Below are 271,646 nucleotides of genomic sequence, written 5' to 3' on the forward strand. Positions count from 1 at the left end.
ATGATATTTTTTGCCCAAATTTAGATATGGAGAGATTACACTGGATAAAACTCAATATAATTATGTGATAGAGTTAAGATTAAAGAAGATAATACAAATATGCAAACGTTGCATAGCCTTTGTGAAGAAATCCCAATTGAATTGGGAATCTCTTGTGGTCCTTCATGGACGATTAGCATTGCTGTCACTCTCTAGATCCTTCTTTCATTTTGTATAAATTCCTAATGTATTATTGAACAAATGAGCAATGAAATATCTCATTCTGATAATATTTGTCCCTTTCTCTGGTTCCATTTATGGAGTCTATCTCTAAAGCTTTCATTATGTTCATCGGCGGCAATAAAAGTATACTTAACTGACATTTATGAAAACTCATACATGGTTAAAGTTTGTTCAGAAAGAATTCTTAATACTAGTATAAAATATCCATGTATTCAAATCAAACACATATATATGAATATACATAAACTTATTTTTGAACAAATAAGAACAAAACTGATTTTGACTTTAATTTGTAATTTAATATTTATAATTGTGTTGGATGAAAATCAAATATTTATCTTTTAGAGTATCTCATTAAAGGTGATCAAGTTTGGAAGTGGTTTCACTTCCCCTCAAATCCCAAGTGAAAGAGTTACACTCCACCGAGTGAAAATGTGTCGCCATTTTTACATCCACTCGACCAGAGTAGTTAATCAAATACCAACATAATCACATACTGCTGCAACTTCACTTCATCACATCCTTTCTACACTCCAATTCAACATTTTTCTCGTCTCAACATCTTTTTTTTCTCTACTGAGTTTGCCATTCCACAATTCCTCTGCAACTCTATCTCCTCAAGAGACAAATATGGTATCGATTTTTCTCTTAATTCAGTATTGAAGTACAACCTATACAGCCCTGTCAAAAAAGTTAGGGAAGGAAACAACGTTGTAAGGTTTCAAATTTCAGGCACAGACTTTACCATTGTCCACGTAGATTGTATTTAGCCAGAATATTTTAAAATCTGGTTGGGCTGGGAAAAAAACACACGCCCCATCAAAGTTTATGATTTTTCATACCAGTTTTATAGTTTATGGGAAATACTACAGATTTTTTAAAAAACTAATGATTTTATACACCCAAATCTCTTTTATTTATTAATTTCGACTCTATTTCTCCATTCTATATTGAATTTGTTATTATTTGTCTTTCTGATCTCTTTTAAGTTTTTTACAATTATATTCCTAATTCGGCAAGTCGGACTAGGTTTTAGTAAGTATTCCAAATAATAGAACCATCTCAAAGACCTTTTGTCGAATCTTAACTGTGTATCAATAATAAACTAACGCCGAATGAAGAAAAAATATAGTACTACAACTTTAAAATATATAAAAATGGCACGTAATTTTTTTTAGAAAATCCGAAAGCAACAAAATTATAAATATTAGGAGTAAATTATAAATTAAAGTCAAAATTAGTTTTGAACATTTGTTCAAAAATAAGTTTATGTATATCCATATATATGTGTTTGATCACTTGAATAAATGGATATTTTATGCTAGTATTAAGAACTTTCTGAACAAACTTTAACCATGTATGGGTTTTAATTAATGTTATAGATGTCAGTTTAGTATATATGTTGATAAAATTTAAATTCTGCACCCACTTTTAAAATGAATTTGTTAACAACTTTTCCCAGAAATCGCCAGAAATGGATTCAATTCTTGTCGATTATTCATTGTGTTGGACTTATTTCTACAAGACCCTCGATTTTTGTTCAGGCCCGTACTGTTCACACCATAAGTTTTAATAATGTAAGTTTATAACATGTAACGATAAAAACTACTAATATGATCTGTGAGTTGGCCAAGCGGTAGAGAGGTAATGATAAAGGTCTCATATTCAAGTCCTTTATATTCATTTACCCATCCAAAAATAAAAGATAAAAACCAATACCACGTGAAGAACATTTTTACAAGATTATTTTGGAAGCCAGTACCACGTGAGAAGAACATGTTTACGAAATTATTTTGAAAGGATAAATTGTCATAAAAATCATGAATTATGATCAAATTCTTAATTATATTACAACATTAGTAATCGATCCTAAAGACTATAAATTTAAATATTTCTTTAAAATTTACCACGCATCTAAGTTGAGCGAACTGAATCTAAAATAATATAGCAAAATTTAGCATTTTTTTCAACACACTTAGCAAATAACTCAGCAGTATGAAACACGTGGCGCCAAATCAAAAACATATTATAGATATGAAATCTAAATATTTTGTCATGATTTTTTTTTTTCAAGTTTAAATTCTTAATTTTAAAAGTTGTGGGATAAACCATGATTTGGCCAATATTCTTTTTTTGGCAATTTGCCCATTTAAAAATTGCTAGTGAAATTTATTAATCTTCATTTTAAAATGTGTTATTTTTATGGAACATATATAGTATAATTATTAAAGTGGATATTATAATATTTTGGTCATTATTATATGTAGAGATATAAATTTTTCTGCATGTTTTATGTGGCCGTGTTTGATTTGATTTCGTATAGATAAGGTCGGCCTTCTCACAAGGCCACATCCATAGAAGGCCACATCCATACAACTAATACAATGGTCCAGAACTATATTATAATGGCAACTAATACAGTGGTCCAGAACTAATTAAATGATGATTGCTATAGAATGGACATGATATAATTTAATTAAAGTTGATCATTATAATATTTATTTCATAATTATATGTAGATATATAAATTCTTCTGCATGTTTTCTGTGGCTGTGTTTATTTGATTTCATATCGATAAGATTGGCCATCCCACAATCATACACTAGTACAGTGGTCCAGAACTAATGGATCAAGTGACTTATTTAATTTAGAGTTTTTATGTAATTTTCGTTGTATAATATTCCAAAACTTATAATACAACGAAGATTTGGTTCAATTATTTTTTAATGAATTAGGTTTTTTTTTAAAAAAATTGTCCAATTTATTTTATTCTAGTCCAATTAAATTATATCAACAATTGATAAAATAATGTGATTTGTGGTTGTGGCGTGACTAGACAAGTTTTTGTGGCTGAGTCATGGTTGTGATGACTAGGCAGACAAGTTTTTTTTTTGTGGCTGTGGCATGAATAATTGTGCCACTACATGGACACTCTTAGGTTCCATTTAGGTCATGGAATTAGACTTGCGGAATTGGAATTAGAGTCTTCAATTCAATTTCTTAGAATTATAAATTGAATTATAATTCAATTTCTTAGAATTCTAAGATAAAGTGAATAATTGAGCTATTATTTGGATTCCAAGATAAAGTAGCGATCCAAATATTTAATAAACATGTGTTAGCACATTTTAGATGATGGGGCCAGCCGCTATTTGAATAACGAGCTTAACACACTTGATACAATAGTAAGTAGGAGTATAATATAAATCTATAAATAGACTCTTCCAATTTCAAGGAAATCACAACATAACTCAGGTCCAGAACTAGAGAGAAACCTTCTTTTCAAAATTTCGGTAATCATCGATTTAATTTGAGTTATTATGTCATAATTATGTCTTTTTTTTTTGTAGCTAGTACTATTAATTTCTGGAATAAATAGTAGTATTTTGAGTGTATTCCATTGTTTGACTAGTGTTACGTACTACTATACTACTATATAAAAGTGTGCCTAAATATTAATGAGAAATTTGACAGGTTGGAAGTAAGATGGCATCGAGGCTAACAAGGTTCATTGTGATCGAGTCCGTTAGCAACAATGGACATTATGCAGTGCGCGAGACAACGAACCCTAATGCCGTGGTTATGAGAAACGAGAGCGTGTTCAGCACGCTGATCAAGATCGAAGCTGAACGCGCCACCAGCAACAACGCATACATTCACCTGCGCTTCTGCAATACCAATAGATACTGGCAGAGGAATAGTAGCAGCGACGCCATTGTGGCTCAATCCAACAAGCCTAACGAAGACATGTCAGACAGATCATGTACTCTGTTTGAGGCGACCGTGATGGGCCCTGACACTTTCTTCCTCACCCACATTCAGACCGGGTGGCGCGTGGTCATACTATCTAATACTACTGCCTTCCGCTTGTCACCGCCATCCTCAGTCTCAGCCAATGCCGGCCTTCTCAGATTTATGAATTGGGATTCCTTGGTTCATCTGCCTACCCACGTCGCCTTCCAAGGATCCAACGACAGCTTCCTCGCGGGAATCTGGACGCAAAATGCCCAATTCCTGCAATTCGCGTCCAGCGATCCCAACGAATTGATTTCGAATCACCGGGTCCAACTCATGCCCGACGGCCATGTCCGTATACACTCTGATCATTTCACTAGGTAAATTTTCTTTTTTTAAATATAAAATTAAAGTAAAGGCTAAAATTGGTCCTGAAATTCTTGAGGTGGTGGCGGTTCCACAATGATTGGATATGGGCATCAACTATGAACCCATCCATCGACGACAGAAACCTTCTCTTCTGGCCAATAAAACTCGACAACAACACCATCGCCCTGCGCAGCGTGGGCAACAACAGGATCTGCCAACTCCATTCCTGGGGAAACATAAACCGGTGCCTGAACGCAGCGGTTACAACAATCACGAACGAAGCAAGGATCAGGGTGCACGAGCTGGTGCTGAACAGAAGTATCTACAACGTGAGGTATCGGATGGAGGACGCCAGGATATACGGGGAGACGCCATACGTGGCTGGGACCACCACCGCCGCCAACTTCTCAAATCAAAACGCCGAAGTTGCCGTCCAGATCACGTACCAAGACTCCAGCAGTTACACCTTCAGCCGAAGCTTGTCTTTGACGGCGGGGGTGACGACCACCATCTCGGCGGGGGTGCCTTTGATCGCGGGAGCAACCATCGAAATCGGGTATCAGGTGAATACGACGTTCGAGTGGGGAGAGTCTAGGTCTAGGACGACGTCGGTCACGGCTACGGGGACAATCCCTGTGCCGGCCAGGAGCGTGGCGTCGGTTCGATACGTGGCAACCATGGGGACCTGCGATGTGCCCTACTCGTACACGCAGCAGGAGCGGAGCTCCACCACCGGCCAAATCACTGAACTTGATTATGACGATGGTCTTTTCACCGGCGTCAGCTGTTACAACTTCAACTTTGTCGTCGAAAACACTACACCTCTCAATCATCCCTCACTCAATTTCACATTACCAAATTGAGTAGTCACTGCATTTCAATTCGAGGGTTTTTTTTCATCAACTTCTTCCAAGCTGGTTTTTTCCCTCATTATCCATGTGTCAACTTGCTTTTCACCAGAGTTTTTAATTTGGAGTGTATTGTTTCAAATTGATTCAACTCTTCCACTAAAATTACCTCTGCTTGTTAAAACTTAATTATGCGGTGTAACGTCGAATTTTCAAGAAGAAGAAGACATATAAACTAATTCCAGCTGAGGATAAAATCGGAAGGATATATTGTAAACTGATTCTTCAATGAAATCCTACATCAATCTTCTCAAAATTCCAATGTGAATGAAGTGTTGTAGTAACTTGTAACATATCTAAGATCAACTTACTAAAATGAACTTAAAATACTCCTACTAACTAAATGTATAAATCAAAGTCAAATTTACCGGCCGCGGCAGTGGATTTTGAACATTTAAATTATGTTAATGCAGTAATAATAAGATACTACATTACCTCCGTCCCACAATAAGTGTCACATTTTGTCATTTCGGCTCGTTCCACAATAAGAGTCACATTTCAACTTATTGCACTCACATTTTGTTATAAAATAATATATAAGTGAGACACATATTCTACTAACTTATTCAATCCACTTTTCTTTATACGGAGTATTTTCTTAAAACTCGTGCCTACACAAAATGTGACTCCTATTGTGGGACGGAGATATATATAGTAGTAAATTATAATCCATCCATTCCATTAGTGTTGAATTATGGTACTATTTCTTTTTGGTATGTACGGAGTATTTATTATAGTCCGATCATTTCCTTTTTAGCAAAACAAAACACACTAATTTTTATTTATTTTGTTCCGCGTCTTGCTTAATTTGTTTTACTTTATTCTTTGTCCTATTTTTTGTAACATATTAATATTTAGTTTATGCTCTCTCCTACTTTGTTCGTTCTAACTCTGTTTAATTTAAAAATAGTTATTTCTTAATTAACAACTCTGTTTAATTTAAAATAGTTATTTCTTAATTTTGTGTTTTGAAAGAAATGCCAACACTAATGGGCGTATGGAACGGATGCAGTAACATTTACCTCAATTCTCCTTTTAACTATAGTTTTATACTCCACTATAATTGAATCGTATTTTCTTTTGAGTTGTCTCGTGATTGTTGAATTTCTCTTTATCCTCTTTTTATTTTAATTCAATAAATACCATTTTCTCAATCGGTATGTTCAAACGAAACAACTTAACTATAGTGAGATAGAAAGAGTATAACTTAATCGTATGGCTATGATAAATACCACTACCATGTAAAAACAGGGGCGGAACAAATTTACACCAAAAGGGAAAAAATATATATGAGGAAAATATATTTTTTGGAGTATTTAGTTAAATATTAAGTAAAATCTTCTTGTTAGTCCAGAGCCTTTGTCCTAGCGGCGAGTAGCTTAAACATTATTGTATGAGGTGACTTCAGTTGTAATTTCCTCTTTTTTATAAGAGTTTATTTGTAATTTCCTCCTTCATGTAGGAGTTTATTTAAAAATAAAATAAAATAAAATAAAATAAAATAAAATAAAATCTTCTTGTCTTTTAATTCAATCTTGTTGATGTCTAAGGTTGATCACTTGCATGTATGTCAAATGAAAGTATAGACCTCGGCCGGCAATCATTGAGTTTACAATTTTCAACTTGAAAAATTCCACTTGCATTAATTGGGCATGTTTTCCTATTTTGGAAGATATCTAAGGTTGATTACAATTAGTATATCCCTAATTCGGCATGTCGGACTAGGTTTTAGTTACCTAATTATTCCCTGTGCAATAATTGAGTCCTCGTAATATGATTACGACCCAAGGAAAATAATTGAGTCCTCGTACTAATTTCCAATGATTTGCTCCTTTTATTTAATAGTCATTGTTTAAATAACTGTATCTGGTGGGTACATAATTTTTTATTTATTTATCATTTTTAATCCAATTCATTTTATTAACAATCATCTTTATTAGTACTCCAAATAACACCATCTCAAAGACATTTATCGATGATTAATTAACGCACACTACTAAAAATATGGCCATTCACTACATTAAATTAGTGGCACTTTCTTAAAGATGCCAATACAAATCACTTGTCATTACACTAGTATGTTGTTGCACTGCTATCAAATACTAATGCTACGTTTTCAAATAAATGCCATAATAATGTTTGTTTACTTACACTTTCAATTCTTCACTTAACCATTATTTCCAAAATACATATAAACGAATGTTATATATGGCCAAAATTATGTGACTAAATTAATAATTTATTTAATATTTTAAATCGATATTAACAACATTATTTTAATATACATACTACTATATATGATTTTAAATATCTTTAAGATAATAAGATATGCATAAATGAACTATATATGATTTTAAATATCTTTAATACTATATACTAAGTATAATTTTAAATATCTTTAAGATAATAAGATATGTATAAATAAATAATATGAGTGTACATCATAGTAAATGTATATAATGGAAGTATATTTATCCCTAGTCAAACTTGATTAGTGTTTATATAATATTTAAACTACACGTGTGTATTTAATTTTTTAACAAACTAATGAATAAAATAACTAAATACCCTAATATTTCCAGCTACACACAGAAACTAAATTATTCAGGATTTTCAGGTGCAGAAGCGGCGCTAGCTTCTTGTTATCATCAAATAATTTGAAGGTAGTTTATTGTTTTCCTTTCACTTCAATTTTTAATTTGCCTATGATTTACATCAAATCACATGAGTTTCTATGGTGGACGATTGCAGTGGATATTTTGGATTGAACTAGAGAGCATTCATATTACTGTTTTAACAGCAAGTTCGATTTTGGGCTCCCGAATTTCACAGCGATTGGTAATTATTGACTCTGACTTTTGCTTATATGATTTTCTATTTTGCATTGTCAATGCCTATTGTCCTGCTGAAAGAGTTGGAAGGATTTAATAATTCTTGATATGAACAATAAGATTGAGCTCTAAGGTTTTGCTTGCTCTGTTGTTCCAGTTTGTGCTTATTGAGTATGTTTGTGCTCACCATGTTTTTTCAGATTGTAATATCTAAGTTTCATTGTTGGATAAGTGAAAAATGCTCTTTTATTCTATACTTCTGGTTGTACTCAGGATATGAGGATTTAGTTTTGTTAGAGTTGCGTTCAAGAATCGAATGAACAGAAAGAAAATCTGAATCTTATTGATGGTAATCACACGAAGAAGAGTACACAGGCTTCCATTGAGCTAAACTGTATCGAGTGGAGAAGGAGAGAAAAATTAGGGAAAACTGAATTAGATTTAACTAATAAAATCTGTCTTTTAAACAATAGAGGCAAAAGCTATTTTCTCTAATCATCTCAACTAAAACAAATCTAACTGTTCCTGAAGCTCATCAAGCGGATTGTCTTCACTCCACTGATCTGGCTCACTCAAATAATCACACATTTAGCATTCACACCGACAAGTTTTTATATAAAATATCTTAGGATACACTTCAATGATCAATAATATTATGTTGCTCGGTGGGTCTAGATGCAAAATATTTCATACTCTCAATGTTAGCTAGTTAAGTAACCTTTAAGCCAAAACAGAATCAGCTCTCTTCATCACCCCCACCGTTCTCGTCTTTCTCTCCCCTACTGCTTTATCGTTCTCCACACCTGCCAATTCTATTTGATTCGAAAGAATTCAATCTCTCTCTTCTTGTGTGCTCTATCTCGGCCGAAGGGTTATCGTGCCATCACACCACTGTCGTGCTTTGTCTTCTCTCTCAGGTCAACTCATCATCTCTCCTTCTTAATTAATTTTTGGTTTTATAGCTTTCTTTTTGTAAGAATTTCCATAATAATTAATTTTTGTTTCTACCACTTTTTATTGCATAAGAGTTTCTCAGTCACAATTAACTGTTGTATAATCAAAAAAAGATAATGTGGTTAAATTGTTAATCAAGGTACAATAAAGCTTGGTTTTAGTTTGACATTTTTGTTTAGTTTGATATCGATCAGGAAACTCAATACAGATAACTACTAATATTTTTTATTGCATATAACTTGTTTGTGAATTTATCATAATTAATATTACAAAATTAATATGTTTATCTCATGTTGTTTGACATTTTATATGACTATTCATTCTCTTATAGACTAAGTTGTCTATATTAATTTATGATCTATATAGGTTCGGTAGGGATTTATTAATATGGATAAAAGTTGGAAGACAAAGTCAAGAGTAACAGATGAGTACCAAAATGGACTTCAGTACTTTTAAGGTTATGCTTTTCGCAATGCAAGCATAAATGATAAGATATTGTGTCCATGCAAACGCTGCCAAATGACAATATTTGCGAGTAGAGACGAGGCGTATGAACATTTGATAGTCGATGGATTTATTCCTGGATACACAGATTGGATAGCTCATGGAGAACTTCCTAGTATTCTTGCTTCTAGGCGTGAAAACCAACATAATAATGTAGAGGCTTTAGGTGATGATGATATGCAGGGTTTAGTTCATGATGTCTTTGGGGTTCCTAATGAAGATGGATATACGGACGGTACTAATTCCCAAATGGATTCTGAAATTGCTAATGGGCAAGCAAGAGAGTTCTATAGATTGATTGATGATTCAAACCAGCATTTATATGAAGGATATGCTAAATTCTCAAAACTATCATTCATAATCCGTTTGTTGCATTTAAAGTGTCTTGGGAGATTAAATAATAAGGTATTTGATATGCTATTGGACTTACTAAGAGATGCTTTTCCTGATGCCATGGTTGGTCTACCAAAGTCTTATTATGAAGCTGATAATTTGATGAAAAAGCTAGGCCTTGGTTATGAGAAAATTGATGCTTGTCCGAATGATTGCACTCTATATTGGGGGGTGAATGAAAATAAAACTTCATGTGACACATGCAATAAGCCTAGATGGTGTACTACTGATAAAGATCCCACGGGTGAGAAAAGAAAGGTTGCCCAAAAGGTGTGGTATTTTCCACTCAAACGAAGGTTGCAAAGGTTGTTCATGTCTTCAAAAACGGCATCTCATATGAGATGGCATGCTGAAAGTCGTACGAAGGATGGGTATATGAGACATCCCGTCGATTCCCCAGCATGGAGCACATTTGATAGTTTGCATCCTAATTTTCTGAGGAATCTCGTAATGTTCGATTGGGATTAGCGTCATATGGAATTAATCCCTTCAAAAATATGAGTGTATCACACAGCACGTGGCCTGTCATATTGTTTCCATATAACCTTCCTCCATGGATGTGCATGAAAGAGTCTTCTTTTATGTTATCTCTATTGATACCCGGTCCATCAGCTCCTGGACAAAATATTGATATTTATTTGCAACCACTTATTGCTGATCTAAAGGATTTATGGGAAGTAGGAGTTGAAACATATGACGCATCTAAAAAGCAAAATTTTCAGCTACGTGCTTCATTGTTATGGTCAATTAGTGATTTTCCAAGATATGCCTATTTATCCGGGTGGAGTACCCAAGGTGAATATGCATGTCTGGTATGTAACAAAGAAACACATTCTATTAGACTGAAACATGGTGGAAAGTATTGTTACATGGGTCATCGAAGATTCCTACCTAAAGAACACGAGTTTCGAAAGAATAGACGACTCTTCGATGGCACAGTTGAGTACGGAGAAGCACCGCAACAACTATCTGGCGATATGGTGATGGATGACTTGAGAGACTTTACTATGAAATATGGTAAGCTAGTTAAAGATAATACAAAGCTTTTCAGTTGGAAAAAAAGAGTATATTTTTTGAGTTGCCATACTGGAAAGATAATATGGTTCGTCATAATCTTGATGTCATGCATACTGAAAAAAATGTTTGCGAGAGCATCTGTGCCACATTGTTGGATTTGGATGGTAAATCAAAATACAATTATAAATCACGCCAAGACTTGGAACAGATGGGAATAAGACCTGAACTTCATCCAATTACTAAGGAGGGTGGAAAAGTTTATTTACCTGTGGCAGCATTTACAATGAGCAAGAAGGAGAGGACAATATTTTGTCAGGTTTTGAAAAATCTTAAAGTTCCTGATGGTTATGCCTCAAACATCTCAAGGTGTGTTCAGTTAAAACCACCAAAATTGCTAGGCTTGAAAAGTCATGACTATCATATTATGATGCAACAATTATTACCTATAGCATTGCGAAAAACACTCTATAGGACATTACGTTCACCTTTGATTCAGCTTAGTAAGTACTTTCGAGAACTCTGTTCTAATATTATTTGCCTTGCTGATATCTTTCGTTTAGAGAAAGATATTGTTGTGGTACTTTGCCAATTGGAGAAGATATTTCCACCATCATTCTTCGATGTAATGGTGCACTTGATTGTACATTTGGCTACCGAAGTGAAGCTATGTGGGCAGGTTCACTACCGTTGGATGTATCCAATAGAGAGGTAATATATATTTGCAAGTTATATTTATGAAATTTAATAGTGTATACAATGAATGATGTTTTTTCAATGATGAACCAATTAAAATATTTGAAAATCTAATATTTGATTTTTTTTGCAAATAGATATTTGGGCACATTGAAATCATATGTTCGTAATCGAAGTAAACCTGAAGGTTCGATTGCTGAAGGATATCTAGCAGAAGAATGTTTGAGGTTTTGCTCTTTGTATTTAGCTGACTATGTGGAGTCAAAGTTTAATCGAGCATCTAGGAACGAAACTGTTACAAATAATGCAAAAATAGGATTAGATGTATTTACGATTAACGGTCGTTCTCTTGGAAAAGGAACTGCAATGAGATTAGATGGCGTAACATTGACGAAAGCTCATCAATATGTATTGTTCAACTGTGAGGCTGTCAGACCATACATTGAGTAAGTTATTTTGTGAATTCCTATTTATTATAACTTTTGAACTTTTTTTAAGCTATGAATTGTTCTATTTCAGGCAATATTGGGCAGTAGTTGAACAATCTAATCCTCGCGTTGCACGTCATCAGTTGGAACGTATCCACAGTGAAAGGTTTGCTGATTGGTTTGCTCAATATGTAAGTTATATGCTTCACAATGATTGTAATGGTTAATATACAATGTTGTTGCTATATATTATTGTGATTTATTTTCTTTCAATAGGTTGAAGGGTTAATTGTCCATGAGGAAAATCCAATATTAAGAGCTCTGAAGTTACTTGCTCGCGGGCCTAATATAATTGGAGTGAAATATAAAAAGTATATTGTAAATGGTTTTCGGTTCCACACGAAAGATTTGAAGTGTACAAAGAAAACACAAAATAGTGGGGTGCGTGTTAAAGCTACAACGTCAAGTTTTTCAAGTACTAGGGATCAAAATCCAATCTTAAGCGAGTTGGACTATTATGGAATTCTAACCGATGTCGTTGAGCTGGATTACAATTGTGGACATAGAGTTGTGTTATTTGATTGTGAATGGGTGTCAAAAGGAAAACGATTGAAGACAGATGCTAATGGATTTACATTAGCTAATTTTTCAAATGTGATACGCCATAATGAACCATTTATTCTTGCATCTCAAGTTGAGCAAGTCTTCTATGTAGAGGATCCAACTGAATCATAATGGAGCGTAGTTGTCTCTGCTGCAGCACGAGCTCATTATGACATGGAACCTATTATCGATGTGGAGACTTACTTACAAAGTAATATTTGTGTTCCTGCTGATAATATAGGGTTGGATGACTTTGGTTGGGTTCGTGAAGACATCGATGGAATAGAGGTTGACTTAAATGAATGATTTTGATGACTTATATGTTATCAGATGGTGGTTATCGAACAACATTCAGTATGGAAACTACGATGGTGAGTAAAGAAATATCTTCTTACTTTGACAATACGATACATGATTAATTGATATACGTTGTTTTTGTGATTCTTGAATTTCTATACACTGTGTTCATACACATAAACACATTTATTAAAATCGAACTAATTTTCAAGTTTTTATTCTGTTTTGCAGCATCTAAATTTTGGCATCTTAGAAATCAGAGTGAAGAGGTGTAGTGTTGGTTATTGATTAGAGATAGACTGATAGATTGCATCCTATTACTCAGAATTTATCTATCAGGATTTAGGTCCAGGTCCCTCCGTCTGTAGCTATTTTCTATGAATCTTCGTTTGTGTCTGAATTAAGATATTTTGTGATTCTATAGCAAAGTTTGATCCTTTTGGGTATTAGATCACATTCTTAGAATTGTTTATTAATGCAAATTAGTATGATTTTACAGCTAAGCTTGTCCCTGTTGGATGTGGAAATTATGAGGTTGTCAACACCATGACAGCAGCCAAGAAGGGTACAAAGTGAAGTGTGTTCACTCCACATTTCAGCTCTCCCTATATTTCTTACAAGAACTCTTATGTTTTATCGGTCTTGAAACTTTTGGGCTTTCAAACCTGTCTGGTATATGTCGTGCAACTTTGGCTCCCATAATTGGATTCTGGATCGTGGATGGCGTCAGTTACTATGTCTCTGTTGCTATGAATCTTAGTTTGTCTTGATTGAGATAGGTGTGAAAATTTTGTGCAAATGCATTCTCATTTGAGATTTTTATACTATGAATGAGTTTCATTGTTAACTTGAGGTCTTACACGATTCAGTTGAGCTACACTGTCTAGTTAGTTTGATCACAATATGATTCATAAGATTGATTTTCTGATATGGTACATGAAATGGAGCTGGAATGCATGTGTTTAGATTAGCATTTGTATGAGATTCTGATATATAGCTTTGTTGCCACACGAACTGCCCACCCAGAAGGCATGGGTTGTCATCTGCTGCCACCTTCCAGCCTACTGTCGAGAGCTGCTGCTTCGTCGTCTCCGCAGCCGCTGCTGCCCGGTGCGCCAACGAACTCTTTGCCCAGTCTGTCAGGCTGCCTCCTCACACAGTGATAATCTTGTTTTTCATCTCTGTATACCGATTCTAGATTTGCCACTTAATATAATACTCTAGTTAACGTATTACAAAGTTTTACTCGGAGTGTAGTTTCTCATAAATGTCTTAAAACTATTTTTAATTTCTACAAGTGTGGTTTGTGTGTGTGCTTATGTATTTTTTTATAAATATGACTTGTAAGTGCACTACTTTGATGTCCTGAAATTCATAATCTTACACGTCTAGTTATCTTTTTCCTCCATAAGGCTCTTAAAGAGGCACTTGCGCACATCAGAGCGTGCTCCAGATTGGAAGCGCTTCTACTGAAAAAGAAAGCTATTAAATGTGGAGACACAGCTGAAATTCATTCTCTGAAGGTGCTTACATAGTACATGAGCCTTCTGCCTTTTATTGTCATGGTGTTAGTTTTCCATTTAATATCTCATGGTTAAATCGAGCCTCGTTCAAATTTGCAAACATTCTTTTCAGCCCACCATCTTCTCTTTTACTAAATCTTTACTAGTGATCTAATTTCAGGAACAATTCTTTTTTGGGTAATGCATGTTAATGGAATTCCATTTTAATGAAGAAGTTTAGTTGTATTCCGACTCAGGGAGTGACGCACAACAGTTATGCGTCGTTATTAATGAACGACGCACAACCCTTATGCGTCTTTGGTTAATGACGCACAAGGGTTATGCGTCGTTCAAAGACGCATAAGAATTATGCGTCTTACCCTAATGACGCATAATCCTTATGCGTCACACTGGTAAGCATTCCCGCCTGTCACCTGGGTGACCCGGGTTCGATCCCCGGCAACAGCGCATAATTCTTTTATAAGAGTAATATCTATTTGCCAAAAATAAATGTTTAGAATAACTCATTTTTATCAAATACTAATCACTTAAAAAATTGCGCTGTTGCCGGGGATCGAACCCGGGTCACCCAGGTGACAGGCGGAAATGCTTACCAGTGTGACGCATAATGGTTATGCGTCACTAGGGTAAGACGCATAATTCTTATGCGTCTTTGAACGACGTATAACCCTTGTGCGTCATTAACCGCATAAGGGTTGTGCGTCGTTCATTAATAACGACGCATAATTGTTGTGCGTCACTCCCTGAGTCGGAATACATCTAAACCTCTTCATTAAAATGAAATTCCATTACTAGACTAGAACAAAAGTAGAAAGAGCTCTCTAATTTCATCATCAACTTTCAAAACTCGTGTTTGAAATTGACTTGAATTTCATTGGAATTGTTTAAAGTATAAAGTAAATGGTGCCAACTATTAGTTCATACTGTGGTAATCTTGTTTTTCGTCCATGTATATCAATTCTAGATTCGCCACTTAATATAATACATATTAAAGTAAACAATTTTAAAAGTTTTATTCAGAGGTAGATTCTAATAAATGTTCTTAAACTATTTTCAATTTCTATATTTCTAGTGGTCGAATTTAATCGTCAACTTTCAAAACTCGTGTAAATTTTACTGGAGTTGTTTAAAGTATAAAGTAAATGGGTAAGCTATTACTTCGTACAATGATAATCTTGTTTTTCGTCCCGGTATACCAATTCTAGATTCGCCACTTAATATAATATATTAAAGTAAACAATTTTAAAAGTTTTGTTCATAGTGTAGATTCTAATAAATTTTCTTAAACTATTTTTAATTTCTATATTTCTAGTGGTCGAATTTAATCGTCAACTTTCAAAACTCGTGTTTGAAATTGACTTGAATTTCACTAGAGTTGTTTAAAGTATAAAGTATATGGGGTCAGCTATTATTTCGTACAATGATAATCTTGTTTCTAGTCCATGTATTATTTTCGCAACGAGAGTATGGTGCGCAACGCCATCTACCGAGCCAACGATGAAATTGGCAAGTTCAATAGCTATTTCTTCCAGGAAGAGCGGAATGCGGGGAGCGGCCGGAGCGAGGTCGACATCATCACTGCCGCGTTGGGCACCTACCAATCCATGAACTACAAGTCGTTCAAGTACCTCAACGTTTGGCAGGAGACGCGGACGCACCCGAAGTATATGGGAGGCGTAACATTCTCCTCTAGCGGCTCCTCCAAACGGTCAAGGTCGGTATCCCTATCCGACGCCGGCTCCGAAGAAGTGGCTAGCCAACTCGCCGGAGCTAACTTGGGTAGCCCCTACGCCGGCCCGAGCGGTTCCCAACGCCGACCGCAAGGAAGGAAGAAGGCGGCGGCCAACCGCAGTCGAGCCGCGGCTGCAACCGCTGATGCTCCAGTTCCCGCTCCCATTCCCGTTCCATATGCGCCACCTCCACCCCCCACCAACTAGTTGTGGCAGCTTTTGGCCCAACTCAATATGGCCGATAGGTCCACTATGACCCCCTCGCAACTTCGATCGCACGAGGCCATGATATTGGGCCTCCAAAGACAATTGTGGGTAGTGCCGTCGGATGAGTAGTCGTCCACGGGGGTATTTTTAGCTTTTAATTATGTAATTTTTAATTTTTAGGAGTTTAATTATGTAATTTTTTTATTTTTAGTATTTTAATTATGTAATTTTAATTTTTAGGATTTTAATTATGTCTTTTTTATTTTATTTGTAATTTGTAATATTTATTGTGGTTTTTAATGAATTTTAATTTTATGGAAATATTTTTGTTTAATTGAATTTTAAATTGAATTGTGCTCGTCCTTGCGGAAGAGCACAGCTGTGTGTTGGGGTACAAACCCATCCCACATCGGATGAGTATGGGAAGTTGGAAGGTGTATATAATTCCTGTCCAACCCCAATTAGTTTGAGGCTTTTTGGGAGTGACCCAAAAACAAATCCGTGCGGGCTTGACCCAAAGCGGACAATATCAAACTAATGTTGCAGTCGACGATCCTAACAAGTGGTATCAGAGCCCAGGTGGCTATGGGTTGTGCCTGGTTGAGCCCCGGTTAGGGTCTGGCCCTGAAGGACTCAAAGTTAGAGTCGGGCCCAGGATGACCCAGGGGCCAGGGCTGGAACGACTCATGTTCGTGTCGACTGCGTTCCTGATGTGGTCTCGGTTTGAGGGGAGGTTTGTTGGGGTACAAACCCATCCCACATCGGATGAGTATGGGAAGTTGGAAGGTGTATATAATTTCTGTCCAACCCCAATTAGTTTGAGGCCTTTTGGGAGTGACCCAAAAACAAATCCGTGCGGGCTTGACCCAAAGCGGACAATATCAAACTAATGTTGCAGTCGACGATCCTAACACTGTGGGTGTTGTGCTCTTGCCAGAGAGCAGGCAGAAAAAGTGGGGTCGGGCCCACAACCATGCTCGCTGGCAAGAGCACGGTCGTGGGTGCTCTTAGATGAAACCGTCCTTATTCTTTAAGTTTTTCGTATTTAATGATGAATTCAGGTTTGTACCTTCTGCTAATAATATAAATAATTAACCTGAGTTAATTTCACACTAGCTATTATCATGACCTAATCATTTATGAGCTTTAAAAAAAGTAATAATGATCCTTATTTAGCATCATGATTAATAAATAATAGTGAAGTACTCATATTAAGTACTTCACTATTTTATCATCTTTGCCTTACTGTCCTTGACTACATCCCTTCTTCCTCTTTAATCTCATATTCGGTTGGGGTGAGTCTAGGTCTAGGACGACGTCGGTCACGGCTACGGGGATAATCCCTGTGCCGGCCAGGAGCGTGGCGTCGGTTCGATACGTGGCAACCATGGGGACCTGCGATGTGCCCTACTCGTACACGCAGCAGGAGCGGAGCTCCACCACCGGCCAAATCACTGAACTTGATTATGACGATGGTCTTTTCACCGGCGTCAGCTGTTACAACTTCAACTTTGTCGTCGAAAAACTACACCTCTCAATCATCCCTCACTCAATTTCGCATTACCAAATTGAGTTGTCACTGCATTTCAATTCGAGGGTTTTTTTCATCAACTTCTTCCAAGTTGGTTTTTTCCCTCATTATCCATGTATCAACTTGCTTTTAATTTGGAGTGTGTTGTTTTAAATTGATTCAACTCTTCCACTAAAATTACCTCTGCTTGTTAAAGCTTAATTATGCGGTGTAACGTCCAATTTTCAAGAAGAAGAAGAAGACATATAAACTAATTCCAGCTGAGGATAAAATCGGAAGGATATATTGTAAACTGATTCTTCAATGAAATCCTACATCAATCTTCTCAAAATTCCAATGTGAATGAAGTGTTGTAGTAACTTGTAACATATCTAAGATCAACTTACTAAAATGAACTTAAAATACTCCTACTAACAAAATGTATAAATCAAAGTCAAATTTACCGGCCGCGGCCATGGATTTTGAACATTTAAATTATGTTAATGTAGTAATAATAAGATACTACCTTACCTCTGTCTCACAATAAGTGTCACATTTTGTCATTTCGGCTCGTTCCACAATAATAGTCACATTTCACTTTGACCATAAATGGTAAGTAGACCCCACATTCCACCAACCAATTTTACGCATATTTTATTATAAAACTAATATATATAAGTGGAAGGGGAGTGATCAATTGCTAACTCATCATTTAATTGCTAACTATAACTAATTTAAGATCATAGGATTTTAGAAATCTTGTGGTCTACAATTTGCCATGTGTAATTTCTTTTTTTATTTTTTAATATTAAAAAGATAATAGTAACTAGCAAATTTAGGGTTTAGAAACACAATGTCAATACAGTGTATGATATACATCAACACAAAGACATGAAAATGTCAATACAATTTCATATTGACATTGTACAAACATTGTATTGACATATTATGTATCGTGTATTGATATAAAGCTGTTAATGAAATTTATGAAAATTTTCAATTTTTTTTTTTCAAATTTTGACATCGGAACATTTGCAAGTGAGATCTCGTTAGAATCCTTATGAAAGTATCTTTGATTTGATATATGTTGTGAGAAAAATAGTTTAAATCGAGAAAATTATATGTGTTTTAAGTTATGAGATATTTTTCAAAAGTTAGTTACAACTAATTTGTTGTAAATTGACCTTAATACCCTTATTGATGTTTTTTTGTTGATCGTATTGACATTACGGGACTGCTTATATCTAGGCCCTTGATTTGAATATCTAATGACTATTATTTAATTGTATTTAGCAATTAAATATTGAGTTAGCAATATAATACCCCTATAAATGGGATCCATAATCCACTAACTTATTCAACTCACTTTTCTTTATATTTCTTAAATCTCGTGCTCATACTTAATGTGACACTTAATGTGGGACGGATGTAGTAATTGCTAGAGATTATATATGCAATATTGTTGTTGAAATGTGTCAAATAATACATCATTTTAAAGTGAAAAATGTAAGTGACTTCGAGTAAAATAAATCCGAAATATTTGTGTATATGAAGAAAATATTTGAAAAGATTCAAAATGGGGAGATAAAGAAGGTATAAAATGAATTAAATGATCGATCCTCAAAGAATGTACTCGAATCAAATGTAGCAATATGCATATGTTTAATGGAATACATACATGAATTTAAGAATAGTATTTAGGTTCTTAATCTCTCTGCTTATCGTTATAAATTTGTGAATAATAATGAAAACTACAGTTTATAATTGACATCAAATTTTTTTTATATTCATCTCTTTCCCTTTTGCGATCTTGATTTGATGTGTTAGTTGAAAACACCCATAAAAATCTAAGAGCATCCACACCCGTGCTATTTGGCAAGAGCACGGATGTGGGTCCGGATCAACTTTTATTAATTTTTTACTTCCTGCTTTTCTCCAAGAACACAACACCCACATCCATGCTCTTCCGCAAGGATATGCTCAAAGGTCCCACCATTCCATTATTTAATTTAAATACTTTAATTACTAAAAATAATTTCACAATATTAAAATGCATTAAAAATATCCGATATCATTACAAATTACTAAAAATTAAAAATTACATAATTAAAATACTAAAAATTAAAAATTACATAATTAAAATCCTAAAAATTAAAAATTACATAATTAAATTCATAAAATTAAAAAAAAAAACCCACTACACGTGGCCGAATTTCACCCAAATGTGTTTGATTAGGTCTTCTTGTAGCTCAATGTGGGTTATGGTATCACGCATTGTGTGTCTTGTTTCGATCCTCTCGCCCACCGTCGTATGCACACCTCGGCATGGGGGAAACCTCACGGTTGAGCTTCCGGCTTCATCCTCGTCGTAAAAGTTAGCCGCCCTCGGTCCTTCGTCAGCTATAATCATGTTGTGCAAGATAATACACGTGTACATGATGTCAGCGATATTCTTAACGTACCACAGCCGAGACGGGGCCTTCACAATGTTGAATCGGGCTTGAAAGACCCCAAAAGCTCTTTCGACGTCTTTCCGAGCAGACTCTTGACGCTGCGCAAAAAGAACCCGTCTCGGGTCTTGCGGATTGCTGAACTTCTTCACGAAAGTCGACCACCTTGGGTAGATACCATCGGCGAGATAGTAACCCATGTGGTATGCATTTCCGTTGACGGTGAAGTCGATCGTCGGTGCTACACCATTCAAAACATCATTGAAGAGTGGTGAAGAATATAGCACGTTCAAGTCGTTGATGGATCCAGCAACACCGAAATATGCATGCCAAATCCATAGGCGGTAGTCGGCGACCGCTTCAAGGATAAGCGTTGGGCCGCCGCCTTTGTGGCCGCTTAAGTATTGCCCCCTCCAAGCAGTCGAGCAATTCTTCCACTTCCAATGCATGCAGTCAATACTGCCAAGCATACCGGGAAAACCGTGGACTGTTTCGTGAAGATGAAGTAATCGTTGACAATCTTCGGTGGTGGGTGCCCAAAGGAATTCCTCACCGAAAGCAGAACGAATGTGGTCGCAAAAATTTTTGAGGCATAGGATTCCAGTTGACTCACCCACATGCAAATACTCATCGAAGAGGTCAGTCGTTTGCCCAGTAGCAAGTTGTCGGGTGGCACAAGTACACTTCTGCAACGCCGAGAGACTTTGCCGACCGGTTGCGTCTCTATGTGATTGAAAGTATTCAACACGGGCAGACAATGTGTTGACAATGTGCATAAAAAGCAGTTTTGACATGCGAAAACGGCGGCTGGTCGGAAAAATAGTCGGCAACGAGCCTTTCGTTGGCTCCCTCCCGGTCACGAGGTATGTAGCGGAGAATTGATCTAGTTGGTCGAGGAGGAGGGGCGGGGTTGGTGGTGGCGACATAGGCTTCATAGGCGGCACGGGATTGTTCATAGTATTCTTGTTCTTCGCGCTCTGCTTCAGCCATGATATCGGTGAAATCCATTTTTAGAGAGGGTTTGAGTGAGAGAAGAAGATGTAGATGAGTTGTATGAAAAAATACGAATGAGAGATAATTTGATGTGAAAAATGGATGATGAATGTGTGTATTTATAGATGCTTTTGGGATTTTAAAAAATAAAAAAATAAAAAAACGGTAATAAAACGGCTATAGTTTTAGGAATCTGAAAATATTTTTTTATTTTTGGTATTTGAAAGAACAGGTTTTCGTCAGGTGTCGTTAAAGCAAGGATGTATCCTACTGATTAGGATGGAAACCTCAGCTAAGTCTGAACCTGGTATCAATAATTCCTCAACCTACTTCTACTAACTAGTATAGTGGACGTAAGGGTCGAATCCCACAGAGATGAATGCTCTTTGGTAATTGTGGTGATATTCTAGAAGGTTGGTTAGCTACCACGCTTTGGGTTGAGATTCTAACTAGACTGGAAATTAATGTGGTACTCTACTGACTAAGAGGTGTGAGAGATGATTGATAAGCAGCTGTGTACGTGAGAGTAGGGGACATTATGTTTCAGAAATTATGTGGGAGGTACGGGGTTACTATAAAAGGCTAAACGGAATATCAGAGAAAAAAAGAGGTAGTTAGGTGACTAGGCTGACAGTTCAGTAGGGTACCAGCAGAAAAGTAAAGAAAAGTAAAGGACAAAAGCGAAAAGTAACTAAAAAGTAAAAGTGGTCCCAAACATGGATGTGGACATTGTCTTCTCCAACAAGTATGAGCACAAATCAAACAACTCAGATTCCATGAACGAGAAATGCAGATTAATAACTTCCCAAGAACAGATCTACGATTAAAACTCAAAATCTAAAGATTAACTATCGGAACTGAAATTAAGCTTACTAGGTGACATGCAAGGTGGCAGAAATCACGTAAACTAGGCTTTCACACTTAACCATTTCAGATCTAAATTCTAATAGCTAATCTAAACTCATGAACTCAGATCTATCAATTCGGAAATGAAAACATGCTCGCAACACTTGAAAATACCGAAGCAGTTAGATCTAAGCTATCTAGGCAGAAAGAAACAGAATCGAACAGGAATCGATGCACAAAAACGACTTTATATCATAAAAACGTTTGGATCACAACTAAGACATCAAAGTAAGCAAGTATCGAAAATGCAACAGATCCAACGTAAGAAAACAAAGTGCGATTAACTAAGAAAGCAAGTAAAGATTGTTTTGCCACTCAGGGCGATGAAATTGTTAACACTATGAAACATGCTGACTGGAATGAAGGACGGTGGATCTCCGGCAGACTGATGGAACTCAGGTGACCATGGCTGTGGCGAGGAACGAGAATATGAAGGATAATGCTGAAGGATTGTTCTACCGAAGAGAGATTTCTAACTAAGCGTAGGAGTTGATGAACTCGTGATGATCCCGTAAATCTCATTCTCTCTCCACGAGGCTTCCTTTTATAGGGAGGCCTCCCTTGATTTTTAAGGTAGACTCTCTTCATGAAATGACTCTTTTGCCCCTTGCTTGCGGCTGATTTTCCCAGCTATCCTTCTTCTCCATCTTGAGCCTTTTTGGCATGCATCCTGGTCGGTATTGCACCCTACTGACGCCCCTTTCACCTGAATTATCCGAACATTCTCATACTGGCTAGAACACTTTCCCTGCACACTTTAACAACTGTTTTGCAGATATATTCCAATTATGCACATTATACTGACCAGTAACCAAGGCCTAGAATACGACTTATCAGTATTATTTTCGATTAAAAAAAAGAAAATCCAACGGATAATCCGTTGGCGAATAGAAACGCGCACGTCGCCTGCTCAGCGGCACAGACGAGCTCGATGCATCAAGCAGCGCCGTGCCAGCGACGAGAGTGCAGCGGCGGATAGCGCGTTGCCGCGCCAGTGGCACGGACGCCATCCGTCCCAGCGAGCACCGCTATCGTCCGCCACTGTGGCTCGCGGACGACGGACGATGTGTCGTCCCCGTCCTACTCTTAGTCCGTGGACGAAGCGCAGACGATAGGGCATCGTCCGCTCCATCGTTCGCCCACTGTGGGCGCCGCGGACGATGGCTTGGACGATGCAACGCGTTTTTGTTTTTTTAATTTTTAAATTCGAAATTTGTCTATTTAAACCTCGATTGTCATTCTATTTTTCATACGAACATTTCTCGCATCTCTCATTTCTCTCATCGGAGGACGGTAGTCCGACCTTGACTCGAGCCTTAAATGCAGTCGTGCACGATGCAATCGCGGAATGCCTAGCCATAATGCAACGCGAGGAGGCGGATGCGGCAGTAGTGGTGGCAGCGGAGCAGATCCCCAGGCATATTCGACGTCAGACGTTTGTCCGACGCGACCACGCCGCAGCTCACGAACGTCTACGTACAGACTATTTTACCGAGCAACCACGGTGGGGCCCGACTGTTTTTCACCGTCGTTTTAAAATGCCTCGTTACCTTTTTCTCAGCATTGTCCAGACGTTTCAGTCACGTGATGAATACTTTTAGTATCGGGAAGATGGCATAGGCAGACCCGGACTTACGCCGTTGCAAAAGTGCACAGTTGCACTCCGTCAGTTGGCCTACGGCTCCAGCGCTGACATGTTCGACGAGTACCTCCACGTCCGGGATACAACAGGCCGCGAGTGCCAGAAGATATTTTGTAGGGGAGTTGTGGAGGCCTACAACGACACATATTTGCGAAAGCCGACAGCTGTAGATTGCCAGGGCCTAATGAGAATGCACGAGACGCCGCACGACTTTCCTGGGATGCTAGGGAGCATCGACTGTATGCACTGGGCGTGGAAGAATTGTCCGACGGCGTGAAGATGTCAATTCACTAGTAGATACAAGGGCAGCCACCCGACGATGATCCTCGAAGTCGTCGCTGACCATCGGCTCTGGATCTGGCATGCTTACTTCGGTGTAGCCGGGTCGAACAACGACATCAACTTCCTCAACTCATCCACCCTCTTCACCGAGCAATGCAACGGCAACGGCCCGACCATCGAGTTCACCACCAACAGGCGCCAATACCACATGGGGTACTACTTGGCCGATGACATATACCCAAGGTGGTCTATTTTTCTGAAGACGATCAGTTGCCCAATTGGTGAGAAGAGAGTTTTATTTGCGCAAAAGCAGGAGGTGGCGCGGAAGGATGTGGAGCGGGCATTTGGTGTGCTCCAAGCACGGTGGGCAATAGTGAAAGGGTCGGGCCGTCTCTGGTTCAAGGAAGTCCTCACCGATGTCATGTATGCGTGCATAATCTTGCACAACATGATAGTCGAACATGAAGGTGGGAGCATCACCGATTAGACCGATGACGAAAGTGCATCTAGCTCCTCCAGTACGGCGACCGAGCCCCCCGCTCGAGGATTACCGACAGGCTTCAATGAGGTTCTATCTAGACATGCCTCAATGCGCAACCAACACGACCATGCGCAGCTCATGAACGACATGGTTGAAGAAGTGTGGGCCCGTAACCGTCGTCGCTGAGTTTGCGTATTTTTTTAAAATCCGTATTGTAATGTATTAATTTTATAAATGAAATGAAGATTTTTCCCAATTTTTATAGTTATTTAAGTATTCAAATAGAAGAAAATGCTTAGAGCGTCCCACTGCAGGTAGAAAGACGGGAGGATAAAATGCTGACATGGTGGTGCATAGGGCGGGCTTTAGGGCGCCATAGATGGAGCAACAAACAAATCTAGCACTGTAGGTATTTCTTACTACTACTTCTTCTTAAAAAAAAATATAAAAAATATTGTGAATTATGTTTTAGGAAGATAAACAAGGATAAACACAAATAGTATAAAATAAATGAATACATAAATTGTTTACTCAATAGTGATGTAGTAGTATATCTATGTTTGCAACTGATGTTACACCGGAGTCCGGAGATTTCATTATAACTTTTGGACGCAACTTGAAATTTCTCAAACTCATTTTAGATTCTTCCTTTATTCTTGAGAAATGGTAGATTATTTTGTTTGGATGCCAAAGCACTATACTTTTTCGAAGTGTCATGCTTGGCTTCTATTCCAAACAATAATTTTTTTACTTTAATTCTTAATTCCAATTTATCCATTAGTAAAACAGAGTAGTACTTGTTTATTTAGAGAACGTTAATTGGCCAATTTTTTATTATAATTCTTAATTCAAAAAATTTCCTTAATGAAATAATGGCCATTTTGGGTTACAACATTTTGCGACAAACGGGCTACGTTTGTCCCTGCAAATTTCTCAAAATAATATATTTCTGATTCTTCGTTTGTTGTTGAGTAGATTAGTAGGAGTATTTTATTTAGATGCCAAAGCATTGTCATTTTTCAGAGTGCCATGCAAAGCTTCAATTCCTAACAATAGTATTTTTTTACTACAATTCTTAATTCCAAATTTTCCATTAATAAAATAGTGGCCACTTTGATAGTACTATTTGTTTATAAAACAGTGGCCAATTTCCTACTATAGTTCTCTTAAGTCCAAAATTTTCCATTAAAAACAGTGGCCAATTTGATTGTTTTTTGCTTTTACTCTTTAACTAGATAATGCAACCGTTAACCCTATAGAATGCCATTTTATATATTTAGGTTGTGAAGCTAATTATTTTATTCTTTGAGGTATGATCATTCTTTTTACACGTAATCACAATATTTTTAGGTTGTTAAAAGAACTACCTCCGGTCTTCATGAATTTCATTTCGTTAGTTTTGTCTAATCCTACTAATTGTCTAATTTACTTTTGTTATTTTTGGTAACGGATGTCATATTCCACTAATTCATTTAATTTATAATAATACTAATATTTCATTCGCCATCTAAAAATTTAATACATAATTAATAAAGTAAGACAAATAAAAATAAAAATTAATTAAATGTTATTAATAAAGAATATAATAAATGAAAAAAATTTCTTTATTTAAAACTGATCTAATTTTAAAATAAAATACGATCCAAAATAAGGTAAAATTAATCTAAAGGAATGAAATACCATTGAATATTTAAACAAAAAAAAAGAGAAAAAAGAGCATAAATTTATTTTTAAATATAAAAAATGAGAGAAACTAAAAAAAATTGCAGATATCAAAACAACAGAAGCACTAATAACAATTTTTTCAACGCAGCATTATCCGCTAGTTAGAGATATTGGAGTTGTAGACAAGTTTTATCTGAAAGATTTAATGCAGTACAATACTACTTTGTTGTGGGAATTTACTTAGGAGTGAGAGAAGATGGATGATTGATGAGAGAGTAGAATCGATGGAGAGGTGCAGCGGAAACTTGGCAGATGGTTTTTTAACCTTTTCCCTCTTCAAAAATAATTCGCGATTCCACATTCGCATCTACCACTCTCTCTTTCTCTCTCCACATTTACTTACATACAATAGCTGCACTATATCCCTCTCTCTCTCAACACATATCCCTCTCTCTGCAGGGCTGTCTGGCAATACGATGTGATTGAACATGGCTAAAGCCAGAGCCTGCCCTTTCTTTCCATTGCACATTTTTCAACAATCTTTACCGCATTTGTAATTATATTCCTGTTCATCATCTCCCTCCTTTCACTCTCTCCCTTTCACTCATTTCGGTGAATCCAAGACTCCAACCTTTTGCCTAGTGTAGCACTTTCTCTTCTAGCTTGATATCCAACTTCCCCATTTGTCACTTTAGGTGTAAAAATATCTCATCTTGGAGGTCTAGATAGACTGTAATTCTATCTATGAGAAGTGGGCTATGGTTGGTTCTTGCAAAAGATATGTTCTTGGATTTCTGGTGATGCTGCTGACCTTTGCTTCTGTGGAGTGTCATGGTGATGGTGAGTGTTGGTTGGCCTTTTAAAAACTTGGGTCATGTCATCATTCTTGGCTTATTTTAGGGCATGGAATTGGAGTTTAATATTTTAATCATTTTATTACTTAACCTTCAATTGTGTGTGAGTTTTTTAATCTAGTACTACTCCTAGTATTTTATTTGATGGTGAACCAGATGAGACATTCTTTTCCTATTTTGATATTTTTTGGCTTAGTTTTTTCTTGAACTTTGTGGATAAGGTATTGTTTTGCTGTAAGTAAAGAAGTCTTTTAGAGATGTTGATAATGTGTTGTATGACTGGACGGACTGACACTCCATCTTCAGACTATTGTGTTTGGAGAGGAATCGGTTGTGATAATGCCACCTTCAATGTGGTTTCACTGTAAGTTTCTGGAGTATTTTTTTTTCATATTTTAGTTTCAATGTTTGCTAATTCTTTGTTTTATTAATTGTTTTAGATTTCAGTTTATCATTCTTGAAATATGTGTTGCAGAAATCTTTCAGGCTTGAATCTTGATGGGGAAATTTCACATGCTATAGGGCAGCTAAAGAGCCTGGTTTCTATGTAGATTACTAGTACTTTTTTTTTATTTTCCACTTTGCATAAGCTGTTAGCAATCTAATTCCATGTTTTTCAATCTCAAACTAGTGACTTGAGGGCGAATCAACTCTCCGGCCAAATCCCGGATGAGATTGGGGATTGCTCTTCTTTAGAGAGCTTGTAAGTTCATATCTTCATCAATGTAAATTTAGATTAAAAATCTGAGATGCTATGGAATAATCTGAAGGATTGAGCTAAAACCTCTTTGCATTCGAATTTTATGATGATCTCGATTGCATTACTGTCAGGGACCTATCATTCAATAAGCTCTTTGGGGATATCCCCTTCTAAATTTCAAAGCTTAAGCAACTAGAGACTTTGTAAGTCCAATCGAATTGCAATTATTTGATACTCACATTTACTTGCATCAAATTTATTTTCTTACTATTGCGTTCGTCACCTGTAATATATGACAGGGTTCTGAAAAATAATCAGCTAATTGGTCATATCCCTTCAACACTCTCGCAGATTCCTAACTTGAAAATTCTGTGAGTGCCATTAGAATTTGATATCCCACTCTTTTCGACTACGATGGCGATAGATTTGTGATGAACTGTTTCCTTTTCCTGCTCCAGGGATTTGGCTCAGAATAGGTTCAGTGGAGAAATACCAAGATTGTTATACTGGAATGAAGTTCTTCAATACCTGTGAGTTTAATGCTCTTTACTTTGGCTTTTATCGCTCCAACTTAATAAAGAATGGTGGTTTTATTTCCACTTTTTGCTTTTGGTTTAGGGGACTTAGAGGTAACAACCTCCAAGGTTCATTATCTCCAGATATGTGCCAGCTAACCGGACTGTGGTATTTGTAAGTTATCCGTCCTTCCCAAATCACTTAAACCTCCTTCAACACGTTGCATTTTTTACACTTTCTGAGGAGTGTGTGTATCTTTAATGTGCCAGTGATGTTAGAAATAATAGCTTGAGTGGTTCAATTCCTGAAAACATCGGCAACTGCAATTCGTTCTAGGTTTTGTATGTATCTGACTGGCAGTTTATTCCGATTATGAAACATGGTTGATGTAATTAAGTTAAATATTGTGTGTTGATGTTAGGGATTTGTCGTACAACAATTTCACGGGATAAATTCCATTCAATATTGGATTTCTTCAAGTTGCTACCTTGTAAGTTTTTCCCTTTCATTAGGTTTGTGGCGGCTTACTTTATGATGCATTGAAAATATTTGATGCCTAACAAATCCTTATTCTTTTAGGTCCTTGCAGAATAACCATTTCTCTGGGCAGATTCCATCAGTTATTGGCCTAATGCAAGCATTAGCAGTTTTGTAAGCACCTTTCATTCTCGTTTCGGCCACGTTCCTTGTTTTTCTCACGTTTGAATTATAAATTTATACTACATTATTTCAGGGACCTAAGTTTTAATATGTTGAGTGGAACGATCCCGCCAATTCTTGGAAATTTAACTTACACCGAGAAACTGTAAGTAACTGAGTTCTTCTTACCGTGGCGTTCAATCAGATTAGATGACATTATGTAATGTTTTGTGCATTTACTCATCATCTCGAACAGATATCTTCATGCTAACAAGCTCACAGGATCAATTCCCCCAGAGCTTGGAAATATGACAAAACTTCACTATCTGTATGAATCTCAACTTCTAATGATACGGTAAAGCTTTTCTCCAATCACCGGTTCTAATACCTTCTTTCATTTGTTAAGGGAATTGAACGATAATCAACTCACAGGGCGTATTCCCCCAGAACTTGGGAAGCTAACAGATTTATTTGACCTGTAAATTCTTCATTCAAACAGTCATATTAGACTGATCTTTATCGATACGAAGAGTCACGCGTTTTAGCTTGTACTTGCAGAAATGTAGCTAATAATCACTTGGAGGGGCCGAGACCAAATAATCTCAGTTCTTGTACAAACCTTAATAATCTGTGAGTTTCTATCTCATCTTGAACTCTGATATTCTTGCATTAAAAAACATTCCTTACATCGATAGGTCTGAAATTTCTTATTCTGATCTGATAACAGCAACGTGCATGGAAACAAATTGAACGGAACTGTTCCCTTGGCGTTTCAAAGGCTCAAAAGTATGACGTATTTGTGAGTTCCTTCTGCTTACTCCGATTTCATCATCTCTCTATGTTCAGATAAGTTTGATCATTTCATTTTTGTGGTTGCAAATATTTCTAAGTTTCACTATTTACTTTCATTGGATAGGAACCTATCCTCCAACAATCTCAGAGGTCCCATTCCCATCGAGCTGTCTCGTATTGGCAATCTGGACACACTGTAAGTGATACCTTCACGCATTGAACAAATAAGGCCCTCATGTGTATCTCATTTCTTGATTGATTCGGGCAGAGACCTCTCAAATAATAAGATTAGTGGTGACATGCCCTCCTCTCTTGGCGACTTGGAACATCTCTTGAAACTGTGAGTCTTTGGTATTTTGGTTTGAAGTTGCAAGACTCCTTTAAATTTGACATTGTTTGGTTTTTTGCAGTAATTTAAGAAATAATTCTTTGACGGGCTACATACCGGCTGAGTTTGGCAATTTGAGAAGCATTATGGAGGTGTAAGGAATTATATTATATGCTCAAACGTTACAACTAATCATATATTTATCTTTCCTAGTTGCAATACATTAAAAAAATTTCCTTTTTTGTGTAGAGATCTTTCAAACAATCACCTCTCAGGTCAAATTCCGGAAGAGCTTAGCTAGCTTCAAAATCTCTTCATGCTGTAAGAGCAGAGTGTGTGCGTGTGTGTGTTTGCGTGCTATATTTCGTTATTATCATTATTTTCTTAAACAGTCCTTTTATGACTTGTTCGCAGGAAGCTGGAATACAACAATATATCCGGTGATGTAATGTCGCTTGCCAACTGACTCAGTCTTACTGTGTTGTAGGTTTACTGTCAAAACTATGTTTAATTTGTTACACATGCAATGCAGTTTCATGGTCTGACACTCTCTCTGTTGCAGGAACGTGTCATACAACAATCTTGTCGGATTTATTCCCACGGCCAAAAACTTCTCAAGGTTTCCACCCGAGAGGTGGGATATTCCTCTAGTTCCTTAAACCCTAAAACCGGGGCTCTGATTCAGCTATTAATACTCTTTGGCTCTTTCTTGTTTCAGTTTTGTAGGCAATCCGGGACTCTGTGGCTATTGGCTCAGCTCAAACTGTCGTGCGCCTCGTCCCTCTGAGCGAGGTTAGAGCGTGACATCTCAAGAAAATGACTTTCCTAACCTTATGGTGGTATAAGTAATGGACTAATATTAGCACAGCATTTTGCTTTCCAGTCTCGATTTCTAAAGCAGCTATACTCGGAATAGCCCTCGGTGCCATGGTGATTCTTCTCATGATCTTGTTTGCATCTTGTCGTCCCCACCATCCAAAGCCTTTCACAGTCGGGCCTCCTGTTAAACTAGGTTCACCGTCTTATGTTTCCCTATCAGCATAGCATAACTCGAAATATATTCTCATAGATCAATTTGTCTCTTGTACAGTTAACTACTCGTCTCCAAAGCTCGTTATCCTTCACATGAACATGGCTCTTCACGTGTACGAAGATATAATAAGGATGACAGAGAATTTGAGCGAGAAATACGTTATTGGCTATGGAGCGTCGAGCACTGTGTACAAATGTGTCCTCAAGAACTGCCGACCCGTGGCTGTCAAGAAACTCTACTCTCACTATCCACAGTGTCTGAAAGAATTTGAGACGGAGCTGAACACGGTGGGGAGCATCAAGCATCGCAATCTCGTTAGTCTTCAAGGATAATCACTCTCCCCTTCGGGATACCTTCTGTTCTACGACTACATGGAAAACGGAAGCCTCTGGGACGTGCTCCACGGTAAAGCTCTGTTGGATTAGATCATAATCTATACCTATTACCTAGACTCGTCGAATCTTGTCAAAAAAATGCTATCTTGCAGGAACTACAAAGAAGAAGAAACTTGATTGGAACTCTCGTCTCCGCATTGCACTGGGCGCTGCACAGGGCTCGCATATCTTCACCATGATTGTAGCCCTCGGATCATCCACAGGGACGTGAAGTCGTCCAACATTTTACTCGACAAGGACTACGAAGCTCATCTCACAGATTTTGGCATCGCCAAGAGCCTAAGCACATCTAAGACTCACACGTCGACGTTTTTGATGGGGACTATTGGCTACATCGATCCTGAATATGCTCGGACAAACCGTGTAACAGAGAAATCTGATGTCTATAGCTATGGGATTGCGCTTCTCGAGCTGCTTACCGGATGGAAAGCCGTGGACAACGAGTCCAATCTCCATCAACTGGTAAGTTTTTCTACCTTATAATTAGTATTTTGTAACTTGATCAATTTAAGATGGGAATTTGGTAGGAAAAAAGTAGGAATTATTGTAGCAAGGGTGTTTTTGGGATTTAGGTAAGGGACAGACCACTCTCTATCTCTTGATACCTGTGTGTCATGGAGATTTTGGGCTCACACTCTTAGGCAGATGGGTATAAGTGTTCGTACATAATAATAGTTGTTGTGGACCATCTTATCTTGATAGACTTGTGGGGCTATGCCTTCTTTAATTTCTGCTCTCCATTCTTCCATGGAAGCCCTCCATCTATACCTAACATTCGACATGATGACGTCTTCTTGGTTGAGCTATATCGTCACTTGTGCTCGGCAATGCGTTCTTGGTGGAGCTATATTGGTAACACGCTTTCCCTCTACACGTGGGGGATGGGACGCTTGCAATGCGTCATGTCCCCCCTCCCCCCATTGAGCATCCACGTTATATTTTTGCCACAATGCAACTATATTTTGTAATGACTTAAAATGACAATTGCAGTTTCAATAACAATTGGTATTTTTATCTTTTTTTATCGATATATACATAAATTATAATAGTATATTAGCATTGCACACAATAAGTTTAATACTCTATGAATGACTATACAACGTAGTTCTATTTTTTTATTTTACCATTACACATAAACTATATAATGATTATATGTTTAGTTAAAATATTGATTAAGATAGTTAATAATAATAAATGGTCTGATGGATTTTATACTATAGACAATATATGAATAAATTTCAATATGAATTTAAATAAACATCAACTATAAATCTAAGAAGATAAAACTTTACTAGTCATAAATATGTCGTCTTTAATTTATAGTTACTTAACGGTAAAAATAATTATAAAATAATGAAGATAAAAATTATATATATATATAGAAAGATATAATCAATAAATTATAAATATAGTGAAGAATATATTTACTTGAATGGCAGACGACTTTTTTAATAGAAATGGACAATTAGTTAGTAATTTAACGTATTGTGTGTACATATGGTTGTATATATTAAATATGGGAATCATAAAAGTTTCCTTAAAACATCATATTATGCCTTATAATCATTTGGCCATGTATACTACACATTTCCATTTGGCAAGATTTTATTAGTGAGGCATACCAAATAAGATTGCCATATGGTGTACATGCACATGGACTAGGGAATTTTTTCTCCAATGGCCATGATCAATCATAATGCACCTATATTCATTTATAGTGAGAAATTTATGCACTACGTTAATTTAACATTAATTTTTTTTGTATGTTACATTTCCCCCATTTTCTAGTTGTGGGCCAAATCAATTTGTACAAGAAACACTGATTCGACTAATGTGCAACCAAAACAATCTCCTGATTAATATTTTTCACTGCAGCTCAAATAATTTCAAAATTATGATCATCATATACAACACGCAAATTGAATTAAGAATGTAAACCCAATGCGTTGAGTTCACGTTTAATTGTGTTGGAGTATTTTTAACGACTAAAGAGTTAGATCATATCCAATATATAGTACTACTATTAGATATTGTGAAATGAGAAAATCATGAAATGTCACGTAAGAAATTATTGAGAATGTTGTTGAACTGCCCTGAGCTTAGAGATCTTTCAAACAATCACCTCTCAGGTCAAATTCCGGAAGAGCTTAACCAGCTTCAAAATCTCTTCATGCTGTAAGAGCAGAGTGTGTGCGTGTGTGTGTGTTTGCGTGCTATCTTTCGTTATTATCATTATTTTCTTAAACGGTCCTTTTATGACTTGTTCGCAGGAAGCTGGAATACAACAATATATCCGGTGATGTGATGTCGCTTGCCAACTGCCTCAGTCTTACTGTGCTGTAGGTTTACTGTCAAAACTATGTTTAATTTGTTACACATGCAATGCAGTTACATGGTTTGACACTCTCTCTGTTGCAGGAACGTGTCATATAACAATCTTGTCGGATTTATTCCCACGGCCAAAAACTTCTCAAGGTTTCCACCCGAGAGGTCGGATATTCCTCAAGTTTCTTAAACCCTAAAACCGTGACTTTGATTCAGCTATTAATACTCTTTGGCTCTTTCCTGTTTCAGTTTTGTAGGCAATCCGGGACTCTGTGGCTATTGGCTCAGCTCACACTGTCGTGCGCCTCGTCCCTCTGAGCGAGGTTAGAGCGTGACATCTCAAGAAAATGACTTTCCTAACCTTATGGTGGTATAAGTAATGGACTAATATTAGCATAACATTTTGCTTTCCAGTCTCGATTTCTAAAGCAGCTATACTCGGAATAGCCCTCGGTGCCATGGTGATTCTTCTCATGATCTTGTTTGCAGCTTGTCGTCCCCACCATCCAAAGCCTTTCACAGTCGGGCCTCCTGTTAAACTAGGTTCACCGTCTTATGTTTCCCTATCAGCATAGCATAACTCGAAATATATTCTCATAGATCAATTTGTCTCTTGTACAGTTAACTACTCGTCTCCAAAGGTTCACGGTCCTAGGTTCACAGTCTTTAGGATTTACAACCGTTTGTGAAGTGAATTGGCCTGGTTGATGCTGAATACCCATAGCCTGTGAAATCTGGCTCATCTGGTTATCGATGCTCTTCATGTGAATATTCAAGTCATTCACATTAGCTTCAATCTGCACTAGCCTTTTGTTGGAGTATTTCATGCACTCTCCCGTTTGTTTCATAAAAGCCATTAACACATCTTTCAGTTCATCCTTCTTCGTTTCTATGATTTGGCCATCTGATACCTGGAATCCGTGTGGTGGTTGCAAGGCATTATTTGGGTTCCCGTAGGACAAGTTGGGATGCACCTTGTTCCCATAGTGGTTGTAATTGCCTCCTCCTTGATAGGGGCGGTAATTGTTGAAATTTCTGTTATTGCCACCTTGGTGAACGTAGTTTACATCTTCGACTCCTTGTTGCATCTCAGTCCCAACCTGCCTTGTTCCCATATACCCAAGCTTGTCAGTTAGGAAGTCCAGCTGCTTGGACATTGTATCCATCCTATCAAAATCGGAGGTGGATGCCACCCTATAGGATTTGCTTCTATCGTTTCTCCATCCCTCATCATTTGAAGCCACTTTCTCAATCACCTCAAGTGCTTCAGCTTCTCCCAACTTCAAGAGAGATCCTCCGGCGTTCATGTTCAATTTGCGCATTGCCTCCAGCGTGCCTCCCCTGTAGAAGGTTAGGATTTGTTGCCCCGGGCTTAACCCGTGGTTGGGGCATCTTCTCATCAACTGCTTGAACCTTTTCCATGCCTCCAGAATGTTCTCTTGAGGTTGCATCTTATATTGAATGACCTCTGCTTGGCGTTTGAGCGTCTCGCTAGGTGGATAGTATTTCTCCAAGAACAGCTCCACCATTGCATCCCATGTGGGCACAGAGTTAAAACACATGCTGTCATACCAGTCCCTCTGCTTGGCGTTTGAGCACCTGTTCCACCAAATGCGTTTGCTTCTGCTCTGTCTATCAACCCCGGTCTCAATTCAAAGCTTTTGGCCGCTATCCCCGCATTGTTAACTGGTGGATTAGTAACTTGTTAACCTGTCTGTAGGCAAACTGATTTTGTACGGGCACTGGCCTCACGTTCTGCTCATCCAATTGCCTCTGCATGTTGGCCAATTGCAGACGGAGTTGACGAATGACAGGATCCTCGTTGTTGTTCTCATGATTATCCTCATTGTTGTTCTCCCCTCCGTTCTCCATTAGAATTGGAGAATGAGGCTCGTACTGTATAGGTGACGGAAGTGGAGATGGACTGGTTGATGGAGATCTCTGGATATGAGAAGGTAGACGCCTATGAGCGGGTGAAGAAACCCGAATCCTTTGGTTTAACCTTCTCTGCGCGTTCCTCCTTCTGTTGGATGCTTCGATGTCGGGATCGATAGGCTCTAAAGGTGGACCTTTAGAACGCGTGTGCATACAACCTTAACAATGGAACACATCTATTAGAGAACTCAAAATAAAAAGTACAAATAAAGCGAGTAAAATCTAGATTAGTATTCTCAATTATTATCACGATATTAAGCTATAATGACACACAATTATCCCCGGCAACGGCGCCAAAAACTTGAATCATCTTATTTTAACACAAGTGATACCCGCAAGTGTACGGGGCTAGTGTAGCAATTAGTAAGCAAGAGTATCGTATCCCACAGAGACAATTTTGTATCAACTTAACTACCACGAACAAAAATTAACTACTATCTAGACAATCAAGAAAAGTTTGGTTTGTTCTAACAACTAATAAAAGCATATAGTAAGCAAGTAAAGGAAACACGGTATGAAAAGGATGTGGAAAGATAATATGGAGAAAATTGCAGAACTCAAGGACCCGATGCACAATTCCAAGCTCTTATCCAATCGATTTGCCTTACCTTTTGGTGTCTCTAGAGTTACTAAGCCGACCACAATTATAGATTAAACCCCCTCCCGAGGTGAGAAACCTGTAGATTATGGGCTAGGATCGAAGTCCCCTTCTAATCCTAAACTCCTAACTCCCAAAAGCTCGATTAGGTCAATGACCACACTCATAACCTCAACTCTCCCGAGTTCTATTGTATTAAGGTGTGCATTATTCTTATTTCCAGATTAATTATTTCATCTCCCGATTAATCTAATTAGTCCTACACAAGTAATTGGTGATCAAGCAATTGAAAGGAATAAACCCAAGAATAATCAAATAACTACAAGAGCAAGGCAAGAACAAAATCAAACGGATAAAAACTATGAAATCAGTGCATCATCACCAAGAATTCTACAAGAGATGTTTAGCTACTCATGTTCATAGAGAAAACCATGTTCAAAACAAAAGAATTCAACAAATACATGAAGTAAAGATACTAAGACTCTTGTGAGATCGATCTATGGAGTGAAGCTTCAATCTCTAAATTGGAAGTCTTCAATCTTCAATTCTCTCTCTCAAAGGTATGCTTGGGGGTGTGTGTGAGTGCTGGAGGTGGTAGGTGTAGAATGAATCGCGTAAACTGCAACCCTAGCCCTTTTCTCTGATGTTTTTCGTCAAAAATATTGATTTATGCTAAAAAGGCGCGTCAAATCAAAGTACCCGTCCGGGTGGAATATTTGATATGGAAATTCACCCGGCCGGGTGTCATAATTTGGCCTCTCACTGACTCTTTCACGCTGCCAAGACTGTACCCGGCCGGGTGGAATTATTGTGAGTAAAATTCACCATGCCGGGTGGTATGCTCTTCTGCTTCGCTGCCTTCTATACACAACGGCCGGATTTTTCCTCCTTTTCCATCTCTTTTCAGCTGTTTTTCCTAGAACACTCAACAAACACATAAAACTCCGAAAGGTAAAATAATTGGCTGGATAAAGACGATTTCGAGTGATAAAGTCGGCATTTAGCACTTAAACATACCAATTACACCTATGAAAATATGAGTTTGTCAAAATCAAAAACATATTATAGATATGAAATCTAAATATTTTGTCATGAAATTATTTTTTAAGTTTAAATTCTTAATTTTAAAAGTTGTCGGATAAACCATGATTTGGCTAATATTCTTTTTTCGGCAATTTGCCCATTTAAAAATTGCTAGTGAAATTTATTAATCTTCATTTTAAAATGTGTTATTTTTATGGAACATATATAGTATAATTATTAAATTGGATATTATAATATTTTTCTCATTATTATATGTAGAGATAATAAAATTTTCTGCATGTTTTATGTGTGGCCGTGTTTGATTTGATTTCATATAGATAAGGTCGGCCTTCTCACAAGGCCACATCCATCCAACTAATACAATGGATGTGGAGTAATAATTATGAGCTTTTGAAAAGAAGTGGAGTAATAATTATCATCGTGACAACCAAATTTTTAATTAAAGAAAAAACATCTTACTCAACACTCACTAAATTACTCTACTCCAATTCATTATCTTTAGTATTTTATGAGCTTGAATGTGTTTGGTGCTCAAAATTAAAAATGTTCTAAAGCTGCTTATGATTGAATTGGCCCGAGATTACATACATGCACGATGAAACTTTTGTCACAAAGAAAAAGCCAACACACATAAGCTTAACGTTAATAATCCTATGTGAATTATCTCATGATTCAATGTTTAACAAACATGTGTTCAAATATCTTTACCTTGTGGGGCCATCCCCGCAGGGGCGTAGCGCAGTTGGCAACAGAGGGGCAGATCTTGCTGCAATAAAGAGCTTCAGAAACAATATTAGAGTGTCCATAATAGGGGCGCAACGATGCCCTTTTGTAAGCCGAGGCAGCGCCAGGTACCCGGCGGAGGCGTATGGCGCACGACAGTCTTCGCAGTGGTGAGTTTCCGGATTTTTTTTTCTTAATTTATTTCTACAAATACAACTGCTTTCTCATTTTTTACTTCACACATTCACACTACATTTCCACGACCATATTTTCATCTCTCTAGAATTATTATTTAATTTAGGGTTTTTATGTAATTTTCGTTTTATAATATTCCAAAACTTATAATACAATGAAGATTTGGTTCAATTTTTTTTAATGAATTATGTTTTTTTTTTATTTTTTTCAATTTATTTTATTCTAGTCCAATTAAAATATACCAACAATTGATAAAATAATGTGATTTGTGGTTGTAGTGTGGCTGGACAAGTTTTTCTGGCTGAGTCATGGTTGTGATGACTAGGCAGACAAGTTTTTTTTTTTGTGACAGTGGCGTGACTTTGCCACTACATAGACACTCTTAGGTTCCATTTAGGTCATGGAATTGGACTTGCAGAATTGGGATTAGAGTCTTCAATTCAATTTCTTAGAATTATAAATTGAATTATAATTCTATTTCTTAGAATTCTAAGATAAAGTGAATAATTGAGCTATTATTTGGATTCCAAGATAAAGTAGCGAGCCAAATATTTAATAAACACGTGTTAGCACAGCCGCTAATTGAATAACGAGCTTAAAACACATGGTACAATAGTAAGTAGGAGTATAATATTGATCTATAAATAGACTCTTCCAATTTCAAGGAAATCACAACATAACTCGGGTCCAGAACTAGAGAGAAACCTTCTTTTCAAAATTTCGGTAATCATCGATTTAATTTGAGTTATTATGTCATAATTTTGTCTTTTCTTTTGTAGCTAGTACTATTAATTTCTGGAATAAATAGTAGTATTTTGAGTGTATTCCATTGTTTGACTAGCGTTACGTACTACTACTATATAAAAGTGTGCCTAAATATTAATTCGCAATTTGACAGGTTGGAGTAAGATGGCATCGAGGCTAACAAGGTTCATCGTGATCGAGTCCGTTAGCAACAATGGACATCATGCAGTGCGCGAGACAACGAACCCTAATGCCGTGATTATGAGAAACGAGAGCGTGTTCAGCACGCTGATCAAGATCGAAGCTGAACGCGCCACCAGCAACAACGCATACATTCACCTGCGCTTCTGCAATACCAATAGATACTGGCAGAGGAATAGTAGCAGCGACGCCATTGTGGCTCAATCCAACAAGCCTAGCGAAGACATGTCAGACAGATCATGTACTCTGTTTGAGGCGACCGTGACGGGCCCTGACACTTTCTTCCTCACCCACATTCAGACCGGGTGGCGCGTGGTCATACTATCTAATACTACTGCCTTCCACTTGTCACCGCCATCCTCAGTCTCAGCCAATGACGGCCTTCTCAGATTTGTGAATTGGGACTCCTTGGTTCATCTGCCTACCCACGTCGCCTTCCAAGGATCCAACGACGACTTCCTCAAGGGAATCTGGGCGGAAAATGCCCAATTCCTGCAATTCGCGTCCAGCGATCCCAACGAATTGATTTCGAATCACCGGGTCCAACTCATGCCCGACGGCCATGTCCGTATATACTCTGATTATTTCACTAGGTAAATTTTCTTTTTTTTTTAATATAAAAAAATATTAATATTAAAGTAAAGGCTAAAATTGGTCGTGAAATTCTTGAGGTGGTGGCGGTTCCACAATGATTGGATATGGGCATCAACTATGGACCCGTCCATCGACGACAGAAACCTTCTCTTCTGGCCAATAAAAGTCGACAACAACACCATCGCCCTGCGCAGCGTGGGCAACAACAGGATCTGCCAACTCCATTCCTGGGGAAACATAAACCGGTGCCTGAACGCAGCGGTTACAACAATCACGAACGAAGCAAGGATCAGGGTGCACGAGCTGGTGCTGAACAGAAGTATCTACAACGTGAGGTATCGGATGGAGGACGCCAGGATATACGGGGAGACGCCATACGTGGCTGGGACCACCACCGCCGCCAACTTCTCAAACGAACAAGGCGAAGTTGCCGTCCAGATCACGTACCAAGACTCCAGCAGTTACACCTTCAGCCGAAGCTTGTCTTTGACGGCGGGGGTGACGACCACCATCTCGGCGGGGGTGCCTTTGATCGCGGGAGCAACCATCGAAATCGGGTATCAGGTGAATACGACGTTCGAGTGGGGAGAGTCTAGGTCTAGGACGACGTCGGTCACGGCTACGGGGACAATCCCTGTGCCGGCCAGGAGCGTGGCGTCGGTTCGATACGTGGCAACCATGGGGACCTGCGATGTGCCCTACTCGTACACGCAGCAGGAGCGGAGCTCCACCACCGGCCAAATCACTGAACTTGATTATGACGATGGTCTTTTCACCGGCGTCAGCTGTTACAACTTCAACTTTGTCGTCGAAAAAACTACACCTCTCAATCATCCCTCACTCAATTTCGCATTACCAAATTGAGTTGTCACTGCATTTCAATTCGAGGGTTTTTTTCATCAACTTCTTCCAAGTTGGTTTTTTCCCTCATTATCCATGTATCAACTTGCTTTTAATTTGGAGTGTGTTGTTTTAAATTGATTCAACTCTTCCACTAAAATTACCTCTGCTTCTTAAAGCTTAATTATGCGGTGTAACGTCCAATTTTCAAGAAGAAGAATAAGAAGACATATAAACTAATTCCAGCTGAGGATAAAATCGCAAGAATTTATTGTAAATTGATTCTTCAATGAAATCCTACATCAATCTTCTCAGAATTCCTTTTTCGATGCCACCAAAATCGAATTCTATCTTTAGCCTAGCTAATTCATATACAATTATCTTATCCGTAATCAATGTTCTCGATTCGTATTGTGTAATTGTGGAAATAAGTTTGAAGTTTTTAATGATAAGCAACTTCTTGTGAGTAATTTACTGACTACTATAATGATAAGCAACTTTAGTCGTTAAATGTCATATATTGCCATTTTATATTACATATCATACTTTATTTTTACTATATTTGGTAAAAAGATCTCAACTTTCACTAACTCATTTTGCTCATAATATTATTATAAAACTAATACTACTAATATATAAACCCGATAATCATATTCTCCTAACTTTTTTCACACATTTAATCACATATCATAAATCGGTGTGTATTTCAAATGAGGCAACTAATGACTAGCGGAATGATTATATTACTACTATATGACACCTATCATTCATATCAATAAAAACTTGAAGTTATTTATGTCTAAATAGTGAAAAGGGTCATTGTTGGCGTTGGATTCTAGAGGCAGTGCGATAACTATTGTCAACAATAGAAGACATCCTAACAAAAAGAAACCCCATCTCTGAAAAGGATTGACGGCAGATTTCAAATACTATCAAATTTAATGAATTGATGGCTACATTTCACTTTGACCATAAATGGTAAGTAGACCTCACATTCCATCAATCAATTTTACGCACATTTTATTATAAAATTAATATATATAAGTGGGAGGGGAGTGATCAATTGCTAACTCATCATTTAATTGCTAACTACAGCTAATTTAAGACCATAGTATTTTAGAAATCTTGTGGTCTATAATTTGCCATGTGTAATTTCGTTTTTCATTTTTTAATATTAAAAAAATAATAGCAACTAGCAAATTTAGGGTTTAGAAACACAATGTCAATACGGTGTATGAAATACATCAACACAAAGACATGAAAATGTCAATACAATTTCATATTGACATTGTACAAACATTGTATTGACATATTATGTGTCCTGCATTGATATAAAACTGTTAATGAAATTTATGAAAAATTTTGAATTTTTTTTTCAAATTTTGACATCGGAACGTATGCAAGTGAGATCTCGTTGAAATCCTTATGAAATTATCTTTGATTTGATATATGTTGTGCGAAAAAATAATTTAAATCGAGAAAATTATATGCGTTTTAAAGTTATGGGATATTTTTCAAAAGTTAGTTACAACTAATTTGTTGTAAATTGACCTACGTTTTTTTGTTGATCGTATTGACATTACAGGGCTGCTGATGATCTAGGCCCTTGATTTGAATATCTAATGACTATTATTTAATTGTAGTTAGCAATTAAATATTGAGTTAGCAATATAACACTCCCCTATAAGTGAGATCCATAATTCACTAACCTATTCAACTCACTTTTCTTTACATTTCTTAAAACTCGTGCACACACTAAATGTGACACTTAATGTAGACGAAGGTAGTAATGGTTAGAGATTATATATGCAATATTGTTGTTGAAATGTGTCAAATAATACATCATTTTAAAGTGAAAAATGTAAGTGACTTCGAGTAAAATAAATCCGAAATATTTGTGTATATGAAGAAAATATTTGAAAAGATTCAAAATGGGGAGATAAAGAAGGTATAAAATGAATTAAATGATCGATCCTCAAAGAATGTACTCAAATGTAGCAATATGCATATGTTTAATGGAATACATACCTGAATTAAGAATAGTATTTAGGTTCTTAATCTCTCGCTTATCGTTATAAACTTGTGAATAATAATGAAAACTTCCGTTTATAATTGACATCAAATTTTTTTTATATTCATTTCTTTCCCTTTTTCGATCTTGATTTGATGTGTTAGTTGAAAACAACCATGCAAATCTAAGAGCATCCAAGTCCGTGATATTTGGCAAGAGCACGGATGTGGGCCCGGACCCAATTTATTAATTTTTTACTCTCTGCTCTTCCTCAATAGCACAATACCCACACTCATGCTCTTCCGCAAGGACATGCTCAAGGGTCCCACCATTCCATTATTTAATTTAAATACTTTAATTACTAAAAATAATTTCACAATATTAAAATGCATTAAAAATATACGATACCATTACAAATTACTAAAAATTTAAAAATTACATAATTAAAATCTTAAAAATTAAAAATTACATAATTAAAATTCTAAAAATTAAAAATTGCATAATTAAATTCATAAAATTAAAAAAATCTACTACTTGTGGCCGAATTTCACCCAAATGTGTTTGATTAGGTCTTCTTGTAGCTGAATGTGGGTTCTGGTATCGCGCATTGTGTGTCTTATTTCGATCCTCTCGCCCACCGTCGTATGCACACCTCGGCGTGGGGGAAACCTCGTCGTTGAGCTTCCGGCTTCATCCTCGTGGTAAAAGTTAGCCGCCCTCGATCCTTCGTCAGCTATAATCATGTTGTGCAAGATAATACACGTGTCCATGATGTCGGCGCTATTCTTAACGTAGCACAACCGAGACGGGGCCTTTACAATGTTGAATCGGGCTTGAAGGACCCCAAAAGCTCTATGTCTTTCCGAGCAGACACTTGACGCTGCGCAAAAAGAACCCGTCTCTGGTCTTGCGGTTTGCTGAACGTCTTCACGAAAGTCGAACACCTGGGTAGATACCATCGGCGAGTTAGTAACCCATGCGGTATGCATTTCCGTTGACGGTGAAGTCGATCGCCGGTGCTAAACCATTCAAAACATCATTGAAGAGTGGTGAAGAATAGAGCACGTTCAAGTCGTTGTTGGATCCGGCAACACCGAAATATGCATGCCAAATCAGTAGGCGGTAGTCGGCGACCGCTTCAAGGATAAGTGTTAGGCAGCCGCCTTTGTGGCCGCTTAAGTATTGCCCCCTCCAAGCAGTCGGGCAATTCTTCCACTTCCAATGCATGCAGTCAATGCTGTCAAGCATACCGGGATAACCGTGGACTGTTTCGTAAAGATGAAGCAACCGTTGACAATCTTCAGTGGTGGGTGCCCGAAGGAATTCCTCACCGAAAGCAGAACGAATGCCGTCGCATAAAATTTTGAGGCATAGGATTCCGGTTGACTCACCCACATGCAAATACTCATCGAAGAGGTCAGCCGTTTGCTCAGTAGCAAGTTGTCGGATGACACAAGTACACTTTTGCAACGCCGAGAGACTTTGCCGACCGATTGCGTCTCTACGTGATTGAAAGTATTCAACACGGGCAGATAATGTATTGACAATACCCATAAACACAAATAGTATAAAATAAATGAATACATAAATTGTTTACTCAATAGTGATGTAGTAGTATATCTATGTTTGCAACTGATGTTACACCGGAGTCCGGAGATTTCATTATAACTTTTGGACGCAACTTGAAATTTCTCAAACTCATTTTAGATTCTTCCTTTATTCTTGAGAAATGGTAGATTATTTTGTTTGGATGCCAAAGCACTATACTTTTTCGAAGTGTCATGCTTGGCTTCTATTCCAAACAATAATTTTTTTACTTTAATTCTTAATTCCAATTTATCCATTAGTAAAACAGAGTAGTATTTGTTTATTTAGAGAACGTTAATTGCCCAATTTTTTATTATAATTCTAATTCAAAAATTTTCCTTAATGAAATAATGGCCATTTTGGGTTACAACATTTTGCGACAAACGGGCTACGTTTGTCCCTGCAAATTTCTCAAAATAATATATTTCTGATTCTTCGTTTGTTGTTGAGTAGATTAGTAGGAGTATTTTATTTAGATGCCAAAGCATTGTCATTTTTCAGAGTGCCATGCAAAGCTTCAATTCCTAACAATAGTATTTTTTTACTATAATTCTTAATTCCAAATTTTCCATTAATAAAATAGTGGCCACTTTGATAGTACTATTTGTTTATAAAACAGTGGCCAATTTCCTACTATAGTTCTCTTAAGTCCAAAATTTTCCATTAAAAACAGTGGCCAATTTCCTACTATAGTTCTCTTAAGTCCAAAATTTTCCATTAAAAACAGTGGCCAATTTGATTGTTTTTTGCTTTTACTCTTTAACTAGATAATGCAACCGTTAACCCTATAGAATGTCATTTTATATATTTAGGTTGTGAAGCTAATTATTTTATTCTTTGAGGTATGATCATTCTTTTTACACGTAATCACAATATTTTTAGGTTGTTAAAAGAACTACCTCCGGTCTTCATGAATCTCATTTCGTTAGTTTTGTCTAATCCTACTAATTGTCTAATTTACTTTTGTTATTTTTGGTAACGGATGTCATATTCCACTAATTCATTTAATTTATAATAATACTAATATTTCATTCGCCATCTAAAAATTTAATACATAATTAATAAAGTAAGACAAATAAAAATAAAAATTAATTAAATGTTATTAATAAAGAATATAATAAATGAACAAAATTTCTTTATTTAAAACTGATCTAATTTTAAAATAAAATACGATCCAAAATAAGGTAAAATTAATCTAAAGGAATGAAATACCATTGAATATTTAAACAAAAAAAAAGAGAAAAAAGAGCATAAATTTATTTTTAAATATAAAAAATGAGAGAAACTAAAAAAAATTGCGGATATCAAAACAACAGAAGCACTAATAACAATTTTTTCAACGCAGCATTATCCGCTTAGGGACAAATATTGGAGTTGTAGACAAGTTTTATCTGAAAGATTTAATGCAGTACAATACTACTTTGTTGTGGGAATTTACTTAGGAGTGAGAGAAGATGGATGATTGATGAGAGAGTAGAATCGATGGAGAGGTGCAGCGGAAACTTGGCAGATGGTTTTTTAACCTTTTCCCTCTTCAAAAATAATTCGCGATTCCACATTCGCATCTACCACTCTCTCTTTCTCTCTCCACATTTACTTACATACAATAGCTGCACTATATCCCTCTCTCTCTCTCAACACATATCCCTCTCTCTGCAGGGCGGTCTGGCAATACGATGTGATTGAACATGGCTAAAGCCAGAGCCTGCCCTTTCTTTCCATTGCACATTTTTCAACAATCTTTACCGCATTTGTAATTATATTCCTGTTCATCATCTCCCTCCTTTCACTCTCTCCCTTTCACTCATTTAGGTGAATCCAAGACTCCAACCTTTTGCCTAGTGTAGCACTTTCTCTTCTAGCTTGATATCCAACTTCCCCATTTGTCACTTTAGGTGTAAAAATATCTCATCTTGGAGGTCTAGATAGACTGTAATTCTATCTATGAGAAGTGGGCTATGGCTGGTTCTTGCAAAAGATATGTTCTTGGATTTCTGGTGATGCTGCTGACCTTTGCTTCTGTGGAGTGTCATGGTGATGGTGAGTGTTGGTTGGCCTTTTAAAAACTTGGGTCATGTCATCATTCTTGGCTTATTTTAGGGCATGGAATTGGAGTTTAATATTTTAATCATTTTATTACTTAACCTTCAAATGTGTGTGAGTTTTTTAATCTAGTACTACTCCTAGTATTTTATTTGATGGTGAACCAGATGAGACATTCTTTTCCTATTTTGATATTTTTTGGCTTAATTTTTTCTTGAACTTTGTGGATAAGGTATTGTTTTGCTGTAAGTAAAGAAGTCTTTTAGAGATGTTGATAATGTGTTGTATGACTGGATGGACTGACACTCCATCTTCAGACTATTGTGTTTGGAGAGGAATCGGTTGTGATAATGCCACCTTCAATGTGGTTTCACTGTAAGTTTCTGGAGTATTTTTTTTTCATATTTTAGTTTCAATGTTTGCTAATTCTTTGTTTTATTAATTGTTTTGGATTTCAGTTTATCATTCTTGAAATATGTGTTGCAGAAATCTTTCAGGCTTGAATCTTGATGGGGAAATTTCACATGCTATAGGGCAGCTAAAGAGCCTGGTTTCTATGTAGATTACTAGTACTTTTTTTTTATTTTCCACTTTGCATAAGTTTTTAGCTATCTAATTCCATGTTTTTCCATCTCAAACTAGTGACTTGAGGGCGAATCAACTCTCCGGCCAAATCCCGGATGAGATTGGGGATTGCTCTTCTTTAGAGAGCTTGTAAGTTCATATCTTCATCAATGTAAATTTAGATTAAAAATCTGAGATGCTATGGAATAATCTGAAGGATTGAGCTAAAACCTCTTTGCATTCGAATTTTATGATGATCTCGATTGCATTACTGTCAGGGACCTATCATTCAATAAGCTCTTTGGGGATATCCCCTTCTCAATTTCAAAGCTTAAGCAACTAGAGACTTTGTAAGTCCAGTCGAATTGCAATTATTTGATACTCACATTTACTTGCATCAAATTTATTTTCTTACTATTGCGTTCGTCACCTGTAATATATGACAGGGTTCTGAAAAATAATCAGCTAATTGGTCATATCCCTTCAACACTCTCGCAGATTCCTAACTTGAAAATTCTGTGAGTGCCATTAGAATTTGATATCCCACTCTTTTCGACTACGATGGCGATAGATTTGTGATGAACTGTTTCCTTTTCCTGCTCCAGGGATTTGGCTCAGAATAGGTTCAGTGGAGAAATACCAAGATTGTTATACTGGAATGAAGTTCTTCAATACCTGTGAGTTTAATGCTCTTTACTTTGGCTTTTATCGCTCCAACTTAATAAAGAATGGTGGTTTTATTTCCAGTTTTTGCTTTTGGTTTAGGGGACTTAGAGGTAACAACCTCCAAGGTTCATTATCTTCGGATATGTCCCAGCTAACCGGACTGTGGTATTTGTAAGTTATCCGTCCTTCCCAAATCACTTAAACCTCCTTCAACACGTTGCATTTTTTACACTTTCTGAGGAGTGTGTGTATCTTTAATGTGCCAGTGATGTTAGAAATAATAGCTTGAGTGGTTCGATTCCTGAAAACATCGGCAACTGCACTTCGTTCCAGGTTTTGTATGTATCTGACTGGCAGTTTATTCTGATTATGAAACATGGTTGATGTAATTAAGTTAAATATTGTGTGTTGATGTTAGGGATTTGTCGTACAACAATTTCACGGGAGACGTTCCATTCAATATAGGATTTCTTCAAGTTGCTACCTTGTAAGTTTTTCCTTTCATTAGGTTTGTGGCGGCTTACTTTATGATGCATAGAAAATATTTGATGCCTAACAAATCCTTATTCTTTTAGGTCCTTGCAGAATAACCATTTCTCTGGGCAGATTCCATCAGTTATTGGCCTAATGCAAGCATTAGCAGTTTTGTAAGCACCTTTCATTCTCGTTTCCATCACGTTCCTTGTTTTTCTCACGTTTGAATTATAAATTTATACTACATTATTTCAGGGACCTAAGTTTTAATATGTTGAGTGGAACGATCCCGCCAATTCTTGGAAATTTAACTTACACCGAGAAACTGTAAGTAACTGAGTTCTTCTTACCGTGGCGTTCAATCAGATTAGATGACATTATGTAATGTTTTGTGCATTTACTAAACTTCACTGAATCAATTCCCCCAGAGCTTGGAAATATGACTAAACTTCACTATCCGTATGAATCTCAACTTCTAATGATACGATAAAGCTTTTCTCCGATCATCGGTTCTAATACCTTCTTTCATTTGTTAAGGGAATTGAACGATAATCAGCTCACAGGGCGTATTCCCCCAGAACTTGGGAAGCTAACAGATTTATTTGACCTGTAAATTCTTCATTCAAACAGTCATATTAGACTGATCTTTTATCGATACAAATAGTCACACATTTTAGCTTGTACTTGTAGAAATGTAGCTAATACAAAGAAGAAGAAACTTGATTGGAACTCTCGTCTCCGCATTGCACAGGGGCTCGCATATCTTCACCATGATTGTAGCCCTCGGATCATCCACAGGGACGTGAAGTCGTCCAACATTTTACTCGACAAGGACTACGAAGCTCATCTCACAGATTTTGGCATCGCCAAGAGCCTAAGCACATCCAAGACTCACACGTCGACGTTTTTGATGGGGACTATTGGCTACATCTATCCTGAATATGCTCGGACAAACCGTCTAACAGAGAAATCTGATGTCTATAGCTATGGGATTGTGCTTCTCGAGCTGCTTACCGGATGGAAAGTCGTGGACAACGAGTCCAATCTCCATCAACTGGTAAGTTTTTCTGTTGAAAGATATGAGTATTATTCATTCAACTTGTTCAGAGAATTACAATAGGTACGCCTCCTTTAAATAGGCCAAGGGTTACATAAAATTGGCAAGATTTGCCATAATACCCATTCCCTAATTAATTTTTTTTTCCTTGCTTACCTATTTTCCTTACTTACATATTTTCCTTTCTAACACTCCCCTCAAGTTAAGTAATGGGATTACCGATACTTAACTTGCCCAATACCTCATGGAAGCTTCTTGCATCGACAGCTTTCGTGAGTATATCCGCCAACTGATCTTCAGATCTCACAAAAGGAAGTTCTACCGTCTTGGCCTCTATATTGTCCTTGATGAAATGTCGATCCACCTCGACATGTTTTGTCCGATCATGCTGAACTGGATTTTCAGATATACTGATTGCCGCCTTATTATCACAGAACAACTTACATGACTTCTGTGAGTTTAAGTTCAACTCAGTCATCAATTTCCTCGGCCACAGAATCTCAGTCAACCCACTCTTAATCCCTCGAAATTCAGCTTCTGCACTTGACAAGGCTACCACTTTCTATTTTTTGCTTCTTCACGTGACAAGATTTCCTCCCACAAAGGTAAAATATCCAGCAGTTGATTTTCTGTCATTTGGGTTCCCTGCCCAATCAGCATCCTTGAATCCATGATTCTCGAATAGAATCCCATGGTTGGCTGTCCCTTTCAGATATCGAACAATCCTCAGTGTTGCTTCCCAGTGAGCTACTTGAGGTGCATGCATAAACTGACTAACTACTCCAACTGCATAAGCTATGTCGGGTCTAGTGTGGGATAGGTATATCAATTTCCCAACTAAACGTTGATATCTCGTGCGGTGAGTGGCTTCAGCTCCTTCAACTATCCGCAGACCATGATTCTGAACCATAGGAGTATCTGCTGGCTTACAGTCCAGTAGTCATGTCTCGGTTAACAAGTCAAGTACATATTTTCTCTGACTGATGAAGATCCCCTTCTTTGACCTTAGCACTTCTATACCCAGAAAGTACTTTAGTAATCCCAAGTCCTTCATTTCAAACTCTGCAAACAAATTCTTCCTTAGCTTGCTTATTTCCTCTTCATCATCTCCCGTGAGAATCATGTCATCTACATAGATGATGAGGCATGTAATCTTTCCTTCTCTTTTCTTCAAGAATAATGTATGATCAGAGTTGCTTTGTTCATACCCATACTTCTTCATTGCCTCAGAGAATCTCCCAAACCAAGCTCTAGGTGACTGTTTTAGCCCATATAGTGTTCGTTTTAGTTTGCAAATCTTTCCTCCTTCGAAATCTCCAACAAATCCAGGTGGTGGCTCCATGTAAATGGGCTTCTTCAGTTCCCCATGTAAGAATGCGTAGGCGGTTGAGGAGGCTCTGAGCAAGTTTCAGGAATTACCTCGGATATCACTGGAGGAGGACTCGATTCAGGCGTAGGAGGTTGAGGAGGCTCTACAGCAGATGTGACTGACTCGGCAGTGACACTAGCTTGTTCTGTTGGTTCCACGTTCGAGATACTTGGATGTGGCATCGGAAAACTGAGGGGTCCAATTTTATCACACTCTCCCTGAACAGCACTCCCCCACGACCCCGAGGTTGGGTGTGATAGAAGTATTCACTTTCTAGAAAATTACAATTCATGGTTGTTATAACCTTCCTAGACCCCGGGTGATAGCATCGATAGCCCTTCTGATTTACCCCGTACCCCAAAAAAACACATTTTATTGCACATGCAGAAAATTTTCTTCTTTCGTGTTTCGGTACATGCACATAAACGGAACAACCAAAGATTTTGAGCGGAAGTATGAGAGGTGGGGGAATATCAGTAAGGGATGCGAGAGTCTGCAAAGGAGTTTTCATAGCCAAAATTTTTGTAGGCAAACGATTAATCAGGTAGATAGCAGTGGCAACAGCTTCGGGCCATAAAAATTTAGGAACATTTGAGTCAAAAAACAGGGCTCTCGTGACCTCTAGGATTATCCTATTCTTTCGTTCAGCTACACCATTTTGTTCAGGAGTGTAAGGACAAGTAGTTTGATGAACTAACCCCTTTTCTTTAAAAAAATCAGTCATGTCTTTGTTAACAAATTCCCTACCATTATCGGATCTAAGAATTTTGATCGTGGTTTGGAATTGTGTCTGGATCATTGTAAAGAAACGGGTAAATTTTTCAAAAACGTCAGATTTATGCTTCAAAAAATATACTCAAGTCAATCTAGTGCAGTCATCCATAAAAATGAGAAAATATTTAAAACCATGATCACCAACAATAGGAGCTGGACCCCAAACATCGGCATGCACTAGAGAAAAAATAGTCTTAACACGAGTATCACTTGATCTAAAGGATTGTCTGTGGTTTTTTGCCAAAACACAAGATTCGCAAGTAATATCCTTAAAATGGGTAAACTTTGGAAAAAGCAATTTTAAATACCCCGAGGATGGATGCCCCAATCTACGGTGCCACAACCAAGCTTCCCGATTTGCAGATCCGTGAGCAAGCATCGCGGTGCCACCTTATTGAGTAATCTCATCCACATAATAAAGACCTTGACGCTCAGTGCCACGCCCAATTATCCTCCTCGTCCTGATATCCTGTAATACACAGAAATTTGGATGCATTAGTAACGTACAGTTTAATTCTTTCGTCACGTGGCTGATAGACATAAGTTTATGAGATAATTTGGGCACATAGAAGCAATTTGTAAGCTTCAGGGTTGGGGATATTTCAATGGTTCCACTCCCACCCACAGCGGTCAACTCTCCATCGGCAGTTTGAATTTGGCTTTTAGTTGCCCCATTAAATTCACAAAAATCTTTCAGATCGTAGGTCATAGTATCAGTTGCCCCACAATCAAAAATCCACTCACTCTCCTTAAGGTCAATTTTACTTTGGGCAATGCATGCAATAGGTATATTTTCCAAGGGTGCAAAACGATTTGGGCTTAAGACGGAACTTTCAGACAGTTTTGGGGTCAAACGTAGAATATAGTTTTTCTGGGGTCCTAACTGTAATTTTCCCGGGTCATATTGCATATATTCTGAACTATAAGGACCAGAAATTAAATTACTCATGCTTTGGGGTTTATTCTGAAAATCAAATTGGGGATCGGGGTTTCTCAACCCCAGTCCGTTACCTCCATATGACCCGCCTCCTTTCTTCTCCGTGAAGGCTGCCTCGCCGGGCCTGCCGCCTTTACCCGGTTGAGGACCGGTATCTCCTGCTCTCCCACGGGTGTTAGTCATCTCCCTATTCCCTGCTCATTGCAGAAATAATCTGTCTCCATCTTCGACTCTGATGGCTAATCGAGCTTTAGCCTTTTGAATTTCATCCCACCATTCCGGAAATCCAACGATGAGGAAACATGTATCTCGAGTATGTCTTTGTTTTCCGCAATGAGAGCACCAAAATTTTGATTTGTCAGGTTTGAAACCGCCTTGGCGATTGGGCTGTTGCGCGGCGGTTCGTGGTGGTGGCTGTTTTGGTCGCGGTGGTGGCTGGTTTCTGACGGCGAACCCGTGTCCGACTTGGCCCGATGATGATCCATCGTTGATTGCGCCGGTCTGGAGATCGATGTCTGCCGCCAGCATGATTTTCAACCGCGTAGCTTCTCGTTTTACCAGACCGTATGCGGTCTCGGCTGAGGGCAACGGGGTTTCCTTGAGAATATCCCTTCGGATCCCGTCATATCTTGCATTCAAGCCTGTTAGGAATTTGAACAGCCGTCGTGTTGCTATATACGTTCGAAGTTGGCTAATCCCCTTGTCGCAGCAATCCACAGGTTGATGTTGGCATCGGTCAATTTCGACCCAGATTCCATGGAGATGTCGCCAATATGTTTCTAGCCCATGTTCCCCTTGCACGATTCTGCCTGCCTTTTCCTCTAGATCGTACAACAGATATGGATCTGCAGTACTTTCGAATGTAGTTTGTAGGCTCTCCCACAGAGCTTGCGCGGTTTGGTGATGTACAAAGTCGACAACAATTTCTGTTTCGACGTTGTCAATTATCCATGAGAACACTGTCATATCGGCTTCCTCTCATTCTGTGTACCCCTTCATTCCAGGTTCCGGTGGCTGCGGTGTACCGGTGATATACCTGTTTGCTCGTCTTCCCACGATGGCTACTCTCATCAGCCGTTTCCATAGGGGATAATTCATCCCGTTGAGTTTAACGGCTAGAGTAACATTCTTACTCATCTTTAATCGTGTCTCCTCCATATTTGGTTTCTCTTCATCGTCTGACATGTTGCAGGTTGAAAATAACCGCCTTCTTGGTCGGGAAAGGTATTAGGCTATGATGATTTTGTTATGAGCCTTTGCTCTGGTACCATGTTGAAAGATATGAGTATTATTCATTCAACTTGTTCAGAGAATTACAATAGGTACGCCTCCTTTAAATAGGCCAAGGGTTACATAAAATTGGCAAGATTTGTCATAATACTCATTCCCTAATTAATTTTTTTCATTGCTTACCTATTTTCCTTACTTACATATTTTCCTTTCTAACATTTCTACCTTATAATAAAAATAGGAAATTAAGGACTTCATTTCTTGAAGGACTATGATTTGGTGATCAGATTCTGGAAAAGGCAGCAAACAGCTCAGTGATGAAACTGTGGACCCCGAGATCACGGAGACGTGCTCGGATCTCGGAGATATAAAGAAGGTGTTTCAACTTGCCCTGTTGTGCACAAAGCGACAGCCATCGGATAGGCCAACGATGCATGAGGTGGTTCGTGTGCTCGGGAGCCTAGTGCCCCCTCCGGATGCTAAACTGACGCCTCCGGTGTCTCTCCCGTCCAGCAAGGGTGATTGCTATGCAAATCTCAAGACTCCTCACTTGATCAACTGCCCTTCCATTAGCACATCAGATGCCCAACTCTTCCTAGAATTTGGTCAAGTGATTTCTCAGAATAATGTCTGAACTATGATGATAGGAAAATAGATAAGAATCCAAGAATATGTTGTAGAAAAACTAAATGGCAGCAGCCGCAGTTGTAATTAGAAGCTGTCTAGTTAATTAGTATTTTGTAACTTGATCAATTTAAGATGGGAATTTGGTATGAAAAAAGTAGGAATTATTGGGATTTAGGTAAGGGACAGACCACTCTCTATCTCTTGATACCTGTGTGTGTCTCTCTGTCATGGAGATTTTGGGCTCACACTCTTAGGCAGATGGGTATAAGTGTTCGTACATAATAATAGTTGTTGTGGACCATCTTATCTTGATAGACTTGTGGGGCTATGCCTTCTTTAATTTCTGCTCTCCATTCTTCCATGGAAGCCCTCCATCTATACCTAACATTCGACATGATGACGTCTTCTTGGTTGAGCTATATCGTCACTTGTGCTCGACAATGCGTTCTTGGTGGAGCTATATTGGTAACACGCTTTCCCTCTACACGTGGGGGATGGGACGCTTGCAATGCGTCATGTCCCCCCTCCCCCCATTGAGCATCCACGTTATATTTTTGCCACAATGCAACTATATTTTGTAATGACTTAAAATGACAATTGCAGTTTCAATAACAATTGGTATTTTTATCTTTTTTTTATCGATATATACATAAATTATAATAGTATATTAGCATCGCACACAATAAGTTTAATACTCTATGAATGACTATACAACGTAGTTCTATTTTTTTATTTTACCATTACACATAAACTATATAATGATTATATGTTTAGTTAAAATATTGATTAAGATAGTTAATAATAATAAATGGTCTGATGGATTTTATACAATAGACAATATATGAATAAATTTCAATATGAATTTAAATAAACATCAACTATAAATCTAAGAGGATAAAACTTTACTAGTCATAAATATGTTGTCTTTAATTTATAGTTACTTAACGGTAAAAATAATTATAAAATAATGAAGATAAAAATTATAGAAAGATATAATCAATAAATTATAAATATAGTGAAGAATATATTTACTTGAATGGCAGACGACTTTTTTAATAGAAATGAACAATTAATTAATAATTTAACGTATTGTGTGTACATATGGTTGTAGGTTAGCGAAGATATAACTAATCTTAAGTGTATAACTAGAGAACAAATCTCAGCCACCCATCTTAATGGAATAAATATTATTTATTTTAATAATATAAAATAGGCCAAGGGTAATTTTGGAAATTACAATATGATAAGTAGGGAGGAGGGCGCGATCTGAAATGGGCGGATTCGAAATCGCTGGGATTCTGTCGCCGAGCCTCCTGTATTTTCCGGCGCTGATGCTGAGCCCGGTGACGCCGGCCATCAACGAGGAGGATGGGGCGATCGCGGACAAGAAATTCTACTTCCATCCGTCGCCGCGGACCGCGCCGGAGCCGTCGCAGCTGCTGCTGCTGATGATGATGATGATGATTGGTTCCTTGATTATTCCTTGATGATGATGATTGGTTCCTTTTCTCGCATTGACACCAATCGCAAATCTCAATTGGCTCCGCATATTCGCTGTAGTAATTACTGCAGTAGCTGTGGATTCCATTTCTTCTCCGATTATTATTAATAAATTAATTATATATACATGTAAATAAGGAAGAAATCTCCAATCAAAAGGTAGTAAATTAATGCATAAGATGAAGAGAGAGAGAAACATACGAGTGCTGGAAGCGGTTGCGGCACTTTGAGCAGTGGAAGAGCTTGTCTGGGAACCCCATATCGCCACACATACTACACACATCTACCATTTTTATTGGGTTTTACCAAAATCAGATGAAAATTAAAGATGTCTAAAGAGAAAAAAAAAGATGTAGAGAGAAGAAAACACATCACTCTTATTCTAATTTTACTTCACTCTTGTTTACAAAACACATCACTCTTATTCTGATTTTACTTCACTCTTGTTTACAAAACACATCACTCTTATTGTGATTTTACTTCACTCTTGTTTACAAAGCACATCACTTTTATTCTAATTTTACTTCACTCTTATTTACAAAACACATCACTCTTATTCTGATTTTACTTCACTCTTGTTTACAAAACACATCACTCTTATTCTGATTTTATTTCACTCTTGTTTACAAAACACATCACTCTTATTCTGATTTTACTTCACTCTTGTTTACAAAACACATCACTCTTATTCTGATTTTACTTCACTCTTGTTTACAAAATACATCACTCTTATTCTGATTTTACTTCACTTTTGTTTACAAAACACATCACTCTTATTGTGATTTTACTTCACTCTTGTTTACAAAACACATCACTCTTATTGTGATTTTACTTCACTCTTGTTTACAAAGCACATCACTTTTATTCTAATTTTACTTCACTCTTGTTTACAAAACACATCACTCTTATTCTGATTTTACTTCACTCTTGTTTACAAAACACATCACTCTTAGCATGATCTTATTTCACTGTTGTTTACAAAACACATCACTCTTAGCATGATTTTACTTCACTGTTGTTTACAAAACACTTCACTCTTAGCATGATTTTTACTTCACTGTTGTTTACAAACACATCACTCTTACCATTATTTTACTTCAATTTTGTTTACAAAACATATCACTCTTAGCATTATTTTACTTCACTGTTGTTTACAAAACACATCACTCTTACCATTATTTTACTTCACTGTTGTTTACAAAACACATCACTATTAGCATTATTTTACTTCACTGTTGTTTACAAAACACATAACTTTTAGCATTATTTGTACAAGTCTTTTGATTCATTTGACTGAATTGCAATCTCATAAATCCTAAAGTAGCTACTGGAAGTATGGTATCGATGGTGATTTTGGTAATCAGGTGCTCCTTGCAACAAACATTTGTTACTTAATCCATGATTATAGAGATCAAATAAGAAAGAAACACATCATGGCACGCATACTCGACCTGCTCCCACGTGAGATCCTCATCCTCCCAGTCGCTCCTTCCCACAGCATTATCCTTCCCCATCCCGTAAATCCCCAAAACCTCATCCGCCAGCTCCCCCATCGACGCCCCCAGCCGGCACCCCCTCAGCTCGTGCGCCGGCTCCCGCACATCCACAAGCTCCCCCACCTCGAGCGCATCAGCATCGCCGCGTCGCTGTGGTTCCACAGCCCCACCAGGATCACGTCGGGGTCGACGAGGAAGCGGCAGAGCACGGCGGGGGGCGTGGTACAGCTGGAAGATGAGGCAGTTGGGCAGCACGCAGAGCTAGAGCGTGGCGGCGCGGGCGGGGACCCACCACAGGACGCCTAGCCCCACCACGAGAGAGGAGTTGCGGCGGTGGGAGCGGTAGCGGTGACAGTGGTGCAGACGTGGTGAGAGTCGCAAGGGACGGTGTAGATCTCCGTCATAGTGTGTTACTGCTACTGCTATCCATTTTTTTGACAGTGGTGGTAATCTAATTTTTTCTGTGCAATGACCATTATACCCCGCCTTGTTATTGTGAAGTAAATTTGTGATAGATGGAACTAATTTTTCCTTTAAATTCAAAAATCACATGTATTAATATTAGCCCTTGATTTTCTTGATCTTGTGGCTGTGATTTGTTCTCTAGTTATGTGCTTAATGAGCACTTGCCCTAGATCACTACTCTATGGTTGTATATATTAAATATGGGAATTATAAAAGTTTCCTTAAAACATCATATTATGCCTTATAATCACTTGGCCATGTATACTACACATTTCCATTTGGCAAGATTTTATTAGTGAGGCGTACCAAATAAGATTGCCATGTGGTGTACATGGACTAGGGAATTTTTTCTCTAATGACCATGATCAATCACAATGCACCTATATTAATTTATAATGAGAAATTTATGCACTACGTTAATTTAACATTCATTTTTTGGTATGTTACATTTCCCCCATTTTCTAGTTGTGGGCCAAATCAATTTGTACAAGAAACACTGATTCGACTAATGTGCTAACCAAAACAATCTCCTGATTAATATTTTTCACTGCAGCTCAAATAATTTCAAGATTATGATCATCATATACAACACGCAAATTGAATTAAAAATGTAAACCCAATGCGTTGAGTTCACGTTTATTTTTAACGACTAAAGAGTTAGGTCATATCCAATATATAGTACTACTATTAGATATTGTGAAATGAGAAAATCATGAAATGTCACGTAAGAAATTATTGACAATGTTGTTGAACTGCCCCGAGTCTTCAAGTTGGGGAACGTGCGATGTGTTGTGTATAACTTCTAATCTCGCATTTTCACCTACCAATCTGCATTTACGTAAGAACCAATATATGTTATAATTATATACTCCATCTTGCAACATAAATTTGAGTAAATTATATACTAATTCGCAAATATTATTACGTGACGTACTTCTCGAGCTCAACCGCTTTCTCAAGTAAAAATATCTTGTCATGCTCTCCCCACACAATCAAAACTTTCTGCGCATTTCATCAAACAAGTATAATTACCATCATGGAATCATATCAAAAATAAAAAATGTTACGCTACATACTTTACTTTACGTGATACCTATCCATACTGATACTAATACCAAATCATTAATTTTTTCAAAAGCATGAAAACAAAATCACGATTTGTTCTTTATTCATTTTTTTAAGTTATAAAGAAACTGGATAAATAATACATCTTTTATTTTTATTTAATTTGGAAAATTAATGATGATTTTAATGTATGCCAATGTAGAATAAATGAGAACAACATGCATACAAATGATACTCACTAATTAGGAAATATAACATGACATTTTGCTCGATATATACTACTCCATATTATAATTACGTGTACCTGAGAGAGGGGGCAAATTGTTCCAGTATCATCCTGTCCAAGAGTTAATCCTTTCAAGAGTTCCAGCTTCTCCTCCCTATTTTCGCTATACAATTTCTGGAGCCATTTCCAAACGTTTTATTATTTTTACAATCATTCGTCCCGTAAAAGAAGGAAATTAATATATTAAGAAAAATATTATTGATAGTAAATAATAATGATATACTTACTAGATATTTATATTAATATCATGAGTACTCATAGTTTTTGTAAGGACTAGTGGTTGGTTCTTTCTGGAACGAAGTCAAATTAGATCACCTAATAATTTGACTATTTAAGAGAAAAGTAGTTGAATAAAAAATTTATTCATGTATCATTAATTTGAGCAGGTAGTAATTTCCAACTACAATCTAGCTACTCACTTTTTTTTTCAGTTTTATTCCAATAACAAACAGTTTAATGGAAATGAAATCTATCTAAAAATATGATATAGTTGATCATCCGCTAGTTATAAATTTCAGATAACATTGAATTTCACGACATATCATATCTTCTTATAATTAATTGTGAAATTATGAAATTTTCTAACTCACGCAGTCACATATAGGGTAATTGAATATTAGCAACTGACTTGAACCAAACATGCATAATGTGACGAAGAATAATTTATGAAGAACTAAGAATATTTGATGAAGTGTTGAGATATCATCTTAATGATAGATTTTGTTAGCAAATTCAAATGAATAAATCAGATTTTACTCACGTCGATGAAATCGTTGAGGATGAAATCCGGCATAAACAGTCGCCGGAAAACGGACAAACCAAGTAACTTCCGCAGCTGTGAGGCGGAGCTAGGCAGCAACAAATCGTCAACCTTCTCCACTTTCGCTCTCTTCATCAGCTCCACATGATCCCTCCGCCGCATATTCGCCGCGGAGCTCGCGATCACCACCTTCTCCACCCTCTCCGGCCACATCGACGCCATGCGGTACGCAACCAGTCCACCGTAGCTCGTGCCGACTACGGAATACCTTCGTGAATTCACATCTCAAAATTCATGAATAATCCAATTGCATATCAAATTAATTAACCTAATTAGTGTAATTTGACACGATGAAATTCGGAGAATTGGGGATTTAGCTATCACCTGCTAATCCCTAGCTTCTCCATGAGTTTAGCAATGGAAGTCGCCTGAAAAATCTCGGACCTGTCGGCGGATTCGGTGGTGGAGCCGCCGAAGAAGAGTAAATCGGGAACGTAGACGCTGAATTGGCGGGAAAAGAAACAGATCTGCGGCCGCCATTGCCAGATGCCGTGAGGGCCGAAGCCGTGGAGGAGGATGAGCGGAGGTTTGGTGGAGGCGGAGGGTCCCCAAAAGGTGATGGTGGTGGCGGTGTCTATGTCTATGTCTATGCTTTGAGAAGAGAGACCGGCGGAGGCGAGGCAGCGGCGGAGGAAGCTGCCGTAGACTGAGACGAAGCTGAGACAGAAGGGAACCATGCTGTGTTAGTGTTAATGCGTATGCGGGTAATGGTTTTAGTTAGGTGAATGAAATAAACTACTACGGGGTGTTCGGTTTGCTAGATTGTATCCGGATTAAATTTGTAGTGTGTTTGGTTCAAAAGATTCAATCTCACGACTCAATCCTAGATGGATAATCATGGGATAATTAGTCATAGCTAACCCCCTATGACTAAAATAATCTCACAACTCAATCTTAGATTATATTTTGGTACTATTTTATCTTGGAAACCGAACACCACCTACTAGTATTTATATTTTGTATTGTTGTATATTGGCGGTTGATATTTCCAGACCAAAATTCGTAATTCCAACCCTTTTACTCTCTTTTCCCTTTACAAGTTATTCTTCGGAGTATTTTTTTCGAAGAGGACAAATAGAGATTAAAACTATGGAGTACTAAAGTTTAGGAAAACTCTCATTCCGAAAGATATATTCTACATCCGCTAGCAGTGGCGGATCTAGTTAAGAACAAGGGGTACGAGTGTACCCCCAAAATAGCTAATAGCCCAGTGGTATAATGCTGATATGTTATAGCCTAGACCTAGGTTTCGAGTCCCCCCAAGTCCATTTTTCTGCTATTTTGCTTTTGATATCTATATTTCTGTTTTAATTTGTTATCAATTTACAGCTGTTACGTATGGATATGATTGAATATAATACTCCAAATAATTTGTTCTCTCATTTGTTTCATACCCAATAACTAAAGTATATATAATTGGATATAATTTTTATAATTTATGACTTTTAATTATGCTCATATTTGGGGATTATACATAAAATATTATGTATTTTGTTTTGGTTAAAATATTAAAAAAAAATTAAACCAAAATAACGTTTGTGTTAAATAAATATATAAGAACCTGCATTTTAAATAGTAGTAATATTTTTCAAGTAATAAGAATAAAAAATAATTTTATTTTTATATATAATGAAGTGATTCATTGAAAAAAAATGATTGGGATAATAGAATAAAAAAAATTGATTAGTTGTTAAATCTTTCGTGTAACTATTTATCGTACCTCCAATATAATATTTCTGGATCCGCTACTGTCCGCTAGTGTTCTCAGATTTCCATATATCGTGTAGAAATACTTAAAGCCTGCTAAATACTGACGAACTTGATTAACATTGTCATGGGAATTGAACAAAGAATACTCATAAAGATGCTAAATGATGATGCATGACAGACGAAATGTGAACTTTGATAAAAATAAAGAAGATGCTTAGAATAATAAAATGCCAAAGGACTCGACAGCAAACATGTCAAATATTCATGATGTTAATTTTTTAATAATAATAGTATATATATACTTGTTAAATAGGTAAAATAATGTACTAATTGGTAAGAAAAAAATATTAGTTAAATAAACTGGTCATTATTTTAAATCTCTATCAAAAGAAAAAATAAATAAAAATTATTATTAGTAACATATACTATACACACACTCAATGCAATATGCCATTGTTTGATTTAATATAATCGAGTCTCGGAGCTCCATCATTGTCCTTATCGATAGGGTATTATTTCAAGTAGGAGTATTGGGGAGTATTTTTTAGTTCCAAAAAATGTTTGGTAGTACAAATTACATTGTACTAATATAGAGACAAAAATTGAACAAGGTTGGAAATAAATACCAATATCCTGGATTGATAAAGAAATTGGTACTATTACTTAAAAAAAATTAATACAGTATCAAACAAATAAATCAAAATCAAATGACCTTCACATATTTTTTCAAATGAGATATTAAAAAAATTACGACGCCTGAGAGATTCGAACTCTCGCGGGGAAACCCCATGTACTTAGCAGGCACACGCCTTAACCACTCGGCCAAAGCGTCTTGGTGATTAGGCAATCAGTATTATTAAATTTATCTATATTTCTTTTGAAATCGATTTCCCCTTTACTCTTGGCTTACTGAAGAAGATGTTATGAAAATTGAAACTGACGAGAAAGCAGATTGTGGAATGCTGGAGGTTTTCCGATTTAGTTCTTAGATTTTTATCTGAGATCGAGTGACTGATGCAATGGCGTCGGCGCAGGCTGTTACTGGTAACTTGACGGCCGCGGAGCGCGGTATATTGACCGCAATCAACAGCGGCGCCTCTAGCCTCTCGCTCGTCGGTTCCGGCTTCATAGTCCTGTGCTATTTACTCTTCAAGGAGCTCCGCAAGTTTTCCTTCAAGCTCGTGTTCTTCCTCGCTCTCTCCGTAAGTGTTCCTGCTCATTTTGTTATTTGTGATCTACTATTTACTATTCTTCCCTTAAAATTAGGTTGCGTTACTCTTTCGCTAGTTTCGGTTATAGTAATTGCTTTTAGTAGTACGAACAGCATCAATTTAGCTTATTACTAGTATTAATTTTAGCTCGATGCAAGGTTTTATGTTTTTGTGGTCTCGAGGTGTTGTGTTTTCGGTTGAATATGATATGTTCTGCACATTGTTAATGAAATTGAAATTGAACTATTTAAGGTATTTGCTTGAAATTTCAGCCCAATTAAGGTTACACTAGTGTTTTTGCTGCAAAACTGAATGGAAATTTGTTCACTGATATTGCTAGGGATTCATGTGTATCTATTATTCTTAATGTTCCTCTTTGTGTAATGTCACAGCTCTGTTTATAACTAACATTACAATAGTGTTCAGTTGATGTTTGATCAATAAATATATGATGTTTTCAGTACGAGATCCATTTTGTTCTATTTGGTGCTTTTCCTAAAAATTCCACATTACAGTGCAATTGGTGGGCATTATTTGTGAATTTTCAGCTTTCTTGATTCTTCATCTTAATCTTCTTGTGTATACGAAATAAAATGCCAAGTTAATTATTAATTTCTGGTGCAGGACATGTTCTGCAGTTTCTTCAGCATCATTGGGTAATGACTTCTCTTATTTTCTTCTGGCAGTCAATTTTTTCCATCCTCCATAAAACGGATGAAGATTGTCCCATTTTAGTTGTTAAAATGAATGTGTTATATGCAGGGATCCTTCAAAAGGATACTTTTGTTATGCTCAAGGCTACGCGACACATTTTTTCTGTGTTGCTTCTTTCCTGTGGACCACTACAATTGCTTTCACTCTGCACCGAACAGTTGTTAGACATAAAACTGATGTGGAGGATTTAGAGCCGATGTTTCATTTGTATGTTTGGGGTATGCTTTATATGTAACAGCATTTCCTAGTCTATTTCTTATATAGTGGAGTACTAGTACTACTAGGATTCTGTGCTTTTGTATCTTTTGTCTCGGGCTAATTGGAGTGAATGAATGTTCCAGGAACTTCTGTTGTTATGACAGTAATTCGTTCTATTGGCAATCACCATCATGGTCATATAAGCCATGTTGGTGCTTGGTGTTGGGCACAAAGAGGGCTCACAGGACAGGCAAGTATATAAGGCTTTATCCATGATACCATTTTTACTTTGATTTCTTCTCGTTAGTATGCTGCATTACCATTAGTTTATGGATTTGTTTTCATATTTTGTTTGTTTTATGATACATCTGGAATATGCTTAAAACAATAATAGAAAACATGATATTGAAATAAGTATTTTTCCTTTTTTTATTTGTGAAATCTGAATAATATTTTTATTATAAATAGGAGTGAATTAACATTAGTATGCTCTAATCTCAATCTGACCCCTATTCATTTTGCACGTTTACCATGCAATGCAAGATTTTGTTTGGGTTTACAGGAACTTGGCATGTTTTCCAGTTGCACTGAATAAACTGGGTTAAGGGTTTCTTGCTGGAATTGGAGTGAACTTGGCATGTTTTCCAGTTGCAACTGATTATGACTTCAAATTGTTAATATTGATGCATGCTAGCATTTGTGTTTTCTTTCATAAATCATGATTCATATGTAATCTTTGTTCTGGATAATGAAACCCAAATATGGTGCTGGTGTGTGTCTGTGTGATAACATTATGTGAATCATTATGAAATCTGTCAATAAAGAATCTGTTTTATGATCTCACAGTCAACTATGTTTATAAGAATTGTTACTTTGTTATAAAATGAATCTGGTATTTAGATGACACTTTTTTATTCTTTTAGCCCACATAGTCATCTCTAACTCTTATTTTGCACCTGCAGGTGGTCCAATTTATAACATTTTATGCACCGCTGTGGGGTGCAATTCTTTTCAATGGCTTCACCTATTTTCAAGTGATACGCATGTTAAAAAATGCCACTCGTGTATGTAGTAACCTGTATTCTTCTTTTCTCATGCGTTATCTTTATGCTTGTGGGATTGACTGAGGCATACATGTTCCCTGTTTGGATGAATGAACCCATGTTGATGCTATGACTTGTTTTTACAGATGGCAGTGGGAATGTCAGAGCGTGGTTATCAATCAGATGCACGACCAGATATGAAGGTAAAATATCTTCCGTTAGCTTATTGGTGGAAGAAAAACTGGGAACAAGCTAGATAAAATACATGCCCATTGCCTAGTTATCAAGTATATTATTCACATGGATGTATACCAGATCTCAGTACCGTACCTTGTATACCATATATAGAATAAATAATATTGTTAATGTCCCATACTTTGAGCACCTTGGATCTTAGACATGTTTTTATGTCTGTTTACTTTTTCATGGAAAAATGTCCAAATACGTACCCACTCCAAGTGAATTCGTTATTCTGTCATACTTATTATAATACAGTCACTACTTCTGATTATTAAAAGCAGATGTATACTGTATGGCTGAATGTGCATTTAAAGAAGAAAATACTTCTGGGTGCACAGTGTTCTCATTTTTCCCTTGCATTCCTTGACAGGCACTGAATCGATGGGGCTACTATCCACTTATTCTAATTGGATCATGGTTCTTCGGCACGATTAACCGTATGCACGACTTTATCGAACCAGGTCATAAGATCTTTTGGCTTTCTGTTCTTGATGTTGGCATGGCTGCACTTATGGTAAATCTCCGACACTCATAAAAACACTCATAAAACTTCTCATGAGAGTCTACTCTCTCCGTCCTCTATTAAACTCTCTCTTCCTGATACTTGTATAAGGGCCTTTTCAACTCGATAGCCTATGGTCTCAACTCTTCAGTGCGGAGGGCCATTTATGAAAGATTTGATCTGTAAGTCATAACTGTCAAAATCTTTCAATTGATCACCCGCACTGCATCTTGTTCTGTTTATAGTCTCCCAAACATAGCATCCTTTTGACATAGTGACTGCCGGAAAGACATGAAAGTAAAAATGGAAAAACCCCCTTCCCCAAAATTAAATCCTTAACTATCCTGGATAATTATAACTCATTAGATAATCAATTCAGTTGATCTTTTGTCTTCCCTACAAATGTGTTGTTTCGTACTGTATTTTCATATGTTTTGGCCATGCTTCTGTGCCTTACCACTGTAAACTCATACAATTTCTGTTGTTCATGCAATTTTACAGGTTTCCTGACAGGTTTAGAAGATTGCTTCCTAGGAATTTGAGGCCGAGAGGCCAGCAACAGGATAGTGAATTAGTTTCACTGAAAACTGAGGGCTAGCAATAGCAGTTCAGTTCTTGGCCACTGCTATGTGCACATATTTGAATTAGAGATTCTATTCTTTTGCAGAAGATAATTGACCAGGAGCAACGGAGGTACTGTGTCTGCCTTCCATGTGAAGGGGATTCTGCACGATTGTTCTCTCTCAGGTGAACTAATTTGACACACTAAACAAGTTTCGTTTATGATCGTCTCTGCAGCCGCTTTCTAACTGCATGTATAACTAGTGGCAACTGTACCAGCCATATTTCTGGAAGCATTGCTGTGCTACCCATTTTCTTATGTTGTCAAGAACTTAGTTTGCTTGAATCGTTGGTTTTATCTTCTTTAGTAGACATTGAGATGTCTAAAAATTGTCAGTTGATACATCTGTTTGATATCGTGTTTCAGTCTCATATTGTAGATACATTTGTTCGATATTGTGTTTCAATCTCGCATTCTATTGCAGTAACGATGTCCACATGAAAATATAAATTTGAGTTGGAAAATTGGAGGCATTAGAATTTTTGCTTACCACATCCCTTTTCGATATCCGTTTTCATTATTAGCGCAAGTAACCGACTCCCACAGTATATACTTTAAATTATGCCAAAAATATTGTGGACAGTTTTTTTTTTTTGTATATTTCTGATAATTTTCCCCAGCCATGAAAATCAGAAATGGACAGAAAGTAGTAGTAACAGATTTATCTGGTATCAATATACTGTTGGGTTCACTATTCGATATTTCCACTGTGGTTGCTAAAAACTACTCCCAGCATCAATCCTGACATTATAATTTTTTTTTAATATATCATAAAACTTTTTAAATATATCATAAAACTTAATAGAACAGAACAAAGCAAAAACATAAGGTATCATTCATGGCTCTAAATCTCCAGCTCAACCCCACCAAACATGAAACTAGATATTTACACAACCATCTTTTTCCAGTTTTTGTATCGATCCAACGCAGGAAAGAATTCAATTAGGAGTATTACTACAAGCTTAACTCATTTAAATCTATGTCAGCTAAAGGGCTTTCAGAAATATTGAGAACAAACCAGAAAACCAGTATCAGATTAAGAGCATTCATTTTCTTGCTTCTGTTAGTAAGAGATCAAATCAATCTGGAGCACAAAACAGATTTGCAAATGAATCAGTCAGTTCAATTAACTTGAAACAAATGGAATGAAAACATTCTTCAACCAACTACAAACAACTAAATCCTAACATATCTCAAACATTTTGCAATAGCAGCCAGTCTCCAAATTCAAGAACAAATAAAGCAACCAATTTCTACCTTCAAAGCTGTCTCTCAAGAATCAAGAGCAGATAAACAGCTCTCCAACCGGATCATACCCCGGCTCTTGACCGGACTGGATCGGGGCGAATCCAAGCTCTTGAACAGCAGGTGCTTGACAGCGGAGATGAGCTCATCATCACTTGGACTCTTTGGAGGGCTCAGATTCTTGAATTTCCTGCAGAAACTCATGTGCTGATTCAGAGCTTCTTCATTCCCAATCCCTTTCCCTGATCTCATCACCTCATCCTTCACTGCTTCAGAGCAGAGCCCGCAAATCCAACGCCCCGAAAATCGCTCACAAACGCGCTTTATGTATTCCTCCGTGCATTCCTCTGTGAGGCCACAACACTCGCATTTTGCAAATGCGAGCTCAGTTGCTTTCAACACAGTTGTTGCTATTGCTTGTTTTGGCTTTGAACAGTTCTCCATTGAAGATTTCTGTTGGTAGAGAAGAGAAAACTAACGGCTAAAACAGATATTTGTATATATACACGCCGGAATTAATGCTCAACGGAAACTGGGAATTAAAAAAAACAATCTTTTCTACTTATTTTTTTTCAATTCAAATGGAAAACAATAAATGGAGGGATTTATGGATCTTTACCTGCATGAATTTATGGTGGCTGGTTGAATCTTGAATGATTCTTGATCTTTATTTATCTCTCCTTTTCCCACTCACTCTCTTCTACAACAATCTCTCCGCCAATGATCAGACGCTTCAATCTCACATACATTTCAGGGAGCCCTTTTTGGCTCTCTGAGTAGAAATTAGAGGAAAATAAAAATAGGGTTTTTATGGATTTCCCTTCACCATTGCTGCCATGAGGTGTGTGTGAAGGAAAAGGAAATGTGATTTGTGTTTAATATAATCGGACAGAAGCTGCCAATGCCATTATCAATGATTGGATAAAGCAACGGTGAAAATCTGCTTTTTTGCCCCAGTGTTTTCACTGCTGTCCTAAACGAGCCTGGATCTGCTACAGCGCCATCCCCTGCTCCCTATCTGTGGGCTGGTTATTCATTTGGTATCAAATGATTCAAATTTGACCTCTTGTGTAAACAAATGTAGCATTAATTGTAGTAAAAAAAAATTGCAAATTGAGTCAATGGCGGATCCAATAAACAAAATTTGTGTAGTCGGATGCCGTAAAAAAGATTGTCGCTGACTTAGGAAGGCAGAGGCGATTCGGCGATCAATGATAAAAACGAATTTAATAGAGTTTTTCGACTCTCATGAATCGACAGTGAAATTGATTGATTTTTTTACTCCACTTAGCTCCACCGTTGTGTAAAGTTGAGTATTGATGAAATCTTGATCGATATATAGTTTGTGATGTTATTATGAACATGATTACGTGAGAATTGAATGAGTAAATTAATAAAACATTAGGTGATATAAAAAGTATATCATTGTTGAATATTAAGTCTTTGTTAGGTCGAGAAATAAATGAATCAAATGATTAGTACTACTATTTGTTTACCTATTGCTTTGACTTTTTTATTCATGGTAACGTTTAAAAAAGAATTTTAACTTTTTAGTTTTATTTTTGTCCTTGTATATAAGAGTTAATTATTAAGAAATTCACAAATTTTGATTTTATATAAGGGTTAATTACTACTCCGATCCTACTATATATATTAGTTTTATTTTTAATCAGTAGCAGGTCATTATTAATTTATGAGTATAAAAAACTTATTATAGACTCAGAATAATAACACATTGATTGGGGACATGACATCAAAGTAATCATTCATGCAATAACATGCGTATCAAATAGCTTGATGCACCATTGAAATAAATTCATATTTTAATAATTCAAATTATAACACTAAACATACTTAATCTTTTTTATAATAAATTAATTTCAATAAATCTTTAAATTTTCAAATATGTCTAATTGTCTAAGAATATTCTAATATTGACTATTCCCGGGTTGACATTAGCGAGGTCACCACCTAATAAATTCAAAATATGTTCAGTAAAAGCATACTACTACGAAAAACATTGTTAATTTTATACTGTGATTTCTCCAATCCAATCCACGTCAAAATTATTTTAAAAAGAGACTAAAATGTGTTTTGTAGTCCACTAAATTCGAATGGCTATAATTTATAGTAGTAGTTTTAGTAGTAAAAGTACCCACTCAATACATTTTTAGTTGAGCACTTAACAAAAAAGTCGAAAATGGATGTTCTCATTATGCAATTCAAATGTAGTCCAATTTTTTTAGCTTTTTTTTTTGGCCCTAGCCTACTATTTATTTAATACTCCCTCCGTTCCAATAAATATGAAATATTTGATTTTCGGCACGAGTTTTTATGCAGTATTGTTTTGTGAGTTAATGTAAAAAGAGTAAAGTAATAGAGAAACAAAAATAAAGATAATATTGTTTCCACTTTAGTAACCGTTTCATTATTAATGGGATAACTTTTTATTTTTAGTGGGACAGTAGTGCAAGTCCGGACTATGAGTCAGCGATTCTGTAGCGGTCTGGATCAGACGTTGTGTTGCAGGGTGCTGGGCTGAACCACAACTCAATATCTATAAAATTCTGAAATTAGTATAGTATTTATTAGTACTATTTTTTATTTCAATCATTGTTTGTCGATTAATTCAACATCAAACAATCACAATTCATATATACTATTTCTAAACTAACGTATTGAACTTTATTTTATCTCTAGTAATGATGTTTTCAAAAAATTAAACTATGTAGTAATTTTAATTTAATTAATACTTTTGAATTGTTTATTTTAATTATATACATAAAGTAGTAAGAAATATGTGAAATTGAACAATAATTACAAAATAAAATAAAATAATTAAATTCTACTCTCTTTGTCCCGTCATAATCGAATCACTTCTTTTGACACAAGATTTAAGGAATTACTTTAAAGAGTTAAAGTGCAAAGGGGAAAGTTTGAGAGAGTGAAAATAGAGGAGTGAAACGAAAAAAAATAGGTGAGAAAATAAAGTAAGAGAGATAATTTTTTGCTTAAAATGAAAATGACTCATTTATGATGGAACATTCTAAAAAGTAAAGTGAGTCGCTTATGATGGGATGGAAGAAAAGTGTGATTTATGACATGAGAATCATGACATTGTTTGAATTGTGACATGGCACATAATATAAGCGGAATAGTGATGTGACATAGTTATGGCTTGACTTATGACTTATGTGTGTTAATGGCCTAACAGTTGACAAAGTAAATTTCGACTGTCTGAGCTAATTAGATTAAACAATTATGATGGGCCCACGGGCCAAACCCGAAAAACCAAAGCTATGAAGCCCACATGCTTTGAACGTGTGGTGCCACCACCATTATTCTGATGAGTCTACTACAACCAATAAGTTTAGAATAATGAAATATATTGAGATATCAGATATGGTAGTCTAAGTGCAAAATTCGATTCACAAAATATTTCTATTGCAAGAAGCTTTTGGTTAAAATTCGATAAACGTGAGGATTGTATTTTCGTTCATTTGGATATATGGTCTACTTGATGCCAATTTTCGTTATTGGTAATGAAAAATAAAAGAATATGAGTTTCTTTCTTTTATTGTTAAGGAGCCATGTGAATGAAAGTCTCATGCATGATTTTGAATGTGAGAAAAAAAGTGAAGAATCAACTTTTCAATTATGACTCTCACATTCTAGTCGTTGTTTTTCTTTATGTTCTTTTAAAAATAGTTGTTTCATTGATAGGTTGTGTCGTGATCGCTCAAACAGTAACGTGACTAATTTGCAATTTCCGACGAAAGAATCAAGATAGATAGCAAGGGTTTTGAGAGAAACCAATAGCGTGAAAACGAGAAGGAGAAAAATAATATGATTATTAGATTTTTTGTAGACTGTTCAAGCAAAAGCGATATTTAGATCTAACCCATGCGGTTTGACCTCCTAATCAATTCGAGAAACAATTGCAAAGAAAACCTGAATTGGGCTTAAGGCCCGACTCAATTTTAAAAGAAAATAGCATTAACAATTAAATAAAACAAATAGCAAAAATATATAAGGGCGTGCCTTGCATGGTCTAGGAGTAATCCTGAAGATATTTGGGTCGGTGCGCGCGACGTTGGATCCGCAACGCCATAGGCTCCTCGTGCGCTGGCGATGGTGGTTGCGCATCGACAGTCTCGGCCTCTGGCCGGCTGTCGTTCTCAACTCCAGAGGCCGAGACTGTCGTCCTCGACTCCCTGCTCACTCTTTTGCCACTATGCTCGTATCATTCAACTTCTAGGTACACCTAAGCTAAAATATGCTATCGGCGATATTGATAGCGAGTTTGTAACCGTAATAAGGAGCCAAAGAGATCTACACTCCCTCCATCCCATAAAAATATGTGCACTTTACATGTTGGTCCGTTTCCCACAAAAATATGTGCATTCCATTTTTGAAAAGTTATATCAATTTAATAATATAAGTCTCATTATCCACTAACACTACTTTAACTATAATTATTCTCTCATCTCTTACTTTACCATACTATCATTCACCTCATTTCTCTTACTTTACCAATTTTGTCTTAATTCCCGTGACATTCCCATTACCCATATTTTTATGGGACGGATGGAGTATTTGATGTTTTAATTTAAATCTTTCACATAGTGGCGTCTATAAGAATTGGGTGGGATATTTATGCCTCAAACAAGTATATAAACTATTTTTAAACTTCGGAGTGAATGCCTGCACTTATGACCCACACAAGATTTATTTGTTGAAATTAAAGCCACTTCACATATAAAGTCGCATGTCGTTTTCTCACTCTTAAAATTGGTCCACGAATTGAATTTGTTGTCTAATGGTAGTACATAAATAATTGACAAAATTCTCATTTAAATATAATTTTAGTTAATTTTTATTAATTTCATAATTTTTAAATTTGTGAATTAAACCATAGCTTTGCATAACTGCAATTATACAATAAAAATAATTTTCTGACTATTATCTCATTCAATGAAATGATACTGATGTGACAATGATATGGATTAAAACAAAGTATAAATCTCACTTCCACGACATGCTGAATTGTCAACCGGTATTATAAATTTAAAAATACTAACTTCCATGTATCTGTCTCGTGAAACAATGGCAAATTTAAGTAGAAATTACGGTTTAATTGAATAGCTGATAGATATTTATATGAAAATGAATGATTAAAAGGCAACATAATAAAATTACTCTAAAATGATAATTTCTTTAATAAAATACGCAAAGGGACCTTATCACGTGCAATATGTACTCATGTAGTCTCATACTACTAAAATCTAAATCATGTATTATGTCATGATAGTGTTCTAAATTATTCGAGTTAAAAACATGTTTCTTGTATCAATAAATTTATCAGCTTTCAATAATAACTTCTATTTTTAAGTGTTAATTCATTTTTAAAAAACAAATGATAATTAACTTTTATAGATGATCTAAAAATTTATAAAATGACTACTGCTTTTTGGATTTAAGAATTACTCCATTATTTTGAAGGAAAATAATTGTTTTATATTGAGAGTGTAGTTATTTTATAGAGAAGAGAAAACGACGAAACCTAATAAAGTTGCGCTTAAATTTAGTTGAAGCAAAACTGAAAATGAAAAAGAAAATGAAAAGGCAAAGGGCAAAAAAGGAATAATATTGAAGGAAGATGGTAAGAAGAGAGAGAATGAAAAGCCTGAATTGGAGATAGAAAGATAGAGAGAGAGACACCCTCTTCTCCCTTGGCTCAGTTCACAGCCTCAGCCCTCAACAATCTGCAAAAATAATTGCAAAAAAAGGGTATCGACTACTGTTTTCCGATCAATACTGATATTTTAGGCCTAACTGCTTTCTAAATTTCAGTCTTTTAAAGCTCGGAATCTCTACGAATCTCATCCTTTTACTCTCGTGTGGTTATGGATGCATTCGACATGGTTTCCTTTACCACAGGCCTGCGCAAAGGTATATTCAGATACAAACCTAGATCTTGTTTGATGCGTTGATTCTGTTTGGATAGTGTATTTTGTCATCTCCTTCGTTGTAGGGCTCGGATTCTGAGAGATCTATGGTGATAAGTTTTCTGATTGAAGTTCAAAGCCGTTGTTTCCGATTATTTGCGCTTGATCTTGTTTTATTTGCTGTTTTTTTTGGAATTTTAGCGAAATTTAAGGTTAGTATTGTTTGTTGTGGGTGTGAGTGTGCGTATGGACGATTATGAGTTATGACTGATGATGAATGTGTTTGCTTTTTGTAGATGAAAAGGAAATCAATTTTGTGCAGTTGATAGTGTCATTATTGTCTTTTTTTTTTCTGTAAGAATGTTTAACCGTGTTTGGTTACTATTTTTGTGTGTGATTTTTTATGTGTAGTCATCTGTGTATGTTTGTGTTTATTCTTGCCTCTCGAAAAAGGGAACATAACTGATCTTCATTGGATGCTTGTGCGGTTGTTACGGTTCATTGTATTAAAATTATTTTTTCTTTGACTTTCATTTCAAAATTCTGTAAATTTTTTACAGTAAATCTTGGTTTGTGCTAATTAATTAAAAACTGTGTCGCAACATGGATCCTTGTTATTCACATGTCGTTGAACGTATTATAGAATCATTGTTTGTTTGTTTTTTTTTCTGCTTTGGTGGTTCCCAAAAGACGGGAAAGTGTGAATCTTGTAAGTCATAATTCATAAAACTTGCTAATTTGGATGGCTGAATTCATATGCAGGATTTGGGTGATCCACATTCAGTACTGCGGCTTTGGTTGTTCCATCAAGACATTTCGTTTCTTATCTCTTTTAAGTGTATAACCTTTTTCTGCCTATCTGAAACACTAGTGTGGTACTAATACGATGTACTTGTCGGGAAAGGGAGCTTCTTCTGGTGACAAAAACCTTGGTGCTTCAAAATTAACTTTGAACCCCAACGCCACAGAATTTGTTCCTTTTGCTCTGAGATCACCTGTAGCTGGCTCTAACAATGCAGAGGGATCCTCAAAATTTGTTACGTCCGCAGCTTCTGGCCCAGGGAAAGGAATATTAGACAGAACAGAGTCATCAGTCTCGAACAATTCCGATGACGAAGCCCAGCAATACTGGCGCAATCAGCTCCCAGATGATATTACTCCCGACTTTAAGGTCATGGGTATTGATGATAATCAAGGGATCAATAACCTATCATTTTCAGGCCTATCTTTGACTGATGCTAACGAAGGTCCAAGATATTCTTCTTCAATATGTAGTGGTTTTATGTTGAAGGAACAACAAGGATTATCTCCTCGCCCTGTTAATGGAAACAGTCATGCCGAACAGCTGAGATATCCAGTTTCATCTTATGGAGAATACCTGTCACCAACAAGTTATCATTCATCTCTCTCTAAGCCTTGGGACCAACAGATTGTCAGCAACGATCAGCTTCTTGCAAGAGAAGGGACTGATGGGAATCCAAGACATGGTCTTCTAGCTGATATGTCAAGTGAGCAATTAATGCTAGATAATTCAGATGTGGGCCCTCTAGAGTTCCTGGCTTCACAATTCCCTGGTTTCGCAGCTGAAAGTCTTGCAGAGGTTTATTTTGCAAACGGAGGCGATTTAAACCTAACAATTGAGATGCTTACTCAGCTAGAGGTATGATACTTTTGTTGGCATTGGTTTCAAACAACTTTTGATTTGCCATGGATGTTTTGTTTGGCATTCTTAGCCTACCAATTTTTGTTTAAAACATTTATAAGTTTATTCTCATCATTTCCAACATAATGTGTTGGATATAAGTGTCAAATGGTAATTTAGTACTTGAAAATATTTGTGATATCTATAATTGATGCATTAAACTCTTTAGAATTAAGTGTATATTACCTTGTTTTTTACAGCTTCAGGTTGATGGTGGCTTAAATCAGACTCTTACTTCAAAAACTGTATCTGCTCCAAATCTTAATTCAATGGATTTTCCTGCGCTCTCTGTGAGAGATTGTCAAAACGATTTAGGTATTCCCCAAAATGGCAGCCCCTATCGCTCTCCAGAAAAGCAAGGCTCATTGCTGTTCAGATCCAATTCCTTTGTTCCATCAAGAGGCGCTACGGATTTTGCTTCGGCTGTCAGGAAAATGGCTCCTCAAGATTCTAGCATGTGGAAATACGAGAGAAATGGGTCTTCAGATGCAAGCATTGGATCGAGTCGAAGCTCTCACGTACTGGCAAATTCATACAACAGTGGCCAGGGGAGGGGCATTTATGGTGATAGGTTACAAAGCCGGGGATCAGCTCGCTCATCTCCTGTCTGGCTTGAAACTGGAGATGCAGTCGGTAATGTTCATAGGAAATGTTGCTTTTACTTGCTTTTTAATATTTTTAATTCTAGGAGCATGCATTCAGCATTCTACAAGTATACTATATGCTTTAACGTTATTGACGTGGCAGCAAACATGTACTCTGAAATGCGGGAGGAAGCTCGTGATCATGCACGTGTGCCCAATGTATACTTTGAGCAGGTATGTCTTGTCTGCAGTCTAAAGGCTGGAAGTCAAATAAAGAAAAAAAATTGGAAAAACAAAGTTATACCCTTTTGTTACGTGTCTTGATGAATATAAATAAATATGCTAAGTACTTACTATTCCTTGAGTATTTATGTGTGAACTAGGGGTGCAAGAGGCATTTGTTTTGTATGGCTGTATACTTCCATAGACGGGAGCTCGAGTTGTGGAAACTTGTGCAGTCGACTACATTTTCAATTGTGCTCTTCTTCCCAAGGTTCATCTTTTCTGTTTGGGGAGGGGGGGTGCATTAGATCTATCTATTTATACTCTTAGTTGTACTTGTATCTGTTGTGGAACCGAATGTTGTCAGTTCTTATGAACCCATCACAACTCAGCTTCTTTCACTTTCTCCCACACAGTAGGAACTTTCTGAAAATGCTAATTAACTAAGGAGTTTATATTTCATTTTTGAAGCTTTTATATAAATCATGATCACATTTTACTTCCGTTGTTGATCTCATCTGACATATTTAATGTGAGATTAGGCACGACAAGCGTACCTCGTTGGTAACAAGGCCTTGGCCAAGGAATTGAGCATTAAGGGACAGCTGCACAATATGCAGATGAAAGCATCTCATGGGAAAGCACAAGAATCTATTTTTCGCCAGAGGTTTGCGTTCTTCGACCATATGAGAGCTACCCATTGCTACAAAACCCGAATATTATCTTGTTCTCTGTTGATCCTTGCTTGTATTATCCATCCTTCATCTTTTATTTTTGCAGGAATTCGGACATTCCGACGAACGGGAGGGAACAGATGATCGATCTGCACGGTCTACATGTGAGTGAAGCTATTCATGTCCTCAAGCGTGAGCTGGCAGTGATGAGGAACGCAGCTAGGTCGATGGATCAAAGATTGCTGGTCTACATATGCGTAGGAACTGGTCACCACACTAGGGGAACGCGCACGCCTGCTAGACTCCCGACTGCTGTTCAGCGCTACTTGCTGGAGGAGGAGGGTCTCGACTTTTCAGAGCCGCAACCTGGGCTCCTCCGAGTTGTTATATACTGAACCAGGAAGGTATAGGATATTTTTCACACTGCATTACTCAGAAAATCAAAATCAATCAACCCATCTGGGGAGAAAGGTTTCAAAAAGGAAAAAAAGAAAAAGAAGAAATGGAAATCTGTGTATCTGTAAATGGGGAAAAGGTGGTAGGATAGTTCCGCAGAAGGTAAAAAAAGAACAAAAATAAAAAGAGATCGATGAAGAAAGCAGATGTCTGTATGATTACTGTGTAGTTGGCTGAACCGTAGAAGATGTTTTTGTAGTTTTCAGTTGTTTTGCATCGTCCTCTTTTTGTTGTTTGTGTTACAATTTTTTGGGGTTTAAATATGAGATGTAACTGATAGAATTCTTTCTCAAATTTCTCCAGCCATTTGGAGCTCCTTTTCACAAATCTCTCATCTTTGCCCTTCTGCTTGAATGGTTTTTGTTTTTCTTACTATTTATGAATATGTGCAAATTGTAGGTAATGGAGTTATTTAGGCCTCTTTCTTTTTTGGATCATCATTTTACACTATTCCCTCTTATCTCATAAAAATAGATCCATAAAAATATCTCATTTACATTTATGACAAGTTTTTTAAAGATCATTAATTTATTTACAACTTATATCACTAGAGAGCTCACCATTAAACAATAATAATAACCAGTAATGTAGTTATCTAGGCCTATTTGAACCACACTTTTAAATTGAAAGGGCTTTGGAAATTAAATGAGGCAAGAAAATGGTCATATACAACAAAACTGAGTTCATTGATGCACCATACATGAGAAATAAGAAAGTGTGAGACAACATCCAATATAGGGGCCAGATCATTTTAGCTTGGCTTTCGAATAGCTCTTTAGAGGCTTCGCTGCTGGTTGAGTCGTGGTGATTCGGGCTGCTGCTTTCTTTATGGCCAGATCATTTTAGCTTGGCTTTCGAGGAGCTTTTCAGAGGCTTCGCTGCTGGTTGAGTCGCGGTGGTTCGGGCTGCGGCTTTCTTTAGGTTGTACTTCACCGATAAGAAAGCGCAAAGCAAAGCTATCATCATTGTCGGGTACACGAATACTGCCTTTTTTGGATCTGTGTTTGGTGGCTTTCCAAGAATGCCTTCCTTGAGAAGACCCCAGATGACTAAAAGAGTCCCAAACATGTTCATCCTTCCCTGTTTTAGGAGACCAACGAGAGAACCAGCGACACAAAAGTAACTTCCGGCAAGAACCTAAGGAGAGCAAAAAACTCTTAAAAGAGTGTAGCATGTAGTAAAACAAACGACTGTAAGCTTGATTATTAAGTGTGGAAGAAACAAGGTGAGGGAAAAGAGCGGCAACACATACCTCTAATCGTTGTAGGTCGACTTCAGCAGAAGCTTCCTTAATGTCGGTCAAGTTATAGATGCTTAACAGATTATTCCAACTTGGGAAAGTCATGTCAGTCGTGAGGCTGTTCACAATAGCTCCAGGGTAGAGAAGAGCCTTTACCACTGGAAGAGGAAAGATTTCGCTAGAAATCAGCTGTGAGGCTGTCACGTGAATAGGTGTCGTGCACATGCCAGATCGACATTGGACCCTGAGAAATAATATAAACATGCAACAAAAAGCAAGATAAATAAGATGGTTAGGAGTATTATGACTTGATGGTATTTATAGTTTTTCTTATTCTATAAATTTATCAAAACCAAGCAGAAACAATCACGTTTAGAACTTATATGCTCACATTTATCAAATAGCAGCACAAGGTTCAACTTCTTTCTTCAAAATGTGGATTAAGAATGGGCAAATTTATAGAAAGAAGCTACCGTTCCCAATTAGAAGTAGAACACATTCATTCACTAAATGTCTACAACTTTATCAAATAAGTAATCTAATCGAACAAGTTGAACACTTGCAAAAGAACTGTCGAAACCTAGCTTCTACCAGCTCCTTCTTCAGCTTATATGATCTCCTAATCAAGCAATACTAAGTCAAATCTTAGTTATCCAGCACAAACAAGTAAGAAAATTATTAGGATTGCCAAATGAAAATATGAAATATCAAACACATTTCCTAGTTAGGATGATGCAATTCCAACTCCAAAGCACAAATTTCAACACAAAAAGAGGTTGGCCCGAATGCTTAAAAATGTCAAACATTAGTTCATGTTAGTTTTTCAGTATTACCACAAGCACACACAGTGAGGTTCCAAGTGCTGTGCAAGGATAATACATTAGCTTTATGCAGCTAATGGTGAACAAAATTGAGCCAGCAACAACTTAAAACGTCAACTCCGTACGTAAAGTTTTACGGAGTTGAAAGTCCAAATCAGAAGTAGAGTACATTCACCAGTTACAACTAATTCCAGCCATAACTACATTTACCACAAATTACTTCATTTATCATATTAGCACACTAGAAATCATACATAAAAAGCAATTTCATGATAACCGTCTTGATGGATGTACATCTTGATTAACAAACTGTGCAATCAGCACAACATAATCAAAATCTAACATATAGTACTAAACAAGCAACAAGGTTAGACCTTCGTTATACAACAAATAAAGCAGAAAGACACAGAAATATGATTTCCACAAAATTCTACGATCACACAGTGCGAAGTGATAACTGCCCAGATCTCAAAACAAAACTAAAAAACTTCAAAATACTACTCCGCAAGTTCAAGCTACAAATTGAGCTAATTTCTGATGCTCAAAAGATAAGTCGACTTGAATCTAAAAATCCAATCTTCGCAAGCAACAATCGAAAACAAAACTGAAATTGGAAAAATGCAATTTTTGGTGCAGAAAAGGTACCTGAAAAGGGGAACCTGAAAAATGATAAGGACGAAGTATAAGAGAGAAGCGTATTTGGGCAGGTTGTTCCACTTCCCCTTCGCCGCAGGTGGGTTCGCCATAGCAGATCTCGATCCCCAAAATTACAATGTCAAAATCTATGTTTTGATACAGAAAAAAAAAGAATGTTTTCACTTCTTTATTACTCACATTTATTAGTATTATTAAATTAATGTAAATAGAGCAGCCCAATAAGATGAATAGAGAAGACCCACTATATTAAAATCAATAGCCCCAGTTTAATTTTTATGCTTCATCCCTTCATCTCTCTCTCTCTCTCTCTCTCATCTTCTCCCCATCTCTCTCTCATCTCACTTCTCCGGTGGGAAGTGAGATGGCGTCAAGTTCAAATGCTCTTCGCATATCCATTACGCTTCAGAGCACCAGAAAAACCCTCTTTCCCTCAGTCCTCGCCAATTCTTTACGGCCAAGTCAGCTTCCCTCGCGCTTCGCCGCTCTCACCTGCTCCAGCCGCCGTCGAGACGGCGGAAATCCGCCCCTAATTCCCAAGAAAAAAAACAAGGTATACCCTCCTCATATATATTTTTCACTTTGTTTATCCTGATTTTGAAGATACAAATGTATATTAGGTATTGGAAGGGTAAATGGGCTATTTCATTGGTTCGTCATTGTTAGTTTGAGCTGGACTTGTGTATAAAAGATGCGTGTTTGCTCATTTTTTTGTGATGTTCTGTTCTGTTATTGGAGTGACTGTGATGGTTTAGGTTGATTTCTGCATGTGTGTGTGTGTGGTGGCAAAAAAAAGAAGAAAAAGCAAGGAAAGGTTTTGTGCTTTGAGTGACTCACTTCTGATGTTGTATGTGTTACTATGATTTTTTCAATTGTCATCGTTGGGGATTGAACAGGGTTTTGGTATTGACTCAAAGATTTGTGCTTTGTATCCTTGTTTAGAAAAAGATTGCCAAGAAAGAAGTTGGAGAGGATGATGATTTAGATGAAGATGCTTTTGAGGCGCTCTTTCGTCAACTTGAAGAGGATCTGAAAAATGATGGTTTAGATGGTGAAGAAGATGATGAGGATGTGAGTGAGGAAGATCTTGCAAAACTCGAGAAAGAACTAGCTGAGGCTTTGGAGGATGATGACTTATTAGTGGCATTAGGCTCTGCTGCACTTGGGGGTGTTGTGAACGAAGATGATGAAGAAGAAGGAGAAGGAGAAGAAGACGATGATATTGATGTTGCTAGTGATGAGGATGCAGATGAAGACGATGATGAAGAAGAGGAACTGCCTGTGAAGCTTAGGAATTGGCAACGCAGGAGGCTAGCGTATGCATTAAAGGATGGTCGCCGCAAGACTAGTGTGAGTCTTACTCTTGTTAGTTCTGTGTGAATGCCTCGTGATTTGGCCTTTTATATAGTAGTATTAATTATTCACCGGATTTCTGATTTTGACTTTGTATGAAAAGGAAACATCTCGTGAAATATGATGCTCATGATTCTTGAAATTAACTTCTGCTTTTGTTGTGATCATGCTCTTGATTCTTGAAAATTGTCTTTTCCTGTTTCATGACTTACCTCTCTTCTTTCTTGCAGATAAAAAATCTTGCTACTGACCTTTGTATGGATAGAGCAGTTGTTCTCAAACTACTTCGTGATCCTCCTCCTGATCTTGTCATTTTGAGTGCTACTTTGCCGGATAAACCAACAAAAAGAACTAAAGATCCTGTGGAGAAACAAGAGGAACCTGTTGCTTTGGAGACAACAGCGAAAACAATCAAAGATCCTGTTGAGATGACTATGGATGCTGAAAAGCCTAAAGTTGAGGCCAAAACACCAGTTCATGTGATGCAAAGCAACTGGACTGCTCGAAAAAGGCTGAAGAAAGTACATATTGAAACCCTCGAAGAAGTTTACAGACGATCAAAGCGCCCAACTGTGAGTAACTCCCACTAGCACATGATAGTATTTGCAATTGTTTTTCAAAATATGTAGCCAAAAACTGATAAGCCATGCATGATAAAGTTCAAGAAGAATTCATGAAGGCTGCCACAGGATTTCCCAGACTATTTTAGTTAGCAAGAGAAAGATATACAATGCGTTTGGCTTTACGATTTCTGAAACTCAGTACTAATCACAATCAAGCTAGTGAAGAAGTATAGAATTGGGTATTGGACCGTTGGTGAAGGCTGAACAAAAGGGAAATTAGGATCTTTTCGATTGAATTTTCATGAAATTTTGTTCGTGTCAAAATGCCTGTTTAAACTTTTATAATCCATGCTAGATCAGAAGAAGACGTCTCGTTTAAGTGCAATGGAGACGAGTGTTGCACTTGATAGGATCGAACATTTCAACATTAGCTGAACTGTGATCTTGCAAGTTATATCATTGAATCTTGAAAATGTCAAAGCTAGTTTTTTTTTGGATTATTGCTACTTGACAGAAACTAGTTAGATCCAATGTTTCCAATACCAATTTTCTTGATTCAGATTTTGTAATTTTGGTTTCACCAATTCTCTTCTCGTCATCCTTGAAATGGTTGCAGAATGCGATGATCAGCAGCATTGTGCATGTGACAAACCTGCCCCGGAAACGAATTGTGAAATGGTTCGAGGATAAACGAGAAGAGGATGGAGTACCTGAACAGCGCGTCCCCTATGAACCACGTGCTTCTGAATCCACCATTACGACCAACTAGAAGTCTAGAACCATCTTCAGATGCAGTGAATAGAAATTTTATTACATGTTGCAGCAGCAGCTTGTTAGTTTGTAGTAGATGATAAAGATTGTTTCTTGTGTCTGAAAAGCTGAGTGATTTTGCATGGTTTTGTAGAAATCGTTGCTCCACATGTTTCCCTTCATCACTACAAATCACAGATGAATCAAAATCATCTGTATTTGAACTCCATTATCTAAACTCTTTTCTTACTTTTTATTTCATTGCATTTATATCTATAAACTGTAATTTTGTCTAATTTTTAAATAAAGAAACTAGAAATTGATTTCTTGACGTGACTCCTAAAATATCTAATTTTTTATATATTCCTTTCGTGTACAATAATTCTCTTTTCATGTCTCCATTTTATGAATTCGTTGTAATATGAGTTTATATATTCACTCACGATGTTCTTAGTTCCTTAAAATATGTTGGCCTGTATTTCTTAAATTTGTGACATTTAGGAGTTGTTCGGTTTATACTCATAATTGAATATGCATTATGATTATTTAATAAAATTGAATCTCACAAACCTAGATGGATAATTGATCTTATAAAAATTACTACCACTTAATTAGTCATAACTTTTAATTAAAATAATCGCACAATTTAATTCTGTATGGATAATAATATGATATGGAGTAAAATGCATCAGTCCAAAAACTGTAAAGGTCCAAAGTCATGTCTAAGTCAGGGTTCTGTTATGCACACTTATATTTTGCTGAAATCATTAACACTACAAATTATGGCACGAGTTGCACCTAAAAGAGTGACATAATTTATTTTTGTTTGGGAAATAGGGGCATTATTCTTGGTGGTCAATTATTCAATTTTGGTAGATGTTCGAATTTAATTTTAACTTAAGTGTCTATTCTCGAATTCTAGTTCTTCAACTTGTCTTAAAATATCTAAGAATATCGAGTTTATTTAGAAATTAAAAAATAATATAATAAGTATGAAAATATATATAATGTTCATGCAAATAAAAATAGTTGGATGACCAAATCGAAAATAGACCGAAATCGATGTGCAAATCAAAATGAGTGAGTTAAGACTATTGTTATCCCTAATTGTGGATTTATTAAAATGAATTTTTGTTTTCTCTTTCGGCCATCCACAACACTGTCACTAAATCATCCCTTAACCGTCCCTTAAATTACTATTCACGGGCCCCACTGTACTTTTTTACTCCATCCCTTAACTAAGGGACAGAACCTGCAACCCTCCATCTCTTAATCGTCCCTTAAATTACTATTCATTCAATTTTATTTTTTATTTTTATTTCCAACCAAATTCAATTAATAAAAAACACACTTCATTAAAAATAAAATAACATTACAACATAAAATTTGAAAAAAATTAAAAAAAAACATAATTAAAAATCCTAAAAAAATTAAAAATACATAATTTAATTTCCTCCGCCAAAGTTTGCCCAAATGTGCTCCATTAGATCATCTTGGAGTTGGGCGTGGGCGGTAGAGTCACGTGTCCTTGCCCGAATAGACAACCGTTCTTGTATAGACGGGTGCACTCCACTTAGAGGCGGACTACTTGCGGTTGAGCTTCCGGGGGCTTCAGGGTCGAACCAATTTCCCGCCTCGGGTCCTTCGTCTTGGACAATCATGTTGTGCAAGATTATGCACGTATACATGATGTCGACCATGCTCTCCATGAACCACGGACGAGACGGGGCTTTGATAATGTTGAAGCGCGCTTGGAGAACCCCGAACGCCCGCGCCACATCCTTTCGAGCAGCCTCCTGCTTCTGCGCAAAAAGCGTCTACTTTGCGTTCATCGCCTAGTGCACGTCTTCACGAAGGTTGGCCACTTCGGGTAGATGTCGTCGGCAAGATAGTATCCCATTTTATAGCGCCGGTTGTTAGCGGTGAAGTTGATGGCCGACGCTTTACCATCCAAAACTTCGGCGAAGAGGTCGGATTGGTGGAGCACGTTTATGTCGTTGTTCGAGCCGGGGACCCCGAAGTACGCATGCCAGATCCATAGCCGGTAGTCGGCGGCGGCCTCGTGTATAACGGTGGGGTGGGTGCCTTTGTGGCCGCTCGTGTACGACGCCCTCCACGCCACCGGGCAATTCTTCCATTGCCAGTGCATGCAATCGACGCTGCCAAGCATTCCGGGGAATCCGTGCACTTATTCGTGAAGGCGGAGCAGAAACTGGCAATCTGTCGTGCTTGGCTTCCGGAGAAATTCGTCTGTGAAGGCTGCCCGGACGCCTTTGCAGAATTGGAGCAAGCACATTCTCCCAGTGCTGTCTCCAATGTGGAGGTACTCGTCGAACACATCCGTCGTTTGTCCAGTCGCAAGCTGACGGATTGATGCAGTACATTTCTGCAGCGTCGTGTGGCTGGGACAGCCGACGGCGTCGAACCTTTCTTGGAAGAAATCTTCCCGGGCTGCCAATGTATTTGCGATGTCAACTTCGGAAATGGTCCCTGAACTATGCATTTTGCACGCAAATGGTACATAAACTTTAAAAATACTATGATAGTCCCTGAACTAAGGTGTAATCACATTTTTTTACTACTTTTTCACTATTCATCACAATTTTGCACAAAAAATGCCCCCAATGCATGAAGTGTATTTTTAGACTTTCATATCTAGGTATTGGATTTGATATTTTCTTTATATTTCTCTCTAGTACTAAATATGACATCTTCTTATAATTTGAGTACCTAAGATAATATTATTCACTTCACTTTTTCAATCACTTTAGGCCATTAGCAATGGGGCACCCTAAGGCGCGCCCTATGACACGCCACGTCATCAGTTTTATCCTCCTACCCCCCACCTGCAATGTGGCGCCCTATGGCACGCCCTATATGTTATACTATTGTTTTGTTAATTAATTTAAATGTTTTCAAATATGTAATGCATACTAAATTAAAAAACACAATGATTAACTAAAAACCGGCGAAGATTGCATTCATTAAACAAAAGTTACACGATTCGAGTTGGCTAATCTACGCAATTCCCATTCCGGCGCAACTCATCGATCAACCCCCGGAGATATTCGGCTTCGACGGAGTCCGTGCACTTCTTGAGCATTTTGTGCGTCTGCAACAACGTCTTCGCCATCGAGGTTGTTGCCAACTGCTCGAACGCGGCGGCTGTCGGGTTCGGGGAATGGAGCGGGACTGGGATCGGCAATGGGACGGCGGCGGTCGAGGATGATGTCGCCGCCGCCTTCCCCTTGGCCTTCGTAGCCTTGAAGCCTATGGGACGCAGGGAGGACATCGGTGTGCCGGAACTCTCAATGTCCTCGTACGTCCAGTTGAGGTCCACCGGACGAGTTCCGCTTTCGCTGCTCGTGTAACCACCAGCTTCGGTGGTCTTCGTCCTCTTTGTCGCCCCGGTGTGCAGAATCCCGCCTTGGAACTTCTGCTTGTCCCTCAAGAGCGCCCAGATGGCCTCGTGCTTGAACTCGCCGTACAGGGACTGGAACGACATCAGCGCTTTGGAGCGCACGTCGCTCAAGCTCTCGCCGCTCCCCTGCGCCCTCGCGCACTTCTCGTACTCCGACGAGAACAGGTTGATTTGCTTCTTCACCTGGTCCCAGTGCTTGCGGAGCTGCTCCCGTTGGCGCTTGTACGCGCTCGGTGGCTTCGCCGCATTGTAGCGCTCGTCGATGCGCTCCCAGTACGCCACATGCTTCTGGTTGTTCGCGAATATCGAGTCCTCCGATATATCCACCCAACACCTCGCCAAAACGAGGGTTTCATCCGGCTGGTAGTTCGTACGGTCGGGGGCGTACTCTTCACAAGTTCCCGGAGGTGACAACTTGTAAGCGCGTTGCCGGTTCCGCTTCTTTTTGGCGGGGGCGGAAGCGGCGGCGGCGCGACGGGAGGGCTCGACGGGTCGGTTTGGAGACGGCTCCATGTCATCCAAACCGTACGATTCCGTGTTGAATTCGGGATCGTACTACGTGTTGGCGTTGAACGGTCGATAATCGTCGGGTTCTGTACCCGGCCAACGCGCCTCCCCAAACATCGGACTCTTGGGACTTGAATCCATTTCGTAGTAATAATAAAAATGTGAGTTTCGAGAGTGAAATCGTGAAATGAAACATTACAAATGAAGGTGGGGTAGGGTTATTTATACAAAAAATCGAACACGCGTGCCATCGTCTGTCGATCCCGCAATGGGGCGCCCGATGGCGCGGACGATGGCCTATCGCCCGCGCCATCTTCCGCCGAGCCCACAATGGCGCGGACGATGGTGCGGACGATAGGCCATCGTCCACGACGTAGGGCACGCCCTATGCATCGGTCGCAGACGTAGAGCACGGACGATGGCGGCCACCCACAATGTGGCATCGTCCGCGCCCGAGGACGATGGACGCCATCGGGCGCCCCATTGCGGGTGACCTTATGTCATATCTTCCTTCTATCTTTCTCTAAAATTTTTATTAAGTAAAAAATAAAAATAAAAAATAGTACTATTAAATTCTTAAATATATTAATTATAAAAATCAAAATTATAAATTTAATTATAAAAATAATTTGTCGCAAAATTTAATTTTGATTGTGATTTGATTATTTTTTAATATTAAAAATTAATTTTTTTAATTAAAACTAAATTCTTAACTTTTAATTAATTATAATATTTAATATTAAAAAAAAGTAATCATAATCAAATTAAATTTAGCTACAATTTATTTTGATAATTAAATTTATAATTTAAATTTTATTCCATACATTTAAGAACTTCATAGTGTATTTTTTATTATAATTTCTTACTTCCTAAAATTTAGAGAAAGAGAAAGAAGATATGACATTAGGTGATTGAAAAAGTGAAATGAATAATATCATTTTAGGTACTCAAACTAGAAGAAAATATCATATTTAGTACTAGAGATTGATAAACAAAATATCAAATCCAATACCTAGATATGAAAGTTCAGAAATTCCCTTTATGCCTTAATTCAGGGACTACTCATAATATTTTTAAAGTTTAAATACCATTTGCTTGTAAAATGCATAGTTCAGGGATCATTTGCGTAGTTCATTCTAAAAGAAAACAAACACCACTGTATGCTTTACCGTTAGAAACTTCAGGGGTGAGAATTAACAATTTTTGAAACTCTAAGGGTCGAAAATAGAAATTGGGTTTCCTCTGCCTAAAAATAGATACCTACTCCTACCAAAATTAACCGTCCGATCAAATAAAAATTTCGAACAGATAAAATCTCTCCACGTTCCCACCTCATCGACCTTTGATTAATCGAGCACGGTGTGGCTCTAAAACAGCCACGTTAACTGATTATCCACCGTCAGATTAACCTAATCTAATGGTTACTGTAAATCCGAGCTTCACTCTTTCCACATTACGTCCCGCTCTTTTTCTTACTAGAAGGCTGAATCATCACTCCTCAACACAATTTTCATTCTCTCCAGTTATTGGCTGTGTTTTTATTAGTTGGAGAAATGCAAGAGCAGGCCACGAGTTCTGTCGCCGCCAGCTCTTTGCCTTCGAGCAGTGAGAGGTCTTCTAGCTCTGCCCTTCACGCCGAAGTTAAAGAAGGTTTTTTTTTCCTTTCTAATCTTTGATTCTTAAACTCATTTTTTTCTGCTGCGAGGATTTTGTTTGCGGCATTGTTCAGTTGGGGTTCACGTGATGCTCTGTTTTGGAATTTATAATCTTCGATTCTTAGCTCATTTTTTCTTAGGTGGGATCTTCTCGAAATTGAATTTTTTTTAGTTAGTGAGTTCTCTCTCCGAATGGTTCTGGTTTTGGTTTTGGTTTTGGTTTTGTTTTAAAAAAAATCGAGTCTTGGCTCTCAAATGATACCACTGTTTTCTCTTTTTTCTTTGTCTGAAGAGTAGTAGAGCTCTTGTTTTCTCTCTAGTAATAGCACTGTTTCTGTTTGCTTGTTGTAAATCGGGATTCTGTTTTTAGGCTTTAGTAAGATCAAAGATCATAGCTTTTAGGTAGAATCAGTCAATTTTTCTTCAGTTTTATCGAGAATGTGAGATTTTTTCTCATTCGGATTGAGGTGCGTTTGTGTGAATTGTAATGGATTGGATCATAGTTATAAACTGCATATTTCTTATTATTTTAAAAATTGAATCTTGGTGAAGGCATGGAGAGTGATGATGAGATCAGAAGAGTGCCGGAGATGGGGGCGGAGGCGGCTGTTACGACAGCCTCGGGCCAGGATGGGGGTTCGACTGTGGGGCCCACTCAACCGTCAGCAGGGGGCTCTAAGAGGAGAGGGAAGAGCCCAGCTGACAAAGAAAACAAGAGGTTAAAAAGGTATGTTGAGAAAGCAAGGGCTATCCTTATCCAATTATATCCAGCCATGTCATCTCTTGTCCGAAGATATTCTTTGGGTCCCCTCAAAATAAGGATGAGCATATTGTGATGTGTGTTGAAACTTGAAAACAGACTATTCATGCATTTAGGCTGTTTAGGAGCTTAATAGGTTTTGTCTTGGTGTTGGTTATTACTGTGTGAAGTGCATTTTGGTAATCATGTTCATTTAATTTTTCTTTTAATTTTTTTTTTTTGGTGTAAGGTTGTTGAGGAATAGAGTCTCAGCCCAGCAAGCGAGGGAGAGAAAGAAGGCATATTTGATCGATTTGGAGGCTCGAGTTAATGAGTTGGAAACTAAGAATGCTGAGCTTGAAGAGAGGCTCTCCACTTTGCAAAATGAGAACCAAATGCTGAGACAGGTACAAGTTTTTCGCAGGTGCTTAATGTTATTATTACCTGTTCACGATACCTTGATTGCAAGAATCCCGTGGTAGACTTTGAGCTCGTGCATGTATTATCATGTCTGAAAACCTAGTGCTAGGTTTCTCATCTTGCTCTTCGTGTTTTTTTCCCAAACTATGATGGTTTGAAATAAGTCATACAGTATGATGGATAAAATATTTGTTACCTTGTGTGATTCTTGTTTTCTGTACAAACGTGATACATCAGTGGTAAGATAGCTTATCGAATGGGAATATGTAGCACAGACGTGCACTGAGCCCGTTTCTCTCTCTGATCCATTTACTTGTTTTCTCTGACTGGATTAGCCACCTATCGTGAACTGGATGGTTTAGTCTTTTGAAGGTGAAAGGAATTAGTTCCTTTACTAGAAAGATCTTCCTGATGAAGTCATTCGTTGTGAAACAACCTCGTTCCTTTATCTAATAGACCATACTTCTCTGTGCTTAACAAAATCATATTGTGAATGTTGTGATTGAGGATTATTTTTCATGTTTATGAACTAGTCACATGTTCTTGCTGCTAAACTGCCTACAAATTGCAGATACTGAAGAACACAACTGCAGGCGCGCAAGAGGGAAGAAAGTAGGTATGCATTGTTCAGATGTTGGGTGTGAATTGAAGAATGAGAGGGCAAAGAGTCCCTCCAAGGCAAGTTGTGTTGGATCTCCACACTCTTGTCAGTTGAGACGGGTTCCGATGTGCTGGCTTCTTCCCCCGGTTAAAGATGGTATGCAGTTGGATTATTATAGGATGCATTAGCTGCTGCTAGAGCTAATGTTGTTGTAAGCATTTAATGGTAGAGAGATGAGGTTGCTATAAATTATGGGATGAAATTGTATGTTCTCTATCTTCTCCCTTACAAATACAAGAAATTGAGGATCTTGTTGTTTGACAAATCGAGTCTGGAAATGGTGAAACAATTTTACATAAATTTACAAGCAATAACAGGAAAACATATTGATTCTCATCTCAAAATCAGTACAAGTTCCGAGCAAAAATTTCTACACTAGAAGAAAAAATTGTAAAGAAACTGTAAAATGTCAATTGACATGTGGTTTAACCACTGTGAAATATATTCTGCAAAACAGATTTCATTTCCTATGCATCCTCTTCTCTCTCTACCAAAATCTTCTTACATGCTTCATAACACATGAAAGATATCCCAGCCGCAGGCACCAGCTTCAGACAGCTTGGCCCAAGCCCTTTGTACAAACCTTGTATCCCATCTCGTTCGAGGATGCAGGCGAGAGCGTGCAGAACGTTGTTGTACACATGCATCCCGCTCACGGCCCCCACTTGCATGTGCTTGCGCGCAACTTCAAGAGGGAATGTGGCTGTGCTAGAAATGGCGCCAGCTGCTGACCCAATCAAGAGTGTTTCTATATTGCCTATCTTTTCTTGTTTGAAGATTTTCCTGTAGGCTTTCCGCAGAGTGTCGTAGGCGCAGTAGTTGGCGGCAGCATAAGGGATTACGCCAATCAGGCTCGGGGCGAGGCCTCTGTAGAGCTCGCCAGGCCCACCCTCTTGCAGTATTTTGACAAATGCATCCAGCAGACCATTGTAGACTCCTCTCTGCGAGCAAAAGGCATGAATGGTGCGGAAATTGATATGAACTCTGTATATGAAGTGGATTAGTTACTTACCTGTATGGTTAGTCGAGTTTTGAGTAGCTCGAGGGGGTAGGTGACCAGGGTTGAGGTGACCCCAGCTGAGGCACCCGCGACTAGAGAAGGAGGAATGGGTAACTTGGGCTGTTCACCAGGTTTGGAAGACAAGTTCTTGTTGACAGTGTCATAAACAAATAACTGCAAGAGAGTAAATATGTTTCAAGATAATGTTTTGAGTACAAAGTACAAACATATTAATTGGTGAATATAAATAAATTAAATTGTACATACTGAGGGAGATGATCACATGTTTTGTCAAAACTAGTTATGAACAAGGAAAGAGGAGCAATTACCAAATCAAAATCAGAGTATACTACTAGAGTTCCATCAAAGTGTTATAGTTGAAGATCATCACCAACTGAGATAAGCAAATAGGCGGCTGGAAATATTACATGTACAAAATATTCAAATATGAAATAATTAGGTTAAATATCAAGGCATTCTTGGTATATATTCCACTTCAGAGAACCACTTTTTATCTCTAGAAAACCACTTTATTGTCGCGTAAAAGAGACTTGCTCTCTAGAAAAACTACTAACCACTCTGAACTTGATCTTGACAGGATAAATGAAGTGTTCCTAGAGAATTACAGGGAACTCTCAAGGAGGAAAAATGAGCATATATATTAAAATCAACGTCATGACAGTAACCGTGGTATACCTTGTCAAGGTGACCCGTGAAACACTTGAAGTCACATAGTAATCAAAGATGTTGAAAGATCAAGAAAAAACACTACGCGTATACATGTACATAACTTCACCCTCTTACACCTTATTTTTTCCTACCATCACAGCATACAAGATTCAAAACATATATCACAGTGACAAGTTACCTACCTAAGCCCAAACTGGTGGCATTAAGTATCTCTATAAGTACTTCATGCTATAAACTAATAGCCATTAAGTGAAGCAATAGGTCTCAAGCTTCTACTTTCCTTAATAGACAGCAGTAGTTACAATTAACACCAGCTAACAATAAACCATGTAAAGCTCAAAAGCACAGAAATATACAACAAAATCTAGCTAAAACAGATGGAACAACACCCTAGAACACTTCTTACCTCTATGGCTTTGCTCGGTGCAACACGAATCACATTCACAAAATTCCCTCTAAACAATCCTTTCCATCCATCTGTTTTCATAATATTGTTGAACACCTCAGTTGTGGAATGCCCACTGCTACCTACCATCAAGTGAGTCCTAATCGTCTCCAAAGGAGCAACAACAGTCCGAGAAACCGCCCCGGCAATCCCACCACTAACTAACCTCCTTAATGAAGGATTAGAGATCTTAATCTTAAGCTGAAGCCCCTTTTTTTTCTTCTTTCCCCCCAAACCCTTCGCCTCACCAAACCCCTCAGGCAGTGAAACATATTTCATTAGCAAATCAGGATAGGGTAATTTCAGACCCTCATCTCCTTCATTTCCCATTTGCACAGAGGCAAACAACCCACCACCTGGATAAAAGTTGCAATCTTGATTGCTCCATTGAAATCCCAAATGAGAATCTGATAAAATCCCACTTTTCTTGAACGATTGAGATTTCATTTCTCCTCTACCGCCCATCATTCAATCTTCGTAAACCCTATAAACAGAAACCAAAAAAAAGAAAAAACTTTATCACAAACAGTCGCCTTGTTTCCCTCCGTGTGTGATAATTTCAACACGAAGCTTAGTTCGAAGATTTCATGTCTCGAGGCGGAATGAAAAAGGTGACGGAGGGAAAGATTCGATTTTGGCCAAATGGGTAGGCAGAAACTCCATTGCTGGCAATTGGGTAGTATATAGCAAAATATTCTAATTCTTGGTCAAAAAAGACAGTAGGCATAGGGAGAATAGTGTAAGATTGTAAAGCAGCAATCATGTAATCATATTATATGGATTTAATTAGATATTGCTATGGTGGAAGAATCTAAGAAACAATGGATGGACGCGGAGGTATCAATGAAGGGCTCTTTTACTTCGAGGAACAGGAATGAAAAAAGGTGAGGTGGGACTCTGTTCTTCCCTCTTCACACGCATAAAACCAGGTGAAATTTTAAACTTAATAGTAATAGGATAACTGAGACTGAAATGCCACATGATTTAGACGTGTCAACATTTCTTGAATATGTTTTAACTTATCTTTTTTAAAATTTTCGTTATTTTGGTCATAAAATATGAATGGTATGAATACTAATGTTGTAGGTGTAATAATATTTGATTATCGTTGATGTGCATGCCATTTGTTGTAATGATAACTGACGTGGCATCCTCTTCAACCACCAAACTGAATTCAAGTTCCATCTCAGTTTTCCCTTGTTTTCAATTTCCAGCAATACTCAGCCAAACACGAGACTTTCAAAAAAAAATTAAATGATTTACTTATTAAAAGATGAAATATATCAACTTGAAGAAGCAGCAACTGCAAGCTTGCATTAAAGATTACCAGAAATCTTTGCAGGAGCAGAATCCATCTTTAAAGTGATGAAACCTGTTCCTATCTCTCACTACTATCTGTCTATTATATATGAGAGATATGAGTTTAGTAGCAGAGTGACAATCCACACAAACCCGCAGATTCTTCACTATCCGAATAGTCGATCTTGGACTAGTTTTAAGCAGCGCAAATGCAATGGCCAGCTTCTCACTATGCTTATTCAAAGCACCCTCTTTATCTTCTTCCTCAATGTCGAGCAACACATTCGTCATTGTAGAAACGTATCCTACAGCTCTCATCTTCCTCTCCATCTCCTCCACCATCTCGTAAATCTGGGAGTGCTCTTTATGAGATTTATCGCCAGCAACAAACTCGTAAATCCCATCACCGAGCTCAATCATGGTGCTTCCTGGGATTTTCTTGATCCCTTTCTTCTTCATTGCTTCCCTAACTCTGGTTTTCCTTTTCCAATCCGAGAGCTTGGCATAGATGGACGCGAGCATCACATAGTTCGCCTCTTGCATAGGCTCGGCCTTGATGAGATCCATGGTGACTCTTTCACCAAGAAGGAGATGAGCTTGAGCATGAGGCGAAGATACCAAAGTTCGCCATATGACTGGATTTGGCGCCATTGGCATTGTGTTTATGAACTCGAGAGCTTGTTCAGTTAATCCGACCCTGCTTAGCAGATCCACCATACATCCGTAGTGCTCTATTTTTGGAGCAATGGCGTAATCTCTCTCCATTGAATTGAAATAATGCTTCCCCTCCTCGACTAAACCAGAGTGGCTGCAAGCAGTGAGCAAGCACAAGAACGCAACGCTGTCAGGGACAACCCCGGCTCGTCTCATTTCCTCAAAGAGGGCAACGGCCTCCAAACCACGCCCGTTCAATGCCATGCCAGAAATCACACAAGTCCAAGAAACAATACTCCTTTTACTTAGAGACATGTTGTTGAACAACCTCAATGCACTATCAACATCACCACATTTAGCAAACATGTCTACCAAGGCATTGCAGAGCTTCTCTCTCATCTCAAGCCTCTCCCTCTCGACGTATAATTCCACCCACCTCCCGAGCTCAAGGGCTCCGAGGTCAGCACAGGCCGATAGCACCATCACCATAGTGATCTCATCCGGCCTCACCCCCGCAGTCTGCATCGCTCTGAACAAGTTGATAGCTTCAGCAGACATTCCCCTCCTCACATACCCGCCCATCATCGTGCTCCAAGGGACTGAATTTCTCTTAGGCATTTCCTCGAACACCTTCTCTGCAAACTGAATCCCATCTTCACAACAGCAATACATGTGAAGCATTGCGTTGACAACATGCGATTCACCGTGAAATCCGAGTTTCAAAACCGACCCCTGGACGGATTTGCCAAGATTGAAGTCGCGAATGCCGGCACAAGCCTTGAAGACGAAAGGGTAGGTGTAGTTATTTGGTTTGAAGCCATGTGTAAGCATTTTGTTGTAGTAAAATATGCTAGTGCGCTTAAATTGAGTGGATTCTGCAAAAGCTTCGATAATGGTGTTGAAAAGAAAGGCGTCATGGTTATACGGGTGTGATTCAGGGGAGAAGATGAGAGAACAGGCATAGTGGATTGCGTTTAGAGCAGAAGAAATGGAGGTGAATTTGGTGAGGACCAAAGGGTTGTTGAGCAAACCGAGCTTGAGAATTCTTGCATGAATTTGAGTGAGTTTTGAGTAAGAATTGCATAGTTGAAGAAGGCTAAGGCAGCTCTGCTCCACCTCTCGTTTATACATCCAAGAAGAAGAAGAAGAAGAAGAAAGCCTTTTTCAAAGAAGGGATTTTTACTAGTAATGTTTTTGGTGAAAGGAAGACTTGATAATGTTGGGAAGTTTTAAAGATGAAAAATATTCCGGAAACTGGTTTGAGATGAAAGGCTATTGCTCAAGGAATAGAATCCGAGAAGGGTTTAAAGCTGCTGCAGATAGTGAAGAACCACAGTTTTCAAGGTTAATGTAGTGTGTGTAAAAACACTTTGATTCATGCTCTTTGCAAAAGTTGGTAGAGCTACTAGGATCTTGATGAATGATCCCCTGCCGTGGCAGAATGCTGGCAAGGGATCCAAGCTCCATGTTATACCTTCAGTGATCTTACTCACACCTACAATGCTCTAATTTTATGTTCTGCGAGTCTAAAGATATGGACTCGCTCTTGATTTGTTTCATGAGATGAAAAGGGCAGGTGTTTCGTTGGGATTTTGTCACACCAACACACTGGTTCTGCTCGATTGGGAAGACTCGCGAGGGACTACAGATTTTCGAGCTTATGCTTGAGGATAGAGGCGGTTGTAGTGGAAGAATTGCCTGAGGATCTAAGAATAACACTCGAGTTTCTCAACTAAACGAAAAACTGGCTTCCTGAAACTCAGATCATACTCTTACGACTCTACACCTACATGTAGAGGGGGGTAATGTAGACAAAGCTAAGCAAGTACTTGATAAGATGAGAGAGAAGGACAAGGTTCCAAGCGATCTAGTTTATGCTAGTTTGATTCAAGAATATTGCAAGAAGGGATGCATGAAGGAAGCTCTGGAGCTCATGAAGGAGATGATAGGGCTCAAGTATATCCCTGTTGTATCAACTTTTAATTCCTAGAGATTGCCTGCTTGACTTAGAGAGCTATGGATTCGTAGCCAAAGCATTGTGGGTTTAAGGAGATTTGCAACAAGCATTTTGTGATGCATATGCAGAAGATAGAAAGAGGCATAGCTCCAAATCATGACAGCACATGGTAACTATGGAAGTCTCAGAATAGATTGCCGGAAAAACTGATAAAGAGCTGATTTTTTGTAAACATAAATAAAGCTACCTCAAATCTGATTAAGCAATCCACAAAAACAGATTGTAACTAAATATGGTCTACAGACGAGATTATGCAACATCGGCATCAGATATTTTTAAAATCCGGGTGATAATATCTCATCTGATGCCAACCGCCCTAAAGTTAATAGAAGGTGCAACAATACAACAATTAGAGCAGCCATTGTCGATTTTCATAGCAAGAGTTTTTCAATAACCAAGAGCAACTCTCCCTCTCCCTCGCCTCACTTAAGCTTTACGATGGCACTGCACAACAACCAATGATAGTGTAAGCTTCAATTAAACAGACCACCACACAACAACCAATTATAGGAAACAAAAGCATTGGTCCCTAGATCAAACATCAAAATACAATGATTGGATGACCTAGTAAAAAGCAGACAGATAAATGCTTACTATATGTGGAAGTATCAATCTGTTCAGGTAGTTCTTTAATATCAACTTCAAACCTCTCCTGTACCTGTAACATAAAGTAGGGGAATGTCACATAAAATGAAAGGATCCAATAAGCAATTTCTACTGAAGGACCCCAAATCCCACTAACAAACCTGATTTAGAACATCTGAATCAGAGGCAGAAGAAACAAACGTGATGGCCAGTCCTTTGGTGCCAAACCTCCCAGCTCTACCCACCTTCAGACATGGGGGATAGGAACAGAAACTTAAGAGTTAGTTTTTTTTTCAGAAACTGACAACTAAAGGAAGATGAAGTAGATCATACCCGGTGAAGATAAGTATCTGCAGAATCTGGCATATCATAGTTGATCACAATATTAACTCGCTCTATATCAATTCCTCTTCCTACCAAATCAGTTGCTACAAGAATCCTCTTATGTCCCTCCTTGAATCCCTTGTAACGGGTCAATCTGCAAATCAAACCCATTCAGCATAAAAAACTGAAAGTACCAACATAGCATTCATTCTATCTCCAACTAATATTAATTAATCTAAATAAAATTGCAATGCACGTCACACCTTTTATCAGAGGACAAAAGACATCAATTTATATGGTTAACAGAAAGTTCAGAGATAAGGGACCTTTCTTCTTGCGACATGCCAGAGTGAATGCAAATCGATGGAAAGTTACACTCCACAAGCAACTTGTTCAGCTCAGCAGCTCTAGTGACACTTTTGACAAAGATAACAACTTGATTGAAGTCCAATGCATCCAGCAGATCATTCAGCTTCCGGTTCTTCTCCAGCTCACTCAGTTTGATGTAGTGCTGTTATTCACAATACCCATAAACGATTTACTGCAACTTCAAAAAATTGATGAGGACTATATTGTGTATGTCCAAACCTGTACAAGACCATGAAGGGTTAACTTCGCCTCATCATCAACGTATATCTCCATAGGCTGAAAGGAAGAAATGTTACAGTAAAGCATATTAGGGGCCCATGAGAAGCTAATGATTATCCAGTATGAAATGAATTGATGACGTGCATGGCCCGAATTGAGGTCCCGGTTCATCTGAATCACTCCTTGCAGAGACTTTACTAGTGCACCACCGCTGCTCAAAGTCATCTACTTCTCCAACTACATAACCAACTCAAGTTTCCAATCCATCCCTCTCCTCTCAATTTCTATAAAAAAGCACAGGAAAAAATACCTAGTTGAAGAAACAAAAAACCCACAAGACTACAAAAAAAACAACTCTGGACCACCTTCTATATAGATGAAAGACTACCAAAAAAAACCCTGCCCACCAAACCATTTGAAATGAACCATCAGATGTCGATTAGATCATAGGCAAGCATGATACAGCAAGCATACAGAGCTTTCACCACTGTATTCTTGGCATACATGTCACTTGCAGAAAGCTGGAATAACTGAAACAGTGTAGACTTCAAAATTCAAGTAGAACTGGCCACAGGACATTACATCTTGCATGAACTTTTTGCAAACAGGTCGAATTTCTTTACTGAGTGTAGCTGAAAACATCATAACTTGCTTGTCATGCGGTGTCATTTTGAAAATCTCCTGCACATCTCTTCTCATATCTGAACAGAGGTAAAATAACTTGATCAAATGATGACATTTTTTTCCAGATGCTTTGGTGAAACATGAATGTTTTCAAGACAGTGATACTATAAGGAAGGCATACCAAGAGACTCGAGCATCTTGTCACATTCATCAAGGATGAAATGCCTCACATTCCTTAGAGAAAGGTCCTTGTCTCTTGCTAGACCAAGTATCCTTCCTGGTGTTCCTACCACAATGTGGGGGCATTCATTCTTCAGAAGATCTTTGTGAATCTTAACATTGACTCCACCATAGAAAACAGCAACTTTAATATCTGGCAAATAGGTGCTGAATCGCTCAAATTCATGACAGATCTGCAAAATTCAGTAAAGAGAATATAGAGTAAGACAAGACAACATCAAAGTAACAAACATATCTAACCAAACATATATGCAGAGTCTCCATATCCAAACTTCCAAACTTGTTCAGATATAGGAAACATGCCTGATAAGCCAGTTCCCTTGTGTGGCATAGCACAAGTGCAGCAACTTGACCTGCAACGGGTTCAATCTGCTGCAATGTCGAAAGAACAAAGACAGCAGTTTTCCCCATACCAGACTTGGCTTGGCAGATGACATCCATTCCCAAAATGGCTTGAGGTATGCACTCGTGTTGAACTGGTGAAGAGCCAAAGAAATTTGATCCAAGGAACGCTCAGTTTCAATTAATAAAGGTTTTACCGTTCAACTTCTCCAAGATAGAGTGATGTTAGTGATTTACCTGAATAATACATAGACTATGAGATACATTATAATCCACAAAAAAAAGTTTGAAGAACGAGAAAAGTAATAGCCTTGAGTACACAACTGAACAGAAGCATCTAAAGAATGTACATGGAGAATTAAGAGAATGCACAAATACTTTTCCACATAACAACAATAGCAACTTAAGCAGCATACAAAAAAACTACCCCTAATTGAGTAATACCCAGAATGAAACAATGTCAAAAGGTAAAAAACTTGCATGAATGAAGAAGACCTATAGAGTAACTAAAACTTAAAATATCATACAAACAAAATTAGGATGGTCCACAATCTTGGGAGCAAGTTTAAAGAAAACAAATCATCCAGAATGGTAAACTTTCATACTTGATGCGTGAAATTCAAATAACATTCACTATCATTGCACATGTGTACCTACAGTCAAATATCTTATAAGTAGTAAAAGGGGAAGGAATTTAATGCTCATAATGAGTTAGAGACTCTTTCAGAAAATGGGCAGTAGCATGATTGTTGAGCAATTCAGGTTAACAATGAAATAGAGTATCTTGCCTTCTGAAGGATGTTCAAATCCTGAATCAACAATAGCTCTCAAGAGCTCTGGCTTCAAGAGGAAGTCTCTAAATCCTGAACTATGGATCCCCACATAGCCTCTGTACATAAAAGACACGATATACATAAACAATTTTAAAAAAAAAAGTGGGCCAAAAAATAATACATCATCCACACCTAGAACAACAAGCCAGCCTCTCTTAAAAGAAATCTCCGAACTCATAGACAATTGGTCCGTAATTTAATACTCCGAAAACCAAAACCAAAATCAAAGACACACAAAGCGACCAACTACACAAATCGTCGAGCTAAAAGTAACAGGTTTCCCATATAGAAACAACAGTAAACTAATAAAGTGAGATAGTACTGTACTATAAAAAAAGAAACCTAGTGGAATGAATTATAAGCATCATCGAAAAAACTTGATCCAACATATAGCAAACATAGAAGCAAATTGGGTAAGAGGCCTTCAAAAATTAAAGATCGAAGAGAAAACTCACTTCTTGCCGGACTCTCCGTTGACTTTTGCGATGACTGAATCGGGGGCTTTCTCTTCTTCTTCCTCGTAGTCGAGGAGTTCCTCTTCGTAAGCTTCGTTGTCTTTGGCGTCTCCCATTTACGTACCTGCTGCACGAAGCAGTAGATCAATAAACAAAATTCGTTCTTCGGTACTCCTAAATCTCAGAAAGAAAGAGATCCCTACTAGGGCAATCATAAATTGAAAAAGAAAATTGACGTATGAGCAAAGCTAGGGTTTCACTTTGACCTTTTGGATCTGATAGAAAGAATAGATAAGTAAGGGAGGTTATAGTTAGGGCTTCGAGGATTTCTGCAGACAAAAACGTTAGGAAAAGAAGGGCAAAAGTTCTCAATCGGCGGAAGAAGAAGAGAGAGAGTGTGTGTTCTGAAATTGATGCCGCGCTTGAAGTTTATCACTTTTTTTGGCCTGTGTGTATACTGACGGTTTTGCCCCTGTATCATGATGAAGCGCTGTATTAACTCCGTCCATATCTCAATACCGTCTCATTCCTTAACTATTTACGTGTCTCACTGCACTTTTTACCTCATCCCTTAAATAAGAGACAACACTCTTCATCTCTTAACCATCTCAACTCTTAACTATTTATTCAATTTCATTTTTTATTTTTATTTCCAACAAATTCAATTAATATTTCATTAAAATATTAAATTAATACTAATAATTCATAAAATCATTAAAAACCATGAAAATTACCACATCTAAAAATACGAAAAATACATAATTGAAATCCTAATATTACAATTTATTGAAATCCATTTGCTCAAATGGATCCATGAATGGATTAAATTTGGAAAAAGAATAATGTTTTGAGATGAAGAATGTAAAGTGTTAGAGGGAGAATAGAGAGCTTTTTTTATGGTAGATAATTTGTGTGAATGATTTGATATTTATAGAAGTGATTGGCGGCTTAAAATAGAAAAAAAAATAAAATATTGGAAAAACAGCAATAGACAGTTAGTATTTCTGGGGAAATTTTTTTTCGATTTTTTCATAATTTTTAAAAAAAGAAATAAAATTTTCAACGGATATAAACGATGTTCACTCGCGGGCCGGCAAGTGGGCGTCACGGCCGCACGGGAACTCGCCACGTGGCCAACGCGCGTGGCGAGCTGGCTCACCAACCTCCTCTCGACACCGGGCTACGCGACGCGACGGATGTTTGCAGCGCTGGCTGGCTCATCTCGGTGAGACGAGATCGAGCTGGCAACGAGCCAGCGCTGCAGATGCTCTAAGTCTTTTTTTTTTTTTTTTTTTTTTTTTTTTTTTTTGCAGATGCTCTAAGTCGCTATAGCAATTTCCTTTTTTCAACAGATACAGATCCCTATACAAATCATAAATATTTTGAATGCGGTGATTCAAATAATAATATCTCAAAAGGCACGGCGATATTTGGTTCGTATTCCATTGATATGATATGATATGATATATTTGTTGATATTTTAATGATTTTTTACATTTTTGTTATTAAAATATATGTAATTAGGATACTATTAGAATATTTGTGTGATTACCTCCAATTTCATATATACGTAGTATTACGAAACAACAATTTAAGTCGAAAGAGTTATGTGGAATTCAAAGTTGTAATCTCAATTTCATTAATTTTATATTGTTCTTGAAATAATTCATGTGAAAAAAATCGTTTTAGACTTCATTAACCTTTTATTGATATTCTATGTTTGCTTCTATTAACATACTCCCACCGTTCCCTCAAAGTTGAAGCGAGCGCAGTTGGCAACGGAGGGGCAGATCTTGCTGCAATGAGCCTGGGTTCGAATCTCACTGCTGTCGTATAGTTGCTTCCATCTCTCAGGCACAAGTGTGAGGCCTTGGGAGATGGGCTTCTGGCAGCCAGTGGGTTATAAGGCCTCCCCCTTAACGGGCTACTGCGTGCCCTGATTGAACCCCCTCACATGATGTCGGGCCGGAGTGTGGGGGCCGCCAAGGCGACGGAATCGCCTTCTGCTGCAATGAAGCGAAACTTTTCGGCACGTGATTTAAGAAATGAAGGTTAGGGTGTTAAATAAATAGATAAAAAAAGTAAAAAGGAGAAAGTAAAAAAGTGAATAAAGTAAGAGAGAGTAAAGTAAGAAATAGAAAAAAAGTTACTATTATATATGGAAACGACTCAACTATGAGGGAACAGTGAGGGTACTGATAGGGACATGATATTCTATTTTATTCTAGAATGGATCTTATATTCTCTCCGTATATTTATTTAGTTTATCTATGCTTTAGTACTATTTAGTTGTTTGATTTTATTTACTTTCCATAGTGGTTAGGATTTTATTTGCTTTCCTAGTTTATAGGAGATCTTTTTGTACGACACATATTATAAATATGTGTGGAGTCTTTTATTATTATTAAGCAGAATGAAGAATTAAATTATTAATCTCATTCTCTCCTTCAGTTCTCCCTCTTGGAGAAACCGTCAATCTACGCTATTTTCCTCCTTTTGTGCTCTCTTTTCATATAATATATTCAATAGGAATTAATCTCATATTAATTCCTATCAAATTGGTGCTTTCATTAGGTTCTCATCCTCCTATTGATTTCTACCACCACGTCCGTCTTGCTGTCAAACTCTCCTCTAGACTCTCCTCCTCGGTTTTCTGGTGTTAACCCCGTGAGGTGGATTTTGGATATTCAGGAATATTTTGACTATCACTTGTTCTCTGATGCTGAGCGTCTATTTTTTGTGAGGTTGTTTTTTTGATCATCCAGCATCGGTATGGCTCCATGAGTATCGATGCTCGGATCCTAATTGCTCATGGCAAGAATTTCTGTATGTTGTTTATCATAACTTTGATGAGAATATCATTTACTTCGCCGAGACGAATAAACTTCTCAATAAAATTATGGAAGCAGTTGCATATTTAGCAAAAAAAAAAAGAGGCCACATCTGATTCCATCATCGAGCCCGTTGCAAAAAATGACGATGAGCCAACAACAAATGTCGAGTCTGATCCCTTCATCGAAGAGACGGTAAAAAATGATAACAAATTGCCACAAGTGTTAGATGAGGCAATGAATTTGGTGAAAACCAAATTTCCTCCAAATGCTCATAGCCCAAAAATTAATGTTGTCGGCATTGGTTAAGTCAATGAATGTAGGAGTTAATTGCTTAGATGCAATGACTTGTACTGAGCTTGAAGTGAAGGAAGGCATGCATCGGCTGTGAAGATTCAGGAGCTGTTGGATGTGGATTAGTGAAGAGATTAAATCCTAGCAGTAGGATTTAATTGTTAGTTAGGTTCGTTTTGAAATAATAAAAGGGGGAAAATGTTAGCTTTTGTTTTTCAATTTTTCCCCAATATTCATTGTGTAAAATTCGTTCCTCATAATTGAATGAAAAGTTTTCTCTCGCAATTCAATCTCACTCTCAACAACATCTTCGATAATATTCAACAAGTGGCGCCGTCTGTGGGAACGGCGGACGTGGCGTTGAGATCTGACATCGATTAAGCTCTGGATCGACGGAAATGGCTTCAAGATTTGAAGCGGAGAAGTTTACTGGAAAGAACGATTTCGGTCTTTGGAGAATGAAGATCCGAGCATTGCTGATACAGCAGGGATTAGCGGATGCGTTAAACAAGGACGATCCAGACGTGGTACTTGACGAGAAGGCTAAGATCAAGCGGGCGGAGGTACTTGCGAAGGAACACAGCGTGGTGATCTTGAGTCTTGGCGACAAGGTTTTGCGAGAGGTGTCGAAAGAAACCACGGCAATGGGGATTCTTGCGAGGTGCGGGGAGCTGTAAATGACGAAATCACTGGCCAATCGGCTCTTTATGAAGCAACGGCTTTATCCGTATCGGTTTGTGGAGGAGAAGGATATCTTGGAGCAGATGGAGGATTTTAATAAGGCGATTGACGACCTCGAAAACATTGATGTGAAGCTCGAGGAAGAATATAAAGCCATCCTTCTGTTGAATGCGCTGCCTAAATCGAACGATCAAGTGAGGGACGCGATCTTGTTTGGAAGGGAAGGGACTGTCACTTTATTGCAAGTGCAATCTGCTATCAGGTCCAAAGAAATTCATAAATGCGGTGAGAAAGTGAGTCAAGCGACCCCAGAAAGCTTGAATATCAGAAAGTTTAAAGGCAAGAAAGTGTTCAAAAAGGAAAAGAAAATCTCCAGAATTGGTGGCTCTGATCAGAGGGAGACGCGATCTTGTCATTGGTGCAAGAAACCAGGTAATCTTAAAAAGAATTGCTTCGCATGGAAAAGGAAGCAAGCGCAAGAAAATGGTCCCCCTAAACCGAGTGCCGATTGTGTACAAGAGCCAGAGACCACTCATGCCCTGAATGTGATGGAGAAAGCATGTAGTGAACCTTGGATTTTGGACTTTGGGTGCAGTCTGCACATGTGTCCAACTCTTGAGTTTTTTGAATAGATTTCTGAGGCTCATGATTCTGTAGTATTAGGGAACAATCAGATATGCTGGATTGAAGGGATTGGCAAGATCTGATTTAGAATGGATGATAATTCCTCAACCATCCTGAGTGATGTTAGATACATACCAGAGGTGAAAAGAAACCTTATATCTCTGGGAATGTTGGAGAGGAAGGGTTGTTCTTTTCAATCATCTGATGGAGTGATGGAGGTGAGAAGAGATAGAGTGGTGGTGATGAAGGGCAGAAGAAATGGAAGCTTGTACTATCTTTGTGGATCAGCCATTGTGATCAATGATCAGGCAAATGTGGTCAAAGGAGAATCGATTGATACTTGGCACAGGAGGTTGGGACATCCGGCCATTGGTAGTGTCAAGGAATTGGTGCACAGGGAGGTTATCTCCAGTACTAATGAGGAGCTTATGCGAGGAGTGTATGCTGGGGAAAGCCAAGAAACTACCATTCCAGGAAGGTAAACACACATCTCAAGCTCCATTAGATTATGTGCATAGTGACCTGTGGGGCCCCTCCCTTGTGTTGTCTATTGGTGGAGGGAAATACTACATGACTGTGATTGATGATTACTCTAGAAAGTTTTGGGTGTATGTACTCAAAGAAAAGTCAGAGGCTCTCTCTAAGTTCAAGGAGTGGTGTTCTGTGGTTGAAAAGGAGAAATGGTGTGTGGTGAAGTGCCTTAGGACTGATAATGGATTGGAGTTTGTGTCTAGAGAGTTTGGAGAATTCTGCCAATCCAAGGGCATTAAAAGGCATCGGACTGTTCCATTGAACCCTCAACGAAATGGTGTTGCGGAGAGGGCCAATAGAACAATCATGGAGATGGTGAGGTGCATGTTGTTGGCTTCTGGTTTGGAGAAGAGGTTTTGGGCAGAGGTTGTGGCTACTGCAGTGAAGTTGATCAACAAATGTCCATCCTCTAGCATAAATCGAGACACCCCAGATCTCAGATGGTATGGCAGCTATGGAGACTACTCTCAACTCAAGCCACTTGGCTGTAAAGCTTTTGCCTATATGAAGCAGACCAAATTGGATGCTAGGGCCCTAAGATGTGTCATGTTGGGGTACCAACAAGGAGTGAAAGGCTATAGACTTTGGTGTATGGAACCTGAAAATCATAAGGTCTTGGTGAGCAGGGATGTAACCTTTGTAGAGACTGAGATGCCTTTCAAAAGTTCAGCTAAGTTGGTAGAAAAAGCTCAGCAAGTAGCTCAGTTTGAGGTGGAGAACCAGGAGCACACTGATAAGGAAGATGATATGCAACAGTATGATCATGGAGAGAATGAAAATGAGAACAACCAACCAGATATTACAAATTATCAGCTGGCTCGGGATAGAGCTAGAAGAAGGAATGTGAAGCCTCCTGCCAGATATGCAGACTCTGATATGTTGTATGTATGGCATAGGAAATTGAGTTCTCTGAACCAAGCACACATAAGGAGGCTATAAATTGCAGAGACATGGATAAATGGCTGAAAGCCATGATAGAGGAAATTGATTCCCTCATCAAAAATGGCACTTGAATCTTGGTTGATAAGGTGGAGGGAAGAAGGCTGGTGACTTGTAAATGGTTGTTTAAAAAGAAAATTGAATCAGCTGATAACCAACAGATCAGGTTCAAGGCTAGGTTGGTAGCTCGTGGGTTCACTCAAGAACAAGGGATTGACTACAACGAGGTGTTCTCACCCGTGGTGAAACACACATCAATAAGGGTGCTGCTGGTTGTGGTAGCAAAACTTGACTGGGAGCTTGGACAATTGGACGTCAAGACAGCTTTTTTGCATGGGGATCTGGAGGAAACGATCTATATGTGTCAGCCAGAAGGTTTTATCAGACATGGAATGGAAAGCAAGGTGTGTCTGCTCAAGAAGAGCATATATGGCTTAAAACAGGCCAGTAGACAGTGGCATAAGAAATTCGATGATTATGTGCTAAGCAATGGATTTGAGAGGTCTAGCTACGATGAATGTATATACATCAAGAAAGAAAAAGGGATTGCAGTGGCTTATTTACTCTTATATGTTGACGACATGCTAGTAGCAGGTGCATCAAGAGTAGAAGTCCAGAAAGTTAAGCATGATCTAAGCTTGGCCTTTGATATGAAGGATCTAGGTGGAGCCAAAAGAATTCTTGGCATGAATATTGTGAGAAACAGAAGCAAAATGGAGATTTGGCTGAATCAAAGTGACTACATATCAAGGGTGTTGAAGAAGTTCATGATGGACAGTTCTAAAGTGACAGCAACCCCACTGGCACAACATTTCAGACTCTCAGTGGAAAAAGCTCCAAAAAGTGAGAAGGAGAAGCTGGAAATACAGAGCATACCATACGCGAATTTGGTAGGAAGTGTGATGTATGCCATGATAGGAACTAGACCGGATGTGGCACAAGCCATCAGCTGCACCAGTAGATACATGAGCAACCATGGAAGAGAACATTGGCAAACCTTAAAGTGGATTCTCAGATATCTAAAGGGAGCAGGAGACCTGGGAATTTTGTTTAAGAGCAGTGACTATGATGAGAAAAATGCTCTGATTGGTTTATGTGATAGTGATTTTGCTGGGAGTGTGGACACAAGAAAGTCCCAATCTGGATATATTTTCACATTATATGGGGCAGCTGTGAGTTGGAAGTCGGGATTGCAAAATGTAGTGGCTCTATCCACGACTGAGGCTGAGTACATCTCATTGACAGCAGCAGTGAAAGAGAGTTCTTGGTTAAGAGGGATAGCTACTGACTTTGGGGTGAAGCAAGAAGCAGTTCCAATCGGCTGTGACAACAATGGTGCTTTGAGCTTAGCAAAACATCAAGTTTTCCATGAACGCAGCAAGCACATTGATGTGCGGTTGCACTTCGTGAGAGAGGAAGTAGAGAATGGAAAAGTGAAGTTGTTCAAGGTTGACACAACAGTAAATCCTGCAGATATGCTGACCAAACCACTGCCAAATGAGAAGTTCGAGTTATGTCTGAGGCTGGTGAGTTTGTGCAGTCTGCAGTGATGTTAGGATATTCATCTAAGCAATGAAGGTGGAGATTTGTAGGAGTTAATTGCTTAGATGCAATGACTTGTACTGAGCTTGAAGTAAAGGAAGGCATGCATCGACTGTGAAGATTCAGGAGCCGTTGGATGTGGATTAGTGAAGAGATTAAATCCTAGCCGTAGGATTTAATTGTTAGTTAGGTTAGTTTTGAAATAATAAAACGGGGGAAATGTTAGCTTTTGTTTTTCAAGTTTTCCCCAATATTCATTATGTAAAATTCGCTCCTCATAATTGAATGAAAAGTTTTCTCTCGCAATTCAATCTCACTCTCAACAACATCTTCGATAATATTCAACAATGAAGTTGCTAAAGAGATCTCATGCCCAAAGATGATTGCTAAAGAGATCTCATGCCCAAAGATGATTTCTCCATCACTCGTTGCGGTCCCAAACGATACAATTTTATTTGCAGACGAAGATCCAAACAAAGACAGCGACAATGAGATGGAAGATTATTTTGCTGACTTCCACCTTGAGGGCAATGTGGTTTTCCACAGTGGGAGAGTTGATAGGGACATGATATTCTATTTTATTCCGGAAGGGAGCTGATATTCTCTTTGTATATTTATTTAGATTATTTATGCTTTAGTATTATTTAGTTGTTATTATTTTATTTACTTTCCATAGTTATTGGGCTTTGATTTACTTTTGATTTGCTTTCCTAGTTTATAGTTGATATTCTATTTGTATATTTATTTAGTTTATTTATGCTTTAGTATTATTTAGTTGTTATTATTTTATTTACTTTCCATAGTGGTTAGGATTTGATTTGCTTTCCTAGTTTATAGGAGATCTTTTTATACGAGACATGTTATAAATATGTGTGGAGTCTTTTATTATTATCAAGCAGAATGAAGAATTAAATTATTAATCTCATTCGGTTTCTCCTCTACGCTACTTTCCACCCTTTATGCTCTCTTTTCATATAATATATTCAATAGGAATTAATCTCATATTAATTCTTATCAGGTACTATAGATGAAATCTTGAACGTTGATTTTTATATCTAAATGGATATCAAGTGGTTTATGTTATGCAGTAAATGATGGTAACGAACCCCCTCTAAACCCCAGTGTGACACAATAAATATATATATATATATATGGGAGCGTTATTCTCCTATTCATCCCTTAGATCATTTATTCTTCTTAATATGAGCCGTTAGATCTCATTCATCAACGGTCCAGATGATCTGCATTATTACACTATAATGGTGCATTATTAGTCGGTGTTCATTATTCAACTGAAAATCTGCATTATTACACTATAATGGTGCATTATTAGTCGGTGTGTATTATTCAATGGAAAATCTGCATTATTAAATGACACGTGGCACTAATCTAACCGTCGGATGACAAAATCGTGGGGCTGAGATCAAGAAGGAAAATGAGAAAATAAGCAAAAAGGAAATGAATACATCTATATATATATATATATATATATATAGGGTTTTGATCTATGCAAAACTAGATTTAAATACAGAAACGCATAACAATATCATAATTAGGTCACTTTTAGGTCATAATTAGGTAATTTTTAGGTCATGCTAACAAAGCATGACCTAAAACGATCTTAGCATGACATTAAACCCAAATATTATAATATGACCTAAAATTGCTTAATTATGACATTCCGTATGTTTGGTTAATTATTGACCATTAGATCATCTAATCCTAGTGCCAAGATTTGGTCTGCATTTCTGGATTTAAACACATACTTATTTTGATCATCTCCCTATATATATATATATATATATATATATATATATATATATAGGGATGGGAAAATGATCAATACAAAACTTGATCTCAATACAAAATCCAGACCAAATCCTGACCATGAGATTTGACAATCCAATGGTCAATAATTAAACAAAAACACGGAGGGTCATTGTAAAGCAGTTTTAGGTCATATTTTAAACTTTGGATTTGAGGTCATGTTAAGACCATTTCATGTCATCCTTACTATAATGATGTAAAAATAAGCTTACAATGACCTAAAAATGACTTTTGTATGCTTGGTTCTGCATTTTTGTATTAAGAATGCTTTTGCATGGATCAAAACCCGGTAGGGATGTATTCATTTCCTTTTCCTATATTTCCTCCTTTTTCCTTCTTAATATCAGCCATTAGATTAGAGAAATGGACGGTCAAGATCAACATTGGGTAATTAATCCCGTGTTGCATTATTTGTCCTATTTTGTGCATTATGAGGGTACAATAGTAATCTAATAATGGCTGGAAACCGCTACGAATAATGCACCACATGGTCACGAGTAATGCATATAATTGCCTATATAATGCACAATATGTGAACTGCAATGCATACGAACAAGATGTGTTGTGTTATGATGTTTGACACGCGTTTCTTGTTTCCCCTAAGGGTTTAATAAGCTTAGGGGCTAGGGTATAGTACGTAGACATGTATGTAATCTTCACATGGTAACGAGTAATGGATATAATTGACTATATAATGCACAATTTGTGAACTGCAATGCATACGAACAAGATGTGCGGTGTTATGATGTTTGACACACGTTTCTTGTTTCCCCTAAGGCTTTAATAAGCTTAGGGGCTAGGGTATAGTACGTACGCATTAATAACAAATTATAAAACGATACGAATAATTCATCAAATTGTCACGAGTAATGGATGTTATTAACTATATAATGCACAATATGTGAACTGCACTGCATACGAATAAGATGTACCATGTTATGATGTTTGACACACGTTTCTTGTTTCCCCTAAGGGTTTAATAAGCTTAGGGGCTAGGGTATAGTACGTAGACATTACTAAATGCACGTATGTAATCTTCAATCCGTTGATTAACCCATATACACAATACCTCTAATAATGCATAATATACTGAGATAATGACAATTAACAGCTACATAATGCACTACCTAAACCAAATAATGCACATACATATATTCCAATAACAACAATTTGTTAGTAATGTCTACGTACTATACCCTAGCCCCTAAGCTTATTAAACCCTTAGGGGAAACAAGAAACGTGTGTCAAACATCATAACATGGTACATCTTATTCGTATGCATTGCAGTTCACATATTGTGCATTATATAGTTAATAACATCCATTACTCGTGACAATTTGGTGAATTATTCGTATCGTTTTATAATTTGTTATTAATGCGTACGTACTATACCCTAGCCCCTAAGCTTATTAAACCCTTAGGGGAAACAAGAAACGTGTGTCAAACATCATAACACAGCACATCTTGTTCGTATGCATTGCAGTTCACAAATTGTGCATTATATAGTCAATTATATCCATTACTCGTTACCATGTGAAGATTACATACGTGTCTACGTACTATACCCTAGCCCCTAAGCTTATTAAACCCTTAGGGGAAACAAGAAACGTGTGTCCAAAAATCATAACATGGTACATCTTATTCGTATGCATTGCAGTTCACATATTGTGCATTATATAGTCAATTATATGCATTACTCGTGACCATGTGGTGCATTATTCGCAGATACTAAAATGTGGCAGTTACTTTTCCATCAAATGTCAATAATAACCCTGTAATGCATACAAACACCATCTATAATGCAACACGGAACCAGTTTTATAGAATCAATCTGATCCGTTGATGCCTTAGATCTAACGCGTAATATTAAGAAGGAAAAATGATCTAAGATGTGAAAAGGAGAATAACGCTCCCATATATATATATATATATATATATATATGCGTCTTTGTGTATACACATGCAAATTTTTGTATCAAATACTAATCTTTAATTAAAATGAGGTAAATTCTTCAACATCCCGTATTATTTATGTATGCAGTGACGAAAGCATGTGGCTTGGCCGGTGCCGGAACCCCCCTTGCCATGGCTGCCCGTCCCCCGCGAGGTCGCGCCGGTCCCTACCCCGAATGGCCCGAACTAATTGTTAAAACTCTTAAATCTTGTCTCACATTGATTTAGTGATGATCGTAGTTCTTCTATATAAGTATGAATAACCCTCCCCTTATAAGATCTTTTAACGGGTGAGTGGTCATTTCTAATGATAATGTGTCTCAAAGAAGACTTATAATTGGGCTTATACATTTTATTGGGTTCATTTAGGCCTTGGACGAGATATATGTTTTAGAGAAGAAAACTTATAATTGGGCTTATACATTTTGTTGAGCTTATTTCGGGTTTGGGCGAGATATGTTTTTGAAGAAGAATGCCATCGCTTCTAGTCGAATCCAGGTAAAAGTTTATAATTACGGAGTATAAAATTAAGCTTTTTACATTTATAAAATGTAACACCCCGTTAAAAAAAAGAAAAAAAATAATAAAATCAAAAATCAATTATTTATTTCAAATTTGTAGTTATCTACTTGGTCAAATATATTTCTCCAAACCCCATCACCAAACGATTTCCCCATATCTCCACTCCTTAAAATCTCTCCAACCACCAAATCCATCAATATCTATCAGTTTTGCCTATATATATCCAATCAATGCCACGATCTTTCTACACATAAATTCAATACCAAGAAAAATCAGGAACTAAAATTTAGAGAAAGAACCATGTTGGAGAAGAGAGTTTTCTGCCACCTAAGAAGGTAATCACCGATCAATTCCCAGCCTTGAATTCCTTGCATTCATTTAGGATAATTCTGAATCATCATGCTCGGTACAAAGTTTCAATCTTTAAGTTTAGCCTTTGTCTTAGGAGAAATAGAATTAGGATGAATTGGGGAAAGGCGGAGGGACTTACTTGCTTGAGAAAAGAGGGCAGCGGCTGCTGGGGCTTCCGCAGCGACGACGGCAGACAGCAGTGGCGGCGACGAAGAAGCGGCCCTGTGACGCGACGGAACTCTAATTTCTTTTTGATGCTTGTTGTGTTTTTGGGAAGGGAAAACGACGGATCTGGAATGGGGGTATTTGTTTCCATGGTTTTAAAAACAATTAATATTAGTTGGGGTCTTTTTTTAGAGATGGAATGTGATATTGTACGTGTATTTTGAAGGGAGTATGTTTGATTAAATATGGAATGGGGAGTATACAGTACATGTATTTTGGAAAATGGAGTACGTAACTTTAATTATTATAATTCTTATGTTCTTTGATGTTTGTTCTAAAATGGAGGGTGTGCTATGCATGTAATTGGAGTGGAGTATTTTGGGTCTGTAATTATGTATTTTGGATTGGGGAGTAATCGTTTCACTTCCTTTCTTTTTGGGGCTGTCGGAATTAATCGGATTAATCAAGTTTCTGATTGGAATAGAAAATGCGATCCTACCCATAAAAATAATCGAAGCCTTAGGATGCATGCATCTTATTTATTTACTTGATTCATTGTGTTGAGCATAAAAGTGAAGAATGTCTATCAAATGTCTAGAATATGTTGTGTCTTCATACATAGCATATTCATTCTTTCAAATGTTTCCGCTAAGTAGTTGACCTTCTTTTGAGTTCTTGTATCGCTGAAATAATATTCATTTTTGAGTTGTTGATTGTTGAGATACTCTGATTTTATTTGAGCTATTCCCAATTGTTTCGAGCTATGGTCGATTTGTGTTGTTTTCCCCTTTCTTCCCCGCTTCTTTATATATATTATTATGAAAATCTTGTTGTATATCAGTAATTTAAAAAAAAGTAAAAAATAATTCAACATCAATTACTTCAAATAATAATGGAGTAATATTTTAATTTCAGCACTGACTTATTTATATGCTTTCTACTCTGTAAATTGTATAACTAGGCAATATGGATATACCCAAAAGTTTTGAGTTAATTTTGAATATCAATAAATTAAAGACAATTAATTATTCCTTAAAAGAAAAATGCAGGAAAAATCATTTACTCGACTTCCAATTCCCAAATCCATTCCAATCTCTTAAATTTGTTGCGTATCATTCAACGTTTGATGATGAATACATAATTGTCGTACAACCAACATCAACCATGTATCTATCGACACTGAGATAGCAAAGTGAGCCTTCTAACCTCATCAATTGCGAGTAGGCCTGTAAATTCGGGTACCCTCGACACTGAGATAGCAAAGTGAGCCTTCTAACCTCATCAATTGCGAGTAGGCCTGTAAATTCGGGTACCTAAACCCGAAAATTCGAGTACCCGAGCCCAAAATCTCAAAAATATTATACCCAATACCCAACCCGTATGTGAATTCGGGTACCCTAATACTCGATGCGGGTACTCGAACCTAACTAATCGGGTACCTTTAAACCCGAAATTAGTATTTCAAATTTATTCTTTTATATAAATTATATTGTGATAAGAATAGAAATTATTAAAAATAACACAATAATACTATTTATTGACTATTATTAAAAGTCTAAACTTCAATTCTAATGATTTAGCTTTCTCTAGATTATGATTCTATGACTATATATATATATATACTCTCTCCGTCCCATAGAAATATGTCATTTGGGATTGACACGAGTTTTAATACATAATTGTTAAAGTAAGAGATAAGGAGAAAAATTAGTTGAAATTATGTAGTAAATGGTGGGACCCATAAAAAGATAAAAGTAAAGAAAAGGATAAAATGTTGTCATAATTGGTTATGGACTATTTCTATAGGACGAAGTGAATATATGATAGACATTAGACATATAGACACTACTTAATTTTAAAATAAGGAAATTTTTAGCATAAATCTACATGTGATTAAATAAATTTACTCTAGATTTACCCTACGAGCCATAGGCCCTATACTAAATAAAAATATTTATCACAAATACATAATTAATCGAGTATTAGTCGGGTACTCTAATACAGATTTCGGGTACCCTAAACCTAAAAAATCCTAACATTAACTACCCAAACCCGTACCCGAACCCATAATTTCGGATTTCGGGTACCCAAAACCCATCGGGTATTGAGTCGGGATCGGGTATACCTGAAACCGGCATACTAAATTTTCAGGCCTAATTGCAAGAGACATTATTAAATATATTTATATAATATTATACTACTACTATATAAATATTTATTTAATCTAAACGCGTCGATGTGATATGTGGACAGGAAAACCACTCCTTTAATCTTTTGGACATCAATTTAATATTGTCGGCCAATTTGACATAGAAAAGGCCACCATTGGTTTCAACTTTCAACCTCGTATGATATGAAATGTAGGTGTTTAAATAGCATGTAAACAGAGTGTGGGACCTCACTTCAATCAACTGCAATTTCTAATATTTCACTATTACTAATGATTATGAATAAGGAAAATATAAATATAAACATAATTATCCTCTTTCACGGTAAAAATGAGTTTTTATTTGAATAACTATATATAAATATAACGATACTGGGTAGTGTTAATCTCCTTTTCCTCTCTTAGATTTAAGTTTCTTCTTAATTGGAACCGTTAGATTTGAGGAATGGACGATCCGGATGAGAAGCTTACTAATGATCCCGTTGTTGCATTATTAAGGCCTTTTTGTGCATTATATGGGTAAATTGGTAAATGCACAGTACCAAAACCGCCCAAAAACGGAATGTGCGAATTATAAGAGGGATTTTGCTATCAGCTTCATCTACTCCCTCAATTCATCACTGCAAATTGTCTCCCCACATTCCCACCACTTTCTAAACCCTAGCCGCCACCTGAAGCAACCGGAAATCTACAGAGAGAGTGCGATTTTTGTACGTTTCGCCGTCCAAACATTATTCCCGTAGTGCGCGACCATCTCTGTTTTCAAACTCAGCTTGGTCTCGATTTGCTGAAATCATAAATTCGTTTTACTTTTTTGTTAGGGTTCTGCCTATTATTGGGTGTGAAATTATTTTCTAGTTTGCCATGCTTTAGTTGCAGATTTTGTCGACGAAATCTTAGCGGTTTTTTATATTTGTTTCGTCTCGCAGATACATTATGATGAAGAGAGGCCGACCTTCAAGATCTCAACCAACGCTGCTGAAGGTGAGGGATCTATTTCATTTGCGTGTAGAATTTCTGGTATTGATGTACATCATTTAGTATTCCATGGTCCATTCGTCGGCGGTTTTTTGGTAAAAGGGTGGTAGGTGAATGTAATTTCTTGTGCATTAATTGATTGATTGAGTACATTATTAGTCACTGTTTACACATTATTCGTCAAGTATTATCCATTATTTGACTGCTTCTGTATACGGGTGATTGGGTGAATGAATATTCCTATGTGCATTATTTGATTGAATCTATACATTATTTAACTATTATTATTCATTATTTATCAATTTATAGGTATTATTTGACTGCTTATGCACATGGGTGAATGCAATATTCCTGTGTGCTTTATTTTATTGAATATGTACATTATTTAGCTAATAGTTTACATTATTTATCAAGTATTGGGTATTACGTGACCGCTTGTTTATATGGGTGAATAGGTGAATGTCATATTCCTTTGTGCATTATTTGATTGCATGTGTACATTATTTATCTATTTTTATATATTATTTATAAAGTATTATGCATTATTTGACTGCTTGTGTATATGAACCTAGTTGATGCAATGTAATATTCTGTTGTGCATTATCTGATTGCTTCTGTACATTATTTAGCAAGTATTATACATTATTTATCAAGTACTATACATTCAATTACTGCTTGTGTACATGAGTGAATGGTGCATTAGCTAATGTAAATGCAATGTTGATAGTTTCCGTTATAATCATGTTCTGATGTTGTATGTTGGATAGCAGTGAAGCAGCTTAGATTGGACATCGACGAAGTGGTCGATGATGTAATTCCAGATGGAATTGTCCAGAAATTATGGAAGAGATTAGCAGAGACCGGGACAAGTACAGCTCAGGAAGAGCCTGAGCATAGGAAACCAGGGTGGTGGAAGGTCGACCATCTATACAGCCTCAGATATGGCCCCTGATAGGGAAGTGCTGAGCAAACTAAAATGTTGTATACAATCATAACAAAAACATATCCGGAAAAATTACATTACAGTACATATATTGTACATCACTGATTGAATAGATTACATTTTACAATATTATTTGTACATTACATTTATCGATTGATACTACCCCCTAGCCGATATGATAAATAAACCCCAGAGTAAGGACTGATACTCGTGGACTTAGTTACGGTTGCGTTGCTTAAACCATACTACACCCTATCCCCAGGGATTGCTAAACCCTTGGGGAATAATTGAAACGTGCCCCAAACAAGCAACCAGTGCCAATCGTAAACTATTCGTAAAATTTTATAACATAAACAAACAAAATGGTTCAGAAAACATATACATTGCAGTTCACAAGTCGTCCATTATATAGTCAATAACATGAATTACCTAGTACAATTTGGTGCATTATGTGTATCGGCTTAAACTACCACCCTAGCGACGTTGATAACTAAACCATAGAAGAATGACTGATACTCGTGGACTGTAGTTACGGTTGCGTTGCTTAAACCATACTACACCCTAGCCCCAAGTTTTGCTAAACCCTTGGGGAATGATTGAAACGTGCACCAAACAAGCAACGAATGCCAGTCTTAAACTATTCATGAAATTTATAACATAAACAAACAAAACGGTTCAGAAAACATATACATTGCAGTTCACAAATCGTCCATTATATAGTCAATAACATGCATTACCTAGTACAATTTGGTGCATTATGTGTTTCGGCTTAAACTACCACCCTAGCGACGCTGATAACTAAACCATACAGGACGGACTGATACTCGTGGACTTTAGTTACGGTTGTGTTGCTTAAACCATACTACACCCTAGCCCCAAGGATTGCTAAACCCTTGGGAATGAGTGAAACGTGCACCAAACAAACAACGAATGCCAATCTTAAACTATTCATGAAATTGTATAACAGAAACAAACAAAACGGATCAGAAAACATATACATTGCAGTTCACAAATCGTCCATTTTGTAGTCAATAACATGCATTACCTAGTACAATTTGATGCATTATGTGTATCGGTTTAAACTACCACCTTAGCGACGCTGATAACTAAACCATAGAGGAAGGGCTAATACTAGTGGACTTTAGTTACGGTTGTGTAGCTTAAACCATACTACACCCTAGCCCCAATAATTGTTAAACCCTTGGGGAATGATTGAAACGTGCCTCAAACAAGCAAACAGTTCCAATCTTAAACTACTCATGAAATTGAATAACATAAACAAACAAAACGGCTCAGAAAACTTATACATTACGGTTCAAATATCGTGCATTATATAGTCAATAACATGCATTATCTAGTACAATTTGGTGCATTATGTGTATCTGCTTACTCTATGGTGCACTAAATAATTTAACTCAACAATATGGTTTCATTGCAACGTGGAATACGGAGAGAGAAAGAGTTCGGCGATGGATTAGGGGAAGAAACACGTTTGGTGGGTGTGATTTTAGAAGATAACCGCCAAGATCTTCAAAGGAGAAAATCATGGAAGTTACCATAACAAACAATTTAGTAATTCCCTCTTTTATCCTTTTCGGTTTTTTATTGTATTTAATTTAATTGTAAAAGCCAATAATTTAGGCCCTAGGATCTTGGAAATAAATGGTGGAGATTAAGAAGGAGATTGGATTAAATAGGTGAAAAGGATTTGAATACAATCCTAACTATACTAATGCTAAAGTTTGGCGAAGGTGATAAACATGTGAGAAATGATATAAAAATTATAGTATACCTAAATTATAAGTCGGAGGTTGCTATAGTATGGTCAACTTGCAGCAAAAAAAACGTGTTAGCAAAACTACTAGGCAAAAAATTGTATCAATTGAAATACTTTTTTATTATTGTAGTATATTCTAACAATTAGATGATCAGACTGTATTTGATTTAAAGTTAACTCTTAATTAAGGTAGCTCTAAACAATAATTACCATCGCAATTTATAAATTGATTTCATGAATATTTATAATTTGATGTATTTATTTTTTTATAAAAATAAAAGACTCAAACAATAAGTGATGAGCACAAAGCCGTAAAACCAAGTACAAAAGTTACCTAAGCTAACAAACTCCCTTATTGTCAACAACAAAAGGCAATCAACGGGCCTAGCATAAGACCATCCACAACCCATACTCAATTTTATTACATCTTCATTCTTTTTCTTTTTAATTTATACAGTATGTCACAACTTTTATAATTTTATCTTAGCATATAGTACTTCTCTACTCATACCATAACTTAATTTTATTTTTTATTTTTTTATTGTTCAATTTATAAATTTAACATAAATAACTATACAAATAACAAAATTACTCCATTAAATTATCTAAAATAAAAAAATTTAAATTCCTAAAAATTAAATCCCAATTACTTCCTCAATATGGGAGTTGAGCAATCAGAGCTTCATGCATTTTTCCAATTCTTCTTGGACATCGACGAATATCAGGTGAGCATTGTGGACAACTCCTTCATCTTGATAGCATGTATGTGAGTGCGCTTATCAACAAATTGGATCCTTCCAATTTGTTTTTCTCTTCATCGCTTTAATTAGTGCTTGGAGACGTGGCAAAGTTGAGATTTTCCTTTATTAGCGTATTCAGATTGATGGACTCATCCCTGGTTGTAGAGTATTGGCCAGGAAGCGGAGACTTTGGCACCACTCGAAATCTTAGATACCTTATATCTCTATCTCCTCAAAGCTTTAGAATTAGAGTAGTTCCAAATAAGCAACCATATCTCCTCGAACTTGAACATCATTTTCTCGTCGTTGAAGAAATTCTCCCTCGCTTTTTGGAGAATGTCGGCAAAACTATGGTGGCTAGGCACATCTTTTGTGTGTTGGTCATGACGTCGGCGAACTTCGCCCAATTTTCTACATCTGGGCCAGTGCTTGGCAGGTGTATATAATCATGTCGGGGTGTATGAGATGACTTGCTCGTTGTTTTTCATGGCAACATTATCTTAAAACATACTCCATTATTGATCTTTTAGTGGTTGATGAGGATTGGATCTTCCGATACGTATCGTCAATATAAATGCGCGCCAACAACTTCATCTCATCCAAGGTGCATGTACAATTCAGGCCCTCTCCAGTAGCCACCTTATTGTCTTTCCTGTGCTGTGATGATGGTTTAATATCGTTGACTTCGTAATTGTCGCTATTCATTCGGACATTTATTAGGTCATCCACTACAATAAAAAAAACTCGCAATTTAGTGACGGAATTTTTCGTCACTAATCAGCGAAATTTAGGCACTTAAGAGATTTAGTGACAGATTAAGTACTGACAGATCTGTCAATAATAAGCTTGTCAGTAAAAAATATTAGTGACGGAAAATTCCGTCACTAAATTTAAAATGACGGAAATCAAAGACGGCCGCCATGGTGAATTCGGATTATTGACGGACTATTCTGTCACGAATTAGTGACTGACATTTTTCAGTTGCTTATTCGTCACTAATCCCTGAAATTTCCGCTGCCGTCATTAATTAGCGTTTTTTTTTTGTAGCGATCGTTTGCAGTTGAAGAAACATATGCATTATGATATATTAGCCACTTGAACTATAAACAATGACTAATCCTTTGTAGTATAATAGAGATTAAATAATTACGCTTGCCCACATGATCCCTTATTTAGGGAATAATTATCATGGCTAAAGTTCTGTAATTCGTTGGCGGATTATAGTTTAATCAAGTTGAGATTTGGTCAATGTTGTTGAGAAAAAGCTCATACCTAAACAATAAGTACCTGAATTATTGCAATATCTAGCATGTACAAATAGTACTAAATTAATTAGGTCCCCTACGTTGCATGGGTTGTCAGATGAGTGGAATGATATTCTCAAGATTATTTTAAATAATAATATAATCATATGTTGAAGAAATTAAATAGTGGAATGTAAATTTTATATTGCTAGTATGTGAATTGTATGTAGATTCTTGTTGTCCGACTTATAATGGAATGAAATAGTATGGAAACATCTATAACTAGAGGGAGTGTATTTATTCATTGAATGTGCATGAACATCGCATGTTCATGGAATAATTAAATAAATGTAAGCTTACAACAAACTTATACTAATATTTTCAAATATTGGTACCTCCACTTGGATTCTCTATAATGTATTCTATCTACCAGTCTCTCTTCCACCAATTTATACACAATTTATTCCTAACCCATGCATCCACTTGCATGAGTCGTGGAGAACTTATCTCTACTTTTTTTATTTATTTTTATTTAGAGTAGAAGTTACTAAATTTTAGGTTATAGTATTATAAATGAGCGTTTTCATCTTCATTTCCAGCATATTCAAAGCAAAAATAATGCAACTGAGAAAAAATTACTATTACCAGAAACAAGTCAACAACTGAAGTACGCAAAGCTAAGTATTTAAACTTCAGCCGTTCATGAAAAATAATTCTATTTATTAAAGACACTTATTTTAATATATACTTGAAGAAATATAAAAGGCAAAAAGAAAATATACATAAAATAAAATAGAGAGAGAAAGAATGGTAAAAATTTTCATTAATAGAAATAAAAGTGCTCACTCCGTCCACTATTTAAAGAGCACTTTTGACTCGGCACGAGTTTTAAGAAATTGTTTGACTTTGTGAAGAAAAGTAAAGGAAGAACGTGAGAGGAATGTGAGACCCATTTAATGTATTAGTTTTATACTCCATCCGTCCCACAAGAATATATACTTTTGGTTGAGCATGTGTTTTAATGCACAATTAGCAAAATAAGAGAAAAGTAGAAAGAAAAAGTACTTACTCCGTCCCACAATAAGTGTCATGTTTTGTCATTTCGATTAATCCCACAATAAGAGTCCTGTTTCACTTTTATCATAGATGGTAAGTAGGCTCATATTCAACCAACTTATTCCACTCTCATTTTGTTATAAAACTAATGTTTCCTCCGTCCCATTAAATATGCAACATTTGCTTTTCGGCACATGATTTTATATAGTGTTGTTTTGTGAGTTAATGAAGAGAGAGTAAATTAAGAGAGAAGAAAAAGTAGAGAGAGTATTGTTTCTATTTTTAGAAACGTTTCATTTTTAATGGGACAAACTAAAAAGGAAAATGTTTCATTTCTAATGGGACAGATGGACTATATACAAGTGTGACACATATTATACTAAGTTATAGTACTCACTTTTCTCTACATTTGTTAAAATTCATGCCATAACTAAATAGGACTCCTATTCCGGGACAGATGAAGTAATTAAAGTATTATTAGTGGAAAATATGTCTCATTAAAAAGAGAAGAATTTTCAAATTTGGAAAGTGCAAGAATATTCTTGTGGACAGGCTAAAAAGGAAATAATGCATATTTTTGTGGGGTGAAGGGAGAATTGGATTGTGAGAGTAAAAAGTTAGTGAAATATGAGATTCGCATACTAATAATATAATATAGTAAATAGTTCTAAAAATTATGAATAACTCAAATGATAAAATGATTATTTAATCCCATTTTTTTCATTTTAGTCCGTCCGCGAATAGGAGTCCTGATAACAGGGTTTCACCTTCCACTAACTCATTCTAATCACATTTCATTTAAAACTAATATGTACAAGTGATGATCTCTATTCTATTAACTTTTTCCACTCACTTTTTCTTAATATTTCTTAAAACTCGTGTTACCCATAAATGAGACTTCTAACGGCGGAAGAAGGGAGTAGTTGACAAAAGGAGTAGTATTTCATTCATCAAATATCACGAGGTTAATGGGAAACTAACTTGTTATTAGGTGAGAATAAAGAAAAGTATATATTCTCGACTTTTTGGTGTATATATATATCGGATATTATTGCACATAAAAACATAAAGTAGAACTAAATACCTAATTACGCCATTTTAACCATGAAATCGTTGCGTGGGATATGGTATTTTCCCAAAAAGTAAGGTTTTGGGCGATAAAACCAAGAAAAACAGAACATAGAAAAAGACTGGTACAATGCATCTGACCCTCTTTCTCTCTCCTTGCCTAGAGAAAAGGAAAGCCCACATTTAATAAAGAAAGATAGAGAGTGAGTGAATAGACCCCACCACCAATTGAAACTGAAGATATGCAAATGAATTGATTCAACACCACCACAACTTTTTCTTATACATCTTCATAAGTAACTTGTACGTTCACATTTTGCTTACCCTTCACAATTTCTCTCTCTTTTCCTCTTTTTGCCCTGTTGCACAGGGTTTCTTCCTTCCATGCTCTCCTTCCTTTGATTTTTTTTGTTCCTCTCATGCATGCAGCTCTTTTCTTGCCCATATTGGTTGTGCTTGATCTGCTCGTTTTTGCTCTCACCAGAGGGTTTTTTGGGCTCACGCTGTCTGGATTTCTGGTTTCCAGTCTTTTCCCATGTCAGAAGTCTTCGATTTCAGTGGTACGATATCCTAATTTATTTAGGTTTTGGGGTAAAGTTGGTTACTTTAGGTCTAATATTCCTTGTTTGCTATCAGATCTTGTGATTTTATGATATTTAATCATACAAAGATGTATCAATTTTAGGATTTTTAAAAGCACATGTATCTTCTATTTTATCTTGTTAATTTCATGCAGTATGATCTTGAACTGCTCTGTTTATTCTTTGATCTTGTGATTCTGTGATAGTTTGTAGTGATCTTTGTTGGATTTTGGGTTAATTTTTTTTACTGTTGTGTAAAAGCTAGACTTGAAGCTTATAGTCCCATCGGCTTTGTGAAATGATGCGTTTAGCTGATATTGGTAAAACACTTTGGATTGATAGTCATAGCTGGGAATTTGTTGATTACATGGTTTTTGTTATGGCTAATCTAGTTCTTGCCATATTTTTAGTTTATGAGCTTGATATTGATTGATAACATATAAACTTGCGAATCATTGATTCTTTTGTTCTAATTATTAAAAAAAACACCAATATCTTATGTGAGTTTCTATGTCTTCCCTAACAGATGTTGGTGCTTTTCGCTCAGGGAGCTTTCTCCCGAACCCGAAGGACTCAAGTCTATTCTTGTCTCCTGCTAACCTTGTGGATCTTTATCTTTTGCCTCACAAAAGATCTAGAGTCTGTGCTCCGTTTGTCGTCTCTGAGGAGGCAAAACAGCAGCCATCGATTGAAGTTCTTCCCGATGAGTGTCTCTTCGAGGTTTTCAGACGTCTTCCTGGAGGCAAAGAGAGGAGTGCTTGTGCCTGTGTGTCGAAGCACTGGCTCATGCTTTTAAGTAGCATTACAAGGGACGAAGTATCTGTTCCACAAGTGAATCAATCAAAATCTCAGGAGGTTGATGAGATTAAGGCTGATGAAGAAGAATCTAACGGGTATCTCTCTAGAAGCTTGGAGGGGAAAAAGGCAACAGATGTGAGACTTGCTGCAATAGCTGTTGGAACTGCGGGCCGTGGAGGTCTGGGTAAGCTTTCCATCCGGGGAAATGCATCTACTCGGGGGCTGACAAATCTTGGCCTCAAGGCCATATCCCGTGGTTCTCCCTCTCTACGAGCCCTTTCTCTTTGGAACCTATCTTCAATTTCTGATGAAGGATTAAGTGACGTAGCAAATGGGTGCCGATCTCTTGAGAAAATTGACCTCTGCAATTGCCCTTCATTGACCGACAAAGGTCTAATTGCGATTGCAATGAACTGCCCCAATCTGATGTCAGTTGCAGTGGAATCATGCTCTAACATTGGTAACGAAACTCTTCAAGCTTTGGGCCGCTTCTGCCCCAAACTCAAGTGCGTGAGTATTAAAAACTGCCCACTTGTTGGTGACCAGGGAATTGCCAGTCTATTTACATCAGCTGGTCACAACCTGACAAAGACAAAACTTGAGTCACTCAACATTACAGATGTATCCCTTGCTGTCATTGGACACTATGGGAGAGAAATGACTGATCTTTCACTCGTTGACCTACAAAATGTGAATGAGAGGGGTTTCTGGGTGATGGGTAAAGGTCAAGGTCTACAAAAGTTGGGATCTTTATCTGTAACTGCTTGCCAGGGAGCTTCTGATTTAGGGCTTGGAGCTGTGGGTGAAGGGTGCCCCAATCTTAAGCTGTTTGCTGTCAGAAAATGTCTGCGCATTTCTGACAATGGGGTCGTATCATTTGCCAAAGTTGCTGGTTCACTTGAAAGCCTTCAAATTGAAGAGTGCCACATGATCACCCAACGTGGCTTTTTTGGCATCCTTGCAAACTGCGGTGAGAAATTGAAGGCTCTTGCACTGGCAAACTGCTTGGGGATTCGCGACATGAACTTTGGATTTCTATTGGCGCCTCACTGTGACTCCCTCAGATCATTGACCATCCGCAACTGTCCTGGCTTTGATGACTCTGGCTTGTGCTTGTTGGCTAAAATCTGCCCCAAATTGACTCACGTTGATCTTAGTGGCCTTGAGAGTATAACGGATGCTGGCATTGTACCCCTTGTTCAGAGCTCAAAGGCTGGTCTAGTGAAGGTCAATCTGAGTAAATGCATCAACCTGTCTGACAATGCTGTCTCGGCCATCTCAAAGCTTCATGGAGAAACTATCGAACTACTAAACCTCGACGGCTGCAGACGTGTCACTGACACAAGCTTGATCGAAATCGCTAGGAATTGCCTGTCGCTCAGCGAATTGGATGTTTCCCAGTCAGGGATAACAGATTACGGAGTTACAGCCTTGGCAGCAGCCAAGCAGATGAATTTGCAGATACTATCTGTTGCAGGATGCTCTTTGATATCCGACAAAAGTGTGCCTTTTCTGATGGCTTTGGGCAAGACTCTGGTGGGGATGAACATCCAGCATTGCCCTGGAATCAGCTTTGGCGCCACCAGCAATCTCCTTGATCAATTGTGGAGGTGCGACATACTTTATTAAGGTGAACCATTGCATGATGGGTGATGATCTCTCTCTTAGTAAAAGCTTTTAAGTAGTAGTGTTACTCGTTTTTGGGTCTATTGGGAGGTGTTGAAGATTCTCCAGTCCACAAGCATCGCCTTTTTTTCCAGCTAATGTAGCCCGGTACTACTTTTTTACCGCTTTCTTGATGCCAAGAAAGCTGTTTGCAGGATGGCTTCTGTCTCTAATGACCATAGCCATCCTTTTTACGTACCTGTATGTTTAGCTGAGAGCTCTGCTGCGAGCAGTGGACTATCGACCTTCTGATCCTTCCAACAGTCGTCTCTTAGTGTTGGTTAATGCATATATGTGTGTGTGGTGTTGGAGCAGGTGTTTTAGGGTTGCTTCTTTTGGCAGTTGGCGTTTCTTGCGTAGCTTCCTGGGGCTTTGGCCGTGGCAGAAAGCCACGACGACCTATTCTGGTTGTTTTTTCGTTTTCCAAGCCCCGGTTTTGCAGGTTTCTCCTCTGGTTCGTCATGCAGCCTTCCTCTTAATATAATGCTCCCTACTCTCTTTTTGTATGTTGATGAATAAAAGCCCTCTGCGGCTGTGTGCTTCGTCTTCTTAGCTTGTGTTGTTTGTATCAGAAACTCTGTTTTGGGTTCTGTTATTAAACTAGTACTATAATACTATATTGTTTGTGTTTGACATTTCTCCACTTGATTATTTGTGTTTACCTAATTTCAAAATATTTTTAGTAGATACTTCTCTGTCCCATTAAAAATACTCCTTTGTCCTATTTTAAGCCGTAACTTAAACTAACATATTAATTAAATGCATTAATTCTAACTTAAATTATAAATAGTATAAGAAGGTTGTGACGAGCCGAAAAGCAACAGTGCAAAGTAACATGAGACGGAGGGAGTAAAACTTTTCTTTTTTGTGTTGTCCAAAACGTTTTTTAAAATAGAAATAATATCATTTATACTTTTTCATCTCTTACTTTATTCTCTCTTCATTAATTTACAAAACACTACATAAAATTCCGTGCCATAGAGTAAGATAATCCATAATAGTGGACTAGTACTTGTCCTAGCCACTGGCTAGCGGATCGGGTGTGGCGCTTGTCCACTATTGTGTTCGGCGAACAGGACGGACGAGAGGTCGGGTGCGGACATCGAGCGTTAGCCGATCACTCGGCATTGATTAATAAATGTTTCATCGAGCGCGGATAATCAATATTTTATTTCTATTGGGATAGAGAGATTACTATTTTGATACCTATGTTGATTGCTCAATGTTGTATGTTACCAGATTACTACGTTATATGATACTCCTCTGTTATTTGTCTGTTAATAGATATGCTTCTTTTCAACACGGAGATTAAGAACACTATGTTAATGGATAGTTAATAAAGTAAGAAAGATAAATGGAGAATAAAATAAGAGAGATTATTTTTGCCAAATATAGAAATGACTTAATTATCTTAAAATTTTTCAAAATAGAAAAATTACTCAATTAACATAAAATGGAGAGAGCCCATAATTTGCAAGAGATATTAAGCTCTACTAATATGTCAAAGTCAAGTGCAACGGAGAGGAAAGAAAACAAGAAAGAAATTAGGATAACTTGTGTTTATATCAACAATGGAAAAGCAAGAGAGAGGCTGTTTTCGAGATGGAATCCATTCCAACACCCCAAAATTTTGACTGACTCGGGTGACAATCATGCCCTAAACCATAAATTAGGATAACAAATTCTCCACACTCAGCAAACACATAACAAAAACATATCAAACAACCAAACTTCGTTGCTGACTAGGGGTAATAAAATGAGACACCGGCACCCCTTACACTCTACTCCCATGCCTTGCTATCATTGTCGTTTTCAGAAAAGATGCATAGCCTGCATTGGAGCTATTCTTTCACCTCATACTGCAATCGGCTCGTGCACCAAACTATCTTGTTCTTGTGATTCCAGAGCAGCTTCGTTGTTCTCCATGCACGCCTCACTCCCATTTGCCACAGCACCAGTCTCGCCCTCCTGTTTCTGTGCTGATGCTGCTTCACTCATATCACGTCTGGATTCTGCTGCTTCTTTGGAAGCCGGGGTCTTGTGAACCATAGGCTTCTTCCTTTCACCGGACAAGGTGGAGGTCTCGGAGGGCAACCTAGGAAGAGATTTTCGTAGTGGCTTCTTGACAAGGGCAATGGGAGGTGGCGTCTTTTCAACATTACCTTTTGAAAATTTCACATCCAAGCTCATCCTACTTGGACGAGCAATGGGGGCATCATTTTCTTCCAATTCGGCTGTAGACGAAGTCTTCTTTCGACCAAGCTTGGGAGATTTGGCTCTTGTAGTAGGTATCTACATAGATTGTTTACAACAAGGCGTTAGTACGAATTATTTTACTAATGGAACCCCCTTGTTTTCATTGTTAATTGTGCACAAGTGTTCATCATTCTCGAATCTTCATAGTAAAGGACATTATTTGGTGATTCAGTACTGAGAAGCGTTACAGCCGCCCCTGCAATTAGAAGTTATTGCGGGGATGAGGGGAAGTGGCTGAGTGGTCAACGACAGACTGTCTAACTGCGGTCATCAGACTAAACCATTTGAGACCTCTGTCAATTTCCATAGCATGTATCAACTAATGAGAGCATGATCTTGTTCAATGTCTAAAGCATTTTCTACACAATCAAGCCAAACATGAATAAGCAACTAGGCCCCAACCACTATATTTATGTGCACATCAAAACAATTAATTCCAAGAGACATTTTTGCAAGAGAGTGAAAATTACTTCCTTAAAATAGTTTGGTCATGATTACCTTAAACAAAACAAAATCAGAAAGTATTTATAAAGATGGGAACGTCAACAATATATGAGAATCAATTAATCAGATTACCTTCTTCAGTTCCAACTTTGGAGGTGCAGGTTCCTGATAGAAGCTTGGCATCGGTGTTGCTTTGAAACCCAATTTCTTTCTCAACATTTTAATCTCGGCTTCCTGAGATTCCTGTTCAAAGAAGGAATGAAGAAGAAAATTCAAACCAACCACCCAAAATGTTAATCTCATATATTCAAACCAAACCTTAGTCTTGGCTTGCAAATTGTTCTTCTCCATTTCCTTTGCATGAATTTTTTCCTCGAGTTTTGTGTAGAACTGCCAAACAAATTACAGTGAAATCTATGAACCCTGACAATGTGAGGAAGACTGGAAAGTCTGTACACTAACTAACCTCTCTTCTTTTCTCAGCCCTCTCATCGCACTTAAAATTGAAATCGTACGCAGGAAGAGTACCCAGTTTGCGGGGCTTGCCATCATCAGAAGGACTACAACATATCAATTAAGGATAAGACATTCACAAGTTGGATATAGTTTTTTAAGAACAAAATGATATACTTGCAACTTCAATATCATAGAATTATTGAGCTATATCAAAGAAAAGGATACAGAGAAGACTCGGAATTTTCTTCAGCTTTATTAGCAGGGCCTTTCTTAACGACCTTAGCCTTTGTCTCCTCCTCCCTGAATTGAGGAAACAGTCCATGTCATTGAAGCGATAAGAAATGTACGACCTTCAAGAATAATACTATATAACTACAAGAAAGGAGCTCAAAGATCTTTATCTAAATATGTGTGCTAGGGGACCTTGCGTTTCCCAACTAGGGGAGTCAAATTCCCAATTTTAAGAGTCATGAAGGAAATATTTAAAAACAACATACGTGGGATCCTCTGGCAGAGTTTCACTAGTGGAAGACGTCATTGCAACAGGATGTCGTTGCTGCTGCAGGAGATTATGAAGTAATTATGTTCTAAAAACTGAATAATCATGAAGGAATGTACATTAATAGGTAATTCATGCAGATGTATACACAACTATACCTTAGAAACAGTTTGAACATTCGTTGCTTTCAAGCTATCAGAAGCTTCCCTCTCATTGAATGATTTAGCTTTTGTTTTAAGAGCAGGAGTCTTTCCACGCACTGATTCAGAAGAAATGGTACCATTTGACGCAACAGAAGATTTAGGCACTTTTTTCCCATCTATGCTCTTACTCAAACCTGCCAACGACACCGGTTTCGGGCTTAAAGATTTACCACTCTTTACCTTCCCTGTGCTCTTTTGCAGTTTCAAATTCTTAGGATCACTAGACCCTTTAACCCCAGGAGCCTACATACATGCAACAAAAAGAAAAGAGAGTCATATTTTGGAGTTCTATGCAGCTGGATAACAACTTCGGAATCTAATACCTCAGATGTGACAGTAGAGTGGCATTCTGGTTGCATAACAGGTTCTTGAATGATTTCTTTGTCAGAGATTGAAAAATGATCTTCCAGCTTCACAGCCTCTTCAAGATTAACACTTATTTCTTCGATCCCCAAGTTCCCATTGGATGTCCCAATTACATTTTCAGAGATTACGAGTGGCTCGTGAAGACCATTCTCCAACTCCACCCCACACACAGGATTAGCTGCCATCATAAGCCTATTTACCTAAAAAAATCATATCACACTCCGTCAAATGAGGCAGCAAGCAGTGCATCAAAACATTAACTTGAAATCGCAACCGCATAGAAATCCTCTACAAATAAGATAGCATTCGTACACACAGATGATGCTAGCAACCAAGTATTCAAATGAGCCCAACACAAGCAACATATAAAGCTAATCTGTAATAAAGTTGAATCTCCACCAAAGATGGTTACATTAAGTCTTAATAGATACTAACAAGTCTTCAGCTCAGCATTCCCATCCCCCATCAATTCTCCGATCACCATTTTCTCTCCTAGCAAAACAAACAAAACTAAATTCGAAAAAAACACATCTTGAACCAAGAAACAACAATAATGCACAAGGAATATCATCATAAAGAATTCAGAAAAACAAACCCAACAAGAATAAGAGTCTTAGCAACAAAACCAGAGGAAAAAGACAAAAACCAGAAGACAAAAGGGACTTTAAAACATAGTCTCACACTAGATCTCCAAAACCCTCCAAAGATCTAACCTTTACAAGTTGCAAGATTCAGATGCAGAACCCATTTTCCAGTTTTCAAGCAAGAGATTACTACTCATCACACATCTAAACATTCTCACATCTCAACACAGAACAATGAGATGCAATGCTTGAAAAAGGCCTTACCTTTTAGAGCATTTGAAGTGAGTGAATCAGTATAATATTGTAAAGATCTGGTGAGATTGTTAAATGGGTCGGGGCTGCTCAGGAATTCCTGTATCAACTTTGAAATGATCTTCAAGTTTTAGTGTGCTCTCTCTTTCACTCTCTCTCTATCTCTTCTCTGTCTTTTTTCTTCCTTTTTTAATTAAATTTTCTCCTCTTTTCATCTATGATGTAAAAAGGGAGAGTATTATTAAAATTTATTTTACTATTTGAAATTGAAAATTTTGAAGGCCTCTCTCTCTCTCTCTCTAAGATATACAGCGGCAAGTTGTGTCTGCTTCTGTAGATTTTGGTATGTGCCAGCTCTGCTTCTCCAGATAAGGAAGTAAGAATATATACGATTAATTAAGTATTGAAATAATATTTGTACAAATTAATAATAATAAAAAGTTACACATTATATAATTTGTTATTATTTCAGTCAGTTTATTTAAAGCTTATACTTCATCGGCATATACTATATAATTCGAATTATATTTTATATACGTTTAAAGTCTATACTTAAAAATGTACGATTAAGGAAAAAAATAATAAGTTGGCATATTATTGTGATATGAAAAATTAGTAGTCAATACTTATTTATGGTACAACCCGTGACACGTTTAAAACATAGCACATAAAAATAAATGCATCAAGGAATATGTGACGATTTTTATTACGGTAACAGGTATTCTAATAACATTGTATACTAGTAGTATATTTTTAGAAATGATCAAATCAACAATTACAAATATTTATCAATGATTTTATATACCGACGTATCTCGTGACATTATCTCTCAGTTCGATTGTCTTGACCTTCCTGGACTACATTCCTTCTTCCAAGTGACGGATCCAGAAACTTCATATTGGGGGTGCGATAAATAACTACACTAGCTTAAAAATTTGAAATTCAATCGATCTTTTACCTTTTGTTATTTCAGTTTTTTTTTTCTATGAGTCACTTTATCGTACATAAAAAAATAGATTATTTTTAGTGTTATTACTTGAAAATTTTTTACTATTTGAAATTGAAGTTCTTAAATATTTGTATAACAAATTTAGAAAATATTTTAAATATTTAAACTAAAATAAAATGCCTACGGTGAAATATCAAATATGAGCATAATTAGAATTAGAAGTCATAATTAATAAAGAGTATATCAAATCATAATGCTTTATTGTGAATAATAAATTTTATATTTAATCAAACATTACTTAGAAACCTAAATTGTACTACTACTAAATGTGAATAATAAATTTTATATTTAATCAAACATTACTTAGAAACCTAAATTGTACTACTACTAAATGATAGAGTAGAAAAAATAGAACATATAAGAGAAAAACAGAAAATGGTCCTGGGGGAGTTCGATCCTGGGTTGAGATGCTATGACAAAGGAGCATTTCACCACTAGGCTATATGTAAACGTCGAAGTGAGCACTGAATATTGTCTATCAATGGAGAGAAAAATGACTATTTAGCTATACATGTATGACAATTATATCCTTGCTATCTGTGCCGTATTTTAAAATAAATTACTACCTCCGTCTCCTAAATATTATCCCACTTTGATTCACCATGGATTTTAAGAAATGTAATGGAAAGTGAGTTGAAAAAGTTAGTGAATTGTGGGTCCTACTTTTATATATTAGTTTTATAATAAAATGTGAGTAGAAATGAGTTAGTGGAATATGATGTCAACTACCAAAAATGATAAAAAAGTGAAATGAGACAAAATTTGAGGGACGGACGAAAATGGAAAAATTGGACAAACTTTCAGGAACGGAGATGTAGTACATAAATGTACGTACATGATTTCCCATATAATGTATAAGATATATTTACATGAGTCGAGTCTATATAAAATTTATTAATACAAATATATCTCTCTCAATCAATAGTTGTTGATGTTTGTTTGAATTTTGATGAATGATGATGGACCAAATGGGCCAATCTTTTATGTGTTTGTTCATGTTTAATAAACTATACATGCCACACTTGAGACGGCTAATATAATAGTACTATACTAAACTATGGAACAATTCTTTTTTGGGTAATGCATGTTAATGGAATTCCATTTTAATGAAGAAGTTTAGTTGTATTCCGACTCAGGGAGTGACGCACAACAGTTATGCGTCGTTATTAATGAACGACGCACAACCCTTATGCGTCTTTGGTTAATGACGCACAAGGGTTATGCGTCGTTTAAAGACGCATAAGAATTATGCGTCTTACCCTAATGACGCATAACCCTTATGCGTCACACTGGTAAGCATTCCCGCCTGTCACCCGGGCGACCCGGGTTCGATCCCCGGCAAAGGCGCATAATTCTTTTTTATAAGAGTAATATCTATTTGCCAAAAATAAATGTTTAGAATAACTCATTTTTATCAAATACTAATCACTTAAAAAATTGCGCCATTGCCGGGGATCGAACCCGGGTCACCCAGGTGACAGGCAGAAATGCTTACCAGTGTGACGCATAAGGGTTATGCGTCACTAGGGTAAGACGCATAATTCTTATGCGTCTTTGAACGACGCATAACCCTTGTGCGTCATTAACCAAAGACGCATAAGGGTTGTGCGTCGTTCATTAATAACGACGCATAATTGTTGTGCGTCACTCCCTGAGTCGGAATATATCTAAACCTCTTCATTAAAATGGAATTCCATTACTAGACTAGAACAAAAGTAGAAAGAGCTCACTAAACTATACATGCCACACTTGAGACGGCTAATATAAGTAGTATGATAATTATATTTTATTTTATTTTAAATAAATGTACATGCTCATTTCGTCCATGAACTAATCATGTAGTTTTATTCTAAATAAATATACATGTTCAATTCATAATTTGAAATCCTTAATTAAAGTAGCCGAATACAATGTAACTATGCATTCAGTTTAATTATAGATAGATGATTCGAATATTTCCTGAATATGACAAGCATATATAGAAGCATAGTTATGGTTGATTTATTCATCTATTGATCGACTCGACTATATTGTTAATTTCAAACATGAAATGTTTTTTTCGTGTTAATTTGAAGATGCTTGGAGCGGTATATGGAGTAATTTAAATGATATTTGCATAGACTTAATTAGTGCTTCCTTCACAATCACAAAAAATAAACAAATCATCAGAAAAAAAAGGTTTCAAGTTGTCTAGAAATATTAATGCTATCAAGAGTGAGGTGTATAGCGTCACAATTTCATTTAATTTCGGATTAGTGTCGTTTTAGTAGTTAAGTGTTTTTAAAAACCAAGTATCGTTTGAAGTTTTATTTGATCAGCTTTATATGTTTGCATACTCTTTTAATTTACTCCATAATTAATTATTGTAAGTATTGGTTCTTTTCCATAAATCAATTTAGATAAACATGGAGTAGTATAAGTAAAAGTGTTAAATCCCATGTTTTCATTAATAAATAAATCAACCTTATAATGGGACACTAGCATTAATTGATTAGATGGTTATAGTCCACCCCATATCAATTGTCGATTGAATAAGTCCTCAAAGTTAAGAGGAAAATTAAATGTCGACATAATTACAAAAACTTCCACAGATGATAGATTTAGTAAATGATTGATAATAATATATAATAATAATAATAATAATAATAATAATAAAATCCAGAATAAAAACATAAAAAGAAGTCATTTCGATTCTTTAAATTCCACAAGGACCACTCTCTGAAATTCCATTACAATTTGTTTTAGTAAATTAAATAGAAAAGAATAGGAAATTAATAAGAATAGATAAGATGTTGGCATTTTAGTTATTGTTTCTTCAATTTTCATAATAGTAAAAATTAATTCTACAGTTTTGCTAGTAGTATTTTGGTAGGGGATAATTGGACTAGAGAAAACAGGACAAGACAAATATTCAAAAGTTGAAATTGTTAAAATTCTCAAAAGATTAAAAAACCTTTTTAATTCGAGAGAGAGACACAACTTGTTTGGCTTTGGGAACCTATTTTTCTCTTTCTTTAAAAGATAGGTGGTAATTGGGATTTTCGCTTTTTGACTACTCCAATAATTATACTTCAACCATTAAACCCTATAACTATTTACAAGATCATTTGATTTTGTGCCGTTTAATTTTTGCATTTTTAATGGGTGTTATACTGTTATAGTCTACAATACGCAATTTATGATATACTACTATACTGATTATGTATCGAGTAATTGCAAAATTAATTATGACATTAATAGGCTATCGAATATTACTATTGATTTATGAATTATTTTAAAAAATGATCATAAACAATTTATATTATAGTGGATCCGTAAATATTCGAACTTTTAATGTATTTTTAGAAATCACCCTTTTTTATAATTCAGATACACAAATTTTATATCTTATTTTTCCATACAAATTTCGGGGGAGAAGTCTATAAAGCTTATATGATAAATTAAATCTAGCATAGGGGTACTAAAATCATCATTTTTTATTTGGATCTTAACTAATTTCAATTTGCCAATTCGATTTCTACACCAACTTTTTATAACAAAAATTAAATAAACATATCTGAATTCAATTTTCAGATAAAATCATAAAAACACTAAAAAATCATGTATTTACATACCTAATAAATTTTAGATAAAACTCAGTAAGCTTATATTCGGGGCCGAGTGGCCCGATTCCGTGAAGCACACTGTGAGCTTTACGGCCCATATTATTTTCAGCATTAGAGAAGAGCTCTGCTTCCGAATTGTTGGTGAAAATCCCACTTTCTTAATCCTCTTTCAAGTACATCATTAGTTGCTAATTGCTTCATTAATAAGGTGAATTAACGTTCAATAGTGAAATTAGGTATGAATAGAGCCATAATGATCATAGTCATGGCGATTTACCAACTAACAAAACCTATAAAAGTACCTTCGTAGATAAATTAAAGTTCAACATGTACTTATTTTTTGCACGATGTTTAAAAAATTGATGCTTTTAGTGTGTTATGTGGATAAGTAATATAGATAAATTAAGGTAAAGAAAAAATAGAGAGAATAAGGGAGGAAAGAAAAATTAAATTAATTATTACTTCATTCGTCACATAATAAGAGTCATAGTATTTGATTTGTGCATGAGTTTTAAGAAATATAAAAAAATGGATCGAATAAGTTAGCGGAAAATGAATTCCATTTATATTATATATTAATTTTATAATAAAAAAATGTCACGCAGTTGAAATGAAAAAAAAAATAGCGAAATAAAAAGGAAAAACGACTTTAGTTGATCTGAACTATATATTTAAAACTAAAGTTAATGTTGATCAAATACAGCGACTACAAAAATGCCACACTGTTGAAATGTCAAATGAAAAAAAAAACAGAGCTTTTCTATAGATCAAATTCACTAAGTTACAAATCAAGAATTCAAAACATGACATATAGTTGAGATTTAAGATATCTTTAGCGTTACAAAACTTGAACTACAATTTACACAACACAAGCTTCAACCCTTATGTCATCTAGGGCCTGAGAGGCGAACCGCGGAGAGATAGGCGTCGCTGTTGCAGTCCGAGGGGCCCGAGGAGGTGCCGCCTTCACTGATGGACTTAAAGAAGCTCGAGTAAAGCCTCGACCCTAGCTGGGAAGCCGTTGGAGGCGGAGGGACCGGGCTCAGCCCTTCGAGCATCTGCACAACTTTAGTCATAGGCGGCCGAAGATGCATATCATCTTGTATGCACCACAAAGCAACTTTGATGGCTATATCAACCCTCTCATCTTCCTCATTGATCTTCAGCTTCTCATCCATGATGTCCTTCAACTTACCTTCCTCCATCATCTTGAACGCGTACGAAGGGAAGTGCGACTTCTCAGAGCTCTGCGAAGGATCATAGTTTTTCCGGCCACCAATGAGCTCGAGCAACACCATGCCATAGCTATACACGTCGCTCTTCTCTGATATAGCATAGCTAGTGATCCACTCTGGTGCAAGATAGCCTCTAGTTCCCCTCATCGTTGTGAACACGTGGCTTTGCTCGCGTGTCATGAGCTTCGCCAGCCCAAAATCGGAGACCTTAGCCATGAAGTGGTCATCGAGAAGCACGTTCTCAGGCTTGATGTCGCAATGTATGATCTTGACATCACAGTCCTCGTGGAGATAAGCGAGGCCTTTGGCTGTTCCGACAGCAATGTTGTATCGCGTGTTCCAATCAAGCAAGAGCTCGCCTTTGTCCTGCTTGAACAGCCATTTGTCTAAGGAGCCATTGGCCATGTACTCGTAGGCTAGGAGGCGGTGGCTCCCATCCGCGCAGAAGCCCCTGAGGCGGACTAGGTGGACGTGGTGGATGCTGCCTATGATGCTCACTTCAGCACGAAACTCCTTCTTGCCTTGGCCAATGCCTTCGAGTTGCTTGACAGCAAGGCGAGTTCCATCAGGGAGATTACCGTCATAGACTGATCCGAACCCTCCTTGTCCGAGCTTGACAGAGAAGTCCCTTGTGGCTGTCTGGAGGTCTTTGTAGCTAAACCGGATTGGCATCCCGGATAGGCCTTCCAAGAAGTTGTCCTCCTCCTCCGAGCTCTCCCTATGCGTGTCAGGTGCTTTCTTGTTTTTCCGGTAGAAATGGAATGCAGCAAAAACCATTGCTAATATCACAACCACAGTCACAATCACAATGACTATCACTATATGGGAAGAAGGCTTACTACTGTCTCCGCCTCCGTCCCTCCTTCCATTGCTCAAGATTTTGAGATACGAAGTGTAGCCACCTCCGTTACTAGATCCTTCCATGCTCCCTATCTCATTAAACTGGAAGCAATTCCCCGAACTATTCTGGAAAAACATAGCACCACACGAGCAATTGCTAAGACACAAAGCTTTGCAGCTTTCTAAGGTGGTTTCCTTACTGAATGGCTGAACAAATGGCAACGCGAAGTAGCTAAGATCATCACCGCCACTAACAAGTTCTACCTGAACATCACAGGGAGGAGAGGCCATAGATTTGCACGACGAGGCAATGGATGAGGGACACTGGCATGAATTACCGGGATAACAGACTGTGTAGGGATCACAGGCTGTAGGCCTACTACATTGATCTTGTGGTATTCTTGTCGAAGATGGATTAGTCGAGCCACCCTGAAGCATGGAGAATGTGATAGAACCATCACTGCCTATCACAGCGATCCACGTTGCATTTGCATTGGTGCTCTCCGAGAAGATGAACTGCCAAAGCAACACCTTACTCGAATCATAAAATTTCCAAGAATTGCCACTTAGAATAGCTGAGGCCACTGCACCGCCCCCTTTATTGATGGTTATCCGGGTATCTCTTCTCATAGTCCAATACAGCTGTGGGGGGTTGAAACCCGCGGAGAGAGACATGTCCCCGGCCTTGATCTCAAGTGAGTAAGTCAAGTTGGCCGTGCCACGGTCGCTAACAAGCCGCATTCCTTGAGAGAATTCTTGATTTGGGAGAAGGGTGTTAGTGGGATGGCCAAAACTCTGCCAAACAAAGCTAGTGTTATCACTCCCAACCAAAACAAGATTCCCATTATCCAACAACTGCAATGAAGAAACTCCTTTGTTTGCAGTATCAGAAGACCAGATTGTGGATCCATCACTCTGCAAGAAGGCATTGCCAGAGACATCGAACTCGAAGCTGTCTGAATTCTTAACCGGGGAATCCCTGTTGGCAGCCCAAACTATAGTTGAGCTTTTGTGCATCACAACAAGAAGAAATAGAGTAACATCAGCAGCAGTGGTGGTTAAACCAAAGGCGAAATTCAAGTTGTTTGATAACATAAACATTCCATCATTGTCTATGTAGTGCATTTGAGCCCCTTTGAATCCTGGATCTATTTTCCCTATACGCTGCACACTCCCACTGCAGAATTCCAGCAGCAACAGTAATACAACAGGGATGCAAGAAAACCCCCAATTTCCCATCACCGCATACAGATTAGATTTGCTTCAGCAACAACCAATATCAAAACTAAACAAAACTATAACTACTCCCTCTAACTCAGCATATCTCAACCAGAACACCCACTATATCAACAGATTTGATGGTCCCCACTTTTTCAAAAAACCCACAATTCTGAAACATCAAACCCCAACCAAGCTATGAACAAGAAAAATTCGATCTTTCAACTGATTTTTGATTCCTTTCCTCCTTTCCTTTCAAGAATTCGAAGGAATACCACAATTTTGATGATGCAAACCCCCAAAACAGACCATAAAATTATCCAATTGAAAAAACTGCCTTTAATCAACTAACCAATGGACTCAAACAGGAAGCTTGACAAATAAATGATCCAATTGAAAAGTAGACAGAGTTTCCAGTCCAGATTCATCAAATGAGACTGCAATTTGCTGCAAAAGCAAGACTTAGAATTTAAGAGGGCAGCAAGGCATTAAATGAAAGTGGGTAATAAGGACAAACATACAGAATTGCAGCCACCAAAAAATGGAGTCTTTTTTGCATAATAAGACTGACTAAGGACTTCAAATAGAAAGAAAATTAAGAAGAAATACAAGTGGGATTTGAAGAGATTTGAATTTTCCTAGAAATGAAGGAAGAAACGAACAAAGAGAATTTAGATGAATGTGTTTGTGGTCATGACAAAGGCTTGGAGAGATCTGAGGTAGGCATTAAGTTTTTATTGTTCAAAAACAAAATACAGGTGGGCTACTAGTATATAAATACTCGGGCGATGACCATTTTTTGATTAAAAAACAAGATAAAAAATTGGAAGTAGGGACCCTAAGTTCATCCATGATTATATGCTTATGTATGTGTTGCATATTGTTTGCGTATGCTTGAGAAATAATACTAAGATTTTGAAGTCAACAAAAGTAAATTGAGCATCAACATCAACATCTACACTACCTAAAAGTTATTTCTGGACTCGTGATTGGTGTGAAGAGTTTCCAATAAATTTGTGTATATTCTATGCTGGATTTTCACACAGCTTTTGCCTTTTTGGTAGGAGAAAGTAATCATCCCTTTTATTACACTGTTACATGGAATTGAAGAAATACATAATTTGTGTATTTTCGAAATACTACTCCACAATTATTAAGCAAGTAAAATTTTCAATGAACAAAATTATGTGTTTTCCCTAAAGAAACAATTACACTTATAAAATAATAACTTGCACTGATAATGTGGGAATAGTCTCCCTTTTGAATATTTTATAAATATTTTACTACTCCTGTTAACGCGAAGGTTGAAAAAAAAACATTGCTTGATGTGAAATACAATTCACGAAGTGATGTTTCAAACATGAATTATAAAAGGACCAACTAATTAGCAGATGCATTCACATGATGATATACTCCAGTTGGAACGTGCATGCATAGTCGATATAGGACTATTTCTGTCGTATGTTTTCTTTTATCAGTGTCCCATTAATGAGATAATTAATTTCGATGAAAGCGGCGACATGGCAAGAAAAACTGAGGAATATTAAACAATAAAAAAATAGAGTAATTAATTAATCAGCACGCTTATATAGCAATTTGTATTCTCGTATATTGGGATTAACGAAGATAACGGCTGCAAAATGACATACGTATTTTATTTTAAATTTATTACTTAATTGTAGTACTAATATTTATACAGCTGGCTATTACAAATTTCGCTGATTTCTAGAACCATTCATGATGCAACAATGTTGACAATGAGATTATGGCTCAAAAGTATACTACGAAAAGATGTAATCAAATTAATTACTGTAATTTGTTACTACTAGTATTTGTTGGTGGGCGTATCTATTTGTCTCTAGAAATAGAAAAGTTCAATGTTAGCAGTTGAAATTGAGTTGATCATGCAAGAAATGCAAATATGTAATCGTATAAATATTATCCAGGTTCAACTTGTCACTTTTTTATGATTAAAATCTAATTGGGGGTATCGAATGAAATAGACCCAAAATAATTATAAACTCACAACTTGAACTTGAGCAATGTGAGAAGAAAAAAGATTTAAGTCAAAAACTTATACCAATGGTCAAGATTTGTTTCAAATATTTTTTACATCTACAATATTCCGTATCTTTTTATGTTGATTTCTATATATTGCGTATATTTTCCTTTAAGAAATATGATAAAAGTTATAGTAGCACTTAATTTACTTGTTACATATATTGATGTGACGAAATATGAAATATAAATCCATTTTCCATTAACTGATTTAACCTATATAATTATCAAGTCATATGGTTTCAATTTTCAAACAAAAGAGTATCGATGGAATCATGGAAATGTCCAAGTTGGTTAGGCATTGAAAACTATAGCAAGGAAAGCACTATACATTTACAATTAAAAGTCCTATCCAATTAAATTATCATTATTAAAAGTGAAAAGCTAACTTTGTTTGAAGAACACTTCTTTTCACTATTAAACAAAGCATTAGGTTAGAAACTTTATTTTAAAAAAACTTCAAACACTAAAAAAAGCTATGAATTAGTATTGGACAAAGAAATGGCTTAGTGGTGTTTTATTTTATTTGTTAATAAATAAACATAAATTTATAAAAATCGTACCAAAGTGAACTTGAACTTGTGATCCAATTAAATGACAATTCAAAAGTTGTTTGTCAAACGTTAGATAAAACATTTGTTGGATCATACTCGAAAACCAAACAAAATTTGTACTCCTACATTAGTGCCAGATAATGTGTTATGTGTGTATGCCATTGTAGGGAAAGTATAAAATCCAAATTGATTCTTTAATTAATTATGTAATGTAGACTGAGAGTGAGAGAATTATTTCCACCCCATAAAAACTTTTGAAGAGCCAGATTTCTCTTTCTGTGGAATATTTTCTCAATTCTTAGTGGACGTAGTTCACACGGCATATTAACGCGAATTTAATGTTAAATTGATTAAAATAAAAGAAAATATAATTAAAATATAAATCCACTTCATTAAAGGAAAAACTTATCAAAAATAATAGAGACTAATTTAGATGGATAACTCAATTTTTCGTGAATAGAGGTAAGAATAACTAATATTTTCATATTTTAATTAGTATAAAATTAAAATTTACTTTTATATTTCAACTCCTCTAAACTTGATTTGTCATTTTAAGTAAACTTCTGATCTAGATAAAATCTTTCGTAATTGAATATCTTTGTGAAAATAAGATTAACTTGATCTTATTGTTTCAAGTACTTCACTTGAACTACTCATTTTCGAATAACTTAGAATCAGAACCCCAATCAAGAAAAAACTAAAAAAAAAACAAAAATATTAATTATGACTTAGGTATTCATATAAAGAAGTCCTGACATGAAATGCTGAAAAAATTTCGAAAAGATTTATTTTGAGAAGAGGTTTTGGATTTGAGTTTTTATCATTTTCACCAAATAACAAAATATAAATTCGAACACATAATCTATATTTATGGAATAAATTTATTTCCTAATCAAAAACCCAGAAATTGAAATAAAAATATTCAACAGAAAGAAAGTATTCCACTCTGTTTTAAGAATCTGTTTCAAACGCAAAGAAAGAGACAAATCGATGGCTAAGAGCATTCCGATTCTACCAATGGCGTCGGCCGATCCTTCGCCGGTAGTGGAGGAGAAGCTCTTCAAAGGATCCGCCATGACTAAACGAGGAGCTTATGCCGCCATCTCTTACATGGCTTGTGCTGGTAATCTTTTAATTCTCTAATCCCAAAATATTTGTTCTGATCTTAGTTAATTCGTTAAGCGTTAAGACCAATAGGCGAAGGATTGGTTGGCGAAGTTCAATATAAAACAAATTAAGTTGATTTACTGTTAAGGGTTTGATTTTCTGTGCAAGTGAAGCTGGAATTATTAGTTCTAATGAGAGGATTGAGTTTTCCTTAGTGTTGAATTTCCGTAGATATTGATATTCATTGAGGTTGAGTTTTCTGAATTGTCAATTTTCAAATCAATGCGGAGTTCAATTGAGTATTGGAACTGTAAAGTATCAACCTTGCTGGGAGATTTTTTGTGCAGGTTTAATTTCCAATTAAAAGGTAAAAATCTTAGTTCTAATAAATATTAAGCTTATCATGTCTTGGAGAATGAGAATTATTAGCTCCCGTATTATAGTCGTATGCAAGAATCATGCCTCACTCAGAGTTTAATGGTGCGAATTTGATTTGTCGTCTTTAAAAAAGTGAGCTAACTGTGATTTTGCAGTGCTCTTGGTGTTATTTAACAAAGCTGCTCTTTCTTCATACAACTTCCCGAGTGCCAACGTCATTACACTTTCTCAGGTATAGTAATATTTTCTGATATCAATGGTGAAGGGGTACCGATGACAAAAGTTTCCATCAATGGTCATTATGGAATTCTGTAGTCATCACTTTAGAAGGAGTGCAGCACTTTGGTGTTCATGTTTTAAGTTGCAGTGGATGACATGGTTCTGATAACTTGATTGATTGTATATGCTGCAGATGATATCTTCATGTTGTTTGCTTTATGTTCTACGACGCTCAAAGCTCATTTCTTTTAATGCTAACGAATCCGTAGCTTCCAGTGACAGTTCCAACATGTTGGTATCAATACAGACGTTGATTCGCACTTCACCTCTCGCTTTAACCTATTTGCTTTACATGGTAACATTTCTCTCCTAATTTATTGAGCTTTGTCCTGTTGCAGATGGTAATCTTTATCCCCATACAAAAGTTTATTCACAAATTCTCTTGGTTGCCTTGAAAGCTAGTTACCATGGAGTCAGTTCGAGGTGTTAATGTTCCAATGTATACAACATTGCGAAGAACTACAGTTGTATTTACAATGATTGTTGAGTACCTCCTTGTGAGGCAGAAGTATACACGTCCCATTCTTGGAAGGTAAGCTCCATCTCACTCTGTCAAAGCTTTTTGATAAGATTATTTTGCTGCCTATCTCACAGAAAGTGGCTTGATAGCATAAAAGGTTCACTATGTTTGAACTATGATAAAAACATACATTATCACCAATCGATTGTCATAGCAAACCAATTAGGAATCATAAGTTTATTTACTTTGGATCGAACTCTTCAAAAAGACTTTAAAGGTAAACTTTCACCCTCCGCGGTCAATGTGTTGGAACATAGATTGCTACAGTCCACAATCTACTTGCATTGAATACACAAATATTGCAAATAGAAGTTTTATCATGACAGCAATCTACTTTTGGACCTACTTCTGAATCTGGACTCTCTATTACCAAAATATTTCTGCTGAGTATGGATACGTTCGAAGTGAGATAATTTCATTTCCTTTTCTACTGTCTTAATAATTATGGTTTTGTTAGTGTGACCTTGATAGTTCTGGGTGCTTTTATTGCTGGATCCCGGGACTTATCGTTCGACTCCTATAGCTACCTTGTCGTTTTTCTGTCCAACTTCACCACTGCCATATATCTAGCAACCATAGCCCGTATTGGTATTACTTCTTTACCCTCAGTTCAAATGTTCGCTTTCTAGCTCCATTCTTTGCTTATCATTCCAATTTTCTCCCCCCAGGAAAATCCAGTGGCCTCAATAGCTTCGGCCTTATGTGGTGCAACGGTATGTACCTATACAATTGTAGCTTTGAAGTCCTGACTCCTAATTATTCAGACACCACACTCTTTGTTTGAGAGTTAGACCTGTTTCTCTGTAGGAATCTTATGTGCTCCTGTTCTACTGCTTTGGACCCTTTTCCGAGGTGACTTGGAGATGACGATTAGTTTTCCATATCTGCTTTCTCCTGGTTTCCTGGTAAAGCATGTCATTGATGCACTTGTTATACGAGTTTTTAGAGTGGTGAATGAATGGATGATCGCTTGCAAATTGATAACATCATGGATGTTTCTGTTACTCGGATTACATCTTAATACATTATAAGTTGTTTCATGCTTATATGGTTTCAGGCAGTGCTGCTTTTTTCGTGCATACTAGCTTTCTTCCTGAACTATAGTATATTCCTCAACACGACTCTGAACTCTGCACTCACACAGACTATCTGTGGTAATTTGAAGGTTTGTCCTATTTTCCTTCTACTTCTTGATATTTCAAAGTTGTGACAATTTGGTGATCTGGAGGTTGTTAGTGTATAAATAAAACAAGTTTTTGGGTTCCCCGTTCATTTTATGATGGTAGAAACTGAAGCAATATTGTCGCTGCCACCCGTTCAAAATCTTGTACACAGTGTTGTCAACTGCCACGAAACTTATACTAACATGCCTGTTGCACGTCTTACTGTTCTTTTTCTCAGGATCTTTTCACGATTACACTAGGCTGGGCAATTTTTGGTGGGCTGCCATTCGATTTGGTAAGTGCAGTACACAATACTTCATTTCTTCTCCTGTGCTTCTGACCCTAATATGAATGTGTGTTTTTGGTCCCAGCTGAATGTGATTGGGCAACTTCTCGGCTTCATTGGCTCAGGCCTGTATGCCTATTATAAGCTTATTGGGAAATAACCGCTTTCAAGTCTCCAATACCCATCATTTTTTATGGATTTTGGTGCATTGTGTCTCTTGATATTTTGATGGTGGTACGAGATTCTAATATCCGACCAGGAGGAAGCACAACTTGCTGCTGTAAAGCACTCTTTCTGGTTATCACAAGTGGAGATTGATGATGCATTTTCTACCTTACAGAGAGACAAATGATTCTTGTTAACAAAACTAGCAGTAATGTGTTTATATGGAGGAGACTGGAAACTCTGTAACCAATTGATATGTGAATTCACTTTGAATTCTTTTTTCTCACGACTTACTAGGTTTTGTATCGATATTTTGTGTGTTTGTAAAGATATGAGTACTATATTAATTACAGTTTAATTTAGACGAAGGATAATATTTTGGATTTTGAAATGGAATAGCCTCCTCTCATCAATTTGTGTGGCAGAGAAAGAGATAGCCTTTTTTTTTGCAAGATTTGGTTACCCTCTCCAACACAAACAATCACTCCACTCAAAAACAAGAAAAAAAAATCAAGAATCTTGCAGAAGCTGAAGCAGAGCATCCATGGCCAACATGATCATGGCCTCTCCAAGAACTCTAATCACCGCCCACAAATCCAAACCCCAAATCCAACCTCAACCCCAAACCCATTTTTCTGTCCCCAAAATCTGTCTCCCCACATCCCTCAAAGTCAATCCCCAGCACCTCCTCGCCGCCGCCACAGCCTTGTCCCTAAGCCACGCGCCGCCGTCGCTGGCGGCAGACATCGAGAAGGCGGCCCTTTTCGACTTCAATCTGACTCTCCCGATCATCGCGGTGGAGTTCCTGTTCCTGATGTTCGCAATGGACAAGCTGTACTACTCCCCGCTGGGGAAATTCATGGACGAGAGAGACGCGGCGATCAGAGAGAAGCTGAACAGCGTGAAGGACACGTCGGCGGAGGTGAAGCAGCTGGAGGAGCAGGGGGCGGCGATGATGAAGGCGGCCAGGGCGGAGATATCGGCGGCGCTGAACAAGATGAAGAAGGAGACGCAGGTGGAGGTGGAGGAGAAGCTGGCTGAAGGCAGGAAGAAGATCGAGGTGGAGCTGCAGGAGGCGCTTGCTAGCCTTGAGAAGCAGAAGGAGGATACCATTGCCGCCCTCGATTCGCAGATCGCCGCCCTCAGTCAAGACATCGTCAACAAAGTGCTCCCTACTTCTTGATTTTCATTCTACTTCCCATGTATTTTTTGTAATTACTGATTTTTATGTTTGGACTCTGTTTTCAACCATCAATTATCTCAGATTGCAACCATAATTTTACTACAGATTTGAGAACACCAAGATTTGATCTTTGAAATCAATTGAAAGATGGCTGTTTCTTGAGGGGAAAAAGAATCAATCTTGATGTCAATTTATCCTCTTTTTTTAGTTCTATATATCTTGGTCTTTTCGTGATAGCACAAAATGTTGGAGGTATTTTTAAGCTGTATGTATCTGAAATTAATAATCTTGATGAAATTACTGATTTTGATGCCTGGACTCTGTTTTCAACAATCAATTATCTCAGAATGCCACCATAATTTCACTACAGATTTAAGAACACCTAGATTTGAACTTTGAAATGGATTCAATCATGATGTGAATCCATCCTCTAGTTTCAGTGTAGGCTGTTTCTTGAGGGGAAAAAGATTCAATCTTGATGTCAATATATCCTCTTTTTTATTCGTGATTGCTCAAGATGTTGGAGTATATCTAAATTAATAAAATGACCGTGATAAACTAAAATTTTATATGAAAAAAGGAAAAAAGAAAAAAAAGTGGTATGGGTTGAATTTGAGCCCCATATGCCAAATCAGCATGGGATTCAGTTGTTTCCACCACATGTATATATCTAGTGCCATATCAGTGTTATCACTTCACATTTGCAGATTATTAGAACATTTTTCATCCTCAAATCAACACATACTTGATGGCTTCATTTCATGCTTCTTCCTTATTCTTTCCCAAAATATAAAGGTTAAATTTTTTTTAGACAGAGAAATGATGGGCTACAGTAGTCTATCTGCGGCTCCCTTGGCTACCTTTCCATGGAGCTGTCTTGCTCATCCCACCTTCAATTTCTTCTTTCCCCCACGGTTTCATTCAAGTAATCAATGCCTTCTCTTAACTTGGAATATTATCATTTTCTTTCTATTTATTTGGAGTTTTTAATGTGATTTCTCTGTAGTTTCTGCAGTGACCGTGATCCAAATTTAATTTTTCTGTTTAGTGAAAGAATTCATCTTTATTTTCTGGGCAGACTAATGATGGTTACTAAAATGTGGAGTAATAGCTTTCTAGATGCTGATGTTAAATTTCAGTTGGTGCATGATATCAAATTGCATTGTGAAATGCTGTATCCAAAACAAGAAGTTAGACCTCAGTTTTGTGAATTCAGAGTTTTTTTTACATATGCACATTGGTTTCTTGATATATAGATGATTGATGTGTCTTGCTTGTAGGGAAGAAAAAGCCGTCTTCGTATGGTTCTCTGGTCTCATCTTTTGCGGTTTCTGCATCGGCTAAGGTTGCTAATGCACATAGTAATACCACATTACACAGCATCAGATTCATGTACCTTGAAACTGTATAGTTTTTCCCCTCAGGAACTCAGGAGAACGAAGGAGAAACGATGCAACTTTACCAGTAAAATTTGCAGCTCTCCTGCAAAATTCACATTTCAGCTTCAACACAAGCCAAGGAAGAAATGTGACTCATTGTTAGACCATGAAGTTGAAGATGCTCCGTCACTTAGTTTCACTAAGATTCTACTGTCTTGTGGATTCTTCACCTTCCTAACCGCTCAACAAGCGCTTGCAGGTCCAGACGTTGCCAGCAGCCTGCAATCGCTTCCATTTTTAGGGGATGCTGGCGATTTAAGCACAGGTTTTGCTTCAGTTAGGAAATTCTCCCTGTTAACTTGTACAATAATCTTCATGTCTCCCTCTATTTGCACCAAAATCTTCATTACTTTAAAATTCACAATCCTTGCTTGCAGGCCTTCTTGCTGATATTTTTTTCAGAACTCGGGGATAAAACCTTCTTTATCGCAGTAAGACACCACTAGTGTGAATGTACATGAATAATCTGTTTGCAATTTCAGTAAGATGAGCATTGTGATGTTGTGAGCAGGCACTTCTAGCAGCTAGAAACTCTGCTGCTGTCACATTCATTGGGACTTTTGGTGCACTCGCGTATGTTCTTACACCTCTCGAGTCTCTATTGTGACACCCACAATCACATAAAGTCCATCAAATATGTTGTTAGCAGTCTTCCTCATTTCTAGATGCTATTTGGACTGGACAGGGTTATGACAGTTATATCGGTTGTTCTTGGACGAACTTTTCATTATGTCGATGACATCCTCCCGTTCAGGTTTCATGTCAAAACTACTACTGATATATAGTTTTTGTTTGAATCTTTTTTTTTGTTGTTGTTAACATAAATCTGGCCTTTTGCAATCAGGCTTGGAAATGCTGATTTGCCTCTTGATGATCTTGCTGCAGTTTGCCTGCTGGTAAGGCTTGCTTTCTCTCTCATCATCACTAGCTACCTCAGCTTGTATACCTAATTAACTAAAACTAAATATATTAGGTATATTTTGGTGTTTCATCCTTGCTTGATGCTGCATCTGGTGATGGCCTCAAAGCAGAAGAAGAACAAAAAGAGGTATCTTTTCTACACACACAATGATTCAAACTTGTTTCCACATTTGAATGATTCATTCAACCTAGCTACAAATGATTGATCCATGCAGGCACAACTGGCTGTTTCCGAAGTCTCAGGGTCGGGCGCAGGCATTCTTTCCGTTGCCAACACGGTCCTGAGCACATTCGTGCTCGTATTTGTAGCTGAATGGGGCGACAAATCTTTTTTCTCCACAATAGGTATATATCGCCTCCGTCAATGCCTTCTAATTCGAGTGTTACTAGACTTGATGATGCGAAACTTGAATTGTTGTAGCGCTTGCTGCGGCTTCGTCGCCCCTAGGAGTCATTGCAGGGGCACTTGCTGGTCACGGAGTGGCAACACTGGTGAGCTTGCAAGGCATCTTTTCATATAAAATCCGAATACTGATTGATTTGAACCTGAGATCTTTGGTTTGATAAATGCAGCTTGCTGTTCTAGGGGGGTCGTTCTTGGGAACGTTCCTCTCCGAGAAGACTATTTCATATATTGGCGGCACTCTCTTCCTCGTCTTCGCAGTAGTGACGTTAGTTGAGATCGTGAGCTAGGATTAGACCGTCGCAGCTTTCTTTCAAAAAAATCTTTAGCAACATTCTAAGCATCTGAGTTGATTTACAAAGCCTTTATTTTGATCTAAAGCAGTACTACAACATAGGGTTCGGTGCCTCAATTGAATAGTAATCGTAGATTTCAAAGTGTGAAATTCAAATGCAATCAAATGACGCAAAGTACAATGGATGTTAGATACTATTCCTATTCAAATCGTATCTAAAGGTCTAATATTTTTTTAATTTTGTATACATGTAATAATACAACAAAATATCACAATAACATAATAAAATCAATGTCACAATATATGTCATTTGAAACAAAATTTATTTTTTAGATTTACAAGTAAAGTAATTAAGTTTAAAATCTAATTAATAATTGAAATTCGAGTTAGTTGGACCAATTCATTCAATTAAGATTATTAAACTACAATTTTGATTAATAAATACTCATTCTGTCCCATCCCATAGTAATTAACTCGTACTATTTTCTTTGGATCGTCCTAAAGTAGTTGAGTCGTACTCTCTCCGTCCCAAAATAGATGACATACTTGGAAAAGGCACAGAATTTTAGGAGATGTTGTTTTTTGTGTTAGGTGTAAAGAGAAAATAATATATTTATATTAATGTGAGAGATAGCTTTTTCCAAAAGAAGTAATATCTTTTGTGTGACAAACTAAAAAGAAAAGTATGACATCTATTATGGGATGTGGGAATTATTTTTGTCAAAAACTTTTGTTATCTAATACTTTACTCTTTTTTTTTCTTTCTTACTTTATTATCTTTCTTACTTTATTCTCTATCAAATTAACATCTAAACACTCGATTCGTAATTTCCGTGACAAAAAGAACGCCACAGCTAATGTAGGAATCATGGGCTTGTGTCGGCCTTGGTCCTGAGTTTACAAAATGACCCAATTGGAGCTCATTTCAACCAATGAGACTAACACAAACCCACTTTGTTTTGCATATGGATTGGGCCAGGCCGAGATGGCTGAATTGACTCAACCCAATTGACAACTCTAAGGGCATTCACAGTGGAGCGGATGATAGGCTGCCCGATGCCTCGGACGATAGGCTGCCCGATGCCTCAGCCACTGTGGGTGCGTGGACGACGGACGATGCGTCGTCCGCCCCCTAAGCTTAGTCCGCGGACAATGTAACACGTTTTTGTGTTTTTTTTTTCGAAATTTATCTATTTAAACCTCGACTGTAGCCGGGTCGAACAACGACATCAACGTCCTCAACTCATCCACCCTCTTCACCGAGCAATGCAATGGCAACGGCCCGACCATCGAGTTCACTGCCAACATGCGCGCCAATACCACATGGGGTACTACTTGGCCGATGGCATATACCCAAGGTGGCCTATTTTTCTGAAGACGATCAGCTGCCCAATTGGTGATAAGAGAGTTTTATTTGCACAAAAGCAGGAGGCGGCGCGGAAGGATGTGGAGCGGGCATTTGGTGTGCTCCAATCACGGTGGGCAATAGTGAAAGGGCCGGGGCGTCTCTGGTTCAAGGAAGTCATCGTCGATGTCATATATGCGTGCATAATCTTGCACAACATGATAGTCGAACATGAAGGTAGGATCATCACCGATTGGACCGATGACGAAGGTGCATCTTACTCCTCCAGCACGGCGACCTCGCCCCCCGCTCAAGGATTACCGACGGGTTTCAATGAGGTTCTATCTAGACAGGCCTCAATGCGCAACCAACACGACCATGCGCAGCTCATGAACGACATGATTGAAGAAGTGTGGGCCCGTAACTGCCGTCGCTGAGTTTGCGTATTTTTTTTAATTTGTATTGTAATGTATTAATTTTATAAATGAAATGAAGTTTTTCCCCAATTTTTGTAGTTATTTAAATATTCAAATAGAAGAAAATGCTTAAGACGTCCTACTACAGGTGGAAGGGTAGGAGGATAAAATTCTGACGTGACAGTGCATATGACGGGCTTTAGGGCGCCACGTGGATGCTCTAAGCAGGATGGAAGTACTATGATTCACACGCATCCCATAGGCAATAGGAGTAAACAAAAATATATATCCCTCCGTCAATAAAAGATTGGACGTCACAATATAAGATACCAACCTCCCACACTTTTCAAACAATCAACAGAATCATCAATTTATTTGGTGGTACTACTGCCAAGTGTTTGTAAAAATCTTGCAAAAGATTCTCAAAGGCTGTGATTTAAGAGAAGAGCAATATTAGCCGTTTGATATAAGGTGATAAAGCCACCCGCAACGCGTCACGCGGGTGGCTCGTAACCCGTCACGCCGGGACGAGACGGCGGCGAGACGCGTTGCAGCGTCCCGTCTCGTCCCCAGCCCGCCGAGTGTCCCGTCCCGCCGAGACGGATGTCGAGCCTTCTCACCACACGCCGGCACAACGTGGCGCGCTCCGGCGCCATGCGTGACGCCCACTCACCGGCCCGTGAGTGGGCATCGTCACGCTGACGTAATAAATCATTTTTTTAAATTCAAATTTTAAAAAAAATAAAAATAAAAAATCGAAAAACGGTAATATTACCGTCACGGAGTAGTTTTTTTTTTCTAAAATTGTATTTTAAATTATGTAATTTTTTTTAGGATTTTAATTATGTGTTTTTTTATTTTTTAAAATTTTAAGTTGTATTTTTATTTTATGTTGTAATTTTATTTTATTTAATGAAGTGTGTTTTTATTAATTGAATTTGTTGGAAATAAAAATAAAAAATGAAATTGAATGAATAGTAATTTAAGAGACGGTTAAGCGACGAATAAAAGATGGAGGGTTGCAGGTTCCGTCCCTTAGCTAAGAGATGGAGTAAAAAAGTACAGTGATCCCAAGAATATTAATTTATGAGATGGTTAAGAAACGTATAAGAGACAACGTTGCAGGCTTCAAGATGGAAGTAGGTATTTTTCTTTTCTAAATGGATAATTTCTAAGAAAATCTTCAAATGATTGTGTTATGATCAATATGTATGACGGTAGGTATTTTTCTTTTCAGTACGGCGGGCGTGCGCATGAACATATCTCCCACGCCAGATTATACCACGTGGGACCTTTCAAGTTCCATCAATTGCCAAATCCCTAGTTTTTTCAATTTACAAATCCTTCGGTTGGATTATTCTAAATACACTAATTATGAAAATAAAATTTATTAGTTTCTTAATTTTATAAATTAATTAGAAAAAATTTCAAGTTTAAATTATTCTAGTACTACTACTGTATTATGAATGGATAATATTGAGTTAACTAATTGTTGGTGATATATATTCGATTTTCCAGTTTCCATATCAAATATAATTATAATAAATGAGTTCGTTGTATTTTAGTTGAGACAAATCAAAATTTCTTATTTTTTTATTGTAAACTTTTAACAGTTGTTGGCCATATCAAAATTTGACCAATTTTTTTAATTTTCCATAAATTTGCCTATCTAAATAATTGTTGCTACGTTTTAGTTTGAGAAATCCATTACTAATATCACGAACTTTTTGTTGAATTTTAAATTTTCACATAAAATTAAAACTTGATTGTAAATGCCTGAACTTTGATATAGTTGCTAATTTTTATAGCTAAACTATTTAGGCGAAAATATCAAGCATGGAAAATCGGCAACCAACAAAGTTCATTAGTTTTATGTTATAGTTTTATGTTCATGAAAAAATCCAAAATTTTTTATAAAGTTCGTGATATTTGCAACCAATTGTCCTTTTTTAAGTAGTTTGGAAGATTTAGTTAGATAATAATATTATGCAAATGCAAATATAATGTAAGTCATCCGTCACTCGTTATGTGTTCCACATGGCACACGTTCCTTATAAAATGTCTCATTTCACTTTTAATATATTTGGCAAATGGACCTTATAGTTCACTAACCTATGTTTTTTTAACATTTTTAGTATAAAAAAATCATTTTGACACATATTTTATTACTAAAACTACTACTGTATAACCAAATTCTAGTAATTTTCTATTTACTTTTTTAAATTTTTTGTGTGATATTTGTTGGTGGATGGATGGAATAATATTACCAGTAGCACTAATTAGAGACGGGAATAATTAGAAAAAAGGGGCTGGACCATCATGATTATATGGAAACTAACCTTTGTCAAGATTTTCATTAGTGAATGCTAAGAAAGCAATCCAAATCAACGTAGACAAACAAATTTTATTATAAATATTTTTTGGATTTTTGAGTATTCTTTTACTTCTATCTTATTCTTGTGATTCCAAAATTATAGTATCATTTGGAATCATAACCTAAATTTGTAAATACTTGAAGGGTCCGATAAATTTAACATTGTCAATCAATTGAAATAAACATTGTTACAAAACAAAAGTTGCAATGAAGGAACGGCGGGGCAATTTTCTAATATTGTTAAACATTAGGTTTGGTTTATAATTTTAAAACGAAGAAGGCGGTGGGTGATTTTGTGATTGTGTAGTAATATTGGGGTGAGAGGGGGGGAAAAGAGAAAAATATGAATAACGAAGTTGGCGTTGGGAGTGGGGACCACAACAAAATCTAAAAAGGCTGAACTTACATGATTCTCTGCATACCTAAAGCCGTCAATTTTCATCAAAAGTACCAAATTATCCTCCTTACCTCGATTCCCACGAAAAGCCACCATATTACATTTGTTTCATTTGTTTTCAATCATTTATTAATCACCAAGATTTATTTTCCCGTTTTATTTAATTTTTTCTTGCATTAATTTGGAACTAAGAAAACCCCTCGTATTATAATACTAGGGGTGTGCATTCAGGTTTCGGTTCGGTTTTTTGCTAAAACCGAACCAAAACTGAAAAACCGAATTTAATTCAAAATCCAAACTGAACCGAAAAAAAATCGAAAAACCTGAAAAAAATAAATATAATATAAATATATATTTGTATATGTGTATTTTATTTTATATATACTAATAGAATATTTATATATAATATAAAATTAATAATACATATAATATATATTATATATAATATAATATATTAAATTAATAGAATATATATAATTCGATTTTTCGGGTTTTTTCTTCGCCCGAACCAAACCGAACCGAAAAACTGAAATTTTTTTATTTTTAAAATCAAACCGAACCGAAAAACCAAAAAAACCGAACCAAATTTCAAAATTTCGGTTTAGTTCGGTTCGAATATTCGGTTTTCGGTTTTTTTGCTCACCCCTGTATAATACTCCTAAGTTTGAAAGAATAGCTGGTGCTTTTTTTCAAATTACGTAAACACACATATTATGAATTTAGACTTTGTACCTTTCAACACTTAAATCTAACAAACAATCTTTAATAGAGCTTGGACTTTATTGATCGATATCCTCAAAAGATTTTAGTAGACTTTTTGCCAAACCATTATGGTTTAATATTTATTACTACCACAATTTCTTTTAACTAACCTCGAGAAAACGTCCAATTAAAAACCCCTACCAATTTGTAATATCAAATCTCCACTTTTAGTCTTTTATGATATGTTCTACATTTCAATTATTTGTTGCCATTTTAGTAGTAGTAGTTATCATTTTTCATTTTTGATGTTGAATGAATATCATTTACATTGCACTTATTTTTTATTTATCGAAAAATATTCAAGTTTGTTCATATAATAAGTTATTGAACTATGTTGATGTAACAAGAAATCTTACATTACTGCAATATTGTAATATTCATAAAATGTAATGTAACTATGTCTGCCTGTAATGTAGTGGAGTAGTATCTGGTTTAATTATACAATTTCAAAATAAAGAAAAATTTGAAACATAGTACTCTCTTCGTCCCAACTAAGTTGAATCGCATTCCTCTTTGAGATGTCTCAACTAAGTTAGTCATTAAAAAAAAATCCAATCACTCTTACTTTATTCCACTATCTACTTTAATCTCTCTTTTTATCTTTCTTATTTTATTTATTTCTCTTACTTTTTAATACAATTTCTTAATTTTTATGGCTAAAAGTTAGTATGTCTCAAACTTAGTTGAGAGGAAGATTGAATAGAATATTTAGAAAATTTTCGTACCAAGATGTGGCTAGAAAGCAAAAGGAATCCCCATAAAAATAAATTTAGCGAGACTTTTGATGAATATAGGGGTATTTTAGTAATCGAAAATACACAAATAATCTAAATAAACTTTGTCATACTATTTGAGATGATTTTGAAAATTTCCCGCATCACTCTTGTTTTATAAAACCACAGCAGCGATTGCACAAGAAGCACAGAGAGATAGAGAATTGGGAGAAGGGAGGAGAGGAAGATGTTTGCAGCAGAGAATGGGTTGAAGGGAGACCCAAGACTTGAGGCGATTTCTGATGCAATTAGAGTGATACCCCATTTCCCAAAACCAGGTCTTGGACCAACCCATCTCCCTCTAAAATGTCTTCTTGCTTTCTTTCTATCAATTTGAATTTTTGTCTGTAGGTATAATGTTCCAAGATATAACCCCTTTGTTTCTCAACCACAAAGTTTTCAAAGACACAGTGGACATTTTTGTCGAGAGATACAGAGACATGGCCATTTCTGTTGTTGCAGGTTACCCGCCGCTTTTGCTTCCCTATCTCTCTCCTACCCATAGTTCGCTTTATATATATATACTCTCTTCATCAATAAATTATACTACTCCGTACTACATTTGGGCTGGAAATGTGGAATTTGTAAATTGGATTTTCTTGTTTTTGAACAATTTGATTGGTTTAATCTGTTTAGGAATTGAAGCAAGAGGATTTATGTTTGCTCCTTGTATTGCCTTGGCTATTGGTGCCAAGTTTGTTCCACTGCGCAAACGTGGAAAATTGCCCGGTATGTATTGCATATTTCCTTCATAAATTGAATATTTTGAAGTGGCTTAGTATTTGTTATGTGTATGCCTATTGTTGAAAGTAGTGAGAAGATAAGCTTTTGGGAGAAGAACTTGGCCAATTATGAAGGTTTTCTTGTGGTTAGAAAGTCATTAGCTAGAAATAAGAAATCCACTAGGGCTGGCAATGCTAGTAGTAAGGTGAGATAATTGAAGGGGAAATAATAAATGAGGTATAGTAGTATCTTTGACCACAATGTGTGTAGGTAAAGTAATATCAGAGGCGTATGAGCTGGAATATGGTAAGGACTGCCTAGAGATGCATGTTGGTGCTGTGCAACAAGGGGAGAAGGCAGTGGTGATTGATGATCTTGTTGCTACTGGTGGGACCATTTCTGCAGCTATCAAGCTGTTAGGTGAATTTTCCTTCAAACAATTTTTCATGCTTGTTTTGTTTCACAAATAATGGTGTTTTGTTTGTGTGTGTTTCAAGAATGCGTGGGGGCTGAAGTGGTGGAATGTGCTTGTGTTATCGGAGTGCCCGAGCTTATTAAGGTAATACTTGGTCCGAATCATGTGTTGTGTTGAGGGTTTATGGAAGTTGAGCATTTGTTGGATCTTGTTATAGGCAGAGAACAGGCTAAATGGAAAGGCACTTTACATGCTTGTGGAGCCAAATGAAGTACAAGGCTGCTGCTGATCATGATCAGATAGTATCGAAGAGGCTTCAACCACACTTTTTCAAGGTTCTATAGAAGGTTGCAGTTTTGGGCTGTTTCTGAAAATTTTCTGGGGATCGATGTGAAAATATGAGATATCAAACTGCGCTTTTCTTGATTTATTCTGTTGTAACAATTGAAAGTTGATTAGAGTTTAGTTGGCTACCACAAACACTGTGATTAGGTATGGATTGAATTTTTCACTTGGAAAAAAATCCAAACCAGGAAACTTGAGCACATCAGCACTACAAACCTATGAACAAATAGTAGTTCTTGTTTACTGAATTGATTGGGATGTCCCAAGAATTCAATTGCAAAAGCCACAAAATGCTAATCAAAATAGTTGAATATTTGTGGCTGCCTGTTCTCACCCCATTTATTTGTTCTGTACTTGTATGTATGGAATGGTTAGCTAATGAACTGAGCATGAAGGTTGGCATTGCAAACATACATGTTTATTCTCCAGTAGTGTTCATGGTGAGGACTGTATATAGATTAAAGAGGTGTAGGGCGTGCACATGGTGGATAGCTCTCTTTATTTGGTTGGGTTGCTTTGGCTAAATCGGTTATGAATACTATGCCACTCTATGCTATGCAGGTCGTACCAGTGGGAGTACTAACTTAACGAAAACATCACTAGCGCACCAAACAACTCAAACACCAGCATCATACCAAGAGAAATCAAATATATAGAATAATCCATGACATATTCAAATGGGTACCAAAGAATATAGAAATCTAACATGCTTGTTTAAACCTCAAGTCATCAGTAAAATATACTAGTAGTTATGTTATGGAAAAGAAAATCCCATAAATTTAAGTAAGATTGGTAAAAACCAGATAGTTCTACTTGACGCCAGAGATGGGTGGGACCCAGGGGGATTTAAGATAATTAAAGTACTATATACTCTAAACCCCTAATAAACTGGCATGGGCTTGGACTGAGGGCTGCTAGCGGGCCTGGTTTTGGGCCGTTCTTGGGTTTTCAAACATGTCTTATTGAAGCTTGCTACCACAAAATCCAACGTTCTTTTGACATAGACGACTAAGTGCCAAGTATTCCCTCCGTTTCAAGGAAGATGATTCATTCCTTTAGTGACACTGGAATTTATACAATTTTATTTTATGTTTGACATAGAAAAAGTGAAGTAAGAGAGAGAATACCATAGAGAAAAAAGTTTTTCCATTTTAGTAAGACCATGTTTATCAGCAACCACTCAACCCAACCCAACCATTCACTGTTTTAATATTTAATTAATTTCTATCTCCTCCACATCATTAATACTCATCCAACCCAACCATATTTCTTTTTTTTTATGTTTAATCAATTACCATTCAACCACACCATTATATTAATATAAATTTTATTTGTTATCACAATAAAATTTATAAAAAAACACAATAAATAACAAACTAAAAATTATAAAAATAAACAATAAAAAAACAAAATTACAATAATTGAAATACGAAAGTGAAAGAAGAAGGATTATACGAGGAAAAAAGATGAGATTTTTTTGTGTGCAAAATTATAGCAAATGTGGTGTCGAATGAAAAATTATTAATTTTGGTATAAATTTTATATTTTTTAATATGACATATTAAAAATATATACCTTTAAAAAAAGTATTTGTCAACCAATGAGATTGTGTCAAATGGCACAATTTCATTGGCTGACTTATTAAAGTGGCAGAGAGACCAGCTGTGGTTGCATACCACGATTGAGGAGAGAGAGGGATCCTTGTATATAATTTTCTTTTATTTATTTATTTATTTACATGATTGATATGGCGGTCAACCAAAAATGACCAATAAATATGGTCTAATGCATCCTCTTGGTTGTGACAAAACCAAAAAGAAAAGTGAGTTATCTTCAGTGGGATGGAGAGAGAATGAGTTTGGCTCGTCATTGGGGTTTGGTCTTGTGCTCTCTCAACTCCTGTACGCCTTTCTGGAAGCTTGTTTGAAATTTCGAGACTATAATGCCCAAGAAGCTGATGCACTATTTTTAGCACCGTAATTAATTGCAAGTGGATACGTATCAACTATACAACTTAAGGGTAAACATGTGTATCATATCCACAGACCACAAGGGCCAAATCTAATTCTAACTACTACAACATAAATATCTTATACGATCTAGACGACAGATAAAATAAGTTTTCATTATTCAAGTAACAAAATGATAAATGATAACTGGGATGAAAGCAAATTAATTCTAAGATTATGATTTCACAAATTCTCTGTTAATAGTAATCATTAATTCAATAGCTAACTACTTCAAGATTACAACGACAATCGCACTGTGTACATAGGCCTCGTTTATGACAAGACCTAACAGTAGGTTGTATCTGTCGAGGGAATCTCTCCCGCTAAGATACTCACCAATACAACTCCAAGAAAATATAAAAATCTTAAATGCTGGTGAAAAGGAATTTAGCGTGGATCAAGTTATATGGAAGAATAACCGAACTAGGTGGATTAGTTAGCAAATGTCGTTGCCACTTGATCAAGGCGTTTTCTCGTTCACGAAAAACATTTTAACTCCCAAACATGCACTACTTTAACAGTAAAGCGGCAAGTACGGAGTCGATCCCACAAAGAAACTGATGCGTTGAGTGTGTGAATAGTGAACAGGGGTCGGCTGTTGCCACGCTTTAAGTTGAGAGTTTTAAACTACTGGATTACGCTAGGCAGAATATAAGCTAACTACTTGATCAAGGGACTCATCATGCTGACAACAAATAACGGACCAAGTAAACGTCAGGCTGAAATAAAGACTTAACTACCTAATCATGCTACGAAACTACAAACCACTTTGTCATTCAACATAATGAAGATTCAAACACTCGATCGGGGATTTCAGAACTAAACTAAGTTGGAACAGTAAACAAGAATTCCGAAAGCAAACAACTTTGATTTTTATACTCAGAACTCTAAACAGTGCTGTTAACTTGCGAAATACAAAATAAGAACTATTCTTTAACTACGTAACAAAGCAAAATTTAACTAAGCTAACAGATTCAGAAAACAAGAAAGCGAATAAAGCCGAGAAATCCTCGGTCGGAACTTGAGACGGCGCTGAACATATATTGATTTCTCTGCCGCGCTCCCTTTAGTTGCTGTCCTTCTAACTGACCATTTCTACTATTTAACTAGGCTATTTTGGAATTGGGGAAGAACTTGGAACCAGGGACAGGCGGAAAACTAAACTAAAGGCGAGGAAGAGGAATAATCTCTTCACTATGGCGCTGCATCCTCTATTTATAGGCGCTTCACACAACCTCCAGCTACGATAACAACTTTGGCAGCGAATATTCGTCCTTGCTGGGATCGAGCGTCTCATCTGCTGATACGTGCCCTTCTTCTAGAATGTAGTGGTTCTTCTATAACCGAATGAGGATTCGCCTTCATCCTTGTGCAGCTTACGCACCGATACGTGTCCCCTTCTAGAATGTAGTCTTTGATAACTGATTGGGGATCACTTTCCAGCGCATCAGCCTCACATGTCTTCCTTCTAGAATGCAGTGGTCCCCCGGCTAACTGCTTGATCACCACCTTGATCAACCCATCAGTTTGGCCTTGTTGCCCTTGGTCAAGCAGCATTCCTGCACAATTAACACTCGCTTTGCGCGATAAACTGATCAAGTAGCATACATTTTACCCATAAACCGATGCATGAAATAGGTCTTATCAAATGCTCATAGAAATGTTCCCGAATTCTTCGGTGGGTCGCTGATAAATATGAACATAGAGGCATGAATTTTAATGTAAAATTGACAAAATAAGAAAGATGAAGAAAAAAAAAATGTAGTAGAAATAATATTAGTGGATAGTGGGATCCATATTATTAATGATTTTTATATTTCCTAAATTAGAAAGTTCATAATTTTCAAGGACGGACTAAAAAGAAAATAGTTCATTGTTTTTATTAGAGATGGAGGGAGTATAATATAGGAGGTTGGAGGGATGAGTTTATAGCTAATGTCATGTGTTGTTCTATTGTAACTACATGATCTATCACGAAATGAAGGACACGTCGGCGGAGGTGAAGATGAGTTTATAGCCTTGTTCTGCCCTGTTCTATTGTAATATAGGAGCTTGGAGGGATGAGTTTATAACTAGGTTTTCAAAAATTAGTAGTATTATATAGTGATATATAGCTTCATCGAGGTATCAATGATTATGGGAAATTATCAAGTGTTTTATTAGTTGTCAATTTATTATGCAGAAACTGATTTGCTTAGTGATGATTCATCACGATTCACGCGCACATAAAACTGAATTTTGTTGTCACATTTTGCTTATATAGTTTTAATAAAGTAAGTCATATAACATAATTAAGTCTTACCAATCACTACTTAATAATATGCTTTAGCAAATTATAGTATATGTTTTCGATGAAAAAAAATCCATTATTATCCCCAACATTAGGAGTTTAGACTAGCATTGTTAATTCATTAATCGTATTTCAACTTTTCTGGAATTGATATTGTCCCTAAGAAATCTTATGGTCTAAGTCTTTTTATTATACATGAACCTAATAACTAGTTGAAATTTATTTTAGTATAGTAAATAAGATCATTCAAAACCTTTAGCACTATTTGAAAAAATATAAATTAATTAAATTGAGCCGATGTGCAAGTTCAAATAAATGGGCACAAAATATTTTAAACTAAGAAATAAATCGGCTTAAAAAAGCCATCAGGATTTTTAAAATGCATTTTATAAGGCTCAACCTAGCAAAAGAGTTTGGTTTTCAAAAATTAGAGGTATATCGCGATAGTTTTATCGGGGTATTAATTAATATGAGAAATTTATGAAGTCTTTATTAGTTGTCGATTCGTTATGCTGAAAACACGTAATTCGCTCTAAAATGCATTTTATGTCGCTCAACCTAGCAAATATGTTTGGTTTCCAAAAATTAGAGGTATATCGAGATCGCTTTATCGGAGTATCAATTATTATGAGAAATTATGAGATCTTTATTAGTTGTCGATTCGTCATGCAGAAGACACGTAATTTGCTCTAATATTTTGATTTAGTGGTGGTTCATCACGATTCGCACGAACGTAAAACATAATTTTGTCGTAAATATATTTGTCACATTTTGGTTATAGTATTCATATAATAGAGACATGATTCTGAAGGTCACACACAAGGAACATGTTATTGCAAGTAGTAGTAATGGCTATATAATTGAGGCTTAGTTAAGAGTGATTTAACAAATTGTATCTGTTTTTTATGGAAAAAACAGCCATTGTTATCCCTAGTATTAGTATGGTGCAGCCTCACTTTTGTCCAAAATCTTAGTACTACCAATACCAATACCAATACCAATACAATCATCCCTCTCTCAATTATGATGATGAGCTAACAACATTGAAATCAGATTATATATATACTGGCGGAGGAGCGATAGATTGTTTCAATTCACAAACTGATTCTCAACAAAACCTAATCAATCATCACTACAATGAACCACCTCCACCACCACGACGCCGCCGTCTCCTCCTCCGACGCCGCCGCCCCGTCCGCGCCCCCGTCGCCCTCGCCCTCCAATCGCTCATCTGAGAAGCCCTCAGCCGCCGTCGAGGATCCGTGCCGCGACGCCGTCGCCACCTCCTCTTCCTCCTCATCATCCGCCGCCGCCGCTGCCGCTGCCGCCTCCGACTCTGTCGTCGTCGAGCGCCGAGGAGACTACTCCGCAATCTGCAAATGGACTATTGCTAATTTCCCCAAGATCAAATCGCGCGCACTCTGGAGTAAGTATTTCGAAGTCGGGGGTTTCGATTGCCGTTTGCTGATTTACCCCAAGGGTGATTCGCAGGCGCTGCCTGGATACGTTTCTATCTACTTGCAAATCATGGACCCTCGAAACACTGCTTCCTCTAAGTGGGATTGTTTCGCCAGCTACCGCCTCTGCATTGAGAATTTATCGGATGATTCGAAATCCGTGCACCGGGACAGTTGGCATCGGTTTTCGTCCAAGAAGAAGTCCCATGGCTGGTGTGATTTTGCCTCGCTTAATTCACTTCACGACCCTAAGGTTGGATTCTTGCATTTGAATAATGATTGCATACTTATCTCGGCGGATATATTGATACTTCATGAGTCCTTTTCTTTCTCGCGCGATAGCTATGATTTGCAGGCGAATAATGTGTCGTCCATGGGTGGTGGAGGGAACGGACTGGTTATTGGGGATTCTTTGAGTGGGAAGTTCACTTGGAAAGTGCATAATTTTAGTTTGTTTAAGGAGATGATTAAGACACAGAAAATAATGAGTCCAGTGTTTCCAGCCGGGGAGTGTAATTTGCGGATTAGTGTGTATCAAAGTGTAGTGAGTGGGGTGGAGTATCTGTCCATGTGCTTGGAGAGTAAGGACACAGAGAAGAACTCCTTGGTGTCGGATAGAAGTTGCTGGTGTTTGTTTAGGATGTCCGTGTTGAATCAGAAGCTGGGTGCTGGTTCAAACCATGTGCATCGGGATAGCTATGGGAGGTTTGCCGCAGATAATAAAAGTGGGGACAACACGAGTTTGGGTTGGAATGATTACATGAAAATGGCAGACTTTCTGGCTCCCGAATCAGGATTCTTGGTGGATGACAATGCAGTTTTTAGCACTTCATTTCATGTTATTAAGGAGTTGAGCAGTTTCTCTAAGAGTGGTGCTTTGGTTGGTGTTAGGAGCGGGGGTAATGTGAGGAAGTCAGATGGATATATGGGGAAGTTTACCTGGAGAATTGAGAATTTTATCCGCTTAAAGGATCTCTTGAAAAAGAGAAAGATAACTGGCCTTTGCATAAAAAGTAGGAGGTTTCAGATTGGGAATCGGGATTGCCGCCTTATTGTTTACCCCAGAGGTACTTATACACAACTTCACTAAAAAGCCCAAACAAGTATTGGTTTGCTTAATTTAGTACCATTTGCCCACTTATGTTCTTCTATACTTGTGGCAATAGGTTGATGTTCGTTCTCTCTATTTCTCTGTTCCAAGAAATGTATGTAATAACTGCCGAGTATATTGGTTTGCTATCTGGTTATGTTCTATTATTGGAAATTTCCCTAAAAAGTCATGTATGAATTGTTTCCTAATTTAGGTGAATGATGTGCACTTGCACATGCTTACTTACTAGGGTCAGAGATAGTAATGCTTATGCTACTCAGTACTTACTTTGTTGTGCCCCTGTCAGGTGCAAGTAGATGGATTAGAGAAAGTGCTAGGTATTTCATTACCATTAATCTGTATGGCATTGCTTACACCAATGTTAAATTATAATATGAGGAGCTAGCAGTTAGCATGGCATTATAGGCATTTGATTGTGAAGGAACAAAATGGGGATAGTGCAGAACCATGAATGCTGCATTTTTTGTTTATATGCTGTAGTTCTATTTAAACCATCAATCATTCACTAACTTTCTATAACGTAGAATACCCTCTTGCATTCAATGGTTTCTGTCTAGAGATCCTGCATAGGACCATGAAGATTTAGCAGCTTGAAATTCTAGTATATTGCCTTGGTGGGTTATGAACTTATCCAATTAGTGAACAAGATAAGTTAACATTTCAACATGCTTCGGTGCCTTGTTGTATGGGATTATGAACGGTAATAACTAAATCTGATTGCTGAGCATTCAACCTGCATGTATTTGTCATGTTTAGTAGAGAACATGACCTCGACCAACGTTGAAGCTAACGTTGTCTGATCTGGGAATCGTCCTCTCTCATTTTTCATTTTTTTTCTCTTGCTACTAACTAGTAAGTTCTGTGTACCCTTTTCCTCAAACTTCTTCAGCTTCCTTATTTCTGCTGCTTCTATATCTTATTTAGTCAGGAAACACCCTTGTTTTTATATTCTTTGTGTATTCATCTATTGAGCTCTTTTATTAGTTTATTTCATGGTCTCTCTCACAGCTGACAGCACATGGGTTGTTTAACATAGAAAAAGTGGCAATGGACGAAGTAATCTTAATAGAGTCCTGAGTATATATCTATTCATTCTGATTCGATTATTAAACTTGCGTGTTGAGCTTATATGAAATTTGCTTAACTACCCATCCTCTTCTGAGTTTTGCACTGATAAATCTTTTTATGCTTCTGATATCAGGACAGTCTCAGCCTCCATGCCACCTTTCAGTGTTTCTTGAAGTTACAGACTCGCGAAATACTAACAGTGAATGGAGTTGCTTTGTGAGCCATCGTTTGTCAGTTATCAATCAAAGGATGGAGGATAAGTCTGTTACTAAAGAATCTCAGAATCGCTATTCCAAGGCTGCCAAGGACTGGGGTTGGCGCGAGTTTGTGACCCTTACTAGTCTCTTTGATCAGGATTCTGGATTTCTAGTCCAGGATACTGTTATCTTCTCTGCTGAGGTTCTTATATTGAAAGAAACATCCACAATGCAGGACTTCACTGATCAAGATACCGACTCACAGAATTTGCCTTCTTCATTAGACAAGGCTGGGAAGAGGAGTTCCTTCACATGGAAGGTGGAGAACTTCTTGTCTTTTAAGGAAATAATGGAAACTAGAAAAATCTTTAGCAAATTCTTTCAGGCTGGTGGCTGTGAGCTTCGAATTGGTGGGTGGTTCTTTAAAAGCTCACGTTTTTAGAATTGCATTACTGTGGCAGATAAGGATTGCTAGTCAATTCTAATTTTTATCGTCCACACCTTTGGTTATGCAGGAATTTATGAGTCCTTTGACACAATATGTATATATCTGGAGAGTGACCAATCAATTGGCTGTGAGCCTGACAAGAATTTTTGGGTGAAGTATAGGATGGCTATTGTGAATCAAAAGAATCCATCCAAAACTGTTTGGAAGGAGTCTTCCATTTGTACAAAGACGTGGAACAACTCCGTTCTTCAATTTATGAAAGTATCAGACATGATGGAAGCTGATGCTGGGTTTTTGCTGCGTGATACGGTTGTCTTTGTCTGTGAGATCCTGGATTGCTGCCCATGGTTTGAGTTTGCTGATCTGGAGGTTAGTAAGCTTTCAAAAATCCCATCCTTCAAAAAATTAGCATGGTTTACATCGGTGAAAGTTTTCAGTCCTGAAATCCTTACTTCTCCTATCCTTCCCCTTGATGTTACTGAGTACCTTCAAAATTAGCTATACTTATGCATAAACCAATGCTTTTATTCATATCTTTAGTCCCTATGCTTTTCTCTCTTTGAGAGATGCTTTATTAATATCTTAAACATCCAGAATCATGTGCCCATATAACTTGATACATATTCTTATTCTTAGGTTTTAGCTTCTGAAGATGACCAAGATGCTTTGACAACGGACCCTGATGAACTAATTGATTCTGACGATAGTGAAGGTCTAAGTGGAGATGAAGAAGACATCTTCAGAAATCTTCTCTCGAGGGCTGGCTTTCACCTTACTTATGGTGATAATCCATCTCAGCCTCAGGTCACTTTGAGAGAAAAACTTCTAATGGATGCTGGAGCAATAGCTGGTTTTCTAACCGGACTCCGTGTTTATCTTGATGACCCTGCAAAAGTAAAACGCTTGCTTCTTCCTACAAAAATATCTGGTAATATTGACAGGAAGAAAATAAATAAGGACGATGAATCTTCACCCAGTCTGATGAATTTGTTGATGGGAGTCAAAGTTTTGCAACAAGCGATAGTTGATTTACTTTTGGATATAATGGTTGAGTGTTGCCAACCATCGGAGGGGACTAGTGATGATTTGTCAGATGCTAGCTCTAAACCTTTCCCAGACAGCAGTGGCGCGATTAGTCCACTAGAGTCTGATGGCGAGAATGAAACAACAGGATCTGCACAGCTTTCTGTGGATGATAGATTAGAGCCTGGAATTGGTGAAAGTGTGAGCGCTTCTGCTGTGCAAAGCTCTGATGTGAACAGGATTAACCTAGGTGCAAAAGCTGTTCCTGAACAGCCTATTTGTCCGCCAGAGACATGTGCTACTATTTCCAATGAAAACCACTCTCATCAATCCAAGGTATGATTGCATTAACACCTACATTAGTACATATACATATACATATACATATACATATCTTATATGCTTTTTGTACAAATTGATTAAAGAGCTTTCCATTCAGGCTAAGTGGCCAGAGCAGTCAGAGGAACTCCTTGGATTGATTGTCAACTCTCTGAGAGCACTTGATGGAGCTGTCCCCCAAGGCTGTCCAGAACCAAGAAGGAGGCCGCAGTCTGCCCAAAAGATTGCTCTTGTATTGGATAAAGCTCCTAAGCATCTACAGCCGGACCTGGTTGCTTTGGTTCCAAAATTAGTTGAGCACTCAGAACACCCACTTGCTGCTTGTGCACTTCTAGAAAGGCTTAAGCAGCCTGATGCAGAACCTGCACTGCGTTTACCCGTAAGATAATCTGCAGCTATTCCACATATTGTTATTTCCTTAGTTGCCAAAACAATAAGTGTTGATTTGTATCAACACAACAATTTTCTGAATTCTCCATCTGCTCAATGTTTGTGATCGTACATTTGTAGCTCATTTTAAAAAATCATTAATTTTCCAGGTTTTTGGGGCACTTACTCAGTTAGACTGTAGCAGTGAAGTATGGGAGCGTGTTCTTTTCCAGTCACTGGAGCTTTTGACTGATTCCAACGGTGAAATACTTGCAGCAACAGTGGATTTTATATTTCAAGCTGCATTGCACAGTCAGCATCTTCTTGAAGCAGTAAGTGGAGAACAAGAGAGAGATCACAGCCTTTCATTTCTTTCTGATTTTTCTTTCCCCTGCTTGACAATATATTTGAATTTGCAGGTGAGATCAATACGAGAGAGACTAAAAAGTTTGGGTACTGAGGTCTCTTCATGTGTGTTAGACTGCTTAAGCAGGACCGTAATTAGTTGTGCAGATATTGCTGAATCTATTATTAGAGATATTGATTGCGATGATGGTGCTAGTGATAGTATGCAATCAGGGATTTTTATATTTGGTGAAAGTGGGCCTGTTTCGGAAAAATTGAATTCAGGAGAAGAGCAACATTTTCATGTTAGTCGTCATTTTTCCGATATTTATCTTCTGATAGAGATGTTATCTATACCTTGCCTTGCAATTGAAGCTTCTCAAACTTTTGAGAGAGCTGTAGTTCGTGGCACTTTTGTTCCTCAATCTGTAGCAATGGTCTTGGAAAGACGCCTCGCTAGACAATTGAATTTGACTTCCCAATATATTGCCGAAAATTTCCAGCAGCCTGATGTAGACACGGATGATGAAGCCATTGAGCAACTGAGAGCTCAAGCAGATGATTTTGCTTCAGTTCTTGGTCTTGCTGACGCATTAGCACTTTCCAAGGATCAACGGGTCAAAGGATTTGTAAAAATTCTTTATACTGTGTTGTTCAAATGGTATGCTGATGAGTCCCACCGATTAAGGATGCTAAAGAGGCTGGTTGATCGTGCAACAAGTACTGCAGATGCTAGTCTTGAAGTAGATTTATATTTGGAGATTTTGGCGATATTAGCATCTGAGGACCAGGAAGTGGTGAGACCAGTCTTGAACATGATGAGGGAGGTTGTTGAGCTTGCAAATGTTGATCGGGCAGCTCTTTGGCATCAGTTATGTGCCAGTGAAGATGAGATTCTTCGTGTCCGTGAAGAAAGAAAGGTGGAAGTAGCTAGTGCTGCTAAAGAAAAAGCTCTTTTATCTCAGAGGCTGGTTGAATATGAAGCTTCTAATAGTCATCTAAAGGTAATTATTTGCTTTACTAATACTTTCTTGGAAAATTATTGCTAATACTGATAACCCCTCCCTGGGCTGGCAGTCTGAAATGAAGGCTGAGATGGATCGCTTTGCTCGGGAAAGAAAAGAGCTGGCTCAGCAGATACAAGAAGCAGAGAGTCAAATGGAGTGGGTTCGCTCAGAAAAAGATGACGAGATTACAAAGCTTAAAGCTGAGAAGAGAACTTCTCAGGATCGTCTCCATGATGCAGAAGCACAACTCTCCCAGTTGAAATCTCGAAAACGTGATGAATTAAAGGTCGGTCTGAGTCTGATATCTATTAATGATGTAGGTTTTTCAAAAACAAAATCCCTATTTCTCAGTATGATAATTGAAGGACACATCATCCATATTTTATATTAGGTTGCTTTTGAGCTCTGACCCTGGCAAGGGTATAGTTTCTGTTATAACGTTGCTCTGGTCAACTGTATGTTGCAGAGGGTAATGAAGGAGAAAAATGCTCTTGCTGAGAGACTGAAGAGTGCTGAAGCAGCACGGAAACGGTTTGATGAAGAGTTGAAAAGATTTGCCACAGAAAATGTGACTCGTGAAGAAGTCCGACAATCACTAGAGGATGAGATTCGTAGCCTGAGACAAGCAGTTGGGCAAACAGAAGGCGAGAAGCGTGAAAAGGAGGATCAGATTGCTAGATGTGAAGCTTTTATTGATGGGATGGAATCCAAATTGCAGGCCTGCCAGGTTGTTTCTTTAACCCAACTTGTATATTTGGAGATGCCTATGATAATATCATAATTTCTTAAAATTAATTGATGACTGCTTTTTTTCCTGATGAAATTGTCAATAAGAATTTTTGAGTGTGCAAAATGGGAAATGCATTAATTTGATTACTGAATGACGATAGTGACACATCTTGCTTCTCTGTCAGCAATACATTCGTCACCTTGAGGGCCAACTTCAGGAGGAAATGTCACGACATGCTCCTCTATATGGTGCTGGCTTGGATGCTTTGTCAATGACGGAGCTGGAAACACTATCACGCATACATGAAGAAGGGCTGAGGCAGATCCATGCCATCCAACAACGTAAAGCAAGCAGTCCTCTTGTAAGTAGTCACAATCATTCTCACACTCATGGGTGGTTCCCTTCTACTTCACTTCCAATGGCTGTTGGATTGCCTTCTCCTGTCCCAAATGGCAGTGGGATCCATGGCAAGGGTCACACAAATGGTGGTACCGGACCCTGGTTCAGCCAGTAGAGCGGGAGTATAGAATCTATTCCACTTGTCCCCCGACTGGACATTTGACATGGTGAGATACACATTTATAGCATACCAAAATCAGTGGATCAATTTCTACTTTTGTTAGTTGGCTTAGGCATTTTAACTGGTAGGCTTTTTGGAAAGCCTCGAGAGAAAAGCTGATACAGTAGATCCCTTTGGGAAAATATTGATCTCTGTAGGCTGTGAATCCAATAGCAATTAAATGCCATAATTGAGTTTTTCTTCCCTTCTATTGATTAGATGCAGTTATTTTTTTTCAACCTCTTCTCTTACCTCCTGACATGCATTGATGAAGTGAAAAATGGGAAGCTGAAAAACAGTGTGTGATACATGATTTGTGCGTTTTGATGCATTGATTAGACTTGTAGATTGTGCGAATTGGTTAATACTCTTAACATAAGTTTCCATAAATATTCCAAGTGATTGATCTAAAAATAGCAAAACATAAAAGGTTTTAAAGAATTCTAACGTTTTATTTAAGAAGTGTTTATTCGAATTTACTTGCGAATGGCAAGAAGTAAAATAAAAGAACAAGGTAAGGATATAAAAAATGAAAATTGTAATATAGAAATCGGTTTTTAGTGGAAAAAACATTATTTGAGCTGCGATAGTTTGGCAAGTACTGCTTTGATTCCATCAACGTCAGATTTTTGGCATTCTAGAGTGTTTGGATCATCAGTAGGCAGAACTTGTTGGAGAGGATAGCTTCTGCAGGAGTGAATTTTTTCTGCACTCTTGCAATATCCCTTTAGAACTACAGTTTTGTGCATTCCACCAAAGCCTGCCTCATAGTCTGAATCTCCCAACTCTCCTACGAACACCACTACTTTCGACAACGCCATGCCCCATCGAACATGCAGATACCTAAGGGCTTGAGCTCGAGAAGCAAGCACCGGAACCACATTTATCCTTTCCCCACTTCTGCAGTACACGCCATTGCATCGAAGGGCCTGAATTCTCATCAATCTCCTCAATTCCTTGAAAGGAGGAACCTGCACACATATATGAGTCAGATCCAGTTAAGTTCGACTACCATTGACTTCAGGCACTTACCAATTCTGGATCGCGTACGCTGAATCCGTAGCAATGGCTAGATCCCGAGTCCAGTTCAGTGATAACAGGCCCTTCTTTATCATCTTTTGTTTTCTCATTCACCGAAGCAGCCCACTTCACCAGATTATTCCTCAAGCTATCTCCGCCCCAGAGATAATCTATGTGAGAATGATAATCTGTATCTACTAAGTACAATGAGTCCGAAGAACTCTTCTCCGGACTTGGAGATGGGAAGTAAAGCTCACCCCCACTGTTACAGATAAAAGCGTCAAAATCACTGGCTTTCAGCCCAGCCTTGTCAAGATGGCTGTTTATTTCAGATATACTAAACGATGTGGATAAGATGAAGCCGGTAGAGGGAGAATCCTTGGCTGAGGGATTGGCTGCAAATATGGTCTTAGTGATACCTAGAACATCAGCTACTGAATCACAGTCCACAGAAACTACTATGATCAGTTTCCTCATGTTCAATTTAGGAGACCTGCTGTTTTCTTGTTTCTCATTTGGCGACACCTTCAATGGTGCACTCTTCACCTGTTTTTTACCACTTTCCTTGCCTTTGCTAACTAAATTCTGAATCCCTTCTGCATCCTTGTCTCCATCTAATGAAAGCTTCAAATTTAGAGATAGATCATGGATATCTTTCAAGGACCCTGCTGGAGAATCACGTTCTGGATCTGCGTATGGGTTGTCTGGCCTTTGCCATTTTGGCTGCCTCTGCTTGCAGCTGGTTATTCGGGATAAATACGTCCTGCAGTGCTCCGGCCATGAGAAACGGTGAATGTTTCTCAATCCGTGCTCCCTACATCTGCCCCAGAGATGCTTGTCAGCAACCAGCTTCAGAAGAGCATCAGCAATGGACTGCTGATCGTGTGGATCAACCAGCACGCCATTGTCTAGAACCTGAACGAATTATCGAGTGGTTATCCAACTTGTACCAAAATGTAACAGGAAATCTCATACCAACCCTGTGAATGTCGACAGGACCTCCATTTTTTGTAGCAACAATTGGGAGACCACGAGCTGCTGCCTGCATATAGACGAGGGATTTTTGGATCTGGATTTAATAAATAAAAACATTTAACAATCATGGAAAGAGAATCTGAGGCACCTCTATTAAGGTGAGGCCAAATGGCTCTATAAAAGCTGGATTTATGAAAACGCCCTGCAAAAGAGGCCAGTCAGTACTAATAGAAAACAAATGAAACTTAATGAGATTCGCACCTTTGTCTTGGCTGCTAGACGGTATATTTCAGGGACGTCAGATTGCTTGTGATGTTTAGGATATGCAACTTGACCATACAAGTCATATTTGTCGATCAATTTGATTATGGAAAGGAGAACCGATGAATTTGTAGCAGACATTCCATCAATATCATCCCGGTTTCCCATGATCAAAGTCTGCAACAAGTTCAAATAGATTAATACAGTGAAGCAATTGAAAACAGATAAAAAAGGGTGCCATTCTAACAGCACCAAAACACTTGTTATAACAGGAGTTACGGCTATCCAAGAGATACAACATACGAGGTTTGCAAGATCTCTCAGGCCACGGCACTCTCCAAAAGCTTTGACTAAAGTTATCAAATTCTTCTTCGGGTCTGGCCTAGCAAGAGCAAGTATCATTGGCTTGCGCGGATTGGTAAAGAAGCGCATGATCTGCAGCAATGCAGAAATAGAATAAATCTGATATTTTCACTCAAAAGGGTATGAAAACCTCCAACCTATTTCTGTATTGATGAGAAAAGAAATCATAATAGCACACCTCTCCACCAAGATACATCTTAAGAGCAGGGAAAATATATTATACCTCTGACCAAATAGGTGGATCTGAACCTCCAGAACTCTCGTTTCCATCTATTTCTCCATCAATATCTTGAACAGAAACATTACGGAACTCCATTCCAGGAGGAATCACCTGAAAATTTTGATTTTATGTGCATGATTCAAGAAGAAAAATGAAGCAAACCAACCCCTACATTCAAATTGGACAGGTATGATGTCAAGACTTACAACCATCCGCGGCATGATCCTTCCAAAGCTACTAACATTTCGTTTGATACGGGCTCTTAGCTTGCGCTCTAAAACAGGATCAAATCCATCATAGAGCCGCCACTGCTCTTCTATTTCCTGTCTTGTGCTTGTGATTATAACTTCAGAAACATCAAGAGAAATCTCCTCAGCCTCAATACGCCGCATAATCTTGTATACCGAATCTATCTCCTCCCTTGACTGCCTCCCTTGCTTTAAAAGTTGTTCTAGTTTGTCACGTCCGAGAGAGTGACCTGTGAAAACCATCGGCACGTTTAGAACACCAGACAAAAGAGCTGCAGAGTTCCCCGCATCAGCGTAATGTCCATGGATAGCAATAGGCCAGAGGGGACGCTCGCTGCCAATTTGCTTGCCAAGGACCTTTGACATCTGCATAATGTGGCCGAGTGCACCATCAACAAATTCCGGAATATGAGGCCACATAACTTCTTTAGAGAGGTACTTATCTTTAGGGCCAAAAGGGATGCGGATAATATAAGCACCACCGCTCTCCCCAATTTCGTCCATTTGGCTCTCGGGTAACGGATTTAGCATCTCTGTTGGCTCACCATACGTCCAATCTACATCTGGTGCCATTACTTGCCTCGTTAACAAATCAACACGATAAACTCCTGGCATCGAACCTAATGCTCGTGCTAGCTCCACAACATACTTAACCTGAAAAATGGAAGAAAGCAAGTATGCAGGAAGCCAAGTTGAAACAAGCTATTGAAGACATTTGGAGATGGACTCTGTTATGTATACCTGGCCTCCCGTATCAGAATCGCGTCCAAGTTCCATGTTTTCTCCCCTTATCAGTCCATGAAGACTGCAGGTGAAAAGGTAGAAGAAAAATCATATACTATTGATTACAACATACGCGAAAACAGTCTTATACTATATACCTGATGAGGACAAGATACAGCTTCTTATCCAAATTTGCCATCATATCCATAGAACTAACTCTCGACAATCTTCCTCCCTTGATACTATCACTGTGGGCTAACATCTCAACAACTACATCCCCCTTTTCTCCCTCAGATAAGTCCTCTGACATATCAGCAGCAGCGTTTTTACGGGCCTTCTCACGATCAACGCGCTTCTTCGCCTTGCGCTGTGCTTCTTCGCCCTCAATCTATAAGAGAAAAGACACAATCAACTATCGCCCAAACCAGATTGAATGCTCATCTATACTATTACTCACCAGTTTTTTCTTACGTGCCAACGTCCAAATCCTCCAACACATATTCTCCAACCTCGTATTCCTCTCCTCTGAATTCCGAATCGATGATGCCTGGTACATGCAAAATGCAGAATCACACAATTCAAGGGGAAATTGCATTTTTCATCAATCGAAATCGAGCGATCTCACTCTCTACAATCAGATTAATAACCAATTCATGAATAATCGAAAATTGGTACGTACGCGAACCCAGGAGCGGTGGAGATCGGTCTCATTGAAGCCGGTGATGACCTCTTCGACGAAGTATTGGGCGGGGCTGAAGCGGCCGCGCTCCCGCAGCAGGAGAGACGATTTCTGATCGTTGATCCCGGTGTCGACGTCGAGGATCGCCTCGAGATAGCTGTTTATCCAGTCGTTTCCAGCCATTTTTCAGCTCGTCGGCGCAAATTGGTGTGTGTGTGGGGAAATGGCATTGAGATTAGATAGAATAGAGAGAGACGGTTATTTGCTGCTGCATGTGATAGGTAGTTGATCAGCCCTAACCGTTTCCCTCGACCCGGATCCGCTTTACCGCCTTCTCAATAGAATCACCACAATACATATTTTATTTAAATTCAATTCAAAGGTGACACCTAATTATTTAAAAGATAGAAATGTGGGAAGAATTGTATGAGTGACACGTCACTTGTTAACTGATAACATTTCCTTGGCAGCTGGAGTAATTCTAATGGTGAATGCAGCTTTCAAACACACAATGTGTTTTTGATCAAGAAGATTTCACTCTGGAGCTTACCAATTTAGTCAAAATGGACTCTTGAGAAAATTAAAGTAACTTTACACTTGACAGTATCAGTTTGGAGTATAACTTTTGTTGGGTGTTGCAGAAAGCAGAAGAAAGGGATAGATTACACTAGGCCTTTATTCCTTCCCATATCCTAACTCAAACTCAGCAACAAAGTCGAGAAAAAAAACTGATCTTCATGTGAAATAATTTTCTGGGCTTTGGGGAAATCGAAGAAAGATGGGATTTTTGGTGGGATATGTGCTGGGTTTTGCTTTTGGAGTTGGTATGATCGTGGGTTTTGCTCGCCACCAGCTTACCAGATCAAAACGACGAACTGATTTGGTATCTGAAACCGACACTCTTCGATTCCAATTCTATGTCAATGTCTGAAACTGGACTTTTGATTTGGAAATGTGTGTTTAGGCGGCTGCAGTTGCGTCTTTTGCCAGGATGACTGTTCTTGATTCAAGAAAGCTCCTTCCAGACAAACTTTGCCCTTCTTGGGTTGTCTTCTCAGAGAGACAGAAGGTAAGCCTCTGCAATTCCTTATTTGTTCACATTTGGAAATGATATAAATGACAGTCGTTGTTCATGGGGTTGCAGTTAAATTGGCTCAATAGCCACATTGACAAACTTTGGCCTTACATCGATGAGGTTAGTTAATTTCTTTCTTTGATGAGATTGTGAACATGTTTTATTTTGGATTGGGGGTTTTGAGTTTTTTGTTGCACAGGCAGCATCCCTAGTAATAAAATCGTCGGTTCAGCCAGTTCTCGAGCAATATAAATCTGCAATTTTGGTATCTCTCAAGTTTTCTAAGTTGACACTTGGCACCGTCGCACCACAATTCACAGGTCAGCTCAGTTGTTTTTTCATGCATGTTGTCCATTTCATATGAACTCAGGGGGATAAATCAAGAAACATTTAAACTTTGAATATGGGAATAGTGAAAATTTGACAAGTAAGAGTCCATTGGTTATGAGATCAAGATTTAGATTAATTTAGTAATGTTCTCAAAATTTAAACTATGTAACGTGGAGTTTTGTTCTGATATTATGCTGCTAGTTGATGATTGTTTTTGTAGAGTTTGCTCAACATTTGATGTGAATTTATCCATGTCCCTCTTAAGACTCAACATGCCTAATTTTTTATTTCCCAATCTCAAATAGGAGTATCCATAATTGATGGTGAGCCCGACGAGGTTATCATGGAGTTGGAGCTGCAGTGGGACGGAAATCCGAAGATTGTTCTTGATATCAAGACCAGAGTTGGTATTTCACTACCTATAGAGGTATCAGCAACTTCTACCTTGAGTAGCATTACTCTTACCTTATCCCATCTCCTTTGTTTTCAGTTTTGACTGCTTTTACTGTTTCATGTGTTGGAAAATATTTAGATTTCTTAGATAAAAATACATTTTAATTATCATTACTTCTCTTGGTGCAGGTGAAAAATATTGGATTTACTGGGGTGTTCAGGATAATATTCAAACCACTAGTTGACGAGTTACCTTGTTTTGGAGCTCTTTGTTATTCATTGAGAGAAAAGGTTATTCCTAAACATTTTGTTATCATTGTTTATCAGTTCTTTGTGCTTTACTGAGTTTGTCATGTTCGTGAATCGTGATTTTACTTGCAGAAAAAACTAGACTTCACGCTGAAAGTAGTCGGTGGAGATCTCTCATCAATTCCAGGCATATCTGATGCTCTTGAGGTTTGAAAAAATCTCTTACAGAATCCTCTTAACATTACTCACCCGAAGAAATCTGTAGATGGGTAATATCATTTTCTCTATTAGGCGCACTAGGGGGCATAAACCCGAGAGTTTTTTCATGCTTAATGTTACAGAATCTGCCCTTGGAAAGTCTTTCCAGGGTGAAGGGAAATGTACGGAAAAATACATGCTGGGACACCACCAATAACCCTTGTTAGCCGGTTTGCATCTATGTCTTTGCCCCCTTTAGAGCAGACCAATATATATGCTCTTAACCTTGCGATTATGTCCCTAGTAATCCTAGCTAAAATATTGGTAGATCGACTTAATTTAATGCAATTATCTAAGTAATGGTTCTTAGTCGAATCGATTATGTAAGACACAACTTGCCATGTGTTGGCAGGAAACAATACGAGATGCTGTGGAAGATTCTATCACATGGCCAGTCCGTAAAATCATACCCATAGTACCTGGAGATTACAGGTCAATTATCTCTTCATCCTGTAACCAACGCAGAAGCGTTTACATTGGAGATATTACTTCTCATGGAGTTATATTTGCTTCCTACAGTTATCTAGAATTGAGGCAAGTTGGGATTTTGGAGGTGAAGCTTATAGAAGCTAAGGATTTAACAAATAAAGACATCATTGGCAAGTCTGATCCGTTTGTTGAGTTATTCATTCGTCCACTACGTGACAGGCTAAAAACCAGCAAAACAATTGTGAGAATACTGGCCTTCATTTATTGACTGTTTCTTATCTTTCTAGTGTGTAATAAGCTGCTTTCACATTAATTAGGACAACCAAACAAATCCAATCTGGAACGAGAGCTTTGAATTTTCTGTGGAGGATGTATCCACCCAAAATTTGACATTAAGAGTTTATGACAACGAAGGGATTCAAGCTTCTGAGTTGATTGGTTGTGCTCGACTGCCACTGAATGAGCTTGAGGCTGGTAAGGTGAAAGATGTATGGTTGAAACTGGTGAAGGACCTCGAGGTCCAACGAGACCAGAAGAACAGGGGTCAGGTGAGCTACACAAACTTAACTTGTCCCATTTTCTATTCTTGCTCGTTTATCATTTAATTAAAATTTCCTCAGATACGTGTAACTTGTTTTGCTACATCTATGTATGTCTGATTAAAGGTGCATCTGGAGATCCTGTACTATCCGCTGAACGCGAGTAGTGAATTGTATAATCCTTTCAACTCTGAATCTGGAATGACGATGATGGAGAAGGTCTACAAACATGCCAATGAAACAGTGGATTCGTTGGCATCTGCTTCACAGCTGAAAAAGGAAGTCATTATCAGAGGAGTTCTTTCTGTCACAGTGATCTCTGCAGAGAACTTGCCAGCTACCGATCTAATGGGAAAGTCCGATCCTTTTGTGATGCTAACACTCAAAAAGTCTGAACAGAAGGAGAAAACAAGGGTAAGATGTGAATGATCCTTTCGGCTTTGATCACTTCTGCCTGCACACTTTCTTGAAACAAACACCTGTAATCAACGTATTTCGTCCTCGTGTATTTATTCAGGTGGTGAATAATACGTTGAATCCAGTTTGGAATCAGACATTTGAGTTTGTTGTTGAGGACGGGTTGCACGAGTTACTAATTTTGGAAGTTTATGACCATGATTTATTCGGGAAGGTATGTATAACAGCAAAATGAACTTCCCATGTTTGAACGTATACGTGTTTCCTTCCTTGTCAACGTGATTATCTTGTAGCTAGATGACACGTTCACTCGCTTTCACTCCTGCTCATTGGCTGTTGAACCTCTTGCTTCAAACGCGCAGTGTGTTTTATTTCGTGCCTTACTCTTATACTCAATTTTTTAGGATAAAATTGGAAGATGCATCATGACGCTGACCCGGGCTATACTGGAAGGAGAATTTAAAGAGAGGTTTCCGCTCGATGGCACTGAGTCTGGAAGGTTGAATGTGCATGTCAAATGGGCGCCACAAACGATTACTCGAGATTAAACGAGCCTGAGCCTACTCTTTACTGGTAAGCCAACAAGTAGCAGGAAAACTGGGATCAATGTATATGTTTTCGATCATTGTATTATGTCAGTTAAACCAACGGTTTTTTGATTTTTCTTCTTTTGGAGGGAAGAGATTGTGCATTGAGAAAACTTCATAGCTCTGAAAATTTTACTACAAGGTTGATACAGGTTACTTGTAAACAAAATTCACATGCAATTCATTTTCTTTTCTTTTTTTTCGTCATAATCAAGATTATTGATATGAAATTGAGATCAAATCAAATACATTAAAACAAAAGATATAAGATCCCACATTTATGTAAAGTAATAGATCCTAATTTGGATGCAAATACATTTACAAAGTGATAATTTTGGGAATCACGATATAGGCAATCTGGCAAACATAAAGCCTTGCGACATAAAAAGCAAATTTTATATGAAAATGATACCACTTTTTTTGTCAGGAGAAACATAATACAAATTCCATAATCATCTCTAACTCTAATCAATCGAAAAGGGATCAAATTCGGAGCATAGATTAATTATTCTTACTGGATAAACAAAGCTTAAAGTCTACGTGAATTCCCACTTTTTTCTTCTACAGCTTCTCTCTCATTGTTGTATCCTCGCCAAATTCCTAAGCCTTTTAATTTCATGATATATTAGGGTTCATACAAGTTTAGACATTTAGGATCGACAAGATATCAAAGATTGAAAAACACTTTTTTTTTACACAATTTCCATTAAAGATTATATTTTTTGATCTGGGTTTTTGTTGACGTTGTGATGGATTGTAGATATAAGAGTGGTCTGATGTTGATTGGTGTGGTGGTCTTCATTTGGGTTTCCTCTGCTGAGGTCACTCAGGTCAGAAATTTTCTTTCTACTCACATTTTATCTCTTCAATTCCATGTTTTTGAATATCCTATTTCGATTTTGCTTTAATGAATCTTTTGTACATTGCATGAATGTGATGTATTTGGCTACTTTACCAACTCTTATGATGTTGTCTGGTGGTTTTGGTTGCTGGTCTGGATGAAAAAATCCATATTCATGTGGTGGTAATTTTGTGAATCACAGAGAATTTTCAGAGTGTATGAGCAACCATTTGCAGTGACATATCTGGGAGCTTCTTTAATGGTGATTTATTTGCCCATATCATTTGTGAAAGAGTGGATGTGTAACTGTCTCAAGAGACGCTCACCGGAATCTCCTTTGGGCTACATTGGAGGGCCGGGATTCTTCGAAATGGAAAGCCAAGAACCATTCAGCAGAAAAGGCAGCGACTTAGACCTTTCTCAATACGAGGAAGGAATTGCTTTAGTTGGTGTACATGGAGATGGTGGTAGAGTTATGAGATATAAATATGACCAAATTGCTAAATATGGATTCTACATTGCACCTCTTTGGTTCATCACAGAGGTATAGTTGTAGTTCCTTGTCCAATCATTATAATTAAGTTTGAGTTTCATCCAATTTTATGGCTGCAGTACTTATCAAACGCTGCACTTCTACGTACAAGCATTGCAAGTACGACTGTTTTATCGTCTACCTCAGGATTGTTTACACTCCTCATATGTGCACTTCTTGGGGAAGACTCCATCAATGTAGCAAAGGCAGTTTCTGTGGTGGTGAGCATTCTTGGTGTAGTGTTGACAACTCTAGGAGGGACTTGGGCATCCGATGACGACTTACATCTGGTTTCGTAAGTTCTTTCACGACGTATTTATATAGTTTGTTGATGAGGGAATTGAGGTTTGAAGATGATGATGATGATATATGCAGGAGAAGAACGCTCGTTGGGGATGTTCTTGGGCTGCTATCAGCCGTGTCGTATGGCTTATTCACAGGTTTGCTGCTCAATGCATATATACTGGTGAATATGTATTGATGTGTGGTGGTGGTGGTGCAGTACTTCTTAATAAATTCTGTGGGCATGAAGAGAGGAAGGTGCAGAAGCTGTTTGGTTATATTGGATTATCTACACTTGTTTCACTTTGGTGGCTAAGTAAGAATTAAGTAGTACATACACATACTGATATAACTAGTGAAGATTAATATTGGTGGTGTGAAATTGTGATATCAGTTTGGCCACTCAAGGCTATGGGGATAGAGGCAGAGTCGACGCTTCCGAGCTCGGGTAAGGTGGCGGAGCTTGTGGTGGCCAATGGACTGATCGGAAGCGTCCTCTCCAACTATTGTTGGTAAGTGTTTTGTATTTCTATATTTGAAGGAAATTAAGGTCGGAGGTTGAATCGATGATGTGAATCCATGTATAGGGCGTTAAGCGTGGTGTGGACCACGCCACTTGTGGCGACTCTAGGGATGTCTCTGACGATTCCGGTGGCGATGGTGTCTGACATGATCATCCACGGACGACACTATTCGCTTATCTATATCATTGGCTCTATTCAGGTTTCGTATTAATTATCAAATCAACCAACACTAGAGTATCGTTTAGTCACAAATAAACATGACAATCGAACTGCAGTTCCCCTAGGAGTACTATTTATTTTGGATCAATAATATCTTCATGGCCATTTTCAGGTTTTTGCTGGATTTATAATAGCCAATCTTTCTGATTGGGTATCAGCACTATGATCATCTCAACACAAGATTTTGCTAAGTTGTAGATAGGTGTAATAGTAAAAAATTAGGAACTTTTTTTCTTCTGGAAATGACTAATGAAGAGAAATATTTTTAGGCATTTCTCTCGACTATGTGTGATAGAGGGGTTGCAAATATTAAATGAAAAACGACTGTATTTGTGGGACTCAACATTTATGTTTTTAGGTAATTTGCCCAATCTAATTATCATTTATTGAAAAAATCTTGAACAAAAATGTCAAATAGTTGACAACATATTATATATTATGGTTAAAGGTTTTTGAAACCCGATTGCTACACAATAATCGAAAAATAAGAGAACTTGAGTTAGAATATTATTAATCGAAAATGGATCCACTCATTCGAGACAGAAATTTACTAAAATGGAAAAAAGATAAAATTTTGATGAAGAGATGAAAATTGAAAAGAGTAATAAATGTACTATATTTGCCAATTGAGAAATCAAATAATATAAATAAATGAGAACGAAAAACGATGTGTAACTGCCGAATTTATATTTGAAACAAACTTAACGACTTAGCAAGTCCACAAGCATTCAAACCGGAATCCTTCCGTTTCTATTGGCTTGCTCTGCGCATCTGGTTGATTCGTGAATTGGATCAATGGAGAACAGTCTGCCGATCACTACGACCAAATCGGATAGACGATCCAAATCGAAGAATCTCCAATCTACCTCAAAGTCTTCTGTTGTACTTGCATTTCTCTCTTGCCTCGCCTGGCTCTACGTTGCTGGCCGGTTTGTTTTCCTAATCGCTTCACTAATTTCCTTTTTCTTTTTTTATGATCATCCTCTCACGCATACCTTTTTTTGGTCAGTTTGTGGCAAGAGGCAGAGAGCAGAAAGATGCTGGAAAATTTGTTGGAGAAGAATTCTGGATTCATACGAAATAAAGTACTATAGTTTTGGATTGTTGTTGCTTTTATTTCTCTGTCTTATGTTTTTAAAAATTTGTTTCCTATTTTTCATGATTGAAATATTAGAATGCAGATAATGAGCGAGAGATAAGAATAGATGTGTATTTCGTTAATAATTGAATAATTTCTCTTCCAATAACTAGTTTGGGGGAGTGGAATATGATTGGTGGCATCATCTTTGAGAAGGTTTTGTATGTTGACAAAGTCTTTGGAATTGTGTGGATGGAACTTTTAGCCATACGGACCGATGGAATGTATATACTACGTGATGCTATTTGGGGTTAAACTTAGCAGAAAACTTTCGTATTTTTTATTTTACTGAATATGGGAGTCTTTATGAAACTAACACTGTGAAGAATCTTACGGCGAAATCTAATCAGTCCCTATGTTTGTGATTTTATTGGCAGCAACCTAAGGTGATCACAGTGGAAGACAGACTAATGGTCTATGGATGCAAGTACATGTTATCATAACTCACTTCTTTCTATTTGTGGACAGTTTTCTTTTCTTTTCTTTTCTTTCCTTTCTCCTGATGCGTATCGACCTTATTATCATGATAAAACCTTCAGGGACTTGGAGCGAAAAATTGTTGAAGCAGAGATGGAATTGACAATAGCAAAGAGTCAAGGCTTTCTTAAGAGCCAAGTGCAGCCTTCTTCTGGTAGAAAGCTGCTTGCTGTAATCGGTATATATACTAGTTTTGGTGGTCGATTGCGGCGCAATGTCATCAGGGGCTCCTGGATGTCAGATGGTCAGTATAAAGTTCAATTTTGACTATGGTATTCTCATTCTAAATTACTTTGATATCCTATACTCTATGCCATCTTCGAAGAGCTTGGCCATTGTGCATTCCGTGTTAAACCTTGTTCCATATTTTGGTTTAGATATGAGTGATTAAGGATACAACCTCAATTACCTCCTCCATACATGCAATCCTATCCATAAATACAAATATACAATTCTGTATTCTTTCCTTTTGCCTATATATTTCTAATATATGTAGACTGCATTCATGATATATGAATTATGATTGTTTCTGGTGCAACTATAACCAAATGTCTAAAGTTTATGAACTTGGTTCTGATTGCAGCTGGCGTGTTAGCAAAACTTGAACGAATAGGGATTGTTGTAAGATTTGTCATCGGGCGCAGGTTTAGGATGCAACACTCTTTTTTTAATGGAAACTATTTTCCTTGATCTTATTGCCAGTTCGCCATTAAATATGACCCCTTCACCTACCAAAAGACTCTGTATGATCTGTGTGTTTTAATTTTTTCCAGTCCTAACCGAGGTGATACCTTGGACCGCAATATTGACGAGGAAAATCTAACAACGAGGGATTTCTTAATTCTTGTGAGTCATTAAATTCATGCTGGTTATTTCTCAATTATATAAAGAATCATGCATGTTAAGTTAAGTTAGTTTAAGGGGGGGTTCTCCTTCGTTGGATTTTGTATTCAAGTATTGATCTTGATCTATGGTAGTCAGCTTACTCGAATTTATTGTGCTCGTCAAGATATTGAAAGTGGCTAATGAACTTCAGACACAAATGATTCTAACATTAGAAAACTATATACTCCGTCTCAATCAGAAAATTTTAGAGCCAAAAGAACTTGATAGATTATTTATGGTATTCTTGAATGACAGCAATAGTTGCATTTTTCTTTTCTAATCTGGTTTTTTGTGTCCCTTTTCATCTGCACTTAAAGGGTACACTTTAATATAATGCGAATGACCACATTCTTTTGTGGTTAGGATTTTCATGAGGAGGCTGAAGAGGAATTGCCCAAGAAAGCAAAATTTTTCTTTGGCACGGCAGTGCAGATGTGGGATGCAGAGTTTTATGTTAAAGTTGATGACAATGTTGATCTGCGGCTTGGTAAATTCTGGATATTATTACTTAGAAAGTTGTAACTTAGCTTAAATTTCATGTGCTTGATAAGCATATCATATGTTTGGCTTCTCTTGGCAGATGATTTGATTGAACTTATCCAAAGCCGCCGTGGTCAAAATAGTGCTTATATTGGTTGCATGAAGTCTGGGGAAGTAGTATCTGAAGAGTAATTCATTTATCTTAATTTGATTCTATTCAGACGAGGCTCTTGCTCACGCTGGTTTATCGAATGATCCAACTGTGTCCATTATTAGTCTAAATAAGGGAATCGCCTTTGAAAATAGTGTTTAATTTTCAGGGGAATGAAGTGGTATGAGCCTGAATGGTGGAAATTTGGTGATAAGAAATCGTAAGCAAAGCAATCTGATTAGGCAGTAGTGTTGTCTTTTGTATAAAATGTGATGGCATCTGCTGATATTACTAGTTAAATGTATCATGTTTCAGGTATTTCCGTCATGCCGCTGAGTCTATCTTCATACTGTCACAAAATTTAGCAAAGTACATACATATTAACAGGTGAGCTATCATGCCTTAAACTGAAATTATGAGTTACATATGTAGTTTGTTGGAAAATAGACATCATCCACTTGCATGCAGTGCATCCTTGAAGGTTTATGCTCACGGGGATGTATCTGTGGGATCATGGATGATGGGCCTTCACGCAACCTATATAGATGACCCTCGTATGTGCTGTAGTTACTCCAGCCAAGGTAAGTAATGCCTTAATACATGAGACCATTTACATCTCATATCTTATTGTCATTGTTTTGATGGTTTATATGCAAATGTACGCTGCAGACAAGGTTTGCTCGTTGGCTTGAGAAGGATTGCTTCCTCAAACATGTCGAGATGCGCCTTTGCAGATAGGCGCTCGCGGAGCTTTAGATACAGGATTCTTAGTTTTTTAGCTACCCAAATCTGCTGCTGCTATTCTTGGGATAGTTGATACAGACAGCATAGGCTTTTATACCACAAAAACATACCAAGATATCTGAATTAGGTGGACTGGATACATTCATATACTTCTTGCTATTGTTACAGATACTGTTAGTTTTACATGCTATATGAAAATGGTTGTTTTCTGAGCTATTCCCTGTTATCAAACTACTAGTCTGTTTCTTGTTTTGGTTTAATTTGTTGATGATCATCTATGAATAAGACCGAGGATTTCGATACCGGTGGGCCCATACGGTTAACAATCGTTGCATATTTTTTGTGTCAACGTCTGCAGAAACAATCCCGACATGAACAAAATAGAGCCGAGAGAAATTGTGATAATGGTTATGAACCAATTCTCATTGTTAATTGTCTTCATAAATCTATTTAGACTCGAAAAAGCATAATTTGGAGCAAAACATGAATTGGATATTATCACAAAATTCTTGCTACGACTACATATTTTAATGATCCTTTTACTACCAAAGTAAAAGAGAAATCTTGATGATCATAAATTTTGAGAGAGTCCAAATTTATATGTTAGTATTTTATATTCTGCTCAAATAAATAAACGATACATTAAACAGATTTAATTAAATAACAAAACAAACTCGGCAATCGTTGTCTCCCGAAAAATGGACTCGTCGGCGAAGCCCGAAATCCACGATCCGCCGCCTGAGAGCGACGCCGCCACGCTCCTGGATCTGAGCAGCTGTCAGCTGCGCGATCTCAGCTCCGTCGACCTGCCGCCCACTCTCGTGGAAGTAGACCTGACGGCGAACCGGCTGACAGCGTTAGACCCCCGTCTCTCGCAGCTATCAAATCTCAAGAAGCTCTCTCTGCGCCAGAACCTCCTTAACGACGATGCTGTCCTCCCCTTGTCGTCCTGGCACTCCATCTCCGCTCTCCAAGTACTCCTTTTCTTTTCCCCTTCTCTTCGTTGAATCTCTTTTTAGGGTAAATTGATTTCTCTCTTTGTTGTTGTTTGGTTTCAGATTGTCTATTGTTTTAACTCGATTTTGTAATACTCGACCTAAATCCTCACTTTGTTTAGTTTCATATTTTCAATTAACAGGATTGAGTTACATTTCCCATTACTGCATTATGTTATTTTATGTACAATGTTGTGTCATCCTTGTGTGAAGAATTAGCTGTAATTGACCTCAACAAGTTTGCTTGTTGAACCACAAGAACTGGTCTTTGCCTTCATGGAGCATGAATCAATGCCAACTTCAACTACATTGCAATAGCCTTGCGTAAATATGTTCTGGATCTAATGTTTTGAGCTTTTTATGTAGTACATTTTTGTATTGCCAACAAGTCCTAGCAAGTCTGCTTATGTGGGATATATATATTTATAGAGTGGAATCAAGTTGTATGCTTTAGGCATACATTGTTTACATATTTACAGAGAGCGTGTTCTTTCTCTTTTTTTAGGAGCTACTGGGCTTCCTCGAAATCATGTTATGTATTTCTGACTCCTAACTGATGCAGAGGATCTGTTGAGTCTTCCCAAAAGGAATAAAGTTATAGTACCTGAATTTATGAAATAGATATCTCTGAAGTGCAAATGTGTTTGTACAGATGCATGTGTGGGATGGATGTGCTAATAAGAGTAAATTATGTATTGATTATTTGATATTTTAGGGTATTCTTCTTGCATTAAAGATGCCTATTCAAATTGCATATCCTGGATAAAGTAATCCTCATCAGAAGGGCCTATTTTTCTTTTTGACTTAATGCCATTTAGTTAAGGCAACCTTAAACTAGTCTTTTAATGGGTATATTGATGTTGTTCTTGTTCTTCTGCAGGAGCTGGTGCTGAGGGATAATCAAATGAAGATGATTCCAGATGTCACCATATTCAAAATGCTTCTGGTCTTTGATGTTTCATTTAATGAAATTACTTCCCTGAATGGGTTATCCAAGGTTTCAAACACACTCAAAGAACTATATGTGTCCAAAAACGAAGTAACAAAGATTGAGGAGATTGAACACTTCCATGAGCTGCAAATTCTTGAGCTCGGATCCAACAGACTACGGGTTAGGCCCATTTCTCTTAGGATATGTTATATTAGTTCTTTTCACATTTAGAAAGGCATGCATTGTCCGTTCATGGATCACACAAGTGTAGCTCCATGTGTTGGAAGCATATACTAATTTCGATCCTTGTTGAGAAGGTCATATTTGGAATCATGAGGTTTGAAACACTCAGCAACCTGAAATATGAAATGTTCATTTTTGTGTCCTCCCAATTAGCACTTGGCAAACCCTTTGTTACTAATTGGCTTGATTGGAAAATATGAAATATTCGCTTCATCTGAATTATAGATGGGCAGTGGGTACGTAATTATTTTGGCCATTGAACTGAGTCTGATTATCAGGTGATGGAGAACCTACAAAATTTATCATCCTTGCTAGAGCTATGGCTTGGGCGCAATCGTATCCGTGTCATTGACCTTTGTGGACTAAAATGCATTAAGAAGCTCAGCCTTCAAAGCAACCGCTTAACATCTATGACAGGACTTGAGGTAGCCACATGGACTTAATGTTCCTGCATTTGCAGAAATTTCCTTGGATTCAATTTCTTTTTGAGAAGAGTCTTGCATAATTGCAGATCAATTTACATTTTACTTTGCCATGATGTGCAGGAATGTGTTGCACTCGAAGAATTGTACTTGAGCCATAATGGTATTGCAAAAATGGAAGGGTTATCAACGCTAGTGAACCTCCGGGTCTTGGATGTGGCATCAAATAAGCTCACAGAAGTAAATGACATTGCAAACTTGACAAGGTGAGGAAATCAATCTGAAAAATCAATGCAGTATATATCATATTTCTCTATTACTTTTCTGATGTTTGGTTCGCAGGTTGGAAGATCTGTGGCTTAATGACAACCAAATAGCATCGTTGGATAGCCTAGCTGAAGGTGTTACTGGTTTCAGGGAGAGTCTCACAACCATCTATCTCGAGCGCAATCCCTGTGTATGTGCTTATACGATATCTTTACCCTCATTCAATTCAATAAACATCATCTTCATTGATAGTGATGTTGTGATTTTTGATTGGCATTGCAGGCAACTTCTCCCAACTACATGTCTAGGATGAGAGAAATATTCCCTAAAATTGAGCAAGTTGACTCTGAAATCTTTGCATAGAGATAGAGCTTTTTGCTTAAGCCGTTTTTGCTCTGTTCGAGGACAAACTAGTTTTGGCATGAATTTTTACTCATTGGTTTTCTCTTATTCCCCAAATATAATTTTGAAGTATTGTGTAAATTTTGGTTATCTTTTCTGATTGTAAAACAGCTGCTTATTTAACTCGAGTTGGAATGTTGAAGAAATCAGAAATGCAGTCACAAAGCTGGCAATTTCAATAATTATGAATTTTGCGCATCTACTTACTTGGAGTTTAAATTTGAAATGATAATTTGATCAATTTAAAATGCTACTCTATTAAAATGCTACTCTCTCTGTCTCTGATTAGGAGTTTCGTTTTTCCATTTCATTCCATACGCAAATAGGCGTCCTGGTTAATTTTTAGGAGTCTTCGCTATGTCCGATCTCATTTGGTCAGATAAATTACTTGAGCAGATATAAATTGGGTATGGCCCACCTTGTACATTTTTAATTGCGTCGTTCGAGTTATATGATTTGGGCCCAGATTGAGGTCAACATTTCTTCTGTGGGTCAATAAAGTGAGTCAGCAATACATGTAAATGACTACTTCGCCCTTAAAAAATTTTAAACAATTGAAGCCCCGCGTAATTGAAAAAAAAAGAGCGGCTATTTCGGTACCAGTCAAATTTTTGGGAGCTCTTCAAATAGAGGACATCCAAATTCGAATCACTTCAACCCCATATTCGACTCACATCCCATTACCAGGCGGAGCTTCAAAATGAGGTACGAATTCCACCCCTTCATACATGTGTGTACATACGATATTGTAGCAAAATGGTGGTTTTGATGGTGGTTGTAGAGATATTGTCGATGCTATGAGTTTGTTATCCAATATGTGAGTTGCTTATTGGGGTTGTCCTGGAGTTGTTGTTCCTATGAAAACATGTGCCTGCCATAGTCTACGAACCATTTTATGCAGTTGTTCTGTTATTTTTGTGTCTATACAGTTACACGGTGGGAAATCCCTCGCAAGGTCAGATTCGAAGTGGCCCTGCTGCTGCAGTGTCAGAGGTGAATGAGAATGATTACAATCAGAGCTTGGACGACCTTGAACCAGAACAGACATTCCTCTCTTCACAGCCAGTGGGAACTCAGGACACCAGCACTGGGGGCAGCGGCAAACAAACTTCGACGACAAAGTCCGGTTGTAGTAAAAAGTGTAAGGTCGATGGTCCTGACTCTGCACTGATGGAGTTCCTAGCTAATCTTCACCATGATACTAACTCCCGTTTGGAAGTGATTTCGGCAAGGATTGGATATGAGTTTGATCTTGGGGAGGCTAGGAAAGTTGTGTTTGATAAGCTGGGTACTGTCGATGGACTCACACTCGCCCAGAAGTATCGACTGTGTAATATCCTAGGCGATAAACCACAACGGATGGAGGTATTTATGGGCATGCCAGCAGACACTCATCTTGGGTACCTGTTTATGCTTATTGAGGACAATGACAATGTGGCTTGAATGGAGTTGGATCAGTGATTTTGGATGCCATTCTCTGCTTACTTTAGGTAGCTATATATGATGCATATGTTGTGATATTTCTAGCGACCTCTAGGATATTGATGGCGTTTGAACGTAGCTTGCATTTGGTGGTCATTTTGAGGCTACGTTAACATATATGTGTAGCCATTAATGAACTACTGTTTTTTGTGCAACAGACACACATGTGTAGTAACTGTGTGTAGTTTTCATCTACTAATAGATTACGGATTATATTACTCCGTTGTGGTCATTGCACATGGCAACTGATGCATACAGAAGAAGATACAACAATAGTAGTTCATAGGTTCATCCTAATGGATGAGAATTAAGCATACAACACAGTATGGCCAAAAGATAGCACCCGTTTCCTCTGGAATTTGGCCACACCACAAAACTACACACCAACATGATACCCTAATCATACTAACCTTAGACTACTACACGATCCATCAGTGTTCTATGGTTCACAAAAGGTAGGGCCCAAACCGTGAGTTAAAAATGTACGACTTAATCTAATATATGTTAGCGTAGCAAATAATTAGGTACCCACGAACCGATCCATACGACACTTTCTACACTTTTGTTTTTTTGTAGATATACGGCCACCGCTGCTTTGGTGAACTGGACGCACACGAGCTGGCGTTGGATGACACATTTGACGGGCCACCTGGGTCTTTGTTTCGCCCAGGCTGGGTCGGCATGTCCCTTCCCTTCCCCATCATCCTAGTGTGCAGTTTCCCATCCGCGTCGAGGTCAATGAAGCATATGCCAGCTTCATTTGTAGACTCCCGATCAGTAGGGGGTTCGACTTCATCTGGAAAGATCTTACGACGAACCGTTGGTGGTGGGAATACAGCTGGCGAGTTCACCTCTGTGTCGTTCTCATTAACCTCGTAGCAACTTAGCTCGTCAGTAGATATCTTCTCAGTCCGGTCGGATAACAATACAACTGTTACCTCCTGTTCCTTCTTCACATGGTCCAACACGTACAAGCATGCTAGCTTCGAGAAATGCGGGTCATCGCGATGGTAATATGCCCCGGCGAATTGGATTTTATGAAGAAATGTAACTGGTTAGTTAGATCATCCACATAATACATAAATGTAACACAATACCTGCAGAATAGTTGCCCAGAGGTTGTCGTTCGCCCGCACATATGTCGCCCCGACGTCCCATGAAGCTCCGGCACCCAGAGTCGCGTTGAAAGTTTCATATCTAAGCTTCATGAAATCAAGGCGCTGCTTGATCTCCGCCTTAGTGAATTTGATGTCGATCTTGGCCCGAACCTCTTGCTGTGCTGTCAACAAGAACCAGTTGGGGAAGTCAGTGAGCGTCCATCGCGTCGCTCCTTTTAGATTGATGATCGTGTTCAACACAATCTCATCGACTTTCGGCGACCAGTTATCGTAGTATAGGTATGCTGCTTGGGGAGGGATGATCATGGTCTTAGGTGAGTTATGGAAGCATGCAAGTAGTTGTAACTAAATTGAAGTGAGTAAGGCCTATTAAGTAGATTGTTAAACAGTGATTCAGATGAATGACATCTATCTACCCCCATTACTCATGTATCGAGCCAAATAAAACACTAACGCAACCTGATAGTCTTTTTAGCATGATAGGAATGATTGACAGTTATTTACCCCCATTACTCATGTATCGAGCAAAATAAAACATTAACTCAACTTGCCTGAATTATTTAATCTTTTTTTGATACACTTTCGATTTTCTATTAAATGTACCTCATCATTAATAGGGGCAGACCATATTCAAAAGTTTATAGAAATAGCAACTCAATTAAACATAGTGCGAATACCACCAATAAGTTCACCTACCAAAATAGGATACAAATTGCAAGTGTTTGGACATAATTAGCTACCATTTACATACTCAACGGACCAACATGACATGTGTTACATAATGAAGTCTTAGTTCACATAAGCTTGCCAATTAAGATTCCTACAACGACCAACAAAATACCGACACATACAATTAAGAATTGGGTCTTCAGATCATAAGCGGCTTTTCCGGCACAATAGTGGTGACCTCCTCATGGATGCTCCAATTCATGGTGAATCGGAGGTGCACGTTCCTGACCCAAACGTGGAATGTTACCACGTTCATCAATGTAAGAGCTTCCGCTAATCCCTCGAATATACTCATCACACCATTGAAAGGATCACGAGTGGTTGAGATCAGCGGGGCATTTCATATAATAACGTCACGCGTTGATTGCGTTTTCCCCTGCATAGCGCATCTCCATCTTTCCCAGCCACACCCACATTCGGGAATGCGATCAGCCTTGGCGAGCTGTTGCGACATTTGCTGAGTGTAAGCCAACAAATCCATTATTGAAGTTATAAGCTTAAACAACTGAGCACAACACATAATGATGTAAACATCAAAACAACAAAATATCCTTTTCAAGTAGTACGTAGTTCAAAGTAGTTCATAAGATAACAAACATAATTGTTCCTGAATGATTCTATCTATTATTCCACATCTCCATGGCTATGACGTCACGTAGCGCAGTGCAGTCCACTCGTGAGATGTTTCGACACAGTCAACATAGTTGTTAGCGATATAATTTTCTCCATGTATGACTGTTGGAGCATCACCATCGACAGCGGCTTCTACGGGATCTACCCTCATCTCACGGCGAATGAAATTATGGAGATGGAAACACGCCATGATCAATCTGATTAGTGTTTGAATTGGGTAAAAAGACGCACTACGCAAAACCCCCCAACACCTCATTCCTTGGGTGGTAGCATACCCCTTTGTACGGCGTCAAGAAGTCGTTGCAATTAGCGTATGCGCCGTCACAGAGATAGTAACAACCTGCACACATTTTTAGCATGCCCATTTAGAACATTCCGTGTTATATGAATTGAAGCAATTGTGTTAAAAAAAATTGTTGAGAGCCTTTTCCTACCCTGCGGGACTCTGAACCCATTGGGCCTAGATAAGGCGTCCCTCGGCACTCTTGAATCCCCTGCAGATCCTTTCCACCCAGGATGTAGACGAACTGCATATTTCGATCACATACAGCTAACGTGTTTGTTGCGATGGACCCTTTTTGTGTGCGATATCGGGGTTTATCGCTGTTGCTAACCAACACATTGACATGAGTACCATCCAAGCAACCCTGCAATGGACAAAAGCACATCACACACAATTGACAAAGTCATACAATCAACAACCAAACAAAGTCTAAATAACTACGAACCTCAAACCATTTCCATCTATGGTCAATGCAATTATCCAGGACTGGGGTAGGCTTTTCAAATAATACATCGTGAAGACTGAGAACAGCACCTAAAACTTTATTCACATAATAGGATATCGTAGATCCAGACCTAACGAAATTAAAACGGACAATCCGATTTTTTTTGTGGTGCGCTAGAACGCCAAGAAACATCGCAACCTGTTCTTCAATCCCTAGACACTTACCTATGTGTAAACCCCCCCGGTCCTTAAGTATACGGCACAACTTTCCAAACGTGTTGCGATCCATGCGAATGTTATCAATGCAAGTTGTGTCTGTGACATTTATGAGTCTGTCCAAGCGTTGTAGCTGCTCGGGAACCTTAGTCAACACGCTGTATTGCCTAGCTTGTTCAACAATCCTACGTCTCTTTCATTTAGTTTGGGCCTTCAGGAAACGATGTACGAGTAGTGTAGTCTCAACCCGATATATATGCATGATGTCTTCAAGCATCATGTATATGCGGGCATAATTTACTGATGGTGTTCTCATCCTGCTGATTTCTTTAACCAATCCAAAAAAATAGAGGGTATGCTCCACCAAGTAAGTGCACATGTAGGTTATACTAAATCAAGCATACTCATTTTCAGAAAAGAAACAAGGTAAGTAGCACATATGTATTTGATCCGTTAAGCAGTTGTTCAGTAAACAAGATCAAACCTCAAACTGTTGTGGGAAAATAAAAAATTGACACCCATTCGCAGTGTACAACATAGCATTCACAAATAAAAAAATCAAATCAATAAACAGGCAGCGGACACAATTTAAAGACGAATTCAAAACAACATATAGCAGGTGAGAGAATTTAAGCTTATTACTCAGCGGTAATTCAAACACGAATTCAAAATTACTCACAAATTATGGAAAAAACATAGCAAATGTTTGAGTTTGAGCTAGTTACCCTGGTTAATACTGGTGAACAGAGTCGGTTGTACGAGTCACAGATGTCGTCAAAATTGAGTAGTTAAGCAGCCGGACCTCTTTCACTGCAACACAAAGGACCCAAAAAATTCCACCAATTTTGCTGCTCTGCATAAATTTTATGCTAAAATCGTACCTTTGATTCAAATAAAAATACAAACCACACCTAAAATCATTCACACGAACCTGGGAGCTGTTGCTCGTTCTCCGTAGACAGATCTGGCTGACTAGTCCCTCCGATGCACGGCTCCTCCCGTGCAAGGGTTGTCCTTATTAGAAGAGTTGATAGAGAAACGGGAGCATGGCCGACGACGGTGGCTAGGGTTGGGCGATTTCAAATTTCGGGGATCTCGATTTCAGAAAAGAGGAAAATGTGGTGGGGGGAGAGAGTGAAAATGAGATGGGTAAATCAGGAAATTAGAGCATGCACAACGGTGGACGCCGGCCCCGCGTCTGTCCGTGCTAACGGCAAGGACGAGGCTCGCCGCCGCTGGCACGGCGCTGCTCGATGCATCGAGCAGCGCCTTGCCAGCGAGCAGGCGACGTGGCTGCACGCGATTGAGCAACGGCAGAGCCGTTGCCTTTGAATATTTTTTTATTTAAAATTCGTTATTTAATTTAAATAATGATACAAATTAAAAAAATATATTTTCCAAATCCCAAAAATATGGCTTTTTTATGCCCGTTTTTCTGAATTTTTTTAAATTTTTTTCCCCAAAATCATCTATAAATACACACATTCATCATCCATTTATCACATCAAATCATCTCGCATTCATAATTCTCATACAAACTATCAACACATTCATCTCTCACTCAAAACCTCAAATGGATTTCACTCATCTTATGGCGGAAGCGGAGCGCGAAGAACAAGAATACTACGAACAACATCGTGCCGCTTACGAAGCATATGTCGCGGCGAATACCCCCGCTCCTCCTCCTCAACGAACTAGATCAACTCGCCGCTACATCCATCGTGATCGGGAGGGAGCCCACGAAAGGCTCGTTGCCGACTACTTTGCCGACCAGCCGCGGTTTCCGGCAGATTACTTCAGGCGCCGTTTTCGCATGTCAAAGCGCTTGTTTATGCGAATTGTCAACACATTGTCCGCACGTGTTGAATTCTTCCAAACAGGTCCAGATGCAGTCGGCCGGCAAAGTATCACGCCGTTGCAGAAGTGTACGTGTGCCATCCGACAACTCGCTACTAGGCAAAAGGCCGACATCTTCGACGAGTATTTGCATATCGGTGAGTCCACTAGAATCTTGTCTAAAGAATTTTTGCGAGGGCGTTCGTTCAGCTTTCGGGGATGAATTCCTTCGGGTGCCCACCACTGATGATTACCAACGGTTGCTTCGTCTTCACGAATCAGTCCATGGCTTTCCCGGAATGCTTGGCAGCATTGACTGCATGCATTGGAGGTGGAAGAATTGCCCGACTGCTTGGAGGGGGCAACACTTAAGCGGTCACAAAGGCGGCGGCCCAACACTTATCCTTGAGGCGGTCGCCGGCTACCGCCTATGGATTTGGCATGCATATTTCGGCGTTGCCGAATCCAACAACGACTTGAACGTGCTCTATTCGTCACCCCTCTTCAATGATGTGATGAATGGTGTAGCACCGGCGATCGACTTCACCGTCAACGGAACTACATACCACGTGGGTTACTATCTCGTCGATGGTATCTACCCAAGGTGGTCGACTTTCGTGAAGACGCTCAGCAACCCGCACGACCCGAGACGGGTTCTTTTTGCGCAGCGTCAAAAGTCCGCGCGGAAAGACGTCGAAAGAGCCTTCGGGGTCCTTCAAGCCCGATTCAACATTGTGAAGGCCCCGGCTCGGCTGTGGTACGTGAATAATATAGCCGACATCATGTTCACGTGGGGGAGACCTCGCCGAGGTGAGCATACGACGGTTGGCCAGAGGATCGAAACAAGGCACACAATGCGCGATACCCGAACCCACATTCAGCTACAAGAAGACCTAATCAAACACATGTGGGCGAAATTCGGCAACGAGAACTGGTTTTTTTAATTTTTAGTATTTTAATTATATAATTTTTAATTTTAGGATTTTAATTATGTTATTTTTATTTTATTTGTCATTTGTAATATTATTTAGGTTTTTTTAATGAATTTTAGTATTATTGAAATGTTTTTGTTTAATTGAATTTTAAATTAATTATGCTCGTCCTTGCGGAAGAGCACAGCTGTGGGTGTTGTGCTCTTGCCAGAGAGCTGACAGAAAAAGTGGGTCCGGGCCCACAACCGTGCCGCTGGTAAGAGCACGGTTGTAGATGCTCTTAGCAGCTCATTTCAGGGTGTTGGTTTCGAGGCAGCAACAAAAACCACCGCCCATCCAATATTTGAATTTGACCATTTAAGAAAGGAACAGTGCGTGGCTGTTCTAAAACTCGGGCCTTGCATCAACTAATCAGATACACCGAATGGACATAAAAAACATGAAATAAATGCAATTATGAGCATATCGGCCAAAGCAAACGGGTCCTTAATGTAAATAGTAGGTAATAGGCTCCACATTTTACTAACTTATTTTACTTTTATTTAACACTACATGTATAAGTGAGACTCATATTTCATTAATTATTTCCATTCATTTTTTTTACTTTTCTTAAAGTCGGTGTTGGAAAGAAATGAGACACCTTATGACGAAAGAGTGAGTATTAAAGAATGGGTTGGGCCAATCAAGTAAAGGCCTATTAAGATGGTGAGGCCCATGAATAAGCAGTTAGTGTAGTGTGCGAAAATGGAGATATGTTTAATTCAACTGCTTTGAAAATTATTTTTCACTCTCTTTCCGAATCTCACTTCTTCGCCATAAACACTACATTCACTGCTGCTGCTGATCTCTCTCTCTCCCCTTTTCCTTTCCCGAAAAACACCGTTGCTTAGTCAATGCGGTTTACCTAATCTGCCTCTCTTCACAAGGTAACTTCACTTTCATTCTTTATCACTTTTTCTTGTAATTCAATTTTTGTCAGCCCTTATGTTTGGCAATGCTACTATGCCTACGATTGTTTGGTGGTTGTGTCTATCTTTTATAATTAATCCGCCTCAAATTCTGGGTATATTTCATTATTGTGTGCAAATGTGGTCGACCATGAAATGTAACGTATCCTTTTCATCAATTAGTAACTTGTTCTGCTGATTTTCGTTTATTCTTAGCTCGTGTTTGTTTTCCGACATGTGCTTTTTAGACAGTGAAAGGAAAAGTAACCTTTTCTTTGGTTTGGGAAAGACTAGATAAATTTCTTATTTGTTACTATGTGATGAAGTTAGAATGCTGAATGTTTGTCTTCTAAAAGTAAATTGTGCCACAAATTATTGGCTACAATTCTGTTAGGATCATGCCTTAAATCAAGTAGGTCAAGTGTTAATTGGAGTGATCAGCCTGTGATTAATCTCGTCTGGATGGGAAAATTGCATCTTGGACTGCTTTGTTTGTTTCTCTTCCTAAATTCAGTTTGAATTCTTCTTTTGTAGGATGATTTCTCCCTTGTGATTCACAGACTTGTTGGACTTGGTTTTTTATTTTTGGTGAAACATCTGTAAAGAAAAAAAGTAAGGAGCTTCGCCATTCATGAAACCAACGGAGGATGAAGAGTAAATACATCCCAAAACGTTATGTGATTGTTATTTTGACCTTCATCTGCACTTCTGTGTGCTACATAGAGCGAGTCGGCTTCTCTATTGCATATACTGCGGCTGCTGATGCTGCAGGAATAGATCAATCGAGCAAGGGCGTGATACTGTCAACGTTTTACTATGGCTATGCCTGCTCACAAATTCCGGGTGGTTGGGTGGCTCAAAAAGTTGGGGGAAGGCGTGTTCTTCTATTTTCATTTCTTTTGTGGTCCCTGACTTGTGCTTTTGTACCACTGGATCCAAATCAAGTTGTTATGTTGGTTGTAGCCCGGTTGCTTGTTGGGGTGGCCCAGGGCTTCATCTTTCCTTCCATTCACACTGTACTAGCACAATGGGTGCCCCCACATGAAAGGTCCAGATCTGTATCTCTCACAACGTCAGGAATGTATTTTGGCGCAGCTGCAGGAATGCTTATCCTCCCTACCCTTGTAAGATTGAAAGGCCCGCAATCTGTATTTCTTGTTGAAGCGGCTTTAGGCATCATGTGGTCTCTACTTTGGTTGAAGTATGCCAGCGATCCACCTCGCTCTGAACATCCAAAGGCTACAGCTGCTGGTTTTGGTGAGTCCTTGCTTCCGGTCAAAGGAAGTCAAAAGGCGAAAACCGAAAATGGAGTACATTCCATGAGAACACAAAAAATTCCATGGAAGAGGATAATTTTCAGCTTGCCAGTCTGGGCAATAGTTGCAAATAATTTTACTTTTCACTATGCTCTTTATGTACTCATGAATTGGCTTCCTACATACTTTGAGTTAGGCCTCAACAGTAGTCTTCAAGAAATGGGTTCCTCCAAGATGATTCCTTATCTGAACATGTTTCTGTTCTCAAATATTGGTGGGATTGTGGCGGATCACTTGATTACCAGGAGAATTATGTCTGTGACTAAAACAAGAAAGCTTTTAAACACAGTGGGATTCATTGTGGCTTCGGGTGCGTTGATTTGTCTTCCCTTGTTTAGAACGCCTAATGGGGTTGTGCTCTGTTCGTCGCTGGCTCTTGGTTTCTTGGCTCTTGGAAGAGCTGGATTTGCTGTTAACCATATGGATGTGGCTCCAAGATACGCAGGAATTGTCATGGGGGTGTGTAATACAGCCGGTACGTTAGCCGGCATAGTTGGGGTCGATCTTACAGGTAGACTTCTGGAAGGTGCCAAGGCTGCGCAGTTGGACCTGACAAGTCCAGAGAGCTGGAGAGCAGTTTTCCTTATTCCAGGGTTGCTCTGTATCTTCAGCTCAATAATGTTCCTTGTATTATCAACAGGGGAGAGAATTTTCGATTAAGGTGTGTATTTTAGAATGAGCAGTCATTGAAAAAGGTCTAGTTTTTAGTGGAAATCATTTGCTTGGCTGGCTGCTAGTTATTTAGAAGTTGGCTGGCACTGGAAGAGTAATCTACTTCATAGCATATCATAACTTGTAAAATTGAATATACATATCATGGATTCAAGTTGCCCCCTCCATTGGCATATCTTATTTATTTTTACTTGTACTATTTTTTGAGCACTCGTCATTACCTTCTTCGGCATACCACAAGTGAGACAATTTCTTGAGCACTCATCATCATCTTCGGCATACACAAACCTGAAAAAGCCTCTCTTTCATACAGGCATTGGCTGTATTTTGGAGCCCAAAACAGTAGTTGATACACTACCCACGCCACTCCTATGACAGTCATACAACCTCCTCAATGTGTGCTTTCCATTGCCTTACTAGCATGTGTAACCGCAGTAGGCGTGGGTAGTGTATTATTGCCCTTCCCGGGCTTCTTCGAGTTGGGAAAGGTAAAGAAAAGATTTGACGGATCATAAATTGACAAATCTTGTAAAAGACTAGCACAAATTAATTTCATTATGGATGCTTATACCTCCCAAAAAAATAGATTACCATTGGGTATCTAAATCCTTGCTTACAGCCACCAACTATGCACCAAAACATGTATCATTATGATAATTTCATTCGAGTATGCAATTTTTTTTAAAAAAACATTAAACAATCTATCAAAAAAGATTACCACCTTATTTTCAAAAAAAGATGACATTAATGCAATGTTTGCATGTCATTACTGAAGTAAAATTTAGGAAAAGACAATAAATACAAGATTGTAACATTTAGTGTTATGCTTGTACACTATCACTTCTCCATGCCCTCTCTCTCTAACTTAATGAATAAAGAATAACATTACTTAATAAAGTCGAGGAAGATCACCCAATAATAGAAAATTGATATTCATAAAAAAAGAAGACCAAGGAAATTATGTACGTCTCTGTTTGACTCTCTTATCATTAGCTGCCACTGCCAGTCAACCTCAGCGCCATCAAATAACGGTCTCTTCTTGACTTCTTCCACTACTCCCTCTGTATATGCAGCATAGAAGCCAATTAGGAAGGAGAAAAACAGATCAAAATTCTAAGGCTAATGAATGTCATACCCTCTGACGTTTTTTATTTTCTTGTGACTCAGAGCCTCTCCTGCGACGAGAAGATCCCTGATCACTGTTGCCATCTCCCTGCAAGTGCCATAAACACAGAATTATCTTTTGCAAACACAAGGATACTAGTCTTTTTGTCCAGGTTGAGCTATGACCATCGAAAATAAGTCCTGAGAAAGCACGCTTTACCTGCGCTTCATCTGCATTTGCTCCTTCAGTGGATGCGGTCATGTTATCAGAGAGCATTGGCATTATCTGGCGTAGAATATTAGATAAAATTACCCCTTCTTCACTCACAGCCTCAGAATTGTGAGCTGCTTCAGATGCTGAATGAGGGAGCTCGGTACTTTCACTGAGGATCTGACCCCCTGGAAATATACTACTTAGCAGTTGCTCGAGTCCTGAAAATTCATGATCATTAAGTGCTTCAGAAGGTAAATTGCTGCTCCCTGAAAAAGTGTGCCTGTAGTTAGCCTATAACAATCACTCCACGGTCCACTCACTTATTAAGAATAGTGAGCTGACTACCTCTCATCAAACAATCCCCAGTGATAGATGATCAAATGTTGGACTTAAACATAAACCAACAAAACCAGACTAATTTACTTTCGTGCTATACGTTTTGCTCTATCGTATGTGCACTGCATAGGTGAACTTGTTATAGTTTTAGATTATACTTCGGCCAGTTTTATCTTTTTTGCGTGTCATTATTCATAACCTGCATATCTATAATTCATGACACATCAGCAATAAGAATCAATTTTAAATGGTTGCAAATTTACCATTTCCTCCAAGGATTGGAACATGTTGCTGTTGTGTTGAAGAATCAGGCTGTTCAGCAGCATGATTTAGATCTGATGCTTGAGAAGTTCTTGCATTATTTGAGCTTCCTGAAGATTGATGCTGCACTCTAGCCATAACTGGATACAGGATCCCTACTGAACCACGAGATGAATCTGCACTACGACCAACAGGGGCCGGTACTGCAGCCACTACAGTTCTAAGGGGAATTGCCCTCAGTTGTGGTTCCCTATTGCGCGAGTTTGGTTCAGCTGTCGCGGCATCTTGTTGCTGACTGGGACTTGTGCTATTGGGTGATGGTGTACCAGTTTGCCCTTGAGACGGCGAAGCAGTAGGCTCTCTTCGAGGAAATAATGAACCTGGTTTCAGAAACAGGAGAAAAAAGGATTAAGAATTTAAGATACCATGCCTCAAAACACAGAGGCTGCAATCTAATAGGCACTCATCATTAAGTTCATTCTTATACTGGATATAAACATTAACATGAAGGATTAAAGCTTAACAGAAGCCATCAAGTTGCACTCCATATGAATAGAATTGCTATACCACCTGCTCGTATTCTGATGTCAATATTTCTGGGCAGGAAACCTGAAGCAGAAGAGCTTCCAGCTACACCAGAGCCATGCTGAACAGTACCCACAGGAACTGAACCAAAACTCGCCCCTGGTTGGAAAGGCAGAGGCTGAATCCATAAAACAGCAGAGAGTAAGTATGCATATCCGGTTGAACAAAGTGAAGAAAGTGCATGGAGATATATGACCTGAACCATGATAGGATTGGGCCCAGTTGAAGATATGAAGACCGACGGTCCAGCATTAACCAATGCATCAGCCTAAATAATGAAGCATTAATAAACTGTTTATGAAACTACGTTAAGCAACATGGTATATAAGACATATCTGAAACTGAAAGTGAATGAACATACCGGTGATTGACCCATCCGCAGGGTCATCATGGCCCTACCAAGCTCTAGCATCAAAGCACCCAAATTTTGAAAAAGAGCTCCTGATCTTATAACACTAGATTGAATTCTTGACCGCTCCAATGAATCCGTTACACTTGACTGAGATTCAAGCTGTCCTGAAAGTTGCTGCAGTGAAAGCAAGAAATTTATTCCCATGTAGAACTCTAATTGCACGAGTCATGCTTCATAACAAGATGAGCAAAATAAATTTATTGGGATGTGGGCTTCTCTCAGCCACAACTATAAAAGAATGAGCCTAGTAAGAGCACGTAGCAAGTTTATGATTGTCTTCATCATTCCTAGGCAACTATCTAAACAAAATACTAAATCAACCTTCTTATTGCTAATGTATAGTTTGAGAACATACCGACAGGCACTCAGTGGCATGTTCAAGAAGAAGCTCTCTGGAAGATGACATCACCTCTGACAATGACTCGGGATTCAGAAGCCCTCTTGGCTCACTAGAATGCACAGCAGATTCTGACTCTTGCCCATCAATCCCATTTTGGGCATTTGAACGTTGGCCTGTAATTGGCAATCCAGAAACAATTACTATTCAGCTGACTGCAATATAATCGACAGATCTAGTCAAAGAGGAAAATATCTTACCGTATGCAGAAAATTCTTGTCTCAAATGGCTCAAGTACTGTAACAAAGTAGTCAATGAATCAGGTATAACCTGCAGAGAAAAAATTGAATTATGGACTGACGTCTTAGAAAAAATAAAATTTAGGGCAAGAGTATATAATAATCTCAAGGGACATATTAGTATTTAGTACTACAATTTATTTTGTAGCATACTCAAATAATGCTACAGATTTTCACGACATCCATATGAAGTTTATGGCTTTGAAATGAAAATAAATAAATAAATAAAAACAGTGGAGCTACCAGTGGCTGCAGAGGTTCCACAGGAACAGAAACTGAAGCTGCTTGGTCAGTTGGCGGTCTAAAAGAATTTCTGGTACCACTGAGCCCAGGTGCAGTTGGTTGACGTTCCGATGGAGGTTGCTGGCCAAGAAAACCATAAAGGATGAAAATGACCAATGTAACGAAGAAATTAAGTTGTCCACTATATGAACACGCATACAAATAAAAGTCACCTTGCTCAAAACTTTTAGAAACTTACATTTAAATCAATCCCTTCAGCTCCGCTTCCAAATCTTGTAACACCAAAAGAATTAAGTACAGCAGAAACGATCTGCAAGATAGATTTCACAAACATAAATTTTTAACCAAGCTCACAGCCTCGCACACAGTTGTGACAAGTTTAAATCATTACCCGATTTAGATCAGGAAAAGCTCCATCTCCCTGCTCTGATATATTAAAGGTTCCAACCACCATACCAGGGCTTACCTGACCACTTGTGTTTTGCCCTGTACTTGATGTTGGATCAGTTGCTGCAGATAGAAGAAGCTTTTTAGCACAATCTTCAAACATTTCATCACAAAAGGAATAAAGTTGCATTTACAATCACAACAGAACATAATTGAAAGCTCATAGCAATCCTAGAGCAAATCAGACCTGGCTGATCTGACTGCTCTACTGAGGTAGCAATGGGTTGTCTCACAACAAGATGCAGAGTGTGCCCATCTTCCACATCTACATACATAAGTATTAAGGAACTCAATGAAATAAGCATCAACAGACCTAAGGATTAAAAAAAGCTTAAGTATAAGTGATTTTTAAAACTGCGATAAGCATTTCTGAAAACTCCAAACAAAAAGATAAATTTTTTTAAAAAATAACTGATAAACAAATTGAAAACTAATACTCCACTTAAAAGTCTTAGAGAAATCAAATCAAGATCATAAAAATCGAAGGATACGGTAAGCTGAGAGGAGTTGATCATCCTTCAAAACTTTTCCTCGACATATAAGGCGTTGTTGCTCTGACAGGACACCAGTTACAGAAGCAATCTGTTCCTTCAGTTCTGGAACAGGCACCTGCATTACAAAAACCAATAATCTGATATAATATTTAAACAAAGAGTACTACTGCAGTGCCACTGGGAACTCGTCGAAAGTTGGATATTAATGTCAAAAACTCTTGCCCATAAATCAGATATTTCCAATATTAACAATTAAACAGAGAAAATTGACTCACACCTCCTATCCCTAACTATATTTCCTTCTTTTGATGGAACATTAACAGTCAGTGGACAAAGATGTTCTTCAGCCAGCAATAAAGCTACAGTAGTTGCAACCCTGACCTCCAATTTTAGACCACTATTCATAAGATATTTATGCCAATCCTCCTAGGAATCGCCAACCCTACTCTTTCCATGAGTCCACCTCCACCACCATATGAACCCACAGGCAGTGATATCCCATTGATGTGGATAAATAATTAAACAAAAGAAGTAGAATGGCATCTAGCATGGAAGCCTTTAATAAGTAGATTTGTGATCAGTTCCTGATATGAACTTCTTAGATAAGTGATTTGTCATATAAATATAAACTAACATTATACAGAATATTTTTCGATAAGTACCCTGGAGTAGAAGAAATACAGAAGAGTATATTACACATTTATCCACCCGCAGATTGTAAGTTTGAGAATCCAATGTCTTGATCTTGATCTGAACAGTGGTTTGAGAACATTCAGCTGCATCTGGTCCAGAAATCTTTATGTGCTCTCCACCATTACTTCCCATCTTACTCGAGATCCTGAAATGGAAATAGGTAGCATGGTTGAGAAAGTAGAAGACTTTGAGCATTTCTTCTATCCATTTCTGCTACACTCTAGATACCCAAGGATCACAAGACACCATTAGCAATCAAGACAGATGTGTGCATTCTTAGGATGCAATAATGACCATAAACATATAACAGTTCCGACAAACAGGCGATGTAGCAAGCTCTGCCATTGACCACAAAAATGACAGTCACGGAGCTCCAAGACTATGCAAGATATGATGAAAGTTACAAGTCGGGATCAATTTCAGAATAAATTTTTTTGAAGTAAACTTAAACCCACAAATCCAAGTGATCGCAAACCCTTGTTTTTGTTTCTTTTTCCAAAAACACTAAGCCCACGAAGCCTTCAAGTGACAAAAAAGGGCTCTTTTCTGAACACTGGCACTGTAAAGAAAAGCATCATTCACAATCGAGAAACACTAGGGCATTTGAGATATGCAAAAGAAGGAAAAAGAAAAGAAAGGATTTTGACATAAACAGAGAGATTGAGATTGGTAGGGTAAAAGAAAGAACCTGATCGATCGAGAAGAGCGATTCTTAGAAAGGAAAAGATTGATAAAAAAATCCAAGTGAGAGAGAAACAGAGCAATCACAGTCAGCAGCGGAGATAGAGAGATGGAAAGGGGCAGGGTGCAAAAATTGTGGTTTCTTCAATCTTCACTATTTTCTTGTCCTACTAATTATTTTCCATATTTTCGTATATTAATTTTAGTGGTTGCCAAATTATTCGCTTTAGGCAGACGAAATATAGGAGTATATATTTGGAGTTGTTATGGTCGCAATAAATTAGCAATTGCAATTGCAATTGCAATCGCTTTTTGGGCAGGACAATGAAGGGGAGCTACGGCGGCTATGTTTTGGGCGATTGGTGCAGAGCCAAACTGCGATTCATTTGTGATTTATTTTATTCTAATTTTCAATAAGTATATTAGTAATATCTGTTATTCACCTTAAATATCTTACGAATTTAAATTATTTAATTTTAAGAAATTATTCAAGTAATCATTAAATTTTGAGTTATTTATTTTACAAATAATAAAAACATAAAATTGGAGAATAATTTTAAAAGAAAGAACTATGCAGCAATATCACACGCGGTTCTCATTCTTTAAAAATATCTTTAGACGAGTCTAACATTTAATATAACATTGTTGGAAGTCCTTTTCAATTAGTATTTCGTGACTTTTTTTCTCTTTATTTAATCAAGGGGCATTTTTGTACTTTTGCAATTGAGAGAGCTACGAATTTAGTTTTTAAACTATGCAATAATATTAAACGCAATCACTATTCTTCAAAAATATCTTCGTACGTCAATGGACATTGATATGATATCATTGTAAGGATTTTTGCATTTTTTTGAACAAAAATACCCTCCGAGCTATAAGGGTTATATATGTCTTTTTCATGAGAGGAAGAATCATCACTTTGTTCATTTATTCCCTTCAAGTATATGTGTTGTGACAACTTCTCTTGTGGGAATACAACATAAATGAATGAACTAGGTGTACGCGAAATTGTGGTTCTCTCTCTCATGAAAATGATTATAATTTTTAGCATCTCTTACACGTTAAGGGTATTATGGTTCAAAAAAATTACACCCTCCATTCCATAAAAATAAGGACATTTCCATTCTAAGATGTCCCATAAAAATATCTCATTCTATTTTCGCAATTTCTTTCTCTCTAATAAAGTGGGGCTCATTTTCTACTAATAATACTATAATTATTTTTTTCTTTTTATCTATCTCTTACTTTACCAATTGTATATTAATTCTTGTGTCGTCCCAAATATCCATATTTTTGTGGACGGGGGGAATATTGAAAAATGCAAATAAGAGAGAAAATGTCAGATTAATGATTGTCTTTGAAGATGATGTGAGAGCAGATAAGCGTACTAATTAGGCATGCACAAACCGAACCAGACCGTCGGTTAACCGGCGGTTCGGCACCGCCGGTTCACAAACCGGAATCGGCGCCGGCGGTTCAAACAGGCCGATTCAGGTTCAAAAAAATCGTGAATCGTAACCGGCGGTTCCAACGGTAGGATTCCGACTAGGGCGTAGGTTTTCATGTTAGGTGTGCAGAAAAACCGGCGGTTTACGTCAGAAACCGGTGGTTTCTGCCGAAAACCGCCGGTTTCCGACGGTTCAGGACCTTTTTCAGGTAGCGGCGTATAGGTGGCAGTGTGTAGACCTGAAAACCGGTCAGAAACCGTCGGTTTTCGGCCAGAAACCGTGGACTGAACCGCCGGTTCAGTCCGAAACCGCCAGTTCATGCGGTAAACCGGCTGAAATTTGAACTTTTTTTTTATTTCTTCTAATTTTACTCATATAAATATCCCACTTCTCATCAACTTAGTTATGTAGAAACATCTCATTCGCCGACTAAGAGTATATATACTTATAAATTTATTGTTCAGAACTTCAAGACTTTTTTGTAATTAGCTTCGTTGTAGACTAGTAGTCTCGCTGTATTTAAATTTTTTGTTTAAGACTTCAAGTTTTTTGTGATTTGTAATTGTTGTAACTTGTAATCTCAATAAAATTGTAATTTTTATCGTGATTTTTTGAATTTTATGTACGCATATTTCATATATAAATAAATAAGAAAATGCAAAAAAAAAATATGGTTCTGAACCACTGCCTGAACCGACGGTTTTTTGAACCGGAACCGGAACCGTCGTAACCCTTGGCGGGCCGGTTCAGGTTCATGGAAATGTTGAATCGTGAACCGCCGGTTCCAAACCGAAACAGGCGGTTTATGAACAGTGTGCATGCCTAGTACTAATAATTGTAAACGTATAAAAAAGCCCATTAGATCAAAAAAATACCAAAAGGACAAAAGAGTCACTATAAGTGAAAAATCCTTCGAATGATATAACATCGAACGTCAGGGCCCTTTGGAGATACTTTTAAAGAATCGGGTCTCCATTTGATATTATTGCATAGTTTAAAGACTAAAACTCTTATTTTTCGCAATTGCAAAAGTACAAAAATACCATTGAGTAAAAAAAATACTAAAAGAACAAAAAAACATTAAATAGTGTAAAAAGACTTCAAACGATATTACATTAAAGGTTAAACCCATCTAGAGATATTTTTGCATCCACAATAGTGGACTAGCCGGCGCCCTAGCCACCGGCGTGCGACTAGGCGCTCGACTAGTCCGCTATTGCGATAGGCGAGCCGAGAGGAGGAGAGAGAAACGCCCTAGAGCTAGGGCGTAGCCTAGCCGGCTAGGCGGTGGCTAGGGCGCCTATTGTGGAGTAATAGGCGAGTCGAGCCAATTTTTCATTTTATTTTTATCCTTTTATTTCTACTCTATATACAACTCATTGCACTTTATTTTTTTTTAATCTATACATCTATAAAAGGCGAGTTTTGGCCTTAATGTGAATATTTATGAATTATAGGGATAAATTTTGAATATATATAAACTTTAAGCAAGATTTTTAATATAAATGTTTACTTGACACGTTAAGTAACGGCCAACCAAGATTTAAATATGAATGGCATAGGGCCTCTATAATTAAGCCATGGAATGTTTAATGTATACTAAGATTTATAACCGTTGCGTTATTAAGAATTGAATTATTAATTTGCAACTGACATGTATTATTAATAATCTTTTGCAACAACATTTTGTAAAGAATTTGGCACAAGACGTTTCAAGGTTGCTTCTTCATAATAATAATTTAATGTAAATTTATGGCTGCTAATTGGTGAGTTTCTAGATATTTCTTTATTTTTTATCTATAAATAGTACGTGTTATTTGCATTCTTATTACTCACTTCCTCATCGTTTGCATAAAACATTTTTTAGGGTTCCTACTCTTTTACCAATACTAGTATATCATTTATTTATCCTCTCTTTTTGTTTGATTATTTTGTTATTCATATTTTGATATTATTAAAAAAAATTGAAACCAAGGAATTCCTTTTCGAAGACCTACAACCTAGCATAACTCAGTCAATGAAGATGGAGTCATGGAGGCGGTGTAGATTACTCATGTGAGAGAGAGTGAAAGGCGACAACGAGGAAGAAGCGAATTGGTGTAGATTACTCATGTGAGAGAGAGTGAAAGGCGACAACGAGGAAGAAGCGAATTGGAGGCTTTGTAAAGAGAGTCGTGTGAGAGAAGGTGAAATGAAAATAGCACTTAAATCCTATTTTGAAGATTGATCTGTGTTTTGAGTTATGTTAGTTCATGTTTAAGCTTTTTAAAATTTTAGTTTATAATAATTCTTTTTTTACATATTATATTATCAATTGATTTTGTTGCCAAAAATTATGTGGAGAAACGTTTTCCAATAAATTACCATAATTTTTGGTGTAAAGAAATTATAAAATTATCTTAATTAAATTATCTTAATTTTGCATCTAATTCTTTTATTGTGACTATAGATTTCACGGCCAATAAATATAGTAACAGCATATTAGTGTAGCAAAATAATTAGATTACCTTCCATTTTGGGCCAATCAAATTGCCTTAATTTATCGATAACTTTTAATAAACATGTAATAAAATTTATTATAGATCATCATTCATGCTTAAACCATGAATCATGAATCAATGTTATAAAACTTTCAAGTTTAGTGATATTAATTTTATTTAATTACTACTAATTATTTGTAGTTTCCTAACAATTAATTTATTCATTGCACTATTTAACATTAAAGTCGTTACAAATAGAGAATACAGAAGTACAATTTAAATCTATGGCTATAAATATACTCCTGTCTTTGTTAGATTGTACGTCACTTACTACCTTCTATTGCGTCACTGAATTTTCTGGATTTTTTTTTTGTTTGTGTATGATTCTTGCTCTTTACCGATAGTAACTTTTTATATTCCTTTAATTCACGCTCTTTTTGTATGATTATATTGTGTTACTAATATTTGTTGTTTGTGTTTTTACTAATAAAAATGATGGGTCGACGCATGACGATGAAAGTGTTGAAGATTATGAGCGAAGATCCAGTGGGTAGCTACATGAGCATAGGCGACTTTGAGAATCCATTTTTTTACTGAAATTATCATCCTTAATTTTCATTTCTTGGTTGCATCCTAATCCATTATTTTTTTATTAATAGATGATTAACGGTCTATTGTTAATTAATTCTCAATTAATAGAATTATTGAATGCTAATTGATTAGTAATTAAAGAGTTTGATGGCAAATTCAAATATAAATTAAATATAATATTTTATTTTATTTTCAACCTTATTTAAAATAATCTATGAGACAATATGGAAAGCTATTTTTTTTTGTTTTAATTAATGTGATCTATAAATTCTATAAAATTTTATTTCTGATGTATAAACTCTGTATAATTTTATCTTTTATTATTTCATTTACTTAAGTAAATCGACATTTCCAATTTTATGTGAAGAAATTTCAATGAGTCGTGCAACGCACGGGGTTGATACTAGTATTTGATAAACACCAACAATTAAAATGAATACCACTCCAATTGATTACTCCAAACAAGTTCCACAACAAGAGGGTTACTAGTTACAGAAACACATCAATTTCCACCAAAGATGCAGAATTTAAGCAATGTGATGTAGTCAAATCAACACGACTTCCTTTCACTTTTGTAAATGAAAACATACAGCATAACAAACTAACTCATCTAGTGCCACTCACTCGCACGTGATACGGTGGTCCACGACAAAAGATTGGCTCATCTAATGCATCACTTCTCGCCCGAGCTCTAAGAACTTCATTAGCATCATAGATCATGGCTGCAGCCAGCATCGTGTACTCCCCTGGAATCAGGAAATAGAGGGAGAATGCATGCTTCACTTCTTCAAGAGGAGGAACCTCCATGCTGATACCACGCAAAACACCTGACAAAACATTATGTCAACAAACATTACATGACCACTGAAATAGTACGACATGGAGAAATGAGACTTTATGTACCTTCCCAAAGCACCGTTGCCTTGTCGCCCTCCATACAGTTCTCACCAGCCACATCTTTGCATGCAATGCTAAGATTTATCCTAATAGCTTCCTTAGTATTGTTCCGCACCAACACCTCCATTGCAGTCATCTCATGTGCAATGATAGAATCTCCAGATTCGCAAGACGTTACGTCACTATCAACATTTATATCGTCTGAACTTGTTTTAGCCAGCCTAAACCCAAATGTCAGTGGGTCTGGCAGTAGCACATCCATAACAGATGCCTGGAGGGCAGCCTGTATTGCATCCTTGATATCTAGCTCTCCTGAGCTGTTGCGCCCAGATTGCCACCTGACTTTAATTTTCGAAATCAAATTCTTAATCGAAGCATTCAACTCCGCCTTAATATTCTTTTCAGAGAAACTATTATTTCTACTGCCAGAAGTCCCATTATTTTGAGAAGAGTTTCCAAGGAAGGAGCCATCGAGAACAGGTAATTTGAAATTTTCAAGTGGTATTAACACTCTAGCAGTATAATCCCTGTCGATCCTTGTTTTTGGTTCACCATATTCAGCAGAAATATTATCAGACAGGTTTTCTTGGTTGTTAGTATTCTCCATGTCAAGTGAAACACCGGCTTCAAAAACTACATCAGTCGGATTATACAGCTCCAACTCAAGTAAGCGCAAACCCCAACTTCCCCTATTGGGATCAATCTTCACTAGCCTATCAGCCTGTCTTTCAGAACTATTGACTTGCTCAGTATTACCCCTTTCTAATTGTGCTTGCATGGAGCATGCTTCACCAATGCGGGCTGGAATTTCCATTGAAAGCAAGCGGGCTTTTACGAAAGACAAGCCCTGCAAAACACAGATATTTAGGGGGATGACTAGACGTCTTCCAGGAGGTGGAGCAGACACTGTTTCTGGTTCTCCAGGAGTTGTCAATGGACCTAAAACGTATCACATACAACAAACCAAAAATCAAAATCTATGAATCCACAACCGCGTGCTAAGCATAAGTTCTTGTTTCCCTTGACATCAGCACACTCTAAGGTAGTCACATTAGAAGTAGTAATGAAAACATCAAGACGTAGGATATACTGCCAACAGCAATTATGTAGCAACACCATAATATGAGGCATTATAGCAGTGGCAACTATATATCCTTAAAGAAATAGTACATACCTGCATAGTGGATCAACAGCAGTGGACTGCTTCCATCTTTAGCTTGTCTTACTGAGGATCCAGGCATACCCTTGCTGGCAGCAGCATCAGAATCTGTCTTGCTAAGTTGCCAGGCTTTCAAGGTTACACGTATTGTAACCTCTGCACCAGGTTTCAAGGGGAGGGCTGACCTCAGGGTTTCGGAAGCAACTGTTACGACAGAGTCCTGGTTCTTTCCTGATAGTGAAATGTGGGCCTGCTCAACAGGAACAGTCCCAGCATTTGCCAAACTGATCCATACATCGCGTATCTCACCTTCATATAGCATGACAGATCCATCCCCACCTGCGATATGAGAAACTAACAATGGCAATGGAGGGACCACTGTAATACTAGGTAGATGTGCATGTTTTAACTTAGCTGCCCCACAGCTCCGGAAAGGGTCAGAAAGCACGAGACCTTGAGTTGCCCCAATAAGTAAACTATCAACCTCCTTGAAAAAATGTTCAGTAATGACTCCAAAACAGTGAACTATGCATCCAGGAACTAAAACCAGGCCTTCTTTGGTCGGAATCCCAGATAAAGTGATCACCTTTGAGGAATTGGGAGGAAGACTCACACTTACAGGAAAGGCATCAAGGTTTCCAGAATGCACTGATAGATATATACTTTCAACCATAACCTCAAAGCCACACGGATTCGCTAATTCTACCAGCACTTGGACCGGTTCACCGACCACCCAGGTTAGCTCCTGCTTATTGCTATTATTTGGCTCTCCTTTGCTGAACGGTGTATAAATGAATGGTCCTGATGGAGCAGCGCCTGCCCACCAATCTTCTCTAGCAGGATTGCGTTTGACGATGTCCATTTGTGATGAATGCAAAGGAAATGAATGTAACCTAAAAACGTTTAAAGTTAGAAGAGACAACTCCACAATGACAAGAGCTAACAGGACGGGAAACATACGTTGATGCATAAAAATGGAAAAGCACATGCCAATGAATATGGTCATTATATACAGAAGGATGTGAAGAGGAGGAATACTAGGTCTTTGTCATATATTTGTAAAGGGTCATTATCTCATATGGCATACTTTTCACTTTCAGGGTAACATAAAGGTGCCGAGATCCCATCCTTATGTGTGTCCACATAAGAACAAGTTCATTAAGAAACATCCAGTTTTAGAAGCTTGGCAGTGGATATATATTACACCAGAACCAGGAAGACAGAACACTCATGTAAGCTACCTGACAAAAGGTAAAGCTGGATCACTGCAGCGAGTTCCTAAAGGAAGCTTCTCAGCTGAATTCACAAGTGCATTGAACAGACCATTTTGCCCAGCAGGAGTAATTAGAGGATAATAAGACCTAAGCAGACGTGCAGCTGCACTCCAAGCAGCAAGAGGATCCCCTGCACGAACAGCAGAAAGAAGAATTTCTCTAAGGACGACCATCTGCAGTGTGCTCCACTGCGACTCAAACAAGGAGACTATTGAGTGGTGATGCACTTTTCCTCCATCAGCATGGGTTTGCCCAGCGTCCTTTTAACAAAATAAAAAATGAAATTTAGAGAATCCCCTTCAAATTTGAAAAAGACATGCCTGTGAGTCTGTGACTGATTCTTAAAGTCAGTGGCATACTGTCATATGATGACCCTCTCTTAAGAAGCACAACTATCAGTACAACATAAGGATCAATTCTGTAACAATGAACAGCAGTTCTACCCCCCCTCGAGGAGGACACAAATGGCCAAAGATTTAATCATCTGCTCAAAAATGCAAATCTCCATATGCATATGCATCAAAGATGCTTTCCTGTGCTTCTCGATACCTAGTATCTGATTATAAAATAACTAACATGTCTCATTAATACTATCACATGAAATACATTCTATGTCACATTTAGTGTCCATCCAAATAAGAAATTGGTTCACATATACTATTGGAATAAGTATGAGATGGCAAGAGTCAAAATGAAGTTCTCATTGCAATTGTCATGCTTAACAACATGGATGATACATATGCCAAGAGGCTAGTCTAGTAATACCTATTATATGGTATGCTGGATGGATAAATGTACTCACATTAGAAGGTCCAATAGATGCTCGACTTTGGACACGATAAGCTTTGGTTGTCATTGCCAAGACTTGCATTGCACTGATAGCAGCAAATTTTTTATCCTGTTGCAAGTACAGCTGAGCCACCTGCCTTGAGAAAAAAGCAGCTTTTCGGTGATAACCAAGTTCACCGAAGAGCCTTGCTATTTCAACATATACTACTAGTTTGTCGCTGGCATCAATCAAAGATGTTGCTCCATCAGCAGTTGCTGTCAACAACTCCACGACATCATTAGCAAGTTCCCGCCTTATGAAGATACCCAAGGAGTACAGGAGACATGGGGAAAGAATTCATTTTATAAAAAGAAAATATTTGCAACATCTCAACTAAGGTTAAAGTCCTTCATCAATTGCAACAATGGATAAATATAATGGAGTACCTGCAGAGGAATCTTGCTAACTTCAATGTGGCTTCGAGTTCAAAGCTTAAGGGTGAAACCCTATTCAAAGGTAAAGGCCAAGAGAAACTTAGAAGACTAGTGATAATTCACCATCAATTTTCATATGAACTACTGAAAATGTTGAGTCCAGTAACTGGGTTCACGATCAAATACAATTAAGCATGCCATATCAGTTTATGATCAATGAAATATGTGATTCAGTTTTATGGACAGGGTAACTTCTCTGTAATCAGCGCTATGCAACTAGGGATGATTAGGTAAATCTTTAGCTAATGAAACAGTTTTGGAGAACATGGTTAAATTAGTTTATAGACATTTAAAGGAATTACACTATTGTTCTGGTAATATTTGCAAAATCAGCAGTAACATTTAAAAGGAATTACATCGGAGCAAAAATACCTTTGAGCATTGTCTTGTATAAATGATTTTCTGTAGTGCAAAATGACACTGTTGTAGCGATACTTAACCTCATCCTCTAAAACTGGGTCCTTCTGGCCCATCCGATCCATCTAACAGTGTAAAGTAAGGAGAAAAAAGTCATGTTTTCGCCACAAACAGGAAGGGGCCAATCATAAGTTCGAGGTAAATATTTCACAATCACAAGAGTTCGGAGAAAAAAATTAAAAACCAGAAGGCCAAATGGCATTTACTTTGTTATACGTTTCCATTTGTAGCTATACCCAAAAAAAGTAATAAAGGGATATTGACCAGTGTTATAATAAAGCTTATACAGTAATAAACTACAGTTTTGGCCATTAACATTATGAACAAGATGACATTTTACATAAATTGAAAGTCCAACAGTCTGAATCGCATCATCCAACAGTGCACTAACAAGATTGTTACAGTACCTGCTAAATTAACGCACCAAAATGAGAGTAGTACAACGAACGAACCAAAGGACCTAATTCTAACATCGTAAAAGAAACTGAACTATCACAAGAGCTGCACACATTATACATGGAGATAGAAGCAACACAAAAGAAAAAATATGTACCATATTAAACTAGAATCCAGGTTTTTTTTTATCAAAACTTGAAAGCTTACCAGCAACGCACAGACGCTGCCTTCCATGGCCCCAGCATACCAGAAAAAATCAGCAGTTAATCTGGTAAGTTCCAAAGAAGTAGAATAATGAGCATTGGCATCAACTGGTGATCCAGCCAGTAAACAGTAATCGCCTATAGTTTTCTGTGCGCGACCAAGCCTCCTTTTCTTTGCCTTAATCACCTGTGGATTTTTCGAATGAGAGAGGTGAAGTTGTGCTGCGTGAAAAGGGGAAAAATTGCAGCAGTAGGCATAAACGAAAGATAATTAAAAAAATAATTGGAACACCTAAAGTTTAAACCTCCTCTGAGCTGAGACTGGCTTGAGAGTCTAGAGGTGTCTTAAAAACAGTCCCACCAGATTCAGCCTGGAGAACCCATTTCTCAAATTCCATCAACAGAGAAGCTGCAATATCTTGGACCATGGTTTGCATATGGAATTCCTGAGTTTGCCTATCAGCAGGTGGAAACAATATCAAATTACTCCCCTTAACACTCCCGTCTTCAAGCTGCAGCAATAGCGTCATGTCATGATTAAGTAGTTTAGGGCTGAAATCGCGCAAATTGACAAAGTGAGGAAGTAAGGGGTAACTAACCTGCGAGTCCCCGGGGCAGAAGGCGAAGCATCGCTGGACGAGTGAGGAGGAATAGGTCTTACAAGCGGCGGTGAATTGATCGACGACGGAGCGGAGATCGGGGGCGGAGGGGCAGTGACAAATGCCGATGACGGCGAGGATCTTGCGGTTGGACTGGAAATCCTCCCAGGGAGAAGGCGGCGATCCGCCGAGAATGAACTTGAATCGGAGGCTGCCAGATTCCCAGGGCTGGTGGGCGAAGGGGGATTTCTGGTGCTCGGTGTAGAAGGAGCTGATGGAGTTGAGGGAGACGGTGTGGTGGCGGAGGAGCATGGCGGCGTATTCGCGGAAGAGGAGAGGGGTGACGTCGGAGATGGGGATGACCGCCACGCGGATCATGCTGCTAGTTTCGATGCTGGCGTCGGGCTCCATTTTTTCCGATCACCAATTCACCGGAGACAGAGAGATCTGCTACGTTTGTCTTCACAGATCTAAGCTAAGTAACAGCAAACCGTAACCCAATAATAGAGGCTCTATTTCAATATGGGCTTTTCTAATAGGCCCGTCCAACACTTCGGGCTTTCGCGGTAATTTTTTGATTTGAGCAACAATTTTAACCATTATTGTGAAAAAATTCATTTAATGTAATTGGTACTGTACAAAATATTTAATTGTGATGAATTCTTCAATCGAGCATTTGAAAATGTTTGACATTTATGGGACAATGTTTAACATTTACTATTTTATAGTAGTACAACAACATGTTTAAAGTTTGCCTCAATCATAAAAAAAATATATATATGCATTTTAATTTAATATATTTTGACATGCTATGTGTTTGGACGTCGTTAATTTTTTATATATATAGCGTCCAAAACATAAAATAAAGATCGAATTTTTATGTATCGATACTCCCTCTGTCTATGAATAAATGTCGTATATTTGATCGGCTCGAATTTAAGAAATTATTTAACTTTGTAAAGAAAAATGGATATAAAAAGTTAGTGGAATATGAATCCTACTTATATATATTAGTTTTATAATAAAATGTGACTGAAATGAGTTAGTGGAATGAGGGTTCCAATTATCAAATATAGTAAAAGTGAAATATGAAATTTATTGGCGGACAGACGAAAAAAGAAAATGAAATATTTAATGGCGGACAGAGGAAGTATAAAACAATGATAAAGCCTTTTCTACTCAACATGAAACAATAATGAAACATTTTGTACTAAAATAAAATACGAATTAAACTTTTTATTATTACTCCCTCCGTCCCCAAAGAATATGCACTTTCGGTTAGGCACTGGTTTTAATGTAAAATTGGTAAAGTAAGAGAGAGGTAGAGAAAAAAAATAATTAAAGTATTGTTCGTGGAGAATGAGTCCCATCTCATTAGAGAGAAAAGACTTTCTATTAGAAAGTGCATATTCTTGTAAGACGGACTAAAAAAAGAAATAATGCATATTATTGTGGGACGAGGAGAGTATAATTTATGTAAATTTCAAACTCTTTGAACTAATATGAAACAAAAATGAAACATTTTATATGAGTTATATAGTTATCCCTCATAATTTATAGTATAAATCAAATATTCTATCTTTTCCCCATCAATTTTTTACTTATGGAGTTTATTCTTTCGTATAACGAAATGTTTGGTTCTTCTCCAAAATTCGAACTTTCAATGACATGTAAATAGTTTAATAGTAAATTAATTTATAAAAAAGAATTTAGTTGCACTTTAATTGATAAGATCATCTTCTAATGCTTATAACACCATGATCCAAAACTAAGACTAAATTTACACTCCTAGATTTTAAAATGAGTGGATGAGATTAAAGCTCACAAATTTCAATAAATAGTAGACAAAATATCAACAAAATAGTAATATCGTCATTATGTTATCATATGATAATTTTTGTGGATTTTTTTATATCAACATAGTGTATTACAAATATCAACAATATGACATGAGGATATCAACACAAGTACAAGAAAATATCAACACAGTTTTATTGTTATTTTAAATACACTATATTGAGATTTTACATAAACTATATTGAGATTTTACATATATTATATTGAGATTTCTTTTTATATTTGTTGATAAAATCTGCTTATCAACATGTACGAAAATTGAAATATAAATTATCAAATTTCATCACCCGAACATCGTCGGAACATATGCAATTGAGATCTCGTTGGAATCATTATAAAATTATCTTTAGTTTGATATATTTTTTGCGAAAAAATAATTTAAATCGAGAGAATTACGTAAATTTAAAGTTTTGAGATGATTTTGATAACATAGAATTGACATTAATACCCTTTAAATTTATTTACTAATTATTTAAATTTAAAATATAATACACTTATCTTCATTTTAACCATTGGATCTCTTAATCTAATGGCTAAGAATTGGTCTTATTTTTTGATTGTTAGTTAGTTAGCAATTGATCACGTCCCTTAATTGATATATGTCAAATAAAATAATTAAGTAAATTATACATATATGGAATATTACCCGAGCCTTCCATGGGTTGTAATCAATTGCTAACCACTCCTTCTATCCCAAATAATTTGTCCAATTTTTTCATTTCGCTCCGTCCCACATAATTTGTCTCATTTCACTTTTTACAATTTTTTGTAGTGGACCCCACCCCATATTTCACTAACTCATTTCTACTCCCATTTTAGTACTATAAAACTAGTATATAAAAGTATGACTCACATTCCACTAACTTTTGCAACTCACTTTTCATTACATTTCTTAAAACTCGTGTCCGGTCAAAGTGAGACGAATTATCAGGGACGAAGAGAGTAGTAATTAGCACTCCCAAATTAAGACCAAATTTTAGCTATTAGATTAGGAGATCTAGTGGTTGAATAAAATATATTATATTTTAATTTTAAAAAATTGAAGGATATTGATGTCATTTATTATACATAGAAATTAAAACTAATCACTTTGTCTCTCCTCAAAATCATACTTAAAACTTTAACTTTACGTAATTATTTCATAAAAAATATATTAAAATTAAAGGTAATTTCATATGGATGAACGAGATTTCAATTGCATAAATTTCGACGATGATCGGATGATAAAATTTTATAAATTTAATTTTCATTTCGTATATGTTGATAAGCAAGATTTTATATCAAAAAATGCATAAAAATATCAATATAATGCATGTATAATATCAATAAAACTGTGTTTGTATTTTCGGTACTCGTGTTAAATTCTCATATCACTGCGTTGAATTTGTAATACACAATTTTGATATAAAAAATCGTGAAAATTATTATGTTATAGTAATCAATTGACTATTTTACCATATTTTATCTACTACTTATTGAAATTCGAGAGCTTTAATATCATTCACTCATTTTAAGAGCATCCGCAATGGCGGACTTCTTGCCGGATGTCCGCGCGGGACGTCCGCCATTAGGTCGGGGAGAGGCGGATGCGGACGTCCGCCGCGGATGTGAGGTATCGGCGGCCTTCCGGCGACGTCCGCCATTGCGGTGCCACGACTGACGTCCCGGTTTTTTATTTTTGATTTTTTTAAAACTCTATATATACGGCTCGGTGAACTTCATTTCATTCGCACCACTTGTTTTAACGAGTTTCTCTCTCTCTACTTTCATTTCTTTTGAAGATAAATGGAGCACGACAATTATTCTCCCGCCACGAGCGAGTCACAATCGCAGACGTATCCCGTTGGAGGTGGGGGAAATGCCGACGGAACTGCAGGGATGTCCGGGATGATGCTCGGAATGACGCCAATGATGCCCCAACCCCAAATGGCGGGGATGATGCCCGGGTACTACAATATGTACCCCTGGGCCGGGATGAGAGGGATGATGCCCCAAATGGCAGGCATGAGTGCGGGGATGACGGGGATGGCGCTCGGGATGATGGGGGAATGATGCCCGGAATGGCGGCGGGGATGGGGGAATGATGCCCGGGATGAGCGGGTTGATGATGCCTGATATGATGCAGAGCATGCCTGCCGCTGCGGGGGGTAGTACTAGGGTTAGGATCCCCTTGCACAGCGGAAGACTTGTACAAAACAAATAAATCAGACATAGGATCTATTTGACAAATTATGAGATTAATCAATTAACATGTTAACACAGAATTACGTGCTAGAACGCAAATAATTCATGCTTAAAGAATATAAATCCTAAAACATGATTTCTACGGTTTAGAGTTACCGATTTGATTTTCCAAAGAATCGTCGATTGCTCGTGCCTTCTCCACGATGATCTTCAATACTAGACCACAGATCTTCTGACTAGTCCCGAACTGTATCTCGATATCAGGGTGGACTGATCTTATCAAAATACTAGGACTAGAATAAAGAAAACAGAACTTTTTCACGGAGGAGAGCTGAAAAACTCACGGAGGAGAAAATAAAAAAATCATCCCTTACACTTTTTTAGGAGTGGACGTGATTTTTAAAAAAAACTTAATTATGTCTCATTTATTCTCCTATTTATATTAAGTTCATATTGGGCCCAGTCAGGGATCTATTGAAGGTTTTGGATATGGTCTCACCCAATTAGCTTTTTAATAATTAAATTGAACCCACAATTTAATATAAGCTTATATTGGAATATTACGAGCAGCCACTACAGAAGTAAAATTGCACTGCCCATCCAAATCCGAAATTACAAGTAATCTGAGTTTCCGTTTTGTTTATCGTTTATTTCCCGCGCTTAAGATATAGATGTCCATTAATTAATTAATGTCTGCTATGAACTTAATTAATTAACATCATATTAATTCCAAGAGTGGACTTAGCAAGAAACACTTATTTATTATTCATGGAATAATTAAATTTCAACTAGTCAGTTTCCGAATAATAAAACCTTGTTCGAGCTCCTCTTGAGGACATTATCAAACGAGACTCACCTCGCGCACGATTCAACATAATAGCAATCCTAGCACCGCTAGATATTAATCACCAGTACCCAATATATCAGGATTATTGGGTTGCAAAAAACTCGCACCATCTGATAAGTCAAAGTAGTGCATAATCAATACCATATGCTCGATGCTAACATATGTAGATTAAGAAATATTTATTTATCAAGACTTAGTCTTTCAGTAGATAGCATAAAGACACGTCTTGCTGTTAGATCCATTCAGTGATATACCACACCAACGTCATCTTATTTCAATAAGGCTTAGTAATAATCGGACTGACATTGCAACCTTTCACGATATGTAGTCTAGGCCTATATGGGTTGTGAAATTATTCTTTCTCTTTTACAAAACATTGCATAGAACTGACCGTGTTACCTTAAAGTAGACGTCGCCCACAACCGGTCTACTAAGCAAAAGACTTAGACTTTGTTTACTTCTTATGCATTTAAATGTTTGTAAAACATCTTATAAATGCACAAGCAAACACAATGTTATAATATACCGATTATGTTCGTGCGTAACTGCTCGAATAATACTGAATTGGGTTAAAAGTGGATTGTAGAGTTTTTTCGTATACAAGCAAGATTCTATTCGGGCGAACTTGCTCGAAACATGCTTTTCAGTATACCAAACCTAACAGGTAGCAGGCTGGGGTTCCCCCAATCACCTGGGGAAAATGTCTATCGCTCCTAGATGAATTTATCTCCGGTCAGGGAGTCTCCCACTGAGATATCACCGGCGGTAGGGAGGTCGAAGAAGAAGGGCAAAGGGAAGGGTAAGGGCAAGGGCAAGGGCAAGGGCAAGGGCATTACTTCGTCCTCGCGTGCGGGGGACTAGGGTGGGGCGGGGGCTAGGGGGAGGAGGAGGCCGGCGAGGGAAAGAGGACCATCTGGAGCGTGGCGGATTGCGTCGCACTGGCTCAGGACTGGCTCGGTATAGTCGAGGATCCCTACATCGGGGCTAACCAGCATATCGACAGAATGTGGTGGCGCATTAGCCAAAGCTACCTCAAATTCAAACCGCCAGGTGGGAAGCCTCACGATGGAGAACAATGCCGAAAACAGTGGGAGCGGCTGAGGAGGCAGCTCAGCCGATTTGCCGGCATCTACCAAAACAACCTCCGCACGGCAACCACCGGCATGTCCATGGAGGATGTGAAGACTTTGTCCATGCAGCAGTACCCCGACAAGAAGAAAAAGTTCGGCGTCTTCAATTATTGGGATGTCTATCTTGTGGTGCAGAATTCCTCCAAGTTTTGTGCGAGTGTTGAAGCTGGCTGGCCGAAGCGGATGAAGATCAACGCCTCCGGCGAGCACAGCAGCAGTGCCAGTTCCCACGATCTCCCCGACGCCGAGGCAGAGATCCCGACTCCTCAATCGTCTTCCCGCCATCGTCGTCCGGTTGGGAAAAAGACCGCGATGCGGATGGCTAGAGGAAGCGCCAACGGGTCCCACGAGGTCCAATCGGCAGCTCCTTCCCAACTCAATCCCGAGCTCACCCAACTCGCCCGCATGCAGCAGCAGTAGAGCCTGCTATACACCATGGACAAGTGGCATGCAACGACTGACCCCTTATACAAGTTGATGATGAAGGATGTCATCGACAGTATGAGGCGCGATTTGGGGATGCCACCCCTGCCCGGGAGTGACGCCGGGACTGGCCACGGGGACGACGAGGAGAGAGACGGGGGCCGCGTTTGTCGAAGCTCTAGGTTGTATTTTTTTTAACTATGTATTTTTTTAAAAATAATTATGTATGTTTTTTACTATTTAAATAAAATCGTTGCATTTTCTCCGTATTCGTGTTGAAATTTTAATTCCGTAAATTTCATATTTGTGAATTTGTGAATTTTTATTATTGTGGTTGTCCACCGGGATGTCCTTGGGATGTCCGCTATTGTGCAGTGAGATGTTCTTATGGCGTGGTAGTGCAGTGGGATTAGGGTTGGCAATTTTTGACACGACACGATAACACGATACGAACCGGCACGAAAATAATGGGTTTGGGTAAGAGCTTATTGGGTTCGTATCCTTATCGGGTCGACCCGTTAATGACACGAAAATTTCGTGTCGTGTTCGTGTTGTGTTCGTGTCGGGTTCGTGTTATCCGTTAACAATACGTGTCTGTGTCGTGTTCGTGTCGTGTTCGTGTTATCCGTTAACAAATAATATTTTAATATTATTAATTCTTATTATTTTCATTTTTAATAGGTTTAACCGTTATCAGGTCGTGTTGTTATCGAGTCGTTATCGTGTCATCTCGTGTACGTGTTATTATCGTGTCGTGTTGACCAGAATTGGTTCGTGTCGTTAATGGGTTCGTGTCGTGTTCGTGTCGTGTTCGTGTCTGAGGGTTTCGTGTCGTGTTCGTGTTCGTGTTCGTGTTTGAGGTTTTCTTAACGGGTCGTGTTCGTGTTTGTTGTTATCGTGTTCGTGTCGTTATCGTGTCGACACGATAACGACCCGACACGCACGATTTGCCACCCCTAAGTGGGATGTCCTTATGACGTGGCAGAAGGTGTTTTCGGGATGTCCGACGGGACATCCGCCCCATTGCGGATGCTCTAAGATCTACTAGTGTATGATTGATTTTAGCCGTGGATAGAAATATATTTTAACATTACATTTAAATAACTAATTTGATACAAATAGTATGTAAAGGTTAGTAGGAGTACAAAATTAATCCACCAATTAATTTGAGAAAAACAAGTAAAAACGCAAAGGATATGCAATCAAACAGAGTCCATTTTAAACCATCAAACACTGAAAAGGGAAAAAAGCAAATGAAAGGAAGAAGAAGAAGAAGAAGAATTGGTTTAAAAATACAATCTTTGACTTGACCTAATTCGAGATTCACAATTACGAAGATTGCTCAAGGTTGATAAATTTGTAATCCAAGTAAAAACCCCTTTTAGCTGCTTCTCGTCTTCTTCGTCTTCCCTCCGCTGGATCCCAACTCTTCTCTCTCTAACTCCGATACAGGTTGGTACTATCTCTCTCCGATGAGAATCTCTTGATACTTACATATATGCATGTAGTCCCTGCATTTATGCTTGTTTACATCCAAATCCAATTATACACATACAAATCTGCGTATCGGATCAATCCATAAAACCAGATCCGATCTCTCCCATGGCCCCAACCGCACTCTTCCAATTGGGGCTATTTTTCATTTTTATGTTTTTGATTGGTTTCTCCTATTCCGATCCGACTTTGGACTGCCCCAGCACCAACACCTCCCTTCTCAACTTCACCTCCAACTTCACCTTGGAGCAGCACCAGCTCCGTGGTATCTTCTCCATCATCAATGATTGCTCCTTTCGCGTCTCCCAATTTGACATGCTCGCCGGCGCCAACGTCCTCTGGTGGGGCGCCATGGGCGATGATTTTCAAAATCTCACAAATGGTTTCCCCGTTTCCGATTCAATCCTCAATCAGACCTATAAAAATGACACCTTCACCGTTCGTCTGCGGAAGAATGTCACTTGGGATCAAATGAAGCTTCTTGCGGTTTGGGATGTTCCCACTGCTTCTGATTTTGGGTATGTCTTGTTGAATGATTCTGGAAATGCTAAGGAGCAGCCTACTGTCTTTGATAACTGCAAAGTGCTGTATGATAGCTATAGGATTAGGTGGAGTCTCAAGGAGGCGGAGAATGAGGTTGAGATCGGTTTGGAGGCTGCCGTTGGAGCTGAGGATTACATGGGGTTCGGGTGGGCCAACGAGAGTGCTTCTGGTTCACTTATGGTGGGTGGGGATGTGGCCATCACGGCGTTTGGGGAGGGTGGGTTGCCGTTTGCTCACGATTATTATATAACTAAGTATAGTGAGTGTATGATCGATGAGGATGGGAATGCGCAGGGTGTTTGCCCGGATTCTCTGTATAAGCCTACTGATCCAGCTGTGGTGGTGAATAATACAAAGATGATTTATGGGCACAGGAAGGATGGTGTTTCATTCATCAGATATAGCAGACCTTTGCAGTCTAATGATATCAAGTATGATCAGAAAATTGACCCCAGGGCAGAGATGAATGTGATATGGGCAGTAGGGCTGATTAAGCCTCCTGATAGTTTACGCCCTTTCTATCTTCCTCAAAATCACGGTGGGAGTTATGGTCACTTGAAGCTGAACCTTTCTGAGCAGGTAAATGACTGTTTAGGACCATTGGAGGCTGAAGATAAGGAGGATCAAGATCTTGTCATTGCAGATAAAAAGGAGCCGCTTGTTGTGACAACTGGCCCAGCATTGCATTACCCGAATCCCCCAAATCCTTCTAAAGTTCTTTATATCAACAAGAAGGAATCTCCTCTCTTGAGGGTGGAGAGGGGTGTGCCAGTGAAGTTCTCGATACAGGCTGGACATGATGTTGCACTGTATGTTACATCTGATCCTATTGGTGGGAATGCAACTTTGAGAAACACATCAGAGACAATATATTTTGGGGGTCCTGAAGCTGAAGGTGTACAGGCCAGTCCTACAAAGTTGACCTGGTCACCTGACAGAAACACCCCAGATCTTGTTTACTATCACTCTCTTTATGTACCAAAGATGGGCTGGAAAGTTCAAGTGGTTGATGGAGGTTTGCCAGACATGTATAACAACAGTGTCTCTTTGGATGATCAGCAGGTTATGCTTTTCTGGACGCTAGCTGACAACTCAATATCTATTGCAGCTAGGGGGGAGAAGAAAAGTGGTTATCTAGCAATTGGGTTTGGTCGCGAGATGGCCAACAGCTATGCTTATGTGGGTTGGATTGATGACAGTGGTAAAGGAAGGGTGAACACATATTTTATTGATGGAAATGATGCTTCAAGTGTCCATCCAACAAAGGAGAACTTGACATATGTGAGATGCAAATCCGAAAATGGCATCATCACACTGGAGTTCACACGTCCCCTCAATCCTTCTTGTGATCGGAAGGCAAGGCATGAATGCAACAATATCATTGACCCCTCGACTCCTCTGAAGGTAATTTGGGCCATGGGTGCTCAATGGTCTGATGACCACTTGAGCGTGAGAAACATGCATTTTATAACAAGCAAGAGGCCAATTAGTGTGCTGCTGATGCATGGTTCTGCAGAAGCAGAGGAGGACTTGCGACCTGTCTTAGCTGTGCATGGGTTTATGATGTTTCTTGCATGGGGCATTTTGCTTCCTGGTGGCATTCTGGCTTCTAGATACCTGAAGCATGTGAAGGATGACAGTTGGTTTAAGATACATGTTTACATGCAATATTCAGGATTAGCTATTATTTTCCTTGGGTTTCTGTTTGCAGTTGCTGAACTCCGTGGTCTCACTCTCCAGTCCACGCATGTCAAGTTTGGAATGCTGGCAATATTGTTGGCCGTAGCGCAGCCAATAAATGCCTACTTTAGACCTAAGAAACCTGATGTTGGAGAGGAGACGGCTAAGGCTTCACATAGGCTCATCTGGGAATACACTCACGTTATCATTGGGAGGTGTGGTATACTTGTTGGAGTTGCTGCTCTTATCAGTGGGATGAAACATTTGGGAGAGAGATATGGTGATGAAAATGCTACCGGCCTGAGCTGGGCTCTGATAGTTTGGTTCTTACTAGGTGCTTTGCTGGTAATATATTTGGAGTATCGTGATATGGGTAGAAGACGAGACAGATTGCCTGGAAGGAGCACTTGGGTTTTGGGTAATGGTGAAGAAGAATCTCGAGACCTTCTCAACCAAAGTGAGCCGGCAAAAGAGAAAGAAGCGGGTGAGGTTCAGTTAGAAGCATTTAACAGATGAGCTGATGCATCAGTTTTTGAATCTATAGAGATTAATGTTGTTTATAGGCTATATAGCATTACCATCTCCTCTCATGTTTTATGTACACAGTAAATTCATTAACCTAGTCAAACCACATTATTGTTATTCTTTTTTCACAGTTATCATGCTTTACATTTCCATTTGGTTTTTAGAAATGTATAATTTTTCTAGTACAAAGTTGTATGGGGCTTGACTCATTAACAAGATCTTAAATCTTTTCAATGAAGACTTGATTGCCATTGAACGGGTTGTGACCAACAAAATTGTATTCTTATGTGTATGATTAGATAAGAGATGTAATTTACATGATATTAGAAGTCTGGATGCAAGTACAAGCATAGAAAGTTTGTAGAGAAAGAGCAATTGTACTAATTTCTGGAAGATGGGTCTTCTTATCTAGTTTCTCAGAAATGGCAAAAAATGTGTGTCTGCCTGTGATATGTGTACTCGTTTCCATCTTCAACCAAGGAAAGGAAATAGTTTAACAAGAAATGGACGCAGATGAAGAAGAGAGAGACTTGTATGCAGAATTTCTTGAGAATTGGAATACTCCCACTCCCATTCCCACTCCAACTCCAACTCCAACTCCAACTCCAACTCCCATTTATCCAGACCAAAATCCTTTACCCCATTTTGATGTTGAAGAGGCAGATACATCCAAACAAGGTCCCATTTATTCACACCAAAATCATTTGCCCCATTTTGATGTTGAAGAGGCAGATACATCCAAACAAGGAGACATACTTCCGGTGTTGGTTAGAGACACATACTATGATAAAGTGCTGGGACATGCCACAGATGGAATTGATATAGCAGCTTTGCTCAACCCATCACCATGCTTCAGTATTCCTATTCCAATCACAATCCCTTTTCCTATTCCAGTTCCTAGAGCTGTCGAATGCGGACGCGTACCTGCTACAAAAACTGAGTTCAGCCAATGTGATTTTATCCGCAAATTAGGGGTTATGCTTTACTCAAACAAGTAGTAATTTCTTTGCTAATCGCATTATTCATTTTCCGCTTTATGGTACGCATATGTGATCCATTGCTTGCTGTGCTTACATGTGTGAGATCAGAAGAATAAACCTAGATGATTTTGGAGAAAAGATGTGGAGAAACCCGGGAGCGAACACCACTGAATTCTTTAACTATGGATTGGACGAACAACAATGGAACGATTACTGCAAACAGATGGCAAGCATCCTCCTTTTAAACTGTTATCTATCCAACTAAAAAATATGCTTATGGTTGCTCATTATTCTTCCACCAGCATGCGTTTATACATCACCGGACTCCACAACCAACTCACTCAATCGAGGTCTCTGTTATCCTAGTTTGTCTTCCGAGTAACAAAGATCATACATTCTGATGCACCACTTCTATTTCGCATACTCATCACATGAATAATGATAGTTGTTTCTCTACTTCAGGATGGGGAGATAGTGGAGGATTGAATGCATCAACCAGAGCTCTTACACAAACTACAGATGTATGACCACTAGTTCTACACCCACAGACCACAGACCTATCAATTTCCTAAGCAAATCAAGTACCGGTCCCTTGCAACAATGATGCTGAAGGATCCAGAAACATTTGAGACTTCATACTGATCCCATTGCAGGATCACTGACTTCACCTTTGTAAGGCTGAGAGAAGCAGAGCTGCTTCTTAAGACTTCATTTTACATGGTACAATTAATGATTCAATAGTGTTTGCAGAATTTCTGATTGCAGGAAACCCCTTTGAACTTCGAAATTTTACTTGATAGTAATAAAATATACTACTATTGTAATAATGGAGTGCTCATTTCAGTTGGAAGAAGAAGGCAGAAGAAGGAAGCTCGGCTTTGAGCTGGAACTAGCCGAGAAGGGAGTTCGGTTTTTGAGCCGAGAAGGGAGTTCGGTTTTGAGCCGAGAAGGGAGTTCGGTCTTGAGCCGAGAAGGGAGTTCGGTCTTGAGCCGAGAAGGGAGTTCGGTCTTGAGCCGAGAAGGAAGAAGCAACCTAGAGAAACTAGCCGTTGGAGCAGCAGTTAATTAGCTGAGATGTAGCGGTTATTCTTCTTGTTTTCTTGATTCTTGTTGTAGTTAGTTAGTAGCAGTTGCTACTTGATTGTAGAGCTTTAAATAGCTCATAAACCGTGTATGTAGTAGTAGTTTAATCAATAAAGAGTTTTCCAGTTTCTCTCCAAGATTATCATCTTCAATACTCAAAGTGTGAGTGTGTGTGTTTCTGCATTGTGTGATCTCATACAACAGTGAGTGTGTGTGTGATCTTCTTGAGTGTGTGAAAGCCTTGTGTGTGTGAATCCCAACAAGTGGCGCCGTCTGTGGGAAAGGGATATTGAAGCTGATTTGCAGAGGATCAAACGGTTTCAGAGATGGCAGCAAGGCTTGATGCAGAAAAGTTCACAGGCAAGAATGATTATAGCCTGTGGAAGATGAAGATGAAGGCGGTTTTGATTCAACAAGGCTTGGCCGCAGTTCTTGCAAAACCAGAGGAGAAAGGAAAGGCTCCAGTGCTTGATGATAAAGCTCAGGCAAAGATGGAGGAGATGCAGCTCAAGGCACATTCTGCAGTGATTCTGTGCCTTGGAGATAAGGTCTTGAGGGATGTTCAAGAAGCCAAGACTGCGGTGGAGATCTTGGACAAGTTGGATGAAGTTTACTTGGCCAAATCCTTGGCTAACCGGCTGTATCTCAAGAAGAGGCTGTATGCCTATAGTTTTTCTGGAGATAGGTCCATCATTGAGCAGCTAGAGGAGTTCAACAAGATCATTGATGACCTGGGATCTGTTGATGTCAAGATTTCAGATGAGGATAAGGCCATTCTCACATTGAATGCCTTGCCTAGCTCGTATGACCAGTTAAGTGATGCAATTATCTATGGAAGAGATAAACCTATCACCTATGCAGAAGTCTACTCAGCCTTGATGGCCAAAGAACTCCAGAAGACAGCCAACAGAGGCTCTGCAAGCTCCAATGTTCAAGCTGCAGAGGCCTTGAATGTGAAGAAGTTCAAGAAGCAGAACTTCAAGAAGAAGTTTGAGGGCCCTAAACCCTCAAGTTCTGATGCTCAGAAGGAAACCAGAGCTTGCTATTGGTGCAAGAAACCTGGACATTTGAAGAAAGATTGTCATGCATGGAAGAGAAAGATGGCCTCTGAGGGACACAACCAATCTGATTGTGTGGAGAGTGCTGATCCCCCGGCTCAACTTATGAATATTAGTGACAGTGGGGTCAGTCACAGGTGGATAATGGACTCGGGGTGCAGCTTCCATATGTGCCCCAATAGAAGCTGGTTTCATGATCTTCAAGAAGCATCGGGTACGGTTGTTCTTGGAAATAATCATACTTGTCAGATAAAAGGGATAGGGAAAGTGAAGCTAAGCCTACAAGATGGCTCTGTGAAGATCCTGACTGGGGTGAGGTATATTCCAGAAGTGAAGAGGAACCTCATCTCATTGGGAATGCTGGAGCAGAGGGGGTTCACTATATTAATGAGTCAAGGAAAATTGTTTGTGAAATCTGGAGATGCAGTGATGATGGAGGCTGACAGAGAGCATATTCTCTATTATTTGAAGGCTAAGGCTGTTGATGGAGAAAGCAATGCTGTGTCAGATGATTCCCTAATGCTATGGCACAAGAGGCTGGGCCATCCAGCAGAAGGAAGCTTGAAAGAACTCATCAAGAAGGGCATGATCTCTGGAGATTTCAACAAGATGGACCCCTGTGAGCAGTGTATACTTGGAAAAGCAAAGAAGGCACCCTATCCTACAGGTATTCACTCTTCTACAGCCCCTTTAGACTACATACATAGTGATCTTTGGGGGCCTTCACCGGTGTGTTCAATTGGTGGAGGAAAGTATTATCTAGCTATCATTGATGACTATACAAGGAAGTTGTGGGTATATATTCTTAAGGAAAAATCTGAAACACTCACTAAGTTCAAGATATGGTGTAAGGAGGTGGAGCTAGAGAAAGGAAGGAGTGTTAAATGTTTAAGAACTGACAATGGCTTGGAATTCTTGTCTGCTGAATTTGATATATTTTGCAAAGAGAAGGGTATGAAGAGGCACCGTACTGTTCCTGGTAATCCCCAGCAAAATGGTGTTGTGGAGAGGATGAATAGGACTATCCTAGAGAGGGTGAGGTGCCTGCTTCTTGGTTCTGGTTTGAGCAGCAGGTTCTGGGGAGAGGCGGTGTATACAGCAGCCTATCTCATCAATAAATGCCCATCTACTGCCCTGAAATCTGAAACTCCTGATTACATGTGGTATGGAGCTCATAGTGACTACTCAAAATACAAGGTGTTTGGGTGTGCAGCCTATGCTCATGCTAGGCAAAGTAAGCTTGAAGCTAGGGCTCTGAAATGTATCTTGCTGGGATATCAGAGGGGTGTTAAGGGGTATAGGCTCTGGTGTATTGAGCCTGGTAGGCAGAAGGTGGTGGTGAGTAGGGATGTGGTGTTCTTGGAGGATCAGATGCCCTACTTGAAAGATAAGCTGGACTCCAGTGACTCCAGTGAAGTTGAGAGTGATTTCTTCAAGGTGGAGCCTATGGGAGTTGGCCCAGGAGCAGGTGGAGTCACTGACTCAGAAAATGAACCTGATCCAGAGGGTGATGGTGCTCCAGCTCAAGGTAGAAGAAATGATGAGCCCACAGCAGATCCTACCAGAGAGTACCAGATTGCAAGAGATAGGGGAAGGAGAAATGCAAAGCCTCCTGAGAAATTTGCAGATATGGTCTATTATGCACTGTGTGCTGCTGAGAGTATTGATATTGCTGATCCTCTCACCTATAAAGAGGCCATGAGAAGCAAAGACAGAGAGAGATGGATAGAGGCCATGAATGAAGAAATAGAGTCTTTACTCAAGAACAAAACCTGGATTTTGGTGGACAAATCCAAGCTGAATACAGATGGAAAGGAGAGGAAGCTGATCAGTTGCAAGTGGTTGTTTAAAAAGAAGGTAGAGACCACTGATAAAGACAGAATCAGGTTCAAAGCAAGGCTGGTGGCAAGGGGATTTACACAGCAAGAAGGAGTTGACTTCAATGAGGTGTTTGCTCCGGTTGTTAAGCACACTTCTATTAGGATTTTGTTGGCTGTGGTGAATCAGCTAGATTGGGAATTGCAGCAGCTTGATGTGAAGACTGCCTTCCTAAATGGAGACCTAGAGGAGACTATCTTCATGGATCAGCCAGAGGGCTATGTGAAGAGTGGTGAAGAAAGCAAGGTGTGCTTGCTACAAAAGAGTCTTTATGGTCTTAAGCAAAGTCCTAGACAGTGGAACAAGAAGTTTGATGCTCAAATGAAGAAGATTGGCTTCATTAGATCAGAGTTTGATGATTGCATCTACATCAAGAGGAAGGGCAAAACACCTATTGCCTATCTATTGCTCTATGTGGATGATATGCTACTTGCAGGACCTTCTATGACAGAAATTCAGCAAGTCAAGGAGGATTTGAAGTCTAGCTTTGAAATGAAGGATCTAGGAGAGTCAAGGAAGATCCTAGGCATACACATTCAGAGAGACAGAGGCTGCAAGAAGCTGTGGATGCTTCAAACTGACTATATTGAGAAAGTTTTGCAGAGATTCAAAATGGAAAATGCAAAAGCTGCATCAACTCCTCTGTCCCAGAGTTTTAAGCTTTCAAAGGAGCAGGCCCCTAAATCTAAGCAAGAGGCTGAGGAGATGGAGTCTATTCCTTATGCTAGTGTGGTTGGAAGTGTTATGTATACTATGATCTGTACCAGACCAGATCTGGCACATGCTATCTCAGTGACTAGCAGATACATGGCTGACCCGGGGAAGGAGCATTGGAATGCTCTTAAGTGGATATTGAGGTACATGAAGTCAACCAGTGGCTGGGGAATTGTCTTCAATGGCTGGGAAGGTGAATCTGAGGAGGTTGTGCAGGGCTATTGTGATGCAGACTATGCTGCAAACCTGGACAACAGAAAGTCCCAAACAGGTTATCTTTTCACCATGTTTGGAACTGTAATCAGCAGGAAATCAGGTTTGCAAAGTGTTGTTGCTCTCTCAACAACAGAATCAGAGTATATAGCTCTCACTGCAGCTGTACAGGAGAGCTTTTGGATTCAGGGAGTGATTTCTGACTTTGGTTTTGACCAAAAGACAATGGTGATTCATTGTGACAGCAGCTCAGCTATGTGCTTGGCTAAACATCCGGGTTTTCATGAAAGGAGCAAGCACATAGACATAAAGTTGCATTTTATTAGAGATGAGATTGAGAAGGGGAGAGTGAAGGTGATTAAGATTAACACCTTGCACAATCCGGCTGACATGCTAACAAAGTCTCTAGGTAGAGACAAGTTTGATCATTGCAAGAAGTTGATCAATGTTTGTGCAAGAACTGAGATGAGCCCTCAGGTGGAGAATTGTAATAATGGAGTGCTCATTTCAGTTGGAAGAAGAAGGCAGAAGAAGGAAGCTCGGCTTTGAGCTGGAACTAGCCGAGAAGGGAGTTCGGTTTTTGAGCCGAGAAGGGAGTTCGGTTTTAAGCCGAGAAGGGAGTTCGGTCTTGAGCCGAGAAGGGAGTTCGGTCTTGAGCCGAGAAGGGAGTTCGGTCTTGAGCCGAGAAGGAAGAAGCAACCTAGAGAAACTAGCCGTTGGAGCAGCAGTTAATTAGCTGAGATGTAGCGGTTATTCTTCTTGTTTTCTTGATTCTTGTTGTAGTTAGTTAGTAGCAGTTGCTACTTGATTGTAGAGCTTTAAATAGCTCATAAACCGTGTATGTAGTAGTAGTTTAATCAATAAAGAGTTTTCCAGTTTCTCTCCAAGATTATCATCTTCAATACTCAAAGTGTGAGTGTGTGTGTTTCTGCATTGTGTGATCTCATACAACAGTGAGTGTGTGTGTGATCTTCTTGAGTGTGTGAAAGCCTTGTGTGTGTGAATCCCAACAACTATGTTTTAGGAATTTGATCATTACTTCATGTGCTCTGTCTAGTTGTTTATCTACAGGTAGGATAACTGTGCCATGAAGGAAAGAAGTTGAATAGTGCCTTGAAATAAAAAAGCACTTGTTAAGAAGAAGTAATGCATCTAAGAAATTATGATTTTATCAGCTTAAACAAGCTATGGTTTTGACAGTACCACCATAGCTGGGTCTGAAGCAATTCCCTGGTCCAAAACAATTGTAAACAAAGTTTGCAACTGAAACAATATCTTTCATTCTAGAGCAAGAACATGGCACATTCTTGTTTACTTGGGTTCCTAAATAGAGTTGAAACAAACAATTGAGCTATCCCCACTTTCATCATGCAATCAATCATCCCACTAAACCAGAAGCTAGAAGAGCAAAAGCTGACACCAATAAAGAACAAGAAGAAAAATAAACATCCTATATATTGATGTTCAGACCAATAAACAAGAGGGAGAAAACAGAGTAAAGGCTGACATCAAACAAAGAAGAAGAAAGTAAACAGAAATGCTTAAGCCTCAAAAAGGAAACTTGTTGGAGGCCTTCTTCCCCAAGATTGCCTCCCACACCATGGGCAAGAAAGGGCCTTTCTTACCCAAATACTCCTTAACCGCTTTCTCCTCCACGAAGAAGCCCTTTAGCCTCATTTCCTTCACAACATTCTGAGCCTCTTCCAAACCCTTCTCCCTGCAATACCCATCAATCAATCCCGTAAAAGTAGCCAAATTGGGGGAATGACCAGCCCCCAACATCGCAATACTAAACTCATAGGCCTCCTCCACTCTCTTCCCATCGCCCAAGCACAGCCCTTTAATCAAAACCTGGTAACTGAAGGCGTTAGGAACAATTCCATTGCTCTCCATTTTCTTGAAGATCCTCACCGCATCATCCAGCTTCTGCGCCTTGCAGAACCCCTCCACCACAGCAGTGTACACCACCACCTCCGGAATCGCCCCCTTCTCGCGCATTAACCCGAACAGCTTCATCGCGTCTTGGACCAGCCCGTCTTTGCACAGCCCATCCAGCATAGCCACCGCGTTCGGGATCAGCCCCGTCTCCTTCATCTTCTTGAATATCTCATTTGCATCCTCGCTGTCGCTACCTCTATCGACTGCCTCGCTCTTGCTAGGGTTTTCTTTGACGCTACTATCGCTGTCCAGTCCAAGCTTGAATTTTTCGAGAAAATCAGCATCGGTATCCCCCTTCCTGGGCCGAGATTGAATTCGAGATTGATTTCTGAGGGAGCGGTCGGGAATAGGTTCGTAAGGTTGATCGGAGAAAGACCGTGCGGCGGCAAGGCTCCGTAGGAGACGAGCTCCTGTGGAACCAAGTTTAGTTCTAAGAGCTATCGACATTGAAATTTCCAGTGTTCAGCAGCTAATTTCCCCTATTTGTATGAAGCAAACAAATAACGAAACGCAGCCCTTCTCTTTTTCTTTACTTTTTATTAAAATTACTCTATTTTTTAATGATAGTATTCCTTCAAGAACACATAACATTACCTTCTCTTTTCCTTTACTTTTTATTAAAATTACCTCCATTATCTCATAGTTAGTCATTTTTTTCATTTTAGAAAGTTCCCTTATAATTGAGTCATTTCTATATACAATAACTTTTGTATTTTTCTTACTTTATTCACTTTCTACTTTATTCTTTCTATTTTTTCTCATCTCTTACTTTTTTATCTGTTTATTTAACACACTCAACCTCTCTTTCTTAAACTTTGTGCCAAAAAATTTCGTTTCAACTATGAGGGAACGGAGGGAGTATATTTTTCGTATGATAGTATTCCTTCAAGCACACAAAAACATTATGAAATTCAATTATATTAATAAATTAAAATACTAAAAATTATAATTATGATATTGAATATAAAAATATAATCAAATGATAACTACAATTTTTGGTAACAATATTATTTTCAAGCAGTTATATTTTTTTTTTATTTATATCAAAAGATAATAAATAATGTCAACACAACTTGGTTAACAATTTTATGAAGCTAGTTGATATTCATGTATTTGTAATCTCTGTTGACAATTTTTTATGAAGAAAATTGATAATTTAATATTTTCATTTACATTTATTTTTACTTTTTTTTATTTAATATCTATAACATTTTTATCTTTAATAACCACTCAAAGTTAAAAAGAGTTACAGAAAATAAAATAAAATACTAGTATTAAACAAAAACTGAAATAAGATATAAAATATAAATATTGAACACAAAAAAAAACCTTACCTATTTCAGGAATTGCAATCCCTACCCTACCCTACCCTACCCATTTAAGTGGGTTCAACTTTTATTTGGAAGCCCAATTAAAGTTAGGTTTTTTAGCTGCTCAACGTCCCTCTCCTCCCCTCTGTCTCTCTCTCACACACACCATTGTGATTTGTGAGGAAAGAAAAGCCGCCTTCATCTTCTTCTCCTCTCTTGCGTTTCATTTTTTGTTTGCTGCGGTTTCAGGAACAGCAGACGATCCCTCCCTAGGTCTTGTTTATTATTCATCGTTTCTCTCCCCTCTCTGTGTCTCTCACACACACCACCGTCAGGAGAGAATGTCATCCTCCACACGAAGGATTTTGGGATTGGAGCAGAGAAAGAAGCAGAAGAAAACGAAGAAGAAGGAACCGGCAATGATTAAGGACGAGCGATTTGCTTCGGCCCAGTCAGACCCTCGCTTCATGGAAGCTCCCAAGAGGCATTCCAAGGTCACAATCGACTCTCGCTTCCAGCGCATATTTACCGACCGCAACTTCATCTCCTCTCGTGCTCCCGTAGATAAGCGTGGCAAACCCAAGCCTAACAACTCCTCCTCCTCTTCCTCTCTCGCTCATTACTACCGCCTCCACCAAGAAGATGTCCCAGAATCAGATGCCCAAATTGCCAAACCAGCTCAATCTAAAACTGATATTGAAAAAATGAGGAATCTTGATGAGGATGAATTAGACGACGAAGAAGATGAAGATGACGATGATGGTGATGACGGGCAGAGTGTGGACGAGTCTTCATCCACCAGTACTACTGACTCAGGTGATGACAATTATGTGGACCAAGAGGATGAAGAAGATAGCCTTATGCCGCAGGTTGAGGCTTGTTCACTGTATGGCGTATGCCTCAACTAATAAGCTGATACAGTTTTGTAGTAATAGTTTTGTAATTTTGTATGTTTTCTTTTTTCTCATTCGCAGGAGGATGTACCCGAAATCGACAAAGAAACACGAAGGCTAGCTGTTGTCAATCTCGACTGGAGTCAAGTCAGGGTGAGATGTCTCATCCGTTTTACCTTTTCGTCTGTTCGTCATACTTTCAAGTCATTCCTTTTACTTTGAAACCACATTGTGTGACACAAGCTATAATTATCACATAGCATTGGGGTTTGAATAATCCTCAATAAAAACAAGACCTCTGGACTTGAGGGTTGTCTAACTTCTTTTTTCGAGTGTCAGTCTGAATGCGAAATATCTATTTAGTTTGATTTCAGAGTGTTTACATGTTTTGGTCAATCGTATGCACTCTTGTTTTCCCTATTTTGGATACTTATAATGTGAATCCTTCATTGCAGGCTGTTGATTTGTATGTCTTGTTAACTTCATTTCTCCCTAAAGGGGGTCAAATTTTGTCTGTATCTGTCTATCCATCCGAGTTTGGAATCAAGCGCATGGAAGAGGAGGCAGTCAGTGGGCCTGTTGGATTATTTGATGATGAGGATAAGCATGATGATATGGATGATATGGATGATGACGATGATGATGAGATTGACCAAAGTAAGCTACGCGCTTATGAGATTAGCAGGCTAAGGTATAGCTTATAAAGTTTTTGGCTTTTCACATTATATGCTTGTACTCTTTGGTTTTCACCTATTTAAAAGTTAACTCTCAATAAATGGCTGAAATATTTGTTTCAATGGAATTAAGCACTTAGTGAAGACCTGTTCTTTTGAGTTTTAAGATTGTCCATATGTCAATATACAGGATGATGTTCATGTTTGTGAGCAAGCGAACTATGTGATAAAATAGCACAAGTTTTAGTTTCACCTTTTGTGCCTCCTTGTTCTAAAAATATGTGACATCAACTTCTGTTGTGTTTGACCATACCTCTTCTTGTTAGGTATTATTATGCTGTTGTAGAATGTGATTCAGTTGCAACAGCAGATTATCTCTATAAAACTTGTGATGGAGTAGAGTTTGAAAGATCAGCGAATAAGTTGGACTTGAGATTTATCCCAGATTCAATGGAGTTTAAGCATAAGGCACGCGATGTTGCCACTGAGGTAATTTCCGTCTCTTAATTAGCTTCTTCTTCCATAGCAATTTGAAATCTCAAATTTCTTCCCATATTTATCTTAAACTAAGATTTACTCTGTTGTTATGATTTGTTTGAATATAATCATACAAGTACTACACATGGAATGGACTAGGCACGGCAATAGTAAGAGTATGGATGACAGTATCATATTTGTGCTATTTAATTTGGCTGTTTTTCCGTTAATTAGGAATGGGCTCATGTCTGAGCTATATTAGCATTTGTTGGAGAAACTTTGACCACATAGCTAGCAATATATTTCTTTTTAATTATTGGTCGAACTACAGGTCTATGCCCAAGCATGTGGCCAACTTTTTTTCCCCATATGTGTTGATTTTATTGTAGGGAATGAATCCAAACTCCTAATCTTTTGCTGGCTATCTTGAGAAATCCACTATATTTTTCTTACTAATTGACTATTCTTATGATTCTGATTCTTCTCTATCCAGGCACCGGCAGATTATGAAGGTTTAGATTTTCAAACTCGAGCGCTGCAACATAGCAACATTCATCTCACATGGGATGAAGATGAACCACAACGCGCAAAGACCTTGAAGAGAAAACTTAATGATGAGCAGGTTGGTGTTATGTTGTAATTTCTAGTTGTGATAAACTTTTCAAATGTTTAAAAACATGTGTCAATTCTCTTGTTTATCCAGAAAGATGATTACTGTGTATCTGATTCATTTTGTTGCCCATCTTTTCAATTCATAACGGAATCTACATTTGAAGAAATTCACTGCTGTTGCAATGAGTTATTGCAGATGAATGACTAAGTTGTGTTTTTATTTGCTTACTGGTTGATGATATTTTTAGTAATATGTATTAACGGTTTAGTTCCTTTCAAAGCATCAGCAGAGGTGTATTGTTCTGTGGAGTTAGATGACAGGTCTATTATATTTTTTGAAATGCATTGTTGGGTTTTGTACATCTAGTTATGCATATAGTTTCTCAAATCACAACTTCACTTTTCGCGTCTTTTCCTTCCGTTGCAGATAGCTGAGTTGGAGTTAAAAGAGTATTTGGCATCTGATGAGAGTGAATCAGATGAGGACAAGAACGAAGATGAAGTGGAAGGGGAGTCTGAAAAGAAGTGCAATAAGCGAGATAAGTACCGTGCTCTAATCCAGGCAGGGGACGGCTCAGATGAAGACGAAGAAGATGATGATGGGCGGCAGGACATGGAGGTGACTTTTAGTTCTGGATTAGAAGAGATCAGCAAACGCATTTCTGAAAAGAAGACGAAGAAAGCAGAAACAGTTTGGGAGGCTTACCTCAGAAAGAGAAAAGAGAAAAAGAATGCTTCAAAGAAAGGGTCGAAATACGTTTCAGATGATGAGAGTAGTGACGCTGATGAAGAAGCTGCAGAAGAAGCAGATGACTTTTTTGTGGAAGATGATGCTCCAGCTGAGGAAAATAAGGGCAGTTGTGGGACAAGGAAGAGGGCGAATGAAAACGAAGCAAGCATAGCAGAACTGGAGCTGTTAACTGCTGACGATACCAATTTAAAGGGGTACAACATAAAACCTAAGAAGCGCAAAGGGAAGAAGGGGAAAGAAGTTGTTGACGAGGGCAAGATACCAACTGTGGATAATCAAGATCCGCGGTTTGCAGCCTTGTTCACCTCACCGCTGTATGCTCCGGACCCAACTGATCCCCAGTATAAAAGGTGCTGTTTTATTTTGCCTTGTAAAATTATTATAGAGATTCAAGAATCAAATCATCTTTGTAGTTTCTAATGATGGGTGTGTTGTACAGGAGTGCACCTTATCATCGGCAGAAGCAGAACAAGAAAAGGGACCGGTAGAATGCTGATTGAACTGTATGATCGTTTAGCTGAATATTGTTGTGATTTTATTATACTACTATATTTTTAATTTACTTGTTTGATTCTATGGATTTATATAAAAATTTTAGATGATCAACTTTGTTTTAAAATTTCATAACATATTATATCATAGATTAAAGTCTATTTTTTTTTTATCTCAAATATATGATTGTTTTACGATTTTAATCATATGTTTGATAGCTTCTAGTGGTTAATATTATGAATTAATTAGTTCGTAATATTAACTATGACTAAAAGCAGCCATCGGTCTATATTAGTAGGAACTTTGTAAGGCCATCTCATCTATTTATAGGTAGAAGATAAATTCATTTTGCTTTTGCTATAAATATATTTGAAACATAATATTATCACTAATGGAGTGTATTATATTGCTAACTCACCCATAAATTGCTAACTACAACTAAATAAGAGATATTGGATCATGAAATTAAGGGGCAAGATTAATCATCCATGAGTATCGATACAATCCAAAAAAATATCAATTAAGGGTATTAATGTCAATTAATTAGAAAGTTAGTTATAACCAACTTTAAAAAAAATCTAAAAACTTTAAATGATTATAACTATCTCAATTTAAATTATTTTTTCACACAACTTATATCAAATCACTTGCATATATTCTGATGTCAAAATTTTTAAAAAAATTGTCTAATTTTTGTATTTTTCAAAAGCAACATAATGTCAATGTAGCTATCATAATATGTCAATATAATACATATACAATGTCAATGTTAAATTGTTTTGACATATTCAATGAATAATATTGATATGTTTAATACACTATATTGACATTTTGATCCAAAATCCTAATTTTGATAATTTTCTTATTTTCTTAAATTTAAATAATAATAAAACGAATTTACACATGACGATTTATAGACCACTACATCTCTACAAATCTTATGGTTCTAAATTAATTATAGTTAACAATTAAAGGTTGAGTTAGCGATTAATCACTCTCCTATCACTAATAAATTAAAAAATACTCCTATTGTCACTAGTAAATATTTAATTAGAGTACAAATAAATTATAAAATACTCCTATTGTCACTAAGATAAATATTTACTTCTATATAATTGGAGTAGTAAAAATTTTAAAAAATGGCGATAGTTTTGGTTGGGAAAGTGGATATATTTAGCCTTTCAAGGTTGATAAATAAATAATGAAAAAGAAAAAAGAAGTTGCCCCAAATAAAAAATAAAGAATGTAATAATCACAATCGACAAGGCAAAAGCGAATTGGGTTTTCCGTTATCAAAAAATCTGCAATCCCAATTCTAAATCCAAAGCCAGAGATCGAGAATTGGGGGGTGAAATTCGATCAAAAGTTAGCGCATGCGTTGAGAAAAGAAGAAAACGAAGAGAAACGATCGATGCTGCGGAAAATGATGGGGCGGAAGGGGAAGACGGGCACTATACCGGTATACCTGAACGTATACGACCTCACCCCCATCAACGGCTACGCTTACTGGCTCGGCCTCGGCATCTATCATTCTGGTGTTCAAGGTAATCAATTGCTGCTTCCTCTTTGATTTCCCCCAAATTTGGCAATTACAAAAATTAGGGTTTGTTCATGTAGTTCATGGGGTTGAGTATGCATTCGGTGCTCATGAACATTCAACAACTGGGATATTCGAGGTAGAACCAAAGCATTGCCCTGGCTTCACATTTCGAAAATCAATCTTGATTGCGAGATCAGATTTGGGGCCCAAGGAGGTCCGCGCGCTCATGGAAAATCTGGCTCGAGAATACCCCGGAAATGCCTACAATCTCATTTCCAAGAATTGCAACCATTTCTGCAACGATGTGTGCCTTCGCTTGACCAGCAAACAAATCCCTAGATGGGTCAATCGCCTTGCTCGGCTTGGTACGATTGATTATGTTTTTATATATGAGAGTTTGTTTCTTTGTGGCTGATTTTGTTTGTTTGATTATTCAGGTTTGTTCTGCAACTGTGTTCTGCCGGTTGGGATGACTGAGGTGAAAGTAGGGCATGTTAGAGGTGGAGAGAAGAACGAGGCGGAGGAGTCGGAGAAGAAGAAGCTGACTAGTCATCTGAGTAGGTATGCGCCTGCTTCCGAATCAAAGCCATCATCATTGTCTTCAGCTTCTGCCACGCCAAGTGCCAGACGCAGAAGCGCCCATTCGATGTCGCAGCGCAGTTTTTCTTCTCTACCAGAATGCATCTCAAAGTGGCCTGTTTCATGATATGAATATCTGTAAATCTAATCGCACAAACACATGCATGGCCATGGAATATATATATATATATACACATACACACACGCATTGTTTGATGAGAGGTTGTAGAGTCTATCCAAATGTATTTATTTCTCTCATGGGATTTCCTGTAAATGTTATGATATGAAAATTGAATTTTGCTTTTCCAACTTTTGTTGTTTGGATATAAACAGAAATAGCAAGAGCTGGGGAATATGCTACGGTTTAGTTTGGTAGTTTTACAAATGTTGGGGCTCTGTCATTCAACATTAATTATACTATAGCATTTATTACCAAAGATATAAAACTACTATAGATATGGCACAAGGTATCTATCTATGTTACTCATTTAATAGTCTGATTCACAATTTTCGGGTAACTTACAAGATTTTAGGTTAGTTTTTCCTAGTTGCGTGTCATGGACATGTATAATTGATTATTGGACAAAAATAGAAATAAGTACCATTATAGTAGGAGTATTGAAAATCGCAATACAGTCAAAGTTCGAAATTATTTAAGAACAATCATATTTAGGCTAAAAAATGGGGTTAGCTGGAATGACTGTAAAAAAAAAAAGAAATATATTTTGATTGGGGATTGGATTTGGAGTTACTCTCATTGAATTTGGAAAAGAAAGAAGTAAAATAACTATTGTTTGTTATACTGGGGATTCTGACCTGTTTTAGAAGCTCTGCGCCTCCTTGTTCCTCCAGCCAAAATCCGCCCGATGTCACCACGTTCGTCCGCATCATCTGTGCATCTATTATCCATGCTATTTCATATATAGAATCTGAATTATTTATATGCATTAGCCATTAAGTTGTCTTAGTTCAACTAGTCAAATGAAAGCTTCTCTTCTCTAACAGGATTACTGCATTTAGCAAACTAGCTTTCTCATCTCCAACTCCAAGACAAGGTACTCATCTGCGAATTGTTTGTTTACTAAGACAACTTTCTTTGGTATGTGTACCTATCTATCTATCTATCTTAGTTTAGTTAGTGTTGGAAATCGAGATCGGAGCAAAAACGAAATGGAACAACAAGAACACGAGGATATACGTGGTTCGGCGTAAGCCTACGTCCACGGGAGAATAACGAATCGATTTACTTCAATCACGATCAAGAACTACAATCATACAACAAGATCACACACTCAAGAACAAGCTACTCCCTCTTCGCATATGAACTCATATCACACCGAAGACTATACAAGCTAGTTCCTCACAAAGATAGTGTGTATCTCTCACTCTAGCTATTGATTGTTGTTATGATCTCTCAGCTGAGTTTTCTCTCTTGGTTCTTCTCAAATCTCTGATATGGAGCTGCAACTGCTCTTATAGGAATCAACTATGCAGTTGAAACTGCCGTGCAAGTGAACTCAAACTGCTCTTCTCTAATAGCCGTTGCATAACAGAATTTTGAACTCAAACTTCTTGATCACGTGTCGCACACTCCACGCTCGGTTCCGATGCACCCTCAATCCTACGGCTAGGATTAAAACTTGACTAACAAAACAGATCTAACGGCTGCCGGAAACGAGTTGTCATAACAGCCGAGCTGCCGAGCTTGCCGAACTTGCCGAACTTGACGAACTTGCCGAACTTGACGAACTTGCCGAGCTTGGTGCTTGTTATCATCACAAAACTCCTAACAATCCTCCACCTTTTGAGATGATACAACACTTCTTTCGATCACCTTGTTCTTTGTCAATCTCATGTCCGAGTAGCGCCAATCTTGACTTTTCTTGTCAGTATCCTGACTCCGAGAATCATCCCCAGATCCTCCTTTATCACTTCCTTGATCAGCCACAACGCCCCCACTGGACGATCGCCTCCACCGGACGATAAAACCTCCACCTAATCTGAATCTTCCCTGTTCAGAATTGGAGTTGCTGATCCCTAGAGATATCACACATCTCTCATAAGTGATAACCGAATTTCTGTCAAGATTATGCCATTTTCATCGCTTAAGATGACACGGCTGTTGCACCTCTCCCACGGACAATTCAACAAACGCAAACAAAAATCTTGAAGTAAATAACATGGCTGTTGCCCCTTCGGGATCCTCCTCGAATCGCTAACGATCACGACGTCGTCGACGTTGCTCTTATGCTTCTTCGCATCCCTCAAACACTTCTCCACTGGCCTTCTCGCCCGCAGCTTCCTCCACCGTCTTAATGATTGACCGGGATGTAGTTTGCATTGACTTCTGGGCGAAATTCTCCTCAAATGGAATCAACTCCGCCGGATCGAACCACCCATAGCTGCTGTCCCCAAAAAACACCAAGACGAGGCCTTCTTGCTTGCCTATCCGGATAGAACGTGGAACAAGAATTCTTCATTCTCAATCGCAATTCTAGAATCACTCACATTTCTGATAAACCTAGTGTCATCTGATTCATCGTCGCCAACTCGACCAACTTCCACATTCGAAACTACTGTGCCAAATTCGAAAGCTCCGGGAAAAGAAATATCACTCGCAACCGGCGATTTTATCTTCTTCGACGGTGTCTCTTTCCCATTGTAGCGGCGGTACCACCTGGTCGTCGTTGCTGGAACTCATGAGCGACATCATCACAGCCCCTGCAAACTCTCCAAATCATCGAAAATTGGAAAACACATTTCTCTCCCGAATTTCATCGAACACCTTACGCGCAACCACCATTTCCCAAGCACAGAGAGAATCGTGGCCAGCATCCTAGCATTCGGCGCTTACCAACAGCGAAGATTCATCCACTCGTAAACCTTCAACGCCCTCTGCCAGCTCGACCGCCCATTTTCGACGTGCCTAGCGATCACTATCATCCAAGTAATCACATTACTCTCCGGCATTTCGTCGAACACCATCATTGCATCATCCAAGAGGTATGCTCCGCCTCTGATCATCATCTCATCAAGGCTCTTGTGGCCTTCAATATCCATCAACATCATCATGGGCCTCGGAAATGAGTTGCATATCGCCATACTCGATCCCATTATGGACCATCAATATGAGCAACGATCATTGAGCGAGCTACACCAACGATCACCAAGAACTTCCCTCTTTCTTGATCGATGAACCCTCGAGCTCTCTCCACAATGAATCGCCAATGCAGAAAACTTCTCAACAATATCGCTCAAAGCTGCACGAACCAAAACCGACCACACCTTCGTCCCCTTCAACTGACGTGATCAAGAACGCAATCTCCTTCTCCAAGACCGCTGCCCATCCATTTTCAAACTGATCTCTGACTTCTTCCAACGATTCTCCTCGTTCCCACAGACGGCGCCACTTGTTGGAAATCGAGATCGGAGCAAAAACGAAATGGAACAACAAGAACACGAGGATATACGTGGTTCGGCGTAAGCCTACGTCCACGGGAGAATAACGAATCGATTTACTTCAATCACGATCAAGAACTACAATCATACAACAAGATCACACACTCAAGAACAAGCTACTCCCTCTTCGCATATGAACTCATATCACACCGAAGACTATACAAGCTAGTTCCTCACAAAGATAGTGTGTATCTCTCACTCTAGCTATTGATTGTTGTTATGATCTCTCAGCTGAGTTTTCTCTCTCGGTTCTTCTCAAATCTCTGATATGGAGCTGCAACTGCTCTTATAGGAATCAACTATGCAGTTGAAACTGCCGTGCAAGTGAACTCAAACTGCTCTTCTCTAATAGCCGTTGCATAACAGAATTTTGAACTCAAACTTCTTGATCACGTGTCGCACACTCCACGCTCGGTTCCGATGCACCCTCAATCCTACGGCTAGGATTAAAACTTGACTAACAAAACAGATCTAACGGCTGCCGGAAACGAGTTGTCATAACAGCCGAGCTGCCGAGCTGCCGAGCTGCCGAGCTTGCCGAACTTGCCGAACTTGACGAACTTGCCGAACTTGACGAACTTGCCGAGCTTGGTGCTTGTTATCATCACAAAACTCCTAACAGTTAGTGCCATTTCTTCTATTCTTTCTGCTTTTGGTAAATGGAATTGGAAGTAAGTGTCGTATGTTTTGTTCCATCGATTGATTCTTTTGATCGGACTTGACAGATTCCATCTTCAAAATAATTTTGGCACGGGTATATGCTCACAGACAGAGAGTAGTGTTTGGGTGTAAAATAAAATATATTTTCAACTTGTATACTTGTCGTAGGTTAGGCAACATATAGAATATCAAATTCCAATTGTTTTCGTAATATAAATATATCTTGAATTAAAATATTTTTTTTATAACTTATGAACTATATGTATTGTATCATGCACCAAATGCGTAGTGAAATAGCCAATTGAAATGAAACATGACGAACAAAACAACCTATTTTCGTGCCATGCAAGTGAAAAAACAATACTCCAATTATAAATACAGCATGATATTTGGCTAGCCTTGTTAATTATTTTCATAAATATTGGTAAAAAAGTATAAAGATTCTGATGGAAAATTAACTAGCTAATAATGACCATAAGATCAAAAATGTGTTTCGAACTTTGTGGAAAAAATCATCTAGATATTTTGCCAAAGGTCATTAGATCAAAAACATTTTTTTAGAGATCATGAGCATTGGTTTTAAACAATTGCAACTATAAAAATAATGTTTCTACTATAAAATGTCTTTAATTGAGAATATAGATTATAAAGGTAGATAGTTGAACTCTTTGAAAATAGATAAGTATATTTATGAGTAATAGAGAAATATGATGGTAGATATAGATGATGAGTTGAAAAGCTTGGGGTAATTTGTATATGAAAAGCGGCGGAAATGACAAGGTGAAATTGTAGAGATGACCGCGGTGGAAGTGTGTGAGAGGTAGATGACTTGGTGAAAGTGCATGAAAGAGATATGACTGACGTGCATGAGAAGGAGATTTGATTCAAGCGGTGGTGGGAAGACTGGCATCTCTTTCTTTTTCTACATACCGGTAATATTTGGAAATGCTTGACTATAAAAGACACTTTGGAGAAGATTTTATAAAAAAAATTCTAATGGATGTCATCCACTATTCTCATAGTCTATCTTTTATAATTGAGAATATAGAAATATGAATTAAAGTTTTATTTGACAGCATAACAAATGTATACTTATATAATTTCATATTTGATAAAAAAATAGTGAATTTTATTAAAATAAAGGTGGGACATTAATTTATCACTAGTAAAATAAAATTATTTATATTTTTATAAATATATTTGACACTTAATATCAGCAAATTAACATAAATCATGGTTTAGAGGAAGAGAGTTTATCAGAATGTAAGTTACATTATCACCTTGATAAAAAAGTAATATACTCATTTTGTCCCATAAAAGATGTCATATTTTTCTTTTTAATTTGTCTCATTGAAGATATCACATTTCTATTTTTAGAAAAAAGTTTTCTCTCACGTTAATACATAAATAATATTTTTTTTCTTATCTTCATGCACACAATAAAACCTCCTAAAACATGTGCCATCCCACAAGTGTAACATCTTTTATAGGATGGATGAACTACTACTCTATGAAATAAATTTATTTTAGTTAGGTATGAAAAATAAGTTGTGGACTATGTACATTATTTTTGTGCACCAAGATTTTTGGGCTATACTATACATTATTTTTATTGGGCCTAATAGAAAAAGAGAAGAGAGAGCCTAACGAAAAAGCCCTAAAACACTACTCACATTTAAGTATACTCCTTCCTTCCTCACGCCGCCGAACTTCTCAACCTCCATAGAAGAATCGCCTCCAGCCTCCATTAAAGAAATATTTAAAAATTGGTATGAATTTTTATTGATGTATCTTATTCCTTTTGTATGCTAACATTCAATTGAATTGAAAGATTACATAGATGATGTTTTCCCCATGCATTGAACAGACTAACAAGATGAAACTCTGTGATACAATGTTCGAAAAAAATTCTGAAAAAGTCAGTCTTCTGCTCTATGTAATTTTTCCAAAAACCTGTCTTTTATATATATTGATAGATTGTTTTTTCGGATATGGCAACGAATTGCTTTATTGATCAGTAGAGGGTGTATTACTTTGTTGAAGAAATCATTTTGTGTACATTTATGATTTTATTTCTGTGTTTATATCATTGATTAGTTTTTACTAGTATTTGATTTGGTTTGAGCAGTTTGTTGGCTGAGAAAATGAGCTTAATTTCTCAAAATGCCCTACCTAAAGAGGTAGGGAAGAAGAAAACGAGGGAGATGGTGAAAGACAAGATTGAACTTGTCGAAGAAGAGGTTGGGGATGGAGACAAAACTGTCGTAGATCCTACGAGAAATAAGAAGAGAAAGAAAGGGCGAAAGGAGGAGGATGACGAGCAATTGGAAATTGAGGAGGGGAAGGAGAGAAAGAAGCTCGAAAGCTTTTTGTTTAGCAACTTATACTCACCGGTTGGGTTTGGGAAGGACGATGACGAAGAAGAAGCTAGAGAGGAGGTGGACAACAACTCTGCATTGTTCTTCACTGATAGGTCAGCAGATAGCACATTGTCTGTGTACGAAGAGGACATTGAGTCTGGAGATGAGAGTGCTGATGAACTGAATAACAATGAGAGAAAACCTGTGTGGGTTGATGATGAAGAGAAAAAGACTAGTATAAACATAGCCAAGATCAACAAACTGCGGAAGCTGAGGAAAGGAGAGGATGAAAGTGTAATTTCTGGTGAAGCGTATGAGTCAAGATTGAGAGCTCAGCATATGAAGATGAACCGAGGTACTGATTGGGCACGTCCCAATTCTCAGCCAGTGTATAGTTCTGAAGATGATGATTCTGACAAAGAAAGCGGAGTGGTGGTAGCCAGTGGTTATGAGCGTCTTGAATATGCTGATGATGTCCTCAGGTCAAACGAAGATCTTGTTCTGAACAGGAGTGTGAAACTATTACCGGGGCTTCTTGAATACTCGAGATTGTCTGACGCCAATATGAAGGACCCTTCCCAAGGTCCAATTAATTCTGTACAGTTCCACAAGAATGCACAGCTGCTCCTTGTTGGTGGGTTGGATAGAACATTGAAGTTCTTTCAAGTAGACGGGAAGAAAAATGAGATGATACAGAGCATTTTTCTGGAGGACTGTCCTATTCGAAAGGCTGCTTTCTTGCCTGATGGATCACAGGCCATCATATCAGGAAGGAGGAAGTTTGCTTATAGCTTTGACTTAATCAAAGCTCGCGTAGATAAGATAGGCCCTCTTGCTGGACGGGATGAGAAGAGCTTGGAATCGTTTGAGGTTAGCCCTGATTCTAAAACCATCGCCTTTCTAGGAAACGAAGGGTGTATTCTGTTAGTGTCATCAAAGACAAAAGAATTGATTGGTACGCTGAAGATGAATGGAAGTGTTAGATCTGTAGCATTCACTAACGATGGACATCAATTGTTGAGTTCTGGTGGGGATGGGCAGATTTATCACTGGGATCTGAGGACAAGGTTGTGCTTCCACAAGGGCGTCGATGAAGGTTGTCTGACTGGTACAGCTTTGTCTGTTCCCCCAGTTGGTAATTTATTTGCAGCAGGTTCAGACAGTGGGATTGTGAACATCTACAACAGAGATGAGTTCATAGGTGGGAAGAAAAAACCTATAAAAGTTATCGAGAACTTGACTACTAAGGTGGATTTTATGAAATTCAGTCCGGATGCACAAATTCTGGCCATCAGTTCTCGCATGAAGAAGAATAGCATGAAGCTGGTTCATGTCCCGTCCCTAACTGTTTTCTCGAACTGGCCTCCTCCTAATAAGACAGTGCACTATCCAAGCTGCATGGATTTTAGCCCTCACGGAGGTTTCATGACTGTGGGAAATGCTGCGGGAAAAGTCTTATTATACAAGTTGCATCACTATAATCGGGCTTAGTAAGTTTCTTATAAGCCAAATTAGATGCCGATTTTGTTATGTTTGCTTATTGAGGCTAATTGACATGATCAGTTATGTTTGTTATACTACAATGTTTGTATTTCTTCTGACAAAGTTGAAAGTTTATTTTTCATCAAGCCTTTGGGCATTGAAGGTTGATTATGTGTGGACTCGTTGAGTTTCTTCAATCATATATTGTGAGAGGAAATTGGGTGTTGCTACATGATTATATTGGATGATTCAGTAAAATTAGTGAGAGGTATGTTGGTATGTACAACTACTATTTATAGGGTTAATTGGTTTAAGTACACGACCGTGAACAAAAAATCAATGACTTGGTCCTATTTATACTGTAGTACAAGTTCAATCTTGTTCAACCTATATAGAAGATATTAGGGCATGAAATTTTCAGAATTGTGCTTGAAGAAACCCCACCAAAGTAGTAAATCATAAACCAAGATATATGAGGTCTGCTACATCCCAAAGCCAAAACAGAATCCATCAACAACAAGATATCAAAGAAGCAAGAATCCTCATGCTTTACCTTAAATCAAATTTCTATATATAGATAATGAAACATTTTCTCTTAGTCAGGTTTTTTAAGTGTAACATGATTCGATTTTGTCAAGATCCAAGCTTTGAAAGCAATTCAAGAATGAAACAAAAACTAATCTTTTTAGGGCTAATTGATTGAAATAAGGTGCATAACTCACAAGTAATGAAAACAAATTAAAAAGAAATATAGGTGAACTAGTACAATACTAACGATATTTCTATCCCACGACTGAGATTATAAGTTCTTACATAACAGCATATTGTTAAATAATGAAAACGACTTCAGGTTGTTGGCTCTGCATGCTAAGATATATGCATAAAATGTCTTTATAGCTTATACTACAATGTAACAGAGCAAGCATGTAATTTTTTTTTTCTTCTTTTTTATTTTTTTTAAAAGGAGGATCGACGATGATTCCCCATCTACCCCCGAAGTGACTCGGACCCCCGGCCTAACGGTCGGAGGTGAAGCGTCTTACTACCGAGCTGCGCTTCGTTGTCGGGATGGGAAGGAACGAGTCAACCAACCTTACTCAAGCACGGGTCCAGACCAGTTAACCTATCAACCCAATCAAGGGGACCTAGTTAACCTATCTCCCCAGCGCCTGAGTCCAGGCCAGGACTCAAGAACCCCCAAGGGAAATTAATCCCCAAGATGGGCCTCCCAGGGGCCGAACACCTGAGCTCTAGGATAGCGCGGTATCCTTGGCCCTCAACCACTTAAGCTAGGGGGCTTGAATGAGCAAGCATGTAATTGAATGTTTATGATTGCGTCAAAGTTTGTGTATTTATACGGAATTGCCCCTTAATCTTGTACCATATAGTACTACCTTTTCTTTTCTATTTTTAGGTGTATGCAAGATAAGTAGTCGATGGGAAGAGCCTCTCTTTTATTTATCAATTTATTTCACTATTATTCTGAAAAGAGGTCTGTGAACAAGCACAAATAAAGGGATAGTTACTATATGTAGATAATATAACCAATCACAGAACATGTGTTAACTAGAGCTACTGTATACCTGGTTACTCTAATTATAGACCAAGAATAATGTGATGGGAGAATATTTATACTCACAAAAAAAAGTATATACACAAACAATGGAAGTATTACAATTTTGGACTCCAATCACAAAGTAAAATTAGTGCGAATCAATTATAGACTATACTTTTAAGTATTTACAAAACAAGACCTCAAAAATGTATAGTACTACATACATATATGAGAGAGAGACCTCTAATTCTCTAAATAAAATAAGTCAAGAACCTAATTTGAACTGAACCAGTTATATTTATACAAACTTAAAGCTTAAGTCTAAACAAAACCCCGAACACATTATATGTACATACATATGAGATAGAGAGAGACCTCTAATATCAACCCTTCTCTCTTAATGATGATCCCTGTACAATCAACCTGAAAACGCTACATTCATACTTTACACAGAGACTGTCAAATACTAGGAATAGAGCTTTTGACATTATACAGTGTTTTTAACAAATTTATTAATACAAAATGAAGACTTCAGAGCAGGCATCACTCCAACAAATTTGTTGGCACTAAAATTCTGCTAAACCCCAAAAGCAGCAGCAACAGCGGCAAGGGAAGCAGAGCAAAGCATTTACAGTTCACAGCTCACTTACCCTTTCACCGTTTCAGGATTCACTTGTCCACCACTTCCACCACCCTGCGAGCTAACACCGGTGACAAGCATCGACTGTTGTGCCAAATTCAGCAACAGTTTCTTCTGTCTCTCGTCTGTGTGAGGTACACTAGCGCGTAGAATCTCTACCGGCATCTCCCCACTTACGGCTCTTACAGTCTCCGAACCGATCTCCAACTTGTCTTGGGAGATCAGGGACTGCACTATACTATCATACTTGCTGGCACAGTATTTCATCAGGAGGCCGAAGAAGGCATCGAACGAGGCCTGCCAAAGGGCACAGTTAGGCGTGCTCAAGTTGCTGGCTGGCAGAGGATCTCTCAGTAAATGAGTAGCTCTTTCTAGAACGGATTTTAGGAGGACCGAGGCACCGTCTCCAGCAGGACTACCGATAAGACGAAGAGGCGGCTGCTCGGAGGAACAAACAACTGCAGCAACACAAGCACTAAGGGAATTAAGATCCATACTGCCAATGCAGATGGAGACTGTTTCAGCAAGGTTATTGATGGTCTCGGCTGCTTTTGCATCGGCTGGTAGGCCCCCGAACAGAAATCTTAGATGGCGGAAGATATCCATGCATACTATTCGAGCAAGTTCACTACCAGGTAGTAGAAGCTGAAGAAACCTTGAAATGAGTTTTCGGCCCTTGCCAACAGACACTATCCTTAAGAACACAATATCATCCTTGGGACATGGGCCGACTGAATTGGCACTTTTACCAAGTGGGTCGACTAGCTGCAGAGAGGCAGCTAATCCTTCTAAAAGGGTATGGCGCTTTCGCCTTAACTGGTGTCCACCATCCTGAGGTTGAGTAGCTTGTAAAAGACGATCAATGTCATCCACCTCTAGAAGGAGAGAAAACCCATCCTCAATTGTTACTCTTGCTGCAAGCATCGGTTCCTGCTCCAGAGGCTTTTCGAATATTTTCTGCTCAGAACCACTATCTCCACATGCAGAAGGAGGGGGGTCAAGCTCAAGAAGAGGGGAAGGCCTGCGAATTGAAGAAAAAGAAACCCTCCCAAGAGCATCAACCTGAAGATGAGGTTGTGATTCAGTACAACTATGGGATCGAGAAGACTGTTCTCGTGGGAGGGATGGGCAAAACCGATACTTTGACCTCATTTCAGCAGATTTCTTTGCAAGGCGAGCTTGGTGGTAGTAATCATCTACATAAGGGTCATTGCCGTGCGCATGCTGCATTTTGAGTATGCTCTCTATTTCATCAGCAGTCATGTGCTTAGATTTTATTTGTGGAAAGTTACTATCACTCCGATGGATACTAGCCTCAGACCCTTGATTAGAGAAACGCACAGAATGTTTACCTTTCTGTGATGATTTAGACTTTGACTTGCTCTTCTGAGTCAATCTGTATTTGCACCAATCTGATGAAGAAGGAGCGCTATTAAACATTTGAGATTGAAAGGCTGACAACTGGGCCAAAGATGGTTGAAAAGAATGGTGCCGTATTGGATGCTGCGGGGATAATAAATGTGGAGGTAATAGTCCATTATGATACTGATGCTGCAGGATATTGTCTAAGAGAATTGAATGATCTCCGTGAAGAACACCAGCATGGTTAATCCAGTGGTTCTGCAATTGATTATTATGAGATGTATTTGGAGACATTAGGTACATATTAGCATTATATTGGAACCCTTGAGGTAAACTAGACCAACTGAGGATAGAGTTAGAAAGCGAAGAGCTGTTCTGTGCAGAGAATGGTGACTGAGTTCCACTAGAAAGAGTTGACAAATTGAAAGAAGTTTTTTGAGAACCTGGTGGAGGGAAGGAAGTGAAAGATGACTTAGGGGGCAAAATGGGTTCACTTGAAGCGTGAAGCAGCTGTGGCTGTTGCTGAGGGTAGGATGATGTTCTATATAATGGTTTAGATTCTGATAGAAACAATGAGGACAGATGGGACTGTGATGAACATCTCTTATTTTCTTCATAGCATTCTGAGTCAGACATATGGTGATCAAACCATTCAGGAAAATCTGTGTCTCGCGTCCACTCTGTGGCTGATGAGCCTGTAACATTTATAAATCAAAAGGCAAGAAAATAACTGGAAAAAGAAAAGAAGAAATTGAACCTAACATGTGAACAAGAAATAGCAACTGAAAACATCAAATGTCTTAATCTAAGTTCAACAATTGATGTGAAAACAAAGTGTTTTTCCTTCAACAAGGAGAGAGTCAATTTTTTTTATTTTTGCTATTACTTCTTGAATAATTCACATCAATGAAGGCATTCGGAAAAGGGTGTGATACTTAATTTTGCGTTGAGAGAACTTGCCAAAAAATTGTTAACTGCAAATCTTCATATAGAAAAAAAAATATTCTAACATTTTGGAACAAAAATTCTTTAAAAAGATCAACTATTAATTTTCACATACAGCGTCAACTGGTGCGTGTTATCATCATCATAAAACTGTAAGGGAAGATAGATAGATTGAACTATAACTCTTAAATAGGCACATAATTAGAACTCACTCTCTCTAGAGAAAGATCCAGACCCTCGATCACCAATAACTCCAGGATGTCTTGGTCCCGAAACAACTTTGTTCAACTGCATGATAACAGAATGGCACAATAAATAGCATGTAATAAAGTGATCAAGACTTAGCAAATATTGGTCAAATTTACACATCTAGGAGATCAATAAGACTTCAAACAGATGAGCATTTATTGTTTTGTTTGTACATCCTATTGTTCATTGTTGTTGTCTCTTTTTTTTAGAATAAATGTCTAGAAGCAACTTAATATTGTTCTCTAGGATCAATCATATTAGTTCAAATTATATCCAAGTTAGACTACCTTGCAAGATTATTTTCCATTTTGCTTTTTTCATATCTCATTGAGCTGCATCTCTCATTGTAATTTTTGAAATGACTGTTAACAATCATATTCTTGCTACCAAATGCACTATTTGATGTATTTCATGTGTAGCTATGCTTTCATTTCTGAATGGCGATTCAAGCATACATGATACACAATAACATGGGTAATAGATTGATAGAAAAAAATACTAAGAATGCAAAATCACAAGAATAGACTCTGAAACAGAAGTAATATGTTTTGTGAACAACTCACTTTTGCAAATGTAGTTGCCAGATCATCTATATCAGACAAAGATCCTACTCCTGAGCCCTGGAAAATGAAAATTATTCAAGACATTAGATCAAAATAGAATATACAATAAGTTAGGCCCTAATACAAGAAGATTTTCAAAGTTTGCCATAGGAAACAGGAATTCTATAGCTAACAAATAAGACCATCTTAAGAACTCCAGGAGCTTATCTTATCAGATAATATTAAAAGATCACATTTAGACAGGACCATTTTATTAACAAATTCAAAGTACTGTTCTAAGACTACGGTTCTGCGTTGGAAGATCATAAAAAATACAGTTTCACAACAATAATTCAACATATCCACCTCATCTTTCTGGAACAAATGATACTCGTTCAATTCGTCTTCTCCACTAAATCTTCCCCCAATCGAACGAACAACCTCGTCATCATCCTCCAAACCCCCCAATTCCACTTCATCCATTCTATCCTTACCGAAAAACGAATACTGTGACGCGTCAAACATCGCACCACCTGCACGAATAATCAAATACAATATCAGAACCTGGCGTGTACAAATTCCAGCTGAAAATCACATCCACACTCATTCCATAAAGCTCGAGCACGGATCGTAAGCGAAAAACGAATGGAATCAAGACATAAATAATCAAAAAAAGAGAGAAGATTCCTACCAGAAGCCGAGCCGGTTGTGAAGTCGGTGTAGTGGTTGAAATCCTTGCCGTCGGATCTCTCCATATTCCCGCAATTAATCGAACCCAACTCCAATCACGAATGTGGAGAGGGTGATTCACACAGGCAGCTCCCCTTCGCTTAATTAGGGTTTAGCAGCAGACAAGACAAAGACTCAACCACTGAGATATTCACACAGTGAGCGGTTAGACTCGATTCTAGAGAGAGAAAGTGTGCGTGCTTAGATTTGTCTTTGTTATGAATATTCAGGGAGAGATGGATTATTTGGTGGGGCGTGTTTGGAGTTTTGCAAACAATGAAATGTATCTGATGTTTATTCCATGTCGAATTCCGGTTTATAATGTTAATTTAGATGTGTCATGTCACCTTAAGTTAATTAATATAGATTTATATTGCAATATAATTATGTGAAATAAGGAAAATAATTTGAGCTTATAATATTAATGTGAGGAAATTGGCCTTTTTCCAAGAATTTACTAAACTAGAAACAAGTTGTAGCGCAGTCAGTAGGTAGCACGGAGCCGTGGTGATCTTGAGGTTACGAGATTTAAACCTTGTCACCCGCTTGGAGACGTTGGCTTTAATCTGCAAACTCGGTCAAAGATTAATCCAATTCCGCTAAAGTGGATTTGGAATACGTGTGGTAAAAAAACAAAAACAATTAAGTCAACAAAAAAAACAAAAACAATTAAGTCAACAAAAACTTACATTAAGCATAAAGAGCTGTATAGTGCCAACTAAGTCCCAGCAATTTGGCTTAATTACATAAATTACGAAAATTATTCGAATAACTTAGGTATATCAATATGAGACAGCTGGATGCATTTTCATCTACACTTTATTTTATCTATGCTTATTAATGAACAATTCATATGATCCACTATGCAATTATTTATTGTTGTACGCTATATTATCAATTAATGATAGTATTATTATAGTAATGAAATATGGGTGGAAATAAAACATAATTACAATCAAATAGTACAAAATGAAATAGAGGATCTGACGATCTTATTTAAAAACATTTAATTATTCTAGAATAATATTACTTATTTAAATATGAATTAATAATAAATGAAAGCTCACTGAACTTTTCATCTGTAAATTTCACTCGATTCAGTTGGCCCCAATTAGTATTAATTTGACTATTTGTTACTACCAACTTACCATTTTACTACACGAGCCTTCTCTGTGTAGGTATATTTCCGTATTTGATACGAGTAAACTGGCATCAGCCTCATCGGGTTTGATGGTCTTGCAAGGCTCCTGCCCTTTGAAGAACACGATTTTGTTGTCGAAGTTCTCACCACCAAGATGAGTGTCACCAGCAGTTGTCTTCCCCTCAAAGAAACCCCTCTCGATGGTAAGAAGACACACGTCAAAAGTACCGTCTCCAAGGACGAAGATCAACACATTCTTCTCCCCGACGCTGGTTGCCTTCTTGTCAAGACCGTAGGCAATGGCGGCAATAGCAGGTTCGTTGCTCACAAGCGTCACATCGAGGCCAACAATAACTCCAGCATCGTCAGTGTCTTGATGTTGGGATTCTTTCGCTGTTGGTGGTGGAGCAACATCCGGCAACGGTGCTGCTGAAAGGTGGTGGATGACCCGCCAATCGTCTTTGCCCCCATACTCTTCCACATTGGGAACTTCCGAAACCTCAACAGAAACATCCAAGCCCTCATCAAAGATCCACTTGTTATCCCACTCGTTTCTTCCAATTACACTATCTCCCAAATTCACATTAATCTTCTTAGATGTCATCACTAAGGATTCTTTCACTATTTCACTTCTTTGCATCCCATCAAGGAAATGGGTCATCACTACCACGAAGATGTGCTTTTGTCATTGAGCTCAGGAAATCAGTAGTAGGCAATGGGGTTGTACCTGGGGTCGCGTCGCGGCGTGTGGATCGCCCAGACAACGTTCACGTGAATCCATCTGAGACTCCAATTCCCTGACAATAGCAGTCAAACGCTCGAGCTGTGAAGCCAAGGCAGCCACCGTTAGGTTCGGTTCAGACTCAGGTGTCACTGGATCACGTGGCACGCCGAGTGGCTCCATATGGCCGACATCGTTGGTCGTTGAGAGACATTGCCAATCCGGTTGATCAGGAGGTTGCGGATATAACAGCGGCGGCTGGTAGTAGTCGATTTGTTGTGGGTGGATCTGGCATGGCGGCGACCACTGTACATGGTGGTACAGATCCTGACCAGCGAACGTGGATCGCGGCATCTTAAAGATAGTAATCGAGAGAGATATAGAAAGATTGGATAGACATATTGAGGTAGAATGTAGAGAAAATTGTATTTCTTGTTGTGAATGTTTCTTATGTATGATCTTGCTAATTTCCCTAGTATTTATAGGGAAATTAGTGTCTTGTAAATTACACCAATAAATGATAATTGGAAACATACAACACTGGGGATTCTACACTTATTCAATGCTCTAGGAACTCTCCTATGATTAATTTGGGCGGCCATCTTCCTCTTTCCAACACTCCCCCTCAAGTTGAGAAACGGTATCGCCGATACTCAACTTGTTAAGAAATTCTTTGAAGACTTTCGGACACAATGCCTTAGTTAATATGTCTGCGAGTTGTTCCTCAGATCGAACGAATGGAAATTCAATGATGCCACTTTCGAGTTTTTCTTTGATGAAGTGACGATCAACTTCGACATGTTTCGTTCTGTCATGTTGTACGGGATTCTCTGAAATGTTGATTGCCGCTTTGTTGTCACAAAAAAAGTTTGCTTTTCCGTGTAGGTGGAAAGCCAATTTCTGTTAACAATCTTCTAAGCCAAAGTATCTCCATAAGGCAACTCCTAATCCCCCGAAATTCGGCTTCCGCGCTTGATAGTGCCACGACTTTCTGCTTCTTGCTCCTCCAAGTGACTAAGTTACCTCCAACAAAGGTAAAATACCCTCAAGTGGATTTTCTATCGACTGGATTACTAGCCCAATCGGCATCGGTGTATCCATCGATTTCCAGATCTTCTTTCTTTTCTAAGAAAACCCCATAACTAGTTGTTCCTTTCAAATACCTCACAATTCTCATGACAACATTCATATGATCCTCCTGAGGTTGATGCATGAATTGACTGACAACTCCAACTGCATATGCGATGTCGGACCGAGTATGAGAAAGGTAGATAAGTTTCCCTACTAACCGTTGGTATCTTTCACGATCTGTAGGCTTGGCTCCATCTACATTTTCAACCCATGATTGGGTACCATTGGAGTTTCAGCAGGTTTGCATTCCAGTAAGCTTGTTTCGGCTAACATGTCAAGAATATATTTTCTCTGTCTTAGGAATATCCCGTGTTTGGATCTTAACACTTCAATTCCTAGAAAGTATGTCAATGCTCCCAAGTCCTTCATTTCAAACTCGTTGAACAAGTTTTCCTTCAGATTTTGGATCTCTTCTGCATCGTCTCCTGTTATGATCATATCATCAACATATATAATCAGACATGTCATTTTGCCGTTCCTGTTCTTCAGAAATAGTGTGTGATCTGAATGACTTTGTTTGAAGCCATGTTTGAACATTGCCTGACAGAATCTTCCAAACCACACTCTGGGGGACTGCTTTAACCCATAAAGGGTTTTTTTCAATCTGCACACCTGCCCTTTTCCAAATTCTGCATAGAATCCCGGGGGAACTTCCATGTAGACTTCTTTATTTTTCTCCAATTCTCCATGAAGGAAGGCATTTGTAACGTCGAACTGATATAATGGTAATTCTTTACACGCAGCTACAGACAAGAGAGTTCTTACTGTATTTAGTTTGGCCACAGGTGAGAAAGTCTCTTCATAGTCTACTCCATACACCTGAGTATATCCCTTAGCAACCAATCTTGCCTTGTATCTCTCGATTGAACCATCTGCTCGTCGTTTTATGGTGAAGATCCAATGACATTCAACTGGCTTCTTGCCCGAAGGTAGAGAACACTTCTCCCATGTTTTATTTTTTATCAAGGCATCAATTTCTCTCTTCATGGCTTTCCTCCAGTGTTTGTGCTTTATTGCCTCCTCGAAGGATTGCGAAATTTCTTCATCTTCGTAAAGTGCAGCTTCGAATGCCCTAGCCATTTCGGTGAGGTGACCCTGAGTAAGATTTGCCATAGAGTATTTAGATTTCCGACCCTTCCAATCTGGTGAGTATCTTCGGGGAGGAACGTCCCGTGTGCTTCTATAGGGCAGTCTATCGTGCCTTGTCACTTGTTCTGGCATTGATTCATCGGTTTGCTTCTAGTTTCCCTGTCACTGTTAGTGTTTTCAGGCAGAGGACTAATATTGAGATCAAGAGTATTTACCTCATGATTTAAAGACTGGTCGGATAGCTCAGCAGTGTCCTGAAGCGGCATGTTCAGTTCTTGGAGATTTGACTGCCCGGTGGTATTGCTAACTTCCTCTGTTGGCCCGACATTTGTGACATGATTTTGGTCTATCTGTTGGGTTTGGTTTTTCTCTTCCTCCCCATGAATGGTTGTTGGACCGACATTTGTGACAGGATTTTGGTCGGGCTGTTGGGTTTGGTTGTTCTCTTCCCCCTGAATGGTTTCTCCCCAAAGAGGTAGCCAATTTAGTGTGTCACTACTTGAGTTCACCAACTCACCACTCTCCCCCTGACCGCTAGATTGGCTATAGAAGTATTCGCTTTCAACAAAGTCGTAGTTCATAGTTGTGTACATACGATCTGTCGAAGGATCATAGCACCGATAACCTTTTTGGTTTTATCCATAACCCAAGAAGACACATTTAACTGCACAAAGTGAGAATTTATCACGGTCATGTTTGGGAATGTGGACAAACATGGTACATCTGAAAATTTTGGGGTCAAGATGAAGGGAGGATGGCACCGAATTATGGGAAGAGAATATATCAAGAGGGGTTTTGAAGTTAAGGATCCTTGTGTGTAGACGGTTTAGGAGATAGACAGCAGTTGCGATAGCTTCCGGCCAAAAAGATTTGGGGATGTTTGATTTAATGAGGAGGGCACGGGTAATTTTTAAGATATATCGATTTTTCCGCTCAGCTACCCCATTTTGTTCTGGTGTATGTGCACACGAAGTTTGGTGGACAAGGCCTTTTTTAGTGAAGAAAGATGTCATCCTAGAATTCACGTATTCCCTCCCGTTATCAGATCCAAGGACTTGAATTTTGGAGTTATATTTTAGGTTTGAACAAGACGATAGAACTCGATGAATTTCTCAAAAACTTCTGATTTTGTTTTCAAAAAATAAATCCAAGTCATACAAGAAAAGTCATCAATAAACAACAAAAAATATCGAAATCCCTTGTCCTCCAATTACCGGAGCAGGACCCCACACAGTGAACCAAAGCAAAATGAGATTTTTCTCTAGTGTTGTTTAATTTGAAAGAATGTATATGGCTCTTTGACAAAACACAAGTTTCGCAATTCAAAACATGCTTAGAAGAAACTAACTCAGGAAAGAGTATACGAAGATATCCTACAGAAGGGTGTCCTAACCGGCTATGTAAGAGCCAAATGTGTCTGTCAGTCAGTCTGTGAGTTAGTATCGCAGTACTCTGTTGGGCTATCTCATCCACATAGTACAAGCCATGACATTCAGTGCCACGCCCAACTATCATTCCCGTCTTGATATCCTGTAACATACAAAAACGAGGTTGCATTAGCAATTTGCAGTTGAGATCCTTTGTGACATGGCTAACAGAATAAAGTTTGTGGGACAATGACAGAACATAAAGACAGTTGGAGAGGTAAAGGGGTGGTGGGATAGTAATAGTGCCCGCCCTATGTACTTGTGCTAAATCCTCACTGGCGGTTTGGACGAATTGTTTTGTGGAACATGAAATATCGAGGAAATCTGATGCATCAAATGACATGGTATCGGTTGCCCCACAATAAAAAATCCAGTGGTGGTCTTTAGGCCCTATGGCTAAGGAAGATGAGTATGCGAGGGCTTGAAAAGTATTTGCACAGGTAATAGAGGGTTGGAATTCAAAACTTTGGGGCTTATTTTCATAATTTTTGAGACTTGGGGGTGTTATTTTGGTATTTTGGATAGATGGGGGTTTTCTGTATAATTTTTCGGTCAACTGGGGTGGGTTCGGAAATTTCTGAGTTCGGTGGGGTGGCTTTGGCAATTTCAAAATCAGTTGCGGGGGATTTTGTGAGAAATGTTTGAGGTGGGTGTATAAGTTGGGGGTATTATGCAAAGTAGTTGGGGGGGGGGGGTTTATAAAACCCCACAAATGATCCTCCACCTCCAGCCGTTCCCCCAAATATAATTTCCGCCGTCTCTCTCATCACCTCTTCGAATTTGTGACTGCCGGAAGGCGGCGCTGGATCAACGTCGTCCATCACCGCGTTGGTACCGGTGGTGGTTGTTTGGTCCTCCCCGCCTTCCCAAATCTCGCGCCTCTTCCGCTTCTTTTTTCTTCTCCGCTGCACAACCTCCGCTGTCGACGGTGCTTCAGCCTTTGCTGCCAACGCTGCTACTTCCGCCGCCGGCGTCGCCGCCGACGTTGCTGTCTGTGATAGGTGGCGCTGCAGACCGGTTGCTTGTTACAACAGCCATCCGTCCATCCTTGTTCTCTCCGGCGTAGGTGACTGGTGCTGCTATAACTAGTGGGGGTAGGGGTGGGTAGGTACGGTATACCTTACCGAAACCACCATACCGTATACCTTACCGTAAATTCGGTATACGAAAAAATCATACCTTTATCTTACCAAAATTTTCGGTATACCGAACTTCGGTATACCTTATTTTCAGTATGGAGAATTTTCATACCGATATCGTACCTCATTTTCGGTATGCCGTACCAAAATTCGGTATACCATACTTTTGCGGTATACCTTACTTTCAATACCAATTAAAATTAAATATTTGAGTTTTTAGAATACTATTTATATTTTATAGTAATTTAAATAATATACGGGGTATTAAATACTAGTATATTTTATTCATATTATATTATATTTCACAATAAATTTTATAATTTAAAAATATATAAAATACTTTATATATTATTATATTCATATTTTACGGTATATACCTTAAATTACGGTATATACCAAATTTCGATATGCCGCGGTATACCGCGGTATATAAAAATTCATACATTTACCTTACCGAAATATTTCAGTAGGGTATCATACCGTACCGAAAATCACGGTATACCTAAAATTCGGTATTTTTGGTATTTTTTCGGTACGATAAGGCCGGTATTTCGGCATTTCAATATTTTTTCCCAGCCCTAGTTAAACCACTGCATACCCTTTCTCCGCCATCAACGAGGGCACTGGAGTACGTCTTTTTTTTAGTGGGGGCTAGATTTATGTTTGAGGCGCTACTCCTTAGGCTGTTCGCCGGAGTTATTGCTGCCAGAGTGCACTTGGATTCTATGGCAAGGTTCTTCGATTGGTAGGAATTTTGGCTTTGGTTTGTGTTGGATTTGTACAAATCAATTAGATTTGAGATTTTCTCGATCAATAGTTCTAGAGTGTGTATGTGGTTGACCTCCATTGGAGGTTCTTTGTTGGTTTCCTGCTCTGATACAATCTTAAAGATGGTAATCGAGAGAGATATAGAAAGATTGGATAGACATATTAAGGTAGAATGTAGAGAAAATTGTATTTCTTGTTGTGAATGTTTCTTGTGTATGATCTTGCTAATTTCCCTAGTATTTATAGGGAAATTAGTGTCTTGTAAATTACACCAATAAATGATAATTGGAAACATACAACACTAGGGACTCTACACTTATTCGATGCTCTAGGAACTCTCCTATGATTAATTTGGGCGGTCATCTTCCTCTTTCCAACACGGCGGTGCGGTGTCTTCGCTGCAGTGTATGGTGGCTGCTCGTCTCGAGAGCCAAACCATGGCAGCCCGTAGGATGGGTCTGGTCCGTCGGAGCAGGGCAGTGGTTGTGGTTGTCCATATTCAGTAGTTGGGGCGGCGTACAATGATGGCCACTGATATGGATCTGTTTCGGGGCGCGGATGAGGATGGCCGAATTGGTGATGGTGGTAGGCGGTGTAGGTGTATGACATGATGGAGGAATTACGGAGGATGAGAACTGGATGAAAGCACCAGATGATACGAGTAACTCGTATCGGAAGGTAACTGCGAGAGATCGCAAAGAAGATATTGGTTCGTTCACGGGGAACATTCCCGTCGAGCAGCCAACTATCGTTCAACTAGGGTTCTTGATAAAGTAAATTGCAGAGAAAAGTAAAAGACGATAAAAGATAAATTATATTTCTTCAATGACTCCAATGATAACAAAGACTCCAATTTATAATACTAATTAATAACCTAACTTAATGATAAGAAATATGAAAGATATGCTAAACAATAATATATTAAATAAAAGAGATATGTGTAGATATTTTCGTATCAGTATTGATTGCATTATTTACACGACCATTAGTTAAATAAAAAGTTTAAATTTTAATTAATTTAGATCTTAAGAACTTACAAATTGGCAAACATAAATGGCATATATGTAAACGTGTACGAAATATCGTAATTTCGCATTGAGATGAAAGGAAAAGAGCATGATAAAATGGCAGTAGTAATATATATTGACTGTTCGAGTTCAATAAGAATTATCTTTTAACAAAAAATACTCCATACTTCAGTGGAAATGGATGTATATTAGAATATGTTATGATTAATAAATCAAAGTATGCTTTCCAAATGGGATTAGAAAAGACAAGAACAAATGTACAATGAGTCAAGAAATTGACATAATACAATGTAGAAAAAAATACATAAATAACCAAATCCTCAACCAAACCTATTATCAATAATATTTGAATTTGAACAAAGATAAATGCAAAGTCCAATCGGAGATAAATGCAAAGTCCAATGGGAGTAGATGCAATCTCATATATGCTATAATTTATTTAGAGAATTAGAATAATAATTTTTTATGGGCTATATAATTTCATAATTATACTTTTCCATTAAATGCATATATCTAATGAATCTTTTATTTCAGTAGATATTCGAATCATCTAATAAATAATGCTCTAGAAAAGAGCATGACATTTGCATGTGTTGAAAAAAGAACCTTTCTACATAACAAAAATTTCAAAAAGTGAATATTGATGTGAGACATGGAGTATATTTATTTATTAATTTCTTATATTAATTTTTTTGGCCTAGAGCAGGTGGATTCTTGTTCCACAGCCTCTTAAAGGTGGTGGCGCCACCTTCTTAAACAATTTCCGCTAACTGCTCCACCCCCACCTGCCCCTTTTGATTAATCGTCAAAAATGCTAATCCATATACTTCACATTTTTAAATCTTGAATGAGTCAAAGTTGGCTTTAAATCTTGAACAGATGAAATATTATTAAAGGAAGAAAATTTGTAAATGTAAGTTAATTATTGTCTTAAGGTGACGTTGCACTCTCTCTATCGCTATCAATTTAAAAATATTATAATTGGAAAATGAGTTTAGTTTTATTAGAAAGATAAATTTACTATAAAGAATTGCAACTAGGTGCTGTAAATAAAATAGAAAAACATGACTACAATCGAGGAAGAGTATTACTTATAATTGTGATGAATTTACAATAGTACTACTACTATTATTTATGATATTAAGACAAAATATTTTAAATTTCTATAGGAATTAGTATAGGACTATAGGAGTATTTAGTAGTGAAACTTGAATGGTTCCTAGCTTCTGCGTCTATATATATTCTTACAAATTAATTCTCAGGCTATGCATCCTCATCAATAATCATCAAACCATTTCTCATACAATTAGCTTACACGCCATGAGCAATTACAACCAACCTCAAGGTGCACATATATTAATTAATATAAATACATATATGATGTTGATGTGATCCGTGTTTATTGTAATTGCAGCAGCTTATCCACCACCGGGCACGGCAGCAGCCTACCCGGTGGAGCCACCGGGAGGCTACATGGCCCCTCCGCCACAAGCTGGTTTTGCGGTGAATGATCCACCCGCAGACACTCAGTCCAGAGGCGACGGATTCTGGAGAGGATGGTTACTTCTCTTCGTTCTCTACTCTTATTTTTATGCATTTAGTGTAAAAAATCATGGATTAAATATGCCCGGTCAATGGATTTTGACCAAATAATAAATGTGACGAGACATTTAATTTTGTGAAATTAAATGACATAGCGTCGATCTACATTTTACGTAGGTAAATGTAGTATATTCACTTTCTCAAATCCGATTTCCGGTGAGTGAGAAATAGTGGATTAAAGTTGGGCATAATTAGCTTTTAATTAAAGCTTGGAGATGGAGCTTAGGGAATAATTAACTAGTGTTAATTATCCCACATTGGAGGATTAACACATCTTTAATGTGTATAAATTAAGTGACTTTATGTTACTTAATAATTATAGTGGACCAAGATGGGTGAAAGAGCCCACACGCGCGCACACGCGCGCGCCGCCGCCGCCCGCCCGCCCGAGCCCGTGCCCGTGCTCGTGGTCGCGGGCGCGGGCCGCGGGCCTCGGGCCCGGGCCCGATCCCGATCCCGATCCCGATCCCGATCTCGATCTTGGACTTGGATCTTGGCAATTGGTCTTTGGGCTTGGTGCTTGGCCCAAACTATTCTTTTTGGACCACCGCCGAGTCAGCAATCCAAGTGGCTTGACACGTCGTCAAGCGAGGCACAGTCACGGTTGCCACGTGAGAAATCCACACGCTCCGCACACTCCTGCCACACGTCTGTAACCGACGTCGGTTACGAATTGCCATGATGACAGCCATCATGGCTGTTGACCCCCTGCAGTGGACTGAGCCTATAAATAGGCCAGCCATTCCATGCATCACTACACAATTCAAAAAAGCATTCTGCATCATAAGCTCTCTCCCTCTCCCTGCATAGTTTTTTCTGTCGAAGCTCTGCCCTCTCCTCCATCCAGTTCGCCGGAGCTCTGTTGATTGCGGTGCTGCATCAATAGAGACGTAGCCGTTTTACCTTTGGGGACGACACGCCAAACCGAAGAGCACTACCGGGGCGTATCTCGTCTTGCGGGAAGAGGCCTCCTCGACTCGGCTAATCACACTGGTTTAGTAGTTTCGATTATACGTTGTATTTTTAAGTTCAGTTCTTCCTTTCCTTTCTTTTGGGTTGTATTACGCCCGGTAGTTATCTTTGTAATCCCACAAACCAACAATCGCAAGACGAGATAACTTGCCTTTGAAGGAATTTGGACTTCTAAACTGAACTAAAACTTTCGAAATATTAAACACCTTTGCTGGAGATGTCTACCGACTCCAACACCGCCGCTGCCACCACCGCCGCCGCCATTCCCTCCACCATGGCGACCACTGGACCGGTCAACACTTCATCGATTCCCTCGATGATGCCAACTCCTGGCTTCCCAGCCGCTTCATCCACCGTCCCTTGGGTTTGGGACAACCCCTTCGGGGCGTCCACTGGTTCCACCTTTGGTGGTTCGGTTGGTTCCACTTTTAGTGGTTCCTTCGGATCCTTTAATGGATCGAGTGTTGGTGCCTTCGGGCTCAATACTAGTGTTGGATCTTTCGGGATCAACACGAATGCTGGGGCCTTCGGGTCTCATGCGGGTGCTAGTCCCTTCGGGGCTGGTACGACCATGGCGGGCTCTATGCCCAACATGAATGGTGGGGGCTCTATGCCCAACCAAGTTGTTGGCTCCTTCGGGGGCAACGGAATTGGTTCCTTCCAAGGACCAACTGCGGCACCTTTGGCACCAAGAATGATGCCACCTGCCGAGAAGCCACCAAAGTTTGGAGGATCTGACTTCAAGCGGTGGTACCAGAAGATGTTGTTCTACTTGACAACATTGGGCGTCGCCAACTTCCTCACGGAGAACGAGCCGCCCGCGCCAAGCGACCAAGAGACTAGGCTCGAAGTCATGGCGGACTATGAAGCTTGGAGAAAAGGGGATTATCTATGTAAAAACTTTATTTTAAGTGCATTAGATGATAGCCTCTATAATGTATACTCCAATGTAACCACATCTAAACAAATGTGGGAAAGCCTAGAGAAGAAATATAGCATAGACAATGCTGCAGGGACTGAACAGGTTGTAGCATCCAAATTTATGGACTACAAAATGGTCGACTCTCGACCCATCATGGAGCAAGTCCAAGAGCTCCAAATGATCATCCACTCCTTAGTGGCTGAAGGGATGACCTTGCCCGATAAATTCCTAAGGTGCACGATCATTGACAAGCTCCCTCCAAGTTGGAAGGACTTCAAGAGTTATCTCAAGCACAAGCGAAAGCAGATGACCCTTGAAGACTTGATCGTGAAGTTGCGCATTGAGGCCGACGTGCGCAAAAGTGATCAGAAGGCTAAAGGCTTCACCCCAAATGAAGCCAAAGCCAACCTGTTGGAGCGGGGCGGTCCCTCCAACAAACGCCCTCGCCCAAACCGTCCAAACGACAAAGGGAAGGGAAAGCAGCCTTCAAAGAAGTTTGAAGGCGACTGCTACAAATGTGGCAAACCGGGCCACTTTGCCAAAGACTGCCGCAGCAAGAAGAAGAAGCCGGCAGCCCACGTCGTTGAGAAGGAGTTCAAGGACTGGGATGAGAACGACCTCATTGCAGTGGTCACTGAAGAGGTTAACCTTGTTGATAACAAGGGAGGCTGGTACATCGACACCGGCGCTACTGCTCATGTTTGCTCCGACAGGAGCAAGTTTGCCTCCTACACTGCTGTTGAAGGGAGGAAGATCAACATGGGGAATCAAGCATCGTCAGAAGTCCTCGGCGTTGGCAACGTGATTCTCATGATGACGTCTGGCCTAACTATCACTTTGAAGGATGTGCTGCATGTCCCGGACATCCGCAAGAACCTAGTGTCAGGATCAATACTAGTTAATAAAGGGTTTAAACTTGTATTTGAGTCCGATAGGTTTGTCTTGTATAAGTTTGGAAAATCCATCGGAAAAGGTTATGTAACCGATGGGCTTTTCAAGCTTAGTGTAGCAACTCGAAGTGTTGCGAAGCCATTGGCCAATAAGAATAAAGCATCTACTTCCTCTTATTTGATTGAGTCTTCAAATTTGTGGCATTGTAGATTGGGACATGTAAATTCAAAAGCCATTAAAAGATTAGTAAATTTAGATTTACTAAAGGCTAATGAATTGGATATCCAAGATAAATGTGAAATTTGTCTTGAAGCAAAAATGACTAAGTTGCCGTTTCACTCGGTTGAACGAAGCACAAAACCCCTTGAATTAATTCACACGGATGTATGTGATTTAAAGATGTTGCAAACTAGAGGTGGTAAAAAGTACTTTATCACTTTCATAGATGATTGCACAAGATATTGCTACATTTATCTTTTAAGAAGCAAAGATGAAGCAATAGAGGCGTTCAAAAATTATAAGAACGAAGTTGAGAATCAACTTGGTTGTAAAATCAAAATGATTCGAAGCGATAGAGGAGGCGAATATGTAGCCCCGTTTGAGGAGTTATGCAACGCAAGTGGTATAATTCATCAAACAACTGCTCCATATTCACCACAATCTAATGGTGTTGCAGAACGCAAGAATCGAACTCTAAAAGAGATGATGAATGCTCTGCTACTCAGTTCAGGATTACCACATAACATGTGGGGGGAAGCTGTTTTGACAGCAAACTATATCTTGAATAAAATCCCTCTCAAAGGAAAAGATGTTACTCCTTATGAGTTGTGGAAGGGAAGGAAGCCATCCTACAAATACCTCAAAGTGTGGGGGTGTTTGGCAAAGGTGATGGTTCCTCCGCCCAAAGAAGTTACAATCGGACCTAAGACGGTTGATTGCATCTTCATTGGATATGCACTTAACAGTAGTGCATATCGATTTGTTGTTCACAAGTCTGAAATATCGACTATCACAGTAGGAACAACAATTGAGTCGAGGAATGCTGTATTTCTCGAAAATACCTTTCCTTGCAAAGATAAGGAAAAAGTATCAACCAATTCTGAGACAAGAATTGAAGAAGCCACTAGTTCTAAACAAGTGGAAGAAGAAGCCACTAGTTCTAAATCAACAGATGCGGAACCTGAATCGCGCAAGCGTGCAAGGCCCGATCCAAAAGATACAGTACTAAGACGTGGTAATAGAGTCAGAACACCAAAAACTTTTGGTCCTGACTACATTGCTTTCATGTTGGATGAAGAACCAACATCGATAAAAGTAGCCTTTGCTGGCCCAGACGGGCTGCATTGGAGAGAAGCTGTTCAAAGCGAAATTGATTCAATTTTGCTAAACCACACATGGGTGTTGGTTGATTTGCCCGAAGGTGCTAAACCTTTAGGATGCAAATGGGTTCTTAAAAGAAAGTTTAAGGCCGATGGAACAGTTGATAAGTATAAAGCCCGATTAGTAGTAAAGGGTTTTAAACAAAAAGAAGGACATGACTTCTTCGATACCTATTCACCTGTAACAAGGATTACATCTATCCGGGTGCTTCTCGCTATTGCTGCATTGCACAATCTCGAGATTCATCAAATGGATGTGAAGACCGCGTTTCTGAATGGTGAACTAGAAGACGAAATCTACATGGAACAACCCGAAGGGTTTGTAGTACCTGGACAAGAGAAAAAGGTATGCAAGCTCGTGAAATCCCTATATGGATTGAAACAAGCGCCATTGCAATGGCACTTGAAGTTTGATAATGTGATGTTATCAAATGGGTTTAAAATCAACGAGTGCGACAAATGTGTCTACATCAAGAGCACTAATAACGGTCATGTTATAGTGTGTCTCTACGTTGATGATATGTTAATCTTGGGTAGCAACACTCAAGTAATTAACGATACAAAGGCCATGTTAAAGAGAAACTTTGACATGAAAGACATGGGTCTAGCCGATGTAATTCTTGGAATGAAGATTCTAAGAACGAATGATGGAATCATCTTAACACAATCACATTATGTTGAGAAGATATTGAATAAATTCAAAGCCTATGATGGCGCGCCGGTTAAGACTCCAATTGAACTCGACGTTCACTTGAGCAAAAACAAAGGCGAGCCCGTTGCACAAGAAGAGTATGCACGGGTCATCGGGTGCATTATGTACTTGACTAATTGCACTCGACCTGACATTGCTTGTGCCGTGAACAAGTTAAGTCGTTACACGAGCAATCCAAGCAAAGAGCATTGGAGAGCTCTTGTGAGGGTTTTGAGATATTTAAAACACACTCAAAATCTTGGGCTACACTTCTCGAGATACCCCCCGGTGCTTGAAGGGTACTGTGATGCCAATTGGATATCCGATAATAGAGACTCACTTTCAACAAGTGGATATGTCTTTACTATTGGGGGTGGTGCTGTATCGTGGAAATCCACAAAACAGACCTGTATAGCCCGATCAACAATGGAATCGGAGTTCATTGCCTTGGATAAGGCTGGTGAGGAAGCCGAGTGGCTTAAGAACTTCCTTGAAGACATTCCATGTTGGTCTAAGCCAGTGCCACCAGTGCTGATTCACTGCGATAGCCAAGCGGCTATTGGAAGGGCAAACAATGGTTTCTATAACGGTAAGTCTCGACATATACGTCGACGACATAACACCGTGAGACATTTGATCACAACAGGGGTGATTACAATTGACTATGTGAAGTCAATAGATAATCTAGCGGATCCGCTAACCAAAGGGTTAAACCGTGATCAAATGAATAAGTTGCTAGAGGGAATGGGTTTGAAATCCACAAACTAAAGAATTGTCATAGTGGTAACCCAACCATGATGACTGGAGATCCCAAGAACTTGGTTCAAAGGGACAACTAAGCTATGAGAGTTCATGGAAAAACACTCAAACTATATCTATTCCCTAGAGAGCAATAGAGTGTTGGAGAACTTGCCTCGTGGTAAAGGCTAAGTCTATGACTTTTAATGGTTCTTAAGGATCTCAAAGAGATGGAATTCTCAAAGAGACCAAGTATGGCAAGGTACTTGACTAAGAATCACCTACGTAAGTGCGAAGTGTGGTCGCTTCATAAAAAAACGCACTTATGAATCCAAAGTGGTGTCCAAGACCGCAATGGACACAAAACGTGAGAACGGATGAGGTTGAGGTGTTTAAGTGTTAACACCATTGTCTCGGTGCACGCCGTGGGGGATTAGTTCAAAGCATCGCGCTACTAAGCCGCCTGTGTATCCGATGGTGTCGACTATGGAGGGTTCAAAGTCAACAACTACCTATCCTTATGCTTATATACCTCGCGAGGGTTGAGCTTGTGTCTGCATGCATATGCATTCGGCTATTTCCACTCATGTGGGGGATTGTAAAAAATCATGGATTAAATATGCCCGGTCAATGGATTTTGACCAAATAATAAATGTGACGAGACATTTAATTTTGTGAAATTAAATGACATAGCGTCGATCTACATTTTACGTAGGTAAATGTAGTATATTCACTTTCTCAAATCCGATTTCCGGTGAGTGAGAAATAGTGGATTAAAGTTGGGCATAATTAGCTTTTAATTAAAGCTTGGAGATGGAGCTTAGGGAATAATTAACTAGTGTTAATTATCCCACATTGGAGGATTAACACATCTTTAATGTGTATAAATTAAGTGACTTTATGTTACTTAATAATTATAGTGGACCAAGATGGGTGAAAGAGCCCACACGCGCGCACACGCGCGCGCCGCCGCCGCCCGCCCGCCCGAGCCCGAGCCCGTGCCCGTGCTCGTGGTCGCGGGCGCGGGCCGCGGGCCTCGGGCCTCGGGCCCGGGCCCGAGCCCGATCCCGATCCCGATCTCGATCTCGATCTTGGACTTGGACTTGGACTTGGATCTTGGCAATTGGTCTTTGGGTGGTCTTTGGGCTTGGTGCTTGGCCCAAACTATTCTTTTTGGACCACCGCCGAGTC

The 271,646-nt window shown here is 38.2% G+C and overlaps 42 protein-coding genes, 1 long non-coding RNA gene and 1 other non-coding gene across 91 annotated transcripts in view; 28 read left to right on the forward strand and 16 right to left on the reverse strand.

Annotated features, from left to right (window-relative positions):
* The first annotated feature begins 3,402 nt into the window (after positions 1-3,402).
* On the forward strand, positions 3,403-5,363 carry LOC121804448. The gene is made up of 3 exons (XM_042203993.1): positions 3,403-3,515; positions 3,697-4,337; positions 4,403-5,363. The coding sequence occupies exons 2-3, from the start codon at positions 3,709-3,711 to the stop codon at positions 5,187-5,189; spliced, it is 1,416 nt and encodes a 471-aa protein (XP_042059927.1). The 5' UTR covers positions 3,403-3,515; positions 3,697-3,708; the 3' UTR covers positions 5,190-5,363.
* A 2,469-nt stretch (positions 5,364-7,832) lies between these two features.
* LOC121804446 lies at positions 7,833-14,265 on the forward strand. 4 transcript variants are annotated; one of them, XR_006051145.1, is made up of 7 exons: positions 7,833-7,897; positions 7,986-8,072; positions 9,386-11,641; positions 11,764-12,072; positions 12,146-12,245; positions 12,331-13,028; positions 13,186-14,265. XR_006051145.1 is itself a non-coding variant. In XM_042203991.1 (6 exons), the coding sequence occupies exons 3-6, from the start codon at positions 11,016-11,018 to the stop codon at positions 12,787-12,789; spliced, it is 1,494 nt and encodes a 497-aa protein (XP_042059925.1). In that variant the 5' UTR covers positions 7,833-7,897; positions 7,986-8,072; positions 9,386-11,015; the 3' UTR covers positions 12,790-14,265. The 4 variants fall into 4 exon arrangements, 1 of the variants encoding a protein (XP_042059925.1); XR_006051144.1 differs by having other exon boundaries at positions 13,454-14,265; XM_042203991.1 differs by having other exon boundaries at positions 12,331-14,265.
* A 12,300-nt stretch (positions 14,266-26,565) lies between these two features.
* LOC121804454 lies at positions 26,566-29,018 on the forward strand. Of its 2 annotated transcripts, XR_006051152.1 has the most exons (11): positions 26,566-27,183; positions 27,419-27,561; positions 27,673-27,744; positions 27,829-27,900; positions 28,029-28,100; positions 28,197-28,268; positions 28,356-28,427; positions 28,516-28,587; positions 28,683-28,754; positions 28,835-28,903; positions 28,993-29,018. It is a non-coding gene; the product is annotated as an uncharacterized LOC121804454 (long non-coding RNA). The 2 variants fall into 2 exon arrangements; XR_006051153.1 differs by lacking the exon at positions 28,683-28,754.
* Positions 29,019-30,586: 1,568 nt separating this feature from the next.
* On the forward strand, positions 30,587-36,196 carry LOC121804452 (LRR receptor-like serine/threonine-protein kinase ERECTA). 5 transcript variants are annotated; one of them, XM_042204004.1, is made up of 12 exons: positions 30,587-30,655; positions 30,735-30,806; positions 30,891-30,964; positions 31,056-31,184; positions 31,263-31,610; positions 31,693-32,062; positions 33,730-33,775; positions 33,871-33,939; positions 34,019-34,090; positions 34,175-34,248; positions 34,340-34,468; positions 34,547-36,196. In XM_042204004.1, the coding sequence occupies exons 6-12, from the start codon at positions 32,023-32,025 to the stop codon at positions 34,612-34,614; spliced, it is 498 nt and encodes a 165-aa protein (XP_042059938.1). In that variant the 5' UTR covers positions 30,587-30,655; positions 30,735-30,806; positions 30,891-30,964; positions 31,056-31,184; positions 31,263-31,610; positions 31,693-32,022; the 3' UTR covers positions 34,615-36,196. The 5 variants fall into 5 exon arrangements, 2 of the variants coding, with proteins under 2 accessions (XP_042059938.1, XP_042059939.1); XM_042204005.1 differs by lacking the exon at positions 33,730-33,775; XR_006051150.1 differs by lacking the exons at positions 33,730-33,775; positions 33,871-33,939; positions 34,019-34,090; ... (1 more) ...; positions 34,340-34,468; positions 34,547-36,196 and adding an exon at positions 32,355-32,624.
* Positions 36,197-39,013: 2,817 nt separating this feature from the next.
* Positions 39,014-40,959, forward strand: LOC121804447. The gene is made up of 3 exons (XM_042203992.1): positions 39,014-39,143; positions 39,319-39,958; positions 40,037-40,959. The coding sequence occupies exons 2-3, from the start codon at positions 39,330-39,332 to the stop codon at positions 40,821-40,823; spliced, it is 1,416 nt and encodes a 471-aa protein (XP_042059926.1). The 5' UTR covers positions 39,014-39,143; positions 39,319-39,329; the 3' UTR covers positions 40,824-40,959.
* A 4,864-nt stretch (positions 40,960-45,823) lies between these two features.
* On the forward strand, positions 45,824-54,770 carry LOC121804449 (LRR receptor-like serine/threonine-protein kinase ERECTA). Of its 10 annotated transcripts, none has more exons than XM_042203995.1 (17): positions 45,825-46,437; positions 46,758-46,815; positions 46,927-46,998; positions 47,083-47,154; positions 47,283-47,354; positions 47,451-47,522; positions 47,610-47,681; positions 47,770-47,841; positions 47,937-48,008; positions 48,089-48,157; positions 48,246-48,317; positions 48,400-48,471; positions 48,682-48,753; positions 48,835-49,201; positions 53,286-53,401; positions 53,474-53,603; positions 53,753-54,770. In XM_042203995.1, exons 1-15 carry the CDS (start codon positions 46,356-46,358, stop codon positions 53,310-53,312), a joined length of 1,323 nt encoding a protein of 440 aa, XP_042059929.1. In that variant the 5' UTR covers positions 45,825-46,355; the 3' UTR covers positions 53,313-53,401; positions 53,474-53,603; positions 53,753-54,770. The 10 variants fall into 10 exon arrangements, with proteins under 10 accessions (XP_042059931.1, XP_042059929.1, XP_042059930.1 ...); XM_042203996.1 differs by having other exon boundaries at positions 45,825-46,209; positions 46,293-46,437; positions 53,286-53,603; XM_042203994.1 differs by having other exon boundaries at positions 53,286-53,603.
* Positions 54,771-58,127: 3,357 nt separating this feature from the next.
* Positions 58,128-60,450, reverse strand: LOC121803200 (2-hydroxymuconate semialdehyde hydrolase-like). Of its 2 annotated transcripts, none has more exons than XM_042202898.1 (5): positions 60,095-60,450; positions 59,711-59,978; positions 58,969-59,064; positions 58,534-58,601; positions 58,128-58,427 (listed from the first exon to the last, which is right to left on the reverse strand). In XM_042202898.1, exons 1-5 carry the CDS (start codon positions 60,445-60,447, stop codon positions 58,310-58,312), a joined length of 903 nt encoding a protein of 300 aa, XP_042058832.1. In that variant the 5' UTR covers positions 60,448-60,450; the 3' UTR covers positions 58,128-58,309. The 2 variants fall into 2 exon arrangements, with proteins under 2 accessions (XP_042058832.1, XP_042058831.1); XM_042202897.1 differs by having other exon boundaries at positions 58,525-58,601.
* A 1,780-nt stretch (positions 60,451-62,230) lies between these two features.
* TRNAS-GCU lies at positions 62,231-62,312 on the reverse strand. Its single transcript has one exon. It is a non-coding gene; the product is annotated as a tRNA-Ser (tRNA).
* A 60-nt stretch (positions 62,313-62,372) lies between these two features.
* On the forward strand, positions 62,373-66,433 carry LOC121805188 (G-protein coupled receptor 1-like). Of its 2 annotated transcripts, XR_006051309.1 has the most exons (10): positions 62,373-62,682; positions 63,316-63,347; positions 63,454-63,623; positions 63,747-63,853; positions 64,566-64,667; positions 64,793-64,849; positions 65,257-65,400; positions 65,500-65,570; positions 65,890-66,081; positions 66,187-66,433. XR_006051309.1 is itself a non-coding variant. In XM_042204978.1 (9 exons), the coding sequence occupies exons 1-9, from the start codon at positions 62,500-62,502 to the stop codon at positions 65,984-65,986; spliced, it is 963 nt and encodes a 320-aa protein (XP_042060912.1). In that variant the 5' UTR covers positions 62,373-62,499; the 3' UTR covers positions 65,987-66,433. The 2 variants fall into 2 exon arrangements, 1 of the variants encoding a protein (XP_042060912.1); XM_042204978.1 differs by having other exon boundaries at positions 65,890-66,433.
* A 678-nt stretch (positions 66,434-67,111) lies between these two features.
* On the reverse strand, positions 67,112-68,146 carry LOC121802620. Its single transcript, XM_042202299.1, has 2 exons — positions 67,875-68,146; positions 67,112-67,708 (listed from the first exon to the last, which is right to left on the reverse strand). Exons 1-2 carry the CDS (start codon positions 67,878-67,880, stop codon positions 67,283-67,285), a joined length of 432 nt encoding a protein of 143 aa, XP_042058233.1. The 5' UTR covers positions 67,881-68,146; the 3' UTR covers positions 67,112-67,282.
* A 4,746-nt stretch (positions 68,147-72,892) lies between these two features.
* LOC121804456 (polyadenylate-binding protein-interacting protein 7-like) lies at positions 72,893-77,168 on the forward strand. Of its 5 annotated transcripts, XR_006051155.1 has the most exons (7): positions 72,911-73,207; positions 73,966-74,863; positions 75,106-75,538; positions 75,653-75,723; positions 75,873-75,982; positions 76,254-76,378; positions 76,492-76,633. XR_006051155.1 is itself a non-coding variant. In XM_042204010.1 (6 exons), exons 3-6 carry the CDS (start codon positions 74,090-74,092, stop codon positions 76,778-76,780), a joined length of 1,806 nt encoding a protein of 601 aa, XP_042059944.1. In that variant the 5' UTR covers positions 72,893-73,045; positions 73,109-73,207; positions 73,966-74,089; the 3' UTR covers positions 76,781-77,168. The 5 variants fall into 5 exon arrangements, 3 of the variants coding, with proteins under 3 accessions (XP_042059944.1, XP_042059943.1, XP_042059945.1); XM_042204010.1 differs by lacking the exon at positions 75,873-75,982 and having other exon boundaries at positions 72,893-73,045; positions 73,109-73,207; positions 75,106-75,723; positions 76,492-77,168; XR_006051154.1 differs by having other exon boundaries at positions 72,909-73,207; positions 75,106-75,723.
* Positions 77,169-77,457: 289 nt separating this feature from the next.
* LOC121805673 lies at positions 77,458-79,773 on the reverse strand. The gene is made up of 3 exons (XM_042205619.1): positions 79,548-79,773; positions 78,094-78,325; positions 77,458-77,978 (listed from the first exon to the last, which is right to left on the reverse strand). Exons 1-3 carry the CDS (start codon positions 79,646-79,648, stop codon positions 77,679-77,681), a joined length of 633 nt encoding a protein of 210 aa, XP_042061553.1. The 5' UTR covers positions 79,649-79,773; the 3' UTR covers positions 77,458-77,678.
* A 38-nt stretch (positions 79,774-79,811) lies between these two features.
* LOC121805672 (protein OVEREXPRESSOR OF CATIONIC PEROXIDASE 3-like) lies at positions 79,812-82,478 on the forward strand. The gene is made up of 4 exons (XM_042205618.1): positions 79,812-80,109; positions 80,499-80,906; positions 81,140-81,481; positions 82,089-82,478. Exons 1-4 carry the CDS (start codon positions 79,921-79,923, stop codon positions 82,239-82,241), a joined length of 1,092 nt encoding a protein of 363 aa, XP_042061552.1. The 5' UTR covers positions 79,812-79,920; the 3' UTR covers positions 82,242-82,478.
* A 5,135-nt stretch (positions 82,479-87,613) lies between these two features.
* LOC121804461 (transcription factor HY5-like) lies at positions 87,614-89,890 on the forward strand. The gene is made up of 4 exons (XM_042204016.1): positions 87,614-87,800; positions 88,358-88,532; positions 88,795-88,951; positions 89,536-89,890. The coding sequence occupies exons 1-4, from the start codon at positions 87,704-87,706 to the stop codon at positions 89,578-89,580; spliced, it is 474 nt and encodes a 157-aa protein (XP_042059950.1). The 5' UTR covers positions 87,614-87,703; the 3' UTR covers positions 89,581-89,890.
* Positions 89,891-89,936: 46 nt separating this feature from the next.
* On the reverse strand, positions 89,937-92,711 carry LOC121804459 (adenine nucleotide transporter BT1, chloroplastic/mitochondrial-like). The gene is made up of 3 exons (XM_042204015.1): positions 91,722-92,711; positions 90,638-90,799; positions 89,937-90,566 (listed from the first exon to the last, which is right to left on the reverse strand). The coding sequence occupies exons 1-3, from the start codon at positions 92,226-92,228 to the stop codon at positions 90,093-90,095; spliced, it is 1,143 nt and encodes a 380-aa protein (XP_042059949.1). The 5' UTR covers positions 92,229-92,711; the 3' UTR covers positions 89,937-90,092.
* Positions 92,712-92,997: 286 nt separating this feature from the next.
* Positions 92,998-95,780, reverse strand: LOC121804457 (pentatricopeptide repeat-containing protein At5g66520-like). Its single transcript, XM_042204012.1, has one exon. It carries the CDS (start codon positions 94,842-94,844, stop codon positions 93,084-93,086), a length of 1,761 nt encoding a protein of 586 aa, XP_042059946.1. The 5' UTR covers positions 94,845-95,780; the 3' UTR covers positions 92,998-93,083.
* Positions 95,781-95,860: 80 nt separating this feature from the next.
* LOC121804458 (DEAD-box ATP-dependent RNA helicase 15-like) lies at positions 95,861-100,148 on the reverse strand. 2 transcript variants are annotated; one of them, XM_042204013.1, is made up of 12 exons: positions 99,988-100,148; positions 99,722-99,845; positions 99,222-99,322; positions 98,395-98,567; positions 98,033-98,264; positions 97,810-97,928; positions 97,228-97,284; positions 96,966-97,150; positions 96,649-96,793; positions 96,477-96,560; positions 96,325-96,388; positions 95,861-96,174 (listed from the first exon to the last, which is right to left on the reverse strand). In XM_042204013.1, the coding sequence occupies exons 2-12, from the start codon at positions 99,835-99,837 to the stop codon at positions 96,164-96,166; spliced, it is 1,287 nt and encodes a 428-aa protein (XP_042059947.1). In that variant the 5' UTR covers positions 99,838-99,845; positions 99,988-100,148; the 3' UTR covers positions 95,861-96,163. The 2 variants fall into 2 exon arrangements, with proteins under 2 accessions (XP_042059947.1, XP_042059948.1); XM_042204014.1 differs by having other exon boundaries at positions 99,722-99,848; positions 99,988-100,142.
* A 22,095-nt stretch (positions 100,149-122,243) lies between these two features.
* LOC121804462 (EIN3-binding F-box protein 1-like) lies at positions 122,244-125,633 on the forward strand. The gene is made up of 2 exons (XM_042204017.1): positions 122,244-122,514; positions 123,062-125,633. The coding sequence occupies exons 1-2, from the start codon at positions 122,490-122,492 to the stop codon at positions 124,960-124,962; spliced, it is 1,926 nt and encodes a 641-aa protein (XP_042059951.1). The 5' UTR covers positions 122,244-122,489; the 3' UTR covers positions 124,963-125,633.
* A 909-nt stretch (positions 125,634-126,542) lies between these two features.
* LOC121802344 (protein WVD2-like 5) lies at positions 126,543-130,273 on the reverse strand. 4 transcript variants are annotated; one of them, XM_042201998.1, is made up of 10 exons: positions 130,071-130,273; positions 129,635-129,714; positions 129,180-129,422; positions 128,812-129,099; positions 128,652-128,713; positions 128,380-128,454; positions 128,165-128,258; positions 128,017-128,088; positions 127,831-127,941; positions 126,543-127,290 (listed from the first exon to the last, which is right to left on the reverse strand). In XM_042201998.1, the coding sequence occupies exons 3-10, from the start codon at positions 129,408-129,410 to the stop codon at positions 126,853-126,855; spliced, it is 1,371 nt and encodes a 456-aa protein (XP_042057932.1). In that variant the 5' UTR covers positions 129,411-129,422; positions 129,635-129,714; positions 130,071-130,273; the 3' UTR covers positions 126,543-126,852. The 4 variants fall into 4 exon arrangements, with proteins under 4 accessions (XP_042057932.1, XP_042057934.1, XP_042057931.1 ...); XM_042202000.1 differs by lacking the exon at positions 129,635-129,714 and having other exon boundaries at positions 128,652-128,710; XM_042201997.1 differs by lacking the exon at positions 129,635-129,714.
* Positions 130,274-135,410: 5,137 nt separating this feature from the next.
* LOC121805179 (G-type lectin S-receptor-like serine/threonine-protein kinase SD2-5) lies at positions 135,411-138,720 on the reverse strand. Its single transcript, XM_042204969.1, has 2 exons — positions 138,487-138,720; positions 135,411-138,412 (listed from the first exon to the last, which is right to left on the reverse strand). Exon 2 carries the CDS (start codon positions 137,984-137,986, stop codon positions 135,560-135,562), a length of 2,427 nt encoding a protein of 808 aa, XP_042060903.1. The 5' UTR covers positions 137,987-138,412; positions 138,487-138,720; the 3' UTR covers positions 135,411-135,559.
* A 2,764-nt stretch (positions 138,721-141,484) lies between these two features.
* On the forward strand, positions 141,485-144,866 carry LOC121804466 (UDP-N-acetylglucosamine transporter UGNT1-like). Of its 2 annotated transcripts, none has more exons than XM_042204020.1 (10): positions 141,485-141,700; positions 142,218-142,294; positions 142,475-142,636; positions 142,740-142,873; positions 143,319-143,449; positions 143,530-143,574; positions 143,669-143,766; positions 143,919-144,026; positions 144,263-144,319; positions 144,396-144,866. In XM_042204020.1, exons 1-10 carry the CDS (start codon positions 141,568-141,570, stop codon positions 144,468-144,470), a joined length of 1,020 nt encoding a protein of 339 aa, XP_042059954.1. In that variant the 5' UTR covers positions 141,485-141,567; the 3' UTR covers positions 144,471-144,866. The 2 variants fall into 2 exon arrangements, with proteins under 2 accessions (XP_042059954.1, XP_042059955.1); XM_042204021.1 differs by having other exon boundaries at positions 141,515-141,700; positions 142,558-142,636.
* A 20-nt stretch (positions 144,867-144,886) lies between these two features.
* LOC121804467 (ATP synthase subunit b', chloroplastic-like) lies at positions 144,887-145,829 on the forward strand. Its single transcript, XM_042204022.1, has one exon. The coding sequence runs from the start codon at positions 145,020-145,022 to the stop codon at positions 145,656-145,658; it is 639 nt and encodes a 212-aa protein (XP_042059956.1). The 5' UTR covers positions 144,887-145,019; the 3' UTR covers positions 145,659-145,829.
* Positions 145,830-146,345: 516 nt separating this feature from the next.
* LOC121804465 (GDT1-like protein 1, chloroplastic) lies at positions 146,346-148,866 on the forward strand. The gene is made up of 11 exons (XM_042204019.1): positions 146,346-146,583; positions 146,939-147,003; positions 147,083-147,373; positions 147,475-147,528; positions 147,609-147,670; positions 147,783-147,851; positions 147,942-147,993; positions 148,071-148,145; positions 148,234-148,363; positions 148,440-148,510; positions 148,592-148,866. The coding sequence occupies exons 1-11, from the start codon at positions 146,478-146,480 to the stop codon at positions 148,709-148,711; spliced, it is 1,095 nt and encodes a 364-aa protein (XP_042059953.1). The 5' UTR covers positions 146,346-146,477; the 3' UTR covers positions 148,712-148,866.
* A 5,994-nt stretch (positions 148,867-154,860) lies between these two features.
* On the forward strand, positions 154,861-156,579 carry LOC121802264 (adenine phosphoribosyltransferase 5-like). The gene is made up of 6 exons (XM_042201891.1): positions 154,861-155,061; positions 155,135-155,245; positions 155,420-155,512; positions 155,777-155,926; positions 156,004-156,065; positions 156,139-156,579. Exons 1-6 carry the CDS (start codon positions 154,971-154,973, stop codon positions 156,208-156,210), a joined length of 579 nt encoding a protein of 192 aa, XP_042057825.1. The 5' UTR covers positions 154,861-154,970; the 3' UTR covers positions 156,211-156,579.
* Positions 156,580-161,492: 4,913 nt separating this feature from the next.
* On the forward strand, positions 161,493-169,429 carry LOC121804468. Its single transcript, XM_042204023.1, has 10 exons — positions 161,493-163,089; positions 164,335-164,808; positions 164,914-165,215; positions 165,483-166,205; positions 166,309-166,587; positions 166,748-166,909; positions 166,997-167,926; positions 168,000-168,215; positions 168,396-168,656; positions 168,844-169,429. Exons 1-10 carry the CDS (start codon positions 161,703-161,705, stop codon positions 169,171-169,173), a joined length of 5,064 nt encoding a protein of 1,687 aa, XP_042059957.1. The 5' UTR covers positions 161,493-161,702; the 3' UTR covers positions 169,174-169,429.
* Positions 169,430-169,649: 220 nt separating this feature from the next.
* LOC121804469 (probable sucrose-phosphate synthase 1) lies at positions 169,650-174,028 on the reverse strand. The gene is made up of 12 exons (XM_042204024.1): positions 173,708-174,028; positions 173,486-173,575; positions 173,187-173,416; positions 173,047-173,110; positions 172,264-172,959; positions 172,061-172,168; positions 171,778-171,909; positions 171,475-171,651; positions 171,362-171,415; positions 171,218-171,280; positions 170,251-171,153; positions 169,650-170,189 (listed from the first exon to the last, which is right to left on the reverse strand). Exons 1-12 carry the CDS (start codon positions 173,888-173,890, stop codon positions 169,791-169,793), a joined length of 3,099 nt encoding a protein of 1,032 aa, XP_042059958.1. The 5' UTR covers positions 173,891-174,028; the 3' UTR covers positions 169,650-169,790.
* A 171-nt stretch (positions 174,029-174,199) lies between these two features.
* On the forward strand, positions 174,200-178,135 carry LOC121804527 (synaptotagmin-5-like). Its single transcript, XM_042204106.1, has 13 exons — positions 174,200-174,590; positions 174,672-174,776; positions 174,852-174,902; positions 174,982-175,102; positions 175,418-175,539; positions 175,695-175,796; positions 175,887-175,961; positions 176,365-176,444; positions 176,532-176,682; positions 176,759-176,989; positions 177,107-177,394; positions 177,498-177,611; positions 177,802-178,135. The coding sequence occupies exons 1-13, from the start codon at positions 174,486-174,488 to the stop codon at positions 177,943-177,945; spliced, it is 1,689 nt and encodes a 562-aa protein (XP_042060040.1). The 5' UTR covers positions 174,200-174,485; the 3' UTR covers positions 177,946-178,135.
* LOC121804528 (uncharacterized vacuolar membrane protein YML018C-like) lies at positions 177,850-180,654 on the forward strand. Of its 2 annotated transcripts, XM_042204108.1 has the most exons (9): positions 177,850-177,970; positions 178,745-178,814; positions 179,028-179,369; positions 179,438-179,652; positions 179,733-179,797; positions 179,860-179,955; positions 180,034-180,151; positions 180,227-180,362; positions 180,495-180,654. In XM_042204108.1, exons 2-9 carry the CDS (start codon positions 178,761-178,763, stop codon positions 180,546-180,548), a joined length of 1,080 nt encoding a protein of 359 aa, XP_042060042.1. In that variant the 5' UTR covers positions 177,850-177,970; positions 178,745-178,760; the 3' UTR covers positions 180,549-180,654. The 2 variants fall into 2 exon arrangements, with proteins under 2 accessions (XP_042060042.1, XP_042060041.1); XM_042204107.1 differs by lacking the exon at positions 177,850-177,970 and having other exon boundaries at positions 178,734-178,814.
* A 222-nt stretch (positions 180,655-180,876) lies between these two features.
* LOC121804530 (hydroxyproline O-galactosyltransferase HPGT3-like) lies at positions 180,877-184,473 on the forward strand. Its single transcript, XM_042204109.1, has 12 exons — positions 180,877-181,311; positions 181,392-181,467; positions 181,898-181,947; positions 182,060-182,241; positions 182,581-182,641; positions 182,771-182,843; positions 183,246-183,369; positions 183,463-183,550; positions 183,683-183,733; positions 183,829-183,900; positions 183,982-184,094; positions 184,183-184,473. Exons 1-12 carry the CDS (start codon positions 181,178-181,180, stop codon positions 184,203-184,205), a joined length of 1,047 nt encoding a protein of 348 aa, XP_042060043.1. The 5' UTR covers positions 180,877-181,177; the 3' UTR covers positions 184,206-184,473.
* A 415-nt stretch (positions 184,474-184,888) lies between these two features.
* LOC121802191 (protein phosphatase 1 regulatory inhibitor subunit PPP1R7 homolog) lies at positions 184,889-187,709 on the forward strand. The gene is made up of 6 exons (XM_042201788.1): positions 184,889-185,231; positions 186,133-186,363; positions 186,705-186,851; positions 186,972-187,114; positions 187,191-187,305; positions 187,398-187,709. The coding sequence occupies exons 1-6, from the start codon at positions 184,956-184,958 to the stop codon at positions 187,476-187,478; spliced, it is 993 nt and encodes a 330-aa protein (XP_042057722.1). The 5' UTR covers positions 184,889-184,955; the 3' UTR covers positions 187,479-187,709.
* A 365-nt stretch (positions 187,710-188,074) lies between these two features.
* Positions 188,075-189,231, forward strand: LOC121802722. Its single transcript, XM_042202409.1, has 2 exons — positions 188,075-188,222; positions 188,447-189,231. Exons 1-2 carry the CDS (start codon positions 188,218-188,220, stop codon positions 188,958-188,960), a joined length of 519 nt encoding a protein of 172 aa, XP_042058343.1. The 5' UTR covers positions 188,075-188,217; the 3' UTR covers positions 188,961-189,231.
* A 2,142-nt stretch (positions 189,232-191,373) lies between these two features.
* On the reverse strand, positions 191,374-193,560 carry LOC121801894. Of its 7 annotated transcripts, none has more exons than XM_042201354.1 (5): positions 193,354-193,558; positions 193,148-193,232; positions 192,208-192,749; positions 191,914-192,126; positions 191,374-191,819 (listed from the first exon to the last, which is right to left on the reverse strand). In XM_042201354.1, the coding sequence occupies exons 3-5, from the start codon at positions 192,493-192,495 to the stop codon at positions 191,769-191,771; spliced, it is 552 nt and encodes a 183-aa protein (XP_042057288.1). In that variant the 5' UTR covers positions 192,496-192,749; positions 193,148-193,232; positions 193,354-193,558; the 3' UTR covers positions 191,374-191,768. The 7 variants fall into 7 exon arrangements, 6 of the variants coding, with proteins under 6 accessions (XP_042057288.1, XP_042057287.1, XP_042057284.1 ...); XM_042201353.1 differs by having other exon boundaries at positions 193,148-193,270; XM_042201350.1 differs by having other exon boundaries at positions 193,148-193,275.
* A 2,418-nt stretch (positions 193,561-195,978) lies between these two features.
* LOC121801795 (probable anion transporter 5) lies at positions 195,979-198,321 on the forward strand. Of its 2 annotated transcripts, none has more exons than XM_042201204.1 (2): positions 195,979-196,116; positions 196,672-198,321. In XM_042201204.1, exon 2 carries the CDS (start codon positions 196,785-196,787, stop codon positions 198,111-198,113), a length of 1,329 nt encoding a protein of 442 aa, XP_042057138.1. In that variant the 5' UTR covers positions 195,979-196,116; positions 196,672-196,784; the 3' UTR covers positions 198,114-198,321. The 2 variants fall into 2 exon arrangements, with proteins under 2 accessions (XP_042057138.1, XP_042057140.1); XM_042201206.1 differs by lacking the exon at positions 195,979-196,116 and adding an exon at positions 196,181-196,295.
* Positions 198,322-198,869: 548 nt separating this feature from the next.
* On the reverse strand, positions 198,870-204,413 carry LOC121805266 (ubiquitin-like domain-containing protein CIP73). Of its 7 annotated transcripts, none has more exons than XM_042205064.1 (17): positions 204,239-204,413; positions 204,026-204,109; positions 203,554-203,695; positions 202,855-202,972; positions 202,551-202,628; positions 202,308-202,426; positions 202,155-202,226; positions 201,917-202,036; positions 201,635-201,704; positions 201,393-201,550; positions 200,987-201,151; positions 200,822-200,893; positions 200,611-200,743; positions 200,043-200,420; positions 199,450-199,709; positions 199,261-199,338; positions 198,870-199,186 (listed from the first exon to the last, which is right to left on the reverse strand). In XM_042205064.1, exons 3-17 carry the CDS (start codon positions 203,680-203,682, stop codon positions 199,178-199,180), a joined length of 1,959 nt encoding a protein of 652 aa, XP_042060998.1. In that variant the 5' UTR covers positions 203,683-203,695; positions 204,026-204,109; positions 204,239-204,413; the 3' UTR covers positions 198,870-199,177. The 7 variants fall into 7 exon arrangements, with proteins under 7 accessions (XP_042060998.1, XP_042060996.1, XP_042060997.1 ...); XM_042205062.1 differs by having other exon boundaries at positions 204,006-204,109; XM_042205063.1 differs by having other exon boundaries at positions 203,845-204,109.
* Positions 204,414-209,177: 4,764 nt separating this feature from the next.
* Positions 209,178-215,456, reverse strand: LOC121804470 (trafficking protein particle complex II-specific subunit 120 homolog). Its single transcript, XM_042204025.1, has 10 exons — positions 214,959-215,456; positions 214,665-214,871; positions 214,364-214,546; positions 213,716-213,825; positions 213,296-213,355; positions 212,883-213,162; positions 212,048-212,340; positions 210,822-211,699; positions 209,654-210,586; positions 209,178-209,577 (listed from the first exon to the last, which is right to left on the reverse strand). The coding sequence occupies exons 1-10, from the start codon at positions 215,367-215,369 to the stop codon at positions 209,357-209,359; spliced, it is 3,576 nt and encodes a 1,191-aa protein (XP_042059959.1). The 5' UTR covers positions 215,370-215,456; the 3' UTR covers positions 209,178-209,356.
* Positions 215,457-222,632: 7,176 nt separating this feature from the next.
* On the forward strand, positions 222,633-225,758 carry LOC121805185 (cytochrome b561, DM13 and DOMON domain-containing protein At5g54830-like). The gene has a single exon (XM_042204974.1). It carries the CDS (start codon positions 223,002-223,004, stop codon positions 225,630-225,632), a length of 2,631 nt encoding a protein of 876 aa, XP_042060908.1. The 5' UTR covers positions 222,633-223,001; the 3' UTR covers positions 225,633-225,758.
* Positions 225,759-225,942: 184 nt separating this feature from the next.
* On the forward strand, positions 225,943-227,486 carry LOC121805186. Of its 2 annotated transcripts, XM_042204976.1 has the most exons (4): positions 225,943-226,635; positions 226,730-226,847; positions 226,924-226,971; positions 227,084-227,486. In XM_042204976.1, exons 1-4 carry the CDS (start codon positions 226,145-226,147, stop codon positions 227,105-227,107), a joined length of 681 nt encoding a protein of 226 aa, XP_042060910.1. In that variant the 5' UTR covers positions 225,943-226,144; the 3' UTR covers positions 227,108-227,486. The 2 variants fall into 2 exon arrangements, with proteins under 2 accessions (XP_042060910.1, XP_042060909.1); XM_042204975.1 differs by having other exon boundaries at positions 226,924-227,486.
* Positions 227,487-232,900: 5,414 nt separating this feature from the next.
* On the reverse strand, positions 232,901-234,001 carry LOC121804710 (pentatricopeptide repeat-containing protein At4g38150-like). The gene has a single exon (XM_042204346.1). It carries the CDS (start codon positions 233,950-233,952, stop codon positions 233,116-233,118), a length of 837 nt encoding a protein of 278 aa, XP_042060280.1. The 5' UTR covers positions 233,953-234,001; the 3' UTR covers positions 232,901-233,115.
* A 931-nt stretch (positions 234,002-234,932) lies between these two features.
* Positions 234,933-238,828, forward strand: LOC121804709 (pre-rRNA-processing protein esf1-like). Its single transcript, XM_042204345.1, has 7 exons — positions 234,933-235,684; positions 235,790-235,861; positions 236,164-236,399; positions 236,709-236,871; positions 237,353-237,481; positions 237,899-238,572; positions 238,662-238,828. Exons 1-7 carry the CDS (start codon positions 235,157-235,159, stop codon positions 238,708-238,710), a joined length of 1,851 nt encoding a protein of 616 aa, XP_042060279.1. The 5' UTR covers positions 234,933-235,156; the 3' UTR covers positions 238,711-238,828.
* A 1,106-nt stretch (positions 238,829-239,934) lies between these two features.
* LOC121802152 (deSI-like protein At4g17486) lies at positions 239,935-241,142 on the forward strand. The gene is made up of 3 exons (XM_042201736.1): positions 239,935-240,258; positions 240,332-240,619; positions 240,692-241,142. The coding sequence occupies exons 1-3, from the start codon at positions 240,126-240,128 to the stop codon at positions 240,958-240,960; spliced, it is 690 nt and encodes a 229-aa protein (XP_042057670.1). The 5' UTR covers positions 239,935-240,125; the 3' UTR covers positions 240,961-241,142.
* Positions 241,143-246,591: 5,449 nt separating this feature from the next.
* On the forward strand, positions 246,592-248,965 carry LOC121805484 (U3 small nucleolar RNA-associated protein 18 homolog). Of its 4 annotated transcripts, none has more exons than XM_042205356.1 (3): positions 246,668-246,721; positions 246,820-246,888; positions 247,081-248,965. In XM_042205356.1, the coding sequence occupies exon 3, from the start codon at positions 247,097-247,099 to the stop codon at positions 248,801-248,803; it is 1,707 nt and encodes a 568-aa protein (XP_042061290.1). In that variant the 5' UTR covers positions 246,668-246,721; positions 246,820-246,888; positions 247,081-247,096; the 3' UTR covers positions 248,804-248,965. The 4 variants fall into 4 exon arrangements, with proteins under 4 accessions (XP_042061288.1, XP_042061289.1, XP_042061290.1 ...); XM_042205357.1 differs by having other exon boundaries at positions 246,669-246,721; positions 246,820-246,870; XM_042205354.1 differs by lacking the exon at positions 246,820-246,888 and having other exon boundaries at positions 246,592-246,721.
* Positions 248,966-250,463: 1,498 nt separating this feature from the next.
* LOC121805077 (protein PAT1 homolog 2-like) lies at positions 250,464-255,097 on the reverse strand. Its single transcript, XM_042204834.1, has 5 exons — positions 254,779-255,097; positions 254,454-254,620; positions 254,109-254,165; positions 253,509-253,584; positions 250,464-253,046 (listed from the first exon to the last, which is right to left on the reverse strand). Exons 1-5 carry the CDS (start codon positions 254,840-254,842, stop codon positions 250,996-250,998), a joined length of 2,415 nt encoding a protein of 804 aa, XP_042060768.1. The 5' UTR covers positions 254,843-255,097; the 3' UTR covers positions 250,464-250,995.
* Positions 255,098-255,819: 722 nt separating this feature from the next.
* Positions 255,820-257,106, reverse strand: LOC121803465 (heat shock cognate 70 kDa protein 2-like). Its single transcript, XM_042203128.1, has 2 exons — positions 256,685-257,106; positions 255,820-256,620 (listed from the first exon to the last, which is right to left on the reverse strand). The coding sequence occupies exon 2, from the start codon at positions 256,616-256,618 to the stop codon at positions 255,953-255,955; it is 666 nt and encodes a 221-aa protein (XP_042059062.1). The 5' UTR covers positions 256,619-256,620; positions 256,685-257,106; the 3' UTR covers positions 255,820-255,952.
* A 7,296-nt stretch (positions 257,107-264,402) lies between these two features.
* The window catches only part of LOC121803357 (cysteine-rich and transmembrane domain-containing protein WIH1-like), an 8,178-nt gene continuing 934 nt past the window's right edge, over positions 264,403-271,646 (forward strand). Inside the window, exons 1-2 of one of the 2 annotated variants that reach the window (XM_042203038.1) lie at positions 264,403-264,605; positions 264,678-264,819. In XM_042203038.1, coding sequence (XP_042058972.1) covers positions 264,473-264,605; positions 264,678-264,819 — 275 coding nt within the window. In that variant the 5' untranslated portion in view covers positions 264,403-264,472. Of the gene's footprint in view, positions 264,606-264,674; positions 264,820-271,646 lie in introns of both variants that reach the window. The other variant, XM_042203037.1, reaches the window with a different exon arrangement.

Source organism: Salvia splendens, chromosome 5, assembly GCF_004379255.2.
Source record: "Salvia splendens isolate huo1 chromosome 5, SspV2, whole genome shotgun sequence".
Lineage (NCBI taxonomy): Eukaryota > Viridiplantae > Streptophyta > Magnoliopsida > Lamiales > Lamiaceae > Salvia > Salvia splendens.

What these genes read in the sequence shown, in the direction of transcription:
- LOC121804710 (XM_042204346.1), bottom strand. Translation starts at nt 233,952, where the DNA reads ATGTCGATAGCTCTTAGAACTAAACTTGGTTCCACAGGAGCTCGTCTC.
- LOC121801894 (XM_042201354.1), bottom strand. Translation starts at nt 192,495, where the DNA reads ATGGATCGCAACACGTTTGGAAAGTTGTGCCGTATACTTAAGGACCGG. An exon ending in ATAGATGGAAATGGTTTGAG is followed by an intron (nt 192,127 to 192,207) that starts GTTCGTAGTTAT and finishes TGTCCATTGCAG; the next exon opens with GGTTGCTTGGATGGTACTCA. An exon ending in TGGGTTCAGAGTCCCGCAGG is followed by an intron (nt 191,820 to 191,913) that starts GTAGGAAAAGGC and finishes AAATGTGTGCAG; the next exon opens with GTTGTTACTATCTCTGTGAC.
- LOC121804466 (XM_042204020.1), top strand. Translation starts at nt 141,568, where the DNA reads ATGGCTAAGAGCATTCCGATTCTACCAATGGCGTCGGCCGATCCTTCG. An exon ending in CGGCCTTATGTGGTGCAACG is followed by an intron (nt 143,575 to 143,668) that starts GTATGTACCTAT and finishes GTTTCTCTGTAG; the next exon opens with GAATCTTATGTGCTCCTGTT. An exon ending in CTATCTGTGGTAATTTGAAG is followed by an intron (nt 144,027 to 144,262) that starts GTTTGTCCTATT and finishes TCTTTTTCTCAG; the next exon opens with GATCTTTTCACGATTACACT.
- LOC121803200 (XM_042202897.1), bottom strand. Translation starts at nt 60,447, where the DNA reads ATGGTTCCCTTCTGTCTCAGCTTCGTCTCAGTCTACGGCAGCTTCCTC. An exon ending in GAGAAGCTAGGGATTAGCAG is followed by an intron (nt 59,979 to 60,094) that starts GTGATAGCTAAA and finishes GAATTCACGAAG; the next exon opens with GTATTCCGTAGTCGGCACGA. An exon ending in TCCTCAACGATTTCATCGAC is followed by an intron (nt 59,065 to 59,710) that starts GTGAGTAAAATC and finishes AAATGGCTCCAG; the next exon opens with AAATTGTATAGCGAAAATAG.
- LOC121802264 (XM_042201891.1), top strand. Translation starts at nt 154,971, where the DNA reads ATGTTTGCAGCAGAGAATGGGTTGAAGGGAGACCCAAGACTTGAGGCG. An exon ending in CAAACGTGGAAAATTGCCCG is followed by an intron (nt 155,513 to 155,776) that starts GTATGTATTGCA and finishes CAATGTGTGTAG; the next exon opens with GTAAAGTAATATCAGAGGCG. An exon ending in GAGTGCCCGAGCTTATTAAG is followed by an intron (nt 156,066 to 156,138) that starts GTAATACTTGGT and finishes ATCTTGTTATAG; the next exon opens with GCAGAGAACAGGCTAAATGG.
- LOC121804459 (XM_042204015.1), bottom strand. Translation starts at nt 92,228, where the DNA reads ATGATGGGCGGTAGAGGAGAAATGAAATCTCAATCGTTCAAGAAAAGT. An exon ending in CACCGAGCAAAGCCATAGAG is followed by an intron (nt 90,800 to 91,721) that starts GTAAGAAGTGTT and finishes ACTCTCTTGCAG; the next exon opens with TTATTTGTTTATGACACTGT. An exon ending in AAACTCGACTAACCATACAG is followed by an intron (nt 90,567 to 90,637) that starts GTAAGTAACTAA and finishes TTTTGCTCGCAG; the next exon opens with AGAGGAGTCTACAATGGTCT.
- LOC121804470 (XM_042204025.1), bottom strand. Translation starts at nt 215,369, where the DNA reads ATGGAGCCCGACGCCAGCATCGAAACTAGCAGCATGATCCGCGTGGCG. An exon ending in CATCTATTGGACCTTCTAAT is followed by an intron (nt 212,341 to 212,882) that starts GTGAGTACATTT and finishes TTTTGTTAAAAG; the next exon opens with GACGCTGGGCAAACCCATGC. An exon ending in GGCAACGGTGCTTTGGGAAG is followed by an intron (nt 209,578 to 209,653) that starts GTACATAAAGTC and finishes ATGTTTTGTCAG; the next exon opens with GTGTTTTGCGTGGTATCAGC.
- LOC121802152 (XM_042201736.1), top strand. Translation starts at nt 240,126, where the DNA reads ATGCTGCGGAAAATGATGGGGCGGAAGGGGAAGACGGGCACTATACCG. An exon ending in CTATCATTCTGGTGTTCAAG is followed by an intron (nt 240,259 to 240,331) that starts GTAATCAATTGC and finishes TTGTTCATGTAG; the next exon opens with TTCATGGGGTTGAGTATGCA. An exon ending in CAATCGCCTTGCTCGGCTTG is followed by an intron (nt 240,620 to 240,691) that starts GTACGATTGATT and finishes TTGATTATTCAG; the next exon opens with GTTTGTTCTGCAACTGTGTT.
- LOC121805266 (XM_042205064.1), bottom strand. Translation starts at nt 203,682, where the DNA reads ATGGGAAGTAATGGTGGAGAGCACATAAAGATTTCTGGACCAGATGCA. An exon ending in ATCTGCGGGTGGATAAATGT is followed by an intron (nt 202,973 to 203,553) that starts GTAATATACTCT and finishes TTTGTAATGCAG; the next exon opens with GTGCCTGTTCCAGAACTGAA. An exon ending in CAAATGCAGATGAAGCGCAG is followed by an intron (nt 199,339 to 199,449) that starts GTAAAGCGTGCT and finishes TGGCACTTGCAG; the next exon opens with GGAGATGGCAACAGTGATCA.
- LOC121804457 (XM_042204012.1), bottom strand. Translation starts at nt 94,844, where the DNA reads ATGTATAAACGAGAGGTGGAGCAGAGCTGCCTTAGCCTTCTTCAACTA.
- LOC121805188 (XM_042204978.1), top strand. Translation starts at nt 62,500, where the DNA reads ATGGCGTCGGCGCAGGCTGTTACTGGTAACTTGACGGCCGCGGAGCGC. An exon ending in TGTTCTTCCTCGCTCTCTCC is followed by an intron (nt 62,683 to 63,315) that starts GTAAGTGTTCCT and finishes TTTCTGGTGCAG; the next exon opens with GACATGTTCTGCAGTTTCTT. An exon ending in GTTTCATTTGTATGTTTGGG is followed by an intron (nt 63,624 to 63,746) that starts GTATGCTTTATA and finishes TGAATGTTCCAG; the next exon opens with GAACTTCTGTTGTTATGACA.
- LOC121804448 (XM_042203993.1), top strand. Translation starts at nt 3,709, where the DNA reads ATGGCATCGAGGCTAACAAGGTTCATTGTGATCGAGTCCGTTAGCAAC. An exon ending in CACTCTGATCATTTCACTAG is followed by an intron (nt 4,338 to 4,402) that starts GTAAATTTTCTT and finishes GAAATTCTTGAG; the next exon opens with GTGGTGGCGGTTCCACAATG.
- LOC121804465 (XM_042204019.1), top strand. Translation starts at nt 146,478, where the DNA reads ATGATGGGCTACAGTAGTCTATCTGCGGCTCCCTTGGCTACCTTTCCA. An exon ending in GGGACTTTTGGTGCACTCGC is followed by an intron (nt 147,671 to 147,782) that starts GTATGTTCTTAC and finishes TGGACTGGACAG; the next exon opens with GGTTATGACAGTTATATCGG. An exon ending in CAGAAGAAGAACAAAAAGAG is followed by an intron (nt 148,146 to 148,233) that starts GTATCTTTTCTA and finishes TGATCCATGCAG; the next exon opens with GCACAACTGGCTGTTTCCGA.
- LOC121805179 (XM_042204969.1), bottom strand. Translation starts at nt 137,986, where the DNA reads ATGGGAAATTGGGGGTTTTCTTGCATCCCTGTTGTATTACTGTTGCTG.
- LOC121805185 (XM_042204974.1), top strand. Translation starts at nt 223,002, where the DNA reads ATGGCCCCAACCGCACTCTTCCAATTGGGGCTATTTTTCATTTTTATG.
- LOC121804446 (XM_042203991.1), top strand. Translation starts at nt 11,016, where the DNA reads ATGGTTCGTCATAATCTTGATGTCATGCATACTGAAAAAAATGTTTGC. An exon ending in GCTGTCAGACCATACATTGA is followed by an intron (nt 12,073 to 12,145) that starts GTAAGTTATTTT and finishes GTTCTATTTCAG; the next exon opens with GCAATATTGGGCAGTAGTTG. An exon ending in CTGATTGGTTTGCTCAATAT is followed by an intron (nt 12,246 to 12,330) that starts GTAAGTTATATG and finishes TTCTTTCAATAG; the next exon opens with GTTGAAGGGTTAATTGTCCA.
- LOC121804449 (XM_042203994.1), top strand. Translation starts at nt 46,356, where the DNA reads ATGGCTGGTTCTTGCAAAAGATATGTTCTTGGATTTCTGGTGATGCTG. An exon ending in CTAACCGGACTGTGGTATTT is followed by an intron (nt 47,842 to 47,936) that starts GTAAGTTATCCG and finishes TTAATGTGCCAG; the next exon opens with TGATGTTAGAAATAATAGCT. An exon ending in AGTCCAATCTCCATCAACTG is followed by an intron (nt 49,202 to 53,285) that starts GTAAGTTTTTCT and finishes CCTTCATTCCAG; the next exon opens with GTTCCGGTGGCTGCGGTGTA.
- LOC121804527 (XM_042204106.1), top strand. Translation starts at nt 174,486, where the DNA reads ATGGGATTTTTGGTGGGATATGTGCTGGGTTTTGCTTTTGGAGTTGGT. An exon ending in CAAAACGACGAACTGATTTG is followed by an intron (nt 174,591 to 174,671) that starts GTATCTGAAACC and finishes ATGTGTGTTTAG; the next exon opens with GCGGCTGCAGTTGCGTCTTT. An exon ending in GTTATTCATTGAGAGAAAAG is followed by an intron (nt 175,797 to 175,886) that starts GTTATTCCTAAA and finishes TTTTACTTGCAG; the next exon opens with AAAAAACTAGACTTCACGCT.
- LOC121805077 (XM_042204834.1), bottom strand. Translation starts at nt 254,842, where the DNA reads ATGGAGAGATCCGACGGCAAGGATTTCAACCACTACACCGACTTCACA. An exon ending in TGGCAACTACATTTGCAAAA is followed by an intron (nt 253,585 to 254,108) that starts GTGAGTTGTTCA and finishes GTTATCATGCAG; the next exon opens with TTGAACAAAGTTGTTTCGGG. An exon ending in TGGATCTTTCTCTAGAGAGA is followed by an intron (nt 253,047 to 253,508) that starts GTGAGTTCTAAT and finishes TAAATGTTACAG; the next exon opens with GCTCATCAGCCACAGAGTGG.
- LOC121801795 (XM_042201204.1), top strand. Translation starts at nt 196,785, where the DNA reads ATGAAGAGTAAATACATCCCAAAACGTTATGTGATTGTTATTTTGACC.
- LOC121804458 (XM_042204013.1), bottom strand. Translation starts at nt 99,837, where the DNA reads ATGGGAGACGCCAAAGACAACGAAGCTTACGAAGAGGAACTCCTCGAC. An exon ending in AACGGAGAGTCCGGCAAGAA is followed by an intron (nt 99,323 to 99,721) that starts GTGAGTTTTCTC and finishes TTTTATGTACAG; the next exon opens with AGGCTATGTGGGGATCCATA. An exon ending in GGCATGTCGCAAGAAGAAAG is followed by an intron (nt 96,794 to 96,965) that starts GTCCCTTATCTC and finishes TTTGATTTGCAG; the next exon opens with ATTGACCCGTTACAAGGGAT.
- LOC121805186 (XM_042204975.1), top strand. Translation starts at nt 226,145, where the DNA reads ATGGACGCAGATGAAGAAGAGAGAGACTTGTATGCAGAATTTCTTGAG. An exon ending in GTTATGCTTTACTCAAACAA is followed by an intron (nt 226,636 to 226,729) that starts GTAGTAATTTCT and finishes GTGTGAGATCAG; the next exon opens with AAGAATAAACCTAGATGATT. An exon ending in ACGATTACTGCAAACAGATG is followed by an intron (nt 226,848 to 226,923) that starts GCAAGCATCCTC and finishes TTCTTCCACCAG; the next exon opens with CATGCGTTTATACATCACCG.
- LOC121804456 (XM_042204010.1), top strand. Translation starts at nt 74,090, where the DNA reads ATGTACTTGTCGGGAAAGGGAGCTTCTTCTGGTGACAAAAACCTTGGT. An exon ending in AGATGCTTACTCAGCTAGAG is followed by an intron (nt 74,864 to 75,105) that starts GTATGATACTTT and finishes TGTTTTTTACAG; the next exon opens with CTTCAGGTTGATGGTGGCTT. An exon ending in CCAATGTATACTTTGAGCAG is followed by an intron (nt 75,724 to 76,253) that starts GTATGTCTTGTC and finishes ATGTGAGATTAG; the next exon opens with GCACGACAAGCGTACCTCGT.
- LOC121804452 (XM_042204004.1), top strand. Translation starts at nt 32,023, where the DNA reads ATGGAAAGCCGTGGACAACGAGTCCAATCTCCATCAACTG. An exon ending in CTTCAAAATCTCTTCATGCT is followed by an intron (nt 33,776 to 33,870) that starts GTAAGAGCAGAG and finishes ACTTGTTCGCAG; the next exon opens with GAAGCTGGAATACAACAATA. An exon ending in TCAAGGTTTCCACCCGAGAG is followed by an intron (nt 34,091 to 34,174) that starts GTCGGATATTCC and finishes TTCCTGTTTCAG; the next exon opens with TTTTGTAGGCAATCCGGGAC.
- LOC121804709 (XM_042204345.1), top strand. Translation starts at nt 235,157, where the DNA reads ATGTCATCCTCCACACGAAGGATTTTGGGATTGGAGCAGAGAAAGAAG. An exon ending in AAGATAGCCTTATGCCGCAG is followed by an intron (nt 235,685 to 235,789) that starts GTTGAGGCTTGT and finishes TCTCATTCGCAG; the next exon opens with GAGGATGTACCCGAAATCGA. An exon ending in GAAAACTTAATGATGAGCAG is followed by an intron (nt 237,482 to 237,898) that starts GTTGGTGTTATG and finishes CTTCCGTTGCAG; the next exon opens with ATAGCTGAGTTGGAGTTAAA.
- LOC121804447 (XM_042203992.1), top strand. Translation starts at nt 39,330, where the DNA reads ATGGCATCGAGGCTAACAAGGTTCATCGTGATCGAGTCCGTTAGCAAC. An exon ending in TACTCTGATTATTTCACTAG is followed by an intron (nt 39,959 to 40,036) that starts GTAAATTTTCTT and finishes GAAATTCTTGAG; the next exon opens with GTGGTGGCGGTTCCACAATG.
- LOC121804467 (XM_042204022.1), top strand. Translation starts at nt 145,020, where the DNA reads ATGGCCAACATGATCATGGCCTCTCCAAGAACTCTAATCACCGCCCAC.
- LOC121805673 (XM_042205619.1), bottom strand. Translation starts at nt 79,648, where the DNA reads ATGGCGAACCCACCTGCGGCGAAGGGGAAGTGGAACAACCTGCCCAAA. An exon ending in TTTCAGGTTCCCCTTTTCAG is followed by an intron (nt 78,326 to 79,547) that starts GTACCTTTTCTG and finishes ATTATTTCTCAG; the next exon opens with GGTCCAATGTCGATCTGGCA. An exon ending in TCGACCTACAACGATTAGAG is followed by an intron (nt 77,979 to 78,093) that starts GTATGTGTTGCC and finishes TGCTCTCCTTAG; the next exon opens with GTTCTTGCCGGAAGTTACTT.
- LOC121802344 (XM_042201997.1), bottom strand. Translation starts at nt 129,410, where the DNA reads ATGATGGCAGCTAATCCTGTGTGTGGGGTGGAGTTGGAGAATGGTCTT. An exon ending in GAAAATTCCGAGTCTTCTCT is followed by an intron (nt 128,259 to 128,379) that starts GTATCCTTTTCT and finishes GATATGTTGTAG; the next exon opens with TCCTTCTGATGATGGCAAGC. An exon ending in GGGCTGAGAAAAGAAGAGAG is followed by an intron (nt 128,089 to 128,164) that starts GTTAGTTAGTGT and finishes TTTGTTTGGCAG; the next exon opens with TTCTACACAAAACTCGAGGA.
- LOC121803465 (XM_042203128.1), bottom strand. Translation starts at nt 256,618, where the DNA reads ATGACCCATTTCCTTGATGGGATGCAAAGAAGTGAAATAGTGAAAGAA.
- LOC121804462 (XM_042204017.1), top strand. Translation starts at nt 122,490, where the DNA reads ATGTCAGAAGTCTTCGATTTCAGTG. An exon ending in AGAAGTCTTCGATTTCAGTG is followed by an intron (nt 122,515 to 123,061) that starts GTACGATATCCT and finishes CTTCCCTAACAG; the next exon opens with ATGTTGGTGCTTTTCGCTCA.
- LOC121805484 (XM_042205354.1), top strand. Translation starts at nt 247,097, where the DNA reads ATGAGCTTAATTTCTCAAAATGCCCTACCTAAAGAGGTAGGGAAGAAG.
- LOC121805672 (XM_042205618.1), top strand. Translation starts at nt 79,921, where the DNA reads ATGGCGTCAAGTTCAAATGCTCTTCGCATATCCATTACGCTTCAGAGC. An exon ending in TTCCCAAGAAAAAAAACAAG is followed by an intron (nt 80,110 to 80,498) that starts GTATACCCTCCT and finishes ATCCTTGTTTAG; the next exon opens with AAAAAGATTGCCAAGAAAGA. An exon ending in ATGGTCGCCGCAAGACTAGT is followed by an intron (nt 80,907 to 81,139) that starts GTGAGTCTTACT and finishes TCTTTCTTGCAG; the next exon opens with ATAAAAAATCTTGCTACTGA.
- LOC121804469 (XM_042204024.1), bottom strand. Translation starts at nt 173,890, where the DNA reads ATGGCTGGAAACGACTGGATAAACAGCTATCTCGAGGCGATCCTCGAC. An exon ending in CTGTATCTTGTCCTCATCAG is followed by an intron (nt 173,111 to 173,186) that starts GTATATAGTATA and finishes TTTCACCTGCAG; the next exon opens with TCTTCATGGACTGATAAGGG. An exon ending in GTCTAGCAGCCAAGACAAAG is followed by an intron (nt 171,416 to 171,474) that starts GTGCGAATCTCA and finishes CCTCTTTTGCAG; the next exon opens with GGCGTTTTCATAAATCCAGC.
- LOC121802191 (XM_042201788.1), top strand. Translation starts at nt 184,956, where the DNA reads ATGGACTCGTCGGCGAAGCCCGAAATCCACGATCCGCCGCCTGAGAGC. An exon ending in GACATTGCAAACTTGACAAG is followed by an intron (nt 187,115 to 187,190) that starts GTGAGGAAATCA and finishes TTTGGTTCGCAG; the next exon opens with GTTGGAAGATCTGTGGCTTA. An exon ending in ATCTCGAGCGCAATCCCTGT is followed by an intron (nt 187,306 to 187,397) that starts GTATGTGCTTAT and finishes TTGGCATTGCAG; the next exon opens with GCAACTTCTCCCAACTACAT.
- LOC121804530 (XM_042204109.1), top strand. Translation starts at nt 181,178, where the DNA reads ATGGAGAACAGTCTGCCGATCACTACGACCAAATCGGATAGACGATCC. An exon ending in CTAATGGTCTATGGATGCAA is followed by an intron (nt 181,948 to 182,059) that starts GTACATGTTATC and finishes TAAAACCTTCAG; the next exon opens with GGACTTGGAGCGAAAAATTG. An exon ending in CGAGGGATTTCTTAATTCTT is followed by an intron (nt 182,844 to 183,245) that starts GTGAGTCATTAA and finishes TTTTGTGGTTAG; the next exon opens with GATTTTCATGAGGAGGCTGA.
- LOC121804461 (XM_042204016.1), top strand. Translation starts at nt 87,704, where the DNA reads ATGCAAGAGCAGGCCACGAGTTCTGTCGCCGCCAGCTCTTTGCCTTCG. An exon ending in TCACGCCGAAGTTAAAGAAG is followed by an intron (nt 87,801 to 88,357) that starts GTTTTTTTTTCC and finishes ATCTTGGTGAAG; the next exon opens with GCATGGAGAGTGATGATGAG. An exon ending in GAAAACAAGAGGTTAAAAAG is followed by an intron (nt 88,533 to 88,794) that starts GTATGTTGAGAA and finishes TTTTGGTGTAAG; the next exon opens with GTTGTTGAGGAATAGAGTCT.
- LOC121804528 (XM_042204107.1), top strand. Translation starts at nt 178,734, where the DNA reads ATGGATTGTAGATATAAGAGTGGTCTGATGTTGATTGGTGTGGTGGTC. An exon ending in CCTCTGCTGAGGTCACTCAG is followed by an intron (nt 178,815 to 179,027) that starts GTCAGAAATTTT and finishes TGTGAATCACAG; the next exon opens with AGAATTTTCAGAGTGTATGA. An exon ending in GTCGTATGGCTTATTCACAG is followed by an intron (nt 179,798 to 179,859) that starts GTTTGCTGCTCA and finishes GTGGTGGTGCAG; the next exon opens with TACTTCTTAATAAATTCTGT.
- LOC121804468 (XM_042204023.1), top strand. Translation starts at nt 161,703, where the DNA reads ATGAACCACCTCCACCACCACGACGCCGCCGTCTCCTCCTCCGACGCC. An exon ending in AACCTGCACTGCGTTTACCC is followed by an intron (nt 166,588 to 166,747) that starts GTAAGATAATCT and finishes TTAATTTTCCAG; the next exon opens with GTTTTTGGGGCACTTACTCA. An exon ending in GTCAGCATCTTCTTGAAGCA is followed by an intron (nt 166,910 to 166,996) that starts GTAAGTGGAGAA and finishes TTGAATTTGCAG; the next exon opens with GTGAGATCAATACGAGAGAG.